At 37.4% G+C, this 288,358-nt stretch overlaps 3 protein-coding genes across 3 annotated transcripts; all 3 read right to left on the minus strand.

Annotated features, from left to right (window-relative positions):
- Nucleotides 1-201: 201 nt before the first annotated feature.
- On the minus strand, nt 202-153,151 carry LOC108713473. The gene is made up of 139 exons (XM_041589615.1): nt 153,046-153,151; nt 149,475-149,573; nt 148,440-148,502; nt 147,337-147,598; nt 146,553-146,667; nt 146,338-146,428; nt 145,345-145,451; nt 143,924-144,140; nt 143,675-143,800; nt 143,392-143,509; nt 141,042-141,180; nt 140,803-140,913; nt 140,503-140,572; nt 140,150-140,287; nt 139,893-140,057; nt 139,212-139,306; nt 138,818-138,947; nt 138,356-138,611; nt 137,995-138,041; nt 137,435-137,535; nt 137,095-137,246; nt 136,861-136,999; nt 136,662-136,772; nt 136,142-136,321; nt 135,771-136,010; nt 135,484-135,640; nt 135,190-135,318; nt 133,919-134,063; nt 133,114-133,160; nt 132,514-132,720; nt 128,787-130,997; nt 127,228-127,427; nt 126,199-126,373; nt 125,857-126,107; nt 124,985-125,168; nt 124,563-124,773; nt 123,877-124,055; nt 123,578-123,647; nt 123,275-123,381; nt 122,592-122,623; nt 121,642-121,819; nt 121,419-121,523; nt 120,625-120,665; nt 120,247-120,375; nt 120,058-120,153; nt 118,759-118,878; nt 118,492-118,590; nt 117,688-117,807; nt 117,427-117,525; nt 117,105-117,221; nt 116,828-116,926; nt 116,506-116,622; nt 116,239-116,337; nt 114,924-115,046; nt 114,664-114,762; nt 113,837-113,959; nt 112,972-113,070; nt 112,650-112,766; nt 112,383-112,481; nt 111,562-111,681; nt 111,290-111,388; nt 110,147-110,266; nt 109,892-109,990; nt 108,833-108,952; nt 108,600-108,698; nt 107,258-107,374; nt 107,011-107,109; nt 106,432-106,551; nt 106,164-106,262; nt 104,603-104,722; nt 103,567-103,618; nt 102,000-102,123; nt 101,688-101,878; nt 61,817-61,894; nt 60,328-60,369; nt 59,714-59,975; nt 56,923-57,037; nt 56,738-56,828; nt 55,174-55,280; nt 53,630-53,846; nt 53,392-53,520; nt 53,099-53,216; nt 50,911-51,049; nt 50,608-50,718; nt 49,045-49,114; nt 48,716-48,853; nt 48,463-48,627; nt 47,665-47,759; nt 46,590-46,719; nt 46,072-46,327; nt 45,454-45,500; nt 43,280-43,380; nt 42,681-42,832; nt 42,443-42,581; nt 41,696-41,806; nt 41,373-41,552; nt 39,453-39,692; nt 39,130-39,286; nt 37,940-38,068; nt 35,586-35,730; nt 35,414-35,460; nt 34,520-34,729; nt 32,353-33,798; nt 29,996-30,270; nt 28,447-28,621; nt 27,894-28,144; nt 26,695-26,878; nt 26,272-26,470; nt 25,743-25,921; nt 24,313-24,382; nt 23,722-23,825; nt 23,149-23,180; nt 22,763-22,934; nt 22,541-22,645; nt 21,982-22,022; nt 20,324-20,452; nt 19,422-19,520; nt 19,108-19,227; nt 17,851-17,949; nt 17,544-17,660; nt 16,597-16,695; nt 16,302-16,421; nt 15,436-15,534; nt 15,126-15,245; nt 14,549-14,647; nt 14,239-14,358; nt 13,654-13,752; nt 12,445-12,564; nt 11,860-11,958; nt 11,037-11,156; nt 10,452-10,550; nt 10,142-10,261; nt 9,555-9,653; nt 9,243-9,362; nt 8,361-8,459; nt 5,788-5,907; nt 4,990-5,041; nt 2,560-2,677; nt 202-1,460 (listed from the first exon to the last, which is right to left on the minus strand). The coding sequence occupies exons 1-139, from the start codon at nt 153,104-153,106 to the stop codon at nt 1,289-1,291; spliced, it is 21,108 nt and encodes a 7,035-aa protein (XP_041445549.1). The 5' UTR covers nt 153,107-153,151; the 3' UTR covers nt 202-1,288.
- On the minus strand, nt 52,983-66,347 carry LOC121402947 (mucin-5B-like). Its single transcript, XM_041589957.1, has 10 exons — nt 66,217-66,347; nt 61,817-61,894; nt 60,328-60,369; nt 59,714-59,975; nt 56,923-57,037; nt 56,738-56,828; nt 55,174-55,280; nt 53,630-53,846; nt 53,392-53,520; nt 52,983-53,216 (listed from the first exon to the last, which is right to left on the minus strand). The coding sequence occupies exons 1-10, from the start codon at nt 66,275-66,277 to the stop codon at nt 53,083-53,085; spliced, it is 1,236 nt and encodes a 411-aa protein (XP_041445891.1). The 5' UTR covers nt 66,278-66,347; the 3' UTR covers nt 52,983-53,082.
- A 63,209-nt stretch (nt 153,152-216,360) lies between the features above and the next one.
- On the minus strand, nt 216,361-274,351 carry LOC108713851 (mucin-5B). Its single transcript, XM_018257523.2, has 31 exons — nt 274,253-274,351; nt 268,834-268,945; nt 267,484-267,571; nt 265,212-265,333; nt 262,608-262,821; nt 261,892-262,017; nt 260,651-260,771; nt 256,532-256,670; nt 254,823-254,924; nt 254,292-254,361; nt 251,741-251,878; nt 249,646-249,810; nt 248,631-248,725; nt 247,346-247,472; nt 245,994-246,246; nt 243,840-243,892; nt 240,823-240,923; nt 238,297-238,448; nt 237,976-238,114; nt 236,084-236,194; nt 235,167-235,346; nt 233,797-234,033; nt 230,808-230,964; nt 230,569-230,697; nt 229,118-229,202; nt 226,715-226,752; nt 226,379-226,555; nt 224,756-225,313; nt 223,769-223,801; nt 222,127-222,235; nt 216,361-216,874 (listed from the first exon to the last, which is right to left on the minus strand). The coding sequence occupies exons 3-31, from the start codon at nt 267,554-267,556 to the stop codon at nt 216,691-216,693; spliced, it is 4,188 nt and encodes a 1,395-aa protein (XP_018113012.1). The 5' UTR covers nt 267,557-267,571; nt 268,834-268,945; nt 274,253-274,351; the 3' UTR covers nt 216,361-216,690.
- Nucleotides 274,352-288,358: the final 14,007 nt, after the last annotated feature.

A 288,358-nucleotide genomic window follows, 5' to 3' on the forward strand; every position in this document is an offset into this window, starting at 1 on the left:
TTTTTCAATCATTACATTTTTTAAAATTCATTTGAAAAACGGGAATTTAAAAAAAAAAAAGCTTTGAGTTATAATAAATGTCGAAATTTTTTTTTTTTTTCTTGAGTTTTCCCCTTTAAAAGCCCAACCAGAAAAAATTGAGTTTAGGAAATAGCTCCCTAAAATTGTGCTCAAACCCAGAAAAATAAAGTACACATTTTGTTTCAAGAAAATATAGTAAATCTTTACTTAAAAAAAGGATCAGTTTCAAAAGTACATTGGTATACGACAGTTTGCACCAATTGATTACTACTTAGAATGAACGAAACAATGAACATGTCACAGATTATTGTAAAGTCATAGCAGTATAAATGAGGAAATCTGTAAGTGAGTATGTAACTTATCCAATAAAATTCAAACTGAATTCTTTCAATCTGGAATGCAAATTTGAGCGCAGCTATAGTTAATTCATGTGTCCTCACTGTACGGAGAAAACTCATTTATTTAAAGGAATTAAAATTGAAATAAGGCATGTTCTGATTTTCTGTTTCCTTAAAAGAAACCACCAATTTTTGTAATTATTCATTAAAAAGGCATTAAATTGCATACATACAGTATAAGTAGTTGAACAAATCATTAAAGTGGACCTGTCACCCAGACATAAAAAGCTGTATAATAAAAGTCCTTTTCAAATTAAAATGAAATCCAATTTTTTGTTTTATTAACGTTCATAGCTGTTGTAAACTCTTTTAAAAATCTCAGCTGTCAATCAAATATTGGCTGCCCCTCCTCTATGCCTTAGGCATAGAGGTGGAGCAGGCAATTACTTTCACTTTCCATTCAGCATTTCCTAGATGTCACTGCCCTCCTCACATTCCCCCAGTTCTCTTAACCATTTAATTATGTAGTCAGGGGATGGGCATCAGGTTCCCCTTCTTGTATATAAACAAGAATTTGAGATGATGCAATGCTCTTAACAGGGTCCACAAAATGGCTCCTGCCTGCTTGCTATAATTATAAATTCCCAGACTGAAGGAAACAAAATTCAAATAATTTATATAGTGTAATTAAAGTTGGTTTTGCTTCACTAACTGGATAAAATAGGATTTGGAAATTTTTTTTCAGCTGACAGGTCCCCTTTAAAGTGTGCTTGCAAGAAAAAAAGCAATGCTAAAACTAACAAATTAAGGAGAAAAAAAAAGTATAATTAAAAGGAAAGTATAGGTTTCATATTCCAGAGGAACAAGGTGTCACAGAAGATATAACGCTCAACCTCCTGGGGTTGCCATTGTCCTCTTTCACAAGTAGTTTAAGTCATATTCTGGCATTCAGTGCTTGTACAGCCACACTCCTCTACGTAAATGTAGGAAAATACTGAACTGCTTCCATCTTCACACTGCAGATCTACCTGTCGTTGGCTAGTCTTCAGTTCCTGGCAACAACTACACTTGTGTTCCATTGAATTGGAATCTGCAGAGTACCTGTGAGAATAACATTTCAGGTTATTGATAAATAAACCTTAAAATAATCAATGTAAAAAATTAAAAATTCAGCTCAGGGTGATTTTCTGAGCACTTTTGCAATTTACATATTTTTTTCTGTTTTAAAGCTATTTAACTGTTGTTCAGTTCCTGTACAGTCAAAGAGATACACGTTCAGAAGGAAAATAGAGACATATTACGATGTTGCCCTACTCAGAAAGGAGATGGGAAAGGGAATCTGAGGCTTCTGATCTCTTTCCTGAGCAGAACAACATTAGAACATATCTATGTTTTGCTTATGAATGTATATATCTTTGACTGTACATTTAGGGGCAGATTTATTAATTAAATTAAAATTATTTTTTATGGTCAAAAACTAGGGAAGTACCCAAACTCGATTCGAGTTTTTTTTTTTCTTTTCTAAATTTGAATTCGATATACTCTGGCTCATCTCTTTGGAGATGTTTGCAGCCTTCCTGACATTCCAGGTTTTTTTTGGAGAAGAAACTCAAATCGAGTTTGATTTAATTCAATTGTTTCAATTTCTCAGAGTTTTAATAATTAAATTTCATTAATAAAGGGAGTTTAAAAAACGCACATAAATGTGCCTCTTGGTGCATTTTTTCTGGACTGCAAATCTCAATAAACACCATCATCAAGGTTTTCAATGTTATCAAGGGTTTAGGCATGCTGGGCACTCCTCCAGTCCATCGACATTACGGTTTTATGCTTAAAGCGATATTGCACCCTAAAACTCTCAAGAGCTGGCCGCTCTGTAAAGGAATCCTCCAGTGAGTATCCCACCTGATCTGTGTAAATAAGGCTCTGTGTTCTTTGTTTCTGCAGCTGGAGTTGGAAGTTTTAAACTGCATTATGTCCTTCCTTCGGACTTCTTATTCCAGTGTAACTTCATGCAGGCAAAAATAACTCTTCCTATGCTAGATAAGCAAGAGTACATATTTTCTTGCATCTGCACTTCAGTTTTTGACCATCTACTTTAAAGGGTACAACGGGGCTGTTAATGGAGGGTTTACAATCCATTTAAGCACTTTGATAAATTCTACATAACACAGGTTTCTGAATATCTGGCTGCACTTACATTGATTTGGTACTGCAGCTTCCCTCACAGTAGGACAATTCCACTGTCTGTTCAGATTTGCAGGTTCCATTTGTGATGTTTTGCTGCTCTTTAAGGACAAGACATCCAACTTGTTGTTCTAAAAATGAATACAATCCATTTTGAATTTAGTTTACCATGCATTTATTACAAAAACCAATAGATAATAGATAGATTATAATATAATGCAACTCATAAATATATTAAATGCCATTGGGGCTTATGTGTTTCTGTAAGAGCACAAAACTGCATGGTCAATACTTTTACACAGAGCACAATGTTATCAGCAGCCGTCTAATTTATTTATACAGTACAGCTGGATATATATGATGTTGGGAATCATAAATTAAATATGACAGTTTCCACAATCTTGCCATTGTGTAGTCTTGCTACTACTTAAAACTGCTTTACTATTTTCTACTATTATCATTACATACAGTACACAATCAATGCTATCTTGTGTTGACTACAAGTCTCCTGCACTGTGTGTGTGTTTCACATATGAAAGCAGCTGGAGTAGCTATAATTGTAACATGAAGCTCAGAAATAAGGCAATTTCAAGTTATAAAACTCTCAATGATGTTTGTAGGGAAGTAGGGCAAGGCCCTTGCACTTATCCCTGTAAAGGAGCAGGCACAGCAGGGTTGCAAGGTATTACATTTCAAAACCAGCCAGAGACTATAAAAAATAACCAATAAGTAGCCAAAAGCCATTTTAAAAGTAGCACAAAAATAGCCCAATTTGTACACTGAAACAAATTGTGCTGGAGCCCGAATGGGGGGGGGCTTCACTGAACTGGAGGAAATGGACATAAACCCCCCAAATGGACAGCAAGCAGACTCAGGGGGAATCGATGTTTGTTTCCATAGTGAAACTGCCAGGGTCGGAGGGGAAAAAGAAGATTTTTCATTTAAAATAACAGGCACAACTAATAAGAGCATGAAAGCTGGGCTGAGAAATTGGGCAGGTTTTTAAAATCCAAACCAGCGGAAACTTCCAAAACTAGCCGTTGGCTAGTACCCTCCAGTAACTTTTAAAAGTTGCCCGATTTGGCTATAATACCGCCAACCTGGCAACCCTGAGGCACAGAGTCTATGTCTGTATGCTGTAAACTGTTACCTAGCAACCAGCTGTACAGTGATCTCAGTGCTACAGGAAATTACATAGCAGCTAATGGCTGGCAGGAAGAGGAAGTAGCAGAACCTGGCAGAAGAGAGAAGCCTGGCAGAGAGAACCACACGGTGAACAGAGAGATAGAGAAAACTGCTGGTGGGCCCAGAGAGCTGGAAGGCCCCACCAAAAGCAGACATTTGGATCAGGCTGGCACAGGGATGCTAGATACTGTGCCTGGAGTGATAGAGAGAGAAGTGATGGGCGATTAATTTCGCCAGGAGCGAATTTGCTGCGAATTTCTGCATCTTGCCGCCGATTAATACATTTGCGAAACCGATGTGAAAATTCGCCGGCGGAAAAAAAGCTGTGTCAAAAAAATTTGGTCACGTGTCTGAATAGTTGCGCACATAAAAATTGTCACACTTAAAAATTATTTGGACGCCCATTGACTTTAATACATTTGGACACAATAGGCACATGTATAAAAAATGTTGCTGGCGTTCTAAATTGATGCGCGTCAAAATAATTTTGACACCCATTGACTTCAATGCGTTTCATGAATTTTTTTTTTGCCCCAGGGACCAGTGTAAAAAGCGGGCTCAGCGGCCCAGTACAGGTAGGTCCACGGCCCGGCAGTTGGCCGAGGCCGGCCGGTTGGTGACCACTGCCCTAAAGGGGAGCTTGAAGATCCAGATCCAGTTGTTGGGAACACATTTCCTTTGAATTCCTTTAGTTAGGCAGATAGTTAGTGCCTACTTAGTCAGATAGTGAGGCCCTATTGCCACCTGTTTAGGACTGCTGCCTGTATTAGTTGGTCTTTATTTTAGATAAACCGTTTTTTAGTTTAACAAATACTGTGTTCCTAGTTATGCCACCTTTAGGTGTAATCCCGGATCCCACTAGGTGGAGGCACTGCACTAGTAAGTACCAGGTGCGCCAAACATGGAGTATAACACGACTGAAGGGGTGTCAAAAGGGTTACACATGCTTTTATATTAATTTCACAAAAATGTTATGTCTGAAAAGTCTACAAACCCTATAATGCAGTATAAGGTCTTCACAGATAGCTAAAAGATCAGCTTTCTGCTAATGCAATGTAAACTCTGAGTTCACATTATGTTTTCCATTGTGGCAATTGTCAAATGTTTTAAAAGGAGCTTGGCTAATGTTCCTAAAAATACATGGGGCAATCGAACATTTATGCTGTAAATTGCTACCTCTGGTATCAGATCACAGGGAGTCCGTTTATATAAGGTTATAATTTAGGAAGTTACAGCTATATAATAAAATTTCTCTTACCCATACATAGTTTGCAGCAGCCATTTTTGGACATTGTTATGATACCGTGTTTCTAAAAAATAAAATAAATACATTTAAGATGAAGGATTGGTGGGGGGAAACATATGATCATGTAATGCAAATTGCAATATAAACATGCTCTATACATATCTTAAAGTTTTAAAATAACTAGAACTAGGAGAAAGAGATGTGTAGAGATGAGCACTGTAAGCATGACTGCTTAGTCCAAACTGCAGCACACACAATACATTTCACAATTTTTCATGTGTGTTCCATATATTAGTTTGCATGAGGCCTGTGCATTTGGGAAATTAAGGATGCCAACAGAAATAAGGGGTAAAAATTAGGTTAGGCAGAAGAGCCAAACAAGCTATGCTTAATGGTTTATTTATCAACTTCATAAATATATTGTATAGCATCCAGAAACACATGATTCAGCTCTGAAAAACATGGAGGCCATTTCCCACTGAGGAAAACTGAATTTTCAAATTTTGAGGGTTTTTTTTTTTTAGAGAAAACAAAACAAACTCTTGCTTATTTAATAAAAAACATGAATTTCAAAAACTTCAACTAAAAAACTTCAAACACAGAAAAATCACATTATACTCATTTTCAAATTTTTACTCGTTTACCAAGTTATTTTGCACTTCATAAATATAGAAAATTCACGTTTTCGTAAACTCAAGCATGTTAAAGAGAAAAAAAAAAAAACCTTTTAATTGTTGTAAAAACTTTTGAATTTAAATGTTAGCAATGATTTACTATAACTCAAAATGCATCTATAAGAACAGAATTTACCTTCTTGCAATCCTGTTCATCAAAAGGAGGACAGGATTCCTTTATAGTTACAATATCATAATTAGATGTACACGTATATTTGATACACTTGTCGTCTTCAGGTATGTAGGTATTTCCAGGCTAAAATGTTAACAAAAACATGTGTGTTAATGGAAAGATGAAAAAAAAACTGTGACTAGTAAGTGGAAATTGTAGAATGTCATAGTAAAAGATTAGTCAATACTGAAAACCCTTAACATTACGTCAATAGCGTGAAACAGGTGGAGGCCCATTTACTAAAGGTCAAATTTTAGTGGTATTAGAGCTTTTTAAAACCACAGATAAACTCTATTTCTCTAAAACCATGAATGTTGTTAAAATATCCGAACATAAACATTTCAAATGGAAAAAAGTTGCTGAAAGATCCAAAAAAATATGAATCTCTCTAAAACCTCTAAAAGTTCAAGTTTTTCGTAAAATTACTACTGAAAAGAATCCAAAACCCTCTAAAGCTGTGAATGGTTAATAAAAAATTCCAATAGGACAAGCACAGCTCCCATTGACCTCTATGAGACCTTGACTGCTATTTTTACACTTATTAAATCTCACATTTTTGGCGTTTTAGAGAAATTTAAAACTTTTTTTTTTTTTAGAAAATCAAGATTTGTGGGAAAAAATTAAATCTGAATTTTAGCAAACCAGCCCCATAGTCAAAGCAGTACAAGTTATGAATAACAATAAAATCACCATACTTATATTATTAACCAACATGAAATGCAGTTCACTATTCATTTAAGAAATAGGTTTTAAGGCAAAACACCAGAGTTAAGGGGCAGATTTATCAAAGATCGAAGTTTGAAGTTAAAAAAACTTCTAATTCAAAAAGACCAACCGAATGGTGGTCAAAGTTTTTTGGGGTCGAAGTGGGCCTACTTAGAATCATACTATTTGAAGTACCGCTACTTCGATTCAAAGTTTTTTTTAACTTTGACCTTCGATCTCCCAAAATCCCCCAATTGCCTCCATACAGGTTCTAGGAGGTCCCCCATAGGCTAAAACTTCGGCAGCTTTTAGGTGGCAAATGGTTGAAGTCGAAGTTGTAAAGAGACAGTACATGATACATTTTGAAGTTTTCAAAGTTTTTTTCAACTTCGAATTGAAGTTGGACTTTTCGATGGTCGAAGTACCCACAAATTACTTGGAAATTCAAAGTTTTTAACTTCGAACCTTCACTTCGACCTTTGATATCTGCCCCTTAGTGTAATGGTATCCCCCACTAGGAGGGATACAATCTAAAAAATGTTTCACAATAGGTTTTAAAGTTTTGCCATCCCTGTATGCTATGTTAATGGCTGACTTAAAGCCATTAATGCAAGATTGCAATGTCAAATCAGTCTTGTCTGTATATATATATATATACATACACATACAAATAAATATATAATAGACCACATGGACAAGTAACCATGTATATAACAATGTACATGTTATTCTATGCTTTATTTTAATGCTCTCACCTGTTTGTGGATGCAAAAAGTTTCACCAGGGAAAATGAATGGACAAGACATACAAATCATGTAAATTAGTCTTGTGATATCATAGAACAGGTTTTGGCCAATTAAAGGTGTGTTTTTTGGGGAGTTATTTATGAAAACTTGATTTTTTTTCTGGTTGGGCTTTTAAAGGGGGAAACTATTTTTTCATGGGAATGTTTTTTCTTCTTCAATATTTATTATTCCCCAAAGCTAGGAATGGGCGAATTTTTTCGCCTTGTTTCGCCATGAAAATGACGCCCATAGACTTGTATGGCACTTTGCATCAAAAAAAAAAAAAAAGACGCGCGTAAAAAAAAGACGCACGTCAAAAAACAAATTTCACCGAACGACAAAAATTTTTTGACGCCCATAGACTAATGGCCGTCGGCAACATTTCCATGGCGGCAAATTTTTTGGCGAAGTGAATAGGGTCAAATTCGCCTAATCCTACCCAAAGCTGCAAGTACGAATACAAAAAATGGGGGTCACTGATCCCATCTAAAAAACAAATGCTCAGCAAGGCTATAAATGTATTCTCATTGCTACTTTTATTACTCATCTTTCTGTTCAGGCCTCTCCTATTCATATTCCAGTCTCTCTTTCAAATCAGTGCATGGTGGCTAAACTTTTGAAATTGCAGAGAGCTGATGAATTAAAAGCTAAATAACAAAAACTAAAAACAATGAAAAATTAAAACAAATTGAAAATTGTCTCAGAATATCACTCTCTACAGCATTACATAGTTTAATATCAAGGTGAACAAAAGTTTCACACTATTGATTAGTTATGCATAAGGGGAGGGTATTATGACGGTTCAACCTCTTTCATGTGTGACTAGACAATGAGGTATTTTTAATGTAAATTAATGAAGTATTTTATATTTATAAAATCTAAGGAGTGCCTCAGATTTGCATACATTTGCATATTTGTATATATATATATATATATATACACACACACATATTCCTTGATTCATTAACTCTTCAATAACAAAAATCAATGTAACAGAATTCCAAATTGTTTATGAGACTTAAGAAACTCATACTGAAATTCAAATACCTCCATTATTTTGGTAGAGTTGTCAGGGAGTGTCATCACACATAGGTATTTTATGCATTCTCCACAGCATTTTCCTGGAAGTTTTTGGTATTGATATCCCTGTGAAACATACAGTAAAGTTCTGTCAGACAAGACTACTTCCTGGAAAATAAACCAGCAGCAGTTTTCTGCCATAATTTCTAACAGGGATTCTAGAATTTCCACATATAGAATCAGAACAAGAGTAATAGTCCCACTTGATTGAAAGCAAACTTGATGCTACTTTAGGTGGACTCCAGTGCAAAAGTCTTGGCCTTGATCTCCGCTCCAAGGATAACTAATGACCATTTAATTAACCTAATCTATTAAAAGAAATGTCCCTGTAAGGCAGTGATCCCCAACCAGTAGCTATTGAGCAACATGTTGCTTTCCAACCCCTTGGATGTTGCTCTCAGAGTCCTCAAAGCAGGTGCTTTTTTTTGAATTCTAGGCTTGGAAGCATGTTTTAATTGAATAAAAACTAAGTATAGCAGCCAAGTAGAGCCTCCTGCGGGCTGCCAAATAGCCAATCACAGCCCTTATTTTGCATCCGAAGGGACTTTTTCATGTTTGTGTTGCTACCCAACTCTTTTTATATTTGAATGTGGTTCACAGGTAAAAAAGATTGGGGACCCCTGCTGTAAGGAGTGCCCTGACATTCCCAGGCTAATTACTCTGAGTGATTCAAATACAGTTTCATTAAATCTAATGCAACTATATAGAACAGATACAGCCACTTGACCAGAAGTATTGACTTTAAGTACTAAAGTGTGCATTTCTCTTGTAAAGATCTGAGCAGTAAGTAAGTAAATCAGGTGATTACAATGAATAACTTTTAGATCTTCTCATGAAACAGAAACTTACTGTTAAGCATTGTGAAGGTTCAGCAATGGCACATTCCACGGTCTGTGATTCCACTTCAAAATTAGATTTACAGGTATAAGTGATACACTTGTTTTCTTCTGGGGTGTATGTGTCTCCAGGCTAAAATGGAATCTAGTGTTAGCAATGGTTTTCAAAACAGGAAGATGCTACAAAGTGATCAAGGCAGGATTTCTACATTACACAAGCTTTAAACCCCGTTGTTTTTTTTTTCAATAGCAATAACAAAAATCAATTTTACAGAATTCCAAATTGTTTATGAGACTTAAGAAACTCATTCTGAAATTCAAGTACCTCCATGATTTTAGTAGAGTTGTCAGGGAGTGTCATCACACATACGTATTTTATGCATTCTCCACAGCATTTTCCTGGAAGTTTTTGGTATTTATATCCCTGTGAATCATACAGTAAAGTTCTGTCAGTCAAGACTACTTCCTGGAAAATAAATCAGCAGCAGTTTTCTGCCATAATTTCTAACAGGGATTCTAGAATTTCCACATATAGAATCAGAACAAGAGTAATAGTCCCACTTGATTGAAAGCAAACGGGATGCTACTTTAGGTGGACTCCAGTGCAAAAGTCTTGGCCTTGATCTCCGCTCCAAGGATAACTCATGACCATTTAATTAACCCGATGTAATAAAAGAAATGTCCCTGTAAGGAGTGCCCCGACAGTCCCAGGCTAATGATTCAAATCCAGTTTTATTAAATCTAATGTAACTAATGTAACTATATAGAACAGAAGATACAGACACTTGACCAGAAGTATTGACTTTAAGTACTAAAGTGTGCATTTCTCTTGTAAAGATCTGAGCAGTAATTAAGTAAATCAGGTGATTACAATGAATAACTTTTAGATCTTCTCATGAAACAGAAACTTACTTGTAAGCATTGTGAAGGTTCAGCAATGGTACATTTCTCTGTCTGTGATTCCACTTCAAAATTAGATTTACAGGTATAAGTGATACACTTGTTTTCTTCTGAGGTGTATGTGTCTCCAGGCTAAAATGGAATCTAGTGTTAGCAATGGTTTTCAAAACAGTAAGATGCTATTAAGTGATCAAGGCAGGATTTCTACATTATACAAGCTTCAGTCCCAATTGTTATTTTTCAATAGCAATAACAAAAATCAATGTTACAGAATTCCAAATTGTTTATGAGATTTAAGAAACTCGTACTGAAATTCAAGTACCTTCATGATTTTAGTAGAGTTGTCAGGGAGTGTCATCACACATACGTATTTTATACATTCTCCACAACATTTTCCGGGAAGTTTTTGGTATTCATATCCCTGTGAAACATACAGTAAAGCTCTGTCAGACAAGACTACTTCCTGGAAAATAAATCAGCAGCAGTTTTCTGCCATAATTTCTAGCAGGGATTCTAGAATTTCCACACATAGAATCAGAACAAGAGTAATAGTCCCACTTGTTTGAAAGCAAACGTGATGCTACTTTAGGTGGACTCCAGTGCAAAAAGCTTGGCCTTGACCTCCACTCCAAGGATAACTAATGACCATTTAGTTAACCCATTCTAATAAAAGAAATGTCCCTGTACGGAGTGCCCTGACAGTCCCAGGCTAATTACTCTGAGTGATTCAAATCCAGTTTAATTAAATCTAACGTAATTATATAGAACAGATACAGCCACTTGACCAGAAGTATTGACTTTAAGTACTAAAGTGTGCATTTCTCTTGTAAAGATCTGAGCAGTAAGTAATTAAATCAGATGATTACAATGAATAACTTTTAGATCTTCTCATGAAACAGAAACTTACTGTTAAGCATTGTGATGGTTCAGAAATGGCACATTTCTCAGTCTGGGATTCCACTTCAAAATTAGATTTACAGGTATAAGTGATACACTTGTTTTCTTCTGGTGTGTATGTGTCTTCAGGCTAAAATGGAAATCTGGTGTTAGCAATGGTTTTCAAACAGGAAGATGCTAGTAAAGGGCATGTAAAGGCAAAAAAATAAAATCCAGTTTTTGCTTTCGTTAATGAAAAAGAAAGTTATCTCCATTATACTTTAATTAAAACATGTATACCGTTTTTATAAGAAACCTGACTGTATTCAGTGAAATTCTCCCTTCATTTACTGCTGTGGATAGGAATTGTCAGACGGTCTCTAACTGCTGGCAGGGAAACAATCATACTTATGAACAGCAGGGGGAGTCCCCGCCTTACTTCCCAGCCTTTTAGAACTCCAGCAGCTTTGTTTGTTTCCCTGTTTTGATAATTTATGACGATCCCTAAGAAGCCCAGACCACACAGAGCATGTGAACAGTCTTAGTCTTGAAAAGATGTTAAACAAAGTTACAAGATGACAGAACCCTGTGGCCAACTTTGAAAGCATAAATCATTTGTTTGATCAGGCTTGTGGTGCAGTAAGTTCATGTTTATGTTTAGTATACAAAATACAGCATTTCTAGCCTTATTTTATTTTAGACTTTCCTTGTCCTTTAAGTGATCAAGGCAGAATTTCTACATTATACAAGCTTTAGTCCCCATTGTTATTTTTTAATAACAATAACAAAAATCAATGTTACAGAATTCCAAATTGTTTATCAGACTTAAGAAACTCATACTGAAATTCAAGTACCTTCATGATTTTAGTAGAGTTGTCAGGGAGTGTCATCACACATACGTATTTGATGCATTCTCCACAGCATTTTCCGGGAAGTTTTTGGTATTCATATCCCTGTGAAACATACAGTAAAGTTCTGTCAGACAAGATAACTTCCTGGAAAATAAATCAGCAGCAGTTTTCTGCCATAATTTCTAGCAGGGATTCTAGAATCTCCACATATAGAATCCGAACAAGAGTAATAGTCCAACTTGATTGAAAGCAAACGTGATGCTACTTTAGGTGGACTCCCGTGCAAAAAGCTTGGCTTTGACCTCCACTCCAAGGATAACTAATGACCATTTAGTTAACCCATTCTAATAAAAGAAATATCCCTGTAAGGAGTGCCCTGACAGTCCCAGGCTAATTACTCTGAGTGATTGAAATCCAGTTTCATCAAATCTAATGTAACTATATAGAACAGATACAGCCACTTGACCAGAAGTATTGACTTTAAGTACTAAAGTGTGCATTTCTCTTGTAAAGATCTGAGCAGTAAGTAAGTAAATCAGGTGCTTACAATGAATAACTTTTAGATCTTCTCATGAAACAGAAACTTACTGTTAAGCATTGTGAAGGTTCAGCAATGGCACATTTCTCTGTCTGGGATTCCACTTCAAAATTAGATTTACAGGTATAAGTGATACACTTGTTTTCTTCTGGGGTGTATGTATCTCCAGGCTAAAATGGAATCTAGTGTTAGCAATGGTTTTCAAAACAGGAAGATGCTATTAAGTGATCAAGGCAGGATTTCTACATTATACAAGCTTCAGTCTCCATTGTTATTTTTCAATAGCAATAACAAAAATCAATGTTACAGAATTCCAAATTGTTTATGAGGTTTAAGAAACTCATTCTGAAATTCAAGTACCTTCATGATTTTAGTAGAGTTGTCAGGGAGTGTCATCACACATACGTATTTTATGCATTCTCCACAACATTTTCCTGGAAGTTTTTGGTATTTATATCCCTGTGAAACATACAGTAAAGTTCTGTCAGACAAGACTACTTCCTGGAAAATAAATCAGCAGCAGTTTTCTGCCATAATTTCTAGCAGGGATTCTAGAATTTCCACATATAGAATCAGAACAAGAGTAATAGTCTCACTTGATTGAAAGCAAACGTGATGCTACTTTAGGTGGACTCCAGTGCAAAAAGCTTGGCCTTGACCTCCACTCCAAGGATAACTAATGACCATTTAGTTAACCCATTCTAATAAAAGACATGTCCCTGTAAGGAGTGCCCTGACAGTCCCAGGCTAATTACTCTGAATGATTCAAATCCAGTTGCATCAAATCTACTGTGACTATATAGAACAGAAGATACAGCCACTTGACCAGAAGTATTGACTTTAAGTACTAAAGTGTGCATTTCTGTTGTAAAGATCTGAGCAGTAAGTAAGTAAATCAGGTGATTACAATGAATGACTTTTAGATCTTCTCATGAAACAGAAACTTACTTGTAAGCATTGTGAAGGTTCAGCAATGGCACATTTCTCTGTCTGTGATTCCACTTCAAAATTAGATTTACAGGTATAAGTGATACACTTGTTTTCTTCTGGGGTGTATGCATCTCCAGGCTAAAATGGAATCTAGTGTTAGCAATGGTTTTCAAAACAGGAAGATGCTCTTAAGTGATCAAGGCAGGATTTCTACATTATACAAGCTTCAGTCCCCATTGTTATTTTGCAATAGTAATAACAAGAATCAATGTTACAGAATCCCAATTTTTTTTGTAAGACTTAAGAAACTAATATTGGAATTCAAGTACCTCCATGATTTTAGTAGAGTTGTCAGGGAGTGTCATCACACATGCTTTCTTTATGCATTCTCCACAGCATTTTCCTGTAGGTTTTTGGTATTGATATCCCTGTGAAACATACAGTAAAGTTCTGTCAGACAAGACTACTTCCTGGAAAATAAACCAACAGCAGTTTTCTGCCATAATTTCTAGCAGGGATTCTAGAATTTCCACATATAGAATCAGAACAAGAGTAATAGTCCCACTTGATTGAAAGCAAACGTGATGCTACTTTAGGTGGACTCCAGTGCAAAAGTCTTGACCTTGACCTCCGCTCCAAGGATAACTCATGACCATTTAGTTAACCCATTCTAATAAAAGAAATGTCCCTGTAAGGAGTGCCCTGACAGTCCCAGGCTAATAACTCTGAGTGATTCAAATCCAGTTTCATCAAATCTAATGTAACTATATAAAACAGATACAGCCACTTGACCAGAAGTATTGACTTTAAGTACTAAAGTGTGCATTTCTCTTGTAAAGATCTGAGCAGTAATTAAGTAAATCAGATGATTACAATGAATAACTTTTAGATCTTCTTATGAAACAGGAACTTACTTTTAAGCATTGTGAAGGTTCAGCAATGGCACATTTCTCTGTCTGTGATTCCACTTCAAAATTAGATTTACAGGTATAAGTGATACACTTGTTTTCTTCTGGGGTGTATGTGTCTCCAGGCTAAAATGGAATCTAGTGTTAGCAATGGTTTTCAAAACAGGAAGATGCTATAAAGTGATCAAGGCAGGATTCCTACATTATAGAGGCTACAGTCCCATTTGTTATTTTTCAATAGCAATAACAGAAATCAATGATACAGAATACCGAATTTTTTATGAGCCTTAAGAAACTCATACTGAAATTCAAGTACCTTCATGATTTTAGTAGAGTTGTCAGGGAGTGTCATCACACACAGGTATTTGATGCATTCTCCACAGCATTTTCCTGGAAGTTTTTCGTATTCATATCCCTGTGAAACATACAATAAAGTTCTGTCAGACAAGACTACTTCCTGGAAAATAAATCAGCAGCAGTTTTCTTCCATAATTTCTAGCAGGGATTCTAGAATTTCCACATATAGAATCAGAACAAGAGTAATAGTCCAACTTGATTGAAAGCAAACGTGATGCTTCTTTAGGTGGACTCCGTGCAAAAGTCTTGGCCTTGACCTCCGCTCCAAGGATAACTAATGACCATTTAAATAACCCGATGAAATAAAAGAAATGTCCCTGTAAGGAGTGCCCTGACAGTCCCAGGCTAATGATTCAAATCCAGTTTTATGAAATCTAATGTAACTATATAGAACAAAAGATACAGACACTTGACCAGAAGTATTGACTTTAAGTACTAAAGTGTGCATTTCTCTTCTAAAGATCTGAGCAGTAAGTAATTAAATCAGATGATTACAATGAATAACTTTTAGATCTTCTCATGAAACAGAAACTTACTGTTAAGCATTGTGAAGGTTCAGAAATGGCACATTTCTCAGTCTGGGATTCCACTTCAAAATTAGATTTACAGGTATAAGTGATACACTTGTTTTCTTCTGGGGTGTATGTATCTCCAGGCTAAAATGGAATCTAGTGTTAGCAATGGTTTTCAAAACAGGAAGATGCTATTAAGTGATCAAGGCAGGATTTCTACATTATACAAGCTTTAGTCCCCATTGGTTTTTTTCAATAGCAATAACAAAAATCAATGTTACAGAATTCCAAATTGTTTATGAGACTTAAGAAACTCGTACTGAAATTCAAGTACCTTCATGATTTTAGTAGAGTTGTCAGGGAGTGTCATCACACATACGTATTTTATGCATTCTCCACAGCATTTTCCTGGAAGTTTTTGGTATTGATATCCCTGTGAAACATACAGTAAAGTTCTGTCAGACAAGACTACTTCCTGGAAAATAAACCAGCAGCAGTTTTCTGCCATAATTTCTAGCAGGGATTCTAGAATTTCCACATATAGAATCAGAACAAGAGTAATAGTCCCACTTGATTGAAAGCAAACGTGATGATACTTTAGGTGGACTCCAGTGCAAAAGTCTTGGCCTTGACCTCCGTTCCAAGGATAACTCATGACCATTTAGTTAACCTGATGTAATCAAAGAAATGTCCCTGTAAGGTAGTGATCCCCAACCAGTAGCTCGTGAGCAACATGTTGCTCTCCAACCCCTTTGATGTTGCTCTCAGCGTCCTCAAAGCAGGTGCTTATTTTTGAATTCTAGGCTTGGAAGCATGTTTTAATTGAATAAAAACTAAGTATAGTAGAGCCTCCTGTGGGCTGCCAAAGAGCCAATCACAGCCCTTATTTGGCATCCGAAGGGACTTTTTCATGTTTGTGTTGCTCCCCAACTCTTTTTATATTTAAATGTGGCTCACGGGTAAAAAAGATTGGGGACCCCTGCTGTAAGGAGTGCCCTGACCTTCCCAGGCCAATTACTCTGATTGATTCAAATCCAATTTCATCAAATCTAATGTAACTATATAGAACAGAAGATACAGCCACTTGACCAGAATTATTGACTTTAAGTACTAAAGTGTGCATTTCTCTGAGCAGTAAGTAAGTAAATCAGGTGCTTACAATGAATTACTTTTAGATCTTCTCATGAAACAGAAACTTACTGGTAAACATTGTGATGGTTCAGCAATGGCACATTTCTCAGTCTGGGATTCCACTTCAAAATTAGATTTACAGGTATAAGTGATACACTTGTCTTCTTCTGGTGTGTATTTGTCTTCAGGCTAAAATTTAAATCTAGTGTTAACAATGGTTTTCAAAATAGAAAGATGCTATTATGTGACCAAGACAGGGTTTCTACAAGCTTCAGTGCTCGTTATTTTTCAATAGCAATAATCAATGCTACAGGATCCCAAATTTTGTATGAGATTTAAGAAACCAATTTTGGCTTTCCAGTACCTTCATGATTTTAGTAGAGTTGTCAGGGAGTGTCATTACACAGGATCGCTTTATACATTCTCCGCAGCATTTTCCTGGAAGTTTTTGGTATTCATATCCCTGTGAGACACAAAGTAAAACTCTGTCAGTAAAGACTACTTTCTGGAAGGAAAAGAAGCAGCAGTTTTTTTTTTCTGGCAGGGTTTCTAGAATTTCCACATATAGAATCAGAAGAAGAGTAACATTAATTATTGATTGAAGGTAAGCTTATTGCTACTTTAAGTGGACCCTAGTGCAAAAGTCCTTGTTCTCAACCTTTACGCTAACTAATCACTAACTGATGACTTTTTAGTTAACCAGATTTAATAAAACTGTAAGGGTACCTGGTGGTCTAGCGGTGCGGATGCACAGAGCTTTCTGCTCCTTCGTGTGCCTATGCGCAGATGATGTGTGCTCGCGCTGCTTCTGAATTTCAAATGTTTAAAGGACCCTTTCAATACAACTCATTGCTCAAGGTAAGGACGTGATTTCTAAGTGTTTCTGATTTGTTCCTGACCCTGCCTGTCCCTGACCTTGTTTTACACTAAAGCTAGAGATAATCTCCATTTCTTTTGTTTTATTGAATCACTTAAATCTATCCTGAACTCTACACTTTTCTACTAGCTCTACTACTTTTTTTTATTCTACACTCCAAGGGTTTTATTGTAAATTGACAACACTCAGACTAGTTTGGTCTGCAAATACTTTCCTAACAAAATGACCAATGTCCCAGACTAACTGGATTCAAATCCAGTTTCATTAAATCTAATGTAGTTATAAAGAACAGAACATAAGATACAGCCACTTGACCAGAGATTTTAACCTTGAAGTACTAAAGTGTACATGACTCTTGCAAAGATCTGTGCAGTAAGTACATCAGATGCGTACAGTGAATTACTTTTAGATCTTCATGTGAAACAGAAACTTACTGGTAGACATTGGGATGATTCAGTAATGACACATTTCTCTGTCTGGGATTCCACTTCAAAATTGGGTTTACAGATATAAGTGATGCACTTTTCTTCTGGGGTGTATGAGTCTTCAGGCTAAAATATAACTCGAGTGTTAGGAATGGTTTTCAAAATAGGAAGATGCAAGTATGTGATCAAGGCAGGATTTCTACATTATACAAGCTTCAGTCCCCATTGTTATTTTGCAATAGCAATAACAAAAATCAATGATACAGAATCCCATTTTTATATGTGACTTAGGAAACTAATATTGAAATTCAAGTACCTTCATGATTTTAGTAGAGTTGTCAGGGAGTGTCATCACACACAGGTATTTTATGCATTCACCACAGCATTTTCCTGGAAGTTTTTGGTATTTATATCCCTGTGAAACATACAGTAAAGCTCTGTCAGACAAGATAACTTCCCGCAAAGAAACCCAGCAGCAGTTTTCTGCCATCATTTCTAGGATTCTAGAATTTTCACATATAGCATCAGAACAAAAGTAATATTGCTTTTTGATTGAAGGCAAATTTGAAGGGATTGTTGACCTTTGAGTTAACTTTTAGTATAATGTAGAGAGTGATATTGTATGGTAATTTGCGATTGGTTTTCATTTTTATTTGAGGTTTTTGAGTTTAGTTTTTTTCTTCAACAGTTCTGCAGTTTGCAATTTCATCAGTCTGGTTGCTAGAGTCAAAATTACCCTGGCGACCATGCCTTGATTTGAATAAGAAACTGGAATATGAATAGAAGATGACCTGAATACAAAGATAAGTAATCAAAAGTAAGAATAACACCAGAGCATTTGTTTTCACATGGGGTCATGGCCCCCATTCGAAAGCTTGAAAGAGTCAAAAGAATGCAAATAATTTAGAAACTATAAGAAATATATAATTAAGACCAATTAAGAAGTTATTAAAATTGTCCATTCTATAACGTACTAAAAGTTAACTCAAAGGTGGACCACCCCTTTAACGCTACTTTAAGTGGGCAGAAGTACAAACTTCTAAGCTCTGACCTACATCAAGGATAATTGATGACCATTTAGTTAAACAGATGTAATAAACTAAATCTGCCCTGTGTGCAACCACTGAGGGAAAAACATCTTAGTAAATGTTTGGATGTTTTAAACACCCTTTGCTTTTGTTTAAATTAATCAATGAAATCTATCCTGAACAACTGAAAGGATACTAATAATCTTGTTTCAGCACATTCCATTAACTCTACTTTTCTTTCTTTTTTAATTATATACTCCAAGGGTTTTATTGTAAACTGACAACACCCAGACTAGTTTGGTCTGCAAATGAATACTTTCCTAACAAAATGACCAATGTCCCAGACCAATTATTCTAGTGACGCAAATCTAGTTTTATTAAATCCAATGTAGTTATATAGCACCAAAGATACAACCAATTGAGCACAAGTTTTGACTTTCAGCACTAAAGTGTACATGTCTCTTGTAAAGATTTGTGCAATAAATAAGTAAATCAGATGGTTACTGTGAATAACTTTCAGAACTTCTCATGAAACAGAAACTTACTGGTAAGCATTCGGATGGTTCAGCAATGGCACATTTCTCCGTTTGGTATTCCACTTCAAATTTGGGTTTACAGATATAAGTGATGCACTTGTCTTCTTCTGGGGTGTATGTGTCTCCAGGCTAAAATGATAATCTAGCATTAGGAATGTTTTCATAAACCATCTTTATATCAATGGACTGAAATTGTTGAATTTCTTGCAACACATTTTTTCATCCATTTAAAATTTACTAAAAACAGTAGGCACTGCTCCTCGTGCTTAGTTACTGGATGATATAAATACCATTTTCTTTAAAAAAATATATAATAAAAGTACCTTGAGGGTTATAGTGGAATTGTTACTTGTTATGATAATACATTCTGTATGTACACATGATCCACAACATTCTTCATCAGCCTTTATATATTCATATCCCTGTAAGACAAATAATAACCTTGAGAAAAGCATGTTTTTTTGTATGTAAATAAATGTTAAATTGGTATAACTTTGAAGCTAGGGGTTCCAGTGTAAAATGTGGCCACTACTGCAAACTAATGTCCTGTTTGAAAAATTAAATATTGTTTTTTCTGCTTTGTCAATTTACCAAGTTGGATATAGTGTATTATTTATATGTATTGAGTGCCCTCTGTCTGGAATACAGGTATAAGAGTGTTAACTCTAATATGAACACAGGTACACACAGCTTTTGGAAAAGAAGCTTTGAAAAAAAACATTTCAATACTAAAGCTGATTTTATTATTCAAATGCTATAGCTGTCCAGACAAGTGTCACAATATGAGGGCAGGAAATTGAATATTTTCTATGTCCCTGTTAGTCATCAGGTTTAGGATGTAGCAAGGAACTGGAAACATCTTTTCCCTTCAGGTAAACTGAAGCTGGAGTAAACTGAAGTTATTTGTAAACTGCAATTGCTAAAAAAAAAGCTTTATCAGTCTGTCTGTTAACATTCTCTAAACATCTAGTTATAACTCCTACAAACAGTATTGCAGGCTTGGTGATAGTAGAGACCTAGAGGAGACCCTGTTATATAGTTTTAAAAGTAAGACACATATTAAATAAAGGTATAGACAAACACTGTGAGGGCAGCCTGCTCACTCTTCACTTTGTACTGGTAACCCTGCTGTGCAAAAATCTAAAGAAATAGAGTACTATACATTTCATTGTAGTATTATTATGGGAATAATTAAAGCCTGGGAAGTGAAGATTGATGATCTCACCTTGTTGCACACTTCATTGCACTGGATTGGCTTGCACTTGATCTTGTTTAGAGATGTGCTAGTATCCTTTTCCTCTGTGCACTCACAATTATCACAGGAGTCTTTGGTTCCTGTGATAAGGTCTCCAGGCTGTAAATAAATATCAGAAATCATTATACCTATGTAGGAGGGTAAGGTTTTTCTAACCCAGAGATTGAGTCGGTCAACTAGGCTGGGTCCCTTTTCCCCAGAAGGGAGAGGGAGTGGTCCCCTGAGGTTATAAAAAGGGATGCCCACATGTGATCAGCCTCTTTCAAGTGCACCCACTAGCTGGAGGAAGTAAAGTGTTACTGCTAGGGCCTGAAGTGGAGGTAGACCTCAGTATAGGAGAAGTAAGTGTCCGGACAGAAATTGTTATAGGTCACTCTAGGGGGCAGATTTATCAAGGGTCAAAGTGAAATAAAATTTTTTAGTGAAATTCAACTTGGGAATACTTACCATTCTATTAGAGTTTTAAAAAAAAATTCAAATTGGATTTTTGAAATGTATCGTGTACTGGCCCTTTAAGAATTCAAATTCAACTATTCGCCACCTTAAACCTGCAGAATTGTTGTTTTAGCCTATGGGGGATGTCCTGGGATCAATTTGGAGTTGTCTGCAGTCTTCCTGAAAATTTAGTTTTTTTCGGTGAAAAAAAACTATTCAAATTCGATTAGAATTTGATTCGAATTAGATTCGAGTTTGCGAGTGGATCCCATTCACCTGAGTTTGAAAAATTTGCATTTTTTCAATAAATTGCAGTTGGTCGAATATTGTTTCAATTTCAAGGTCATGGGAGTTTATAGGAGTTTATGGGATTGTGGGTTTGAAAAATCTCCCATGAATTTGAAATACGACCCAGGATAAATCTGCCTCTATGAGTGACAGTTAGGATCAGGAAAGTTAATAAACAGCTAAGGCTCCAACGAGGAGTTTAACGAGGGTCAGTACCCCGCGGACCCTCTACTGCCATTTTAGGGACTCGGGGCTCAGGATTAGGTAGATCCTGGATTTACACACCTCTGCGGGCTTGCCTAGGGATGGGAAGTTGGTGACCACAAGGCAGGTAATACTACACATTGAGAAAGTTAATGGAGGAGCAAAGAAAGATTTAAGTAACACTCCTGCTGCCACTGGCTTGTTATACTAACTGAGCACATCCTGCAAATTGTACAAGATTGTAATCCTGAAGTGGACGTGTATAATCTGTTAAATAAATTGGTTCATTGTTTTTAAAAACCACTGGCACCCAAGTTATTTGAGAGAGAGTGAATTCTGTATGCCCATACCAGAGTGGTATCCCTTCCTCCATTTCATAAGTGAGAGCCCATCGGAAGATACAGAGTCTAATTATTTTAGTGCTTAACAGGAGTTGCTGGGAGTTTGACCCCTTGTCAAGGTCGGGATAATGGTAGACAGTAACAAGAGGAAGATTGGGACCCCCCCCGACCCATACACCTGTTACACCTAAAATAGGGTTTTATTCAATTGAATCACTGGTTGTCTTCATATTCCCAAGTTCATAATGTTAGTCTTAAATCACAATGTATTTAACTAAATTATATAATAAAATGTGGTCTTTCCTAGCACAAAGACCATTGTTTCAATTTTCATGATATAAGCAGATGATATTTGCTCACCTTGTATTCCTGATTACCAACAACACAGACGTTATTGGGTGCTGGAAGAAAAAAAAAAACGTTACTGGTACCCAACTAATTCAAGAGAAAAAAAAAGGTTAGTATTTATATGGCATCTTCCAGAGTGCTGACCCTGAGATTTAAATCAACATATCTGGAATGTAGTGTCAGAAGCGAAAGTCAGAAACGTGTTGGCCTACGTATGGTGCCTGATGATTGGCCTGCTTGCCTATTATCTGATCAGCTCAATTTGGCCAAAAAAATGGGTGGATAAATCAGGCAAAAGAACTGATTGCCTTCTTCTACCTCCTACCAAACACTTCACAGGTCCTTAATTTAATTTACAACTCAGCCCACGATGTTATGCAACAAGGATTCTACCATTATAAAAGTATGATAAATAGAAGCATGCATGCTCAAATTTATTTAAAATGGAAATTAAATGTGTTGCAATTCTTATAAAATGAGCTGGAATATATGGTCATGTGATATTTCCAACATTGTTTTTTATTCAAATGAGATTATAACTGACACTACTGCCAAAGAAATAAAGACTTACTGCAATTATACGACGGGCAGCAATGTCCTTCCAGTACAACCGGATTGCCTTTAAATCCAAGTGGACAGCTTATCACGATGGCAGGACAAGTGTTAGGTTTACAAACTGTTGGGGAGAAATATCAAACTGAACTGGATAGCCATACAAATAAATTGTCTTTCTAAATTCTGCATACTGCTTAGTGTTTAAGTTTCTTTTTCTATTACTTAAAATTGGGCATACCGCATTTGTTCTCCTTGCAACAGGGATTCACCAGGCTTTCCTCAAGAACAAAGCCAACCTGCTCACAGGTCTGAATTTCAGGCTTGCTACATGGGAGTTGCTCACACTTGACAGAAAGAGGGTTTTCTTTACATGTGCAGTTGTTGCAGTCACTGATCCAGGAATCTCCAACCTGTCAAGTGAACATTTATGTTGTATAAATTATAGACTAATAGTAATAAAATAAATGAATGCATTAATAATATTGTAAGATAAATGCTTGATGCATTTGTACCTGGAATCATATATGAAAGGTCAAAAATGTATTTGTCATATTAATTGAAAAATACATATGCATACATAAAAATCAGTTTTTCTTTTAGAATGAATTTAGACTTTTAACTTACATTAACTGGTTTTCCACTGGGTCCTTGGCAAACTATAAAACAAAATATTTAAAAAAACATATAGTTTAGATGCTGTTCTAAAGAATGAGACATCTGGAATACATAAAAGAAGCTATCATTATCATATACAGTATAGTTGAATAAGGTTTTATGCATTCCTCCTTTTATGCTGTTTACTATGGTTATGAATAGGGGGGCCTTCCCAGTTGACTCTCTTAAAATTCCCGGTTGACAACCCCCTTCATGGGACTTCAGCATTCTCAAATTCTACTTATTTTATACTGTATTTACACCACTGGTTATGAATCACCTTCACTGTAATATAAAGCTTACAGTTTAGGAAAAGGTATTCCTAGTAAGAAATGCCACTTATCAGTGGTAAGGTGATAGCAGAGACACATTAAGAAAATGATTGAATTATGCAGAAAACAAAAATTTCATTGGAAAGAGTTCTACAAATTTAGCAATGAAATGGGCTATTGGTTAAACTAATGGATTGAGAGGCTTAAATGATAAAAATTATAGACTGAGATGATATGGGGAAACAGATATTTAGATGTCATTTCAACCTACCATTACAATCTGGAACACAGATGCCACTGAAGGAGTTGAACAGCACGGTTCCATTGGGACAGTAGCAGCCTTCAGTAAGATAATTGCCACCTTTATTGACATCCCTTAAATAAATTAACAAGACATTATTTTCAATCCTTGCTTCCACACTGTAACATTAGGTGCACTAATACATGGAAGTGGACACATCATTCCAAATTTCTGCAGGTTTTTACAAGGGGTAGTTAGTTAAACCTAATCAACACAGTAGCTTAGTGGATACCACTTGTGCCTGGCTGCACTGGGGACCTGAATCAGTTTGTAGGTTCTCCATATGTCAGCATGGGCTTCCTCCAGGTACTCTGGTTTCCTGCCGTACAGTTTAATTGGCGTCTCATAACATTTATAGTATGTAAAAGTATATACAAATTTTGAAATTGGTCACAAAATAATTATATAATTGCCTTCTTTTAATTAAATCATCTGATCACTGTGTATACCAGGAAGTTCCTTGCAAACATGAGCATACAATTCACAGCTTCCGCTAGCTTGAAATATGACAGTAGAAATAAAATCTGGGCTATGGCAAGCTCTTTCCGAATGATAAATTACCTCTGATCACAAGTCGGTGGATACACTGGACCACAAGCGTTATAGACTTTTTCAGCAGGACACTTGTATGCTGCATGACAAAACAAACAGCGGTTGTGCTGTGACTCAATATAGAATATCTGATAGATCAATAGAAATGCTGGACCTTTGCGACTATACTCAAATTGTTCCAGATTTCAGTTTTTTGTGGTTCATCCCCCACCCTTTACTTTCCACGTTTAATCAGATTGACCTCCCCTTATACCAGTGTTACAAGTATCGAATAACATATAAGATAACAGGCAAATATGGAAAATTGGATTCATTCAAGTTTAAATCGAATTGTAATTGATATTTTTTTTCTTGCCGATTTGCATATTTATGTAAAAAAAAGAATCAGGAAATCTAAATAACACTGTTCCATACATTTTTACAAATACAACTGTATAAAAAAATGGATATAAAATAGCTTAACTATTGCATATACCCCTCCCACTGACTACAGACATTAGCTGCCAATTTTTTCTATAAAGATTTTTTTGATGATAGATCTAAAAAATTTGCAATGAGAAAACTCAAATTCTGAAAACATTTCTTAAAACATATTTCAAAAATGTGATCTTGAATTTCAATAAATAGGCCCTAATTCTACAATATATTCCCTGTTTTAAGTTTCCTGCCCTGCCCCAAGACTATAATAGGAAAATGTAATAAAAAAATGAAAATGGGAAAATATTGCAAAAATAATAAAAATTGCATTTCAATGTACTGCTCTTCATTAGACTGTTATTGCACAGCAAATTTTAATTGTACATAGCTTACAAGACGTGCTTAAAGGTGAAGCAAATTTCTTCAGTATGAAGTTTTATTACATACACCGCGCACTGGTGCATACTATAAATTGTGCATTGTTTCTTCCACTGGAGGAAGTGGTGGCTTAACATTTTCTGGGTTTGCAAAAGCTATATTAAATTTGTTCAAAGGAAAATTTGTTACTGCAAAGGAATAACTAAGCTTGAAATAATAGCATGACTTTATTTCTTATATGAAATCCATTTGTATTAGGGATGCACTGAATCCACTATTTTGGATTCGGCCGAACACCAGAATCCTTATTGAAAGATTCGGTCGAATAGCGAACCGAATCAGAATCCTAATTTGCATATGTAAATAAGGGGTGGGAAGGGACAAAACATTTTTTACTTCCTTGTTTTGTGACAAAAAGTCACATGATTTCCCTCCCACCCCTAATTTGCATTTGCATCGGTGCATCCCTAATTTGTATAAAAATATTTCAGTGATTTCAGAGAGTCGTTTAACACCATTTCTAATCCCCGTTTATAAATATTTATTTCTCAAGTTATTCATGACGCTTACGCAGAATGAACAAAAATTCTAATTTTTGCTCTATGTCTTAAGGTCTAGTTGCTTCCATCATATAAATGACTTACGGCAATGGCCATTTGTTCTGTTCCTCCAGTCGATGCAGACTCCACTGGAAGTACACAGGGATGCATAGACCTCGAAACTGGCACATTCCACTGTCGTATTTTTAACTCGACATGCATCAAAAACACATCCATCATAGTAAGGCTTTGGAGGAATTATTTTATGGCATTCAGCAAAGACTCTAAAGAAAAATAAATAAAATACAATAACGGAGGTTTGCTAAGCAAAGCATGCCTTGATTGTACAATTGGGCTCATTTACTAACTGTGTGCAAATCTGTCATGAGAAGAATGAAAGAATCAGCTTTCTTCATTGCCTAATTTTCCCTAACTGTCTGAATGTAGATTAGCACTTACTAATTGCTTCTTGGATTGGTGCTGCCCAAGTGCAAATATACCCACTGTTGGTTAACAAACTAGGTGTTTTCAGGAACGATGCATTGTTCCATAACATAACAACAATTAAATAAACATATAAGATATAATAATTATTACATCATTTTGATGCAATCAAGTAAGTAATTCTACTTACTCGCTTAAAATGACATCACAAAGAGGTGAAGGTGGACAGGTTGGTGGCACTGGAGTTGGTTTAGGTGTTGGCTTTGGAAGGTTGCAGTATGGTTTCTCAGTCACATTCACCTTCCACTCATCAGCCATTTGGCTGCAGTCTTGCACAATCTTGCCACCTGGCAATCTGCATTCATCCCTCTGATTGTTGGAGCAAGTGCCTAGGTGGGACCAATTGAAATCGGTCATTTATCATAATGAAAACAATTACAATGAAAACATCATTTATAATAGTGTCATGGTACAATGATCTATATTTTAATCTAAGCTTTTCTATAATTCATACATACTGAATTTAATTATTTACTATGATCTTAATGATCTCATGATCTTAATGAATATTTAAGAAACAAATAATTGCAGGCAAAAGATTGGAGCAGCTTACCACATTGGCCTTCTGTATTGTCACCAAACTTGCTGTACGGAAGTTTAATTAAAAAGATCAGTCCACTAAATGAGATATAAGCCCCGATTTCAGGAATTTCCACAATCATTTTTATACCAACACTGGTAACAGCAATACCATCTGTGGTGAATCCTGGAGTTGTCCAGACTTTGTTGAATCTAATCTGTTGGCAAAAAGTCAGTTATACACGTAAATGTGTTTTCTACTGGTGAGCAAAAAGAATCAACAAAGATATTTATTGGCCATTGATAAACAATTAATGAACAAGAACCCTTGCTAATCATAGAAAATGTTTATGAAGTTAATAAAAATTATTTAATTAAAAATGTTTTGTTATTTTTTTAAATACAATTTCTTTTATTCCTGTAAAATAGTGGGAGTAATGCAGGACTGGGCCAATCTGACCAGATGGCTTACCCCATCACCCATGAGCACGCAAGCGCCATTATGGAGGGGGGAAGGGAGAGGAGAGAGAGAGGGAGAGGGAGGTAGCGGCGAGCGTCAGAGGGGAGGGAGGTAGGAAGGGGAGAGTGACAGAGGAGGGGGGCAAGAGGGGAGTGAATCTGGACTAGGAGTAGGCAGAAGACCCTTGAACAGGCACCTGCCTAGTGCCCCCACATCGTTGTGCCATAGGTAGGTGTCTCTTCTGCCTATCCCTAGTTGTGGCTCTGGAGTAATGTTAAGCAAGAAGTGGGTCTGGACTGGTGGGTTCCGTGAGAGTCAGGGCCCACAGGGTTTTTGCCCAGAGTCCAGCCGGCCCAGTCTGACCCTGAGATGAAAATTTTTTTATTGAAACATGCTTAACATGTCACAGTGAAGCAAATATTTTTCATAAATGGCATGTTCTTCAGCTTTGTGTCAGATACCAGAGGATAGTTACTGGACCCTTGAGCTCACAAAATCTTCAAAAGATGACCAGCTCTGTGAATATATTTGAAAATTGTCCATCCGTTAGAACCCCCACCAACCTGTCTAAATTTCCAAGCTTCAAAGTTATTTTTGGGCCCGCTGTCTCTATGATAAAGCCCTTTTCAGATAAATTTATAAATCCTGTTCCAGAAATAATTTTGAACAGGCTCATCATCAAGTTTAATCAACCTTTAATTTTATCACAGAAATCATATCAAAAAATGTAACAGTAATAAAAAAGAATTAAGCCAAATGTTGACAGCACTTACCATATTTTTCATCTTTCCTTCAAACATCTGACGTGTCAGCAACACCTCATTGCTTTTATAGTATATAATAATAGACTGTGGGCAGGACAATCCATCTGAAGCATCACAGAAATAGTTATCAACTAAGACTTGGAAGTTATCATACTTTGGTGTGATCTGTTGCACAAGGACATAGGTGCAGTTATCTAGGAATGTGTAGTAGATTCCATCAAAGGTGACATAATGAGGGTCTCCCCATCCACTGCAGACACCTGGAAGAGACATATTCAAAAGGTAAAAATGACCATAAGGAGACTTTACACGTAAGATCTTTCAAGATCATTTTTCTTTAGTACCACTGTTGATTATGGGGGTTGTATTTAAAATGTATATGTACTTTTGCATATCTGGGTCCACTTTGGTTTTGAGTATAGTTATTACACCTGACACTGAACTGGGTACAGGTTTACTACACAAGACACTACCTGCTAGCCAATGGCAGGTGGGTCTTTGAGTGCTATCAGGGTTGTTTATTAAATCTAAGTTATCCTGCTTTAGCATTTATTGCACTTACATTGACAATCATAATGGAAGCAGCAGCCATCTTCACTGTAGACTTTGATTGGTGGGAAACCATTAGCACAGGTGAGCTCTTTCACTTCTGGGCATTTGACGGAATCATAAGTTATGACATTGTTCCCTAGACATTTGGCTGTTGTACAATTTCCAATCTTCCAGGATTCATTAGGCTGTAATAGGAGAAGTATTGGCCATGACTAAATAATATATATTTATAGCAAAATTAAACAACTACTTCTTATATATTTAATATGAGCTGTAGTTATAAGAAAAACCTTGACTTACACATTTTTTGCCTGTGATGCTTAAACAAAAAACATATAGATTACAAAATTTCCATAAAATTGCCAGATTTCACTTTCAACACTTAAAGGAGAACTAAATGCTAAAAAAATGGCTAGAAATTGCATATTTTATACAGGAATGGGACCTATTATCCAGAATGCTTGGGGCCTGGGTTTTCCATAAAGATGGATCTCCATACATATTTTACTTAAAATTAATGTAAATATTAAATGAACCCAATAGGATTACTTTACTTTATCTTTATTACTTTACCTCTAATAAAGATTAATTATATTTGCTAGGTACTCTTATTATTACAGAGAAAAAGAAAATCAATACAGAAAAAGAAATCAATTCGCAAAATTAATTGTGATGCAAGCGACACATATGCGTGACTATTTGGTCCAAATGCATTAAAGTCATTGAGCGCCTGAATAATTTTGAAGCGCGACAAATTTGACTTGCTTCAATTTTGATATGCGGCTGATTTTTCGCCAGCGAATTATCGACGCAGTTTCGCAAATTCATTTGCTTGCAATGAAATTCACAGTGAATTCATGTCTGGCAAATTATTTTGCCCATCACTAAAAATCAATTTTAAAAATCTTAATTATTTGATTGAAACGGAATCAGTGGGGAATGGCCTTCCTGTAATTTGGAACTTTCTGGATAACGAGTTTCCATGTAATGGATTCCTTACCTGTATACTGAACTGAGTAAACTAGCCTAAAGGTTCAGCATTTCTATAACAGTAATGTACCATGTACTTCAATGTTTTCACAGGAGTTTTCCATCTTGGATTTTGTTAGGAGTATCTGTGACACGCACATGCTCAGAGTGCTTTTAGCTACTTATGAGAAGTTAAGCTTAGGGGGTTGTGGCAAATCACCAAGCCAAAATTGAGGTTTTTCTGTCAAAGAAGCTGAAGTTACTGGACTGATTATTACATTTTGATGCCATGTAATAAGAATCTGAATTAATTATTAATCTGTCTTGTATTGTGACACATTTATATTATGTATATATATATATATATATATATTATTCTGTATCGTATGCATCGTTACCTAAGCTCAGTAGCACAGAGCATGTGCAGTGAATCAGCAGAAACGAAGATGGGGAGCTACTGGGGTATCTTTGGAGACACAGATCTTTACTGTGGTTCCCTAGGGCTGGTACAGAAGCCCAAAACACAATGTACAACATTTTGCCTTACTTCATTAGTTAAGCTTTAGTTCTCTTTTAACATGGCCAATTACCTGTTTATCAGGCAGACAACCATAAGCAATTGTATTTGTTGTAGAACTTGTTGGGGTAGTTGTAATAGTTATTGTTGGGGTAGTTGTTGTTGGAGTAGTTGTAATAGTTGTTGTTGGGGTAGTTGTTGTTGGAGTAGTTGTAATAGTTGTTGTTGGGGTAGTTGTCGTAGGTGTTGTTGAACATGGTCCCTGAAATATTTCAGCTTCACATAAGTCATTACAGACCGCATAAAAAGAACAGCCCGCATGATCTTCCTTTTTGTATATAAGATCACCTGGGGGAAAAAAACATTTAAAATAATTGAAATGAATGCTTGTTTTTATCCGCAAACACAAATATGAATCTGCAGCAGCAAAGATAACATAGCACTATCAGTGGAAGAAGGAGAGTCTAGAAGGAGACCTGACTTATAGAGCAGTGATGCTGCTAGAGAAGGTGGACATGCCTTACATTTCCCTTTACATTCTCTACTCTAGGCTGGGCATAATCTAATTGGATAGTTATAGGCTAATGGGCAGTAACGGAAAGCATCCCTCACTGCCAGGACAATTTCATATGCGTATTTCCAATGTGCTGAATGACAACTCTTATAATCCCTCTGCGAGAGGTGTGCAAACTTTTATCTTCAGCATCATTTGAAAGGAATGTCCAACCTACTAAATGGCATCTCCTAATATTCCCTGAAAAGAATGCAGAGCCTACTGAACTACATCTTTCATTCACAGCATAGGAGGCTTCTGCTAATATGAAGTGCAGTTTAGCAGCTAGAGAGCTACAGTCATGTATGATTTATATATATATATATATATATATATATATATATATATATATATATATATATATATATATATAAAGTCAACTACAAGAGGTCCTCTGCACTCAACCCATTATCAATATATTTAAGACAGAGACATTTTGTGCATACTGCTACTAAAAAATGCCTTACCCTTTAAACAAAACAGGGATTGTTTGTCCATATATTGCAATATATTTAAGCTGGCCAACTACATCAAAGTCATCCCATATCTGGCCAGTCCTACGCTTAATTTTCATCTGATTCATTAAGAATTCTATTGCTTAATTATACATTTTCCAAAGGGACTAAGTTTTACCTGCAACTTACTCGCTGCTTTCAAAGTAAAACTCCCAAACTTGGCTGCCCTTTTATTAGACACCAGTGGGATCACCTGACTATAGCTGGGAAGGGTGGGAGCTACAACATGGAGCTGGTTTGTGGTCACACCCTCATTGCACCCCCGCCTAATGGTTTTAAAAAATGAGCACAACTTTCCCTTGTTTGTTATATATATATATATATATATATATATATATATATATATATATATATATATATATATATATATATATATATATATATAAACATTTACCTGCTTGACAGTACAGAACTCCATTCCCACTCCCGCAGGTATTACATTCTTTCAAGGACCCCCCAGTCCTTCAGAAACAACTAAAACTTTGAGCCACACACTATTCAATGCCTCTCTATGTGGGCAGAGCCATATCTTCTGTATAGACAACTGAGGTTCTGTGTCTAGGATGGCAGCTTTAAAGGATTGAACTATATATAAAAAATATATATTGCCCACATTTATATATACATATAAAACACTTAAAAACGCAATAGAATTGTTTGCCATGAGCAAGGATTTTTTTCTAATTGGAACACTATGGGGATGGCCTTTCCTGATTACTGAGCTTCTGGAAAAAAAAGTGTGTATGTATATGTGTGTACTGTATGGGGCAAACTTATCCATGGTCAAAGTGAAAATTCAAATTGAAAAAATTCGAATTTTGTGTCCTTTAACTAGGGAATAGTCCAAATTCAATTTGAATAAAAAATTAAAATTAGAATTTGAAAAAAAATCAACTTCGACCATCCGCCATCTAAAACCTGCCGAATTGCTGTTTTAGCCTACGGGGACCTCCTAGAACCTATTTGGAGTCAATTGGGGAACAACTTTGAATCGTACAATTCGAATGCGATATTACTACGATTGGTATGATTTGAATTCGATCGAATATGGCCCTATTTGATCGGAAATGGACCTATTCGGCCAAAAAAAAACCTTTTAATTTCAGTTAGTCTTTTTAAATTGAATTTCCAAGTTTTTCAAATTTGAAATTTGACCCTTGATAAATCTACCCTATGTGTGTGGTTGTGTGTGTGTGTGTGTATATATAAAGTTGACAACATACATTTTGTTTAAAACAAAGGATACATTATTATAACACCCCAAACCACCTTCCCAAGTGCCTATGAATTAAAACATTCTTCACTGAAAACATTTGTCTAACTATATGATTATTGATTAAAATAAGAAATCTTAAAACATACCTGGTGCATAGAAAACATGATCAACGTAGCAGAAGCAATGAGTAGTTGAGCTTGGAGTTGTAGTTTTTGTCGTGGTTGAAGTGATAATTGATGTTGAACTAGATGGAGTAGTGGTGGAAGGACATTGCATGTCACAGCATTTAACCCTAATCTCATAGTTTAAGCAAATGGGTGGTTCCTGATTTTTATTATGACATATCAGACCAAAAGATACATTGCATTGGATATCCTGACCTAGTTCCTCGAGTGGGAAATCAGGATATTTTTTAGCTCTGCATTCTATTTCTTCTGAGTTTTTACAGATAGAATATCCTTTTGCTCTAAGGTTCTCATAAGTCTCAAACTCTCCACCGTCATATTTTGATTCAGGATAGCTTTTATCAAACCAAGGCGACCACTCACATTTCTGTTCACAGATTGTTGTTGTGACTGTATGGGTAGTGGGAGAAGTTGTAGTTGTCGAAGTTGAAATAGGTGTCGTTGTTATGGTTGAACAATGACTATAATCATCACAACAAAGTAATTTCACTTGGTAGTTAAGACATTCTTTAAAATCACCTTTTTGCTCTTCATTTTTGCACACAAGACCGGTTGTTACATTACACTGCACAGCCTGATCAATATTATGAATTGTCTTTTCAGGGAATTTTTCTGCCCTACACTGAATATCAGCTGGCTCCTTACAAACGTTTATTCCTGCTGCACTAATTTTTTCATAGGTTTCAAAATCTCCTTCACCCTTCCCCAAACCTGGTGCATGGGCATCAATCCAATTAGTCCATTTGCACATGGGTTCACAGTGTGTTGCAGTTGGTGTTTCAGTTGTGGTTATTTTTTCAGTTGTTGTTAGAGTTGTAGTTTCAGTTGTTGTTGGAGTTGTAGTTTCAGTTGTAGTTTCTGTTGTTGTTGGAGTTGTAGTTTCAGTTGTTGTTGTAGTTTCTGTTGTTGTTGTTGTTGGAGATGTAGTTTCAGTTGTAGTTTCTGTTGTTGAAGTTGTAGTTTCAGTTGTAGTTTCTGTTGTTGTTGTAGTTTCTATTGTTGTTGGAGTTGTAATTTCAGTTGTAGTTTCTGTTGTTGGAGTTGTAGTTTCAGTTGTTGTTGGAGTTGTAGTGGTAGTTGCAGTTGATATGAAATCACAACCCCTTATTTCACAGCATTTGACACTAATCTCATAGTTGTAGCAAATAGGTGGCAGTTGATCCCTATTGTAGCATTTCAATCCAAAGGACGCATTGCACTGAACATTCTGCTCTAATTCATTTAGTGAAATTTCAGGGAATCTTTTAGCTCTGCATTTTATTTCTTCTGGGTAATTACAGATAGTTAGTCCTTTAGCTCTAATGTTGTCATATGTCTCAAAATCTCCACTGTCCCGTTCTGATGCAGGATAATTCGTATCTATCCAATCAGACCACTCACAGTACTTCTGAACACAGATTGTTGATGCTACAAAATTAGACAAAGAAAAACATTAACTTAAGACATTACCATACCAATAAATATGTATATCATGCTACGGTTACTGGTTTTACTAAGAAACATTCTTGAAAGGATAAGCACACTATTAACCATGTATTTGATTGATATTGTAACATTGTGAGCTCCAGTTCAGCATCAGGATCAATAACTCCTTTTTGAGGACATTTTCTGAAAGACGAGATTTTGTGGATCAAAAAATTTATGACAGGAGTATCTCTGCAGTCTAAAGAAAATGCGAGGATAAGAATAGTAGTAAGAGGGAATTCAATGTAGAGCATTTATTGAAATATATGGCTTTCTAAAAGGATTTCTTAATGCAATCATTATTTCAGGTTTTCAATTGTTTTAAGACCTTGTGAGCACAATCTATTACATCAATAGTCATATTTGAAAGGATTTAAATGACTATGCATTTGATGTGATAAATGACTTGTTTAGCTTTTTAGTTCACCTAGAGCAGGGTTCGCCAACCTATGAGTTTAATCAAAAGAGTTGGGAAGCAACACAAGTATGGAAAAAAGTTCCTGGGGATGCCAAATTAGGTCTATGATGGGATGTTTGGTAACCACCAATGTGGACTGGCAGCCTACAAGAGTAGTTATTTGGCAGTAGAGCTGGTTCTTATGATACCATAACTTCCTTACGAGCCTGGATTTCACTTAATAGAATGTAATTATTTGTGACTTACTACTAGTCGTCGGAGTAGTAGTAACAGTAGTGATTGGTGTGGTGGTAAAAACAAATGTCGTTGTAGGAGTTGTTGGGGGGCACATAGTATCTCTCAGGATTGTTCCATTTTCCTTACAAATGGCACTACGACATGCGCCAGTGTTATCCCGTGTGTAATAAATCACATCATTGTAATTGTATTTGATGCCGTTGTACATACAGTAGCAAGCTGTGAAGAAAAGGGCAAAACAGAAGAGAACATGAATCAGCAAATGGACTGATGGTGCAGGGCTTGGAGTGACTGAATATTTAGAGTCATGGGTGCCCACAAAAAATTGAAGATGAACCTATTCATGACAATGCAGAAGATTAAGGCTTGCCTTGGGATGGGAAGTATAAAAAATCTATCTTGTTTGATTGAGATTAAATTTACAAATAGTGATGGGCGAATTTGCGCCGTTTCGCAGAAAAATTAGCGAGTTTCCAGTGAAATATTTGCGAAACGGCGCCAGCATCTCGTTTTTGATGCCGGCGTCCACTTTTGGCGAAAATGCGCCGGTGTCAAAAAAACGGCGTCCATTTTTTTAAGCCAACGAATTTTCGCCAGCAAATCTTCGTGCCCGTTTAACGCTGCAAATTTGCGCCTGGCGAATAAATCCGCCCATCACTATTTACAAACAATTTCTTGGAACTAGCTGGAGAAGTCAGAGTGGGGCAACTGCCCCCTTCTGCAGACACCCATGTTTAGAGTACTTGTCATACTTAGAGGAGATCATAAAAGATATATAGAGAACAAAAACTGCTCCAAAATCCAATTAAAATGTAGTTACTGTAGATTTATAAGCAAAGTCAAAAATAAAATCACCATGGACGTCGCCATCAAGAGATGTGCATTGTTTCTTTCCAAGCTTACCTGATTTATCATATTTGCATTCAATAATGGAAGACATGCTGCATACACTGTAGAAAGAAACAAATATGCTTTCAGAATGGAACACACTACTGAATAACATGTTTTAATCTGTACCTTTCAAATAGTAAGTGGGTATTTAGAAATTTCCAAAGAACTCCTAAAGAAGCCTTACCAGGTGTGGCAATTTTTCTTTCTGGGAAGGGGGGTTCTTGGTGGGTAGTGATTTCCTTCATCATCATAGCAACCACACTGGGCTACACATGCCATTGTGTCCTCATCAAAAACAGGCTTTTCTGCTGGGCAGTTAGGATAGCATCCTAATTCAAGATAAAAGAAATGTAACTCAACATTTAGGAGCCAATTTACTAACATTCTAATTTTTTTCATGAATCAAATTAGTTCTCTGAAATTTTAAGTTTTATATTTCTTTAAAACTCTATGGGGGTATTTACTAAAACTAAATTAAAATTTTTAATAGAATTAAATTTGACATAACTCCCATGCACAAATTGCTGTAATTTATTAAAAAGTTTGGTGGGGAAAAATCAGTGCTGCAAAAATCTTGACAAAATTGTGCGACTTTTTTGAATTTCAAGCTCAAATTGTGCAACTTTTTTGATTGGTGCCCGATAACGTTGACTCTCTCTTTCGTATTATCAAACGAAAACCAATGCAGATCAAGATGGCAAGAAACATCTTTAAAGTGTACATGACTTCAACAGGTTTTAGCTGGAGTATTTTCGGATTTGGATTTTTAGCAGATTTAGCAGGGGTATAATAAATCGAAAAATTTGAGGTTGTTTCTCCTTAAAAAATTTGACCAGAAAAATTCAAGATTTAATATATAGGCCCCTAAAATATGTGATTTATTAAGTGTATAAACCATGAAAAATATTTTCCAAGTAACAGTAGTCAAGGTCCTTTTGGGTTCTTTCTGCACCACGCCCCTAGGCTTGATACAAGTAGAAGCACCAGCACGATTGACTTTATATGACTTAAAGGAGTCTCTGTCTGCCACATCTTTTGAAATGCAGGCGAGTATCATGGTTATGTAGATAGCCTGTCCGTTAATTTGTTTGGATGTGGGTGACCATTGTTGGGGTATAGACCTAGCTGAGTGTAAATGATGTATGCCTTACATTTACCTGTATATCTTAGGGCTGGCTTATGCCTGACATTAAAGAGAGTATAGCTTAGCCATGTCTGGACACAATAGAGAGGGAAAGGGGGGCATACTCCTCTGAGCCTTCATTAAGGGGGCTATTTATCAAAGTTCAAGTTTTAGAGGTATTTGAGGTTTTTTTATACAAGTGTTTTCTAATTTATGAAAAAACTTGAATGTAAAAAACTCGAATCAGTGAATTCGGATGAAGAACCCAAAAACTCGAGTTTTTGCCGAACAAAACTTGAATCTCTCAAATTCATCTTCAAACAGTTAAATGGACCACTGGCAATGACCTTTACATGTTTTAGCTGGAGTATTTTTGCATTCATTCAGATTCTGGTTATAATAAATCTTGGAAAATGTTTTTTTTTTTAGAAGGGTATTATTTGACTGAGAAATACCCTTGAAAACTCAAATTTTAGGGGGTAAAAATCAAGTCGACCTTTGATAAATAACCGCCTAAGTGTATTGTTTTTTTTTTGTTTCTTTGGTACCAACAGATATGATTGGTGGAAAGGAGCAGTTATACTAGGATACTAGCATATATTACTAGCTATATACTACAGTAGATGTGGTACATGATGGTCAGTGGGTGGTGCTGCATGATTATGTTTGAAGTGTTTTAATCTGTATTTGTTGTTCTATTTATTGGCTAATAAAGTATGTCTTTGTCTTTTATTACGCTTACCTGTGGTATGACCTTGTTTAATGGAAGTAGTCTTTGGGCTTATTGGACCTTTTTTTTTTGCCAGTTTAGACTTTTTAGGGGGATATTTACTAAAATCCGAATTTATCTCATATTTTATTAATAAAAAAAAAAACACGACCAACTCCCATGCTGATTTTAGCTTATTTATTAAAAAAAAAACCTCTGTTTTATTGTATTACGGAAAAACTCGATAAAATCAAGCAACCCAAATCGCTAGAATTTTTCTGTCCTTTTTCCCCAAATCGCTCACATTTTGGAATCTTTGCCCAAAAACCCAGAAAAAGTGGGATTTTTGGGCTAAACCCAGTGCAGACCACTAAAACTTCAAATTGAGAAACTGTAGATGCCTCTACCATTGACTTATACAGGACCTCAACAGGTCTGAGATGGCAGATTCTCAGATTCTGGCTTTTTTTTCAACAAAAAATTCTAGTTAAAAGCCCAAACAGATAAATTTGAGGTTTAGTTAATGACCCCCTTCAAGTTTTCAAATCTTTAAGGCATCGTTCTGCATTTTTTTTTTCATTCATACTTGTTATATTCGGATTGTTTAATACATGATATGGCATTCATGGTTTTAGAGAAAATTCGTTTGAGTGAGTGTGCCAGTAAGGCTCGCAGTTAGCTGAACTTATCTATAAACCTCTCTTACCTTCCAGACCTGGTAGATCATAAAGGCATTTCCCAGTGGGGTTTCTACAGGTCTTTAGGCAGCTGTGCTCGCATGGCTTGTAATGCCATTCACATTCACCTTCTGGGTTGTAGTAATCACAGAAAATAGCTAAACACAAAAGATTTTACAGTTATATTGATTACAATTGAAATAATGAAACATTTATATGAATATGAATATCGGTTGTATCCTGTTGTCGTAAGGCAAGAATGAAAATGAAATTTCTATTAGGAAACAATAGTAACAAAATTATACTATATAAGGGATATGAAGGCATTTAACCATCCCTACTTTGAGGAAGTATAAGAAGTCCCTGTTTCCTATCATATACAAGAGGAGGAAGCAAATGGTTCTGACTTCATTCTATAGATGGGGTGGATGCTGCTGGAGAGCATGAGGAAAGAGGCCTCAATAAAAGCCTGAGGTGGAGAAAGGACCCAAGACTGGAGAAGAGTTAACCCTAAGGTACACAAAGCCTTAGTGAAATGAGGTATTAGGGACCCTATAACGTAAAGACAATTGCATGTTGCTCCCATTAGGACATGTCTGGTCATGTGCTTTCAGAAGGAGCCAGTGCTACACTATGGAATTGCTTTCTGACTATTGTTTATCCTACTCAATGTAACTGAAGATGTCACAGTGGGGCCTGTATATTTACTGTTGAGTGTTGTTCTCAGATCTACCAGGGAGCTATTATCTTGTGTTAGGAAGCTGCTATCTGGTTAACTTGTACTGTTACTGTTGTTAGGCTGCTGGGGAGGGGGAGTGATATCACTCAAATTTGTAGTACAGCATTAAAGAGTGATTGAAGAGAACAAGTGATATGACTGGGGGCTCCTGTGAAATTGGCAATATGTCTAGCCCCATGTCAGATTTCAAAATTAAATATAAAAAAAACAGTTTGTTCTTTTGAAAAATGGATTTCAGTGTAGAAGTCTGCTGGAGCAGCACTATTAACTGATGCATTTTAAAAAAAAAACATGTTTTTCTATGACAATATCATTTTAAGAACTTCAAGTGCTAAAGTTTCTTTGTGAAAATGAATGTGTTTAGTTACAGTTTACCCTGAAGACCCATTCCCAGGCCCTAACCGGAACGAGGATTCACCTATCTTTAAAGGCAGTGGAAAAAAGTATCCCCAACCATCCCTAGTGCTACAAATTACTTACGGCAAATGCTTGGGGTCCTCCAGGAAACACAAATGCCAGCTTCACTACAGGCAAGAGCATAGGCTGCAATTGCAGTACACATGCACTCACAGTCTCCACCACTGTCACAAGCACAGGAGTCGGAAACACAGGCATCATAATACTGAGACGGGTCAAGCTATAAAAAAATATTTTAGTTCATTAGCATTTTTAAAATTAACATCCTGTGTCCTGTAGAATTCGAATCTTTCTACTGTACCATTTTAATATTTTCTCTTCATTGATTGTTGTAGTGCCTAATTTTGAATTGCCATTAAAGAATGTTGAATCAAATCCAGACCCACCTGAGAATGGCAGTCAGAAAATGTCTTGCTCTTGATGATACTGCACTGCTTTTGTGCCCATGATTTTCTATATGGATTGGCAGAACAAGGATCTCTTGTTGGACTGGCATCAGGGCATGTTGGGTCGTGTTTCCAGCTGTTTCCGAATTCCACAGGATCTCCTATCAGTGACAAGCTCCTAGTAGTAAAGTCATTGTTTCCGTCTCCATCATAGTTACCGCACAGACCGCAGACATCACCCTGTGTATGAAATATAATATGTTAATCAAAATTATATAAATTGTTGACAGTGATACACAGGGTCAATGTAGAAGAGACAGCGCACTCCTGGGTCTTTTCTAACAAACCGCTCAGCTCCAGATAGTAGGTAAAAATCCATATACTTTATTTGAACATACACAAAATTATAACAGCATCTGAGGTCTGACGCTTTCATGTTTGAACACTTCCTCAGAGACATCAGAGACCCCCTAGTGACAGACTCGGGGCGGCAGCACCCGGGTCATAACAGGCATGGGGTAAGAGCTGGAGCTTGATTCATTTGATTTATCTATGACTGATGTTCTGTGTGAGGAGTTAGCGGTGAGAATATTGACTCCATTCAACGAGTGTCTGGTTTGGGGCTTAAGGCACCCGGACCACTGCACACTAAGGGTGAGCTACACACAGGCAGAAACTATAACTCCCAGCTTGTTCAATGAAGTTTACGTATAGCCTATAGCCTATTGCCTGTGTAACAAATTGAATATATTGTAATCCAAGGTTGATGCTGGGCATATTTGTCTAGAAAAATTAGATACACAGGGTCAGACTGGCCGGCGGGACACACCAGGAAAAAACCCGGGGGCCCTCCGGCTCTCTTGGGCCCTGCCGGCAGGCCCGGATTTCTGGAAAGGCCACCTAGGCCCAGGCCTAAGGCGGCAGGATTTTAAGGGGGCGGCATGCTGCCCAACCACACCCACATTGGTTCAAAAACACTGGGATGCCATCATTTTTTAAATTTCCCATGCACCAATCCCCATTGCTCTGGTTCAGATGATGAAAATTTGCATGAATACAGGGGAGGGGACAGGGGCCATTAACAGCAGTGGGCCTAGGGGCGCCCACTATGTAAATCCAGCCCTGCCTGCTGGCCCAGATCCGCACCCAGATCCTTCAATTTGCCGGCTCCTGCCTGCCCTGAAAAACATAGTGTGCATTTGCATACCCACGCACAAGCGCATGCGGGGGTTGGGGGGTCCGGAGGGGGGGTTCTGAACAGCAATCCTGGTTGGCCCTGGGCCCCCCAGTCTGACCCTGGTGATACAGTATATTGTACAGGTATGGGACCCTTTAGTATCCTTGGGACTTGGGGTTTTCCAGATAACTGATCTTTCCATAATTTGGGTCTTCATACCTTTAGTCTACTAGAAAATCATTTAATAAATTATAATCTATAATTAAATATAATTAATATAATTAAATAAACCCAATAGGCTGGTTTTGCTTCCAAAAGGGATTCATTATATCTTAGTAGGGATCATCACAAGGTACTGTTTTATTATTACAGAGAAAAAGGAAATCATTTTTAAGAATTTGGTTTATTTGGATAAAATGGAGTCAGTGGAAGATGGCCTTTCCATAATGAGGAGCTTTCTGAAAAATGGGTTACAGAATAACTGATCCCATTCCTGTAGTGGTATTACGCGTCACACAGCAATAACATATCATTGGATGCTCATTGGAATAGACTTGCCAGGTCTTCACAATAATATTGTCTGTTTGCAGACTCAAAGAAGTGACTTTGAGCCTGCAGAAAGTGATACAGTACATGCAACTGATAAAAACTGTATAATGTATGCATAAAAACAGCATTTTGTATTTATATATTGCAATTAATATCATGTTAGTACAGGGTGTTGTTCAGATACATGATCTCACCTTAAAGTCTCTAGTGAGCTTGATGAAGATGCTAGTTTTCTTATCCCACAGCAGGATCAGTCCACTGTCAGACTCAATGACAAGATAGATACCCATGTATCGGACAGTATATGGCACCTTGGAGTTGGGGTCTCTTTTTACTATGTCAAACTTTTCATTTGTGAGACTAAGTTCAAAGTTCTGTTTATGGGGGGAAAAGCAAAAGTGAATGATAAAGCTTATCTTATTACAGCCTGCGCTTACTACTTACAGGTTAGGAAAGAAAAAGGCTACACATTGATAGTGCACAGGTACAGTAGTTAGGAACAATTTACACCACTTACCCCTAGATAGACCTTAATAGCTTGAGAACAGGTTGTGCCAGTCGTTCCACATGGGATGTTCTCAGTAATGACTCGGAAAGAGCTCCCGCCTTCAGTTTTGCCACAAAGATCCTAAAGATGATATGGTGAGAGCCAAATTATAAGCATGCCCCTCTATTTTAGGCTGAGATCCCTTAAAGGAGAACTAAAGCCTAACTAAAGAAGTAGCTAGAAATGTTGTACATTATTTTTTGGGTTTCTGTACCTTCCCAAGGCAACCACAGCCCTTTAGCAGTAAAGATCTGTGTCTCCAAGATGCCCCAGTAGCTCCCCATCTTCTTTTCTACTGATTCACTGCACATGCTCTGTGCTGCTGTCACTTACTGAGCTTAGGGACCCACTCACAATATATAGTTCACATAGAATGTCACAATATAAGGCTGATTAGTAATTAATACAGATAATTACTACTAATTAGCATCAGAATTTAATAATCAGCCCTGTAGCATCAGCTTATATTACAGGCCAACCTCATTTACTGGTTGATAATTAGACCACTGAGCATTAGAGTGTCGCAGACACTTTCCAAGATGGTGACCCCCTGTGATAAGTTTGAAGTCCTGGATCATTGCTGCTATTGACAAGCTGAAACTTTAGGCTGGTGCAACAAGTTCACTATATAAAATATGCCATGTTTAACCATGTTCATGTTTAGGGTTTAGTTCTCCTTTAACATGTATTTTCTAAATGATTAAGGCCATACTGTACCTGCAAAAGGCTATATTCACACTTTCCATTAAAGGTGTATTGTTTCCCATCAAAAGTGATATAATGGCCATCTCCATACACAGCACAGGTCCCTAGACATGGCTTATCTGTACATTGCCACAATCGGTTTTTGCAGGTGCTATGAAGCGAGAGGGATGTTGGATGTTATTTTTGAATTGTGTTTTTGAAAAGCATTATTTGTACAGTACCTTGCGTGGGTCTATATTCATACCCTTACCAAGTATTGCATTTAACTTTAATTTTTTCTCCCGGCTGATAACTGGCTCCATTGTGTTCACATGGACATTGCTCCTCATTGATGCAGCCCCCCTTTCCATCTGACAATAGTCCATCAGGACACACACAGCCAGAGACACAATTTGTTCTGTACTGTGAGGTGAGAAAAAAGTAAGCAAGACATAACGTTATAAGAACTCATTTTTGAAGTAGTAGAAGTAGTTATTGGCAACTCAACTAATACAACTTTATCAGCCCTATGGTCTCTAGTTGTGTGTTTGTTTATTTTGTTTTGTATTTCCAAAACTATTGCAGCCACAAAAACAACAAAACGTTACAATACCATATGCATTAAAATATACCAAATAATATTTTGTAGTAATTGTTTGGTTTGGGTTACCCCTAGATAGACCTTAATAGATGTAAGTATCTTGCATCTGTTCCTTAAAACACATTCCTGACAGTCAGCAAAATGTTCAAAAAAATGGAAAAATATCAGACTACTGCAAAGGCCTCTAGATGCCCAATTTCAGTATTATATAAAGCTGTCCCTTATTCTCATTCTATATTTCTTGTTTCGAGAAGAAAAAAAAACCTTACACATTGTGTCCCCAGTATCTGGCAACTCTTCTGGCACTCAGCTCCCTTTGTGAACTCTGTTGCATTATTACAATCAAAATAAACCATGGGAGCAGTGCATTCTGTGGGAGAGAATCACATAAAAAAAAAAGATGAATTATGGTGGTGGTAGTAAATTGATGCATTGTTGATGCAAAGCAGCTCTCCACTGTGTTGATATAATCAATCTACAATCAATACAATCCATATACAGGTACAGGATCCATTATCTGGAGACCCATTGTCCAGAAAGCTACCATCTCCCATTGGCTCCATTATAATCCAATTAGTGATGAGTGAATCTGTCTCATTTCCCTTTGTCGAAAAAATTAGCAGTGAAGTCAATGGGTGTTTTTTACGTGCAACAAATTTTCACCCGAACTGCATTAAAGATAATGTGCACTTTTTCTTATGGCGACTTTTTTTTCCTAATCCATTTAAGTTAAGACGTTTTTTCTTATGGGCATTTTCTTTTGGCAAATTTTTCGCTGCAAAATTTCTCAGTTTTGCAAAAAAAAACACACATGGAGAAATTTGGAAATTACACCCCTAATCCATGACTGCTGAATAAATTCACTCATTACTAAATATCATCAGTCAAATTTTTAAAAATTATTTTATTTTTTCTCTGAATTAATAAAACAGTACCTTGTACTTAAAACCCAACTAGGAAATAATCCTATTGAGTTTAATTACTGTTTAAATAATATTTTAGTTGACTAAAGGTATGGGGATTCAAATTACAGAAAGATCCCTCATCCAGAATACCCAGACTGAAGGGTAACACTCATAATTTACAGTACTTGGCAGGGGACATGTACAAAAGCACAAATTGCCATGTTTTTCACACTTTGCAACCTGCCCAAAGCTTAGTTCCCATTAGGGCAACTTTTTGTGCTCTCCAGAATTCGACAATTCATAAGGGCAGCACCCCTATCTCATCCCCTAACTCGTGTGTCATTCAGCTGGATGCACAGGCTACTTCCTGATGCAAGTTCTTTGTAAATGAGTACAAAGGGGTGCTATTATGCTCTAGCATGTGATTCAATAAATTACCCCTATCATTTTTGACTGCAACTTTAATGCAGAAGACACAGAAAGCAACAAAATACTTGCATTAGTATTGAGATCTGATTTCATATAACAAAGTATAGTTAAAAATGAATGTAATATTAAATTTAATATTAATGATCAACATGAAATTGATATAAGCTTCATCTCATGGAAATAAGAATAGCCAATTAAATATTCTGTACTGTTTCTGAAATACCGTATATACTCGTGTATAAGCCGACCCGTGTATAAGCCGAGGTACCTAATTTACCTAAGAAAACTGGAAAAATGTATTGACTCATGTATAAGCCTAGGGGCCCCATGTCAGATTTCAAAATGTGAATGTGACCCGGCCGCAACAATTGGGGGACACTGGGCAGGTACCTGTTAAAGGGTCCTCTGTCTACCCCTATTTCATGTTTGCTTCCCTCTGCCACTTCCCCCCCCTGCCCTCCCCATCTGTCGCTCTCCCCACCCCGGCCCTCACGTCTGCTGCTCTTCCCTCTGTCACAGTAAAACGTGACCCGGCCCCAGCAGGACTGTCTGTGACTGACTGTGTCGCCGCCCGGAGCAGGTCCAGGAGCTCCGGGCGGCGCGTCCTTCCCTGCCGGCGTTCGCTCCCAAAATGGCGGCGCCCATGGCCGCCACGTGGGTAGCGGCCGGCGCCGCTACCCACGTGGCGGCCATGGGCGCCGCCATTTTGGGAGCGAACGCCGGCAGGGAAGGACGCGGAAGGAGGTATGACCCGCGTATAAGCCGAGTTTGAGTTTTTCAGCACATTTTGGGTGCTGAAAAACTCGGCTTATACGCGAGTATATACGGTAATCAGATTTCTCTTCACCCTCCCTCTCAGCTATTTCTCTGCCTTCATGTATTTTAAAAGAAACTTATTTCTAATACATTATTTTGGCAAAGAAAGAACACACCAATGTATTTGACCAAACAGTTAATCAAACATGTAGGGAATTTAGAGAGACAGATTTATTTTATTTAGAAAGCTTCATTTTTCCACATGAGATGAAGCTTCTAATACAATTTTCATTTTTGCAGTAGTTCGCCTTTAAGCGATTTGTGAATAAGATATCCGAGTTGTAGAATTGTACCTGGCTTATTAATTCCGATACAGCTCAAAACTCCTTCAGTGCAGGAACTGTGAAATAAAAAAGAAGTATAAGTAAGAAAATGTGATTGATCTCTGAGTATAAGGTCCATTATCTAAAAGACCTGTTACACAGAAAGCTCTGAATTACAGAAAGGTCATCACCCATAGAATCCATTATAAGGAAATAATTCTAGTCTTTAAAAATGATTTCCTATTTCTCTGTAGTAATAAAACAGTACCTTGGTGGTAACTCAGCTGCATGAATCTGTATGGGTTAATTTAAGGACTAAATGATTTTTAGCAAACTTAAGCTGGCCATACACAGGGAGATCCACTCATTTGGTGATCTCTCCCCGATATGCCCACATTGAGGTGGGCAATATACTGTAGGGCTGATCCATTTATTTCTATTTTATCGGTTCCTCTATATTATAAATAGTATAGTATATGTTAGCATATATTGTTTATATTGCACAAGAATGCAGGCAAAGTTAGTAATCTCAGATTTTATGTACAGTTGTTGATATTTTGGTTGCAAAATTGATTCTAAAACACAGACCTTCAGATATATATGAGCTTCCAATGTGCTGGCTTAGAAGAAAAAAAAATTGCAACTCACCATTGTATTTTATTATCATGGACCACTTCTCCAGAGGGTACAGCACTTCCCTTGTAGTAACAGGGGCAGGCAGCTCCAGGGACACATTTTCCACTGTCATCCATGTAGAACCCCTTAGTGCAGCTACAGCCATCTACAGGTGTGAACTTGATGCTGCAGGTGATGTCCGGTTCAAAGCGAGAGCGGCAGGTTGGCTGGCAGGTGCTCATAGAGTAGGTGTAGTTTAATGATTCTGGGCAGTATTTTGTATATTTAGCTGAAAAAAAGGGAGTGAGACACGTTTACTAACAAGTCACTGCAATAAGATTATAGTGGTGATTATTTTATGCAACATCAGACTTCCAACACTTGGATAATAAATATGCTTGCAGATAAATCAGAAAGGTGAGTTCCACAAATGTGTCTGTATATCACAACCGATTATTCAATTCTATCCCTAAATAGATCATTATTACCAAGGTCATGATCTAGAAACTCTGACTACACAAAAATGTATTATATTATAGTCAGCAACTTACAGCATGGGGTATTTCCTTGCCATTCTGGCAGTATGACACCTTTGCTTAGGCAGACCCGACTGTAAGAGGAGAGGGAGGCACACATACAATCTTCACTCTTCTCACAGCTACAGGAGTCGAACATACAGTTCTATGAAAGAAGATAAAACATATATTATGTAGGGACCCATAGAGTTAATTCCTCCCGGGAGCTACAGGGTTTCCTAGGGGCTTGGCAGGGGCCTGAGCCCTTGTGTTGGTGCATCATGGCCGATACCAAAGGAAGTCACTAGGTGTTGCTGCTGCACCACTATAAAAAGAAGAACCATGTGCTCAGACAGCAGAAATTAGCTGGATACTACTTTATGGAGGACATAGTGATCTCAGCCACCAAGATGTAGGGGCAGGAGGCCTCTGAGGCTGGGGTGCAGCAGCCCCATGCCTGGAAGCTAGAGCAGGAGGGTCTGAGGCTCTCTGATTCCAGAATCTGGACTTGGAATGCTCGCACTATATACAGTGCTGGGAGCTACAGTTTTGAAAGTGCAGCAAGCTTCAAGGTTTTTGGATAAAGGATGTCATTGCTGTGGATGCCTGCTCCAGCTCTTTGTGAGCCTGCCAGCTCTGTGTGAGCCCCCGGGCGAGTCTGCCTGGGGACGGTAGAGGGGAAAGAGGATCCAGGATGTCTTCCGTTTGTGACCCAGGCTTTTTGTGTGCCTGCCACGTGGGAGCAGCACTTTGTCCAGTTGGTAAAAGTACTTGGGGCAGGTAACACTACCTAGGAACAATGTACTCTTTGGGGAAAGGGAATTCAGAAATATATGATGTATAACCTTTGGCACAGGGGGGTGACCAAAAAGGTGCTGCAATTATATTTATGTCACATTTATCATTGGACAACCAGAGAGCTCAGGACTCAGAAGTGTTAGGGCATGGGTGGTGTCACTCATGTGCTTCAAAATACAATGAACCTCTATGTAATGAACCTCATTTCAAGGGGTATCCATGCAATGTTGTGCCCTTAGCACTGTAATCCTTGGTTAGTTGACTTGAAGTCCAAAACTTTGCTAGGAAATTAATGTGAGAAGTGTGGACTTACCTTTTGATATCTTTTTGGATTCACTTGTGAGTGGCAAGCAGCAAATGGCCCATTTGGGTCCGATATGAGACCACACCAGAAGGAAGCATATTGTTCTATAGAAGCATGAAAAGTCAATTTGTTATTTCGGGACAAATTGTAGATTACTTTTTCATATATAAATCCAACCCTATCATTTGTGAATCTCATATTTTCAGAATAGATTGCATGGGTATCCTGACATGGACTAATTTTTAGCACACATAAACTGGTCTTTGAGACCCTTCATGATTGAAATAAAAGTCCAAAATAAATGATAGGTTTTAATAATATAAACATGAGGGGGGTTATTTACTGAAATCCAAATTTATCTCATATTTTATTTAAAAAATGCAACCAAACTCCCATGCCTATTTTTAGCTTATTTATTAATAAAAAAAACCCCTCAATTTAATGAGATTGCAGAAAAACTCAATGAGTGAAAACCCGAATCACTCAAAATTTTTCAGGCTTCCTCCTAAATTGCTCAAATTTTTTGAGTTTTGCTAAAAAAGTCAAAAAGCCTAAATCCAGTGCAGACCACGAAACTTGAAATTGAGATAGTTTCCTCTCCCACTGACTTATAAAAGAAATCGGCAGGTCTGAGATGAGATTTTCAGATTCTGGCTTTATGCAGCATCAAGGTATAATAAATCTTGAAAGTTGAGTTTTTCCTTTAAGAATTTGAGTTTTCTTGTAGAGAAACTTGAATTTTTCAAGTTTTTAACATTCATATTTCAATAAATAACCCTTTAATGAAGCAATCATGTTGATGTTTACCATTTTCAAGACTGAGAGAGCATGGGTCATTATAGTCATTCTTTATATTTGGACAGTCTGCCTGGGTCTTCCAAGAATTGGCGAAAGAGGCTGCAGTTCCTTCTAAAATTCCATTTATTGTCATGAAATCATCTGTTTGTATGTTGTTGAAGTTTCCACAAAGACCTGCCAAAACAGACCACATAGGCTAAGCTAGAAAACATGAAATATTTTTGTTTGCTTTTTTCAAGAAAAGGCTCAGGACTATCCTTACCGCATGTCTTGGTTTGGAGGGCTGGGTGCAGTACCACATAGACCTGCATAAAGGGAGTGAGCTGAACAACCACCTGGAGCCCCATATTCGTTTGAACAATAATGTAAAAAGAGGTAGGTTTGAAGATGGTGACACTAGCTGCAAACAAAATCACAAAATAAGTGACTCATACTCCATCTTTCTGCCCATTCATATATTAAACTAAACTATTACCCATAGTTTATTTTTTTGCAAACTGTTGGAAGCTCTACACTATTAGATACTGTAGAGATACAAAGGATACACTTTACATTCCCTGCCATATAATACCAAACATGAATATATCTTACCTGTAGATACTGGCAATTGGGTAAAGATGGTGTTCACATAAACACTGCCACAGGGCTTGATCATAACAGTCTAGGGTAAGAAAACATAAGAACAGGAGAGGATAACACACATTTCTCCATATATCTATAAGTGTTTGTAACATTGGACATCATTGCACCCTTACTAAAAATGTACTTTAGGCAACATACACAATTCCCCCAGCTTTAGAGCATGATAGCAAATGCCCACAATGATGTCTAAATGATGTGCAAGTTAGGAGACAGGTAGGAGGCAAATACCTATGTGCCTCCCGTCTAATGAATACAGTAAGACTAATGCTGGCAAAACTGTATTCATAAGTGTGTCACATATCTCACAAAAACAGAGTGCAAAGACCTTTCACAATTAGTGATGGGCGAATTTATTCGCCAGGCGCGAATTCGCGCGTTTCGCCGCCAGCGAATAAATTCGTGAAACGCCTGCGAAAATTCGCGGCAAAAATTCGGCGCCGGAAAAACGGGCGCCGGCGTCAAAAATGAAACACCGGCGCCGTTTCGCGAATTTCGCGCGAAATTCACAAATTTTTCGGCGAATCGGCGCAAATTCGCCCATCACTATTCACAATTCATTTAGAAAACCTGTATGAAAAGTGTGCAAAATGGTGATATGTGAATCGATCCCATTTTGTCTTGCCAGGAAACAAGCAAAACCATAGGAACATTTTTGAAACAGCAAAATTTATCAACATGACAAAAAAATTCTAAATACATTAAAGGGTGTTTTTCCGTAGCAACTTTTTTGTGGCAAATTTTTTTTTTTTTGCAGCAACTTTTTCTTCCCAAAATACTTTGGCATTTATGGGCATTTTCCACTTTTCTGTACATAATACATTGGAGTCTATTGGGCACATTTACTTAGCTCGAGTGAATGAATAGAAGAAAAAATACTTGGAATTTCGAACGTTTTTTTGGCTACGACTTTGACTTCGACTCGAACGATTCGAACTAAAAATCTTTCCTCATAGGCTTTCTAACAAATTTCTGGTCGAAGGAAAATCGTTAGATCGATGGATTTTTCCTTTGATCGTTTGATCGAATGAATTGCGGTAAATCCTTCGACTTCGATATTCGAAGTCGAAGGATTTAACTTCGACAGTCAAATACCGAGGGTTAATTAACCCTCGATATTCGACCCTAAGTAAATGTGCCCCGATATTTTTTTTTCATGGAAAACTTGTTTGCACAAAATGAATTGGGGTCTATGAACATTTTGGTTGCTGCATTTTTCATGGCAAAAAAAATGTCACAGAATTTTTTGGGTTGTTTGTGAATACATTCAGCAGTGGTGAAATATGGTGAAACATTTGTCCAAAATATGGTCCATTGTGCAAATTTTGCCATCCATCCTTCCCAGTCGTAAATACTCACACATTTTCACACTGCTCACAAGCTACTGTCATGACAACTAAACAATTAAACCAAATAAATGTTGGTTCATCTTAAGTAAATCAAATATATCTGATATGATGTCTTCTTTCATGATAGATAAAGAAAACAGAGCCTGAAAGAAGTGTGAGGACTTACAGTTTCCTCTCCATTGAGCAGGATCATAATGCTCTTTAGACAGGTCTCACTTTCACTTAAACCACATTTGCGAAGTTCAGCAAGAACTGTAAATTCATTACTTTTGCACATCTGTGAAGAAGAAAAAAATAACTGAATTATTTTAGTACATTACTTGAGGAACTGATGTATCATTGTTCAAATTCAAATTTTTACTGTGATTACATTTTTCTGTTCTAAAACTCACAAGTTCGAATTAGAGTTTCCAAAACTTGAACTTTCTATATACAGTATATATTGTTGAAGAATTTTAGAGCTTTTTACCTTGGTCAGTACATAGTTACAGTCACCATGGATGTTGTAATGAGTCTGATCGTATGTTGTAATATGGGAACCTCCTTCTACGGAGCAAGTTGAGGAACAAGGCAATTCCTTACAGCTCCACTTCCCAGAGAAACATACGCTGTAGGAGAGATATAATAGAACCATCAGTTCACCAGATATTATATGGAAACTAATAGTTGTGCTTGAAATATAGATGTAAAAAATTATGGCAAATATTCTTTCAGTCATGAATTTATGCATCCTATAGTGTAAAAATGTCTGTAATGAATTAATTACAGGGAAAAAATACAGTATGCTGTATAATAACAGAGATACATAATTGTATTATTCAATAAATCAGTGATCCCCAGTAGCTAGTGAGCAACATGCTCTCCAACCCCTTGGATGTTGCTCCCGGTGGCCTCAAAGCAGGTGCTTAGTATAGTGCCAAGTAGAGCATCCTGTAGACTGCCAGTCCATATAGGGGCTTACAAATAGCCAATCACAGCCCTTTTTTGGCACCCCAAGGGACTTTTTTATGTTTGTGTTGCTCTCCTACTCTTTTTACATTTGAATGTGGCTCGCGGGTAAAAAAAGGTTGGGGATCCCTGCAATCAATCCACCATTTTATAAACAACTATAAACTATTTGTGAAAAGTGGATTTATAATAATTATAATAATAATAATTTCTTTATAGTAGCATTATTTTTGCAGATGATACTAAATTGTGCAGAACTATAGGTTCCATGCAGGATGCTGCCACTTTGCAGAGTGATTTGTCTAAGTTGGGAAACTGGGCAGCAAACTGGAAAATGAGGTTCAATGTTGATAAATGCAGGTTATGCACTTTGGCAAAAATAATATAAATGCAAGTTATACACTAAATGGCAGTGTGTTGGGAGTTTCCTTAAATGAGAAGGATCTAGGGGTCTTTGTAGATAACAAGTTGTCTAATTTTGGGCAGTGTCATTCTGTGGCTACTAAAGCAAATAAAGTTCTGTCTTGCATAAAAAACAGCATTAACTCAAGGGATGAAAACATAATTATGCCTCTTTATAGGTCCCTGGTAAGGCCTCATCTGGAGTATGCAGTGCAGTTTTGGACTCCAGTCCTTAAGAGGGATATAAATGAGCTGGAGAGAGTGCTGAGACTAAGTGCAACTAAATTGGTTACAGGGACGGAAGACTTAAATTATGAGGGGAGACTGTCAAGGTTGGGGTTGTTTTCTCTGGAAAAAAGGCGCTTGCGAGGGGACATAATTACACTTTACAAGTACATTAGAGGACATTATAGACAAATAGCAGGGGACCTTTTTACCCATAAAGTGGATCACCGTACCAGAGGCCACCCCTTTAGACTAGAAGAAAAGAACTTTCATTTGAAGCAACGTAGAGGGTTCTTCACAGTCAGGACAGTGAGGTTGTGGAATGCACTGCCGGGTGATGTTGTGATGGCTGATTCAGTTAATGCCTTTAAGAATGGCTTGGATGATTTTTTGGACAGACATAATATCAAAGGCTATTGTGATTCTAAGCTCTATTGTTAGTATAGGTATGGGTATATAGAATTTAATTAAAAGTAGGGAGGGGTATATGTATGGATGCTGGGTTTTCATTTGGAGGGGTTGAACTTGATGGACTTTGTCTTTTTTCAACCCAATTTAACTATGTAACTATGTAACTATCATAAAATCATGACATTTGTTTAATTTTAAGTGATTCGACTTAAATCAAGACATTAAATATGTTTTTATAGGTAGTAAATAGTCATGGGTTAATCTGACCTGTTTCTCTTTGCCTATAATTCGCCAAAATGCATTGAAGTCTATGGCCGACCAAATTTTTTTTTGGACACACAACAAATTGCACAACAAATTTTTTATCCCATAAGAATCTATTGGCGTCATTTTAGCGGTGAAACGTGGAGAAAAAAAATGCTCATCACTGGTAGTAAAAGGACTTTAAACTCTATAGTTAATACATTTAAAAGATGAAGTTGGCACTCAAACATAATGTTTTAAAGAGTGAAGGCATGAGACATTCTCTGGAAAAGTGAAGTCAATATAAAATTATAGCCACGTACAAAGACAATTTACTGTATATTATTATATCCCCACAGCTAAATAAATTAACAAATGATTTTTAATGGATTTTTTTTTTTTAATTTAAATTTTAAGCATGCACTTGCCAGGTACTGCATGGAGTAGAGTAAGATTCTCCAGAAGAGTATATTTCTCCCGCTGTTATACAGGGGCACATATCCACAGGAATACAGCCTTTGTTGTTGATGTCATCAAAAACAGTTCCTATGGACAACAAATATTTTGGGTTAAATTGGTGTCTGATGACTTTAACCAATAATAAGAGTAAATGCCACACATTTATTAATCAAGTCCATGCTGACTTTATCCGTGTTATTTTTCTTTTATAAACAAAAGGCATTTACTTTTATGGTTTGTACATTTAAAAAACTACAATTACCTTTAGGGCAGTAACATCCTTCCAAACAATGTGAATCACAAAGAGCTGCTCTTTCTGGGTTGGTACATGTGTTAGGGCATGCTGAGCCACATTCTCGGTATTCCATGTTTAACGGGCACTTCCGGGCTGCTGTGAGAATGAACATTTTTGAAATGAATTGAACAGTAATATCTCAAACTTCAAAACAGTTTTATACTTTTCGTAAGCCATAGGAACTATTCAGACAAAGAACACTCACAGCAAAATTCTTTTGTTCTCCAGTTTCTTGGCTGACCACCGGCATGGGCGCACTGCCTCGAATACTCAGCGAATGTGTTACACATACAGAGGGAAGTCATTTTGCTATTACAGTGGCACAGATCCTGTACACAGGCTTCCATATATTGTTCAACATCCACCAATGAGTGACAGTTTAAAAAGGCGGAACCCATTAAGATATTTTCACAGATGTTCTCCTGAGATACATTGAAAAGGAAAATAAAACACAATTTCAACATTTTGTTAGAATTTAACATTTTCTTACATAATTTATAATGGGGTTAGAATGCAGGGACCTGAAGTACAGGTATGAGACCTGTTATCTAGAATGCTTGGGACCTGTTTTTTTCAGGATAAGGGATTTTTCTATCATTTGGATCTCCATTAGTGATGGGCGAATTTTTACCAGGCATTGATTCGCAGCTAATTTCCACACTTTGCCACCTGCAAATTTTTTTGCGAAACTGCTGCAAAAATTTGCTGCAGAAAAATTTGCGACCACAAAAAAAATGTTGGGCTTGTAAAATATCTCAGGTGTAAATATTTTTTTTTTTGATGCCCATTGACTTTAATGCATTTGGACAAAAGAGTCGCTCGTGTAAAAATTGTTGCACATGTAAAAATTGATGCTCATCAAAATTATGTTGACGCCCATTGACTTCAATGCGTTTTGTGAATTTTTCGCATTTTAATTTTTCAGTGAAGCGAAATGGCACAGATTCGATCATCTCTAATCTCTATACTTTTAGTCTACTAAGTAGTTTAAACAATAATTAAACTAAATAGATGAAATAGATTGTTTTGCCTCCAATAAGGATAACTGATATCTTAGTTGGGATCCAGTGCAAGATATTTTATTCATATAACAGAGAAAAATAAATTGTTTTTTTTTTTTTTAAATTTGAATTATTTGATTATAGTGAAGTCTATGGAAAATCACCTTCCTGTAATTCAGAACATTTGGATTAACAGGTTTTCGTTTCCAAATAATAGACACCATTTCATGCTCCCATATGCTGCTCCTTACATACAGACTATTCTAAGTCATGTGCAAACCTCTGTACCTCCTGCAAGTATTGGAACTGTTATCCAGAATACTCAGGACTTGGGGTCTTCCATATAAGGGCAGAGACACTCGCTCAGATTTGGGGAGAGCCCAGCAACAAATCTACTCTTCTTTGGGGAGACTAATCTACCTGAACTGCCTCCCACCGGCTAGAATCTAAATTCCTGGCGGGATGGCAATCCGTGTGATTTGTTTTCTGAAGTTGCCCAAAGTTGCGAGTATCTTTCTATAATTTTGAAGTCTACTAAAAAATGATTTAAACATTAAATAAACCAGATAGGCTGGTTTTGCTTTCATTAAGGATTAATTATATCTTAGTTTGGATCAAGTGCAAAGTACTGTTTTATTACAGAGAAAAATGCATCAATGTGCTTTTTGGGCAAAAAGATAGTACTTCTGCACTTTATTCCATTTATATAGTATGTGAACCCTCTTGTCTCTTTAAGTGTTTTACTTACAAAGCGTGTACAGTTGCGTCTTGGCTCTGGTTTCACATCTTGGCACTGTTCTGTGGGGCCATCCAGCTTCTGAAGATTTCCAAACTGAGTTTCTGTGATGTGGACACCTTTAATGTAAACAAACATTTACATAAAAAAATTGATTTCTGTGATTAAATGTTTTATATTATACCACTATACATATTTATTTCCTTTTGTTTCACTGTCATAGATACTAATGTTAAATTACATGTTTCTGTAATCTGAAAAATCTATTTGTGACAATAATGGGTATAATCTGGGCATTTAATATAATATAATTCTAAACCAATATCACATAAAATAAAAATGTTCATGAGTGGTGCAACGTCAAGCCATTCCATCTGGCCTACCCCATAAACAATTTAAATGTCTCCCCTTTTCTTGATACCCTAAGAACACAATAAATCTAAAAGAGTCACAACTTTATTACAAATCACTTTGATTAAAGGGGAAGTAACATCTAAAATAAATCTAGAAATGTTGTATTTTGTATGCTAAACATAAACATGAACTTACTGCACCACAAGCCTAATCAAACAAATGATTTATGCTTTCAAAGTTGGCCACAGATGGTCACCATCTTGTAACTTTATTAAACATCTTTGCAAGACCAAGACTGTGCACATGCTCAGTGTGGTCTGGGCTGCTTAGGGATCGTCATAAATTATCAAAACAGCACAAGTCAAATAATATCTGCCAGAAGCCAATACAGCAAGACTGATTAATAATCCGAATACGCAGACTGCACTGGGTCCTGTGTTGTCATGTAATCGAATGTGGATTTTATAGTTTTTGTATTGTTTAATACAAACTTTCTCCAACTCTGCAGAACCAGTGGCTGCAGCAAAATAATCCTCCAAATAGAATCCCAGTTTCAGTTTAAATCTGGCTCCATGATCTTTGTCCCTGCAGCTGAAACAGTAAAGGGGATGTAAAGGCAAAAATAAAATCCAACACAAATCTCTACCCAGTCGCCGACTGCTCTACAGGGAAACAAACAAAGCAGCTTGAGTTCTGCATGGCTGGGAAGTAAGGCGGGGGCTCCCCCTGCTGTTCATAAGGAGGATTGTCTTACAATTCGTATCCACAGCAGTAAATGAAAGCAGAAATTCACTGCATACAGTCAGGTTTCTTATAATAACGGTACACATTTTTTAATTAAAGTGTATTGGAGATAGGTTTCTTTTCATTAAAAAAAGTAAAAATGGGATTTTATTTTTTTGCCTTTACCTGCCCTTTAACCTTGTGTAAGAAAAATTTAATTCATAATCAAACTAAATTCAAGACAAATAATGTGTGAGCAAACGTCACTTTGATTTCCAATATGCATTAAAGTGATTAAGTGCAGTTAGGATGGCCTAGAAAGTTGTCAGGACAACTAATTTCCAGTGCTGGAAGGCATCAGCAGATCCTCCAATTCACCCAGTTGTTAGAGAGGAGGTAGAGAAAGAGACATAAGAGAGAGACAGAGAAGAAGGAGAAAAATTGGTTATGAGAATCGATAGAGAGAAAAGATAAAATAATATGGCTTGAATAAACTGACCGTGGTTAATGAATTCATTGTGGATAGATATGCCATTGTAGTCTCCGCACAATCCACAGGTCTGGTTAGCATACTTTTCATCCAGCTCCAGCTACACAGAATAACACATACAGTAATTTAGCATTTATGAATGATATTGCATATTACCTATGAGTCCTATTATAAATAAGGGCATGTTTTCTTACCATGAGACTGTTATCATCATTCAACATTAGAACTAGACCAAGTTTGCTGCTGACTTTAAGGGAAACATCGCGTTTCTCAATCTGAACACCAAGACCACTGTAGGGTAGCTGGACTCTGTATTACGAATAAAGCATAAACAGATAATATATTTGTATTGATTGCAGAAGACCTTGACTACATACTTGCCATGTAGAGGGACCTTAATTCCAAATAATGTTTACCACACATTGTAAAGAAGTAATTTTAAATAGTTTTACCAACAATAATGAGCTATTGTCAATAGAATGTAGCGTAAATGCAGCAAGAGAATATGTGAAGCCAGTGGAGATCCTAGAGGGGGGCGGGCCCTGGTGCGTGACGCGCAGCCGGACCACGCCCCCCTCCGCACGGCCACATTTGCAGGCATTGTCAGCGGCGAACGGACTGCCGGGGGGGCCCTGAGGGGGTGTGGGCCCTGGCCCGCTCGCACCCCCTGCTCCCCCAGTAGTTCCGCCACTGTGTGAAGCGACTTGATGTTATCAAATTGAAAGCATCAAATGGGAAACCAGCCAAAGAGCAAACAACTGTGCTATAATAAGAGTTTACATTCCTCAAGTAAATATAGGATTTTAGCTATATTCCCACTATTAGGGGATTATTTATCAAAATCTGAATTATTTGATTAAAAAGTCTGAACAAACGAGAATCCACGTTTTGACCTTTTATTAAAGAAGCATGATTTAATCGGATTGGCGGAAAAACTTGATGAAATTGAGTGAAAACCCGAATCATACGTTTTTTTCTGGTTTTTTCCCTGAATTGCTAGATTTTTTTAGATTTTTTCACAAAAAGCTTACATTTTTCTGATTTTTCCCTGAAAAGCTCAAAATAGTGAGATTTTTAGGCTAAATCCAGCCAGACCATGGAAACTTCCAAATAAGATAGGGACCTCTCCCATTCACTTATATACAACCTCGACAGGTCTGAGTTGGCAGATTTTTGGATTGGGACTTTTATACCCTCAAGGTATAATAAATCTCGAAACATTTGATTTTTTTTCCCACTAAACATTTCGATTTTATAGATTTTATAGTAAAAAAAAACCTAAAGTTTTTAGCATCTGGACTTTAATAAATAATCGCCTTAATGTGCAGTAATTAATATCTCATGTGTTCTAAATGTCAAATGTGTATTTTTTTAAACTCTAATACATTAAATTTTATTCAAAATTCGAATGGTATGTTATATATGAAAAAATTCAAAGGTCTAAATAGTCCTGACCTGAAAACTCATGTTGAATATGAATCGAATTAGAAATAAGTTTTTATCCAAAAAAAAGCTCTTCTTTTGCGTTTCAATTTTTTTTGACACACAATATTTTTTTCAAGAGAGTTTAAGAGACCTCTGCCATTGACTTCTACATGATCTTGCCAAGTTTTTAATTGGAGAATAGTCAAATTTGAATTTTTTTATTCTGACTGTAATATTACGGAAGAGCACTGGGGCCAGCAACAACAAAAAAAAATTCTGATGCATTATGACTTTTAAAACTCATAATTATGATTTTTAATCTCATAATTATGACTTTAAAAAGTCTAAATTATGACTTTTAAACTCATAATTATGATTTTTAATATCATAATTATGACTTTAAAATGTAGAAATTATGTGGCACATTCACTAAGATTCGAAGTTGCGCCAGGCGTAACTTCACCGCACTTTACCAGGCGTAGTTTCGCCAGCGCTCTGCAAATTCACTAAAATCCGAAGTTGCGCTCAGGGGCAGGGTAAGGTTGCGAAGTTGCGCTAGCGTTGATTCGCTAAGCAAAGCGAAGTTACGCTAGTGATGGTTAATTTGCATACGGCGCCAAATTCAAATTTCAATGGAGGAATATGTAGCAGAACTACAAATGCCTGGGAAACCTTCAAAACGTCAAATAAAAATTTTATTTTATTTTATTTTGCCCTACACATGTGCCCACTGTATAGTTAAGTTGCCATGAGTTAGGAAATGTAGGGGGGAAGGAGGGGAGCCCCAAAAAAAATTTCGATCTTTTTCAGCCTATCACCCATAATATAGAAAAAACGCCAGCATTTTTTGGGACTTAGAAAAAATTGTAACTTTTTTTGAAGAAATCCCTATCTACTCTATTGCACTTCGCCAGGTCTGAGGTGGCGAAGGAAGTCTAACGTAAAATGTAGCATTCAGAACAATGCGCGCATTAGTGAATTTGCGTAGTTACGTCCATTGCGCAAATTCACCAGGCGTAAGGGTGCGAAGTTACAGTAGCGAAGTTACGCCAGCGTTCGTTAGTGAATTTGTGAAGTAACGAAAATGCCCAACGCTAGCGAATTTGCCCCCATGACTTTTAATCTCATAATTATGACTTTTAACATTATGAGTTTAAAAATCATAATTATGAGATTAAAAATCATAATTATCAGATTCAAAATCATAATTTCACCTTTTTAACGTCATAGTTATGAGATTAAAAGTCATAATTTTGATTTTTAAAAGTCATAATTCATCAGATTTTTTTTTTTCTGGCCCCAGTGCTCTTCCGTATAATAAAGCTAACATTTGATTTCGAATTTTAATTCAAGCTGGGGAATGTATAACTCAAAATAGTACGTTTTTACCTAAAATCCCAACTCAAAAATTTCAATTGAAACCTTAGTAAATCTACCCAATATATGTCTATAGAACTTTGTGAACCTTTTTGGCACTGCTTCAGGTTATTCATTGAATATTTCTAGGATGGCTTTCTTCTGTTTAGACAATTTGTTAAATAATGAAAAAAAGCAACTTACACTTTTCCATCAACCAGCACATTATTCTCAATGACCTGCACCACCAACCCATTAATCTTCATGGTGATTTTACTGATCACTAGGATGCTGCTGGTAATGCTGCGTTGAATTTGGATGTTGAAGTCTTCATAATCACTTTTGCAATGTGAAGAGAAAACATAGTTGCAGGTTCCCGGGAAACGGAATACATCACCATCAAAATTCTTGAAGTTGAAGTTCCCCCAAGTGCTGCATACTTTGTTATTGTGAGCTTTGTTGATAGCTGCAGATAATGATATGGAGTATACAAATATACATGGTATCAGTCATTATAAAATAGGCTATCCTACTCAATACAGAAACAAGAAAGCCGTTGTTTTACAAAATTTTTTAAACATTGATTTTTTTCAATGAATTATCTAAACAATGGGGGAAGTAAATTACATAAAATCAGCCCAATTTGGCTTGTTTTCTTTTGTCCACAATAATTTTTTATTTCTAACATACTTGCTCACAATTTAAATCAGCATCTTAGTGTTTGTCTTAATGTGTGCAAATTTCGCACATTTTTTGCACATAAAGTTCACAGCTGTCTTAAGTGAATAAGGTCCTGATGAGAAGTTTATATGGCTTACCTTTAACCACTGGTGTTGGGTACACAGCTGGGATAAAGCTAACTGTAAAATAGAATTAGAGTATTATAGCAAAGTCACTATACAGTATGTGGACACTTAGGGGCACATTTACAAAGCTCGAGTGAAGGATTCGAATAAAAAAAACTTCGAATTTCGAAGTGTTTTTTGGGCTACTTCGACCATCGACTACTACTTCGACTTCGAATCGAACGATTCGAACTAAAAATCGTTCGACTATTCGACCATTCGATAGTCGAAGTACTGTCTCTTTAAGAAAAATTTCGACCCCCTACTTCGGCAGCTAAAAGCTACCGAAGTCAATGTTAGCCTATGGGGAAGGTCCCCATAGGCTTGCCTGAGATTTTTTGATCGAAGGATATTCGTTCGATCGTTGGATTAAAATACTTCGAATCGTTCGATTCGAAGGATTTAATCGTTCGATCGAACGAATAATCCTTCGATCGTTCGATCGCAGGATTTGCGCTAAATCGTTCGACTTCGATATTCGAAGTCGAACGATTTTAGTTCCTAGTCGAATATCGAGGGTTAATTAACCCTCGATATTCGACCCTTCATACATCTGCCCCTTACGGTACGGTATTCAGTCAAATGCAAATTGTAGGTGCCATTAACAGTAACACCATTTTCTGTGTGTGAATAATAGAATTAAGGGTTTCCACTAAATGCTGTATATGCAGCCATCTCAAGTCATTGTGCCTGATCATATGCTTACAGAAAGAGCCATAAGAGCCATAACTTCACAATTGAACTGCTTTCTGATGAGCTATGGTTTCTCAGACTCTTTTTATATTTCACATCTAAACCTAGCAATACAAGTGTCTGGGAGCTGTTACCTTCCTATCATGCTGTTAGACTGGAGAGAAATGGAGGCGTGATATCAGTCCAACTTGCAATGCAGCAGCAAAGAGTGACTTAAGTTTATCAGAGCACAAGTCATATGACTGAGGGCACTTGGTAAACTGACAATATGTCTAGCCCCATGCCAAATTTCGAAATTACACATAAAAAAATCTGTTTGCTCTTTTGAAAAATTGACTATATTGCTGCAGCAGTACTATTAGCTGATGCGGTTTGAAAAAAAGAATGTTTTCCAGTGGTATAATCACTTAAGAATTGTATGTGATTGAAATGTGATATGAATCATGTTTGCATAAGCTATATTAAATTCACACAAAAGGGATTGGTTCCATAAAGCAAAATATATTTATATTGTGCATATTTTTTTCCTGTTAATAATAACTTTTATTACATTTACCTTAATTAGTTACTGGGTTATGCGGGAACAGGAGCAAAGTTATTGCAATGTTGCATTTTCTTTTACTGCTTTGGAAAGATGCAGTAAGGAAAGCAAACATTTGCTTGGTTGCTATGTTACTGTAATGGCACAAACATTGACTTTTTGTGTGATATAATACTGTTGAGACTTACAATTACTAACAACAAATAAAATATGACTGGTAAGACTTACGTGTATGGTTTTGGATGGTTTCATGGATAAGGTATTCACCAGATGATGACCCCTCTATTTCCTCAATATACAGTTGAGCTGCAAAGAGAAGGATTGAAAGAAACAAGTAAGAATAAACCTCAAGCTCAAATTCAGAGGGATATTTCCAAAAATCAGATGTATCTGATTTTTAATTAAAAAAATGCCACAACCAAACTCCCATACTCGATGTGATATTATTTATTTATAAAATTAAAATGTAATAATTAAAATCAAAACTCAGAAAACTCAAAATCAAGCAAAAACTCAAATTGCTCGAATTTTTTAGGGATTTTCTCAAATCACTTGATTTTTTTTTTTTAGTTTCTGCCCAAAAACCCTAAAAAATCCTGATTTTCAGGCAAAATCCCTCCAAGACTTCAACTTCAATTTGAGATAGGTGCCTCTCCCATTGACTTATATAGGACCTTGACAGGTCTGAGATGGCGGATTTTCAGATTCTGGATTTTTGCAGCATCGAGGTATAATAAGACACATTTTTCGAGTTTTTTTTCCATTCGGACTTCAATAAATAACCCCCTCAATGTTCACATTATTTATCTGGATAATCTGTAATATTGCGTCTATTTGAGCTATTTTAGCTATGTATGGGGTAAATACCCAGTAGTAGTAGTAATAATAATGGTGGTATAAGATAGTAGTAACTGAAACATAACACGTACAACACCTCAAATGCAGTGACCCAGCTTAATCACAGGAAATTGTCCTTTAATGCAAACTTCAGACCATTTAAATATTACCCACTTTGAGTTAGTGCTGACACCTGACCAATTTTAACCCGGACGGCCCCTTGAAATCTGGGCTGCTCGGTTTTCCAAATTATAGCCAATCCATCTGATGTCATACACTCCACCCCCATTGTTATCTGCCCCATGATGTCACAGTTACGCCCCTGTGATGTCACCACCCCCCTGCCTGGCTTTTCTGAAGCCGAAAGGTGGCAACACTACTTTGAATCCAGCATCTTTATTACAGGTGTGTGCATGCAGGCACAAGGACATAAGTAATTGCTTAACTATATTTGTCATTAAAGAAGCTTATTGGCGTTGTTAAAGATCAGTCATAGTTAAAGGCCTGCAGAGGCTTCAAATACTGCAGTATTGTTACAACTGTCATCTAAAGAACAAGGCAACAATTTTGAATTTACAATATTTGTAATACATACAGTAACATGCCTGTATTTTTATTTTTACCAATACAGGTAGAAGATCTATTATGCAGAATGCTTGGAACCTGGGTGTTTCCAGATAAGGGTACTTTCTGTAATTTGGATCACTGTAACTTAAGTCTCAGGATTGTTTTGCCACCAATATGGATTCAGGCAACTTAGATCCCATCGAGTACAAGATACTCTTATTATAACAGAGAAAAAAGAAAAGCATTACAAATATTAGAATAATTAGCTTAAAGTGGACTAAATGAGAGATAGCCTTCCACTAATTCAGAACTTTACGGATAATGTGTTCCTGAATAAGGGATTCCTAACATTTTCAGCTTTTATAACTAAAGTCTTTGACAACCCCACACTACACCCACTACTATACATGGTTATTAGTTGAACTCATAATTAAAGTCACTCTCTAATGGGACTGCTTTAGACACTGCTGTTACTTATTCTAACAAAAATATGTGCACCGTGGGAATTTTTGCATATGCAAGCACTTCTAAATTGACAGACAAATATGAATATCAGGCATAAGATTGATAGAATTTCATATTTGCAATTCTGTTCTTACAAGAAGCCTATAAGGAAGTGCATTGTTACAAAGGTTTACAAGACAAAGGTTCATAAGCATACATTCCTCCACTGTTCTGTTGCCATTCCCCAGTGTGGTATATGCATTGAAATATGTTACTGTTACTCTGCATTGTTAAAAGTAATAGCTTGTTAAACACTTCTACAGTTTATATAATAAGTTGCTAAGTAATGAAGTGAGGAGTGTGGTTGTAGTTACAAACTGTTTTGACATTGCTAATCCTTTAACAGCAGGAAATGATAAGTATTCATCATTTTATTAGAGATTTTTTCAGAATAGTTTTGAGAAGATAAGATTGCATTCCACGCATATATTGCAACAAGAAAACAATTGGAATCATTTATAACGGCAGCTGCAATGGAGGTCATTGATCTTTTTTACACATCGATACCATGGATTACTTGCATCTAAATACTATCCTTGCACTTGTGGGTTTGGGACAAATTTGCATTGTTGCATTGTTTTAGTCATTGTGTTTTATGTACAACTATTGACACAGGGAAAGTCTAAGGGCAGGGGCACATGTGATCTGTGGCAAAATACAAAGCGCAATGGGATAATTGTGTCTGATGAATTCAAAAAAGTACCCCATTGCGCTTTGCATTTTGCCACAAATCAGGCACAATTGCACTTAAAATTGTCAGGATGAAATCCACTTAAAATTTTTGAGCACAATTGTGCGGCACAGTTTGTTGCAGCCTGTAGTTGGAAACCTGGAATTACTACAACAAATCCCCTCTTCTTCTGGGTGACTAATCTCCCTGAAATGCCTTTCCGCCAGATAGAATCTAAATTGCTGGCACTCGGATCGCTTCATTTTCCGAAGTTGTCCGAAGTTTCCTCGTGAGGCAATTTTGGGCAATTTAGTGCCATACCGTTGGCGATTTAGATTCTAGCCGACGGGAAGGCAGTTTAGGGAGATTAGTCGCCCCGAAGAAGAGGGAATTTGTCGCCGGGGCAACTAAATCTCCCCGAATTTCCACTTGTGTCTCTGCCCTCTGCAGATGTATTTTTTTCTTTAAAAAAAAAAAGTGGCATTTCACATTTTTTTATATATTATTAATGTACTCTATAGACTAGGAGAGGGTTCATTTACCAGGATAAGCACGCTAGAGATGGACTTATTAGGATGGGTCTATCTTTACAAGAGTCTTTTAGCTCATTTTGTTTCATGTAGAGGAATATAACAGAAGGGCTTTTAGGCATGGTGTTATCCTCCCCAGTAATTTCACTGAACTGAAGGACTATCTAGAGTGTTGCATATTGTTGTGCCCCCTCTGCTTAATGTGATTTGTGCCGGTCCAGCACTGCATTACTGACATATATCATATCAATTGCAGAAACACTGTTCTTATTGACCAAATAACAAAATAAGCTTCCATTTAGAATGTTAGCTCAACCCACAAGGCTCCTCCATCCACTTGATACTCAGAGACAAATTTATCAAGGGTTGAATTTCGAATTCATGTACATTTTTTCAAAACTCCCATAAATTCAAATTTGACTGTCGGATCAAAATTTTTTATACGAATTTAAATCACCCGAAAATTCAAATCTAAATTGATTCGAAATAGATCAAACTCGGTTAGAGTTTTTTTTTTTTCAGAACAAAAATCGAATGTCAGGAAGGCTGCAAACATCTCCAAATTGATCCCTGCACCTCTCCCATTAAACAGTAATTGGGCAGGTTTTAGGTGGTGAATAGTTGAATTTGAATTCTTAAAGGGCCAGAGTACGATAATTCTCAAAAATAATTTTTTTTTAAAAAAAAAACTTGAAACGAATTTGGATAACTCTATAACCGAATTTGACAGTTTTGATCATAAAAAAATTCAAAAGTTTGAATTCAAATTTTCAATTCGACCCTTGATAAATCTGCCCCTCAGCTTTGGGGAATCTTTAATGCCAGTGTACTTTATGTATATTTGTATTTATCTTCGTACTTTGTATTATTTGTATCTATTCATTGATTTTATTAACTTATTGTACTCATAAGCGTTTGAGGTTTTGTTTTATTGTATTTGCATATCATTGTGGATTTTATAACATAATACACTGCATGTTCTTGTCCTTCATAGGCGTTCAAGAGCCAATCGAATAGAGGGCTGCATTTAGAACTGAAAAAAACATGCATCCAAAATTCCTGCATCTCGGACCTGACGAGGTTGTATATATATATTATATATAAGTCAGTGGCAGAGGTCCCTATCCTATTTTGGAAGTTTCTGTGGTCTGCGCTGGAATTAGCCCGAAAATCTGACTATTTCGGACAAAAATCCGGAAAAAAAAAATTTGGGGGAAAAATCTCGAAAAATCATACTATTCTAGGAAAACTCCGAAAAGATTGTACAATATGATTTTTCATACAATTTTTTGGGGGTTTTCCCAGAGGTCAAATAAGGTCAAATCGTGGATTCTAGTTTGGTCAGACTTTTTTCATTTTAAAAATTGAAAAAATTCTGATTTTGATTCTTCTTTTGATTTTTGTATCTCCCACCCAAAACACACACACAAAATGCAACATACAGTAATTCTAACTCAATACCCAATTTAAATTTGCTTCTGTTAATCTAGATTTTAATTGTAAGGTACAAGGTTACTTACCATTCAGCTGGCCCAAAAAGAGTGGAAGGATCCACAGTGGGATCCCTTTGAAGGTTCCCATAGTCTTGTGATTAGTGTGAGAGAGGACAGGGGACAGATTTACTTAAGCTGAGGCGATCCTTATATACAGCTCTTAAGGCAACTTGGCACAGCATCAGGATTTCTTCACACAGGTAAGATGGGAGGGGCTGCTGCTCCTTCCCCAAGAGTAGGTGTAAGGGAAGATGCTGAAGGAATGTGTGAATAATTATGTTTGTATTTCTTGGTGTATCATATACACACTTTAAATGGGTTGTTCACCTTTCAATTAATTTTTAATATGATGTAGAGAGTGATATTCTGAAACAATTTGCAATTGGTTTTATATTATTTGTGGTTTTTGAGTTATTTAGCTTTTTATTCAGCATCAGCGGCAATTCAGCAATCAAAATTCCCCTAGCAAACATGCACTGATTTGAATAAGAGACTGGACTATGAATCGGAGATGCCTGAATAGAAAGAGAAGTAATAAAAAGTAGTAATCAAATGTGTAGCCTTACAGAGCAGTTTTTAGATGGAGTCGGGGACTCCCATTTGAAAACCGAAAAGAGTAAGAAGAAGGAAAATAATTCAAAAACTACCAAAAAGAAAACAATCAAGGCCAATTAAAAAGTTGTTTAGAATTGGCCATTCTATTACATACTGTACTAGAAGTTAACTTAAAGATGACCCATCCCCCTTTAATGAAGTGGAGATCAAAATCCTGAGAGTGTTACATATTTACAAGTTCCCAGGATGTTCATGAAACTGGAAAAACCTTAAAGCAAATTGTAACTTATTTCCTACAATTCCTGTTGTACTATAGCACAATGAAGTATACAAGCCTTATGATTAAGTATTCTGTTTTATTTACACATAGTGGGAAATTTTTTTTCCTTCTACCTTCAGAATTACTTTTAGGAGCCTATTAATGAAGCGTTGTTTTTTTCTTTTCAAGTTTTTAAAAGAGAAAACTCACATTTTTGGAGGAAAAAAACTCAAAATGTTCAGAGATGTTTTATACCCCAAAAAATACTCCAGCTAAAACCGGACAAGGTCATATAGAAGTCAAGGCAGATATCCCTTTTACAATTTAAAGATATAGTTATCTGCAGGGCTGTTCCTGCCAGGATGCAAAGTGAGAACCACAGACTGTGCGGTGCCTCAGACGGCAGTACCCGGCCAGTTACAAGGGGTGGCAAAAAGCAGCCTCTTGTAACTTTTTTGACATGGACTTTTATGATTTGTAGTTTTTGTCCGACAACTCAAAAAAAAAAAAGTTTTCTTGACTTTCACAACTTTTCTGCTACTTTTCCCATTCATACTTTTTTTTAAATTCAGATATTTTAATAAAACGTCATGACATTTGTGGTCTTAGAGAAAGCGAGTTTAGTCATGGTTTCAAAAACCTCTAAAGCTTAAATCAGACCTTTGATAAATAGGCCTCCCCAAGTTAACAACAGCATTACTATGAAGTGAAGGACTGATATTATTTGCATCAAGACTCCAATAAATATTGTGAGTATATACCCAAAAGAATAGATCTGGAAGAGAATCACAGTGCTGGATCTTCTGGAATATAGCTCTTCAGTCACTTTTTTAAACACTTTGTGGCTCTATTGGCTTTACTACTTATCTTTATAATTTAAGATAGTTCTGCTCTATGTGCACTCTCTTTTGTATTCTATTGTAGATTCCCTGTCACATGAAATAGTATAGTTATCAGTTAAACAGTAAAAGCTATACCCTGACAAATATTGCTCAAATTACTTCTGACTTTGACAGCATTGTAAAATAAGACTAATTAATGTACATACTTTGCCCTATAGGAAGCTCTCAGTTGAGAACTTGATGGTTAGGATTCTAGAAAGGAAACAAAAGGAAACATAGCACAAAGAATGAAAATGCAAATTGGTTCTCAGGTTATGATGTAAAAGTTGCACAACAGCTTTTATACAATACAGTTACTTTTGTTTTTGTATTTACTTTTTGTATGTCATAATAACATACAGTAAGGCGATAAGTTGAAGAGCAGGAAAATAAACCTGAAACAAAGCATACAATTGGACAAATGAATGTGAGAGATGGGGAAAGGTATGTTGCAAGATATTCATGTTTGGTTCCTGGTTGTGGACCTGTGTCAGGGGTGTCTTACGTAAAGACCCTTCGTTTGCAGTGTAGAAATGGTTTATCCATCATTTAGTAATTCACAGGTCAACGGAAATGCTTTTACATTTCATGCCTTTGCTCATGTATCATCATTAGTGATGAGCAAAAAATGTGCGAAACGCATTAAAGTCAATGGGCGACTAAGGACTCACCCTGGTGGTCTAGTGGGTAGCGGGGTCCACCGCTGTGCTGCTCCTTTCCCTTCCATGTCTGGTTCCCCTATGGTACGCGCGCCGGTGCACTTCCGGGTTTACGCACCAGCGTGATGACATCATGCGCAATGGCACGAAATTCAAAAGGTATAAAATGGGAATTCAGTGTACAAGAGATTACCGTTGTTAGGTTCTATTAGTGAAGTTCCTGGGTATTTTGTCCTTGTGATTCCTGATTGATCTTCTGTGTTTGACCTTGACTATTCTGATCCTCTCCAATCCTGACCTTTGCCTGCCTAATTACTCCGACCTTTCCGATCCTAATCCTAGCCTGCTTGTGACTTCTCTGACCTCTCCAATCTGACCTTTGCCTGTCCACTGACTATTCTACATTCTCCTATCATGATTCCATCCTGTCTGAGGATTCTTTGCTTGTGCTGGCCCGGCCTGCCTGTTCCTGGTGCTGTTCCCCCTTCCAGTATCCTGGTGAGACGATCGTGCCCCTTTGCTCGTCCAGAACCGTTAGTTTTGCTCCTCTCTCAAATAAAACCTGGCGGCATCTGATTAGCTGAGGGGTCCTCCCGAGGTGAAAGGCGGCGGTTAGAGGCAGAAGTTAGAGCCGAGACCAGGGAGCTTAGCTTGAGTTCTGGATATACAGGCACTACAAATTTTCTCACTCCAAATTCATTAAAGTAAATGGGAGTTTTTCCTTATGGCGACTTTTTGGTCCAAATGCATTAAAGTCAACGGGAGTTTTTTCTTGTGGCGACTTTTTTTTCCCAAATGCATTAAATTCACTTGGGCATTTTTTCTTATGGTGACTTTGTCTTGTTTACTTTTTTTGTCACCGTGAATCCATGGCTGATGAAAAATTTTGCTCATCACTGATCAAACATAATGTGCAGGGAATGCCATTAACTGGCATATAACTGTTTTGTGTGCTAAGAATGACCTGTTCCACCACTGTATAATATGATGGAGGATGTCAGTAGTGGCGAGTGAATTTTTCTGCCACGTATGGTCTCACCACAAATTTTGTATTTTGCCAGGCGGGCAGTTTCACGTGATGCATATCATATTATCTTTCCATCTCCTTCCACATTAAGCAATGTGATTTCAGCAATTGTACTTTTAGCACCCAGCTATTACCTGTTGGGATTTGTTAGTTGTGCCTGTGTTTGTAAGCTGGTAGTGACATATACAGTGAAGATTGTACTTTTCGGTTAAACAGCAACAGTGTTACTATGTGTAGTAGTAGATGCCATTACCAGTCAACCAGAGGTAATGTCTAAATTCACAGACATGTTTTTAAGAAATTGGCAATGTGGGAACTTTTTTTTTTCTATTGAAAAAGCAGTTGTAGCCAAGTGGATAGGAGATCATCTAACAATGTAGGGTATGTGTGTAGTATTGTACTGAGTGAAAAATGCATTTCATTTTGCCTTCCCACTGACTACAATGTAATTTGGCAAATTTTGACACCGGTTTGTGGAAGATTTGAAAGTTGAAGGTTTTGCTGGTGGCCAAAAAGCAGAAAAAAGGTTCCACGAAAAAACTCCTACTTGGTTCTATACTTCTCTCTTAAATGCCTGGTAATGACCCTAGCCAGTTATCCAAACCATTTTCTTTATCTAATTTGGCATCAATTTTAGTACCTTGTAGAACATTCTTATTGTAGGTGCTTTGCTGATTATTTTCCAGTTGAAAAAGAGACTATAATTATTACTTATCATAATACCTTGTAAAAGGCAATCATCTGACTCACCACCACAGGGTCCCTCCTTAAATGAATTACTTATTCTTGTTACTTTCCTGATTTTCGTCCAACGTCTCTGCAATCCTCTTCATCCAATCTGAAAAACAGGAGAAGTCATGACAGGAGATATAGGGGTACAGTCCAGTGGTCCAAACATTACACAGGGTTACAGGAGACGTGTAAAAAAACAAGATTGTGCCAGTGCATTATCCTCTGATATAATTGTACATCACTTTTGATGCATGTAAGTGGTTCTGACATCTATCCATGTACTCTGCATACCAATCAGTTTGTCAAATGGTTATATTTGACAATGTGATCTGCAAATGTACAGTCACTTTCTGATTTTTCAGTCATTCAAGTTGTTGACCTGAAGGAAGGGAACAATAGAAAGGTAGCCATACTATATGTGGCCCCTCATATGTCATTTGTCTGTTTGGCCATGAGCTAGGCTGTTAGCTACCATGCAAGGTTGGCCAAGTATAGCCAATATTCACATGTTCCACTATTTTGCACTACTAAATTTACTATATGTAAATTAGATATTCAAATTGCATGTATAATTATAGTGTAGGGACCTTAAGGGTTAATTTCCCCTTTAGTCGGAGCCTCATGGTATATACTGTACAGGGTTTCCTAAGGGGCAGAGCCCTTGTGATTGGTGCAGCATGGCTGATCCCAAAGGCAGCCACAAGGTGTCACTGTGCAACAATATAAAAGGAGATGCCATGTGCTCAGTCAGCCATTACAGATTTACAGATTACAGATTGCTGCAGAACCTTGTTTCACTGTGGAGATAGTGAAGCCTATCCGGCAAAATGCAGGCAAAAGGGAGTTCGACAGGCCTGCCAAAGCTGGGCAGGATCCTCCAGTGCCTGAAAGCTCAACCTAGGAGGGTTTGAGTTTGGCTTTCCGGATTTGTATGTTCACACTATGGAGAGTGTTGAGAGCTGCTGTTCAGCAATGGATGTTGGGAGAGCTCAGATAGTGTTGCGAGCAAATACCTGAAGGATTCAAGCCTTATGTGCTCGACTCGGAGAGTCTGGAGCCTGTAAAGAGATCATCGCTGTGGATGCCTCTCAGCTCTGTTTGAGACTACCCATCTGTGTGACTCCTTTGGAGTGAGTGTCACCTGAGGGGAGGGTTAGGAAAGGATGAGGATCCAGTGATCTCCTGTTTTGGAGAAACAGGCTGTTTGTGTGCCTGCCACGTGGGAGCAAATACTTTCCATCGGGAAAGGTATTTGGGCAGGTAGCGCTACCTAGGACTGGTACTCTTTTGGGGACAAGGGATGGAGACTCTTGGGCTGCCAAAATGGAGTTGTGGGACTTTTCCTGGCAGGGAATTACCAGACTGGACTGCGGCAGGTTCCTAGGGTAGTGGGTCATGCTTTGAATGCATTTATGTGGATAATATTACAGTTTACTTCCCCTTTAAAATTGCACTTCTTTATATAAAGTTTATATTTTTATATAATAAAGTGTGTGATTGATTTGTTTCCTAATGGGACTATCCTCAGGTGTACTCCGGGACCGCATTAGGTTGAGGCACTGCCAGATAGGAGTTTCCCAGTACCTTTCACTTAGCAAAGGGGACTCAGGACCTGCATTGGTAAGAATTATGTGATGTACCACTTTGACACCAGGGGGTGGCCAAAAATGGGTTACAATAGTTTATAATGAACACCTGTTTTTTCTTTACTTCTGGTATCATGTATCTCAGCCTCATTCTTTTCAAACAATCATGTTTTGTAGCCCAAAGGAAAACACTTTCCCCACCCACACAAGGTCAAACACCTCTTTACTGCTGCGGGTAAAACATTTGAAATGCATAAAAGTATGAAATTTCCTTCTCATGCATTTCATATTAACAATTTTAAAGCAGTTAAATAAGCTAAAACAACATTACTTTACACAGTATTTCACATTGTTTGCAGGTTTAAACCCTTTTATTTTTATGCAAATAACCCTTTAATACAATCTGCCACAACAACATCTCCCATAGTCTTCTTTTCATTTACTCCTCTAATCAAGGACCTTCAGTTTCCTGACGGCCAAATTTCTTAACTCTAATGTTTGAAGTTTAAGTTCAATATCTTCGCCAAGTTATAGTGTACATGTATACTGGTATATGTCTAAATATTTAAGGAGAACTAAATTCAAAAAACAAATATGGCTAGAGTTGGGCCCAGCCAGCCAGCAGCCCTAGGCAACCTGGCTGGCCGCAGCGCTGACTTGGTGCGCGCATGTGTGAACTGACGCGTGAACGGACGCAGGCGCGCATTGGCAAATGGACGCTAGAGTATATATGCCCTAACGGATGCTGGCACCCATGCACCAACGGATGCTGGCATGCATACGCAAATGGACGCGCAAGCCGACTCTACTGAAGAGAGGGGATCGAATTAGGGGTAGGCAGGCAGCATGGAAGGTACATGCCTGGCGCCCCTCCAGCTTTGCGCCCTAGGCACGTGCCTACTCTGCCTACCCCTTAATATGGCTAGTAATGTCATATTTTATAAACTGACCTTACTGTGCCAGCCTTAACTAATCAGCCTTGTATTTTTCACTTTTATATTCTCTATACAGTATAGTGTGAGCCTGTCCCTAAGATCAGATAACTTGACAGCGAAACCGCAAATAAGATGCGGCGCTACGGGTACATCTTCAGCGTTCTTCCCTGCTAAAGGGATGTGGTGGGCTTTGGCTGGCATAGAACACTAAAATAGTATTTCTGCCCTAAGTCTTTGTTTCGTTTGTGTATATGTATAATGTAAATCGACTAATGCTGCTACTGTAGATTTGCTTAAAATTTTATTAAAATTTGAAGCTTTCTTGATAATGGGTCTATCTGTACTGCTTTAAATCTCTGAGGTGCTCTTAGATTAAATCAATTCAATCCTCTTCCAGCACATTTGAGGCTCCTATACAGGGTCTTCTGTCACCAAAGTATTAACTCCATTACAGTTCCTCAGTAGAGCTTAGTGTTCCTCACCTACCTAGCTCTTTTGGTCTTTTGTATTTAGAGCAACTCAGCTTTAGGTCCTTCTTCACTCAGTTTCTTCTAATTTTCTCCTGCCCTACATGTTACTTTAAACTTTCGATGGGGAATTCCATGATAGTGACCATAGTCTGAGTCTGAGTCCCTGTGACAACTCTTTCTGACAAGTCCTGGAATCTCCTGGAATCCCAGCATACTTTGACCATAAATGGTTGCCTTGATTGATGTAAGATTACTTTACAACCCATGGGTGAAAAGCACTATATAAATGATACCCTTTACTTTTTACTCGGTTTCTGGACACACAGCTCCACCCACCATCTTTCATGAGGGGTATCCAAGAGAAAGATCTAGAAATCTCCACAATCTTATATACTAAATATTACGCTGTTCATCATGTAGAATCCTAATCATTCCAGGCAACGCAAATAACAAAATACAGTGTTTATAATGCAATACTTACTATGAAATATAAGATTATTAGACGTTGCCTGTGGTATCTCTCTATAGAAGTTATAAGAAGAACTATTGAGTTGACCCTACTGTGGAGAGCTCTATTTACAGTTCTGTTCTACGGGCCAGACACATGATATGGAAGATGACATGGGAAGTTATGTTAAAGAAGTCCAAAGCTGCAAGCTGAACCCAAAATGCTTTCACAGAAACTAGGGAGGAAAACTGCAAAAAGGAAGGATTTGTATATTCAGCTTTTAAGATTAGGGATGAGCATTTTTTTTCCTGGTATTGATTCTCGCAAAATGTATGTAAAATTCACATACTGGCCCATTGATTCTAATACAGTTCAAATGAAAAAAAACCTTAACAGACCACACTGTAAAGTCTCCCTTCCAACACAAACATGAGAGCCCACTCATATGGATCAATATAAACATTTAGTACAGTATGTGGGACATAGTACATGGTAAATTACACTCTCTCATAAAAGCAAAATGCCTAGACAGTTCTTTTTTCATAGACGGTGACAAGGCTACTACAGAACAGTGTTAGAGGAAATAAAAAAAACAAATGTTTTTTTTTTTAAAATCACATGTTGCCATAGACCTACTTACCCACGAGTTTTAGCTTTCAGGCAAAATTGATTAAGATAAGAGACAAAAGCCATAACATGCGGAACAAACCAGTTTGATTTTTTTTAAAAAAGAAGAATGTTTTCTATCTTAGAATGTTATCTCATTGTGGATGGAAATTGTTTTAAATAACATTTTGGACTTTATGAAATGAGCTCTCTCATTTGACCTTACGTAGAAAATGTGCTTTTAACCCATAAATGTTAAAAAAATTATATATTTATATATATGTATATTTATGTGAGCAGGATCAGATGAACAGACAGTTCTTACACGGGGTAAAGTCCATTTATTATTTAGGTGTTAAGATTCTGTGAACAAACAAGTATAAAAAACAAAACAAAACAAAATCAGTGCCACACTCGGGTTCTAATACATGGGGATTTTTCCCTCACTACTGCAGGTCCCCTACTAGGATTCCTGGCCAAAACCAAAATGTACAACTCCACAGAGTCTTTCTTTTGGGAAAACAAAACAACAGCACTCCAAACTATGAATAATTTTTCAACCACTCTTTACACTCTACATTTATTTCTTGAAGGAGTCAGTGACCCTATTTGAAAGCTGGAAGGAGTCAGAAGAAGAAGGCATACAATTAAGAAACTATTACAAAAAGGAAGACCAATTGAAAACTTGCTCAGCATTAGCCATTCTATAACATACTAAAGGTTAACTTAAAAAACCCCATCCCTTTAAAGTCCCAAGATCCTTCACTTCACAATGGAATATCGTGAGGAAAAGGATGAATTACTCTGTGAGCCTAAGGGGCAGGTTGGGTAATGGCTCCAACAAGTCACAGGCAGGATAAGAGATGTATTTTTAGTTTATGTACAGTACTTTATGTCTGTGTCTATGCACTTTTTTTTACATAAGCCTAAATGAATGATCTTATGTCAAAAAGGGGGTATTTTGCATCCCTTAAAGCACATTTGTAACATAGACATAGAAAAAATATGGACAACCATGTTTTTACCTGGAGAAAACACTCCTATTGGTTACAAGTAGAAGAACATGATAATCTTTATGGATAACAATCAATTTTGTTAAGGCATGTGTGATGTCTACAGATCCAGATAAACTGGAGAAGTTTTTATTTCCCAGCCATCTCCATGGCAGCACACTAATGGGTATATTCCCTGCTTACCAATGGATAGAAGGATCACACCCCCTCACTTGATTTAAGGAGTCCTGCCCCCTTTCCCAGTGTTTTTTTTCTCCTTCTGTTGGCCAGGGTAGCAGGATCCTGTGGAATGATTTTTCTTTTAGCCTTACCTGGGCCATTGTTGGTCCATCCGCTCAAGTTACCCCCTCTTGAAGTGAAGCCCCGTGTAAGGAGCTTCTCCAAGGGCTTTCCTGATCGTGGGACCCCCGTAGTGAACCGGGGTTTGCAGCACTTGTCAGCTTAAACTGCAGTTTGCGAGCAGATCATGGCAGTGGCCATATTGGATTTGGGAATTTCTATATTTCTCTATGGATCAAGTTACTAGCATCCATTTTTTGTGGGAAAATGTGCAATCAGGAAATTACATCAAGTTAGTAGGAGTTTTCAAACAGCCTGCAATCAACTTTCAGCATTTGTCAGTCCTGGAAGTAGCTGATGTGCTAAACATTTCATTTTTTGCTTTGCCCCAGCTGCCCCATCATGTCAGATCTGCCCACTGAAGGCTGTTCACATCATCGGTGTATAGGTAAGGCTGTATTTTGTATTTTTACAGACATGATATGGCAATATTAGGTCTTCTAAGAGCAACTATTCATATAGTCCCATGGGAAAGATGGCACATGAGGTATTTCAAAACAATTTCCCAAGTCAATGGAACAAGAGGAGTTTGGGTCAAACGATTATGCTCCCAGATGAATGGAAGATGGAGTTAACCTGGTGGCTGTCTCACCACAATCTGAGCTGCTCAAACTACTGTAGAATGGAAGATCTTAGTCTCAGATGCCAGCTCACCTAGGTCCTCATTACGTACAGCGGAGCAGCCAGAGGCATTGGTAGCTTTTGCATTGAAGATCAGTGGCATTGGTACAGATCAGGTAAAGATTCTGAACAACTCTGAGGAAGTGCCGATTGTATGGGCACGAAACGCATTAGTTGGAACACCCACTGCTGTAACATTAATATGTGCGTTTTAATAAAGCCTATTTGATATTAGAACACCTGTTCTGTCCTGGCCAGTGCCCAGAAGTGAGGGAAATACTGCCCTGTTTGAACCGGAGAGAAGGGACCGGGTTCTCGCTAGAGTAGCAATCACAGGGGGGTGCAATGGCAGTTGAGCTCCACCATTGCCACGCTAAGGTTTGATGACTCGAAAGTTTTTGATGGACAACAAGACTGCAGTAACTTATGTAGCAAAGCATGGAGGTACACAAAGTCTGGTTCTTTTAAGAGAACCAAAGGTAATTGTGCTATGGGCAGAGAGGTGCTTATAGGACATCACTGCAGTGTATTTGCCAGGCAAGCAGGACTTTCTGGGAGACAATTTCTGGACAGACACATATGGTCTTTAGATCCCCAGGTGTTTCAGCAAGTGGAGTGAAGGTTCGGCTGTGAAGTTTTGGATTTATTGGCCTCGTCAGAAAATACAAAGCTATCAAGGTTTTTCTCAAGAGATAAGTCAGGATAAGAGAGAGGACTAAGGTCAGTGCCTTAAAGACTCAGGTGGCAGCCTTGCCGGCTTTAACAAAAGAGCATTGGGCTCTAAAACCCCTGATAATGCAATATTTTCAGGCTTTCTTAAAGGAAAGACCTCCACAAAAACATTTTTCCTAAATGGAATCTTCCGGTGGTGCTGGAATATTTGGCTTCCTCAACTTTTGAACCAATTCAAGAAACAAGTTTACAGCTTTTATCTTTTTAACTTCTGTTTCTAATTTCTATAACATCTGCAAAGAGAATGTGAATTGGGAGCCTTATCAATTGAGGAACCATTTATGGGCTTTTTTAATGATAAAGTAAAATTTAGGCGCAATCAAAGTTTTGCTGAAAATAGTCTCTGTACGTAATATTGGTCAAGAGATTACATTGCCAATCATCAAGGAGACAGCAGAAAATGGACTTGCAAGTCTTGATGTTGCTTGATGTCTTAAAGTTAGTGATGGGCGAATTTATTCGCCAGGCGCGAATTTGCGGCGAATTCGCAAAACGCCCGCTTAAATTCGTGGCAAAAATTCGGCAAAAACTGGCGCCGGCGTCGAATTCGCTAATTTTTCTCCGAAGCGAAACGGCGCAAATTCGCCCATCACTACTTAAAGTCTATCTGGACAGAACTGAACAATTACATAAGACAACAGCTTTTTATCATTCCAGTCGGTCCAAAAAAAACAGCTACACTTTCCAGATGGGCAATATCTATGATTAAGGGAGCCTAGACCTCAAAGTGACTCAAAATACCCAGTGGGTTGAAGACACACTCGACTAGGTTAATGGCAAATTCATGGTCTGTGGAGACAGACCTGTCCACAGACCACATTTGCTCAGTGGTTTCCTGGTCTTCTTGGAATACATTCATAAACCATTATAGGCTGGATGTCAAGTCAGCAGCAGAAGCCTCATTTGAAGAATCAGTTCTCAGAACAGCTGCTAATAGATGCCAAGAGACATATATTAAATAATTGAGCATGAGAAGACTTTTATTGCATTTTTGTTTTTCCCCCTCCCTATTTGTGATACTGCTGTAGGAATTTCCATTAGTGTGCTGCCATGGAGATGGCTGGGAAAATGGAAAATTCCCTATCATACTTACCGTAATTTTCTTTTCCCAGCTATCCCCCATGGCAGCACAATATTTCCTCCCAGTTGATGTTTGGCCAGAAGAATTGCTGATAAAGAGACACTTGGAAAGGGGGCAGGACTCCTTAAATTAAGTGAGGGGTGTGATCCTTCTATCCATTGGTAAGCAGGGAATATACCCATTAGTGTGCTGCCATGGAGGATGGCTGGGAAAAGAAAATTACTGTAAGTATGATAGGGAAATTTACATTTTCCCTTTAAATTATATTATACTTTTAGTTGATCAAAGCAGCAGTAAATTTAAGATCATTTCTGAAATATTTTGCAAATATATGTCCCAGGTTGTAATTAGAAGAAGGGGGCTCAAAATAACATTAATACCTTTCAGGTTATCACATTACAGATGATAGAGACCATTAGTGGAATATTGAGATGATCAATTCCCAGATATAGCCCATATTTTTATACAATATTTATCATCTTTAATGGTCTTCCTTCTAAATGGATCTAAACCTTTTACTTTAACCTTAGTGTTGTGGCTAAGTACTTCCATTTGTTTCCATAAAGATAACAGCACAGGAGAAAATATGAATTTGCTGCACTCTTAAGGGAAAATGTAATAACATAAGCAGAGAGCAAAAGTTTGCAAATAAAAGTTTACCTGTCATAATGTAATATTCTTCATTAGGCATTAATTGCATTGCGAATCTTAATTGCGCATTGCAAACTTTTAACACATCCTCAGTTTCATTAAACATTTTGTTGCAAAAAACGGTTTGTGAAAATTTTGTTACATACACATCGAACGTTCGCAAAAGCAATTTGGTCGCAAACTTTGCCAGGAAGTCGAGTTGAGGTCTTAAACGAGTAAAAGATGGCACAAACATGGTCGCTAATGTGCGCAGGCGTCTTTTCAAAAGATTTTTGCTCTAATAAAGCATATTACATTCCCCCCCATTAGAGGCCTATTTATCAAAGTTCAGATTTTAGAGGTTTTAAAAGTTTTTGAAACCACGACTAAACTCCCAACTTAAAACACAAATGTCATGACATTAAGGGGCCAATTCACCAAGCTCGAGTGAAGGATTCGAAGTAAAAAAACTTCGAATTTCGAGTGTTTTTTTGTGCTCCTCGACTATCGAATTGGCGTAAATTCGCCTGAGTAGAATGATTCGAATAGATCGAGTGCAAAAACGCTGCGACTATTCGCCATTTGATAGTCGATACTTCGACTGCCTACTTCGCCACCTAAAACCTACCGAATTGCTTTAAAAGCCTATGGGAAAGTCCCATAGGCTTGTTTTCCAAGTTTTTGATCGAATAAAAAGGCATTCGATCGAATGAAAATCCTTCAAGCGAATATTCGCCAATGCGACTATTCGCCAGCGTGTAAATTCGCCCGAATTGCCTATTGGATTCTATTCCCCAGTCGAATTTCGAGGGATTTAACCCCTCGAAATTCGACCCTTGATGAATTTGCCCCTAAAAGATCTGAATAAAAAAAAAGTACAAACAGAAAAAAACGTGATAAAAAATACGAATACCTCCGAAACCTCTAAAAATTTGAGCTTTTCAGACAATTCCTAGTAAAAAAAAAAATCCAAACACCTCAAAAATGTCCGAATTGATTTAAAATCCCAATAGGATCAGCCTGGCGAAGTTTTGTATTAGTGGTTTTCATGGTTTTTACACTTAATAAATCTCACATTTTTAGAGCTTTAAAAAATAAATAAATAGTTAGTTTATGGGTCCCTAAATTAACACAAGCAAATATTCCTTAGTGCAGCATACTAAAACAACTTTAAACTGATCTAGTTAGTAGATATCAATATTTATCAACAGGTAATATCAGCAAATGAGTCATAATGAGTTATGAGTTGACAGAACCTGTTAATCTTCAGGGATAACATAATCAAGACCAGCAATTTGACGGCAGCCAATCTTATTTTTACATTTTAAAAGTAATCCTCGTGTTTTTGTATCTTTTTCTCCATGTAAGAAAAAAGAAACTTAAAAAATGCCCTTTTATTTTAATTCACAAGTATAAAAATCTGATCTGGAACATAATTTAGATTTTGATATGTTTCTCCAGAGCTCTGGCATACATTTACCATTGGATTGGGGGGCCTGGGGCCAACCATGATTGCTGCCTTAGGGCCCCCCCACACAAACCTCCAGGCCTACTGAGGTTTCAGTGGGAGCAGGTATTGTTATTGCTAGTTTTTTTTTACTCATCTTCCTATTGAGACCCTCTCCTATTCTTATTCCAGTCTTTTCTTCAAAACAATAGGGTAATTTAGACCCTAGTAACCTGTTTGCTAAAACTGCAAACTGGAGATCTGCTAAATAAAAAGCTTAATAACCACAATAGGTGCAGTGGGTAGGGAGCAAATACTGTAGTTCTGTTTTTTTTTGTTTTTTTTTCATGTAACTAGGTTAGTATGTGTTAGCATTTGCTAGTGACATATTTCATGGTGCCCCTCAACCGGAATGTGCTAGAGATTCATAGATCCCAATGTACAGGAGTCTGTGCACATGGGTCACATGGGTCACATTATAAGTTTGTACTTGAGGTCAGTGAGTTAGAGAAGCAATTTCTTAACTTGTGTTTTATTTTTATGGGCAGTACCAATGAGTACTGTGTGTAGAACAGATAACAATCTAACAATTGTTTGTCCAAAATTATTGCTGTCCACGTCCCAGTCTGTGATTTGCATAGAGTATTGATGATTTTTATGGTGATTAGTGTTCAGTGCTGCTTGTGAGATGCACTGAGCACTAATACTTTAAAAGTAGTGCAATTTATTGACAGACTGATTTTGGTAAATCTTAAAAAGGATCAAACTCCTGGGAATCCATCTTTATTCCCTTGTTCTGTCTTTCATAAAGCTGGTCCAGTTTTGTTTACAGGATCCTAGGTCAATATCTGATAAGAGTATGTGCTGTGCAGTTACACGATAAGTCTCTGTTCAACTACATAAGATGTGGTCACTGGGTCATTAAGTACTATGGAGAGGGCTTGTGGTCCAAACTGTGATAAAGGTCATCTGTCAGAACTGTGGCTTCATTATACTGAATATTTCAAGAATTTGTGCATGGAGTTAATAGTTGAGCATGTTCTAGGGATCATTAGGCCAGACTTTATAAGATTTGCTACACAATTGCCTGTTGGAGTCAGTGGGATGTATTTTCATTTTAGTTTTGCTTAAGTACCTGTGATAAAAGTATTCTTTAAATTGTCTTCTATTGCGCAAGCTCTATTCCTAAGATTGTAAGCTCTGTTGACATACAGTATGACATATATTCAATTCGGCTTAACCAGCTTATCATCCTTTTGCACTATATACACTTGAGTTTTGTTAGAAAGTTATGATTTTATGATTTATGATTTGCTGCAGAAAATTTTGCTGAGAAAACAAAAAAAAAGCCCATTGACTTTAATGCACTGACAAAAGTCCAACTTTAAGAAAAAAAAGCAAAAAAAGTCCAACTTTAAGAAAAAAAGCCCAATGACTTTAATGCATTTAGACAAAAAAGTCGCCATAAGAAAAAATGGCCATTGACTTTAATGCATTATGACAAAAGTCCGTCATAAGAAAAAACACCCAATGACTTTAATGCATTATGACAAAAGTCCGCCATAAGAAAAAACACCCAATGACTTTAATGCATTAGGAAAAAAAGTCGCCATAAGAAAAAACGCCCATTGAACACATTTGGAGCGAGAAAAATTGGAGTAATTGTAAAAAAATTGTCATGCGTAAAAATGTTTTGCCGGCAAAGCGAAACGGGACAGATTCTCTCATCACTATTTATTACAAATTCCACTCCATTTTGCTTATAAATTTCATAAATTTGTGGTGGGGGAGAAGCAAACAAACATTAGCTGGAGGTCTAACAGCAATGAAAGTTTGACTAAGATTTTTTACAGTAGCAGTTTGGTTTCTTGGGAATAGAAAACACGAGAAGTGAGGAGACCAGGGAGGAGACAAATTGGAAACAGGCAGAAATACAGGAACATCAAAGACCAGATCAGGACCAGCCCCAAGAGCCTCCAGTGGCTCACATGGTATGTGCAATTGTGTCCAGAACAGCATGAACAGCAAAGTTTTTGGCTAGGGTGTCTTATTTTGCATTTTGTGCTAAACTTTATCATGAATTCAGTTGTACAATACATAAATCAAGTGCTTTATGCACTGAGATAAGGTGGAGAATATTGTCTCTGTAAACATGGTCTATTTATCTATAAACAGAGGAGTCAACTGCAGTTACCCTGTGGGCAAAGGATTCTACTATATATTCGGACTGATTCTAGACACTTTATAATATCAATAATTAGGGATGCACCGAATCCAGGATTCGGTTCGGGATATGGGCAGGACTCTGCCTTTTTCAGCAGGATTCAGATTCAGCCGAATCCTTGTGCCTGGCTGAGCCAAATCCTAATTTGCATATGTAAATTAAGGGCAGGTAGGGAAATCACGTGACTTTTATGCACAAAAGAAGAATTCTTTCCACTTTTTCCTTTCCTACCCCTAATTTGCATATGCAAATTCGGATTCGGTTCGGTATTCGGCCTAATCTTTCACCAAGGATTCAAGGATTCGGCGAATCCCGAATAGTGGATTTGATGCATCCTTATCAATAACTTATATAGATGATATGAAATTCAAATTCAAATTCACAGCAATAGCCATTTCATTACTTTTAAACACCACACTGGCCAAGGTGCTTTCCATGTGCCCATACAAATATATGAGCTGAGAAACACTCACAGCTGGTCTTATATATTTGGGAATTGAAATGTGTACACAAAGACCCTTTGATCTGCTCAACCAGCTTCATCACCACCTTGTATTCTGTAAGAAGTAACAAAAATTAAAACCATTAGCAAGGAAAAGTGTTTTTTCTGCCTGCCTTATCAGTGCAGCTGCCTGACCCACCATGGGGAATACCAGTGTGGTCACATGACAGTGAAACCAATGAGAAGTAGAAACAGCAGGTAGTAGCATGATGCTCTGTGTATGTGTGAATTAAATGCCTCTAAAGTTTGGATTTGTAAATTCAATATACATGGATATCTTTTATAATGGCCTTAGGCCACCTTTGTGTCATACACCAAAGAACTGCTTCTACAATATTTAGGGGGTGATTTACTAAAATCGAAATCTACTTCATATTTTAGTAAAACTCCCATGCCCGATTTTAGCCTATTTATTAATAAAAAAAACATGATTTAATCGGATCGCGGAAACTCAAATAGCTCGAATTTTTCAGTCTTATTGCCGAATTGTTAGTTTTTCAAGTTTTTGCCAAAAAACCCCAAAAAGTCGGATTTTCATTGACTTATACAGTTTTATATTTTTGCTTGATTTTATTGAGTTTTTACCTGATCCGATTAAACCGTGCATTTTTAATAATAAATAAGGTCTAATCGTGAATTCTAGTTTGGTCAGACATTTAAATAAATAAGGCCATTGTGGTTTAAATTCTGTTACAATGGTTGCAAAATATAGCTAACAACTGTAATTTACTGTAGCTAATACTCAAAACACAAAGAACATCCCCACTCACAGGGCATTTCCTGTTATGAAGTTTAACTGTAAATGATTATTTCCAAAATTTGCTTCTTGGAGGGAGCAAAAATAAACTTTTAGTACATACTAGAGAGTGATGTTCTGAGACAATTTGCACATTGTTTTTATAATTTGTGTTTTTTTAATTATTTAGTGTAACGTTTACAGCGGGAAGGCGCTGTAACAGGAGTTAGTCTCACACTTGGAAGTGGGTATGGTGGAAGCCCAGGGGGATAGCCATAAACAAGTAGAGAAGGAATAGTGATTTTGCAGGTTTAATGGTAACATAAGAAAACAGGAACAGGCCAAAAATCAAATACAAGGTCAAATATAAGGTCAAAACAAAGTCATTACCAGGAAGGCAAGGAATGCTGGAACAAGATCACAGGAACAAGGAACAAAGGTTATCCAGGATCAATCAAATTCAATCATTCACTGATTCAGCCCTGAGCAAAGCTCAGGGCGTGGTTTATAAAGGGCAGGTGATTGGGAATAGAAAACACGAGAAGTGAGGAGACCAGGGAGGAGACAAATTGGAAACAGGCAGAAATACAGGAACATCAAAGACCAGATCAGGACCAGCCCCAAGAGCCTCCAGTGGCTCACATGGTATGTGCAATTGTGTCCAGAACAGCATGAACAAGAGTTCATGACATGGCCTAAATAGAAAGAGGACTAATTAAAAAAATAAATACCAATATCAAGAAGACGGTGAATAATTCAAAAACTAAAAAAAGAGAAAATAAAGGCCAATTGAAAAGTTAACAATTCTATAACATAGTAAAATTTATTTAAAGGTGAATCACTCCTTGAAATATTAAAAATCAGAAACTTGATTGCAAATATATTCAGTATCAAGGAATGCTTGCTCTGTCAATAATTCCAAGAAAGCTCTGCCAGAGAGGCCTTTCACCAAACCATGCCCACCATTTTAAAGAATAAAAAATGTAATTTAAGGAGTATGTCTGTAAAGGTTGTCATTCATCCAGGTCATGGTATATACTTTATATAGTAATAAGTCAAATCAACTGGACTTCCCTAACTAGCAAAATGTCCTAGTACTGGGCACTGAAAAAACTATGATGTCCTATGAAGTAACTTCCATTTTTACATGCATAGCCATCGCAGAGCCAGTTGAAACTGTGAAAACAATGGTTGATACAAGACAACACCCATGGCAAGAAAACTTAACCCAGATCAAGTGTGTTCTTTATTGGACCTACTGTATGCCTACGACATATTTCAAGTACAAGGATAAGTTTTACAGGCAGAAGCATGGCTACACCATGGGATCACTATCACCCATTGTGGCAGACCTGTACATGCAGGAAGGGGAAGAAAAGGCTCTGGATACCCAGTCATTGGTTCAGATATTTGCACCTGAGTTAAGTTTCACAGACAAGAGGTACAGACTTTCACTGAACACAGTGGACCACATCAAGTCTACATGTGAATATGTGCAAGAAAACACACTGGATTTTTTGGACAGCTTGGTAAGGGTCAGAGAGGGTGAAAAGCTGGAAATAGAGGTCTACAGGAAACCAAATCACAGGCCCAGAGTGGACTTTTGTTAAAACTGGGAGAAGGAGAAAGAACACCACCAAAACTACCGGTGAATGTGGAAATCATTCAAAAGAACTTGGTCTTTCCATATAGTTCTTGGGTGTCCAAAAAACTTAGAAGGATATTTATTAAATACAGCATCCCAGTCTGCTTTAAACCCAGCAACAACTGGTTCATCCAAAAGCCCCAAAACCAAAGCATAAGAAGAGTAACATCATGTATGCAGTGGAGTGCAGTGAGAAATGCTCAGACTTATACATGGCAGAAACATAACAACTGTTACACAAACATATGGCGCAGCACAGGAGAGCCAGCTCCTCTGGTCAAGGAAAAAGGACACATAAACTGCCAAATTTACATCCTGGATATGGAGGAAGACTGGCTCAAAAGATGGGTTATAGTAGCCATATATGTGAAAATGGAAAAAAAAAAAAAACAAGTTTGAACAGAAGTCGGGGCGGGAGAAGAGGGAGGAAAAAGAAAATGCATCAAGTCCAGTTGAGTTGACATATTATTATATATAAGTTTGAGGGGTCAATATACTTAGTTCATTTTTGGTCATTGTGAGGTAGAAGATTTGATTTCCAGTAGACAACCTTCCTCTATATACCCTATGTTGTGACTGTTTTGTTAGCAGGAGTCCAGTATGCAGGGAGAGCTATGCACTGGTAATCTTATTATATACATTACAAGGACGAAGAATGAAGATGGAGTAGATTCAGATTCCCTGTTTAGCTCAAGAAATAATAAATCCAAAGATTTATAATTATTAAGACAATATGCAAAATGTATATTCAGCTCAAGTCCTATTCATTGTAGTCATTTTGAATGTAAGGGAGTGCACTGCCCCTTTAATATTGCTTCATATGACATGGCTTTCCTTTACCCATGGTATATATTCTTTGCTATCAAAGAAATAATCTCGGACATGTAGAGCTTGAATACTAAAATATGACTTCACTACTCTGGGACTTGGATTGAGCTTGAAAAACAGGTTTCTTTTTTTTCTAGGTACTTTGGTATTTGTGCTCAAGCACACCAGACTTGAAGTGTGGGAACAGCTGTAGGGAGATGTTTAATAATGAAACAGGATCATTTTGGACCTTTTAACTGAAGACAAAGCAGGATTGATTGACGAGCATACCCACAAAAAAAGCCCCATCTACTTTCACATTATAAAAATTGAGTGATGTATTCATTAGATTCACTATTAAGGCATATTACGTGTCTACGTTAGTATATCCAGGTATGTATTAAAGGTCCTATTGCTCAGTAATGCTGTTAAAGGGATATGGTCAACATTGTTTCTTAAGGGGCTTCCCCAACTATTGGAAAAAAAACGTTTCTTTGGGTAGATGGGTCTTTCTCAGTCATAAACAGGAAGGATGAAGGCAGAAGAATGCCCAAAGAAGCAGCAACCATGAAATAAAATGCTAATTGTGGGATTTAAAGTGAATAAAATACCCCCTCTAGTAAAACAGAAGGATATTATAAGTTACCGAGGAGTTCCATGACCATATAAAAACACAAAGCCGCATGGAACTCCGAGGTGACTTCTAATATCCTCATATATTGCAACAGGGGTACTTAATTTATTATAATACACAAGTTTCTGTGAGTCATGTGGCAGAAATTACATCACTAAGATCCGTTTATAACCAATGACGTCACTAAGCACAGTTCATAAGGATATAATTTACAGGATATTCATGGCTCTTGTGTATTATATAATATTAGTAGAAGGCAAGCAAACATTTTTGAGCAGACAATTTTTCTTTGTAGAAATGTAGTACAGGTGCCACTCATAGGGGGTTATTTACTAAACTCCGAATGTAAAAATCACAAAAAAAATTGTGATTTTTTTTTTTAATAAAGATTGGACTTTTAAAAAACCACAAATTTTTTGGAATCTTTTAAACCCCGAGGATGGAAAAGTCAGAATCAGACCTGTCGAGGTTGCATATAAGTCAATGGGAGAAGTCCCAATGATTTTTTGAGGTGCGCTTCATGCAATACCCCAAAGTTTTCGGGCAAAAATCGGAGTTTTCGCCTGAAAAATCTGAAAAAATTATGAAAATTGGATGAAAAATGGAGTAGGGAAAAAATTGGGAAAATCTTTTTTTTTTTCCCATAAAGCAAATTTTTGGAAAAAATTTAATAATAAACAAGTGCAAAAAAACAGAGCGAATTTGATTGGAGTTTGTAGCAGAATATATTGAGATAAATTCGGACTTTGATACATAACCCCTTTAGTATTTATTAAGTCATCAACTAGTGTAAAACTGATTGTGAATGTTATAGTTTCGTTAGTTTCAATGTATGTCATAAAACTTCTTACTGAGAAATTCATTAAGGGCCATTCACTATATCCAGGGGTGCAATCTCTAGATCTTTAGGGGCACAAAAGGCACATACTCCTTAGTCCTTCTCCTTCAAATTGACTTTTAATCTGATGTAGAGAGTGATATTATGCAACTGCAATTTGCAATTGGTTTTTGTGTTGTATTGTAATTTTATTATTGTAATTATATATTGTTTTTGTGTATTTAATGAATTATTTAGCTTTTTTTTTTTTTTTACTTTTTATTCAGCAGCTCTCCAGTTTGCAATTTCAGCAATCCGGTTTCTAGGGTCCAAATTACCCAAGCAACCATGCATTATTTAAATTAGAGACGTAATTATTAATAGGAGAGGGCCCTAACAGAAAGAAGAGTAATAAAAAGTAGCAATAACAATTGGGGGTACATTTACTTAGCTCGAGTGAAGGATTAGAATGAAAAAAACTTCGAATTTCGAAGGTTTTTTTGGCTACTTCGACCATCGAATTGGCTACTTCGACCTTCGACTACAACTTTGAATCGAACGATTCAAACTAAAAATTGTTCGACTATTCGACCATTCGATAGTCGAAGTAATGTCTCTTTCTCTTTAAAAAAAATTTTGACTACCTACTTCGCCACCTAAAACCTACCAAGCACCAATTTTAGCCTATGGGGACCTTCCCCATAAGCTTTCTAAGCAATTTCTGATCAAAGGAAAATCGTTCGATCGATGGATTAAAATCCATCCAATTGATTCGAAGGATTTAATCGTTTGATCAAACGATTTTTCCTTCAATCAAAGTAAATGCGGTAAATCCTTCGACTTCGATATTCGAAGTCGAAGGATTTTACTTCGATGGTCGAATATTGAGGGTTAATTAACCCTCGATATTCGACCCATAGTTAATGTGCCCCTAAATGTGTAGTAGAGCATTTGTTTTTTAGATGGGTCAGAGACCATCATTTGAAAGCTGGAAAGAGTTAGAAGAAGGAAAATAATTAAATTTAAGACCAATTGAAAAGTTGCTTTGAATTAGCCATATTCTAACATGCAAAAAGTTAATTTAAATGTCCACCACCCTTTTAAGATGCACTTTTGTCCCAGGCTAAGCTGAGTGCAGTGTCAGAAGGTGCAGTTTCCTTAACCTTTAACAGTTAGTCCTGTCCTTAAACAGCTAGTCCTGTCTTTATTGCTGGCCTTTGAGAAAGGGGTATGGACGGGGATCCAATAATCCCTAATTTGTGTGTCTGAATGATGCACAAATTAGAAGGGGGTATGGGGCAAATTGGATGTTTATGTGCCTCCCCCACCCCTTTTGGATCGAGAGGAAGGGCTCTGTTAGATTAATGCTGCAGGTCTCTGCTCTCCAAAAAAGAAGTGCAGAGACCATTCTTCCAATGTACCATTTAATGCGAAAAATGCTAAATAATTGACTTTGCTTTGCACAACTTTGCACACTCTGCGGTGCAGTGAATGACTCATATTATATCTGCCCCAAGTAATCTTCAAATCCTAAAAAATCCAGATGTAATAACTCACTTGAACAATTAAACATTATGCAATATTTTTCATTTACGACTGTCTTTTATGTACTTCCTTATCTTTCGCAGAGATTTTGAATAATGTGCAGAAGATTCTTTGCAGATTTTTTTTGGAATGACAATTAGGAAAGACTTCAGATTTTGTGCCCTTGATCAGTTTTTACATAAAGTGCAGAAGTCCTTAAAGACTCTCTTGGATTTTTTGGACACCAGCAGACTTGCTTGTCTTATGTTATTTCTGATTATTCAGAGATAGTCGTGTATTACAGTTATTACTGTGAGTATGTTGGCATTTTTCATTCTTATTTCATTAAAAAGTGGGCCACATTGACATTTTTTTTAACTGAATGGACCAAGTTTTAGGGGGGTATTTACTAAAGTCCGTTCTTTTTGGGGCAAAACTTGAATTATTCAGGTTTATTAAAGCCCAATGCAGCAAAAAGCCTAAATCTGAAATTCTGCCATCTCAGACCTGCTAACATTGTGTATGGCAATGGCAGAGGTCCCTAACCTATTTTGAAGTTTCTGTGGTCTGAGTTGGAATTAGTCTGAATATCCAACCTTTTCAGTGTTTTCAGGCAAAAATCTGAAAAATTAGGACTTTTCGGGAAAAAGTCCCAAAAAATCGAGTGATTTGGGAAAAAATTGTACACTACAGGTTTTCACATGATTTTATTGGGTTTTTTGCCCGAACCAATAAGATTGAGCTTTTTTTCAATAATAAATAAGGTCAAATTGTGGATTCTAGTTTGGAGGGACTATTTTTATTTAAATAAATAATTTTTGCCTATTTTCACTCCCATCAGTTCTCAAAATCAAATCAGGCAACATGTGCCGCGGAATGTACGAAAAAGGAACGGCGTGGAAGCACAGGTACAAAAACTTACAAACAGGCCCCTAGGGTTAAAACAGGCATTCAATCTGGTACATAGTTGTAGAATGATACATATATGTCTCACAAGAAAATATTTTGTGACAATGATAAATTAATGCAGGTATAGGACCTGTTATCTACAATGCTCAGGACCTGAGGTTTTCCAGATAACGGATCTTTCTGAAACCTGGATCCTATTCTTCATTCCTTAAGTCTACTAGAAAATTATTTAAAACATTAAATAAACCCAATATGCTGGTTCTGCTTCCAATAAGGATTAATTATATCTTAGTTGAGATCAAGTACATGGTATTGTTTTATTATTACAGGAAAAAAAGGAAATAATTTTTAAAAATTTCAAATATTTGGATAAAATCGAGTCTCTGAGAGATGCCTTTTCCGTAATTCTGAACTTTCTGGATAACTCATTTCCAGATAACACATTCCATACCTGTAATTCTATATGTGTTTGTGGAATATTACAGAGAGCAAAATATAAAATACTTTAACGCAGAAAAACAGTTTTAGAAGAGACTGTAGGACATCAATGTGCAGAGAAGGTGGCACAATGCAAAAAAACTGGTGCGATCTGACATGACTTTGGAGATGGTTATCATCTAACTCCCACCCTGTCCCACTATTGAGATACCCCTTAGCCCTCTACTAGTCATAATAAACAGCACTGAGACAGGAGTGTGGGCGAAGATCGGCCACAGCTTTATTTATACTTCCAGATCCTTGCCAAGAGGGAGGAGAGCCGCTTTGAGCCGTGTCTCCTAAAAGTCGCTAGCACTCTCGCTAGGAGCTTCAGTGCTGTTCATGAACTCTGCACCTTGCACTTTTTTGATTTTTTTGTTCTTGCAAAGGTATCCTGTTATCCAAAATGAATGGGACCTGGGGTTTTCTGGATAAGGGATCTTTCTGTAATTTGGATTTTCATTTCTTAAGTCTACTAGAAAATCTTGTAAATAATAAATAAACCCAATAAGAGGGTTTTGCTTCCAATAAAGCTGGCCATAGATGTTGAGATTTTTAAAAGGTCCGATCGTGAGACCACGATTATCTCGGATCGATCGTACGAATTGTTCATCAATTAAAAAGACCAATTTTCCAGGAAAACAAAGGGTAACTGCCTGCTTGGCCCTGCAAACATAGAGATAGATTGCACTGGGACCGGAAAAGATTTTTTAACCTGGTCGATCAATTTCCTGACAGATGTCGGACAAAAAAACGTAAGATGTTCGATCGTTTGAATCTTATTAACCGCACCATAATTTCGAAGGATTGGTCGGACTTCGCTAAAATCGGTCGTTCAGCAAGAGAAATCTTTGCATCTTAAGGATCTTGGTTGAGATCAAGTACAATGTGCTGTTTTACAGATAAAAAGCAAATCATTTCATAAAAATTGGATTATTTGGATAAAAAGGAGTTTATAGGAGATGGCCTATCGGAAACTCCGAGCTTTATGGATAATGGGTTATCAGGAGAACGGATCCCTTACCTGTACACAACAAGGGAGGTTGTGGGAGGCTAAGTAAAATAAAGTACAGTGGAAGTGCAACTAATCTGAACATTAGCTACAAATATACAATGTGATCAATGCACATTCCCTGGTCTCTAGGTCTGAAACCTGATTCACTAGTTATTTAGTATGTATGCTAGTGCACATACAGAAACCAGTTATCCAGAAAGCTCTGAATTAGGGGAAAGCCATCTTGAGTCCTTTTTAAGGAAAAAAATTCTAATTTTCTCTTTTTTTTCCTGTAATATAGAAAAAGTAACTTCCACTTGCGCCTAACTACTCTGTATGAATCCATATTGGTTGCAAAACAATACTACTGTGTTTAAATGATTTTTAGCAGATACAGTATAGTTGATCCAAATTACAGAAAGATTCCTTATCTTGAAAATCAAAGGTCCCAGGCATTATAGATGCTATACCTGTACTATCAAAAACAGGGGTTTTTAGTTATAAAGCTATGAGCATAAAATTGAAAAGGGCTGTACCACAAACAGCTTTGTTCGACAGTGCCCGTTATGTTATAGTTACCCTACTGTGCATTGTGTAAATATTTTCTTGCTCTATTTTGTATTGTGAATGTATTTCATATCATCATACAAGCTGGGTATTGCACAGATGTTCTTTGAAGGTAAAACAAATATTCCTTTCCTCATAACTTTCATATTTGTGTACCAATATAAACACAAGTACTATACATTTTGCAATAGCAAACTAGCAAATTCACCCCTGAAGTAAATTTGTACACTTCCCTTCAGAATTTTCACATATTTTAATAGCTGGCAACAACAGGGTGATGTGGGTGTAGAACAGCCTAGAACAGGCTAAGAAGGATGTAAAGGCAAGGCTATGATACTTAATGCAGAGCAGCTGTAACAAGCATATGGAAAACAGAACAAAGCAGAAGACATGCAAATTCAGCCCCTCCAGCAGTTTTTATGAATGTGAACAGGTGAACAATGAGGGCAGTTTAGTCTGGGTCTCAGGTGTGAACAGTACAGGGTTTTAAGGGTGTTAACAATAGAGGTGTTGCAATTTGCAAGTGTGAACAATGCAGGGGGAACAATGCAGGGGGATTACATGTATGAACAATGCAGGGGATTATGTTCCACAGGCAGAGCAGGGTACACACAGGCAGAGTATGGCACATTCAGGGAGCATAGGGCAGGCAGAGTATGGCACACACAGGCAGAGCACAGGCAGAGTATGGCACACACAGGAAGCATAGGGAAAACAGAACAAAGCAGAAGACATGCAAATCCAGTCCCTCCAGCAGTTTGTATGAATGTGAACAGGTGAACAATTAGGGCAGTTTAGTCTGAGTCTCAGGTGTGAACAGTACAGAGTTTTAGGGGTGTTAACAATAGAGATGTTGCAAGTGTGAACAATGCAGGGGGATTACATGTGTGAACAATTCAGGGGATTAAATCTTGAAGTTAAAGTTTAAACAATGCAGGGGCACATGGTAAGCAGACACAGCAGGCACATTTTCATGTCGGGGGCACACAAGGAGGGGTTGGACAGCTCTGTTCTAGGACATTTCACCCCCCCCATACACCAGGCATGAGAAGCTAGTGGAGTGCCACATATGTACCACATCTCCACTTTATTTAATGAAATATAAAAAAAACCTGGAAACATATAAAAAGATTTGAAATACAGTGACGGCTCAATTTTACATACCCTGATTTTAAATTTTCCATAATTTTACACCATTTATCTTGGAAATTACTAAGGGGCCCATTTATTTTTACTCAAATTCAGATTTTTTTCCAGGAATCTTTAAAAATTTGCAGTATTCTATTTTGTATAAAAAGCTCTAATAACTTTTTAAGCTTGAGATTTGTGAAGATTAGAAACTACAAAAACCTCTAACAAAACTTCGCTAGCTAAAAGTTGGTCCTATAGACATTAATGGAAGCTGTGCTGATCCTATTGGACAGCTTTAACTCAATTCAGACTTTTAGAGGTTTTCATTTTTTTTCCTTGGAATTGTCTAAAACTCTAATTTTGAGAGATTTTTGAGGTATTTGTAGCTCCATGGCTACACAGCATCTTAGTTATATAAACAATAGTCGTGTTTCTGAAGCAAACACACCAGTTTCACAAGTGCAGGGCAACACTGCATTATATTTTTATCACTTTAAAACACTTACATTTTTTGATGTTACTGGTCCTTTAATAAGTTTTGTTTTATCCATGAACAGTGCTGATTTAAAGGGCATGTAAATCCCCCACAAAAATGTAATCAGCAAGCAGCCTCTTTGAAATCTTTAGATACCCGCCACTCTGGTTGTTAACATCTTAACAGTAAGGCAACAGCATCCCCTTAATCACTTATAAATCCTTCTCTTCCTCTAACCCACTCTGCCCCCTCCCTCAGGAATTTACTTTGGCTGTTGGCTAATAAGCATGCTCAGTTCGTCTCAGTTCAGATACTAAACACACCCTCCAGTCTAACAGCCAATGAAGATATAGCATTGTTCCCATATTAACTGTTTGAGCTTAGTTTTTTTCCTAACCACCTCTACTGAGCTCAGCTTAACTAATACAGTGCTCAACCCCAGCAGAGCTTTTTATCAAAGTATGTTGTGCCTGTGTAAACCTGCATTCTGCATTGCATGAACTTTACAGCATACAGTGTCCTGTTTGCAGATGTCAATATTACTGATCATGTGTCAGAGGGAATATGGCCGCCGGGTAAAAACTGCTATTTGTTTTATATTGTCTTAAATGGAGGGGGTATATGCAGTAGAAATGATGGGGCTTGGGTGGTGAAGATATACCCAAATTATATACATTGTAGGAAAATGTAGGCTTTACATGTCCTTTAAATGTATACATTAATACATCCATGTTATACCCTTTCTCCAATAACTTGTCCCGCAATTTGCAGACCTCCTTAACAAAACTCCTCATTTGAGCTACAATTCCTGCACAACCGCAGGAATTGTTTTCTTGGAATATCTTTATTAAAACGGCGTGTATAGCAGGAGTCCACTCTCAACAGAGAATTACCTGCATAATATTTTGTATACACATATCTCTCTGTCTCTAACAGAAATTAACAAATCCAAATACATTATTTCCTTAGCATTATAACAACTAGTTAAGCTAAGGTTTAAATCCTCTTTTATCAGGCTTTTAATAAAACTCTTAAATTGTTCCCCTGTTCCGACCCACACAATCAAAAGAGCATCAATGAAACAGCTAAACATCACAACATATTCTAGGCCGAAGGTACCAGCCCCAAGAATGTGAGTCTCTTCCCACCAACCCATATATAGGTTGGCATATGTGGTGCATATTGCGTCCCCATAGCCATCCCACATTCCTGGATCTAATACAACCCCCCAAATCAACAGGTATCAGGTTGCCTCTAAAATAAAGTCTTTTACTTCATCTGTGTAATTACTGTAGCTATTCAATATTAATACTCAATTGCCATCATACCTTTACTGTGCGGTATACTTGGATACAATGAAACTACATCAGTAGTCCTGTTATACAGATTGATTAGGACCTGGGGTTTTCCAGATAATGGATCTTTTCATAATTTTGATCACCATACTTTAGGTCTACTAAAAAAAATTTAAACATGAAATAAACCCAATAGGCTTGGCTATCCGCCATTAAGGATTAATTGCATCTTAGTTGGAATCAAGTACAAGCTACTGTCTTATTATTACAGAGCATAAGGAAATATTTTTTACAATTTTGAATTACTTTGATAAAATGGAGTCTATCGGAGCTTTCTGGATAACAGATTTCAGGATAATGGCTCTAATACCTGTAGTAGTTAATATTATGAATCCAGTGTTTTCCTAAAATACATTGCTAAACAACATTAAACAAATAAAACATGAGCTGGGTAAATTAAAAAAGACAAGTAAAGACAATTTGAAAATTTCACACCAATTGAACAGGTCATTCAATCATTAACTATCCATACGCAAGTATGCCAGCAATTGCATAAAAAGCATTTCATTGCATTTTACTACTCTTTTAAATGACGCTCAAAGACCTGTCCCACATTATTAAACATTATTAAGCAACTCCATCGAAATCCAGTTTGTCTGGTTACTCTTAATGGCTATTTTATTATATTTCCTTGTTTGTTCTGTGAAAACAATAACTTGAGTGTGATATTACTGAAAAAGTGTGGTTTTCAAAGGGACCTTAGTGTCAATGGTTTGACTCCGACCCGTGGTGTCTTCCCTTCCATGTGCTCAGTAGCCTCTGAGGAAGTCGCTAAGCGACAAAATGCATCAGGTGACTGCTGACATCATCCCCAATTGCCGAGGAACCTACACGTGGAAGGGCAGACACCGCAGGTCGGAGTCAAACCACTGACACTAAGGTCCCTTTGAAAAACACAGATGAGAAGCCTGTGTTTTTCAAAAGCACATGATATGCTTAATCTTAACTACAAAATTCAAGGATCCCATTGGGAAGCTACTCCAATTTCTTTGATATATGTGAATATACCTGTATTTTGAAACTTTGTGAGTATCCACCTATAATCTGCACATCGGTGTTTAAAATCGAATGTAAAATAGGAATACAACAATGCATAATGTGTAAATAGGTGGAGGTGTTGAACTACAACATTTTAAAAAATGCTACACCATAAGTTCTCTCTATGCTATATTCTTTTTTTTTCCCTCGCTGACCCCCACAGATTGTTGGTTTTTGGTTGAATATTACGCTCGAGGAGAATGAGTTTTTTCGGGTCAGATTAAAGGGGAAACTCCAGAGACTTTGGACACTTTTTGCTCTTAGTATAATTTGTGATATTACTGGTAAATTCACATAAGAAAATATTGACCATTTCTATTAATCCAAGCATACTTCATTGATTAAAGTAACAAGAATGTAGCTTGATGAATAAGATATATCACATTTACTTAATTCTAAACCAGAGCATTTGGACCAGTTTCTGAATGTGGGAGGCTTATTTATTAAAGGTAGAATTTTAGTGGAATTAAAGCTTTTTGAAACAAAGATTAAACTCTTCTCTAAAATTACAAGTGCCATGAAAGTTATTAAAAAAATTGATTATAAAAAGACTGAATTGATAAAAAAAAACTGAACATTGTGCTAAAAATAAGAAAACCTCAAAAAAATTGAGTTTTTTGGATGATTACTAGCAAAAAAATTCCCAAAAACTTGAATTTCACTTTTTTTTTACACATCTCTAGAAATGTGTGGTTTTCCTATTTTTTTTTTTTTTTTTAAAAAAATTGAGATTTATTAAATGTAAAAACCATGAAAACCTCTAATACAAAAGTATGCTGGGTAAAAGTTGTCAAGGTCCTATATAAATTAATGCACTGATCCTATAGGACCATTGTAAATCAATTCGGACATTTAGAGATTTTTGGAGTTTTTTTCACTAGGAATTTTCTGAAAAACTAAATTTTTAGAGGTTTTATAGATATTTGTATTTTTTTCAGATCAGATCATTTTTCTTGTTTGTTTTAATAAATGTCATGACATTTGTGGTTTTAGATAAAGTGAGTTTAGTTCTGATTTCAAACACCTCTAAACCCTCTAAAGATGGTCATCAATAAATAAAAAATGGCTAAAAAAGTTGAATAGGATCAGTGCAGCTTCCATTAACTTCTATAAAAACTCTTTTACTTGCTCAAGTTTTGTATCATGGTTTTTGCACTGAATAAATCACAAAGGGGTTATTTATTAAAACTAGTGATGGGCGAATTTGCGCCGTTTTGCTTCGCCGAAAAATTCCTGAGAAACGGCGCCGGCGTCTCGTTTTTGACGCCGGTGCCCGTTTTTTCGACGCCGGCGCCCGTTTTTGCCGCCGGCGTCCGTTTTTTAGGAATTTTTTTTTTTGATGCTGGCGAATTTTTGCCGCAAATTTTTGCCGCGAATTTTCGCAGGCGTTTCGCGAATTTATTCGCTGGCGGCAAATCGCGCAAATTCGTTTTTAGAGAAAAAGTGCATTTTGTGAAAAGAACAGAAGTCTATTTAGTAATTTAGTAAATTTTCTAATTAGTGGGGAAAAATGTACACCTTTTAAAACACAGAAATGTTTTACTCTCCCCATATTATTCTGAATTGAGACTACATAAATATAAGTAGAGTAAAACCTTCATAAAATAGCAATGTTTAGACAATACAGATTATTTGAATAGAGGAGAGATGAAGGAATCTGTTAGAATCCAGTAAAATGAAATATTAGGATATTACTAATTGAACTTTTTTGTTTTCATTGCAAAAATGTGTTAAATCTACTTACAGACTATACAAATCCAAGGAGAAAAATATCATGTCAAGATAAGTGGAGTAGAAATGAACGAAACATGCATGTTTTGCAAAAATTTACAAAATCACAAAGTTACGCTGAAATGCTTCGGAGTCAATGGGAAGGTGAAATTACATTGCAATTAAGGCATTTTAAGCTTTGCATTAGCATATACATTTGTCATATGTATTATTGTATGTTTAAAATATAAACCCATTTATTGTACAACACTGTGGAATATGTTTATAATGTCAATAATATTAACACTAATAATATACAATTGACAATAATACTAATTCTACTACTTCTACTTATCATAGTAACACTACTACTAATAATATAACCTTTATAGAAATATAATTTTTTAAAGAGGAAATATGAAATGTGAATTTTTTTAGCTCTATTAACAGGTGTTTTCTTTTTTTTTTCTTTTTGGAAATACAAAAATGACAAATAAATGCCAGAGTCAACATTTCTTACATATATTTCAGATCAAGCAGTTAGACAGGATGATAAAGCAGGATGGTGAAACTGTTGCTTTTTTAGATTTTACTGAGGCTTTTGAACCAGGAAACAAGACAAGAAAAATATGACGTGGAAAGATTTTAAATTCTCAAAATTGTTTAGTGAAGCTAAATATGGTTTCAGCTTTCCTCCCAGTCAGGTCTAATCAGTAGCTCTGCTCCAACCATTATGATAATTTTCCACCAAATTCTATCTTTTCAACAGTAGTTCATCATAATAGACAAAACACTCATGCTGATATGTAAGATAAGGGTCTACCAACAAAAGATCCTCATTCCGGTTAAATAATGCCTACTAGTGATGGGCGAATTTATTCGCCAGGCGCGAATTCGCAGCAAATTTGCGCGATTCGCGGCAGGCAAATAAATTCGCGAAACGCCCGCGAAAATTCGCCGAAAAAATTTGCCGGCATCAAAATTTTTTTTCCGAAAAAACGGACGCCGGCGTCAAAAACGGGCGCCGGCAAAACGGAAAAACGCCATTTCGCTAATTTTTCGCCGTTTCGTGGGAAATTCGCTAATTTTTCGGCGAAGCGAAACGCTGCAAATTCGCCCATCACTAATGCCTACCTTTACAATCTCATAGCTGATGCAAGATGCTTTCTTCTCATGGCTTCAGAAAGAGAATACTAACAAATTTTAATTTAATTAATTTATAGATAAATTATAAATTGTATAGGATGGAGACAGAAGCATATTTAAATTAAAATTTCACAGAACCTTATTATTTAAAAAGAAAACATACAAAACAGCCCCAGTAATTTTGTTGGTGGGTGCCCCTGCTCTGTCGCGATAGGCTACCTTTGTTTTTGGTTCAGGCAATGATTGAACTAAATTCTCATGTTACAATAGCATGACTCATTATAGATCTAAATATAATAACATTTAGAAATCAATGGTCCAGATTGAATTCAATGAGAAAAAGATTTATCACATGAAAAGTCATGGACAAGATTCAATTTGAAATGCAATTCAATTAAAAAAAACGTATCTCATGATTTATCATTTGAAAACTCTATTGACATCAATGGGAAAAAACTGGAAACAAATTAGTAGAAAAGTTTTTTCTCATTGAATTGAATCTAGTCCATGAGTTTTCAAATGATAAACCATCAACTTTTTCTCTCTGAATTGAATATGGGATCTCGATCAGATTGGTTAATCCGAGGGGTAATTGCACAATAATTTCCCAAGAATTTATACATACTGTAATAGTTTTCACCCATAAAAGAGTCCATGCAACAATTTAGCAATGCAGTTACTTTTAGCAAATCCCTGAGTGTGTAACCTTCTGTCACATCAAAGCATATGGGACCATATACAACTCAGAGTTAGCATTGTCACTAGGTAGAAGTAAATTTAATACTAAAAGTAACACCTTTTAAGGCAAGTGTTAATGCCAGCGCTCCCTTTATCTGTGTTTTGTTTAATTTGCACCATATGCACAACCATATTTAAATCATCAAAGCATGTGAATTAGCATTGTGGCCTAGATAATTTTCACCATTTATACCACTAGTGAATTCCCTATACTCCGCTGCATGCACTGGCCCTGCAAGAAGGAACCAACTACCACCTTAGTCACCACATACACAAAATGTGCACATTTAGGGGATTATTTATTAAAATTTGAATGTTAAAATCTTGAAAAAATTTTATTTTTTTCATTGGAAAACAGATTTCTGAATTTTTAGATGAAATGTATTTTTTTTAAATTTTACGTTTTTGGCTAAAAACGATAAAGATTTCAAGTGATTTGGGAAAAAAGTGAAAAAAATTTGATCCATTTGGGAAAAAAATTGAAAAATTAGAGTGATTAGAGCGATTTGGGATTTCACTTGATTTTGTTGAGTTTTTCAGCGATCCATTTAAATTAAGTTTTTTATTAATAAATAAGATAAATATCAGGCGTTTTTTTTTTAAAATAAAATATTAGGATTTTAGTAAATAACCCCATTAATGTAGGCTCGTGTGAGTACATGTGGGTCTCACTACTGAAATCAGTCTGGGGCTATGATAGGCTTTTGTGTTAAAACTATTTAACTTCCTGAAATTACACATAAAGGTTAACATTCTCATGTGAACATAATTCAATCAGCTTGGCATCTTAGAATTTTTCAAGATGCTGATCTTATCCCCTACCATCTTTAGGGCCCTATCATTGTTAGTTAGTTCCCTCTTTCTATGTAAATAAATCCATACTTCACTTGTAGTATTGAACTACATTGCCTTGTTTAGCTTTGTCAAAAAAATCATAAAAATTTGCAAATATTTGCTGAAATGTGTCAAATGCATTGGAGTCAATAGGGCAGATTTACTAAAGGGCGAATTGGGTATTTTAGTGAAAATTCACCAGAATGATAATTCAAAGGGACATCACCAATTTACTAAAAGGCAAAGAGGGCAAATCCCAAAGAGCTCTGTGATTTTGCTAAGGGTCCCTGGGCTTGCATCACTAGAGATGGGTTACAGTAGAGTAGGTGCAGGGCTGATAAAGATATAGGATCTATAATTGTGAATTGTTGGGACCTAGAGTTCCTGACAACTAATCATCTGATTATTAAAACAACAACAAAAAACAAGAGACTCATTCTTAAAATGCTAAAAAAGATTTTTAATCTATATATAAATCATGTTATACTCTGGAGCTGATATACACAACACAAAGACAATCGCACAGATGTAAAAATGAAGTCATATAATCATTGTTCAGGCAAATAAATAGCTTTTCTGGCCTCAGAACATGAAAAGAAACAAAATTCAAGTTCTGAAAATACATATAAAGTTTACAGTCCTTCATGTTTACCCATTGGTTAAATTCGGATTATTCAAATATTACTTTTATTTCCTCTTGTTTTAGTGTGGTGTGTCATATATAAACACTATCAGATCTTAAGTGCTGTAGACACAGTCCTTTGGCAGAGAATTTTATGTGCAAATTCCCTTTCTCTGTCTTGATTATACACATTGGTATTTGTTAACCCGGAGAAGGGGAAAGAAATATGGAGATTGTTTAATAAAAATGTAATCCATGTTTCAAAGATACGTAAATGATTACTATTGGGAACAAAGGGAGCAGTGGGAATGTAACAGTATAAAGTAATGGCAGTGTAAAATAACAGATTATAAGTATGCTAAATGCGTTTTTGTAAATATTCATTATTAGGAGTTACACTGCATTGACACAGGTTGATAAAGATATCACTAAAATGTGCTTACATTCAGAGAAAAAGCAGTGCTCAAAACAGACAAATGAAACAAAGGTATAATTAAAAGGCAATTGATAGGTTGTGTTTTCCAGAGGAAAAAAACGTGTCATGGGAGATATAATGGAAAAAATTGTTAATGTCCACTTTCATCACTAGATTAGAGCTTCTTCTTCGATTGCTGAGCATTGTCCTGGCATTCAGTTCTTGAGCAGCCACATTCTTCAACATAGGTGTAAGAGAATACTGATTTGCTTCCATCTTTGCATTTCAGATCTATCTGTCGTTGGCTAGTCTTCATCTCCTGGCAACAACTGCATGTATGTTCCATTGAATTGGAATCTGCAGAGTATCTGTGGGAATAATGGTTCAGGCTTTTAGGCTTGACTCCCAGTTAAGAATTATGAATGTGTCTTCTAAGAAAACTTAATTAAACCCATGGTTTCTGAATATCATCCATGCTTCATAACTTACATTGATTTGGTACTGCAGCTTCCCTCACAGTAGGCCATTTCCACTGTCTGTTCAGACTCACAGGTTCCATGTGTGATGAGCTTGCTGTCTTTATGGACAAGGCAACCATTTTTTATTTCAGCAGCTGAAAATAAATGTAAAACATTTTTGCTATAGTTAACTATGTATTATTTATTTACTATAAACAAGCAATAGATTATTGCATATCATTTGAAATAGTCTTTATTTACAGGTATGGGGCCTGTTTTCCAAAATGCTAGGGACCTGAGGTTTTCTGGATGAGGAAACTTTCTGTAATTTGGATCCCCATAACTAATGGCTTATAAAAAATGATGTGAACATCAACTAAACCCAACAAGATTGTATAACTTTGTTGGGATCAAGTACAAGGCACTGTTTTATCCCTATAGAGAAAAAAATAATAATACAAATCAGGATTATTTGATTAAAATAGAGTCGATGGACGATGGCCTTTCTGGATAAGAGGTTTCCAGATAACGGATCCCATATATATCTCAAGGGTAGTGATGGGCGAATTTATTCGCCAGGCGCGAATTTGCGGCGAATTTGCGCAATTCGCGGCCAGCGAATAAATTCGCAAAACACCCGCGAAAATTCGCGGTAAAAATTCACCGGCGTCAATTTTTTTTTAAGAAAAACGGACGCCGGCGTCAAAAAACGGGCGCCGGCGCCAAAAAAACGAAATTTGCAAATTTTTCGGCGAAACGGCGCAAATTCGCCCATCACTACTCAAGGGTACATTTATAATATAAACACATACAGTTGATAATATGTCAGTGACAATGTCTAAATATATTAGAGTTCATTGAGGCTTTGCAATCTTATAAAAACATAAGGGTTTTATTCTGGGCACTTAGGGGCACATTTACTAAGCTCCAGTGAAGCATTCAAAGTAAAAAAACTTTGAATTTCGAAGTTTTTTTTTTGGGGTACTTCGACCATCGAATACGCTACTACAACCTACGACTACGACTTTGACTTTGATTCGAACTAAAAATTGTTCGACTGTTCGACCATTCGATAGTCGAAGTACTGTCTCTTTAAAAAAAAACTTAGACTACCTACTTCGGCAGTTTAAACCTACCGAGGTACAATGTTAGCCTATGGGGACTCTCCCCATCAGTTTTCTAAGGTTTTTTTGATCGAACAAAAATCCTTCAATTGATCGATTAAAATCCTTCGAATCGTTGGAACGATTTCTACTTCGATCAATCGATCGTAGTATTTGCGTTAAATTCTTCGAATACGATATTCGAATTCAAGGATTTTACTTCGAGGGTCGAGTTCAATTGTTTATTAACCCTCAATATTTGACCCATAGTAAATGTGCCCCATTATGTTGAATAGACTTCTAATATAGCTGTAGAGTATAGATGGGAATATAACATTCCCAGAGAGAAATAAAACTCACAGTTCACTCTCTTTGCTCCACGTTTGACAATGGCACATTTTTATAAATTACTACCTCTGATAGATATAATAAGCTTGTAAATTAAAAGTTATAAATAATAGGATGTTACATCAACATAATAGAATACTTCCTTACCCTCACAATGCTTGCAGCAGCCATTAGCTGATGTCTTTACAGTACCCTGTTTCTAAAATAAAAAAGGGTAAAAAATGAAAAAAAAACCCAGTCAATACATAGGATCATTATAGAAAAAAAAGTGTAGTTGGGGTTTCATTTTTTCTGTCAGGAATGCGCTCTAGAATTTTTCGATAATCAATGAAAGAGAGTGGTTGCAGAAGAATAAATATTTGAAGTCGTATTATAGATGCATATGGACAGTAATAATTGTGTCATAAAATTAGCCATAAAAAAATAAACAATAAAATTGCAAGTGTCTGGCTGAATTTCAGATCGTACCTAATAAAAGATTGAGACCCAAACAGATGGAAGAGGTTATAATCCAACTATTACATTTCCAAATAAGAAAATGTATGTTCAAACATTCATACTTAGGTATTTCATATTTGTTCACTTTAGGGATGAGCGAATCTGACCTTGCTTCGGCAAAAAATCATGAAACGGCAAAAATTTGCGACAATTTTTTCACCCATTGGAGTTCTACATATGGGCGTCATTTTTGCAGCGAAGCTTGGCGGAAAATTTTGCTCATCGCTAGAACTTTGTTTCATCCCATATTATCTATTTGGGTCTTAATATATTAATTTAGATATTTGATTATATAGTCTGGTGACCCTGTTTGGAGAAAGAACCTTTATAAAATTATTAAGTAGGTTATTTGTTCTGTACATATTTCAACAAGCATTTTTTAAAGTGTTCAATAACCCATAAACAAAAACAGAAATTTATATACAGTACATGGATTCCTGTGCTACTGACAATCGTAAAGCCCCTCATTGTGTGTTCTTTTCTACCTGCTTATATAAATAAAATAATCAATGTATTTGTATGTATAGCTGTTTTTATTGTCTGCATAGCATGGAGACTCTTTTGGAAACGATACCCAAATCGGGTATGTTACGTTCTTTAACCCTTATATCAGTTAGAGGAATATATTAACATTGATTTGTATTTAATTAAGAATTTAACGTGTAGGTTTGAGAACAAAATGTACCTCTTTGCATTCGTTTTCATCAAAAGGAGGACAGGATATCGTTATATTTGTGATATCATAAGTAGGGGAACATGTATAGTTTTTGCACTTGTCATCTTCTGGGGAATAGGTCTCTTCAGGCTGAAATGTAAGCAAACGTTAAATGTGAACAGATATATTATTGAACTCATTAAGCCACATCAAAAAAAGTGGGCCCGCGTCAGAATAGTTGCGAGCATAAAGACCGTTGCACGTCAAAATTATTCGGACGCCCAATGACTTTAATGCATTTGGAAATAGGCACACGTATTAAAATTTTCGCAGGTGTCTAAGTTGACGCGCGTCAAAATAATTTTGATGCCCATTAACTTCAATGCGTTTTTTCGGCAAAGAGAAGTGGGACAAAAATCTCCAATCACTACTTATTTATGAATGTAAATACAAAGTGCGAGTTTAGATGCAAAACAGTTGTAATTGTATTGATGCAATTAACAAAGTTATTTGCACATTTACATGCTTCTGGAAACTTGAGGTTAATTGTGGAATTATTAATGCCACATGTTTGAGATGCCGCCATTCCAACACAAATGCAGGGGAAATAGCATGTGCATGCAATTAACCAAACTGACAGCACCAGGGGGCAAATTCACTAAGCGTCGAAGCGCCGAACGCTAGCGTTACTTCGCTAGCGTTTGTCATTTTCGTTACTGCGCAAATTCACTAACGAACGCTGGCGTAGTTTCGCTAGTGTTACTTCGCACCCTTACGCCTGGCGAATTTTCGCTAGCGACGTAACTACGCAAATTCACTCACTTGCGCAGTGTACTGAACGCTACCTTTTACGCTAGACTTCCTTCGCCACCTCAGACCTGGAGAAGCGCAATAAAGTAGATAGGGATTGTTTCCAAAAAAGTCAAAATTTTTTCTAAGTCCCAAAAAACGCTGGCGTGTTTTCTACATTATGGGTGATAGGCTGAAAAAGATCTAAAAAATTTTTGGGGCTCCCCTCCTTCCCCCCTACATTTCCTGACTCATGACAACTTACCTAGACAGGGGGCACATGTGTAGGGCAAAATAAAATTTTTATTTGCAGATTTGAAGGTTTTCTAGGCATTTTTAGTGCTGATACATATTCCTCCATTGAAATTTGAATTTGGCGCCGTATGCAAATTAGCCTTCGCTAGCGTAACTTCGCTTTACATAGCGAATCAACACTAGCGCAACTTTGCAACCTTACGCTACCCCTGAGCGCAACTTCGGATTTTAGTGAATTTGTGGAGTGCTGGCGAAACTACGCCTGGCGAAGTGCGGCGAAGTGCGGTGAAGTTGCGCCTGGCGCAAGTTCGAATCTTAGTGAATTTGCCCCCTTGTGTCCACATTGGCGAATCACACATCAGTTGCAGCCCCAGCAACAGAGTGGGTGCCTGCAATGAACCTGCAATTTTGTGAGAAAAAAAATGACAAATTGCATTCGAAAAGTCCATCTTGCACTTTGCAATCACTTCATAAGCTGGTCTTGATTTTTATGTTTCAACAAAGAATTGTCATTGAAAATTTCCTAGAAACATATCAGAAAACGTACCTTAAGGACTTTGGTTTTGTTGTCATCCATCTTCATTACACATGCCACTTGTACACATGTTCCACAGCAGGCTCCCTTCTTCTTTTCATATTTATATCCCTGTTTTACATAAAACAATCATTTTTGTTATCTGAAGCAAGAGAGTAATATGTTCAGCTAATAAAGAGTAATGAAGGAGAAATCATTACTACTTTGTTTTGTGTAAATAGACCCTTTAATGGACAATTAATTCTGAAAGCCAAATGTATCTGAAAAAGCAGAGTCTTACCTCTAAGCATCCTGATTGCTCTGTGATGGGACATTTCTCTGTATGGGTGTTCAATTCAAAGTCTGGTTTACATTCATAGGAGATGCATTTGTCTTCTTTAGGTGTGTAGGTCTCTCCAGACTACAATGTTTAACAATAAAATACTGAAGTTATATTAATGTTCATATTAATATGTTCATTAATGAATATGTTAATTGATCAATATATTAATGACTATGTTAATATTAATGTTCCTAAACATATTAATATTCATATTTTTATCCACGTATATATTTTATATAGTCTCACAATATAGCATATTTTCTGGCATCATTGTAGACATTAAAAAGCTGAACAGTGTTACTTTATGGGGCAGATTTATCAAGGGTCGAACAGTTAATTCAAATTAAAATTTTCTAGTGTCAGAATTCACACATTTTTAATACCACTATTCGAATCTAAGTTTGAATGTGAATCTCAACTTCAGGTGGCACATCTCTTCAATATTTGCCCAGAGTGCACAGTAAATATAAGTAAATCATTCAGAATACCAGCACAATAGAAAGTATGCATATTTTGAATAATTAGCATGGAAAGTACCTCAAGGAGTTTGGTTGTGTTGTTATCCATCTTCATTACACATGCCACTTGTACACATATTCCACAGCAGGCTCCCACCTTCCTTTCATATTTATATCCCTGTTTGACATAAAACACAATAATGTTTTCTGTAATCCTATAGAAAGCAAACATCAGTACATAAAGAAAATTAAGGAAACATTACTACTTTAGTGCTTTATAAATAGGATATAGGAAGCCAGATGTACATAGAAATGCAGAATCTTACCTCTGAGCAATCTGATTGATCTGTGATGGGACATTTCTCCTTAAGGGTTTCCAGTTCAAAGTCTGCTTTACAGTTATAGGAGAAACATTTGTCTTCAGGTGTGTAGCTTTCTCCAGGCTGCAATGTAAATCCAACAATATAATATTGTAGTTGTCCATATAATTGTTCACTATTTTATCCAAGGATATGCATGTTCCAAAAAGTCTCAGAATAAGGTACAGTATATTTCCTGCCATCATAATAGTATAGTATATGCATAGTAGTATGGTAGCAAAACATGGTGGTGCATTCTGGAATATTTGTCTATTTTATAAGGTACTTGTCATTCTATGCAAATCAATACATATAAATCCGCATACCCATCAGGATATATACATATATGTAAAGAAGGTCCGCACTCTCAGGACTTAAAAATTAGATAATGTTTTATTAACAAAAGACTAACGTTTTGGCCTTTCTCTTTGAGAAAGGCCTCGGAGAGCCTGAAACGTTAGTCCTTTGTTGATAAAAAATTATCTAATTTTTAAGTCCTGAGAGTGCGGACCTTCTTTACTGAATAATTATTTCAAAAATGTCGGACACTGCACCCAGGCAAGTTGAACCTAGTGACGAGAGTGATGACTCCTCCTAAGTTCTTGTATATATATATATATATATATATATATATATATATATATATATATATATATATATATATATATATATATATATATATATATATATATATATATATATATATATATATATATATATATATATATATTGTGAAAAAGAGCTATGTCCCAATAGGCTGCCTCTATATGATGGGAGGCATATAGCACCCAGCCTGAGGTATTGGCTCCTTTAAATCGCCACAGTAAGACAGGTTAGGACCCTGGAGCAAGGATAGTTCAGTATGTTGTCCAATTAGTCCGCAGATGGGGCTGTTTAAGGGAACCGGTGTGTTGTACTGGGAGTCAGAGAGAACCTCTGAACACACGCTGTGAAGTGATTGTGAACAAAATGTGTATTAGACTGCAACTCCAAAGAGCGACTGTTTGTTACCTCCGCAAGGAACTTTCCTGTGTACTGTAACACTGAAAACCGGTGAGGTTTTCCTTATTATTGACTGTTATAGCACGGAACTTGTGCCTGTTTAATTTGTCCGGTTTGAACAATAAACCCCAGGCAGGAGCCTGTTTCATTTTTGTTGCAAACCTAAGCCTCCTGTCTCCTCTGTAAGAACTGTTTTACCTGAGCCCTACCCACTGCTATTCCCCACAATATACAGTATATATATATATATATATATATATATAATTTTTTTTTTTTTTTTTTTTTTTTTAATTAACATGAAAAGTACCTTAATGAGTTTGGTTGTGTTGTCATCCTTCTTCATTACACATGCCACTTGTACACATGTTCCACAGCAGACTCCCTCCTTCTTTTCATATTTAAATCCCTGTGAGACATAAAGCACAAGATTTGTTTGTTGTTATACTAAAGCAAAAGATGACATCAGATAATTAAGAATAACTAAGGGCAAACATTACTACTTCGGGGAAGCCAAATGTATATAAAAATGCAAAATCTTACCTCTAAGCATTCTGATTGATCTGTGATGGGACATTTCTCCTTAATTGTTTCCAATTCAAAGTCTGGTTTACATTCATGGGAGATGCATTTGTTTTCTTTAGGTGTGAAGGTCTCTCCAGGCTGCAATGGTGGGGATGGTGAAACTTGATTATATTGTTGAACTAAGCAGATTAATGACTATTTAAAATGACTAACTATAACTGTACAGTACATTCTCCTGGTAACTTAAGGCTACTTGGGGGTGCATCATTGCACCTATCCAGCCTGCTCTGATAAATTAGGCAAGTATACATATAGTAGCTAGGGAACCTTGGAACTACCACCTTACTGAAAGTGCCAGTAGGTTCAGAGTTCAGAGCCACAGAGGATGTTCCAATTGAGGCTTATTTCAGGATAATTCCATTATTAACACAGAGCACCAGAAGTGACCCCATTCAATACAATTACAAGGAAAGTAACATTACCCCATCATTTACCAAAACAGAAAGCACTGGTGCACCCAACACAAGGTGCCATAACCATAAAATAACATGAATTGTGCCTAAAACTTCATAAATTAGCCCTGTTATCTATTCTTTCATAAAACTACTGTGCTTTCACAAATGTCATGCTTTGTTTCAGTTTTTCCCAAATCTAAACATATTAAGCTACAGTGGGCTATACAGGTATGGAACCTGTTATCCAGAATGCACTCGACCTGGGGTTTTCCAGATAATGGATCCTTCCATAATTTGGATCTCCATACCTTAAGTCTACTAGAAAATCATGGGAATATTAAACAAACCCAATGGGCTGGTTTTGCTTCCAATAAGGAGTAATTATATCTTAGTTTGCATTTTTTATTATTAAAGAGAAAAAGGGAATCATTTTTAAAAAATTAGATTATATGGATACAATGGGGTCTATGGGAGATGGCTTTTCTGTAATTCAGAGAATTCTGAATAACAGTTTTCTGGATAACACTGATTGGCACACTGAATTGGCATACTGATCCTGACTTTATGATTCAACAAAGCATGTCTTTGACATTTATCTCTAAAAATAAATGGAAAAAAATACCATAAGAAGTTTGGTTGTTTTGTCATCCATCTTCATTACACATGCCACCTGTACACATTTTCCACAGCAGGCTCCCTTCACCTTTTCATATTCATATCCCTGTTTGAAAAAAAAGTAATTTTTTGTCATCCTTAAGCAAGAGATAATTTCAGTTCAAAAAGAATAGTGAAGGAGTAACCATTACTACTCTAGTGCTTTGTAAAATGGACTCTAAGTAGAAAATTCATTATGGTAAGAAGAAATGCTGAATCTTACCTCTGGGCAATCTGTTTTGTTTGTGATGGAACATTTCTCCTTATGTGTTTCTAGGTCAAAATCTGGTTTACATACATAGGAGATGCATTTGTCATCTTCAGGTGTATAAGTTTCTCCAGGCTACAATTTAAACCCAACAATAAATTACTGTAGATGTCCACATATCCAACTGCAAAATTTCATACATTCATATCAGCAGTTTAAAAAAAAAAATTGTTATATGTTTACATTTTGGTTATTTTCTAAAAATACTTTCAAATGTGCCATGCTTGTTTTCAAATAATATATTTTTCACATCAAAACTGAAATATATAGGAAACATATTTGAAATATAAAGGGGCAGATTCATTAAGGTTTGAGTTGTGTTTTCCAGGAAAATTTTAGTTGTCAATATATTTTTTGGTCAAAACTCACATTTTTGGTTTAAAAATTTTTTTTTAAAATTTTTTAAAATGTATTATACCCTGACCCTGGAAATAGCTTGAATTTGAAGATACACCATCTAAAGCCTTTTGAGGTCATGTAGGAGTCATAGTAACAAAGTAACATAGAGTCAATGGCAGAGGTTCCTTCAATCATTTCAAGTAATTAGCCAGCATAATGTTTGAGTTTTTTTCCAAGGGTTTTGCAGCAAACTCAAATAATATGAGTGATTCGAGTTTAATTTATTAATTTGAGTTTTGCAACTAAATGCAGGTTTTTTCTTAAATAAGAAACCATTCGATTTGTGAGTTAATTCGAGTTATAAAAAACTGACATTTGATAAATAACCCCATAGTGTGCTGTACAGGATACTAGAGTATGTACTTTACTTGCTCATGGTTTACCAAAACAACGCTACTTTGCCTACATACTGGTGCATCAATCACAAGTGGCCATGTCCTCAATCTAGCAGGTATCTGCAATGGTGCTGGTATTCTGTATGCACTCCATTGTGATATAAAATTGTAAAACAAAAATAAATTGTGCCCAACAATTGCGCCTTCATAAATTAGCCCTGTATATTCTTTCATAAAACTGCTTTCACAAATGGCATGCATTGCTTCCGTTTTTCCAAATCTAAACACAATTCTATGAATTGGCACACAGATCCAGATTTTATGATTCAACAAATCATATGTTTGATATCTTAAAAAAAATGACCTTAAGAAGTTTGCTTGCTTTGTCTTCCATCTTCATTACACATGCCACGCGTACACATATTCCACAGCAGGAACCCTTCGCCTTTTCGTAGTCAGTTCCCTGTTTGACATAAAGCACAACCATTTTGTTGTTTTTAAACAAGGGATAACTTCAGTTCAAAAAGAATATTAAAGGAGTAAATATTACTACTATGGTGCATTATAACAAGAACTCTGCATTAACAATTTATTGTAGTAGCCAAATGTAAAGTATATAGAAATGCAGAATCTTACCTCTGGGCAATCAGATTGATCTGTGATGAGGCATTTCTCTGTAAGGGTGTGCAATTCAAAGTCTGCTTTACATTCATGGGAGATGCATTTGTCTACTTTAGCTGTGTAGGTCTCTCCAGGCTGCAATGTTAATGTAATAATAAAAAAGATTTCCATATTAAAGTACACAATTTCATCTATGCATCTACAGAAATAAGATTCTAGAGAGCATCAATAAGATAAATTTGTAATTTATTTAAAAAGCAGAACCCAGGGATATATTTATGAACTTTCATCTATTATTTTATAAAAAAAAAATACCTTCATGTGCTTCATACAAAATATATATACTGTCATGTGCTTACAGGACAGATGTTACAATTATATTAGCAGATTTATCAACAATCTAATGGTTGCAGGAATGGTACCTTAAGGACTTTGGTTGTGTTGTGTTGTTATGTTGCAAAAGCCACAATTTACTCATGATTTACCATACCAGACACTATTTTGTATTCATACTGGTGCATTAAACACAAGCTGACATGTCTGCAATCTACCAGATGACTGATGCCCAAATTCTGTGTGCACTCAACTGCTAAAATAACATGACTGATGCCCAAAAATGCACCTTGCACTTAAAATTTGTCATGGTACCTATTATTTCATAAAATCACTTTTACAAATGTCATGCTTTGCTTCCATTTTTCCAAATCTAAAAACATTAATCTAAAGTTTGCTGTACAGAATATGGTGATACAATCCCAATAGATCACACTGATCCTGATTGTATGATTCTACAAATCACATCTTTGACACATCTCGAAAATAAAGAGAATAAGTACCTTAAGCAATTTAGTTGTGTTGTCTTCCATCCTCATTACACATGCCACACGTACACATATTCCACAGCAGGAACCCTTCACCTTTTCGTAGTCAGTTCCCTGTTTGACATAAAGCACAACCATTTTGTTGTTTTTAAACAAGGGATAACTTCAGTTCAAAAAGAGTATTAAAGGAGTAAATATTACTACTATGGTGCATTATAACAAGAGCATTAACAATTTATTGTAGTAGCCAAATGTAAAGTATATAGAAATGCAGAATCTTACCTCTGGGCAATCAGATTGATCTGTGATGAGACATTTCTCCTTTACTGTTTCCAGTTCAAAGCCTGCTTTACATTCATAAGTGATGCATTTGTCTTCAGTTGTGTAAGTTTCTCCAGGCTGCAATGTAAATCCAACAATAAGATACAGTAGATGTCTACATTAAATTGTAAAACTCCATACATGCATAAACAGTAATAGAATTCGAAAGCGTGTTAAAATAACGTAGATAAAGAACCTAGAGTATCTACTTTATTTGATACTTGATTATTTGAACTAAGCACATAAGTGACAATTTAAACTGACAAATTAGCAGGAAAAGTACCTTAAGCAGTTTGGTTGTGTTGTCTTCCATCTTCATTACACATTCCACTTGTACACATATTCCACAGCAGGAACCCACCTTCTTTTCATATTTATATCCCTGTTTGACATGATGTACAATTGTTTTTTGTTATTCTTAAACAAGGTATAACCAGTTCAAAAAGAGCAGTAAGGAGTAAACATGACTACTGTGGTGCTTTATAACAATTGACAATTTATTGTGGTGCCAAATATAAAGTATATAGTGAATAAAGTACCCCCTCTTGTAAAATATAAGGATATAAGTTACCGAGGAGTTTCATGACCATATAAAAACACGAGGCCGAAGGCCGAGTGTTTTTATACAGGTCATGGAACTCCAAGGTAACTTCTAAAATCCTCATATTTTGCAACTGGGGGTACTTTATTTAATATAATACACAAGTTTTAGGGAGTCATGTGACAGAAATGACATCAGAACTCACCGTTTATAACTGATGACATCAGAACTCACCGTTTATAAGGATATAATTTACAAGATATTCATGGCTTTTGTGTATTATATAGTGAATAAAGTACCCCCTCTTGTAAAATATAAGGATATTATTAGTTACCGAGGAGTTTCATGACCATATAAAAACACGAGGCCGAAGGCCGAGTGTTTTTATACAGGTCATGGAACTCAGAGGTAACTTCTAATATCCTCATATTTTACAACTGGGGGTACTTTATTTATTATAATACACAAATTTTAGTAAGTCATGTGACAGAAATGACATCACTACTCACCGTTTATAACTGATGACATCACTACTCACCGTTTATAAGGATATAGTTTACAGGATATTCATGGCTTTTGTGTATTATATAGAGATACAGAATCTTACCTCTGAGCATTCTGATTGATCTGTGATGAGGCATTTCTCTGTATGGAATGTGTGCAATTCAAAGTCTGGTTTACATTCATAGGAGATGCATTTGTCTTCTTTAGGTGTGTAGGTCTCTCCAGGCTGCAATGTTAATGTAATAATAAAAAAGATTTCCATATTAAAGTACACAATTTCATATATGCATCTACAGAAATAAGATTCTAGAGAGCATCAGTAAAATATATTTTGTAATTTATTTAAAAAGCAGAACCCAGGGTTATATTTATGAACTTTCATCTATTATTTTATAAAAAAAAAATACCTTCATGTGCTTCATACAAAATATATATATACTGTCATGTGCTTACAGGACAGACGTTGCAATTATATTAGCAGATTTATCAACAATCTAATGGTTGCAGGAATGGTACCTTAAGGACTTTGGTTGTGTTGTGTTGTTATGTTGCAAAAGCCACAATTTACTCATGATTTACCATACCAGACACTATTTTGTATTCATACTGGTGCATTAAACACAAGCTGACATGTCTGCAATCTACCAGATGACTGATGCCCAAATTCTGTGTGCACTCAACTGCTAAAATAACATGACTGATGCCCAAAAATACACCTTGCACTTAAAATTTGCCATGGTACCTATTATTTCATCAAATCACTTTTACAAATGTCATGCTCTGCTTCCATTTTTCCAAATCTAAAAACATTAATCTAAAGTTTGCTGTACAGAATATGGTGATACAATTCCAATAGATCACACTGTTCCTGATTGTATGATTCTACAAATCACATCTTTGACACATCTCGAAAATAAAGAGAAAAAGTACCTGAAGCAGTTTGGTTGTGTTGTCTTCCATCCTCATTACACATGCCACACGTACACATATTCCACAGCAGGCTCCCACCTTCCTTTCATATTTATATCCCTGTTTGACATGATGTACAATTGTTTTTGATATTCTTAAACAAGGTATAACCAGTTCAAAAAGAGTATTAAAGGAGTAAACATGACTACTGTGGTGCTTTATAACAATTGACAATTTATTGTGGTGCCAAATATAAAATATATAGAGATACAGAATCTTACCTCTGGGCATTCTGATTGATCTGTGATGAGGCATTTCTCTGTATGGAATGTGTGCAATTCAAAGTCTGCTTTACATTCATAGGAGATGCATTTGTCTTCTTTAGGTGTGTAGGTCTCTCCAGGCTGAAATAAAAATGCAATAAAATACTGTAGTTGTAATTCAAAGTTTATCCATGCATATACAGAAATGAGATTCTAGAAGTTGAAGTTCATGCCTGGCTCATTCACAAATTCTCTGTGAAGGAGTCCTACACGGTGTCAATATGCCCCTGCATGTAAATCTATAGTTTGCTGTACAGGAGATGTGAATATCAGCTTTTCCAGATAATACAATTCCACAGCATGATTTTCCACACTGGTCTTGATTGTATGGTATTACAAAGAAAATTATATATATTATTAGATATATATATTAGGGATGCACCAAATCCACTATTTTGGATTTGGGCGAATACCGAACCAAATCCTAATTTGCATATGCAAATTAGGGGTGGGAAGTGGAAAAACCTTTTTACTTCCTTGTTTTGTGACAAAAAGTAACACAATTTCCCTCCCTGTCCCTAATTGCATATGCCAATATATGCAATATTTAGCTGTGTAGGTCTCTCCAGGCTGCAATGTTAATGTAATAATAAAAAAGATTTCCATATTAAAGTACACAATTTCATCTATGCATCTACAGAAATAAGATTCTAGAGAGCATCAGTAAGATATATTTGTAATTTATTTAAAAAGCAGAACCCAGGGTTATATTTATGAACTTTCATCTATTATTTCATAAAAAAAAAATACCTTCATGTGCTTCATACAAAATATATATATACTGTTATGTGCTTACAGGACAGATGTTACAATTATATTAGCAGATTTATCAACAATCTAATGGTTGCAGGAATGGTACCTTAAGGACTTTGGTTGTGTTGTGTTGTTATGTTGCATTGGCCACAATTTACTCATGATTTACCATAACAGACACTATTTTGGATTCATACTGGTGCATTAAACACAAGCTGACATGTCTGTAATCTACCAGATGACTGATGCCCAAATTCTGTGTGCACTCAACTGCTAAAATAACATGACTGATGCCCAAAAATACACCTTGCACTTAAAATTTGTCATGGTACCTATTATTTCATAAAATCACTTTTACAAATGTCATGCTTTGCTTCCATTTTTCCAAATCTAAAAACATTAATCTAAAGTTTGCTGTACAGAATATGGTGATACAATTCCAATAGATCACACTGTTCCTGATTGTATGATTCTACAAATCACATCTTTGAAACATCTCGAAAATAAAGAGAATAAGTACCTTAAGCAATTTAGTTGTGTTGTCTTCCATCCTCATTACACATGCCACGGGTACGCATATTCCACAGCAGGAACCCTTCACCTTTTCGTAGTCAGTTCCCTGTTTGACATAAAGCACAACCATTTTGTTATTTTTAAACAAGGGATAACTTCAGTTCAAAAAGAGTATTAAAGGAGTAAATATTACTACTATGGTGCATTATAACAAGAGCATTAACAATTTATTGTAGTGGCCAAATGTAAAGTATATAGAAATGCAGAATCTTACCTCTGGGCAATCAGATTGATCTGTGATGAGACATTTCTCCTTTACTGTTTCCAGTTCAAAGCCTGCTTTACATTCATAAGTGATGCATTTGTCTTCAGTTGTGTAAGTTTCTCCAGGCTGCAATGTAAATCCAACAATAAGATACAGTAGATGTCTACATTAAATTGCAAAACTCCATACATGCATAAACAGTAATAGAATTCTAAAGCGTGTTAAAATAACGTAGATAAAGAACCTAGAGTATCTACTTTATTTGATACTTGATTATTTGAACTAAGCACATAAGTGACAATTTAAACTGACAAATTAGCAGGAAAAGTACCTTAAGAAGTTTGGTTGTCTTGTCATCCATCTTCATTACACATTCCACTTGTACACATATTCCACAGCAGGCTCCCACCTTCTTTTCATATTTATATCCCTGTTTGACATGATGTACAATTGTTTTTTGTTATTCTTAAACAAGGTATAACCAGTTCAAAAAGAGTATTAAAGGAGTAAATATTACTAATGTGGAGCATTAAAAGAAGAACTCTGAATTAACGATTTATTGTGGTAGCCAAATGTAAAGTATATAGAAATAATATGCAGAATCTTACCTCTGGGCAATCAGATTGATCTGTGATGAGACATTTCTCCTTTACTGTTTCCAGTTCAAAGTCTGCTTTACATTCATAAGTGATGCATTTGTCTTCAGGTGTGTAAGTTTCTCCAGGCTGCAATGTAAATCCAACAATAAGATACAGTATATGTCTACATTAAATTGCAAAACTCCATACAGGCATAAACAGTAATAGGATTCTAAAGCATGTTAAATTAAAGTAAATAAAGAATCTAGAGTATCTTCTTTACTTGATACTTGATTATTTGAACTAAGCACATAAATGACAATTTAAACTGACAAATTAGCAGGAAAAGTACCTTAAGAGGTTTGGTTGTATTGTCATCCATCTTCATTACACATGCCACTTGTACACATATTCCACAGCAGGCTCCCACCTTCTTTTCATATTTATATCCCTGTTTGACATGATGTACAATTGTTTTTTGTTATTCTTAAACAAGGTATAACCAGTTCAAAAAGAGTATTAAAGGAGTAAACATGACTACTGTGGTGCTTTATAACAATTGACAATTTATTGTGGTGCCAAATATAAAGTATATAGAGATACAGAATCTTACCTCTGGGCATTCTGATTGTTTTGTGATGAGACATTTCTCTGTAAGGGTGTTCAATTCAAAGCCTGCTTTACATTCATAAGTGATGCATTTGTTATCTTTAGGTGTGTAGGTTTCTCCAGGCTGCAATGTTAATGTAATAATAAAAAAGATTTCCATATTAAAGTACACAATTTCATCTATGCATCTACAGAAATAAGATTCTAGAGAGCATCAGTAAGATATATTTGTAATTTATTTAAAAAGCAGAACCCAGGGTTATATTTATGAACTTTCATCTATTATTTTATAAAAAAAATACCTTCAAGTGCTTCATACAAAATATATATATACTGTCATGTGCTTACAGGACAGATGTTAAAATTATATTAGCAGATTTATCAACAATCTAATGGTTGCAGGAATGGTACCTTAAGGACTTTGGTTGTGTTGTGTTGTTATGTTGCAAAAGCCACAATTTACTCATGATTTACCATAACAGACACTATTTTGTATTCATACTGGTGCATTAAACACAAGCTGACATGTCTGCAATCTACCAGATGACTGATGCCCAAATTCTGTGTGCACTCAACTGATGCCCAAAAATACACCTTGCACTTAAAATTTGCCATGGTAACTATTATTTCATCGAATCACTTTTACAAATGTCATGCTTTGCTTCCATTTTTCCAAATCTAAAAACATTAATCTAAAGTTTGCTGTACAGAATATGGTGATACAATTCCAATAGATCACACTGTTCCTGATTGTATGATTCTACAAATCACATCTTTGACACATCTCAAAAATAAAGAGAAAAAGTACCTTAATGAGTTTGGTTGTGTTGTCTTCCATCTTCATTACACATGCCACATGTACACATATTCCACAGCAGGCTCCCTCCTTCTTTTCATATTTATATCCCTGTAATGCATAAAGTACAAGACTTTTTTGTCATCCTAAAGATCCAAGAGATAACTTCGTAAAGCGTAGTAAAGGAGTAAATATGACTACTTTTGTGCTTTAATAATAGTGCTCTGAATGGATAATGTATTATGAAAGCCAAAGGTATATAGAAAAGCAGACGCTTGCCTCTAAGCATTCTGATTGATCTGTGATGAGACATTTCTCCTTTTGTCTTTCCAATTCAAAGTCTGCTTTACATTCATAGGAGATGCATTTGTCTTCTTTAGGTGTGTATGTCTCACCAGGCTGAAATAAAAATGCAATAAAATACTGTAGTTGTATTTCAAAGTTTACCCATGCATATACAGAAATGAGATTCTAGAAGTTGAAGTTCATGCCTGGCTCCTTCACGGTGTCAATAGGCCCCTGCATGTAAATCTATAGTTTGCTGTACAGGAGATGTGAATATCAGCTTTTCCAGATGATACAATTCCACAGCATGATTTTCCACACTGGTCTTGATTGTATGGTATTACAAAGAATATTATATATATTATTAGATATATATATTAGTGATGCACCAAATACACTATTTTGGATTCAGGCGAATACCGAACCGAATCCTAATTTGCATATGCAAATTAGGGGTGGGAAGTGGAAAAACTTTTTACTTCCTTGTTTTGTGACAAAAATTTGGTTTGGCCGGGCAGAAGGATTCGGCCAAATCCTGCTGAAAAAGGCCGGCCGAATCCCAAACTAAATACAGGACTCGGTGCGTCCCTAATATATATATATATATATATATATATATTTATATATATATATATATATATATATATATATATATATATTATATATATTATATATCGGGTGGTGTCCAGATATCACCAGGCTAAAATAAATAAAGAATAATTTTGAATATTTTTTTTGAAAAAGGATGAATGGATACAAACTACTTTCTTTAAAGGTAGATTTAAAGCCAAAAACAGCCTAAATCCATATTGATTTGGAAAGCTCACATTTTTAGCTGGAAGTGCCAAAGTTTCTCCTGAACCCAAAGCAACTTAGTTGAACAGGTTGCTATAGGGGACTAAATATGTAGCAAGCTTTGCACTTTTTTATTAGATACCCCCGATTACTGTTTGTAATGACAGATGACATCACATATCGCACATGTGGTCAGTCATGATCTTTACAGTTAAATAGGTCTGTGATCATTTTATTCATGTAAACAAGGAATGTTTCAGGTTCCATCCTTATAATACAAGCCACCTGCACATATTTCCCCCAGCATTCATCCTGTTTCTTATGTACGTACATATTTTTATAAAATATGACCACTAAAACTATTATTATTATAGTAGATAGTAGTGGCCCTAAAAAGCTTAGTTTTTTTTTTTTTTCATTTTTCAACATTTTTTAAATGTCTTGACTTTTTAAACATTTGAAAATGGAAAATGGAAATCAAGATCGGAGATGCTTTACCTTGATAACTATAGTTTCATCTTTGTCTGTCATTATGCATTCCTCTTGCTTACACTTTCCGCAACATTCACCCTCCACCACTGTGTATTGGTGACCCTGTTGTGAGAAAATAATGGGAATATAAAATTTATATACATGATGTTAGTATATTATTGTTAGCAAATAAAGTCCTGGAAGTACAGAACTGACCTTGCCACAGTCTTCATTGCACTCAACTGGCTTGCACTTGACCTTGTTTAGAGATGTACTGGTATCCTTTTCATCTGTGCACTCACAGTTATCACAGGAGTCTTTGGCTTTTGGAATAGCGGACCCGGCCTGAAATGTCAGAAAATAGATTTGATTTGTAAAATGGCTTTTGGTTCATTCATTAGCTGTCTCTTTAACTAAAGGATTTTTCCCCTTTCTTAGGGATTTTATATCAAAAGCATGCTGGGACTCCAAGGATTGCCAGCCCCCAAGATCACAAAAAGATTCTTAAATGTAATATTTTTTGCTAAAATTAGATGTTTTTCATGGTCCCCAAGACCCTCGTTTTACTTTTTTAATTCCATGACATTTGCTCACCTTGTATATAATGTCATCCACAACACAGACGTCCATGGGTTCTGGAAGAAAATGATATACAATGATATACTTAACTAATTCAGAGGAAAAGTAACAAGGTAGTATATACTGTCCATATATATATCTATCTATATATATCTATATATCTATATATATATCTATCTATATATATATATATATATATATATATATATATATATATATATATATATATATATATATATATATATATATATATATATATGTATATATATATATAGTAGTCCAGTGAAAGCACTCACGGCATTGACCCTTCAAATATATATCAAAGTATCTTTATTAGTGCATGGTGCATCAACGCGTTTCGACTCACATGAAGCCGTCGTCAGGATATATATATATAGATATATACTGTATATATATATCCTTATAAACGGTGAGTTCTGATGTCATCAGTTATAAACTGTGAGTTCTGATGTCATTTCTGTCACATGCGTCACTGTAATTTGTGTATTATAATAAATAAAGTACCCCCAGTTGTAAAATATGAGGATATTACAGGTTACCTCAGAGTTCCATGAACTTCAGCCTCGTGTTTTTATATGGTCATGAAACTCCTCGGTATCCTTATATTTTACAAGAGGGGGTACTTTATTCACCATATACACATATGAATATCATATTTTTCTATATGGCTAATTGATGAGATAAAGTCCTATTTCTCATTCAGTATATCCGTCTGGGGAATGTCATTCAATGAGATAACTATTGCCAATATTGCTATAATATACTGCTAAAAAAAAAGAAACACTTACTGCACTCAAATGAAGGGCAGCAATCTCCTTCCATTATGGTCGAAACTGCTTCAAACCCAAGAGGACAGCTCTTTACATGGTCTGAGCAAGTGCTAGGCTTACACTCTGTAGGGGAGGAAAGAGACAAAACAGACAATCTGTATAAATAACCTGTCTATATAAATTATACATGCTGCTTAGTTGTTATTTAGTTTAACAATTAAGAAACCATTTTTGATCTTACCGCATTTGTATTTCTTGCAGCAAGGGTTACTAGGGTCTAACACTTCCTCGGGTACAAAACCATCTTTGTCACAGGTCTCCGTTTCAGGTTCACTACATGGGAGTGGCACACATTTGGCAGAAAGAGGTGTTTTTTGACATGTGCATTTGCTGCAACCACTAATCCAGGAATCTCCAACCTGTCATAGAGATACAAATTAGAACATACTGTAACATTGGGTATTGAATACATGAAGATTTTTTTAATCATATATGGCAGACCAACACCTGCTTTGTAATACGAATCCCAGGAATACATGTATATAATGAGAGAAAGGATGGTGGATGGTGGACTATCAATGATAGATAGATAGATAGATGAGAGAGAGAGATAGATAGATAGATAGATAGATAGATAGATGAGAGAGAGAGAGAGAGAGAGAGAGAGAGAGAGAGAGAGAGAGAGAGAGAGAGAGAGAGAGAGAAGACTTGTGTTGAATTTACATTCTGCCTATTGTTTTAATTAGAAATAATCCATGTTTTTGTATGTTTTTTTTTTTTTCATTCTAAAGCACTAATCTGAAATGTGGGCAATGCAGTTTGTTCAGAACTATCTACCTTTAAACAAACAAATCTCTCCCCCTATCTAAGCAGCAGCATTTCAACACCGTATTATCAGGGGCTTCTTATTGAACTGGTAATTCATTTTATCAGCTCTTTTGATGTTCTGTGGGACTGGAAGTGACACGAAACTGAATTCCACTTTTTGTTTAGTTCTTCTTGTTTAGTTCAAAATATATAGAAATAGCTTAATTTAATAGCTTAATTAAAAATTATTCAGACTTTATTTGGTTATTATGCTCACCTATATATATAGAATATATATATATATATATATATATATATATATATATATATATATATATACACACACACATATAAAACTGATTTTAGAATTTAAATGTGACTTACGTTCACTGGGTTTCCATCAGGTCCATGGCAAACTATAAAAGAAAATGATTATGTATATAATATAATTATACAGTCTTGTTAGTCTGCAATGCAAGAAATGCAATATTTTACATGATTGGTCACTTTCTAATTTTTAAACAGCAGTGTAAAAATCAAAGTTTATAACCCTGGTTATGAATCATCCTCACTGTGTTATCAGGCCTAGAGATCTACTGTGTTAAAGGTTTGATGCTCATAGGGTTATAGCAGAGATGCATTTAAAATAAAATCATGTAATTAAGCAGCTAACAGAATGAACAGTATGTGTTACTATTAGACACATGAGAACACTTTGTAATAGAAGCTCACAGGATGGACATGGATGTAACAGTATATGTAGGGTCGGACAGTTTCAGGGCCCCCCTCCGGACCAGACCACCCACAACGCTAGTGTGTGCATGCGCATAAGTACGTGCGCGCCATGTAGTTTTGCCGCGACTGACCCATATAAGGGAGGTCGCAGCAGGGGGAAGACAACCATTGCACGGTGAAGATCTGGGCTAGCGGGGCCCTCAAGAGCCGAGGGCCCACAAGAGCTGGGGACCGACCGGGTTTTTTCCCTGTGTCCCGCTGGCCCAGTCCCACCCTGTTTATATGCAGAGTTTTATATAAAGGATAGATGTTAAATTATAATTTCAACCTACCTTCACAATTTTCTTGAACACATTTGCCACTGAAAGAGTTGAAGAGTACAGTTCCTTTTGGGCAGTAGCAGCCTTCTGTCTCAAAATCGCTGACCTTATTAATGTCCCTTTGATGAATTAATGAGACATCAATTTAATCAAAAGGTTGCATTAAACACATCAGGTAAAGCAAAATTATGCATTTTAGAATTCAAATTATTACCTTAAACATATTGATTTCACAATCAATAGAATGCAACAATACTAGTGGAGACATGCTCAAGTACTCAATCTTTGACAAACTCTATTAAGTTGATAACTTACTTCTGTTCACAAGTTGCTGGATGGACTTGGCCGCAAGCATTATAGACTTTTCCAGCCGGACAATTGTATGCTGTGTAACAAAACAAAAAAGAGATTTCTATTGTGCTACCATATTTTCAAGAATATCTAGGACAGCAAATACATATCCTCACCGATTCTCACCCTAACTAACCTTGATGTTGAGCCCCTCACCTTTTTTTTAGTTTGTTTGTGTCTCTTGTGTATTAAAAGTAAAGAATTGTCTTGCTATTCTTGTACACACTCAAGTTATGGTTGCTTTCATCCTATATGTAACTTACGGCACTGGCCATGTGTCTTTTCCCTCCAATTAATGCACACTCCATTGGAAGTACACAGGGATGCATAGACTTCTAAGCTGGCACATTCCACGGAATCATTTCGAACTCGACAGGCATCATAAACGCAGCCTTCATGGTAAGGTTTCGGAGGAATTATGTCGTGGCATTCAGCAAAGACCCTAATTAATAAAAAAAAAAAATATTCAAGAATATTCGGTTTTGCAAGTCATTTACATATTTATTATAAGCGTGTTAACCTCGCTAGAAACAGTATATTAATGGATCTTTTTATTGTATTATGTGTCATCTTTGCATATTATCAATATATACTGTGGGGGTTATTTATGAAAAACTCAAAAAATCCAATCACCCGATTTTTTTTGGATTTTTTGCCCAAAAACCATGAAATCTTCGAATTATTGCATGAAGCCCAGCTCAAATCAGGATATCTTTGGGACTTCTCCCATTGATTTCTGCATGAACTCGGCAGGTCTTAGTTGGAGTACTATTTTATTCTGACTTTTAATACTCTCTAGTTTTAATAAATTCTGAAAAAAATTCCACTAAAAATTTTGATTTTATAGTTAAAAAACTCTTTTTGGCATTCAGACATTAATAAATAACCCCCTGTATGTATAGCAAAGGTTACCTTTCATTATTACATCAGGTTTGCTAACTCTACTTACTCGCTTAAGATGACATCACAGAGAGAAGAAGGTGGGCAGGTGGTGGTTGGCACAGGAGGCTGCTCACTTGGTGTAATTGGTGGTGGTGGGAGGTTGCAGAAAGGTTTCTCAGTCACGTTCACTTTCCAGTGGTTGGCCATCTGACTGCAGTCTTGCACAATCTTGCCATCTGGCATTCTACATTCATCACTACGGTTGTTGGAGCAGACACCTGGTTGGGACCAATTGAAATGCAGCCTTTATCATAATGAAAACAATGTATTTTGCTATCAAAAATGTTGTAATATGGTCGAATTTTCTAATTTCTAGGCATTAAACAATATTTATGCCTACATATGTATATATAAATGCATAAATCATGTATCTAGAAATATTTTAGAGCACATTTTTACAAACAATAACAATAGATTTTAGTATCTTACCACATTGGCCTTCTGTATTGTAACCAAACTTGCTGTATGGAAGTTTAACCACAAAGATCAATCCGCTAAATGAGATATAGGCACCAATTTCAGGGATTTCCACAATCATGTTAATACCAGCACTGGTAACAGTAATACCATCAGTAGTAAATCCGGGTGTTGTCCAGACTTTATTGAATCGAATCTGTTGGCAAATGACAATGATCGCAGTTTTATATTTGTATTGATAGCTTCTATTTCTGATCAAAAATACCGTAGGATAATATTTATGAGCCATTAATGATCGATTACAAAAAAATATATACCAATAGCAGAAGAACCCTTGGTAACTTTGGTGAATATCAGTTAAAGCTCCAAGTTTATGAAAATGCTTTTTCCCCACAAAATACATGGGGAGAGTTAGGGGCCCATTCACTAACCTCAAGTGAAGGAATAGAGGAAAATAGAGGAAAAAAACTTCGATTTTCGAATGTTTTTTTTTTGGCTAGTTCGACCATCGAATTGGCTACTTCGACCTTCGACTACGACTTCGAATCGAATGATTCTAACTAAAAATCGTTCGAATATTCGACCATTCGGTAATCGAAGTACTGTCTCTTTAAAAAAAACTTCGACCCCCTAGTTCACCACCTAAAACCTACCGAGGCCAATGTTAGCCTATGGGGAAGGTCCCCATAGGCTTTCCAAGGTTTTTCTGATCGAAGGAAAATCGTTCGATCGATGGATTAAAATCCTTCGAATCGTTCGATTCGAAGGATTTAATCAAATTGCGCAAAATCCTTCGGCTTCGATATTCAACCCTAGGTAAATGTGCCCCTTAATGTTTCGTTCTAAAAAAAGTAGGAGAAAAGTAAAGGAATAGGAACACCTACCCTATTTGTCATCATTCCTTCAAACATCATACGTGTCAGCACCACCTCGTTGTTTTTGTAGTATACCAGAATAGACTGTGGACAAGACAATCCATCTAAAGCATCACAGAAATAGTTATCGACCAGCACACGGAAGTTATCATATTTTGGTGTGATCTGTTGCATAAGGACATAGGTGCAGTTTTCTAGGAATGTGTAGTAGATTCCATCAAAGGTGATATAATGAGGGTCTCCCCATCCACTGCAGACACCTGGAAGAGACATTTTCAAAAAGCTAAGAATTTCTAGACTGATCATTTAAATGATTTTTCTTTGAATGAATTTGATTTGATTTGTACTTACATTGGCATTCATAATGGAAGCAGCAGCCATCTTGACTGAAGACTTTGACTGGTGGGAAACCATTATCACAAGTGAGCTCTTTCACTTCTGGGCATTTAACCGAATCATAAGTTATGACATTGTGCCCATGACAGGTGGCCGTTGTGCAGTTGTTAATCTGCCAGGATTCATCAGGCTGTAACAAGAAGAAACTAGTTAAGGCAAAATATTATATATTCATTACAATACACTGCAAGAACTATTAATATTGTTAAGCCTGTACTGTATAGTAGTAGTAAGAAAAAAACATAACTTGCAGTTGTTTTTGATTATACAGGTATGGGACTTGTTCTACAGAATGCTTGGGACCTGGGGCTTTCTGTATAATGGATATTTCTGTAATTTGGATCTTCATACCTTAAGGGGGTTACTTATTAAGGTCCGAATTTGAAAAACTCAAAATAATGTAGTTTTTGTGACTATAAAGTCCAATTTTTTAAGTGGGTTTCATGCAAAAATCTGAAGATTTTGTGGTTTTCAAGCAAAAATCTGAAAAGTTTATACGATTTGAATTTTTGGACGATTTTCACGATATTTTAGAGTTTTTTTTCCCAAACTGGAAATAAAAATAAAAGATAAATAAAGGGAAATAATTCATTGATGGATGTATATTTCAGAAATAAATAAGATAAATTCGGATTTTCATAAATAACCCCCTTAGTCTACTAGAAAATCATGAAAACAATGAATACACTCAACTCACAGGCTGGTTTTCTTCCAATAAGGATTAACTATATTTTAGTTTGGATCCAGTACAAGGTCTTGTTTTATTATTAGAGAGAAAATGGAAATCATTTTTAAACATTTGGATTATTCAAATAAAATTTAATCTATAATAGACAGCCTTTCCGAAATTCAGAGCTTTCTGGATAATGGATCCCATACCTGTAATTGGTATATTATTAATAAAGATAACAAGAAGAATATGCAGATTTTACTATCATATAATAAAGAAAATAGATAATAAAGAAAATATTTCATTGTATTTACCTTTTTATCAGGTTGACAACCAGTAAAGGCTGTTGTTATTTCTATAGTAGTCTTTTTTATAGTAATGGTAGTAGTAGTTTTTGGAGTAGGCGTAGTAGTTGGTGAGCATGATCCCTGGAATCTTTCAGCTTCACACAGATGATTGCACATTGCAAAAAAATGGCATCCCTCATGATCCGTCATGTTGTAAATCATTTCCCCTGAAGCAGAAAAACATATTTGTTTGTCAATGAACAAATAAGGACCTGGTTTTATGAATATGGGCTTTTTCTGTAATGTGGATAACCACACTTTGGGGCAAATTTACTAAAGGGCAAAGTGACTAACGCTGGCGAATTTTGGTACTCCGCCGATTTACAAATGGTCGCTAGTGTAACTTCGCTAGCGAAGGAGATAGACTCTAGCGGTACCTCGTTCCCTAACGGCTGGAGAATTTGCGCTCTGCCGAATGGACGTAACTGCGCAAATTCACTAAGATGTAGATTTTACTGACCGTTATCTTCTCCACCTCAGACCTGGCGAAGTGCAATAGAGTAGATAGGACTTCCTCAAAATTTAGTTGAAAAATGTTTTTAGTCCCAAAAAACTGTAGCGTCACCATCTTGGAAAGTGTCTGTGACACTCACATGCTCAGTGGTCTCTGAGCTGCTGTTGAGAAGCTAAGCTTAGGGGGTCATTGCAAATTATCAAGCAGAAAATGAGATTGGCCTGTAATGTAAACTGATGCTTCAAGCCTGATTATTAAATTCTGATGCTAATTGCACTAGTTTATGTGCTCCCATGTTGGAATTAGCTGTATTAATGACTAATCAGCCTTATATTGTGACATTTATATTCTGTGTGTACTGTATATTGTGAGTGGGTCCCTAAGCTCAGTAAGTGACAGCAGCACAGAGCATGTGCAATGAATCAGCAGAAAAGAAGATGGGGAGCTCCTGGGGCATCTTTGGAGACCCAGATCTTTACTGCTAAAGGACTGTGTTTGTTTTGGGCTGGTACAGAAACCCAAAACATAATGTACAACATGTATACCCTACTTCTTTAGTTAGGCTTTAGTTCTCCTTTAAGTCTGCTAAACATTGAAAAAACACAATAAATTTATTTTACCACAAATATGAATTTAAAAAAAAAACAGGATGGAGAAAAAAGTACTACATATATATATGGAATGTCCAATATGCCAACACTCAATCCTTAATAATGCATACAAGGTGCAAGATCACATTGTATTATCCTTAAAAAAAGGTCCCCAGGTGGAACTGTACACTATAAGATCCGATCATTTGGCGAGGTTGCCAAACAAGTGGATCTTTCCGCGATATATTCACCAATGGCAGGACAATATCAGGCTAATCCGATTGCCTGGGTGCAAACCTCAAAGATGAATGGATATAGGAATCAAAAGAAGTTGCATTCACAGGTCTTAGCAGAAAAATTAAAGAAAAATGTATCTGTTTTTGCTGACTCCTCACAATAAAGTTATTGATACATGAGCAAAATATTCGTTATACTTGTATTTTTATTAATTAATATTAAACATAAAAAAAACCTTAACATACCTGGTGAAAAGAAAGCATCATCAACATGACAGAAGCAGTGAGTAGTATGACTTGTTGCTGGAGTTGTTGTTATCGTGGTTGTAGTTTTGGTTGTGGTAGATGTTAAGGGTGTAGTTTCTGTTGTGGTTGTAGTTTCAGTTGAGGTTGGAGTTGTAGTTTCTGTTGTGGTTGAAGTTGTAGTTCCTGTTGTAGTTGTGGTTGGAGTTGAGGTTGTTGTTGTTGGTGTTGTCGTTGGAGTTGTGGTTGGAGTTGTGGTTGGAGTTGTGGTTGGAGTTGTGGTTGAGGTTGTGGTTGTTGTTGGAGTTGTTGTTGGAGTTGTTGTTGGTGTTGTGGTTGGAGTTGTTGTTTGAGTTGTGGTTGGAGTTGTGGTTGTTGGTGTTGTCATGTCTGTTGTGGTTGGATTTGTAGTTGTAAACACAGGTGGCGTGGTTGTGGAACAATGACTATAATCATCACAACAAAGTACCTTTACTTGGTAGTTAAGACATTTTTTAACATCACTTTCTTGCTCTTCATCTTTGCAGACAAGGCCAAATATTACATTACACTGAACAACCTGACCAAGGTGAACAATAGGCACATCAGGGTACTTTTCTGCTCTACACTCAATATCATCAGGCTTCTTACAAATATTTTTTCCTGCTGCACGGATATTATCATAGGTTTCAAAATCTCCTTTGCTTTTGCCTGGCTCATCAACATCAATCCAATTAGTCCATTTGCATTGGGGTTTACAGTGAGGGGATGTTGTCAAATCTGCTTTGGGTGTTGTGGCTGGAGTTGAGGGTGTAGTTTCTGTTGTAGTTGTTGTGGTTTGGGTTGTAGTTTCTGTTGTAGTTGTGGTTGTTTCTGTTGTAGTTGGAGTTGTGGTTGTTTCCGTTGCAGATGTGGTTGGAGTTGTGGTTGTTTCTGTTGTAGATGTGGTTGGAGTTGTGGTTGTTTCTGTTGTAGATGTGGTTGGAGTTGTGGCTGTTTCTGTTGTAGTTGTGGTTGGAGTTGTGGTTGTTTCTGTTGTAGATGTGGTTGGAGTTGTGGTTGTTTCTGTTGTAGATGTGGTTGGAGTTGTGGTTGTTTCTGTTGTAGATGTAGTTGGAGTTGTGGTTGTTTCTGTTGTAGATGTAGTTGGAGTTGTGGTTGTTTCTGTTGTAGTTGAAGTTGTAGTTGTGGTTGGAGTTGTGGTTGTTTCTGTTGTAGATGTAGTTGGAGTTGTGGTTGTAGTTGTGGTTGTTTCTGTTGTAGTTGGAGTTGTGGTTGTTGTTGTAGTTAGAGTGGTTGTTTCTGTTGTAGATGTGGTTGTTGTTTCTGTAGTAGTTGGAGTTGTGGTTGTAGTTTCTGTTGTGGTAGTTGGATGGGTAGTGGTGGATGTTGTAGTAATAGGTGTCGATGTTGTGGTTGTTGGTTTTGAGGTTGATGTTGTGGTTGTAGGTACAGATGATGTGGTTGTTGGTGAACAATGACTATAATCATCACAACAAAGTACTTTCAATTGGTAGTTAAGACATTCTTTAAAATCACCTTCTTGCTCTTCATTTTTGCAAATAAGGCCAGTTGTTAGATTACACTGAACAACCTGACCAATGCGACCAATGGGCGTATCAGGATATTTCTCTGCTCTACACTGAATACCATCTGGCTTCTTACAAATATGTATTCCTTTTGCACGGATGTTGTCATAGGTTTCAAAATCTCCTTTACCTCCCCCCACACCTGGCACATTAACATCAATCCAATCAGTCCATTCACACTGTGGTTTACAGTGAGGGGTAGTATAGGTTTCTATTGTGGTGGTTTTGGTTTCAGTTGTGGTTGGAGTTGTAGGTTTAGGTGTAGTAGGTGTAGTGGTGGGTGTAATGGTTGTAATAGACTGTGTGGTTATGATGGGAGTTGAAGTAATGGACTTGCATGGCCTAATTTCACAGCATTTGACCTTAATTTCATAGTTGTAGCAAATAGGTGGCATTTGATCCTTATTGTAGCATATTAGTCCCAAGGACGCATTGCAAGTGACATTCTGCATTAATTCACTTAGTGGAGTATTGGGGAACATTTCAGCTCTGCATTCTAATTCTTCTGGGTGATTACAAATATGATATCCTTTGGCTCTAAGTTGATCATATGTGTCAAAATCTCCACTGTCACGTTCTGGTTTAGGATAGCTTCCATCGATCCACTGAGACCACTCACAGACTTTTTGAACACAGATTGTGGTTACTACAAGAAAAAGGAAAAGAAACAAATTTACTGTGTTCACCATTATTTGTTTTACTTAACGCATTCTGTAAGTATCATGTCCCACTGACTATTTAAAAAAAAAATTAGAAAAACGCAAAAGTGCAAAAAGCACAAAAAAACTATAATAACCATCTAAAAGCTGGCGAGGCCATGTAGAAGTCAATGGGAGCTGACATATCAAATTATAAAATCTTTATTAGGTTTTAGAGGTTTTTTTCACTAGTAAGTACACTTCTTACGAAAAAAAGAGGATGTCAAGATTTTTGTTGTAGTAGTTCTGCGGTTTTATTCATTCATGCTTTTTATAGTCGGATCTTAATAAATAAGTAGACGTTCATGCTTTTTTTTTTAATGTGAGTTTAGTCAAGGTTGAAAAAAAAAACCCTTTAAAACTACACAAATTGAAATTTTGATAATTATATTATTTATTTGATTTTTTTTAAATAAAAAAGTCAGACAAAACTAGAATCCTTGATTGGACCTTATTTATTATTAAAAAAAAACAAACCAGTATTTAATCGGATCAGAGAAAAACTCGAATAGTACTGTACATTTGTTTCTTCCCTAAAAGTCAGAATTTTCAGCTTTTCAGGCAAATTCCAGTGCAGACCACAGAAACTTCCAAATAGGATTGGGACCTCTGACATGACATATCCAAGCTCGGAAGGTCTGAGATGGCAGATTTTTTTAGACTGTTTTCAGCATCGGGGTACAATAGGGGGCCCATTTACTTAGCTCGAGTGAAGGAATAGAATAAAAAAAAACTTCGAATTTCGAATGTTTTTTTTGGCTACTTCGACCATAGAATTGGCTACTTCGACCTTCGGCTACGACAAGTCGAACTAAAAATCGTTTGAATATTCGACCATTCGATAGTCGAAGTACTGTCTCTTTAAAAAAAACTTCGACCACCTAGTTCGCCACCTAAAACCTACCGAGGTGCCATGTTAGCCTATGGGGAAGGTCCCCATAGGCTTTGTAACAATTTTTAGGTCGAAGAAAAATCGTTAGATGGATGGATTAAAATCCTTCGAATCAAACGTTTCGAAGGATTTAATCATTCGATCGAACAATTTTTCATTCAAACTATTTGCGGTAAATCCTTCGACTTCGATATTCGAAGTCGAAGGATTTACATTCGGCAGTCGAATATCAAGGGTTGATTAAAACTCGATATTTGACCCTATGTAAATCTGCCCCTAAATCTTGAAAAATTCACATTTTTTTTTCCATTAAAATTTGGATTTTCTAGTAGTAAAAAAAAAACTCCCATTTTTTGCGTTTTTAGCAATTGGACTTTAACAACTAACCCCCTAAATGCTTGCATTGATGGCCTTTTCAATATGTTCAAATATTCTTACATTGCAGTTTTGCTCACATAGATGTCATTTGATAGGAAGGATGTGTTTGGGACTTATCAGAAGGGTTTTCAGTAGTGATAGCAGCAATTGTTTTTGGTGTGGTAAATACAAATATAGTTTTAGGAGTTACTTACTACTTGTTGATGGAGTAGTAACAGTAGTGATTGGTGTGGTGGTAAAAACAAATGTCGTTGTAGGAGTTGTTGTGGAACACAAAGTATCTCTCAGGATTGTTCCATTTTCCTTACAAATGGCGCTGAGACACCCTCCGGTACTATCCCGGGTGTTATAAATCACATCATCGTAATTGTATTTGGTGCCGTTGTACATACAGTAGCAAGCTGTGAAAGAAAAGGGCCAGAAAGTAAGTGTATGTGAACTTTAAAAACAAAAAAGACATATGGCACAGGGCTTATTATCATTGCACATATTTTGGTGTAGGAAATTGTTAAAGCAAGAGACATTTCTTTCTTCAATACATGTTTAAAGATAGTAAGTAACTTCGTAAACTTGCTTGGAATTAATGTATTCCTTATTTACATAGGTCACTCCAGCATTAAATGAGACTGGTAAACAGACCCCACTGGCAGCCATAGTTCTGTTGCCTTTAGCTACTGTAGATACTGAGTCTCTATTTTATATAAACTACTTATCACAGGGGGACATCCTCAAGTACATTCTCGTCCTTCATTGGGATTAGTTGGGCTCATTACCAAGATATTCTCCAAACTTACCTGACTTATCATATTTGCATTCAGTATGGGAAGACATGCTGCATACACTGCAGAAAGAAACAAATATGCTTTCAGAATAGAACACACAACAGAACAACACCTTTTTTTTCAAAATGCATATCCATTTCTCAAAAGAGCAAATTGATTTTTTTTAATTAAATTTTAAAATCCGACATGGGGCTAGACATATTGCCAGTTTCCCTGGAGCCCCCAGTCATTTGACTTGTGCCCTGGCAAACTTCAGTCACTTTTTACTGCTGTACTGCAAATTTGAGTGATATCAACCCCCCCAGCAGCCTAACAACAAAACAATGGGACGTTAACCAGACAGCAGCTCCCTAACACAAAAACAATACTAGCAGCTCCCTGGTAGATCTAAGAACAGCACTCAATAGTAATGATACAGGTCCCTCAATGACACTTTCAGTTATATTGAGAGGGAGAAACAATAGCCTATCAGAAAGCAGTTCCATAGTGCAGCACATGACCAGGCAAAATTACCTGCCTACACACCATTATTACAACTAAAAAAAAATACACTTGTTGGGTTAGGAATGAAGTTTTATATGGTATTTAGAAATAAAAGCTACACCATAAAAATCACGACAGACTCCCTGTAAGTCATAAATATATTAAAGTGGGAACTCCACTACGAAGACTTTCGCTATAGTGTTTCAAGATTTACAGCCAACACTGCATAAAGAGACAAGCAACAACTGCTTTCAATTAAAGATTGATGGGTAAAGTTGACCTTTAAGTGGGGATTTAAATAGAAGTTTTAAATGAGCGCCTAAAGAAGCCTTACCAGGTCTGGCAATTTTCCTTGCTGGGAATTTCGCCTCCTCGTGGGTAGTGAGTTCCTTCATCATCATAGCAACCACACTGGGCTACACAATCCATTGTGTCTTCATTGAAAAATGGCTTTTCTGCTGAGCAGCTAGGATAACATCCTAAAGGCGAAATTAAAAAAAAAAAAAAATAGCCAAGTTAATAAAAATAGAAAAGTGAGGAAAATTTACAGTCACATGTATTGATGCTTATTAGATGTTATTCAATGAACAATTACTGTCGTAAGGACAGTACAACTGTATGTAATAAAACTTTATTCTGGAAACAAAACAATGAACCATCATAGGTTTAATGCCATATATTTTCAAAGAACTGACTACATCAAAATATTGAAGGTTTGTGGATCTGTATTACTGTCATCAAAAATTAATTTGTATCCTTTAGACTATACCTATAGTTTGGAACCTTATCCCATGTATTCAGCTAATACTATGTGCTGGCACACAGGATAGAGTTTAGCAGCAACAATTGTGTCCTTGATTATTGTAGTACAATCGGGTCTACCAAAAAACTTGGCCCTCCAATGAATCTTCTTTTTAGCCTATGGGAAAATATGGTGCCCCAGTCCAACACGTATAGAGACTGTAATTGATTGTGTACGCTTCTGGCTCCCATGTTTTATTCCTTATACCCACACTACACTCTTTATACACCATTCTATATTTCTGCACAAAGAGTGCATCATGGTGTGTGTGCCTGCAACCTTGTGACCATGATTTTGTATGTTCTCCCCTTGCGTCTGTTATGCCACAAACTTCTGTAACCCTTTAGTTCATGATTAGATATATGTGCCATCAGTCTTAAGTGTCTTTTATCATAGCATCCTCTTCATTGCCTTAAAATGCTGAGCTTTTTAAGGCAGTAGCCATGCAAAAATGTCTGCTTGAAGGCTATATATTTCCTGTCTGCTTGAAGGCTATATATTTCCTGTCTGCTTGAAGGCTATATATTTCCTGTCTGCTTGAAGGCTATATATTTCCTGTCTGCTTGAAGGCTATATATTTCCTGTCTGCTTAAAGGCTATATATTTCCTTTCCCTGTCAACTGCTAAATTTGTTGCATCGTTCACTTTCCAGTCATTGCAGCTATATGGCGTGTCAATTATTACCACTACTATGCTCTTTTGTGGGTGTAGAGGATCCCCTCAGAACTGGTGGCCGCTTGGTTATTACCCTGTATTCCAGAAGTCAACTAACACCTTCTGAAATTATCTATAAACTCTCTTACCTTCCATAGCAGGTAGATCATAAAGGCATTTTCCACTGGGGTTTCTACAGGTCTTTATGCAGCTGTGCTCACATGGCTTGTAATGCCATTCACATTCGCCTTCTGAGTTGTAGTAGTCACAGAAGATAGCTACAAAGACAAACAGATGTTGTTAGAAACACATAGAGAAACAGAGCTGAATTTAAATATTTGTTTTATTTTTTTGGCATCAGTCATTGTCTAACACAATCTTTTGATTAAGACACAAAACAAAAAAAAGGAATACCGGCTAGAGAAAAGTAAAATATTACTTACGACAGATACTTGGGGTCCTCCAGGAAACACAAATGCCAGCTTCACTACAGGCAAGAGCATAGGCTGCAATGGCCTCACACATGCACTCACAGTCTCCACCGCTGTCACAAGCACATGAGTCGGAAACACAGGCATCATAATACCCAGATGGGTCAAGCTATAAAAAACATTTTTTTTATATTAGCATCCTACATCCTTAAATTGTAATTCATGCTTTTTTTGCCATACTAGTTTAGTACACATTATAGTAGTGCTTTGTTTGAAAGTGCTGAGTAAACTACACACACCTGAGAATGACAAGCAGAAAAAGCCTTGCTATTGATGATACTGCACTGCTTTTGAGCCCATGATTTTCTATATGGATTGGCAGAACAAGGATCCCTGTTTGGATTGACATCAGGACATGTTGGGTTGAGTTTCCAGCTGTTGCCAAATTCCACAGGATCTCCTATCACTGACAAGCTCCTAGTAGTGAAGTCGTTGTTTCCGTTTCCATCATAATTGCCGCACAGACCACAGACTTTACCCTGCGTATGAATTACCATATGTCCATTAATTATGTGCTAAGATAAATTACTGAAACTGAGGACGATGATACAGCATATTAAGCTCTGCTGAAAAGTTCAATACAACTGTTTGTATAGGTAGCAAATCTTACCTCGAAGTCTTTACTGAGCTTGACGAAGATACCAGTCTTCTTATCCCATAGCAGGATCAGTCCACTGTCAGACTCAATAACAAGATAGATACCCATGTATCGGATCTTATATGGTACCTTAGCTCCAGATTCTTTTTTCAATACCTCAAAATGCTCATTTGTGAGAACAAGTTCAAAGCTCTGGTTATGGTGGAAAGGAAAGGACATGCAAACAATCAATTTGATTACTCATATTTAAATCCCATAATTGTCACCCACTGCTCTTCTTCCAGCCTACTCTTACTACAATACATCCAGATTTATATTTGCCATCACTTTTACAAACAGGATATGTGAGGATAAAAATTATGGGGCTTGTTGATGTTACCACTTGACCAATTATGCCCTCTGGTCAGGGTTTCCAACATGGTAAAACAGATATTACAGGTTGATATCTCACCAATAATGGGCCTGCTGCTCCAGGAAATACTAGACTTTACTGCTGGAAAAATAATAATATCATTTAGAGTTCACAACTTACCCCTAGAAAGACCTTGATAGCTTTAGAACAGGTTGTGCCAGTCGTTCCACAAGGGACATTTTCTGTAATGACTCGGAAAGAGCTGCCGCTATCAGATTTACCACAGTGATCCTGAAATTATAGTGTAAGAACCAAATCATAAGCATGAGGATGGAATCCCTCAACATGCATTCTCCAAATAATTAAACCAAAACGGCACCTGAGCAAGAATATATTCACAGTCTCCGTTAAAGGTGTATCGTTTCCCATCAAAAGTGATATAATGTCCATCTCCATACACAGCACAGGTCCCTAGACATGGCTCATTCGTACATTCCCACTTTCGGTTTTTGCATGTACTGTGGAGAGAAGGAGGGTTGTTGGATGTTGTTTCTTAAATTGTGAAAGCATTATTTGCACAGTACAATGCATGGGTCTGTGTTAATAGACATACCAGGTATTGCATTTGTCTTTTATTTTATCTCCGGGCTGATAAGTGGCTTCATTGTGGACACATGGACATTGATCTTGTTTAATGCAGCCCCCTTTTCCATCTGACACAAGGTCACCAGGACAGACGCAGCCAGAGACGCATTTTGTTCTGTACTATAATCGACATGAGAAAAATGTAATTATAACAACAAAGCATAATGTTATTATCTTTAGGTGTGTGCATCATATACTGGGTCTATATTTTCATTTATAACAACGCCTCCACAAAATGCAGATTTGGGGCTAATAAGCATGATTCATTTAGTATTGTTCCATAATTACAGTTTTAACAACCAACTTACACATTCCATATCCAATGTCTGGCAACTCTTTTGACATTCGGATCCTTTTGTGTCCACTGTTGCATTCTTACAGTCAAAATAAACCATAGGAGCAGCGCATTCTGTAGGGGAAAAAAATATGTATAATACCTTAAATGGTGGTGGTTGTAAACATAAGGGCATCCATAAAACGTGTGTGTAAACTCTCTACTTATAGGAATATGGCACTATTGCCAATTTACAAAGTTTGCCTTGATCTAAGGAAAACACAAGTAAGGCATAATTTATCACTAATACAATTGAAGCAGCAAAGGCCCAATGAATGGAGCAATTGTTCCTTGGCAATAGTTGGTGCAATTTGCTTGTTACACCTGGCAATGGATGTAGTACCCAATGGATGGCATTGAGTACATAACTGTCAGGAAAATGACTCTCAAACTGCTTCTCACCAACAGCCCCTCTGAATGAACATTCATTATATTTGACTGCAGCTTTAATGCCTAATGGTGGGAGCTACAGTAAATGATTTCATATTACCTTAAAGAGTTTAGCAAATTAGATATTGAATTATAGGACATTACCTGGCTTAGCAGATCCAATACAGCTCAACTGTCCTTGAGTACAAGAACTGTTTAATAAAAAAAAGAAATACATGACAGTTGGACAAGGCATTAGTAAAACAAACAGGCTGATGGCTCTCTGTGCACTTTATATTAGTGTTTTTAGCAGTGCACACCTCCCTGTTCCACATATTTTCCAACAAAGCAAGTGTAGTGTACCAGAAAAGTGGTCCTACTAGCCAAACAAATGATCAACACAATAATATTTTTATTTCAAGATACTAAATTGGTAAATTGTAAAACACAGATCTTCAGCAGCCAAATATATTATATTTCATTGCCCTGGATTAGAAGAAAATAAATGGCAAATGTTGCAACTCACCATTGTATTCCATTGTCATGAATCACTTCTCCAGAGGGAATAGCACTTCCTTTGTAGTAACAGGGGCAGGCAGCTTCAGGGACACATTTGTTTCTGTCATCCATGTAGAACCCCTTGGAGCAGCTGCAGCCATCTACAGGTATGAACTTGATGCTACAGGTGGGGTTAGGCTCAAAGCGAGAGCGGCAGGTTGGCTGGCAGGTGCTCACGGATTCAATATAGGTTAGTGTTTTGGGGCAGTATTTGCTATATTTAGCTGAAAATAAAGTGAGAAAAGTTTGCCAAGAATTAATTCTATTCTATTATTTTTTATAAACACCTTCACATATCATAAACTTATCTGTATAAGTCTCTGCATGATAAGTCAGAAAGTCAGAATTGCAACTCAACTATTTAATAAATTATTATAGTTCAGTACCTAAATATACCAAAATCTCTTATATTAAAGCTTCCTCAACTTACTGCAGGGGGTGTTTGCTTGCCATCCTGTTAATTTAACACCTTTGGTTATGCAGGCCCGGGTATAAGAGGAGAGGGAGGCACACATACAATCTTCACTCTTCTGACAGTTGCAGGTGTCAAACATACAGTTCTAAGAAAGAAGAGAATATGTTACATGAAAAATACTATTTATTTAATTGTAGTTTGGAATTTTATATTCTGATAAAGAGCTGGGTTATCATTAGTCTCATTAAAACAGACAGTATGTGCAATAAACTTCAGCATATAAAACATGAGGGCATTTGGCAGTAGAACAACTTGGGTGATTTCTTCTTCATGATTAGTCATGAGAGTACTCAACAAAATCTTTGTGTGCATGCGTGAGCTTCTGTGCATGCGTGAGCATTGGACTTACCTTTTGGTACATGTTTGGGTTCACTAGCAAGTGGCATGCAGCAAAAGGCCCATTTGGGTCAGATATGAGACCACACCAGTGTGAAGCATATTGTTCTGCAAAAGAAAAACATGAAAATTCAATTTGTTTTTTATAATGCTTCATTTTTATAAAAAAAATTCTGATGTGTACAGATCCATTTTCCATTGGTGGTTCTCAGACTATATGGAACCTATTTACGATTGCATGAGCTTTTTGGCTTGAGCAATCATCAAGGAAACCTGGCGTGAGTTGACATACTCACGCTAGGTTTCGGGCTGAAAAAGCTTGGCATTTTCCACAATGTAACGTAGAGAATATTGGCATCTAAAAGCTGCTGAAGTTTTTCTTTTTTACAAAAGCCCTTTCGGTGAAAATTATAGAAAATGCCAAACTTTTTTGACCCGAAACCCAGCGTGGATCAAGCTTGCTCAAGCTTTTTGGCCGAATCAATCATCAAGGAAATCCACCTTGAGTTTCTGTAGTCACTCTAGGTTTTGGCCTGTCAAAGTTCAGCAATTGCTGCAATTTTCCCAAACAGGTTTTCAGCAGCTTTTAGATGCTTTACTACCATACCATACGATATATTTACTGTAAATAAAGTGTACATATATGAAAAATATAAACTTTTAAAGCAGTGCATCTTTTGTTACAGAAAGGTACCATTTTCCACACTGAGGGAGCATGGATCTTCATAAATATTCTTGATGTTAGGACAGTCAGCTTGGGTCTTCCATGTATTTGCAAATGAAGCTCCAGTTCCTTCTATCACTCCATTTATGGTTTGGAAATCATCACTTTGCTTGTCATTGAAGTTTCCACAAAGACCTGAAGAAAGAGACCAGTTAGGCTGAGCTAGTACTACTCACTACTCACTACTTCAATTTTCCTTCTGAAAAAATGCTAGGATATATCCTCACCACACGTCTTGGTTTTGAAGACTGGGTCCAGTACCACATAGACCTGCATGAAGGGGGTGAGCTGAGCAACCACCTGAAGTCCCACTTTTGTATGGACAATAATGTAGAAAGAGCTAGGTCTGAAGATGGTGACGCTTGCTAAAAACAAAAACAAAACAGTAAGTGCAGATATGGACATGTTGCACGTGTCCCTCCATTAATACACTGTGCCAGCTCTAAATGACAAAATACATATTTATTTTGTCAAGAATTATGAAAACACATAATTTTTATGTCAATACAGGCACAACAGGCCCAGTTGACATATCCATGCAATAACATATCAAAAAATATAATTGGATAATATATCTTACCTGTAGAAAATGGCAGCTGGGTGTAGACACTGTTCACATACACACTGCCACAGGGTTTGATCACAACATTCTGTTAGGGTTAAAAAATAAGCAGCAATTTAATATCATGGAACAAAGAATATTTTTACATGCCAGAATAAACTGATGTTCCGATGTTCACTCTTTAGTAAATATGCCACCAAATGTGAAACACTGGTCTAGAAATATAGGTTCTGGCAAATAGCTTGGCCTCACACAGTCTTAATTTAACCAAATCTTTCATGTCTCCTTAAAAAGGGAGTCTAAAGCTTGAGGACTTACAGTTTCTCCTCCATTGAGCAGGACCATAATGCTCTTTAGACAGGTCTCACTTGCAGTTAAACCACATTTGCGAAGTTCAGTAACAACTGTATAATCTCCACCATCGCATGTCTGTAAAAACATCAAAAATCTTTTTCAGTATACTAGTAGCAAAGTTGTCGATTGTATGTATATTTTTATTGCACCTCAAAGTGATTTTGTTTTTTATATATGTTATAGAAAAATGTTGGATCCTTTACCTTCGTCAGTACATAGTTACAATCACCATGGATGCTGTAATGGGTCTGATCATAGGTTGTAATATGAGAGCCTCCTTCTACAGAGCAGGTAGAGGGACAAGGCAAGTCCTTACAGCTCCACTTCCCTGAAGAACATGAACTGTAGGAAAAAATAACATTTACTCAAATTATTCATCCACAACTGGGTGTTTTGTAACTAGCGGTTGTTTATGAAAAATGCAAAGGTGATTGACAGCTGTTAAGAGAATTTACAAAAAGTCAGTTGCTGTTGGTATTTATTTATCAAACGGAAAAAGTACATTTTCCCGAAAATACTCTAACTGATACTCAAACAAAAGTCACTGATACATTTGATTAGAATATTCTTTAAAAGAAAAATATTCTTCAAGCCATTGATAAATATTCCCCATAGTGCAAATAGTTTCCAATAATTACTGGAAATTACAGGAAAATAATGTTTTATCATAAATTATTACAGATTCAAAATAATTATTTTAATGAATTTCAAGGCAGTTAACACTAACATTTTTAATGATATTATAAAAAATATGTTTCTCAATCAGTAAGTAAGACCTTTAGAGAATTTTGGGGAAAATTTACTTTTTCCATTTGATAAATAAATCCCAAAATTCTCTTAATGATACGCCTAAACAAAAGTCACTGGTAAATTTGTTTAGAATTGTCTTTAAATGAAATATATTCTTCCAGCCATTAAAAAATATTCCCCATAGTGCAAATAATTCCCAATAATCACCGATAATTAAATAATGTTTTAGCATAAATAATTACAGAGAACCCAAAATTTCTAAATAATTATTTTAATGAATTTCAAGGCAGTTAATACTAAACATTTTAATGATATTATAAAAAATATAATTTCTCAATCAGTAAGTAAGGCCTTAAATTATTGGTTTAATTTTTATTCTTGCATTAAAAAAATCTAAATTGCAATTGTGTTCTTAAATGAGGTCTTGTAACTTCCCTTTGATCGGTACAGTATATATTTCTGTATAATGTTTTATATAATATTTGTGATGTATGTTGACCAATGTACAGTAGCACTATAAAATCACGACACTCTATTTAATGACAGTAAATTAAGGCATAAATATATAGTGGAATACTTTAAGCTACATCAATAAAAAAATATTGTTGGCTTTCTATGTAACCTATGTGGAGATAGAAGGCGTGGTGCCGTCACATTCAGCAGTCTTATCTCTGGATAACCAAAATCAATATAGAGTATGATTAAAGCCAAGAGGAGGACAAAGTAGATCAGGGTGCTGGAATGTGGCAAACCTTTGTGCAATGCCGTATATGAATTAATCAAGGAGAGAATTTTGTAGTTAAACACTGCTTGTTTGAATGAAGGGTGTTACTTCTGTTACAGTTAGCTTGGGCTATCATTATGATTGATATTAAGTTAAAGGAGGGCACCACCCTGTGGGTGAGAGGGTTTGAGAAGAATGCAGAAAACTATTCCCATCTAATAATTTTATCCCAACCAACCAAACCTTGTTCTTTTTACTGATAGGTGCAATGAATGTTAGTGCCATGTTGCAAATTGTTTGTGGTTGATTGCCTTGGAGTTGCCCTCCCCATCCTTCCACTCCCTGTCATTCTTTATTCTCTATAAATAGTAGGGATGCACCAAATCCACTATTTTTCGGACGAATACCGAAACAAATACAAATTTGCATGTGCAAATTAGGGGGAGCATTTTGTGGGTTCCCGCCCCCTAATTTGCATATAATTAAGATTCTATTCCACCAAATCCGAATCCTGCTGAAAAAGGCTGAATCCTGCCCGAATCCGGAACCGAATCCTGGATTCGGTGCATCCCTAATAAATACACCTCAACTGTTAGGGGGTTATTTATCAAGGTCCGAATTTATCTCAATACCGGCTGCCGAAAATTTGCTTTGCTGGAAAAGCTCAGATTTTCGCAATTTTTCATGAATCTTCACTGAATTCTCAGAATTTTTCGGAATTTTCACCAGAAAACATTGTGAAATTGCCCGAAACCCCCGACACAACCAAAAATCAATGGGACTGTTCCCATTGACTTTTATGCAACCTCGGCAGGTTTGAGATGTCGTGTTTTTATATTCGGCTTTTTAGCCCTCTGGGTTTGATAAATTCCGAAAAATTCATTATTTTTTTAAAAGTCAGATTTTATAAAAAAAATCATGAATTTTTTCGGATTTCGGGGAATTTTGGGTATTCGGAGCTTAGTAAATAAGCACCTTAATGTTGGGTACAATGTAAAATGTTGTACACAGTACCTTGTTACACCCCTACAGTTACATGAAGAGATAGGTGACAATTAATTATTGAACTATGAACTGACCAGGTACTGCATGGAGTAGAATATGATGCTCCAGAAGAGTATGTCTCCCCCCTAACTGTACAGGGGCATGTATCCACAGGAATACAGCCTGAGTTGTTGATGTCATCAAATACAGTTCCTATGGACAACAAAAGTTTTTGGTTAAATTGGTATTTAATGACCTAATAAGTATGAATGCCGAAATATATGCATGAATTAATTGATACATATTATTTTCATATAGCGAACTGGCCTGACAATTTAAAATACAATATATATATATATAAATATAAACATATATTACCTTTGGGGCAGTAGCATCCTTCCAAACAATGCTCATCACAAACAGCTGCTCTTTCTTGGTTGGTACATGTGTCAGCGCAAGGAGAGGCACATTCTCGGTATTCCATGTTAAAAGGGCACTTCTGGGCTATAGTGAGAATAAGCACGTTTGAAAATTATTAAACAATAATTTTTCACATTTCGAAATATATTTCTTGGCCAAATTCACTCATTCGTTTTAGGAACTATTCAGACATAAAAAAACACTCACGGCAAAAATCTTTTGTTCTCCAGTTACTTGGCTGACCACCGGCATGGGCACACTGCCTTGAGTACTCAGCGAATGTGTTACACATACAGAGGGAAGTCACACTGCTATCACAGCGGCACAAGTCCTTTACACAGGCATCAATGTAGGGTTCAACAGCCACCTTGGAGTGACAGTTTCCAAAGGCTGAGCCCAGTAATATTTTTTCACAGATGTTCTCCTGAAATATAATTAAAAAGTAAAATAAAACACAAGGACAAGGCATTCAGAAGTGCTTTTTTCATGGGGGAGAGCATATAGGTGTCCCTATCATGTCCCCTACTTTCACCTCAGTCCAAAGCAAACTGCAGAGCAAGTGCTGGGTAAATATGCACTAAAGGTGCAATTTTGTGTCCCATAGTGCTCTAACACTCGCATCTTGGGCATTGTTAAGTTACATAGTTAGTTACATAGTTACATAGTTAAATTGGGTTGATAAAAGACAAAGTCCATCAAGTCCAACCCCTCCAAATGAAAACCCAGCACCCATACACACACCCCTCCCTACTTTCACATAAATTATATACACCCATATCTATACTAATTATAGAGTTTAGTATCAGAATAGCCTTTGATATTATGTCTGTCCAAGAAATAATCCAAGCCATTCTTATAGTCATTAACTGAATCATCCATCACAACATCACCCGGCAGTGCATTCCACAACCTCACTGTCCTCACTGTGAAGAACCCCCTACGTTGCTTCAAATGACCACATAGTGTTGGGATTATAGCCCACCACAGAGCAATGCAAGAAAAACTATTTGATAACAGTTGTTTGCTTCTTTAGTATATATAGTGAATAAAGTACCCCCTTTTGTAAAATATAAGGATATTATAAAATTATATTTTTATACAGGTCATGGAACTCCAAGGTAACTTCTAATATCCTCATATTTTGCAACTGGGGGTACTTTATTTATTATAATACACAAATTTCGGTGAGTCATGTGACAGAAATGACATCAGAACTCACCGTTTATAACTGATGACATCAGAACTCACAGTTTACAAGGATATAATTTACAAGATATTCATGGCTTTTGTGTATTATAAAGTAAATTAAAGCTTAATTCTTTTGGTGCAAGTTCTATGCAGCGATCTGCACAAATTATGGTTATCAAGGTGTAATAAAAGATGCAAAACTTGCACCGTTCAGGTCTTGTGCTCTGCTCCCTGTGCCCACATACTGCTCTTTACATCTGCACCATTTTCAGTCAGGTGGAGATATTTTTGGCCCATACAACACAAGTGCACATAGAGCAGCAATAAAATGCTTTGTAGGAAAAACCAGGTGCTTACAATGTGTGGTTTTTTTTGTGAATGGTTCCCTCAGTCGTGAATGGGCCATCTACAAATTTCTTTTACATAGGTGTTTTACTTACAAAGTCTGTGCAATTGCTTGTTGGTATTGGCTGTACATCTTGGCACTGTTCTGTAGGGCCATCTAATCTCTGGAGGTTTCCAAACTGAGTTTCTGTGATGTGGATATCTTTAATACAAACATACAGACACATGTAGAAAAGTGACTTCTGCGACCAACTGCCTGTGCAGATTACAGTATAAAGAAATATAAGCAGTGCCTAATTCTAAACCTGCATCACACTGCATCCAGAATGCCGGGGTTGCAGAAGATAACCATATGGTGCATTTGTGCCACATACAGAATACTTTGTTACACATCTTTTTGACCGTTCAGGGGAAGCACATTTATTTTGATGTTTTGCAGTAGGTTCCATGAGGAATTGAGTATGTGCTACTCTGATAATGCATTATAATAGCTCTATACTATAACATTATCATACAAACAGAGCAGATGTGATTTGTACAAACACTCCTATTCCTTTAAATCACAGATAAATACAGATGGAGCAATATGTATTTTATGTGGGACCAGTCTATTCTGTCCTTACTCCACCTGTCAAGTAGACAAATAACATTTGCTACCTCTGTAGTTCTATATATAGTGAATAAAGTACCCCCTCTTGTAAAATATAAGGATATTATAAGTTACTGAGGAGTTTCATGACCATATAAAAACATGAGGCCGAGTGTTTTTATACAGGTCATGGAACTCCGATGTAACTTCTAATATCATATTTTACAACTGGGGGTACTTTATTTATTGTAATACACAAATTTCAGTGAGTCATGTGACAGAAATGACATCAGAAGTCACCGTTTATAACTGATGACATCAGAAGTCACCGTTTATAAGGATATAATTTACAAGATATTCATAGCTTTTGTGTATTATATTTTTATAATGTAATTATGAGTTATCAAGGGTTATCCAAGAAGGCAAACTGGTAGCAGGGAAATGTAAGTCAGGTCAAGACAAAGAAAAAAATAGAGAAATCAAACTTGAATAAACTGACCATGGTTAATGAATTCATTGTGGATAGATATGCCGTTGTAGTCTCCGCACAATCCACAGGTCTGGTTTGAATACTTTTCATCAAGCTCCAGCTGTTTAGAATAACACAGTATTGAATTTACTGCATTTTCTATAAGCATTTAATAATTGACACAACCATTCATAATAAGATAATTAAATGGTTCTATAAAAACCTTTGTAAAAGTGTTTTCTTACCAGGAGGCTATCATCATCATTCCACATTAGCACCACACCAAGTTTGGAGGTGATTTTAAGGTAAACGCCTTGTTTCTCAATCTGGACACCAGAACCACTGTAGGGCAATTGCACTCTGTATGAAGAAAAACATGACTTGGTTAGGTGACTGCACTGACAATGGCTATATTTTTTGTGTCTTTTTACAGCACAGTAAATATGTTGCTAGAGGGATCATAATTCAGAAAGGACATGCTACAGACTCATTTGCAGTCATATTAGGAGCATTACCAATAAATAAGAAGCAATGTCAATAGAGCGGAGTGTAAGTACGACAAGAAAATAGGTCAGGGATTAGATATTATCAAAACGAGAGCACTGAATGGGAAGCCAGCCAAAGAGCAAACAACTGTACTGTGAGTTTGCATTTCTTGAGTCAACAAAGGGTTTTACCTATGTTACCACTGTTTCTGAGCTGCGATTCATTGACTGCGATACCAGCTGTAGTACAACAACTGGACGAAAACAGGGGTAGTCACAACACTTCACAACATTGAATATGATAGGTACAAGCAAAAATGATTCGCCCACCCTTTGACTATATTGCCTTTTTCTGGCACATTTTTTTTGTGCACTTGTGCAGCACCCTATGGCAAATAATAAACAAATGGCTCTAAAGAGTGTATTGTAAGTTATAACCAATATCTGATGGATTCTAAGCGTTATTTCAGTGGTTTGACATTGCCCAGTCATCTAAAGTGGCCAACTGAATTTTATATGAAAGACTGAAAGTAAAGTAACCTACGCTGTGCCATCAACCATCGCAGAATTCTGACCGAGCTGTATCACCACCCCGTTGAGCTTCATGGTGATTTTATTGATTTCTGGGATGCTGTTGGTGAGGGAGCGTTGAATCTGGATGTTGAAATCTTCATAATTGCTTTTGCAATGGGAAGCGTAAACATAGTTGCAGGTTCCCGGGAAATGGAATATATCACCATCAAAATTCTTGAAGTTGAAGTTTCCCCAAGTGCTGCATACTTTGTTATTGTGAGCGGTGTTGACGACTGCAGATAATGATACATAAGGGCATGTATTAATAAAAAATATTGGCTAAGTAGACTTGGCCTCATTTATTCATGTTCCAATAATGCAGAATTTGCTATACAGGTATGGGATCCGTTATCCGGAAATCCGTTATGCAGAAAGCTCCAAATTACAGAAAGGCCATCTCCCATAGACTCCATTATAATAACATTTTTAAAAAATTATTTCCTTTTTCTCTATAATAATAATAATAATTACAAATTACAGTAAGATATAATTAATCCTTATTGGAAGCAAAACCAGACTATTGGGTTTATTCAAAGTTTACATGTAGACTTAAGGTACAAAGCTCCAAATTACAGAAAGATCTGTTATCCGGAAGACCACAGGTCCCTGAGTATTCTGGATAACAGGTCGCAGACCTGTAATTATTTTCTGAGATGCAGAGGGTTTTCTAGAAATATATCACAAGCAAGTTCACCTAGCCATGACATTACTCATGGCAATAGGGGTATTTATTTACATGCAAAATGAAGCTCAACTAGGACCTTAGCCGTCCTAAATACAACCACTTAATACTAATACACTGGGAGCCCTCTCACAAAGAAATTTGTGATTTCCAAAGCCATTGCTGACCAGCATCATGTTAAGCATGTTCATCTTCAGCCTGGGCTGGTTTAGCCACAACTGTGCATGCTCCTGAGGCAAGAGCACTGGGATGGCGTAAGATAGCATCTGGTGACTATTCTGCCACTAGATGTGTTCCAAATAGGGTAGAATTAGAGGTCTGTTGTGGTTCAGGAAGTTGCATCTGCCTTAGACAGTTCTTGTTATACTCGCTGAGAAGTTTATAGGACTTACCTTTAACTACCGGAGTTGGGTGCACAGCTGGGATTATGGATATCTTTGCAGGTCCATTTCCAACTGCAGAGTAGAGTAGAAGCAATATATCAAGGTCAGTTGATAAGGCCAAATATGGTACAGTAAACAATCAAAACCATATTCGGTGCATAAATAAGAAAATTAAGGTTATTTACTATTAAAAAACATCTGTTACCATAAAGTTACCATGTTGAAATGGTCCAGAGAAGTTTGTTGTATTGATATATGATTTGTGTGATAGAATTCTGTATAGAAACGTGACTAGCAGCGTACAATTTAAAGGAATCGCTCAGTATAAAAATAAAAACCGGATAAATAGATAGCCTGTGCAAAATAAAAAATGTTTCTAATACAGTTAGATAGGCAAAAATGTAATGTATAAAGGCTGGAGTGACAGGATGTCTAACATAATAGCCAGACCACTACTTCCTGCTTTGTAGCTTCTTGGTTTCCACTGATTGGTTACCAGGCAGTAACCAATCAGTGACTTGAGGGGGGAGGGCACATGTGTCATAACTGCTTGCTCTGAGCTGAATGCTGAGGATCAGTTGCAAACCCATTGAACAGTTATGGCCCCCCTTCAAGTCGCTGACTAACTCAGAGTTAGAGAGCTGAAAAGCAGGAAGTTGTGTTCTGTTATTTTACACATCCAGTCACTGCAGTCTTTATACATTTTTGCCTAACTAACTATATTAGAAACATTTTTTATTTTGCATGGGCTATCTGTTTACCCAGTTTTTATTTTCACACCAAATTGTTCCTTTAAGAAAACCTATATCTATGGGATTCCTTCCTTTTGTAATACTGTAATACTGGATTAGCCAACCAGCGGTTAGCTTTTATTACTTTTGTGAAGTTGCATTAAGGGAAGCAAACATTTCTATGGCTGTACTGGAGGGCAAATATTGACCTTGTTTTATTATAACCCTGTTCTGTAAGCTATTCACACAGATATAAAGAACACATTGTGTAAAATAACAGATATACAATGGACAAATGACTGACAAGACTTACATGTCTCGACGTTCTGGATGGTTTCGTGAATCGTGTAGTCAAAACTTTCACCACCGGACAATTCCTGTGAATGCTCACTATAGTCGGAATACAACTGAGCTGCAAAGACAAGAATTGAAAGGAACATGATCAATATTTAATAGAAAGAGGAAACAATATCACAATGTTACCTAGAGGGATAGTTTACCTTCAGTTAATTTACGTTGGAAAGGGGTCAATTCTCAAAGGAGTAATCAGGCTGATGATGGACTAACTAATGAACCAACTGGTTCTGGATGGAGTTTGTTCAATAGACAAATACTTTGGAAACCAAGTGTGTGATTGCTATGACTAGAACATTTAAAAACCAATCAGGAGGCAGCTATTTGCAAGGCAAGATGCTACATACTCCACACAACTATGGCAAGAATCTTTATACAGGCACTGAACCTGTTATCCAGAAGAGTTTGAGACCTGGAGTTTTCGGGATAATGGATCTTTCTTAAATTTTGATCTTCAAATCTTTAGGGGCAGATTTCTAGTTTGAGTTCTGTTTTCCACAAAAAAATTGTAGTTTTTGAGCTGTATTTTTTGGTCAAAACTCGAATTTTCAGGTTAAAAAAAAACCTTGACTATTTGAGATTTATTATACCCAAACCCTGGAAATAGTTTGAATCAGAAAATACACCATCTAAAACCCGTTGTGGTCATGTAGGAGTCAATGGCAGAGGTCTCTTGAACCATTTGAATATGTTAACAGCCTTAATGATGTTCGAGTTTTTTTTTTTTTTGGAGGGGTTTGCCCCGAAAACTGCAATGATTTGAGCTATTCAAGTTTTTTTCGCCAAAAAACTCAATGCATTTGCGTTTTTCGTGGGACACGAATCAGGGTTTTGCCATTCGAGTTTTTTCTTACATAAGATACCATTCGAGTTCATTTGAGGTAAAAAAAACTCTAGCACTCGACCTTTGATAAATAACCCCCGAAGTCTACTAGAAAATCATGTAAACATTAAATAAACCCAATAGGCTGCTTCTGCTTCCAGTAAGGATTAATTATATCTTATTTGGGACCAAGTACAAGCTACTGTTTTAATATTACAGAGAAAAGGGAAATCACTTTGGTTTATTTGGATAAAATGGAGTCTATGGGAGATGGCCTTTCCGTAATTTGGAGCTTTCTAGATAACAGGTTTCCAGATAATGGATCTCATTCCTATATATTATGCACCATGGGCAATAAAGAATTATGGGGTGCCAAACATACATCTGTATGTACTGTAACTGCAAAATGAGAAAAACTATATAGTACTAAAAAAATATTTTTAGTACTGTATGAACATAAAGAACAAGGGTATTCATGCATTGTACCTTTGAACCTACATCTTTAGTTTTCTCTACAGTCCAGCTGTGGTTGAACAAGTGCCAAAACAGAAGCTCCTAGGGATTACTATTGATCATTCATAGCTGGAAAGTACACAAATATGCCCTCTGGTTGCAGAGAGACTTGCAGTTCAGATTTAGCTGAAGTGCTCCAATATTTAAACATTCATCTAAAGAACATTCATCTTTTTAACTTAAAATATTTGCTATCGTTAACACAAAATAATTAATTTGTAACTCCTATCCCTTATACATTGGTAGTACAGGTATGGGACCTGTTATCCAGAATGCTTGGGACCTGCGGCTTTCAGGGATCTTTCCATAATTTGGATCTTCAGTCTACTAGAAAATCATGTAAACATTATATAAACCCAATAGGCTGGTTTTGTTTCCAATAAGGATTAATTATATCTTAGTTTGGCTAAAGTACAAGCTACTGTTTTATTATTTACATAGAAAAAGGAAATCATTTTTAAAAATTGGGATTATTTGATTGTAATGGAGTCTATGGGAGACGGTCTTTCCATAATTCGGAGCTTTCTGGATAACGGGTTTGCAGATAACAGATCCCATACCTGTACTAATCCTACTCTCCCTGCACTTCCAGGTAGACATACTAACTGGTGCACAATTACTAATAATATTGCAACTTCTTCTGTAGTTCATTAGAAGCAGTTTTTACCTGCATTTTCCTATACTGGAGCAATGGTCTGTGTAGACTAAACACAGCCAAAATGCTACATTTTCAGTATGCACCCCATGGGGCAAAGTATAAAAAGCAGGGTGCTTTGTTTCTATATTTTGCATTTTCCATTTTTGCCCGTATATGGTAAATGAGCCCTATGATGCTGACTTTATCACATTAGTAATGCTATAGCTGCAAGAAAAGGCAGCTAAACAGATTAACCTGCAAGGGAGTGTATTGTTACAAAGGTTCATAAATGAGCATTTAAATACATTCCAACCCATATAATATAGCTCTGTTCTAATTGCCTGTTGTGCAATAGGGCTCAATAACAGGAAAACCATAATAATTTCAGTACAGATCCCTCCTACCAGAGCAACTCCAGCACAAATAATGCATTTAAATTTACTGTATATGGCTGCATTGTTTAGCTGCAAGCATAGAGTATATATTTATTGCAATTATTATACTGACATAATATTCAAGTATTTGTGTGAGCTCACAGGTGGTGCCTAGAGACTAAAAAGATAACAGGCTGCCAATGAAATAAATAAAATGCTAGTAGGCATGGAGGAAAAATTAAAATTTAAAAGTACATGATTAATTCATCAAAGAAGATATTAAAGGGGAAGTTCACCTTTGAGTTAATTGCCAGCATGATGTAGAGAGAGATATTCTGAGACAATTTGTAATTGATTTTCATTCTATATTATTTGGGGTTTTTGAGTTATTTGGCTTTCTTTTCAGCATCTCTCCAGTTTGCAATTGCAGCAATTACCCAAATTACCCTATCAACCATGCATTGAAATGAATAAGAGATTGGAATATGAAAGAGTTAGTGATGGGCGAATTTGGGGCGTTCCGCTTTGCCGGAAAAAACTGCAAAAAATTTGTCGTTTTTGACGCAGACGTCCGTTTTTTTTGCAGCGGTTTCGTGAATTTATTTGCCGGCTGCGAATCGCGGGAATTCGCCGGGAATTCACGCCTGCCGAATAAATTCGCCCATCACTAGAAAGAGTAATAAAAAGCAGCAATAACTATACATTTGTTGCTTTAAATATGTTTTAGATGGGGTCAGTGATCCCCATTTGAAAGCTGGAAAAAGTCAGAAGGAGAAGGCAAATAATTAAAAACACTAAAAAAAAATTGATAATAATTAAATCCTAACGTAACATTAGTTAATCCTTTCTGTCTGTATAACTCGTAGAAACAGTATTTCATTCTTCATCAATCAGTTCAAATATTTTTAACATGAATCTGATATATTTTCCCTAACATTTTCCCCTTATATAATTAAATCACTATCGGTAAACCAAAAGTACAGTATATTTTATTTTAATTTAATCCGAATTCATTTCAAACCTACAGCAGAGAGTTCTATACAAGTTCACTAACAATACTTTAAGGTCTTCAATAATGCATGGCCACCATTTAACACACACCCATGAAATGTAAAATATAGTCATTCTAACGGAATACTTAAAAATGATCAGAATTGATATACTTTACATTTAAGGTACATACCATTTAACGAACTCAAAAGCAGTGGTAGGATCCACAGTGGGATCCCTTTGGAGGTTCCCATAGTCTTGCAGTTAGTGGGATGAAGGACAGGGGACAAATTAGTCTGCACTGGCTTGGTCCTTATATACAGCACTTAAGGCAGCTTGGCCCAGAATCAGGATTTTTTCACACAGGTAAGTTGGGAGTGGCTGCTGCAGGTGTAAGGGAGGATGCTGAAGGAATGTGTGAATAACTGTGTTTGCCTTTCTTGGTGTATCATAGAAAGGGTTTAATGAGGTGAAGAACCAAATATTAATAAATAGCAACCCCGTTTTCATATTTGCCAAAGGGAGCTATTTTCACTGAAGATATCAAAGGACGTCAGAAACAAATACTTGCTTCATTCCCAAATGTCCTCCCCGTTTACCCTGTAGTTATCAATGGGGTCTCTGAAACCTGTTATCCAGACTGCTTGGACCTTGGTAATTCCGTAATTTGGATCATGGAAACAATAAATTAACCCAATAAGATGATTTTGCTTCCAATAAGGGATTCATTTTGTCTTTGTTGGGATCAAGTCCAAGGTGAGGTTGAATTATTACAGAGATAAAGGAAATCATTTTTTATAATTTGGATGTTTTTAATAAAATGGAGTTTATGGGAGACGGCCTTTCTGTAATTTCTGGATAACAGGATTCCAGATAATGAATATCATAGATTCAATAACGTTTGTGTATGTCAGGGAACCAAGGATCATATGGAGCACTGACTAAGCAATATGCACGAACACAAGTATGGGATCTGGTATCCAGAATGCTCAGGACATTTGGGGGCAAATTCACTAACTTCCGAAAATTCGCCAGTGACGGCTTTGCTCACATTGCGACACTTTGCCAGGCGTAGATTCGCCAGGACAACGCTAATTCACTAAAATCAAAATTTGTGTCCAGGGCGCTGAACACTGGCAAAGTTGCTCTGGCGTTACTGCGACAAGAAGAGTGAAGTTGCACTATCGTTGCCTAATTTGCATACCGTGGGCAGTTGAAGGTCAATGGACGTATATGTTGCAGCAAATACATTACACTACACAAGTCCAGGGAACCTTAATAAAAAAGACAATAGAGTTATTATATTGCCCTACACATGAGTCTAGTGTATAGTTTATGTGCCATATGTTAGAAAATGTAGGGTCGAAGCCGGTTACCCCAAAACAAATTTACGCTCTTTTGCCAGCGTTTTTTGGGACTTAGAAAAGTTTTCAACTTTTTTTTAGGAACTCCTATCTACTCTATTGCACTTCGCCTGGTCTGAGGTGGTAAAGGCAAGTCTGGCGCAAGAGGTAACGTTCAGTAAAATCTGCATCTTAGTGAATTTGCGTAGTTACGTCCATTCGCCAGAGCATAAATTCGCCTGGCGTTAGAGAGCAAAGTACCGATAGAGTCTATCTCCGTCGCTAGCGAAGTTACGTTAGTAAATAGGCGAAGTTCCAAAATAACGTCACTTCGCCCTTTAGTAAATCTGCCCCTTGGGGGTTTTCAGGACAAGGGATCTTTCCGTAATTAGGATCATGTAAACGATAAATAAACCTAATAGGCTGGTTTTGCTTCCAATAAGGATTAACTAAATCTTAGTTTGGATCAAGTACAATGTACCATTTTATTATTACAGAGAAAAGGGAAATAATGTTTTTAAATTTGGATTATTTTAATAAAATGAAGTTTATGGGAGATGGCCTTTTCATAATTTCTGGATAACAGGTTTCCCGGAAAATAGATCTCATACCCGTATATCAGAGTTTATTATAGAACCAAGGTTCATATGGAGCACTGACTGAGCAATATGCATGAACACAGGTATTGGATCTGTTATCCAGATTGCTCAGGACATTTGGGGTTTTCTGGATAAGGGATCTTTCAGTAATTTAGATCTCCATACCTTAAGTCTATTACAATCAATTAAACAATCATTAAACCTAGTATAATAGTTATGTCTCCAATACGTATTAATTATATCTTATTTAGATCAAGTGCAAGCTACTGTTTTATTATTACAAAGGGGAATCCATTTTTAAAAAATGATTTGATTTTAATGGAGTTTATGGTAATTGCCTTCCGGTAATTCAGTACTTTCTGGATAACTTGTGCCCCCACAACCATTACTCACCATCACTTACTCTCAACATATACAGTAGAATAACCCTACTAAAGGACCAGTACTGATAGAGGAATTAATTGACCATAATTAGGCACAAGACAGGTCAGGTCAGAATGCAGTCACATGAAGTGATGGACGAATTTGCACCATTTCGCTTTGCCAAAAAAATTCATGAAACAGCGAAAAATTTGAGAAATGGTGACGCCGTTTAATTTTTGAAGCCGGCGTCGGTTTTTTTTCTTTATGCTGGCGTATGTTTTCGACATTTTTTCTTTTGACGCTGGCGAATTTTCACCAGCGAATTTTCGCAAATTTTGTGAATTTCCTGCAAAATTCCTGGAACGGCGAGAAAAAATTTGTGAAAAATTGTGAAATCGGAAAGTTCACGAAAAAATACTTGAAATGTCTTCACAAAAAAATCGTGAAAATCTAACATTTTCATGAAAAATCAATTTATTCGCCGACAGCGAAACGCGGACATTCGCTGCAAATTCATGCCAGGCGAATTTTATTTATTCACCCATCACTTCTTGTATCGTAAACATGCTCCTTGCACTTTAATATAGAACTGAATTGTGTGCTAATGCACCTATTGATGCTGTTGATCCCTGGAGCTACCACCACCCTGATCCTGGTGCTACTTCCAGGGTTCCCATTACGGGTTTCATCAGATGCAGGTGCATCAGGCTTGGGCAAAAATAATACCACATATCAGTCATTTTGCTGCTGATCAACAGAAGTCACGTAAGGTACTCTCAGAGTAGAATTCTTAAATTTCATTTCTAATTTACCTAGACAAGTAAAGTCTGAATTCACTTCTATTGAGTTTCCTATCATAATATTATAGTTATGTGGCTCACTAAAGTCATCACACACTTTATACAGGTATGGAACCTGTTATCCAGAATGCTCGGGACATGTGGTTTTCCAGAGAAGGGGTCTTTCTGTAATTTGGTTCTCCATACTTTAAGGAGCAGATTTATCAAAGTTCAAGGTGAATTTTCGAATTAAAAAAATTTGAATTTCGAGCTATTTTTTGTGTACTTCGACTAGGAAATAGTCCAAATTAGATTCGAATTTGAAAAAAAAAAATCTATTATGAAAATTTATTATGTACTGGCTCTTTAAAAATTCAACTTCAACCATTCGCCATCTAAAAACTGCCGAATGGTTGTTTTAGCATATGGGGGACCTCCTAGAACCTATTTGGACCCAATTGGAGGACTTTTGGGAAAAACTTTGAATCGCATTTGATCAAATGCGTTATTCCTTTGATTCGTACGGTTCGAATTCGGCTGAATACAGACCCATTCGATCGAAAACTGACCTTTTCAATGAAAAAAAAACCTTTGACTTAATTTCAGTTGGTCTTTTTGAATTCGAATTTCGAAGACCTGTACAAGGGACTGGATTAATTATACCTTGGTTGGGATCAAGTACAGATATGGGGTTCATTATTTGGAAACCCGTCATCCAGAAAGCTTCTTATTACGGGAAGCCCATCTCCCATAGAGTCCATTTTAATCAAATAACGCACATTGTTAAAAATAATTCAACTTTTCTCTGTAATTAAAAAATTATACCTTGTGCTTGATCCCATTAAGATATAACAAATCCTTATTGGAGGCAAAACAATCCTGTAGGGTTTAGTTAATGTTTAAATTATTTTTTAGTAGACCAGGTATGTAGATCCAAATTAAAGAAAGATCTGTTATCTAGAAAACACCAAGTCCCAAGAATTCTGGATAGCAGGTCCCATACCTGTACAAGATACTGTTTTATTATTACAGGGAATATTAATGGCCAGTTAATTTTTCTGGGATTACAGAATTCACATGCACACACATATACTAATGTGCACATGAGCATGTATGTGATTCCATTATTTAGAGGGAATTCCAAAGATAAGCTTAACCACATTTTCTCCTATCAGTGGCAATAATAGCCTCTCCCCTTCATGAGTCACTGATGTAACAGAAAGCCTCTTACAGAAAGGTTAACCATCAACTGGCTCTGTGTGCTCCTTACACTATTATCCTGCCCTCGGGAAACCACATGTACAACATGGGGATGATTTACTAACTTGCACCAGTAAACTTAGGGACACATTTACTAAGCTCAAGTGAAGGATTCGAAGTAAAAAAACTTAGAATTTCGAAGTTTTATTCTGGGTACTTCGACCATCGACTACGACTTCGATTCGAACTAAAAATCGTTCGACTATTCGACCATTCGATAGTCGAAGTACTGTCTCTTTAAAAAAACCTTTGACTACCTACTTCGGCACTTTAAACCTACCGAGCTACAATGTTAGCCTATGGGGACCTTCCCCATAAGTTTCTAAGCTTTTTTTGATCGAAGGAAAATCCTTTGATCGATGTATTAAAATCCTTCGAATCGTTAGATTCAAAGGATTTAATCGATGGATCGAATGTTTTTTCCTTCTATCATTCGATCAAAGTATTTGCGGCAAATCCTTCAACTTCGATATTCGAAGCCGAAGGATTTTACTTCGAGGGTCGAATATCGAGGGTTTATTAACCCTCGATATTCGACCCTTAGTAAATTTGCCCCTTAGCTTTTCATTTGCACTTACTGTAGCTACTAACTTTTAGTAGACTTATAATAGAATTCCTGATAAAGACTCAATTCTGAGCAGAAATCTTGAAATAAAGCAACTTGATTTTTAACTTTTTTTTTGGAAGTCTGTGTGCTGGAATTTTCGGCTGAATATGGATATTTATATTCCAAGCACCCGGACAGGTTCGCTTAAGGGGTTGTTCACCTTTGAGTTAACTTTTAGTAGGACAATTTGCAATTGGTAAGGTTTTTGAGTTATTTAGCTTTTTATTCAGCAGCTCTGCAGCCATCTGGTTGCTAGGGTCCAAATTACCCTAGCAACCATGCAGTGATTTGTAATAAGAGACTGGAATATGAATAGGAGAGGGATAGAATAGAAAGCTGAGTAATAAAACTTAGCAATAACAATAAATGTGTAGCCTTACAGAACAGAGGGACAGTGAAAGTGACATATTTTATCTCTAAGAAAGGAGGTGGGTCTAGGGTTGCCAACTGTCTGGTTTTGACCAAAACAGCCTGTTTTTTTGAAGGGCTGTCCGGGTCAAAACTGCCTGCCTGGTTTTTCCAGATTAAGAAAACTGGGCAGGATTTCCTATAATTGATGAGCGAAACCCACCAAAAAAGGCTATTAACATCTTCAAATGGTTCAAGGGACCTCTGCCATTGACTTCTACATGACCTCAACAGGTCATAGATGGTATATTTTCAGATTCAAGCTATTTCCAGGGTCGGGATATAATAAATCTCGAAGAATTCAAGTTTTTTTGAAAAAAAAACAAAAACTTTTTTTTAACTCAAAATTCGAGTTTTGACTGAAAAATACCCTCAAAAGCTAATTTTTCATGGAACATACAACTCGACCTTTAAGAAATCTGTCCCTTAGTGTGATGTAGATAGTGATATAGGCAATTTTCAATTATTTTTGGTTTTTCAATGATTAAGGTTTTTATTCAGCAGCTCTCCAGTTTGCAATATCAGCACTTCTCTGCTGCTAGGGTCTGATTTACTTTAGCAACCAGGCAGTGGTTTGAGACTGGAATATGAATAATAGGGGTCGTGAAGAGAAAGATAAGGAATAAAACAATAATAATAAAAGTGTAAGCTCAAAGAACAAATAGTTCTAATTGAAAAGCTGGTAAGAGGTTAAAAAGGAAGGCAAATAATTAAAAAATGTAAACTCCTTGTACTTTGCATCTTTGTGCTGAGCATCAATGAGCCCACCCTGTCTAAACTGATGAATTGCTGCACCAACTACTGCACTTACTGATAATCAGAACTCAGGCATTACTGCAGCCTGAACATGGTTGTGATTCAAGGGTTGGTTGTGAGGCACAGTTGTGGTTCATTTGCACACTATGCTACACTGGTAACTAATGTGTCAGCTGTTGACTGTTTTAGGGCAATTTATTGTTCATTTGGGTACATTTCAACAAGGTTGTCTGGTCTCGGCTGCAAATACATTAAAACCCTCTTGCACACAACAGACCAAAGTCCCTGTACACACATACACACACACACACACACTACCCCCATGACTCCATGTGCACCATGTGGTGCTATGTGCCCAGTTATGTAAAGGGGTGTTTCACCTTCAAACAACCAGTTGAAGTGTAAAGGGGGGGGGAGTCGCCAACCCCGAAAGCTGTTCTAAATCGATACATTAAGTTGATACATTTCTTATCTTTGTCCCTGCTGAGCAGAATCTCTGGGTTTCATTACAGGCAGCTGTTAGGATTAATACAATAGTTGCTAATATTCCAGAGATGCTGCTGAGAAATTTATTTACTAAGGGGCCCATTTACTTAGCTCGAGTGAAGGAATACAAGAAAAAATACTTTGAATTTCGAATGGTCGAATATGGCTAATTCGACCATCGAATAGGCTACTTCGAACTTCAACTTCGATTTTGAATCGAACGGTTCGAAGTAAAAATCGTTCGACTATTCAACCATTCGATAGTCAAAGTACTGTCTCTTTAAAAAATTCTTCGACCCCCTAGTTCGCCACCTAAAACCTACCGAGGCCAATGTTAGCCTATGGGGAAGGTCCCACAGGCTTCCTAACAATTTTCTGATCGAATGAAAATCCTTCGATCGATGGATTAAAATCCTTCGAATCATTAGATTAGAAGGATTTAATCATTTGATCGAACGATTATTCCTTTGATCGTTCGATCATAGGAATATCTCTAAATCCTTCGACTTCGAATATCGAAAGTCGAAGGATTTACATTCGGCAGTTAATTAACCCTCGATATTCGACCCTATGTAAATCTGCCCCTAAATGTTGCAAAATTGCAGAGTCTGCGCCTGAATTACTGAGCTGCCAGACTCAAACACCAGAGACATGTTCAACTTTGGTTTTGGAAAAACAGTAAAAAATAAATAATGGAAAGTATTTGAAAACAGTCTTTATTTCTGGGGAACAATCTAAAAACAACTGAATTGAAAAAAGTTTTGGAAGGTGAATAACCCCTTTAACCTGAAGCTATTTGTAATAACGCAGAAGTCCCTAACACTTTCCATCAAGGATATATATATATATATATATATATATATATATATATATATATATATATATATATATATATATATATATATGAACCGCACTCACAGGACTTGTTTGGTGCAAAGAAATGATGGTTTTATTCTGACGTTTCGGCTCCTGTGTACAGACACCAGTTTTATCAGAATACATTTTAAATAAGACCCTGTATTTTTTTTTTCTCTTGATAATAAGCTCTGTCCTGTCACATCTGACTCTGGAAATTCCTAATGACTAGGATATGAGTCTGTCAAGCAATGCAGTGTTGCAAAACTGAAAAAATTCACCAATGCCTTGTAATTAAATATTTCTACCACCTGCAAGAGGATCTCAGATGACTGAAGGAAGTCCCTGTGATGCAATTTTTAGAAAGTGGACAAAAGGGAAATATTGCACAAGCATACCAATGAATTGCCAATGACGCTTAAGACTTTTAAGCTTTATTCTAGGATTACTTTCATGGTAAAGTGATTTCTAAATTCCTAGCATGGGAAATCTACATCACTTGTTAGATGAATGATCTGTGTTTTATATAGAAGTGGTCCACTAGCACTGCTAATCTTAGTGTTATGGTCCAGGTTGTTTTAAACACCATCTTGACAGTAATGACCCTGTAAAATACACTCAGAAATCTGTAGGATTATGTGATCCACTATGTACAGCACAGGACCCAGTTTTGGATTCCAACTTACAGGTTAAATAACACTTAAAGAGATGAGGAGGTTCACATTTAAGTAACTTTTAGGATAGAATGGCTAATTCTAAGGGGCCGATTCATGAAGCTCGAGTGAAGGATTCGAATTAAAAAAACTTCGAAATTCGAAGTGTTTTTTGGGCTACTTCGACCATCGAATGGGCTACTTCGACCTTCGACTACGAATCGAACGATTCGAACTAAAAATCGTTCGACTATTCGACCATTCGATAGTCGAAGTACTGTCTCTTTAAAAAAAACTTCGACCCCCTACTTCGGCAGCTAAAAGCTACCGAAGTCAATGTTAGCCTATGGGGAAGGTCCCCATAGGCTTGCCTGAGTTTTTTTGATCGAAGGATATTCCTTGGATCGTTGGATTAAAATCCTTCGAATCGTTCGATTCGAAGGATTTAATCGTTCGATCGAAGGAATAATCCTTCGATTGTTCGATCGTAGGATTTGTGCTAAATCCTTCGACTTCGATATTCGAAGTCGAAGGATTTTAGTTCCTAGTTGAATATCGAGGGTTAATTAACCCTCGATATTCGACCCTTCATACATCTGCCCCTTAGTGTCTTTTAATTGGTCTTCATTATTTATTTTTTATAGTATTTTAATTATTTGCCTTTTTATTCAGACTCTTTCAGGCTTTCAAATGCGGATCACTGACCCCCATCTAAAAAACGAATGCTCTGTCAGGTTACAACTTTACTGTTATTGCTTCTTTTTCTTATTCATCTTTCTATTTAGGACCTCTCGTATTCATATTCCACTTTCATATTAAAATCAATCCATGGTTGCTAGGGTAGTTTAGACTCTAGCAACCAGACTGACTGAAATTGTAAACTCAAGAGCAGCTGAATAAAAAATGAAATAACTCAAAAAAAACAACACAACTGAACAACCCCTTTAAGTAATCATTTACACAGTCCAATCATTTTGGATCAAATCATAAAATACAGCCATATGAGGAATTGTGATTTTCGGTGAAAGTTCATAACCAGTGATGGGCGAATTTATTTGCCAAGCACAAATTTGCCGCTAATTCCTGAATTTCACCACCAGCGAATAAATTCGCAAAACTGCAATGTACATTCGCCAGTGAAAATTCGCTGTCTGTTTTTATAGACGCCAGCACATTTTCGCCGGGGATTGTGCTCCAGCATCCAAAAATGCGCTGGCATCCATAACAAGACCCCACCGGCGTTATGTGAATTTTTCGCTGTTTCGTGAATTTCACTGGAAATTCGCAAATTTTTCTATAAAGCGGGACAAATTCGCCCATCACTATCCATAACTCTTTCTGGATTTTGATGCACTACACACAATTGTAAAAATGATGGTTCATATATATAATTCCATGCTTGTATGGTTTATTATTTTGAGAACAGACAAATATTTTGTACTAAAGATGAACAGCATACCACAAAAAGCAGAGGAGCGATAGGTCAGTATCTGTGGTGTGCCTAGGAGGAGGACCAGAATAGTGTTTGAGTAAACTGAGGTGCAACCAAGAATGACATTTTAATATATTCATATTTAAAAATTTAATATTCTCCGGCATAGAGTTTCCTTTCTACATACAATGCAGCATATTCATAAAACAAAGCAGACCAGTGGTTCTAGAAACAGAATCAAAACAGAAAATTCTCTAAAAGTCTCAAGTTACAGATTAAAAGTAGAGTTGAATAAGCCATTAAGGCCTCATTAGTGAAATTCTGAAATGAAATCCCAAACCATAATAAGCCCTGAATCATGGACTGATTTTCTAATTCCAGATTGATGTCTGCAAAACGGTGGCCTTTCACAATCCAATATTTTGCACATTTTTACAAGCTATATTATAAAGGATATGTTGTTCTCGTGCTTCATTAAATGGATATACCTTCTGCTTCAATATATATATATATAAGTGTAACTTTAAGGAAAAGGAAAGTCGTCTTGCAGTTGGGGGTGCCAAATGTTAGGCACCCCCAAGTGATTGTATTTACTTACCTGAAACCCCAGGCTGGTGCTCCTATCGGCAGAAAACTGCACCGGCTCGGGGTTGTACCAGTGAGCACCACGGATCCTCTTCCGTCTTTCTTTTTTCTTTGCACGGCTGTGCATGCGCAGTAGAGCGAAAAGCAGAACTTTAACTAAAAAGTCGGCTATTTAGTTCTACTGTGAATGCGTCTGCCCCGGGAAATTTCAATAAAGAAGAAGCTGGAAGCGGATCGCTCTGTGGTGCTCACTGGAATAACCCGGGGCCGGTACAGTTTTCTGCTGATAGGAGCACCGGGGTTTTAGGTAATTAAATACAATCACTTGGTGGTGCCTAACATGTAGCACCCCCAAGTGCAAGACAACTTTCCTTCTCCTTTAAGGAATCCCAAACCCAGAAGAAACCCCAAGGTCCTGGCCTCAGCCCACACTTCTGCATATAACTGATGCCTTCCACTTTGGGAGGAGACCTCCTCTACTCGGAGGTCTTATAGTAAGAGGACAAGGTAGTGCAGTACAAATTTCGGTAGACAAGAGCGTAATCGAGGTCACAGGCCGGGTCAAAACCAACAGTATTGCCGTACAAAACGGGATCTAAGAGAATGGACAGTAAATGGGCAAAGGTCAGGACAGGCAGTAGACTAGGAATGATCAGGGGCAGGCAAGATGAGGAACAGCTTAGACAGACTTGAATAACACCCAGGAGCTATGAAATAAGCCTACATTGGCCAGTGAGTTATTGCCCGCAGTCCCCTTAAATATTTGAATTTGCACCAAACGGGACAAAAATTCACACCAAACGGGACAAACCTGGAAGCAGCGTGAACATGCATCATTTGCAGAAATGAAGAGGATGTGCTGGGTGTCCAATCCACACCACCTCTAGACCAACGGGTATTCTAACATTAAGCACTTGAATACATTGTGAATTAAGCTACTATAAGATTCCAAAACAGAGATTGTTTGTCCATATATTTGCAATATATTTAAGCTGGCCAACTATTTAAAAGTCATTCCTGGTCTGCTCAGTCCTACACTCACTTTCATCTGATTCGTTATCTGCTGGATTATTCATTTTCATTAAGTTTTACCATCAACTTGTTTTTAAGGTTATGACTCCCAAATGGTTGCCCTTTTTTTTACTGGTCAGCACTGGGATCACATGACTGTAGCTGGGAATGATTGGAGCTACAACATCAAGCTGTCCACTGCTCCCTTTTTCTAATATAGTTCATAGCTCCATATTGTAGACAAGACTAAGGGGTCGATTTACAAAAATTTGGATTTCTATTTTTTTCACACATCTTATTTTTTCTCTAAAAATTTAAGGTATATTTTTAAGGTTTATATTTCTATAAAACTTTTAAAAATGTGAGCTTTATTATGATTAAAGGGCATGTAAAGGCAAAAAATAAAATCCTATTTTTACTTTCTTTAATGAAAAAGAAACCTATCTCCAATATAGTTCAATTAAAAAATGTGTACCATTTTTATATATAAGAAACCTGACTGTATTCAGTGAAATCCTCCCTTCATTTACTGCTGTGGATAGGAATTGTCAGATGGTCCCTAACTGCTGAGTAGGTGTCACGATCAGCACCCAACACCAAAACAAACACCAAGCACCCTGGTCTTGGCTCGTGTTTCACCAGTAGTGCGACCGCCTTTGGGCCATCGGGAGGAGCCCTCTGCTTACTTGGATGCCACCTGGACTTAAACGAGAGGTGCAAGATGAGGGTTCTGGATAGGCAGAGGGGCACGACTGTAGATAGCGTCTTTAAGGCCAAAGGTCACGGTACAAGCAGGAATAGGCAAATTCGTGGTCAGACAGGCAGGATCGAGGCAGGTAGATAGCAAGGATCGTCAGGCAGGCAAGGGTCAAAACCGGGTAATCAATTAGATGGGATGAGGCAGAATCGGAATCAAACAACAGGCAGGAGTCAAACCAGGAAGTCAATTAGGAGGGACAAGCGGAATCAAGGTCAGTTTCAGGCAAGGGTCAGGTTTTCAGAGGTCAGAGAAGTCAAAAGCCAGGCTTTTTAATCAATTATTTTAATCAATTCAGGCTTTTAAAAGTTTGCTGATTTTTTTAATCACTAGTAATTATTCGAAAAACTGGAATTCGTAGAGGTTTTGGCGATTTCTGGAATTTTTAGTGCATAGTTGAGAGCTTTTTTCCATTCACACTTTTTATAATTGGATCTTTCTAAAACTTTGAATGGCATTTGTAGTTTTAGAGAAATAGACTTTAATTGGGTTTCTAAAACCACTAAAATTCTACGTTTAGTAAATAGGCCTCCATGAATCAGCTCTACATTGGTTTGCACAATTAAAAAAGGCATTTATAAATATTCCAGTCACGCTATACAATAATTTATTTTTCCTGTTTGTATTCAAGAAACGGGTTGAGCTGGTAGAACTCTACATTTTGCTGCAGGGTCTAATGTATGTCAAAGCACTTATTATTGATGATAAAAGCAATGTAAAAGAATGCGCCATAAGCACACAGATTATTATATACAATTTTATTTCCTAATATTTAACCCTGGAGATAGGAATAAGAAGTAGACTCCACATTTCATTCATTAACCATTTGAGTAGTAATTAAATGGAGGCGGGGGATGCTGTAAAAATTTTGAAGGGTAGAAATCCAATTGTGGATTGAAATGATTCATGGAGTGATACTACCTGGGGTTTTCCAGATAATGGATCTTACTGTAATTTGGATCTTCGTAACTTAAGTCTACTAGATCATGTAAACATTAAATAAACCCAATAGGCTGGTTTTGCCTCCAATTAGAATTAATTATATCTTAGTTGGGATCAAGATCAAGTTTTATTATTACAGAGGATATAAGGAAATCCTTTTTAAAAAATTGGATTATTTGGATAAAATGGAGTCTATGGGAGATGGCCTTTCCTTAATCGAAGCTTTCTGTATTATGGGAATCAGGGTAACAGACCCCATACCTGTATAAACAAAGACTGGGAGCATTAATAGTACAATAGCTACAAAATAGTTCAACAAAGACTATGGAGCCTATTTACTAACATTCAGATTTTTCTTTTTTTCACAAATTGTATTTTTTCTATAAAATTTTTTATTTTTTTTATTTTTCTAATACTCTTAAAACCATGAAAAACTTGATACAAAACTTAGTAACAAGTAAAAGCAGTCCAGGTCCCATAGACGTCAACGGGAGCTGCAGTGATCCTATTGGACCTTTTTTACCTTTCAGATTTTAAGAGGTTTGCAGTAGTTATAAGTGAATTGGTCCCATTTTGCTTTGCAAAAAAATTTGCGAAACGCATTAAAGTTAATGGGAGTCAAAACTATTTTGACGCACGTCAATTTCGACACCCACAACAACATTTTTATATGCGCTCCTATTTTGTCCAAATGCATTAAAGTCAATGGGCGTCTGAATAATCATGACGTGCGATAATTTTTATGCGCGTGACTATCCTGACGGAATTTATACGCCGGCTGTGAAACGTGGAAATTCGCCACGATTCGCACTTGCCGACTTTATTCGCCCATCACTAGATATTTTTAGCTTTTGATTGTCTGAAAACTCACATTTTTAGAGGTTTTAGAGATATTTGTAAATTTAATTTTTGGATCGTTCACCACTTTTTTCTGTTTGTACTTTTTATATTTGGATCGTTTTATTCACGGCATTCATGGTTTTAGAGAAATAGAGTTTAATTGTGGTTTCAAAAACCTATAATACCACTAAGGGGGTTATTTATCGAAGTCCGAATTTATATCAATATTTTCTGCTACAAACTCCGATCAAATCTGCTCGGGTTTTTTTGCGCTTATTAATTATTAAATTTTCCCAAAAATTTTCAGGTTTTTTTTTTTGGATTTTTCATCCAATTTTCATGATTTTTGTGGATTTTTGCCCGAAAACTCCAAAAACGTTGGGGTATTGCACGAAACCCATCGCACATCAAAAAATCATTGGAACTTCTCCCATTGACTTATATGCAACCTCGACAGGTCTGAAATGCCAGATTTTAAGATTCAGACTATTCCATCCTCGGGGTTTATTAAATTTGTGATTTTTTAAAAGTCCGATTATTTAAAAAATCACAAATTTTTCGTGATTTTTGCATTCAGAGTTTAGTAAATAACCCCCTTAAAGTCAAACTTTAATCAGGAGCACAAGGGTCCTGAGGCGAAAGAAGAGGTACATGCTTGGTGGCCCCACTTTGTTGTGCTGTAGGAGCGTGCCTCTTCTGACTACGCCTAGTTCTGGCCCTGACCCATTCTCTACTGAAGACACCCAGAGACTGCTGATTTTGAAAAATAACAAACAATTTAGTGTGCCTTTGGGTAAAACAATCTTGTTTCCCTGCTGGTTTGTTCTATGCTTTATGACTTGTTATCTTATCTCACTTTTAAACCAGCAGTGGGTGGAAGCTGGAATTCACAACTGCTCAGAGTAGCATTACGCACAACTTGTCCCATGGATATACGCGATAGTGCTGCGGGAAACATTGGTCTTGGATCGGTTCCACTAACACGGACTGTAATAGCTCTATGATGGTTAATTCTAAGCAACTTTTTAACTGGCCTTCATTCTTCTTTTTTTATTTGTCTAAAAAAAAAAATGCTTTCTTGTAAGGCTGCAAGTTTATTTATTTTTTTTTTTTAACTTATTTCTATGTAGGCCTCTCTTATTCATATTCCAGTCTCTTATTCAAATCAGTGCATTGCTGCTAGGGAAATTCAGACCCTAGCAACAAGATTACTGAAATTGCAAACTGGAGAGCTGCTGAATAAAAAGCTAAATAACCACAATTAATAAAAAATCAAACCAAATTGCAAATCTACTCTGATTATCACTTTGTATGTCAAAGTTGAACAAACATATTTATCAAGGTTCGAATTTCGAATTGAAATTCGAATTAAAAAAAAAACAACCGAAATTAAGTCAGTTTTTTTCTGGTCGAATAGTTCAGTTTTTGATCTAATAGGTCTATATTCGGCCGAGTTCGAATCGAAGGAGTAGCATATTCGAACGAGTTTGATTCGAAGTTTTCCCCCCAAAAAACTTTGATTTTTCAAAGTCCACCAATTGACTCCAAATAGGTTCTAGGAGGTCCCCCATAGGCTAAAACAGCAAATCTGCAGGTTTTAGATGGTGAATGGTCGAAATTTCAATATTCAAATTTCCGATTTTGTTTTTCAAATTCAAATCGAATTTGGACTATTCCCTAGTCGAAGTACACAAATAGCTCGAAATTAAAAATGTTTTCATTCCAAAATTCACCTCGACCTTTGATAAATCTGCCCCTTAGTTTGTAAATCATGCATATATGATGATTTCTTCTGCTGATGCACCATTTTGGCCAGTGCATTGGCAGTTGCGGAACTTTGGACAAGCTGCAACTGTTCTTCTTCTCTTCCTGGTTCTCCAAACAGCCAGCCAGAACAATAGCAAGGTAGCAATTCAGTGTGACCATTAATATGGTATCCCTCTATCGAGCCCATGTGATGAACGGTTGGATACCATAAAGCATTTGCTGGTGCATGGCCACCTTTAGGCAACACAAATCTCATATGAAAATCTTGGAAACCAGAAGAGAATAAGAATATGATATTGCAGGTGGTCATCTCTGAAGTCCTGCGAAACCCCAATTTTACATCCCCTGATTTTAAAGGGTGGATCATCTTTAAGTTAATTTCTAGTATGTTATAGAATGGCCAACTCTAAGCAACTTTTCAATTGGTCTTCATTATTTATTTTTTTAATAGTTTTTGAATGATTTGCCGCCTTCTTCTGACTCTTTCCAGATTTTAAATGGGTGTCACTGACCCCATCTAAAAAACAAATGCTCTATAAGGCTACACATTTACGGGTTTAGGGTAAATTTCCGAGCTATTTTTTGTGTACTTTGACTAGGGAATAGTCCAAATTCGATTCAAATTTGAAAACAATTCAAAATTTGAATATCGAAATTTATCATGTACTGTCTCTAAAAATTCGACTTTGACCATTCGCCATCTAAAACCTGCTGAATTGCTGTTTTAGCCTATGGGGGACCTCTTAGAACCCATTTGGAGTCAATTGGTGGACTTTTTTGGGAAAAACTCCAAATCGAATGAGCTATTTCAATTCGTGCGATTTGAATTCGGCCGAATACGGACCTAATCAATCGAAAACGGACCTATTCGACCAAAAAAACTTCAACTTAATTTCGATTGGTCTTTTTAAATTCGAATTGCAACGTTTTTTCAATTCGAAATTTGACCCTTGATAAATATGCCCCTTATTGTTATTACTACTTTTTATTAGTCAACTTTTTATTCCAGCCTCTCCTATTCATATTCCAGTCTCTTATTCAAATCAGTACATGGCTTCCATCTAAATAGAAAATCATTCTAAAAAGGGCTAATATTCTGTTTGTGTCCATGAAATCAACACTATGGGGCATATTTATCAAGGGTGGAATTTCGAATTGAAAAAACATGAAGAGTAGGCAGAAGTACTGTACAAGAGCTCTAAGTGGGAATAAGAGCGCACCCCTAGGTGCTCATTTAGGGAGCACTTCTGCTACTGGACTGGCTGCAATTTGCACCTTACACCAGATAAAAAAAATCCAGTGCAATGTGCAAAATTCATCATTGGCAGGGCAGACAATGTACATCTATACCTGAAACATAGGATTTGAGTTGGACTGGTGTTATAGCACTGGGAAATATGCGCTCTAAAAATACGTTAGTAAGAACAATAATGTTTATAAACTTGCACTTAATTAATAAACTTATGATCTGTTTATTACACTAATTATTCCTATTTATTATTTCTTTACCAGCATCCAGTGCTCCTCCTGGAATTCTCTCTCTCTCTCGCTTTCAATCTCTAATATTGCTACACTACACTAATGGAATACTGCTAGTGATAGGAAGCTGTGGAAAGTAACAGCCCAACCTTTCAAGGCTTTCCCTTTAGTAGGGCTGCACCTTTATTAAACCTCGAGCAGCAGAGTTCAATTGACTCTACATTATCCTATCCATCTCAGATCAATATTTACCTATTGGGCTTTTGTTGAGATTTTGTGCCTTATCTACTGTGTTATTCCTTCACGAGAAATAATACTTATGGGGTACTTTATATTTGATTTCAGTTCTAGATGCAATGCTTAAATAAAATGTTTAATACCTGGGCCAAATGAGTATCACATGGATAACCCAATGAGCAATTCAAATAGCAAAAGAAGCAGTATAGCTCATCATACATGTTGGCCAGTGAACCTAAATGCCAATGTGGTCATCAGCCAGCCAAGTCGATCAATTATAGATACCAGGGCACATACACTTATATTGACAAGTGCAATTTCAGACTCAATTCCCATGTTTCTTTCAGCAATGCACCATTGTCCCAGAATTCATGCGCCATTGTGAGCACAATGCATGCATTGAGTTAGATGCAATTACACGTTGTCTGACTCAATTACACTGCATCTGGTGCAACATTGTTGGCAAAAATACCGCTCCTGAAAACTTTAAGAGATGAATTTCAGGTTAGCACAGAGAGCGCAATTGTGCTTTTTTGCACTAGCAAACTGGATGCACTGGACCCACTCCGGTGCCAAAAATTTATGCATGGAGGGGGACAGCAAAGCCACCTCAGCGACAAAGGGACCAGGGACTCGGGATAGAAGACAGGAATGGTTGATCAGTGCTGAGTACCTTTAATGAAAGTGGTTTTAGATGCAGCAGTTGTGAAATGTGCAAGATGCCCAATTCATCTGTGGACATAAATGAGTCCTACCATTTACAATTATGCAGCAGCCACAGTGCAGATGTCCCATATATGCACTAATGATGGATTAATAAGTGACCGCATTGAGTACCTTCATGTGTGCCATGCTTTCTGTTACAGGAGAAGGAAATGCTTGCAGTTCTTGGGGGTACCAAATGTGAGGCACCCCCAACTGATTGTATTGACTGAAACCCCGTGCAGGTGCTCCTATCAGCAGAAAACTGCACCGGCCCGGGGTTATACAGTGAGCACCATGGAGTGATCCTCTTCCGTCTTCTTCCTTCTTTGCGCGGCTGCGCATGCGCAGTAGAACGAAAAGCCGAACTTTAACTATTTTGTTCAACTGCGCATACGGTTGCTCCGGGAAATTCAAAGCAAGAAGAAGCCGGAAGAGGATCGCTCCGTGGTGCTCACTGGAATAACCCGGGCCGGTGCAGTTTTCTGCTGATAGGAGCACCAGCCCGGGGTTTCCGGTAAGTTGATACAATCACTTGGGGGTGCCTGACATTTAGCACCCCCAAGTGCTGCAAGCCTTTCCTTCGCCTTTAAGCTGTGTTTTATAGTTGGAATATTGCATGATATTGTATAGTCATACATATGTAAGTTTTCTAAGACATAAGACATAAGCAAGATAAATATATTGTAGCTTTAAGGGGCCGGTTTGTGAAATGATACAATGCTTTAAAGCAAACAGTTTTTTGTTCTATTATTATATTGTAAATGTGCATTATGAATAGCTAAAAAGTTTTATTTAAATATAACTTTTAAATGTAATTATATACACTATGATCTGGTGCAAATTATATATTTTTTCACGGGTTAATGGGTCACTAAAAGCTTAACAAATGTGGAATGCCCGACACATTTTTTTTTAAAATATTAATTACATTTTTAATAGTTCGGACTTTTGAAGGCAATCCCATTTTAAAATAAAAAAGTCGCCATCGTTTATTTACAACTTTAACCCTTTCCCTGCCAGCCGTTTTGTCCTAGATGCGAACATCTACTGCCAAGCAGTTTTTAGATATTTTGCACTCTTTCACTTTAAGGGCCTTTCCTGGGGTGGTCTTTTAGTTAACCCAGGAAAACAATGTATTGTTTTTTTCAGGACAACCTGAACTTTCACAATATGCAAGAATTTTGGTGTAATTCTACTTCTCTAATAAAATATTGGATTCTAAGTGTCAAATAAAATGAAAAAAATCATGTTGCACGAAGAACAATCACATATATCAGAAACATCATTCATTTTATGTACGAGAACACAGCCGATTTAGAAAGGTCTATGTCTCCTGAACGCGACAATACCAAATATATATAGTTTTATGGAGATTTCTCACTTGTATAGCTCAAAATCTACAAGCAGTACACAACCAAATTTCCAAAGCAACACTTCCCAAACGGCATACTTTTGATTTCAAGGCCAAACATTCCGCTAACAGTAGGTTTACCCTAGAAAACTACCCATTACTAGAAAGAACAGATTCTGGTGAATCAAAAATGGGTAGAAATATCTTTGTACTCCAAACCACCAAGTTGCAATTGTTTCCTAAAGTTATAATGTTTTATAGAAATTGGTGAATTTTTTGAAAAATGACCTCAAAGCTTCCACTCTACAGCAACATATCTCCCACAAATCATTAGGTATCAATGTAAAACACCCCAAATATAAAATCCTGGGTCCACTGAACAGTTTGATGCCCAATATGAATAGATGTACCCAAGCACGTGGCATAGGAGGCCCCAAAAGGAAGACCCCCCATTTGTTCTGTCATTTCAGATACTGCAAAATCAACACATTTACATCGTTTTGGGAGGCGGCAAAGGTAGAAAAAAGTATGTTCACCCCAGAAAACCATATATTTTCGGAAAGTACACATTCCCCTGAATCCAAATTGGGTATGCATGTCTTTCTACACCAAAGTACCAAGCGGCAAACCATTACTAAAGTTGGTGATTTTGGCGACATTTCCAAAAATCACTTAAAAATTTCTACCCTGCAGCATCGTATTACCCACATACTTTTAGGTATCAAGACAAATCACCCCAAATATGAAAGCCTAGGGTCCTCTGAACAGTTTGATGCCCAATATGTATAGGTGTACCCAAGCAAGTGGCATATAGAGGCCTGAAAAGGAAGACCCCATATGGTCTGTCATTTCAGATACTGCAAAATCAACACATTTACATCGTTTTGGGGGGCGGCAAAGGTAGAAAAAAGTAAGTTCACCCCAGAAAACCATATATTTTCGGAAAGTACACATTGCCACGAATCTAAATTGGGTATGCATGTCTTTGTACTACAAAGTACCAAGCCGCAAATCATTCCTAAATTTGGTGATTTTGGTGACATTTCCAAAAATCACTTAAAAATGTCTACCCTGCAGCATCGTATTTCCCACATACTTTTAGGTATCAAGAGAAATCACCCCAAATATGAAAGCCTAGGGTCCTCTGAACAGTTTGATGCCCAATATATATAGGTGTACCCAAGCACGTGGCATATAGGGGCCCCAAAAGGAAGACTCCCATATGGTCTGTCATTTGAGGTACTGCAAAATCAACACATTTACATCGTTTTGGGGGGGGGGGGCAAAAGTAGAAAACAGTAAGTTCACCCCAGAAAACCATATATTTTCGGAAAGTACACATTCCAACGAATCCAAATTGGGTATGCATGTCTTTCTACGCCAAAGTACCAAGCCGCAAATCATTCCTAAATTTGGTGATTTAGGTGACATTTCCAAAAATCACCTCAAAATATCTACCCTGCAGCATCGTATTACCCACATACTTTTAGGTATCAAGACAAATCACCCCAAATATGAAAGCCTAGGGTCCTCTGAACAGTTTGATGCCCAATATGTATAGGTGTACCGAAGCATGTGGCATATAGGGGCCCTAAAAGGAAGACCCCCATATAGTCTGACATTTCAGGTACTGCAAAATCAACACATTTACATTGTTTTGGGGGGGCAAAAGTAGAAAACAGTAAGTTCACCCCAGAAAACCATATATTTTCGGAAAGTACACATTCCCACGAATTCAAATTGGGTATGCATGTCTTTCTACGCCAAAGTACCAAGCCGCAAATCATTCCTAAATTTGGTGATTTAGGTGACATTTCCAAAAATCACCTCAAAATATCTACCCTGCAGCATCGTATTACCCACATACTTTTAGGTATCAAGACAAATCACCCCAAATATGAAAGCCTAGGGTCCTCTGAACAGTTTGATGCCCGATATGTATAGGTGTACCCAAGCACGTGGCATACAGGGGCCCCAAAAGGAAGACCCCCATATAGTCTGTCATTTCAGATACTGCAAAATCAACACATTTACATCGTTTTGGGGGGGGGGCAAAAGTAGAAAACAGTAAGTTCACCCCAGAAAACCATATATTTTCGGAAAGTACACATTCCAACGAATCCAAATTGGGTATGCATGTCTTTCTACGCCAAAGTACCAAGCCGCAAATCATTCCTAAATTTGGTGATTTAGGTGACATTTCCAAAAATCACCTCAAAATATCTACCCTGCAGCATCGTATTACCCACATACTTTTAGGTATCAAGACAAATCACCCCAAATATGAAAGCCTAGGGTCCTCTGAACAGTTTGATGCCCGATATGTATAGGTGTACCCAAGCACGTGGCATACAGGGGCCCCAAAAGGAAGACCCCATATAGTCTGTCATTTCAGGTACTGCAAAATCAACACATTTACATCGTTTGGGGGGGGGGCAAAAGTAGAAAACAGTAAGTTCACCCCAGAAAACCATATATTTTCGGAAAGTACACATTCCAACGAATCCAAATTGGGTATGCATGTCTTTCTACGCCAAAGTACCAAGCCGCAAATCATTCCTAAATTTGGTGATTTAGGTGACATTTCCAAAAATCACCTCAAAATATCTACCCTGCAGCATCGTATTACCCACATACTTTTAGGTATCAAGAGAAATCACCCCAAATATGAAAGCCTAGGGTCCTCTGAACAGTTTGATGCCCGATATGTATAGGTGTACCCCAGCACGTGGCATACAGGGGCCCCAAAAGGAAGACCCCCATATAGTCTGTCATTTCAGGTACTGCAAAATCAACACATTTACATCGTTTTGGGGGGGGGGCAAAAGTAGAAAACAGTAAGTTCACCCCAGAAAACCATATATTTTTGGAAAGTACACATTCCAACGAATCCAAATTGGGTATGCATGTCTTTCTACGCCAAAGTACCAAGCCGCAAATCATTCCTAAATCTGGTGATTTTGGTGACATTTCCAAAAATGACCTCAAAATATCTACTCTGCAGCATCGTATTACCCACATACTTTTAGGTATCAAGAGAAATCACCCCAAATATGAAAGCCTAGGGTCCTCTGAACAGTTTGATGCCTGATATGTATAGGTGTACCCAAGCACGTGGCATATAGGGGCCCTAAAATGAAGACCCCTCCTTGTATGTTCTGTCATTTCAGGTACTGCAAAATCAACACATTTACATCGTTTTGGGGGGGCAAAGGTAGAAAAAAGTAAGTTCACCCCAGAAAACCATATATTTTCGGAAAGTACACATTCCCACGAATCTAAATTGGGTATGCATGTCTTTCTACTACAAAGTACCAAGCCGCAAACCATTCCTAAATTTGGTGATTTTGGGGACATTTCCAAAAATGACTTCAAAATTTCGACCCTGCAGCATCGTATTACCCACATACTTTTAGGTATCAAGACAAATCACCCCAAATATGAAAGCCTGGGGTCCTCTGAACAGTTTGATGCCCAATATGTATAGGTGTACCCAAGCACGTGGCGTATAGGGGCCGCAAAACGAAGACCCCCATATGGTCTGTCATTTCAGGTACTGCAAAATCAACACATTTACATTGTTTTGAGGGGGGCAAATGTAGAAAAAAGTAAGTTCACCCCAGAAAACCATATATTTTTGGAAAGTACACATTCCCACGAATTCAAATTGGGTATGCATGTCTTTCTACGCCAAAGTACCAAGCCGCAAATCATTCCTAAATTTGGTGATTTAGGTGACATTTCCAAAAATCACCTCAAAATATCTACCCTGAAGCATCGTATTACCCACATACTTTTAGGTATCAAGAGAAATCACCCCAAATATGAAAGCCTAGGGTGCTCTGAACAGTTTGATGCCCGATATGTATAGGTGTACCCAAGCACGTGGCATACAGGGGCCCCAAAAGGAAGACCCCCATATAGTTGTCATTTCAGGTACTGCAAAATCAACACATTTACATCGTTTTGGGGGGGCAAAAGTAGAAAACAGTAAGTTCACCCCAGAAAACCATATATTTTCGGAAAGTACACATTCCAACGAATCCAAATTGGGTATGCATGTCTTTCTATGCCAAAGTACCAAGCCACAAATCATTCCTAAATTTGGTGATTTAGGTGACATTTCCAAAAATCACCTCAAAATATCTACCCTGCAGCATCGTATTACCCACATACTTTTAGGTATCAAGACAAATCACCCCAAATATGAAAGCCTAGGGTCCTCTGAACAGTTTGATGCCCAATATGTATAGATGTACCCAAGCACGTGGCATATAGGGGCCCCAAAAGGAAGACCCCCATATGGTCTGTCATTTCAGGTACTGCAAAATCAACACATATACATAGTTTTGGGGGGAGCAAAGGTAAAAAAAAGTGCATTCACCCCAGAAAACCATATATTTTCGGAAAGTACACATTCCCACGAATCCAAATTGGGTATGCATGTCCTTGTACTCCAAAGTACCAAGCCGCAAGCCTTTCCTAAATTTGGCGATAAAAGCAACAGTTTTTACATTTTTGAAAATTGCCTAAAAATATTGCAATTGGCCGCATTTATCTCACCCAATTTCTTACATACAATTCTAAAACACCATAAATACTGATGCCAAGGGTCAATTGAACCGTTTGATGCCCAATATGCATTGATATACCAAGGCAGCTGGCATGTGCGGACCCAAAATGAAAATAGTGCATATGATTTTTCTCTGCTGCCGATTCGCCTTCTGTGAACATAGACCCTTGACTTCATATTATATGCCTCAAGACCCTCCTAACAGCAAAGACCCCCCCAAAACCATATATTTTTGGAAAGTACACATTCTGACGAATCCAAAAAAGATAAAGACGTCTTTCTACACCAAACTGCAAAGCTTTTCTAAACGCAGAGGTTTTTACATTTCTGAAAATCGCCTAAAATTGTTGCAGTTTGCCGCATTTATCACACACACTGTTTTACGTATAAAGAAAAATCACCCTAAATATGGACGTCAGAGGTCTACTAAATAGTTTGATGCCCAATATGCATAGATTTACCAAAGTATGTGGCGTGTACAGACCCCAAATGAAAAACATGCCTATGAATTTTCACGCTAGCCAACTAAGCTGCAGAAAAGAGAGCCCCAACTGTGCGTTATGTGCCATAAGACCCCAAAACTGTAAAAAGACCCCCAGAAACCCATATATTTTTGGAAAGCATATATTCTGGCGAATCAAACTAAGTAAAATAAATCTTTCTATACCAAAGCACCAAACAGCAAAACTATACTAAAGATACATAAGGAACAATAATGCATGGATAAAATTGCAATAAAACCACAAAAATAGCGTAAATCAATGAAATAACAAAATAATTGATCCGGCAGCGTAATTAGTGGCCGAAATCGATTATCCAATAGTCACGCTGTCAAAATAACATGCTTTTAGGCAAAACAAACAGTACAATGAATAAGTAAAAAAAAAAAAAAACCCTGTTTGTGAGTTTTTGTGTATACATATTTGTGCACTAATAAAAGTTGTCTGAGTGTGCAAATACATGTAATTAAGTGTAAATAAGTGTACAAAATCGACTAAGTGTGCTAAAATAAAAAAATAAAAAATAAAAAAACACAAATTTTTACTAAAATGTTCATGTAAGTGTATAAATGTACTGTAGGTATGTGTAAGTGCAGGTAAGTGTGTAAAAAAAAGTGCACTTACCGTTTTTGTAGCAGGAGGATCGCTGGAACCGAAGGACGACTCCTGGCAGCGTGTCTGCAGAGTTACTGCGCAGCAGGAAGTGACTGGGCGCGTGGTGCGACGAGGAGGAGGTAAGCCAGCAGCAGCAGCGCTTACATTGCGCTTCTGCTACTTTGAAGTCGGATCTGCGACAATCGCGTCGCAGATCCGACTTGACAGCCCCCCAGCCACGTTGCCCAGGGGGCTGTCTACCCTCCTGACTCTCTGCAGAGGCGGCAAAAGCCGCCGATGCAGAGAGAAGGGCTCAGCTGCAAAAGAACGTACGAGGTACGTTCTTGGCAGCCTGAGCCCTGAACCGCCAGCACGTACGCCGTACGTGCTTGGCGGTTAAAGGGTTAATGAATTTACGGCATACAGGATATGATGTCACTGACATAAGATTAAGGCAGATGTAGCTTTGTTTTATCAGTTTGCCTGGTCTGAAGTGGCAAAGTAAACTCTGGCGGAAGTAGTAATGTTACGTAAAATTTGCGTCTTAGTGAATTTGCAAAGTAACGACCATTCGCCAGAGCGAAAAGTCGCCTGGTGATAGGGTGCGAACTAACGCTATCGATGGTCTTGTTCGCTAGCAAATCGTCCTCTATATATGAACCTTATCAGGGGTCCCTCTGGGCAACCTATCAACTTGATTATCTCACCCTTCCAAAAAGACAATAATAATTATATTAAAAAAATTCTTGTAATGTACTTGTAGGTGAGCTGGGTGAGAAACAGATACTGGAAAATGCTAATAAGGCCATTAAGTGCTGGGAATCAGTCTGCTGGGAGTGAGGTTATTAGGACTTTTTTGCAGGGGCCACTAAAACAGGAACATAGGACCAATATATTATGGAGGTTGTACCCAGTTCACTATACTAACTTTACTGAGGGGTACTGGGCAGTCATCTTCTGAGTTAGTCACTGTGCTAGAGATCACTTGGTTCATCCAGTACAGGGGTCACTTGGTCAGCAGGAACTAGGGAGGGCGATTATGGACCATTATTTCATGGAGCTCATTGTGCATTCATGTTTGGAGAGTGCTTGAGGGTACTGGTTCCAGTCAGTATAAATTTGTGATTATGCTTAGAACCAAGGGGATATAAGCACCTTTTTATGTGCATTTAACTAAAGGCTTTTATTGATCAACTTTGCCATATGTCAGGCATCTTGCCAATCTCAATGAAATGTCTTCTACTGACGTAAGTAAACTTCAGAGATGTTTCTTGACTCATTCAGGCACACTACCCAGGCAAACACATGGGTCATGTATTCAATGGCATCTGGCATAACTGGTTTAATCTCCTTTGCCCTGATTGCAAGCAAAATGTTGTTGATTGTCTTACAATACCTCCTATCCCTCAGCCCAGTCTCTACCAAGATGCTGTAATCTAAACTGCTATATTTTTCATCTCATCCAACTGCAACTACAGGCACTATCTCACAATACCATAGATACATATATATTGTTGGTTGTTGCTATATGGACCAAACAGCGAGAAGTACTGTACTAATTAAGAAGTACTAACTAGTACATTATAGCAAGCTTTGGCCCATCATGAATCTATTCAAACTGCTTACACTGCTGCTCTGCTGGAAACTGTCAGGGCCCGAAGGCTCAGTTTGGAGTTGCGGACCATGGAAGAAGCTGTAGGCTTCAAAACACAGTTCAAGGTACAAAAGGGGTCAAGAAGAAGAGTAGTCAATCCAAGAAAAAAGGTCAATTCTTGCAGCAAAGGTTCTTAGTCAGGCTAGAGGCCAATAAATCACACCCAGGAACACAACAGAATTGAACCTTTAATCAGGCAATGGCTGATATCTTCTGGCATCCTTTTATAGGTGAATTTTTGTACCAAAACATGCATCATGATGTCATATGTCACGCTCTGACGTTGCGCATCAACGTTTGACACAGACGTCATGATGCTGCATCCAGATTGACACACTGGCGTCGGATAGCCATGTGGTTGCCCCTGGGTGCAGCTATCTTAGACAGGAGGCCGCCATGGAAGGACGCGCCAGCGAGCACTCATTACAGTAACCATTCTACTCATCAAGCAATAGGATACTTAGACAGCTCAGAAATAAAAGGTGCTAAGGTCTATATTATTAATTTTTTGACCTGTAAGGTATTAGCATGAGGGGCTCCTGTTTGGAAAAGACAGTTTTTGTAGGAAAATTCTGAACTTGAAGACAAAATTGCTGCTGGTGATTTGTTTTGAACCTTCCAAGGCTCATTTACCATCACTACAATGGTATTGGTTACGTTTAATCAGACACAGTGCTTATTGATGCCATTCATACTTGTGTCCAAAGACACCCCTTGCACTTTCCCATACTTGTGCTCACTGCCAGTGTGTTGTAAATGAGGCACAAGTGCACTTATTGACACCAGAGAATCCTACTACTGACACCTTCAAGCTGGCGGTAATTCTAGGTTTCCTACTGTGAGCTACATCAAAATTAGTTCATTGCTCTGGCTGCAAATCTGAACTGTTGCTGTCCTATTGAGTGTTTTGGATTTTGAGTTCTTTTGATGAAAATATTCCCAGAGTCCCTGTTGCCATAAGTTATACAATGAGCTCATTACTATGAGATTTCTAGCCACCCTTGTTTAAAAAAACAGATCTGCTTCTACGATAATGTTGGTGATGTTCTTTTCTATTTTACATTTTTTTCTGCATGTTCACCCTATGCCTATCAAAATAATTTGTATGCCTTTCCTTGAGGCATAAGAATTGATCCATCCATTCCATTTGAGATGACCTTATCTACTTAATTTCGGTGGCAAAAAAGGATATATACTGCATATGGAGATCAACCAACAAACTGGTGCAATTCAGTTCTTCAAAACATTCCCTTTTGTTTTGGCTCATTCTATTTCACATTCGGTCATTTTGAACTATGGTGTAACAATTGGCTTCTAGAGCTTGAAGGGTCTCTACATAATTTGGGTTCAAGTTGAACTTCTAATTTGTTTATGATTCTTAGAGAATGGTGTAACCAAAAGTATTAAGTAGACTCTAGAGCAATTGTTTTCATTTGCATCAGGACCTGTGAACTAAATTTGATGGCAATAATCTTTTTTGTGATCTTTGTCCTTCTGGTTAATGTCCCAGCAGCCAAAACCTTGTTGTCTTCTCTACAGCCTCATCATACTGGACTCTTTCCAAGTTTCTCTGCTTGAAAATATCTTGCTCAGTCAGTCCCCCTAAAGCTCCCATTCTGGTTAATGGCCACCATTAACTCGATGCTCAAAGCATTTTGTATTCACTAGACCCTAATGTCAGTATAGTGCACTTGGCTCAGAGGAGAGCATTCTGTTTTGAGGCCAAAGCTGATTTTATTAACCTAGTGAAGGCATTGATGCACCGATGAAAGAGATGTGCACTTAGGTGTTAGTAGTTTATTTATATAGTCAGATGAGCAGTGCTCCAACTAAATGTACATATGTAAAATATGTATAAAATGTTCATGGCAGTGCTGTTTCCTTATTGGAATATCAAGTCAGTTTGAATGACTAACCAGTCCTGTGGCTTCTGGCAACCCATGTATATTGGATAATTAATTGGGGTATAAAGGATACTTCTAAGTTACCCAGAAAGCTTCGTTTCACATGCAGTCAGAAACAGAGTTGCAACCCTGCAAAAATAAATTGCATGCAGCAAGTTGATAGCAACCACCAAAGAGATTTAGCTTGGCAGGGCTCATAAACGTATATAATACACTAAAGCCATGAATAACTTGTTAATTATATCCTTATAAATGGTGACTATTGATGTCATCAGTTATAAACGGTGAGTAGTGGCGTCATTTTTGTCACATGACTCACTAAAACTTGTGTATTATAATAAATTAAGTACCCCTTGTTGGAAACTATGAGGATATTAGAAGTAACCTCAGCGTTCCATGACCTGTATAAAAGCCTCATACTATATATGGTCATGCCCAAATTGATAAAAAAAAAATGAAACCCTCCGTGCCTTATCACTCAGGTATGAGTCAAACAACTTACTTATCTGCAATCTGGCCACAAACTATGGAAGAAAAATATAAAGGGAAAGCCTGGAAATTAAAGACCTTGTAGAATAAATCACAGCTCATGTTTATATTTAAGGCTGGCTTCAATCTGATATTTTATTCTTGAATCTTTATTGCCGCCCTGAGTAAACTGTTTCTATGAGTGTTCAAAGCAGTAGTTGCTAGGTAAATCAATATGATATTGAAGCAGATATAAAAGCTATGCTTAAGAATACACATTAATAAAACATGTTTCTAAAGCTATTAATGTTAGGAACTCCAAATATAGTACTAGGTATACAAATCAATTTTGATTTTATAGTGCATAGGAACAATGAATACATAGGGCAAGGGTTCCCAAACTTTTATGAGCCACATTCAAATGTAGAATGAGCCGGGAAGCAACGCAATCATGGGGTGCCAAATAAGGGCAGTGATTGGCTATTTGGTAGCCCCTATATGGACTGGCAGCCTACAGGAGACTCTGTTTGGCAGTACATCTGATTTTTATGTAACTAAAACTTGCCCCCAAGTCAGGAATTCAAAAATAAGCACCTGCTTTGAGGCTACTGGGAGCAACAACTAGAGATGTCGCGAACTGTTCGCCGGCGAACTTGTTCGCGCGAACATCGGGTGTTCGCGCTCGCCGGAAGTTCGCGAACGTCGCGCGACGTTCGCCATTTTGGGTTCGCCATTGTTGGCGCTTTTTTTTGCCCTCTCACCCCAGACCAGCAGGTACATGGCAGCCAATCAGGAAGCTCTCCCCTGGACCACTCCCCTTCCCTATAAAAACCGAAGCCCTGCAGCGTTTTTTCACTCTGCCTGTGTGTGCTGAAGAGATAGTGTAGGGAGAGAGCTGCTGCCTGTTAGTGATTTCAGGGACAGTTGAAAGTTTGCTGGCTAGTAATCGTTTTGATACTGCTCTGTTATTGGAGGGACAGAAGTCTGCAGGGGTTTGAGGGACATTTTAGCTTAGGTAGCTTTGCTGGCTAGTAATCTACCTTCTACTGCAGTGCTCTGTATGTAGCTGCAGTGGGCAGCTGTCCTGCTTCTGATCTCATCTGCTGACTGCTGCAATAACAGTAGTCCTTGTAAGGACTGCTTTTATTTATTTTTTTGTTGTTTTACTACTACTACTACTACTACTACTACTATAAGAGCCCAGTGCTATTAGTCTAGCAGTGTTGGGGAGTGGGACTGGTGTGCTAATCTGCTGCTCCTAGTAGTTCAGCAGCACCAACTTTAATTTTTTTTTTAATATTCATTTTTTTTTATTTTACTTTTTTTTATTTTACTACCGCTGTAGTAGTGTATAAGTTGACCTTTTAGGCATTATTTGCCCTGTAGGCATTATTTGCACACTGTTTTCTTCAACCCGCCATCTAGCTGTGTGACCTTGTTCACATTCTGTCTAAATATCCATAATATTACCGTCTCCAGAAAAAACACCGGAGTGACTTTTTTCAAGCAGCCATAATATATTTTACGTAATCCGTATCCACCGCTGTAGTAGTGTATACGTTGACCTTGTAGGCATTATTTGCACAGTGTTTTCTTCAACCCGCCATCTAGCTGTGTGACCTTGTTCACATTCTGTCTAAATATCCATAATATTACCGTCTCCAGAAAAAACACCGGAGTGACTTTTTTCAAGCAGCCATAATATATTTTACGTAATCCGTATCCACCGCTGTAGTAGTGTATACGTTGACCTTGTAGGCATTATTTGCACAGTGTTTTCTTCAACCCGCCATCTAGCTGTGTGACCTTGTTCACATTCTGTCTAAATATCCATAATATTACCGTCTCCAGAAAAAACACCGGAGTGCCTTTTTTCAAGCAGCCATAATATATTTTACGTAATCCGTATCCACCGCTGTAGTAGTGTATACGTTGACCTTGTAGGCATTATTTGCACACTGTTTTCTTCAACCCGCCATCTAGCTGTGTGACCTTGTTCACATTCTGTCTAAATATCCATAATATTACCGTCTCCAGAAAAAACACCGGAGTGACTTTTTTCAAGCAGCCATAATATATTTTACGTAATCCGTATCCACCGCTGTAGTAGTGTATACGTTGACCTTGTAGGCATTATTTGCACAGTGTTTTCTTCAACCCGCCATCTAGCTGTGTGACCTTGTTCACATTCTGTCTAAATATCCATAATATTACCGTCTCCAGAAAAAACACCGGAGTGACTTTTTTCAAGCAGCCATAATATATTTTACGTAATCCGTATCCACCTCTGTAGTAGTGTATACGTTGACCTTGTAGGCATTATTTGCACACTGTTTTCTTCAACCCGCCATCTAGCTGTGTGACCTTGTTCACATTCTGTCTAAATATCCATAATATTACCGTCTCCAGAAAAAACACCGGAGTGACTTTTTTCAAGCAGCCATAATATATTTTACGTAATCCGTATCCACCGCTGTAGTAGTGTATACGTTGACCTTGTAGGCATTATTTGCACACTGTTTTCTTCAACCCGCCATCTAGCTGTGTGACCTTGTTCACATTCTGTCTAAATATCCATAATATTACCGTCTCCAGAAAAAACACCGGAGTGACTTTTTTCAAGCAGCCATAATATATTTTACGTAATCCGTATCCACCGCTGTAGTAGTGTATACGTTGACCTTGTAGGCATTATTTGCACACTGTTTTCTTCAACCTGCCATCTAGCTGTGTGACCTTGTTCACATTCTGTCTAAATATCCATAATATTACCGTCTCCAGAAAAAACACCGGAGTGACTTTTTTCAAGCAGCCATAATATATTTTCAGGGGTGCTTCGCCAATGAGGCGAGATGAGGCTGTCGCCTCAGGCGGCAGCGCCCCACTAGGTTCCAGGGGCAGCAAAAATGCTGCTCCTGGTACTTTAAGAGCGAATTTCTGGGGGAGGGGGGGCAGCAGCAACTGCTGCTGCCTCAGGCGGTGGAGGGGCCAGGATCGCCCCTGTATATTTTACGTAATCCGTATCCACCGCTGTAGTAGTGTATACGTTGACCTTGTAGGCATTATTTGCACAGTGTTTTCTTCAACCCGCCATCTAGCTGTGTGACCTTGTTCACATTCTGTCTAAATATCCATAATATTACCGTCTCCAGAAAAAACACCGGAGTGACTTTTTTCAAGCAGCCATAATATATTTTACGTAATCCGTATCCACCGCTGTAGTAGTGTATACGTTGACCTTGTAGGCATTATTTGCACACTGTTTTCTTCAACCTGCCATCTAGCTGTGTGACCTTGTTCACATTCTGTCTAAATATCCATAATATTACCGTCTCCAGAAAAAACACCGGAGTGACTTTTTTCAAGCAGCCATAATATATTTTACGTAATCCGTATCCACCGCTGTAGTAGTGTATACGTTGACCTTGTAGGCATTATTTGCACAGTGTTTTCTTCAACCCGCCATCTAGCTGTGTGACCTTGTTCACATTCTGTCTAAATATCCATAATATTACCGTCTCCAGAAAAAACACCGGAGTGACTTTTTTCAAGCAGCCATAATATATTTTACGTAATCCGTATCCACCGCTGTAGTAGTGTATACGTTGACCTTGTAGGCATTATTTGCACACTGTTTTCTTCAACCTGCCATCTAGCTGTGTGACCTTGTTCACATTCTGTCTAAATATCCATAATATTACCGTCTCCAGAAAAAACACCGGAGTGACTTTTTTCAAGCAGCCATAATATATTTTACGTAATCCGTATCCACCACTGTAGTAGTGTATACGTTGACCTTGTAGGCATTATTTGCACACTGTTTTCTTCAACCCGCCATCTAGCTGTGTGTATTATCGTTTCCAGAAAAACCAACTGAGTTTTTGTTGTTGTTGTTGTTTTTTAAAAAATAATGCCAGGCAAAGGCAGGCCGCCACGCAGAGGCCGTGCTAGGGGCCGTGCTGCTATGCAATCCTGTGGCCCTAGCAAATTGCCCAGTTTTAAAAAGCCAATGACCCTGAACTCCCAAAATGCTGAAGAGGTAGTTGACTGGCTTACACAGCACACCCCATCCTCTACCGTTTCTAACTTTACCACAACATCCTCCTCATCCTCCACTGCTATGGCCACCCCACGTAACACTTCCTCCACCACCGGTGCCCCTTCTTCACTGGGGTCAGAGGAGTTATTTTCCCATGAGTTTCTTGAACTGAGTAATGCGCAACCATTATTGCCAGAAGAAGATGAAGGAGATGAGGACCTTACACCAGATTTAATTCTGGCAGAGAACACGACAGAGATGGACATAATGAGTGATGAGGAGGAGGTCCCCGCTGCTGCTTCCTTCTGTGATGTGTCAGAAGAAATTGATGCATCTGAGGAGAATGATGATGAGGAGATTGATGTTTTGTGGGTGCCTAGTAGAAGAGAGCAAGAGGAGGGTAGTTCAGATGGAGAGACGGAGAGTCAGAGAGGCAGTAGGAGAATAAGACTTAGAAGAAGCAGGGAGGACAGCCCGCAGGGATCAGTAGGGCAACAACATGTATCAGCACCTGTGTTCAGCCGGCCAACGCACCCGCCATTGCCGCCAATGCCGCCAACTTCTACTGTTACCGCCAGATCGCACACTTCCAAAAAGTCAGCAGTGTGGGATTTTTTTAATGTGTGTGCCTCTGACAAAAGCATTGTAATTTGCAATGAGTGCAGTCAGAAACTGAGCCTTGGTAAGCCCAACAGCCACATAGGTACAACTTCTATGCGAAGGCACATGAGCGGCAAGCACAAAGCACTTTGGGAGCAACACCTCAAAGGCAACAGGCAAACTAAAAGCCACACTCCTTCTGGTCCAGCATCTTACTGCTCTACCTCTGCTCTCCTTGACCCGTCTGAACCACCCTCCACTCCGCCTTCCACCTTGACCACCTGTTCCCATTCCCAGTCATCTGCCACCAGCCAAGTTTCTGTGAAGGCCATGTTTGAGCGTAAGAAGCCAATGTCTGACTTTCACCCCCTTGCCCGGCGTCTGACAGCTGGCTTGTCTGCACTCTTAGCCCGCCAGCTTTTACCATACCAGCTGGTGGACTCTGAGGCCTTCCGCAAATTTGTAGCAATTGGGACACCGCAGTGGAAGGTACCCAGCCGCAATTTTTTTTCTAAAAAGGGAATACCACACCTGTACCAACATGTGCAGAGCCAAGTTACCGCATCTCTGTCACTTAGTGTTGGGCCAAAGGTCCATATGACTACTGACGCATGGTCCTCCAAGCATGGTCAGGGCAGGTATGTCACCTACACTGCCCACTGGGTGAACTTGGTAATGGCTGGGAAGCAGGGAATGGGTAGCTCAACAACAACAGTGGAGTTGGTGTCACCGCCACGGATTGCACGCGGTTCTGCCACCACCTCTACTCCTCCATCGCTCTCTACCTCGTCTTCTTCTTCTTCTTACTCTGCTGCTGGGTCCTCCTTCTCCTCCTCCACACCTGTGCACCCCCAGCTCCCCCTAGGCTATTCGACGTGCCAGGTACGCCGTTGTCACGCTGTCTTGGGGATGACGTGCCTGGAAAGCAAAAACCATACCGGATCTGTACTCCTGTCATCTCTGCAGTCACAGGCCGATCGGTGGCTGACCCCACACCAACTGCAGATCGGAAAAGTGGTGTGTGACAATGGAAGCAATCTGTTGGCAGCGTTGAGACTAGGCAATTTAACACATGTGCCCTGCATGGCACATGTGTTAAATTTAATAGTCCAACGTTTTGTCTCCAAGTACCCAGGATTCCAGGACGTTCTCACCCAGTCCAGAAAGGTGTCGGCCCATTTCAGACGTTCCTACACAGCCATGGCACGCCTTGCTGACATTCAGCAGCGCTACAACATGCCAGTCAGGCGTTTGATTTCTGACAGCCAGACTCGCTGGAATTCAACGCTCCTTATGTTGGAACGTCTGCTGCAACAACAAAGGGCCGTCAACGAGTACCTTTTTGAACTGGGTGGTAGGACTGGATCTGCACAGCTGGGGATTTTTTTCCCCCGTTACTGGGTGCTTATGCGCGATGCCTGCAGGCTCATGCGACCTTTTGAAGAGGTGACAAATATGGTCAGTCGCACCGAAGGCACCATCAGCGACCTAATACCCTTCGCTTTATTCCTGGAGCGTGCCGTGCGACGAGTGACAGATGAGGCTGTAGACCAGCGTGACGAGGAGCTGGAAGCGCACGATTTCTGGTCGGAATCACCAGAACGAACCCAGGCACCTGCTGCAACGCAGGGAGAGGTGCCAGAAGTGGAGTCAGAGGAGGAAGGTGGCTTTGTGGAGGAGGAGGAGGAGGACCAACAGGAGCAGGCTTCCCAGGGGGCTAGTGGTGACCTTTTGGGGACCCCTGGTCTTGTACGTGGCTGGGGGGAGGAGACCGTGGATGATGCAGTCCTTGATAATGAGGAAGCGGAGATGGATAGCTCTGCATCCAACCTTGTGAGAATGGGGTCTTTCATGCTGTCATGCCTGTTGAAGGACCCCCGTATCAAGAGGCTTAAGGAGAAGGACCTGTACTGGGTCGCAACGCTACTAGACCCTCGGTACAAGCATAAAGTGTCAGAAATGTTACCAACATACCACAAGTCCGAAAAGATGCGGCATTTACAAACCAGCCTGCAAAACATGTTGTACAATGCTTTTAAGGGTGATGTCACTTCAGGAACTCATCAACATTCCAGGGGCAGAGGTGCCAGTAATCCTGCCACGAGCACACCTGCAAGGACAAAGCCCTTTGGCCAGTCTGTAACGTCAGACATGCAAATGTTTTTCTGTCCAAGGCAGCGCCACAACCCTTCTGGATCCACCCTCAAAGAACGCCTCGACCGGCAGGTAGCGGACTACCTGGCATTAACTGCAGATATCGACACTCTGAGGAGCGATGAACCCCTGGACTACTGGGTGCGCAGGCTTGATCTGTGGCCAGAGCTGTCACAATTTGCCATGAACCTCTTGTCTTGCCCAGCCTCAAGTGTGCTCTCAGAAAGGACCTTCAGTGCAGCAGGAGGGATTGTAACTGAGAAGAGAACTCGCCTAGGTCACAAAAGTGTCGATTACCTGACCTTTATTAAAATGAATGAGGGGTGGATCTCGGAGGGTTACTGCACGCCGGAAGACTTGTTCTGACTTCTATGCAGCTGTCCTTCTCTTCAAGCCTCATGACTCCACACACAGCTGTCCTTTAGCGTCCTCCTCCTCCCTCCGCCACCGTTACAAACTAGGGTGCAAACCCTACTGGTTTAATTTTTTCTGGCCTCTGTGCTTCAGTGGCTGCAACCAAAAAAACTGGGCAAACAATGTCTACAAGGTCAACGTATGGCAAAAAATGACTATTTTCAGCATTTATATGGCATATTTTTTCTGGCAACTGTGCTTCAGTGGCTGCGTCCAAAAAAATGCATATTTTCAGCATTTATATGGCATAATTTTTCTGGCCTCTGTGCTTCAGTGGCTGCAACCAAAAAAATGCATATTTTCAGCATTTATATGGCATAATTTTTCTGGCAACTGTGCTTCAGTGGCTGCGACCAAAAAAATGACTATTTTCAGCATTTATATGGCATATTTTTTCTGGCCTCTGTGCTTCAGTGGCTGCGGCCAAAAAAACTGGGCAAACAATGCCTACAAGGTCAACGACGTTGACCTTGTAGGCATTGTTTGCCCAGTTTTTTTGGCCGCAGCCACTGAAGCACAGAGGCCAGAAAAAATATGCCATATAAATGCTGAAAATAGTCATTTTTTGCCATATACGTTGAGTCAACGTATGGCAAAAAATGACTATTTTCAGCATTTATATGGCATATTTTTTCTGGCAACTGTGCTTCAGTGGCTGCGACCAAAAAAACTGGGCAAACAATGCCTACAAGGTCAACGTATGGCAAAAAATGACTATTTTCAGCATTTATATGGCATATTTTTTCTGGCAACTGTGCTTCAGTGGCTGCAACCAAAAAAACTGGGCAAACAATGTCTACAAGGTCAACGTATGGCGAAAAATGACTATTTTCAGCATTTATATGGCATATTTTTTCTGGCAACTGTGCTTCAGTGGCTGCGTCCAAAAAAACTGGGCAAACAATGCCTACAAGGTCAACGTATGGCAGTTGTTTAAAGAGAACAGTAGATTACTAGCCAGCAAAGCTACCTAAGCTAAAATGTCCCTCAAATCCCTGCAGACTTCTGTCCCTCCAATACAGAGCAGTATCAAGCAGATTACTAGCCAGCAAACTTACTATCATCTGTCCCTGAAATCACTAACAGCTCTCCCCCTACACTATCTCTTCCAAGCACACACAGGCAGATTTTTCAGATACATTTTTGCCCTTGATCCCCCTCTGGCATGCCACTGTCCAGGTCGTTGCACCCTTTAAACAACTTTAAAATCATTTTTCTGGCCAGAAATTTTTTTTTTAGATGTTAAAGTTCGCCTTCCCATTGAAGTCTATGGGGTTCGCGAACCGTTCGCGAACCGCTCGCGTTTTTGCGCAAGTTCGTGAATATGTTCGCGAACTTTTTTTCCGACGTTCGCTACATCCCTAGCAACAACAAGGGGTGGGCGGGCAAAATGTTGCACATGAGCCACTGGTTGGGGATCACTAACAGTAACAGTAATGTGATAGCAGTTCATGTTAAATGGGGTGACATACAGTAGAAGTAAGTGTCAGGGAAAAGAAATACATATAGCAGTGTTGGGATAAAGTATTTTGGAAGCCAAGCTGAAGATGCAGATTTTCTCAACCATATCGCCAATAAAAAAAAATCCAAGTTTTTGCACCTGGATTGGTTTTAATTAATCACTCATGCAAGTGAATTTTTCTCCCACCCATTGGAGTCTATGGGGCAAATTCACTAACCTCCGGAAATTCACCAGTGATGGCTTCGCTCACATTGCCACACTACGCAAGGTGAAAATTTGCCAGGACAACGCTAATTCACTAAAATGCGAAGTTTCGTCCCGGGCACCTGACGATGGCGAAGTTTCGCTAGCGTTAATTCGCCAAGCAAAGCGAAGTTGCGCTAGCATTGGCTAAATTTGCATACGGTTGGAAGTTAAATTTCAATGGACGTATATGTTGCAGCAAATATATTACATTACACAAGCCCAGGGAACCTAAATAAAATAGAGTTGTTATATTGCCCTGCACATGAGCCCAGTGTATAGTTTATGTGCCATATGTTAGGAAATGTAGGGGGGAAGCCGGGAACCCTTAAAAAAAAATGTATGATCTTTTGCAGCCTATCACCCTGAAAAACTGAAAAGTCACCAGCATTTTTTGGGACATAGAAACATTTTTTTTGAGGAACTCCTATGTACTCTATTGCACTTCGCCTGGTCTGAGGTGGCGAAGGCAAGCCTGGTGCAAGAGGTAATGTTCATTAAAATCCGCATCTTAGTGAATTTGCGTAGTTACGTCCATTCGCCAGAGCAAAAATTTGCCTGGCATTAGAGTGCGAAGTAGCGCTAGAGTCTATCTCCTTTGCTATCAAATTTACACCAGCGCCCATTAGTAAATCGGTGAAGTGCCGAAATGACATCACGCCAGCGTTAGTCACTTCTTCCTTTAGTAAATTTGCCCCTATGGGTGTCATTTTTATGGTGAAACTTGGTCAAAAAATTGTACTCATTGCTACGTCATTGTACTTTTGCCCCTATATGTAATAAAAGGCACGAAGTTTGCCCAAGAGCAGTAACCTATAGCAACCAATGGGATGTTTGCTTTTAAACAGGTGATGAGTATATGCTACCTACTGATTGGTTGTTATGGGTTACTGCTCCTGGGCAAACTTAGTGCCTTGTATTACATATCCCCCTTGGTGCATTATGAAACAAATAAAAAAGACAAAGGAGACCCCGAACCGTTGAGCAGCTGAAATGCAATATCAGGCAAGAATGGTTTCACAAATTGTGACACCTTACAAGGAACAGTTAAAATTGGATCAAGCGGCTTCCAAGATGGTGAGAAAAATGCTAGTCCAAATTTTTTTAAAAGGTTTTGCTGGCATCAAATTCAAAATAAGCAAATACATTTAAAAAAACAATAACATTTCTCAGTTTCAACATTTGATAGTTTCTTTGTACTATTTCCAATTAAATAAAGGGTTTAAATGATTTGCAAATTGGCCCAACTGTTCTGGAAACGGGGTTGTTTCTTTTACTTTAGTTCATACCTTGACCAGTGTAAGTGAATATAGATACATATTTTTGAGATACTATGTGGACTTATTTTTAATTTACTACATAGAGGCATGTTAAATTCTGTAATAATTTGTATTCATAATTTTTTAAACATGTCTTGAAAGCGCTTATGCCAAAGAGTGGGAAAGATAATGCTGGTATGTAAATATTGAGCCTGTCTGAGTAAGAAATACTAAGCAAACATTGTTTTAACAATCCAAAGTACAGGTGAATATGTCTCGTTCCAGGCACGAGAGCATATGTGAAAGCTGGAGGAGGAGAAGTGAAAAGGAAAACATTTTTTCTGGGCTCCAAAGCAGAAAGTTTCAGTAAAGCTGTTGAAATTAAACAATGGTGATAAATAATTAAAGGTCTCAAGGGTAACACTGGGGGGCAGATTTACATAGGGTCGAATATCGAGGGTTAATAAACCCTCGATATTCGACTGCCGAATGTAAATCCTTCGACTTCGAATATCGAAGTCGAAGGATTTACTGCAAATAGTTAGATCGAACAAACTATTCCTATAGTTCAATTCGAAGGATTTTAATCCATCGATCAAACGATTTTTCTTCGACCTAAAAATAGTTAAAAAGCCTATGGGGACCTTCCCCATAGGCTAACATGGCACCGCGGTGGGTTTTAGGTGGCGAAGTAGGGGGTTGAAGTTTTTTTTAAAGAGACAGTACTTCGACTATCGAATGGTTGAATATTCGAAGGATTTTTAGTTCGAAGTCGAAGTCGTAGTCGAAGGTCGAATTAGCCAATTCGATGGTCGAAGTAGCCAAAAAAAAACATTTAAAATTCGAAGTTTTTTTTATTCTATTCCTTCACTCGAGCTAAGTAATAGGGATGTCGCGGACTGTTCGCCCGCGAACTAATTCGCGCGAACATCGACTATTCGCGTTCGGCGAATGTTCGCGAACGTCGCGCGACGTTCGCCAATTTGGGTTCGCCTTAGCTGGCGCTTATTTTTGCCCTCTCACCCCAGACCAGCAGATACATGGCAGCCAATCAGGAAGCTCTCCCTCCTGGACCACCCCCACACCCCCTGGACCACTCCCCTTCCATATATAAACTGAAGCCCTGCAGCGTTTTTTCATTCTGCCTGTGTGTGCTTGGAAGAGCTAGTGTAGGGAGAGAGCTGTTAGTGATTTGAGGGACAGTTGATAGTAACTTTGCTGGCTAGTAATCTACTTGATACTGCTCTGTATTGTAGGGACAGAACTCTGAAGGGATTTGAGGGACATTTTAGGTTAGGTAGCTTTGCTGGCTAGTAATCTACCTTCTACTGCAGTGCTCTGTATGTAGCTGCTGTGGGCAGCTGTCTGTCCTGCTGCTGATCTCTCATCTGCATCTGTTCTTCAAACAACTGCCACCTAGCTGTCTAAATATCAATAATAATACCGTCTCCAGAAACACCACCCGAGTGACGTTTTTCAAGCAGCAATAATATATTCCGTATCCAACGGCTGTAGTGTATACGTTGACCTTGCAGGCATTATTTGCCCAGTCTTTAACCAAGTGCCACCTAGCTGTGTGAGCTTTTTCACATTCCGTGTCCAGAAACATCACCTGAGTGACGTAGTGTGATTTCTGCCCTTTACAGCACAAAACGCAGCGCTGTGTCAACAATGGATTTTTCAGATACATTTTTGCCCTTGATCCCCCTCTGGCATGCCACTGTCCAGGTCGTTGCACCCTTTAAACAACTTTAAAATCATTTTTCTGGCCAGAAATGTCTTTTCTAGCTTTTAAAATTCGCCTTCCCATTGAAGTCTATGGGGTTCGCGACGTTCGCGAACTATTCGCATGTTTTGTCGCAAGTTCGCGAATATGTTCGCGAACATTTTTTCCGCCGTTCGCTACATCCCTACTAAGTAAATGGGCCCCTGGGTTTTGGACCCATAGTGGTTCAGAACCCAGTGTTACCCTTTATGTGCTTTCTGGTAATTTAAGCCTGTTGGAAAACAAGAACAGGGTACGCCAGGTTGCAAATATATTACTAATTATTAATTGTTTTAGAGTGCTAATCTAGAGCAATCTATGCATGTTTATTTTTAAACTTAATAGCCATTTTAAGGAAATTCTTGAAGAAGCTTTGGATTTCTAAAGAGATTTTCTTTTTACAAAATATTTAAAAAATAAATGAAAGCTAGAAGTAACTGAATTAAGTTGAAAAAGCATTGAGTTTAAAAAAATATATACACAAATTATAATTGTTCTGAAGGTCTTAAAGGAGATATTTTGTGTGAAAAACAGGATTGTACCAGTACATTATAGTCTTGAAATATACTGGAATATACTAAAAAAAAAAGTAGTGTTTCAGTTCAGGTTGATCATTTGTTGAGAATTTCTCCAAAAACCCTACTGGCCCTGCCCATCTGTTTCAATTCCCGCTGCCTCCTTTCCCAGGCTGTGTAGGGGAGCAGGCAGCACTCAGCACAATGCACTATAGTATAGGAACCAATCAGCAGCTAGGCTGACCTGCTAGGGAATAAAAGCCTGTTTTTTCTTTTGTAACTGCAGGACTGTTATTGGCTATCTCTCTCCTTCTGTGCTTCTGGCAGGAACCGCAGGGACCATAGTGGAACTATACGGAGCTACAATAAAGGGAACATTTTTAAAGATAATATTAACTCTTAGCCCAAAGTGAAACCAGCATCATAAAGTATTAATTATTACCAACAATATTAGGGACGGGCTTCATAATAATACGGCGGTAGGTTAAATTTCAATAGACGTCTATGTTGCAGCAAATACATTACACAAGCCCAGGAAACCTTAATAAAATAAAATAGAGTTGTTATATTGCCCTACACATGAGCCCACTGTATAGTTTATGTGCCATATGTAAGGAAATGTAGGGGGGAAGCCGGGTACCTTTAAAAAAAATGTATGATCTTTTGCAGCCTATCACCCTGAAAAACTGAAAAGTCGCCAGCGGTTTTTGGGACATAGAAACATTTTTTTTGAGGAACTCCTATCTACTCTATTGCACTTCGCCTGATCTGAGGTGGGCGAAGGCAAGTCTGGCGCAAGAGGTAACGTTCATTAAAAACCAGCATCATAAAGTATTAATTATTACCAACAATATTAGGGACGGCTGCAATTACCCTATACGTCGCCTTTAAAATCTATTTTAATATTACAATACTCAAATGAAAGTAGGTACATTAACAAAATAAAAACCAAGGTATGACAATATCTGAGCTTTAGCATTAGGAGGTACAAAGAGGACACCATTAATTTAATATTTTATTGCTGCAATTGATCTATGACAAATTTGCTCGATTCCCATTTAATGGAAGCTTCTGGAAATCTCTTCCATTTCTTACAACTGCAAGAATATAATGGCTTATGCTTGTGTGAAGTGCCCACATCTCAGTAAATATGCAGAGCTAAGCAGCATAGGAAACCTGACCCCCTGGGTAACTAAAAGCTAAGTGCATCACACTTTAACTACACAAGGTTTAAACTCATTGGGGCAAATTCACTAAAGGGCAAAGTGTCGGTCGCTAACGAAAATTCACCAAAAATCAAATCCACAGGGACATCTGCAATTTACTAATGGGTGCAGAGGACAATTCGCTATTGAAAGAGTACATCGCTAACAAAGTTTCGCAGGCAAATTTTCTCTCCGTGAACCATCGTTGCTCATCAAATTTTTCATAACGTCACCACTTTCACCAGAGTTTCTTTCGCCAGCTTAGACCTGGCAACTGATAAGATGAAGCTACATCCTCCTCAATTTTTATGTCAGTGACATCATATCCTGTATGCGAAAAGGTATAAAAATGAAACAAATTGCTGGCATTTTTTCATATTTTTAAGTGGGATTGTGTTTAAAAGTTGTAACTGTTAAAAAATTTTAAATGTAAATTTTTTTTTACCATTTGAGGGGCATGCCACATTTGTTTTAGGGTGGACTCATGTCTAGGACAATAGAGGATCTCTTTTGCCTTATTTTGCTTCCTTGGACATTTGTAATAATACAATAATAACAATAATAATAATAATGTGGCCACTTCAAGCATTTGCACCAACATCTCTAATAAAGACATATTTAGGGGCAAATCTATCAAGGGTCGAATTTCAAATTGAAAATACTTAGAAATTCGATCATCAAAGTCGAAGTTTTTTTTCATTGAATCTGACGATTTGCGGTTGAAGAAAAATCGTTTGATCGAACGATTAAATCCTTCGAAACGTATGATAAAATCCTTCGGATCGAACGATTCGAAGGATTTCAGCAATCGAATGATTTTTCCTCGACTTCAAAACTTCAAAAACTGCTCTAGAAGGTCCCCATAGGCTAACATAGCACTTCGGCAGGTTTAATTTGGCGAAGTATTGAAGTCGAAGTTATATTAAAGAGACAGTACTTCGATTATCGAATGGTCGAATATTCAAACTATTTTACTTCAAATCGAATTCGAAGTCGTAGTATCCTATTCGATGGCGAAGTATCCAAAAAATTACTTCGAATTTTGAATTTTTTTTACTTCGAAAATTCTCTCGAATTCACATCGACCCTTGATAAATCTGCTCCTTAGTGTATGACCTATATGTACCCGACCTATTCAAACTGACCTAAGCACAAATGTACTAGCGAAGTTTCACTAGGCAGAAATCAGCATTAGCGAAAGTTCGCTATGAAATGCTTGCGCTTACAAATTTACGCTAGCAAAACTTCCACAGTGTTTAGCTGCCGAGATGCAACTTCGCATTTTAGTGAATAATTGCACTGGTGGCAAATAGGCGCCTGACGAAGTGGGGCGAAACCTTCACAGCCGAAAATTCACCCCCTTTAGTGAATTAGCCCCATTGTGTATAGAGGAGGGCTGGGACACACAATGTCCATTTACATTCAAACTCCTGTGCTCACAGCAATGTGATAGGGGTTCTCTGGTATTAAAGTCAGAGATTTGCCTTAGACAATTCTTACACCCAAGGTCTGAGGTTATCATTTTGGGTATCTATATGAGAAGTTCATTTGGTGATAAGGTACTGTGCTGTAATGTGATGAGTCTTATTGAGTATACCAGTTCATCAAACATTGTTATTTCAAACCATTATACCCAAACATTTTCCAGCAAATAAATTGCTTTTTTTGTGAACCAGCATTACCCCCAATGACTTAATATCCATCCCCTTTTCTACTCCTGTAATTTTTTTTTTACTATCTGATAAATTAGTTGTTGGCATTTTTGAGCAGTAGACATTTCAGTCCCTCCCTCTATCTGAACTGAACTGATTAATAAGGGTCTGTTAGGTTACTATCACACAAAACAAACATAATAAATCCCCCCCCCCAAGAAAAAATAGAAAATATAATCGATCAACAAAAGCTTTATGTAAAACATTATGGAGAAACATTATTACCTTGGCAAATGTTTGCTTCTATTTGAACTCCATGTTAGAGACTAATGAAATCACAACAAATGCTGTCATTTTTTTTTCTAACCATCACTGCTAAAACTTGCATTTCTAAACTAATTTTTGTGCTGGAAAGGAGCCAGGTGCATGGGGATTTCAGCACAGCTATTAGACATGGGGAAAACAAAGTGGATGTCTTGGCAAAAAAGATAAAAACAAAGAGCCAGATATAAAGCAACTAAAAATAAAAGAACAAGAAATTGATTTCAGTCAAAATAATGACTTCTGTAAATGTTTCGGAAATGCATTGGTTATCATCAATCATAGGGGTGTTAGGGTTGGTTGGGATTCGAGCCAGGAACCTACAGGTTTCCGTCTCTTCAACTATTAGGGCAGAAAAGCACAGGTAAGTTTGCACATCTCTGGTTTACTCATCCTCATTTATTCTTAGGTTTTCCCCTTGCCCTCCTATCATAACCAAGCAGCATTATTGGTCAGCCAATAAGAGCTGTCCAAGTCCTATTTAAACCCTTTCTTTACCTGGTTTGACATGTAATTCCAATACTGTGACCTGTCCCTAGTTCTTACACCCCTTACTCTATGCAGCAAACACCTAATTCCAAGCAGTGTCATCTGTGGCCACTAAAGCAAATAAAATACTGTCTTGGATAAAAAGGGCAATAACTCAAGGGGTGAAAACATAATTCTGCCTCTTAAAGGTCCCTGGTGAGGCATCATCTGGAGTATACAGTGCAGTTTTGGACTCCAGTCCTTAAGAGGGATATAAATGAGCTGGAGAGAGTGCAGAGACTAAGTGCAACTAAATTGGTTAGAGGGATGGAAGGGTTAAATTATGAAGGGAGACTGTCAAGGTTGGGGTTATTTTCATGGGAGAAAAGACACTTGCGAGGGGACATGATTACCAATTACATTAGAGGACATTATAGACAAATAGCAGGGGACCTTTTTACCCATAAAGTGGATCATCGTACCAGAGGCCACCCCTTTAGACTAGAAGAAAAGAACTTTCATTTGAAGCAACGTAGGGGGTTCTTCACAGTCAGGACAGTGAGGTTGTGGAATGCACTGCCGGGTGATGTTGTGATGCTGATTCAGTTAATGACTATAAGAATGGCTTGGATGATTTCTTGGACAGACATAATATCAAAGGCTATTGTGATACTAAACTCTACAATTAGTATAGATATTGGTATACATAGTTTATGTGAGTGTGTGGAGGGGCCAGTGTGAGCATGTGTGTGTGTGTAGCTGGGTTTTATTTGGAGGGGTTGAACTTGATGGACTTTGTCTTTTTTCAACCCAATTTAACTATGTAACTATGTCGCTATGGAAAGCTGCTGAATAAAAAGCCAACTATCTCAAAAAAACACAAATAATAAAAAATGAAAATCAATTGGAAATTGTCTCAAAATATCACTCTCTACATCATACTAAAAGTTAGCTCAAGGGTGAACAACCCCTTTAAGAATTCCCCACCCATCTAATCCCTTACCGAATGCTCAGGACAGGAAGTGAGGTCAAGAAAGGGTTTAAAAAGGGCTCAGTCAGCTACGATTGGCCGACTAATAACATTACTGGAAAATCTGAGAAAAATTGAGGATGAGATTAAATCAAAAATAAGAGTAAAGCTTCTCTTCTGGCCTAATATGCTCAGCCGATCCTAACAAGGGGTTTGGAGCAATCAAAGCTTTGGTTAAAAGTAGTGATGGGCGAATTTGCGAAACGGCGAAAAATTTGCGAAACTGCGCCGTTTTTGGCGCCGGCGCCCGTTTTTTTCCACGAATTTGCCGCGAATTCGCGCCTGGCGAATAAGCTCGCCCATCACTAGTTAAAAGGATATTTACCGTTTTGCTTCATTGTAAAACAGAGGCAGTGATTAGAACATTGCTGCTCTGACAGTCCTATGCAACACTCTTGGCAAATGTAGTCAATCCTTTGTCTGTCTAACAGTTACCTTAATAAAGTTAGTTCTATACAACACAATCTCTTTGGTCTATGGTGATTCATCCTCAAAAATCTCTATACTTATTGAGTGAAGGTTTGTAAACCATAACTATTTTGGGCAGATCCTGATACATCAGGATGCACAGTGGGTTACACTCACTGCGTTACATTAAAATTCAGTAAATCTGGGTTCTGACTGTTTCTACAAAAAGTTAATACAAATATAATGCAGTGTTGCCCTGCACTGGTAAAACTGCTGTGTTTGCTTCAAAAACATATCTATCTATATCTATCTATCTATCTATCTATACTGTGTAGCAATGGAAGCAGCCATTCAAAACAGAAAAGGCTCAGGTTACACAGCAGATAAGCTCTGTAGAACATAATGGTGTTATCTGTTATCCACTATTTAACCTGTGCCATATAGCCTTTTTTCAATTTCCACTATTTCTACACAGCAGCTTGTTTATATGAACTATAGTAGTGTTTCTGAAGCATACAGATCAGTTTTACTAGTGCAGGGCAACAGTACATTTTCATCACTTTAATATATTTTAATTTGTTGGTGTTATTGTTCCTTTAACAAATATCCAGCATTTTGTTGCAGCGCATTGAACCGTGTCGGAATCGTCTAAGTCACAGTGGCCCACAGGGATACCAGGAAAACTCCCGGCAGGCCCAGGTGTCAGTGGGCCCTCTTGCCTCTAACCATTTGGTCTACTTCATGGTCATTCCCTATTTCTTTATGGGAAAAAAGAGGCTTAATAATGGAAGAATAGACTATAGTAAGTAGAGATAAAAAACTAGGAGAATAAAGAGGTTGAGTGAGGAGAGGAGGAATAATAGTTTGGAAAGTGGGCCCATGGTCTAAGGTTTTCTGGTGGGCCCCTGATATCCCAGTCCGACACTGCTCAGTCAGCCTGTCTCTTTCCTAATCAGCCAACAGTTTACTGCATGTTATTAATCCCCTTGCCTCCTTGTTATCCTACTCTCCAGAATGAAATGAAGCATTGTGCATTTGTATTTGCCAGTGCACAAATAACTCCTTTAGCCTCTACTTCACTGAACCTTTTATTATTTTACTTTAAACATAATTATATTACCAGTTGTGTTTTTATGTGCACTACAGCATTCCTATCTGAAACAAAGCATCTAATAAGGCACTTCTTGTAGGCGACCCCACTTACACAGATACAAATCAAAAGATATTTGCATTTTGTCTCTGTTTCCTTGTTTTCAACATACACAATTTCACAATCTACAGTAATGCAATTACTTTGGATAATATTTGGCAGTCGTGTTCATTTACGTTATGTTGTAAGTCTTTTCTTGAAAGATTTAGATAAGATCGCTGTTAATTATCTATTCACACCTTACTTTCACAAGGTTTGTCACAAAAAAGACAAAGAAACAGCTTTTCCTTTCAGCTAATTAAGCGTAATAACGTAATGAAAGTTGTAAACAGAAAATACACATGCTTACATGAATGGCAGCACTTATTATCCTCATATTTGGGTCTGAAAATGACTCACCCTCTTAATTGTAAGCTCTACAGGTGCAAGGACCTCCTTCCACTTGTGGTATAAACACGGCGATAGATATATGATATATGTAGATATACGACTGCCTTCTCTACAGCACTGTGTAGAAAAGTAGCACGATGTTAATACAAATATGCATGTATAAAACAATTTGGACACTTCAGCACCCCTAGGAAACAGAACAGAAGGCTTTTCTAGTTCTTACCCTACTCAGACTTAGCAAGACTCAACTCCCCGCAACTCCTGATCATGTGTTACATGGTGGCCCACACTGTAGGATGGAGAAAGGGTTAACCAGGCTAATTTCACAACACAGAACAGATGCTCCGATGGTTCATAAAGGAGTGGTTAACCTTTAAGTTAACTTTTAGTACGTTATAGAATGGCCAATTTTAATTAACTTTTTTTGCTTTATTTGTTATAGTTTTTTTTAATTATTTGCCTTCTTCTGACTCTTTCCAGCTTTCAAATGGGGGTCACTGACCCATTATATAAGCAAATGCTCTGTAAGGCTACAAATGTATTGTTATTGCTACTTTTGATTACTCACCTTTCTATTCAAACCCTCTCCTATTCATATTCCAGTGTCTGCCTGGTTGCTAAGGTACACAAGACCCTAGCAACCAGATAGCTGCTGAAATACCATACTGAATAGCCGTTGAACAAAAAGCTCAAAAAATGATGAATAAAAAATGAAGACCAACTGCAAATTGTCTCATGTATCATACTACAAAGTTACATTTTTAAATTAATAAAAAGTCAATTTAAGGTTTACAACCAGTTTAAAACAGATAGTCAAAAGTGTAGTTCACCTTTACGTTAATTTAGTATGTTATAGAATGGCTGATTCTAAGCAACTTTTTAACTGGCCTTTGTTTTTTTATAGTTTTTTTAATTATTTTTTTACTCTTTCCAGCTTTCAAATGGGGGTCACTGACCCCATCTAAAAATAACACATTTAGGGGTTATTTATTAAAATCTGCATGTTAAAATCTCGAAAAATGCAAGTTTTTTTTCACTAGAATTTTTCAAGATTCATTATACCCCCATGCTACAAAAAGCCTGAATCTGATAATCCGCCCTCTCAGACCTGTTGAGGTCAACGGGAGAGGCACCTATCTCAATTTGATGTTTTCGTGGTCTGTGCTGAGTTTAGGCTGAAAATCAGACCTTTTTCTGGGTTTTCGAGCAAAAACTAAAAAAAAAAAAAAAAAAAAAAAGCCTAAACATTAAAGCAATTTGGGGGAAAAGCCAAAAAACGAAACAAAAAGAGCGTTTCAGGTTTTTCCTAGATTTTATCAAGTTTTTCTGGTTAAATTTAATTTTTTTATCAATAAAGAAGCTAAAATCGAGCATGGAAGCGTGGTTGACGGTTTTTTAATAACATATGAGATAATTCAGATTTTACTAAACAACCCCCTTATTGTTATTGCTACTTTTTATTACTCATCTTTTTATTCAGTCCCTCTCCTATTCATATTCCAGTCTTTTAATCAAATAAATGCATGGTTGTTGGGGTAATTAGAACCCTAGCAACCATGTTGCAGGAATTGCAAACTGAAGAGCTGCTGAATAAGAACAAATCTCAGTACTGATCAATTGTTGAAATGAGTCACTTTTTTTTCCCCCATCAACACCCTCCACAAGGAAGACTTATGTTGACCAAAGCACGACAAACAAACAAAGGCAGGAGAGGAGTGTATGTTTGTTAGTGACAAAGAAATCAGATTTCACAAGTGCTTTTGGGTTGGTGAGTTGTTTGCTCTTCTCAACTTTACGTCTTTCTTTTATATGAGTAACATGGGCTACAAGCAGAATTTCCTTTTTAACAACACCAAAACAAATAATTCATTGGGCACTGTCCAATTAACAAATATAATGGTTATTACTAACGGAAAAAAAATACATTGTAGGCAATTGACATTTAGTGGGTAATTTACTTAAAGGTATTCTGTCAAGGGAAATTTCTTTTTACAAAATCCATCAATTTATAATTCCTTGTTGAAATATTGTTGAAATATCATTTGTAAAAATATCTTCAAGTCTTATTGTAGCGCAGTTCAAACCATTGCATTATATAATTAAAGGGCATGTAAAGGCAAAAAAATAAAATCCCATTTTTACTTTCTTTAATGAAAAAGAAACCTATCTCCAATATAGTTTAATTAAAAATGTGTACCATTTTTAAAAGAAACCTGACTGTATGCAGTGAAATTCTCCCTTCATTTACTGCTGCGGATAGGAATTGTCAGATGGTCCCTAACTGCTGAGCAGGGAAACAATCATACTTATGAACAGCAGGGGGAGCCCTGCCTTACTTTCCAGCCGTGCAGAACTCAATCAGCTTTGTTTATGATGACCCCTGAGCAGCCCAGACCACACTGAGCATGTGCACAGTCTTGGTCTTGCAAAGATGTTTAACAAAGTTACAAGATTGTGACCCCCTGTAGCCAACTTTGAAAGCATAAATTATTTGTTTGATTAGGCTTGTGGTGCAGTAAGTTCATGTTTATATTTAGTATACAAAATACAGCATTTCTAGCCTTATTCTATTTTAGACTTTACATGCCCTTTAATAGTTCTCCACCAGCAGAATCCTGCATTGAAATCTGTATTTCAAAAGAGCAAACTGATTTTTTATATTTGATTTTGGAATCTGACATATGGCTAGACATATTGTCAGTTTCCCAGGTTCCCCCCAGTAACGTGACTCTGATAAACTTCAGTTACCCTTTAGAGTCTGGCCACACTGGCAGATTCTGGGAGATTAGTCGCCAGGTGACAAATCTCCTCTTCTTCGCGGCGACTAATCTCCCTGATCTGCCTTCCCCTGCCTTACACTTGCTAAAATGTAAATCGCCTGGGGGCAGGAACAAGGATCGCTTAGTTTTCCGAAGTCGTTCCGAAGTGAGGCAATTAGGGGTGACTTCGGACCTGGCCAGGGACAGGTTTATAAAGGGTCCTGATTACGGGATGGAGAACACATGGGACTAATGATGCCCATCTAGTTGCAGCATTGTTGACTAAAAGTGCCACTTGTGTATCTAGACTTATTGTATATGTATTCAGACTTATAATACCATCATAATAGATAAGAAGATATCTGCTGAGAGGAACTGTGTAATGATTGGTTCCCTAAATTCAGAACAGGTGCTAGGCTCCCTGGTCTTGGCTCTGTTTCTGCCTGTAGCAGCTGTCTTTCACTTTGGGACGAGCCCTCCGCTAATCAGATGCCACCAGGTCTTAATAAGAGAGGAGCCAAGCAAGAATTATGGACTGGAAAAGGGGCACTGTCGTTAGCAAGGTTTTGGATGGAAGGTACAGTTCTAGGAATAGACAAAAGCATTGTCAGACAGGCTGGGGTCGGAGCGGGCAGAGTTCAAGCAAGGTCAGACAGGCCGGGTCGGTGCAGGTGAAGTTCAAAGAATCGTCATGCAGGCAAGGGTCAATACTGGTAGAATCAGAATAGTCAGACAGGCAAGGGTCAGGATTGGCAGAGTTAAGAGTAGTCAGGCAGGCAAGGGTCAGGACAGGAATTAAACAGGACAAAAATCACACCAGGAACTAACAAGTTAGACCTAAAAACGGGCAATGAGTTTTTTAACTGAAGAATTCAGTGCCAATATAATGACATGGACTTCACCGGAACAAAATCTCTTATCGCAAATGTAAGCTCTAAGAAATGAAGAAAAATAATGAAATAGCAAAATATGTGCAGTCAGTACAGGAACTGGACATCTAACAATGTATCATTGGGACATATTTATCTTTATACATGGTCTGGTTAAATGTCACACTATGTAATTCAATTATACCATAACATGGAAAAGTGTAACAACAAGTAGCAAATTCTTACTGTAAATGACCACCAGGGGGCACAAAAGGGGCCCAGGGCCACTGAGTGCATTTGGATTTTAGGGACTATGGAGGAAGCTGAGTGGGAAACAGGTAGGACAGATGCTTGGCAAGCAAAAACACTTTATTGAAGCAAAGGCAGTATTAAAAAGGCAAGGCAGAAGGTAGGCAGTGGTCCAAGCAGAGTTAATAGACAGATTAAAAGGCTTGCTAGCAAGACAGGGCTGGAACTAGGGGTAAGCAGAAGAAGCACCTAGGGTGCAATAATAGGGGCGCCCTGGGCAGCTATCTCTAAAATTGTCTTCTGCCTACCCCTAGTCCGCACTTTTCAGTCATACTCCTTCCCTCCTGACACATCCCCTCCCCTCCCCTCTGTTGCTGGCCCTCCCCTCTGTTGCCCTTCCTCCCCTCCATTGCTGCCCCCCGTCTCTTACCCTTCCCTCCCCGTCTGTCTCTTCACTCTGCCTCGTGCATGCGCCCGGCCAGGTTTCTTAGGGCATCCGGCCTGCCTGGCTCGGCCCTGCAGGGAGAATTCCAGGGCTCAGCACAACACCGTACAAAGTCCAGACTAGGGTTATTTTACCACCTGTTCATTTTTCACCAGGACAGACCGTTTTTGGGGGAAGGGCTGTCCAGGTGGAAACTACCTGACTGGATTTCCAAATCAGGAAATCTGGACAGGTCATTTAAATATTTTTTTCCCCTTTAATGGTGGTCCCATGCCTATTAATATTAATTTGCAGTTTACAGACATTAAAGAAGAATTCATTGGCATCTCTTCATCAAAGTAACAATATTACAACACTTTAATGAACAGGGAACAATAGACAGGTGAATGAACAAATGTACCTTACGGGCAATTTTTTTTGCAAAACTCAGTGTTTCTGTTTATCAAGAACAAGAAGCGTGAAAATATGAGGATCCACCTGCTGTAGCCTCAGGGAAGATCTTTGCAACACCGTTACCACAAACTGATTCATTTGTTTCAGAAGGAGTGTCTCAATAGTATTACTGCAAGTCATCTTTCATAGTGAGTACACAGTATGTTTCAGGTCATATCCCTTTATCACACTTGATAAAGGGCTTTGACCCATATCATGCAAGGGTTGAAATGAACCTGGACCCCAGGGTTAGAGTTGTTCATTCAAGAAGCACCTGCCCCCTGGGTTTGCTGTGCTTTGCACCTTGCACTGGTAAATGCTTTGCAGGTTAGAGGATGGGCAGTGATGAATAGGAGTAGGGACCTCTATGTGCCCTCATGAATAAATTGTGGTCAAACACAGACAATGCTATATTCATGGGGGAAGACACAGGTCTATGTGCTCCATGTTGCAAACAATGATGTGAGGCTACTCAGCAAAATGCAATGAAGGGTGTGCAAAAAACATGGCATACATTTGTCATATAAAACTTTAATTTCTATTTAAAAAGTAGTAAGTTCCTTAGGAGTTGTCCTAAATGTGACTATCCCTCTCCAAACTCTTTTCACTTACTTTAGGAATGTCCTTTAATTAAAAAATTTTGGAACGACATTGAAAGTTATTTAAATACCGACCTATATTTACAACTGTCATTGTCTTCATTTACGCCCCTTTTAGGTGAGACTAGTAACATAAATTTATTTTCAAGTGAATGTCAATCTAAAGAATGGAGCTCTTAACATATTTCGAAATACCTAAAGTTGATATTAGCATCGGCATCGGCAATAGTTCTATATGCATTGTTTGATATACAATGCATAAAGTTTGATTCCGTTTGGAAAATTTTTTCCCAAAAATTAGATCCAGATGAGAGAAAAAGATTTAATCATAGCTTATATTGTTCCATGGACAAGTAACTGATCTAACCTTGTCTTTTATTTATTATATGTATTTTTATTTATTTTATTTTCACTTTCTAATTCATAAAGTTTAATTTTGCTTTATTAATTACTTTTTTTGTGATGATAACAGTGTCGGACTGGGCCGGCGGGAAACCGCAAAAATACCCGGTTGGCCCGGCCCTCATGGGCCCAACCGGCCCAGACCTGCTACCCCCGCACCGGATGTGCCATTAAGAAATTCAGTATTAGCATTCAGGAGCAGCGGGATGTGTCCGCGCATGTGCGAACAGTGCGCGAACAGTGCGCGAACAGTGTGCGGCAGGCCAGGGAGTTGGAGCTTGGGAGGGGGGCCCCGGGGACTGCCAGGAGGGCCTTTAGTTTGCAGCCCCGGTGGGCCCCCAATGCTCCAGTCCGACCCTGGATGATAATCAGCCTCTTCGGCCGCCATTGCGGCTACTTAGGACGCGCACACCCACGTCTCGCAGCATTTTTTGTGATTCCTGTTGTGACCCCTGCCTGGCTTTTGACTATTCTGACTTCTGGATCCTGACCTTTGCCTGTATACCGACTACCCCTCTGATTGACTTCCTGGTTTAACCCTTGCCTGCCTGACTACGTTTATTCTCTGCCTGCCTTGACCCGGCCTGATCTGACTACTCCATTGCCTAACGCCTTGTACTACGACCTTCTGTCCAAAGACTTTGCTCTACAGTCGTGCCCCTCTGCCTATCCAGAACTCTCATCTTGCACCTCTCGTTTAAATCCAGGTGGCATCCAAGTAAGCCGAGGGCTCCTCCCGAGGCCCAAAGGCGGTCGCACTACTGGTGAAACACGAGCCGAGACCAGGGTGCCTGGTGTTTGTTCTGGTGTTGGGTGCCGACCTTGACAAATGTTTTTCCACTGTATTAAGAAAATCAAATAAAAAGACATTAAAAAAACATGGCATTTTGCACCAATATGCACATGAGGCATTTTGGGTACCGACTACATTATTGAAAGATTCTCTTATTATTATGTTTTAATGTATTGACAATGCTGTGGTTGGTATTAGACAGAGAACCTTAAAGTCTCAGATCCTATTCTTTCCATCTTTCCCATATAATCATTTCATGAATCATATGTTTTAACTGATCATCTTGGAAATGTGATGACATATTTACCACTATCATACACTGTGGTAGATTATAGAGGTCCTTTCTAAACACTCAGAAAGTCACATGCTCCAAAATAGACACAGTGGAGAGCACATGTTGACGTGTTTCATTAAGGTACTTTCCTCCAAAATGTTCCTGCAGTTTGATATAGGGGAACATTGCTTCCATCCTGATCTTGTGATTGGTGCAAAGTGCACCTATTGATGATACTGGGGAATCCTGAATGCAATGGACTTTGAGTTGTTTTTTTTTTTTGCATAAACAAGTAATATTGGACCATTTAATAAAATATCTACTTACTCATAATTCCTGCAGATCCAACAATAGCGTATTAGGCACATAAAATTGTGTTAAAAAACTTTGTACGACTGTATGACTTCATTCAATGTCCTTATTTTTCATGTTTTCTTTTTAATAAATGAACTGTACCAAAATAATGTATATATATATATATATATATATATTTTTTTTTTTTTTTTGGGGGGGGGGGTGTTACTCATTATTGACATTATAATGCAGTGATCCCCAACCAGTATCTCCTGAGTAACATGTTGCTAACCAACCCCTTGGATGTTGCTCCCAGTGGCCTAAAATCAGGTGCTTATTTTTCAATTCCAGGCTTGGAGGCAAGTTTTAGTTATAAAAACCAGATGCACTGCCAAACAGAGATTCAATGTAGGCGGACAATCCACATAGGGGCTACTAAATGGCCAATCACAGCACTTTTTCATTCTTGTGTTGCTCCTTTTACATCTAAATGTTGCTCAAAAGTTGAAAAGGCTGGGGATCCCTTCTGCGGATTATCAACAATATCAAGGTTGCCTCTTAACATAATAGCATATTAAAAAAAACTATAGTGCGTGTTTTATATAATATTATGTGGCAAGATATGGTTAGAGAATTAACATTATGGAACGACCACATTATCAGGAAACTTGTTCAGCCACAGTACCTTTGAACACACAGATGGACCCTGTGGGTTCCGGTCTTCACCTACGCCCTTTTGGGGCCCCGGGATTTCTCCTGCGGAAGCCAAGTCCATAAGTGATGTACCGGCAGGGATAAAGAGAAGACGTAGTCTAAGTCAGCCAAAGGGTTCGTAGTCTAGGGTCAGGCAGAAGTCAAAACCAGGAATTCAAAGTCACAAACAAACACTTTGGAAGGTACAGTAAAACTGGAACCAGTTTGGGCACTCACAACATGGAGGACTGGGCTTTTAAGGATGTTTTTGGTGCCAAGATTCAAATTTGGCGAATCTTCATGACGTTGTGACGCTTGGCACCAGCGTAAAATACATGCCGGGATCCTGGAAGCGCGTGCCTGCGCACAGAACTTCTAGGAGATGCGATGGGAGGTAAGAGAGTGCTGCAATCTCCCTGCGCGTCTTACACAATACACTTGTAAGAAATCTCTTTTGAGCAACATTTAGGTGAGATGGATACTGCCAAACCTAATATTGGTGCAAGATTGATAGGGGAAAAAAAAACAAGTTTTGAATCATTGACCCATCTGCATTTGCTATGACTCTAAAAAAAATGATTTTCCTTATGTGAAATTTTGGATGCAAATGAAAACATCTCAATTGTCAAACAGGTTTTGTTTTGCTTTTTAAAATGTCACCCCACAACAGCAGCAATACAGAAAGATCAACAGATGATACAAATGTTACTGGGCAGGGACCACATAACAAGGGTGAGGATTTGCTCTTTTATGTGATTACATGTACTTGGGAGTTTTTACTCACCTTCTAATGCAAAAACTTAGCTAAGTTATTTGGGAGGAGTTTAAGAAATATATCTCTGATCAAACATGTGTCAAATGCACAAAAAAAACACCCATGTATAAGAGCCATAATGCATGCACATATAGTACAAACACATAAACTCTAAGGGGGTGATTTATTAGGGGGTGATTTATTAAAGTCCTAATGACAAAACTGTGAAAAATTTGAGTTTTTTTTTTTTTACTAAAAACAGCATCTCAGACCTGCTGATGTATTTAATCAATTTGAGAAGTCCTGAAGATATCCTGATCTGCTCTGGGGTCTGAAACGCCAAAAAATTTAAAAATTCAGTTTCTTTACTATAAAATCTGAATTATTAGTGAAAAAACCCTCAAATTTTTCGGGATTTATTATACCCAGATGATGGAAAAAGACAGAATACGAAAATCTGGCATCTCAGACCTGCTGAGGTTGTATATACTGTAAGTCAATGGGAGCAGTCCCGAAGATATCCTATGCTGGGATTCGTGAAATAACACAAAAATGTCATAATTTTTGGGCAAAATATATATATATATATATATATATATATATATATATATATATATATATATATACATATATATATACACCCCTGCTCTTTGAAAAGTGTTCTCTGATCTCATCTGTATAATTGGATAACTGAAATTATTGGAAAAGCTGAAAAGTAATAGGACCTATATTTTACCTTGAAAATGTTTATGCAATAGCAAGCAGCCCCACATACAAAGTAACTCATAACTATTGGAAATATACCACATAATGTACCAATTACAAAAGCAATCTTTAATAAATCATTGTGTGGCCAAATGGTAAACGCTTTGAAGAAAGCTAGGGAAATGGGATAAATACAGAATAGAATGGAGTACTTTTATGCCTTTACACTTCCTTTCTTTGATCAATTATATTTCAAATATTTGATCAATTTACTTATCACCCAGAGACATTTATAGTAAGTCTGTGTTATTATACTGTTTTATATATTTTATTACAGGTAAGATTTTAATCAGATAATTCTGTTAATCATTAACCTTCTGTTAGCTTTTATCAATTTAATCTTTTAAGTAAATACCTGTCAATAATTATCCCAGGAACTAGTTATTTATTGGGTACCAGGAAACAAAATGCAATACTATATATACAGTATATTAGTTGATAGAGTAAAATGATGATTCTATCCCCATACACTGATTCTGTGTTTGTTACTATTAAAAAGAGTCAATACTTTGTGTGTCCCCAAACCAACTGTCTTGAGAGGACCACACAGACTTACAGTTATATACCTTCTAAGTCTAATCCGAACGCATGTTCAATATAAAAAAATCAGTCTATTGCACCTATAGAAGCCCTAGCGTTGGCTATTTTCATGTATTTTGGGCATGTGCAATCTCATTTGTGAATCACATAAAAATTGATGATGACTAATTTGCATAAGATTTCCATTGCATCGACGGGAGTACTATTTTAGTTGTTTTGATTTTTGGTCATTTTAATAAAACGCCCATGAGCAAACTGCCTGAATACACCCAATACTCTGGTCTGAGTGGTGGCAAGTTGCATTGTTGTTTAACATAATCATATCTATAAGCACTAAGAAAAGCTGGGTGCTATTAACATTCTTTCTCTTTGATTATTAAGCCTCAAAAGAACTAACACAAAGTTCTTTTATTGTTGTGCATATAGTAGTGCATATAGGCCCTCCTGCACAATATAATCTGCTATACATCAGTACTACTTCATAAAAATTTATTTGGAACAGTCCAACCCTGTCTTTTTAGCAGTGAGACTAAAAGGTGTCTATTAATAAAGTGTCTGGATAACAGTCTATGGAAAACATACAGTAACTGCTGGTGCATGAAAATTGTAATACTGCAAGAAATATTCATATCAGTCCAGTTCCAAAAATAATGGAATTGCGTTGCTTTGATTTATATTTATCTGATTAAAACATGATATTATCTAAATCAGGGATCCCCAACCTTCAGAACCCGTGAGCAACATTCAGAAGTAAAAGGAGTTGGGGAGCAACACTAGCATGAAAAACGATCCTGGGGTGCCAAATAAGGGCTGTGATTGCCCATTTAGTAGCCCCTATGTGGATTGTCAACCTACATTGAGACTCTGTTTGGCAGTGGACCTGGTTTTATATATATATATACAAAACTCGCCTCCAAGCCTGGAATTCAAAAATAAGCACCTGCTTTGAGCCACTGGGAGCAACATCCAAGGGGTTTGAGAGCAATATGTTGCTCATGAGCTACTGGTTGGGGATCACTGATCTAAATTGATACTCTAAAGTTGATATATTCACTTTCTAATGAATAGTTTATAATTATATTGATAACTTGCTGCATTATGTGATAAGCAAAAATTAAGAGCACATAATGTATCCGGAATCATCAGTACTCACTTTTAGCCCTTGATTAAACCCATAGTTAATGCATTTCAGACAATGATTTTCTTGTGCCTTGTTAGTCTTCTGCATATTATTCTTTATTTCTGTCTTTTTTAGCATACTTTTGTAGCTTACTATTTCCTATTAACCAGTGTTAGGATTCTGGTGGACACCTTATTAAATTTTTTAGCATCAATTTGTAGTTTACTATTTCCTATTAACCAGTGTTAGGATTCTGGTGGACATCTTATCAAATTTTTTTAGCATCAATTTGTAGTCTACTATTTCCTATTAATCAGTTTTAGGATTGCTGGCAGACTTCTTATTAATTCTTTTAGCATCATTTTGTAGTTTACTATTTCCTATTAATTAGTTTTAGGATTCTGATGGACGTCTTATTCATTTTAGTAATCAGATCCCTTAAAAAGACTCTTTTAGGGCCAGATTCATCAACATTTGAATTAGAATTTTCACCACAATATGAGGTTTTTTTTCGTGGCAAATATTGCAAATTTGAGGTTGAGTTTTTCAAACTTTCAAGATTTATTTCAAAAGTAGGAAATTGTTATTGCAAACAAACTCAAGATTAGAATTTAAAAAAAAAAAGTCATATTAAAATTTTAAACCATTTTCCAATTCAAGTTTTTGAAATGAATTCAAAAATCTTAGGTTTTAAGTGATTACATTTTAAGATATTCCAGTTTTCAAGATTTTTCAAATTCAACAAAAATCTTGAAAATTCAAAAGTCTGGCCTTTACTCCTTTATTTGAACTACAGGGATTGATTTGTATGGCTGTAAAATCTGCTGCTTTCACTTCTCTTTTTCCTGGTTTCCTTGAGGGATGTAGTTAGCAACATTTTAAGTAAATTAGACTAATACTCCCTTCATACTTTTCACACTTTGTTTTCCTTTATATTTTTTAATAATTCATAATAATTCATACTTGCCTAAGATTGCTTTTCCTGTCTGAGAATGGAACATGTATAGGACAAGATGATTATTCTAAAGCTCCAGATGATAGTACACCAATAAAATTTTTACCTTTTCGAAGTAAGAAATAAAGTGCATATTTGAAAGTGATGTGTAGAGATTGCAGCATTTCTAACAGCCAAGAGACTTGCAGGACATAGTTTTAAAGGAGAAGGAAAGCTAACGAAGCAGTTTCTTGCCATTAGATTAGCCACAAAAGTACAAGCTATAACACCATATTTATTCTGCAAAATGCTTTACCATACCTGAGTAAACAGCTCTATACGCTCTCTCTGTTTGTTTAGTATAGCAACTGACATATAAGCTTGGTGTGACATCACTTCCTACCAAAGTCTCTCCCTGCTCACTCATATAGCTCTGGGCTCAGATTAAAGCAGGGATGGGGAAAAGGGAGGGGGGGGAAGAAGAGAAGAGCAAACCAAGCATGCTTATGCCATGTCCTGGAGGTTTATGCTGAAAACAGGAAGTCTGATACAGAAGCCCACGTGTACACAGTAGAAGGAAAGAAATGTGGTGTTTCTTTTGACAGAGGACTCAGAGCAGCATTACTTTGAGGGTTTACTGGTGTATTTATATTGCCCTTTCTGATAAAGCTTACTTCATTTTAGCATTTCCTTCTCCTTTAAGGGTAGTAAATAAGACTTTAAGGGTCATATAGGTTGGAGAGTTTATTGAGGTGCCATCAAGAATTAGTTTTGAAGGAAAGAAGATGTAATTGTAATGGAAGGAATCTGTTACATTTTTTAAAAGTTTGTGTAATGGTAGAAAAATTCTAGGAGTTGATGGGTTTTATGGTGGACTGTAGACTCTGAAATAGCTACAGAAGCTAGTTAACAGTTTCCATAATGGATGAGGGAATGCACAAGTGTTCTAGAAATGGAATGAGCCAGAAAAGGAAATATATGAAAATGTTTACAGAGGTGAATGTGGACCAAGTAACAGGTGTCAAAGTTCATCCCTATAAAATGTGTTGATTGGTAATCCCTAGACAATGTATTGAAACACCTGTAGGAATCTTTATGCACCATCGTGCTAATTCTGAGGCTGTTTTATTGTGCCCCAATATATTTTACTGAGAAGAAATAATGGTAAGAATTAGGAAATTCTGTTTCAAGAATCACCTAAAAATGATGTTTGACTACTCAAAGCAACTGGACTCAATGAGTAATCCTGAAAACCTTTCATGACTCATCCACATTTCAAAAAGATACACTTCCTAATTGTAAAGCTTCAGTGCTGAATGTAGTTTCAGCTGACCAGTCAACATTTGTTCCAGGCACTGAAACATTAAACAAACTTATTTTAAAGAATCAAGGAGATGTTTTTAAAGATATGGATTAAACAACCTTTGCATGTAATTACCTACAGGAATGTTTAAAAGGCTTCTTGTTTAAAAGAAAACACTTAAAAAATTCCCAAATCATAAAACAGTGTACATAAAGCTATAGGCAATAAAAATGTTAATAATTAAATGTGGATATTTATGTATTAATGAAGGACTTTCAAAGGGCAATGTAACAAAGGCCCCCTTTTGAGCTTCTCTTAGTTGCCAATGTACTTGGTCCTTTGCTTTTTAATTTGTACACAATGACCTTGAGGTTGGTATTGTAAGTATGGTCTCTATTTCTGGGCAAAATAACATACAGTAAATGCTAATTGTACTTTAAATGGGAGCATACATCCTATATGTAAAACACTGTAGACCATTTTCAGAAAAATATACTTTTCTAGTAGTATGTGCCACTGTGTGATCCTAAATAGAAAAACTGCTATTTTAAATACTAAGTACTCTCTTGCATAAAAAGAGCACTGAAAACATAATTTTGCCCAGACCTCATCGTGAGTATGCATTGCAGCTTTGTGCCCTATCCATTAAGAAGGATTTTAATTAGCTGGAAAAAGTGCAGGGATGTGAAACTAAACTATATGGAAAGACTGTCAAGGTTGGGGTTGTTCTCTCTGGAAAAAATATTCCTGCTAGGAGACATGATTACTCTTTACAAGTACATTCGAGAACATTATAGATGGCTAGCGGGGGATCATCTTTCCTATTGAAAAGATCAACAAACCAGAGGCCACCCCTTTAGACTAGAGGAACAAGACCTTCATTTGATGCAGTGTAGGTGGTTCTTCATGGTGATGACAGTGAGGATTTGGTAAATAAATGATGATGATGATGATACCCTGGTGGGTGATGTTGTGATGGATGATTCTATTAATTCCTTTAACGTGGCTTGGTTACAGTAAATTCTTGGAAATCATAATCTAGTGTGTTGCAGATGGTTACTACAGGTATGGGACCTGTTAAACTAAATGCTCGAAACCTGGGGTTTTCTGGATAATGGATCTTTCCATAATTTGGATCTTTATACAAATAAATGGTATGCCCTTGGGGAAGAATCCAAAGAGGGCATATGAAGGCAAGAATTAGAATTAGTTTCTTAGTTAGAACTTATATGTTGTTGTTCTAGATAGCCTTGATATATCAAGGCTATCTAGGCCCCACATGGAGAGAATGGGATGGAACCTGTTGAGGTGGAAGGCCGCAATGAATGGTGTGTCCTTGGGGAAGACTCTAAAGAGGCCATATAGGGGCAAGAATAACAATTAGTTCCTTACTTAGAATGCATATGTCATTGTTCTAGGAGCACAATTTAGTAAGGCTATCTAGGCTATCCACCAAGTAGTATTAATGGGATTAGCACCGCAAGAGAGTAACCCACCAGGATAAGTTTAGTGCTTGGAGCTAGGGTAGAAGATTTGTCCTGGCAGTCCACTGAGGGCTCCTCTGCAGAGGGGGACATCTTACAGGATGAATATTGGGTGGGAAATGGGCCACCTATGTGGCTCCCCTGGCTGACCCTCAAGAATACAGCCCTACTCAATTCACGAAAACTGCTTTCATGGGGAAAGCACATGTCGCTGGGCTCCATTCTCCAACCATTGCTTGTATTTATAGATAAGAAGACTGTTATTCAATCACATGATAAAGCAAGTATCCTAGTTTCTTTTAACTATTTCAAACTGTTTTATGATTAACATAAATCAAATTAGGGTTCGGAGTTCAGTTTTCTATTTAAAAAATTTAAGATTTGTATCTTCCTAAAATCAATTGATCAATTAGTCAAAACGATCAACTGACTCAATATGAGTTATATAGAAAAAGATACAAGAGGGCAAATAAGAAACCCGTTGCACACACTAAGCATTCATGGGCATTTTAATATCCAATTACAATCACCCAAGCAATTATAGAAGAAGCATTATAAATGTAAAGGTCAATGGCCTTTGAATATGCAAAGTGTAATTAAGGAGTAAAAAATAAGGCAAGATAATAACAGGGCATTGGTTGTACAGTATTTATACATTTTCATTTACTCTACAGATCCAGTTTGTCTGGTTTCCCGTTATTGCCCTCTTATTATTGCTTTATATTTCCTTGTTATTTCTATAACAAATAACAAGGAAATAGCATAACTGAAGGATACGACTGATAAGTTCCCTTTATGCATAAGTCAATATTTGCCATTTCTTATGATCACCCAAGAATTCTGTATAATTAAAGCAACAGTAATGTAGGTTGATGAACTAGATATAATACATTATCTTTTATTGAACTATAGCATTGTACATTTGCAAAACATTTTGCAGGAGAAATTCTAAAATTTTAGGTATATGTTATTGAATAAAATGTTAATTTGTGTGTATTATCATGATACAAGGTATGTCATATGTGAGAATCTTTCTTTCTAAATGAAAACATAATGGTAATGTTGATCTCTCCCTTTGCTCAAATCATACAAAAATGATGAGGATTTGAAACATATAAGAAGAGCTTGACAGTCCATTCCCCGTTCTTAAGGGTTGCCGACAGTTTCCTCGAAACACTTTACTTGTATGCAGGAACACTGCTCCACATGAATGTACATATAGGATGACACAGTTCCATTTGGACAGTGCAGCTGAACTTTTCTACTGCTTTTTTGTGTCTCAGCGCAACAGGAACACCGTCGAGTGATCATTTCAGCTTCATGTGAATATCTAGAGAAATAAATGTCTTGCATTTAGAGAAGAGTAATGAAGAATATATTATGTAGAAAGCAGTGGTTATTTGATTTCTTTTTTGCTCAAGCTTGGGTAGTGATGGGCGAATTTGGGCCGTTTAGCTTCGCTGAATTTTTTTTTTTACGAAACTGCACCAGTAGGGATGGGCGAATTTGACCTGTTTAGTTTCGCCAAAAATTTGCGGCTGGAGAAATGTTGCAGATGACCATTAAAGTCTATGGGCGTGAAAATAATTTTGACGCGCGGCGATATTTTTTTGACGCGCGTCTTTTTTTTTTGACACCCGCCGCCATTTTTTCGTTGAAACGAGGCAATAAATTCGCCCATCCCTATGCGCCAGCCATTTTTTTTGACGCTGGTGAATTCGCCGCAAATTTGATTCAGGCTTACTAATTATTACATTTTCCTGAAAATTTGCTTTGTGCGAAAAAAAAATCTAATTTTCATGATTTTTATGAATTTTTCACCCGAAAACTCAGATTTCTTATGCTTTTTTGCCTGAAAACTTTGTGGTATTGCATGAAACCCAGCGCACATCAAGAAATCCTTGGGCCTTCTCCCATTGACTTATATGCAACCTCGACAGGTCTGAGAAGCCAGATTTTCTGATTCTGACTTTTCCATCCTCTGGGTGTAAAAAATTCCCAAAAATTTGGAAATTTTTTAAAAGTCAGATTTTATAAATAAAAAATTCTGAATGTTTTGGGATTTTTGCATTTGGAGTTTAGTAAATAATCCCTTCATTGTCTTGAGTTTGATCCTTACTGTATTGGAGCTTCTTCCTCTCATACTTTGTGGTATGTCACAATCAAAGCTATCACAACATCCTAATTTTGGAGTGTGCTGGGCCCCCTTTTTTCTAATTTTACTGTAGAATTCCTGTAGGATTCAATCTTGCAGCAGTTTTGATTGAATTGATCAAACTGACCTACTGTAGGCTGATTTGATTTTGATTATCTGTAGCCTTCAGGGACACGATATAGTATTATTACCATTTATTTATAAATACCAACATTCCACAGTGCTTTACAGAGATAATATATAATTTATATATAATTTACACCAGTCCCTGCCCCGGTTAAAGTTCCCCTTTAAAGGAGAACGAAACCCTAAAAATGAATATGGCTATAAATGTCATATTTTATATACTGAACTAATTGCACCAGCCTAAAGTTTCAGCTTGTCAATAGCAGCAATGATCCAGGACTTCAAACGTGTCACAGGGGGTCACCATCTTGGAAAGTGTCTGTGACACTCACATGCTCAGTGGGCTCCGAGCAGCTGTTGAGAAGCTAAGCTTAGGGGTTGTTGCAAATTATCAAGCAGAAAATGAGGTTTTCCTGTAATATAAGCCGATGCTACAGGGTTGATTATTAAATTCTGATGCTAGTTGCACTGGTTTCTGTGCATGACATTTCTATTCTATGTGTACTGTATATTGTGAGTGGGTCCCTAAGCTCAGTAAGTGACAGCAGCACAGAGCATGTGCAGTGAATCAGCAGAAAAGAAGATGGGGAGCTACTGGGGCATCTTTGGAGACACAGATCTTTATTGTTAAGGGGTTGTGGTTGCCTTGGGCTGGTACAGAAACCCAAAACATGATGAACAACATTTCTAGTAAATTCAAAGTGTGGGTATAGAATACCATTATATAATAATCTGCTGCAACAGTGCCTTTATTCACTGACACACAATATGTTTCGAGCTTAAAGCTCTTTTTCAAGTGTATACATAGCTTTATATAGCTTTAAGCCCTAAACATGTCATGTTGGTGAATAAAGGCACCGTTGCAGCAGATTATTGGGCCTTATGGTATTCTTTACCCCCACTTTGAATTTATTGGATTCGTGCTTGGGATGGAAGCAGGGGTATAAGATACTTAAAGAACTTTAATAAGGGTAAATATACCAGTTTACATTGTTCACGTACAACATTTCTAGCCTACTTCTTTTTTAAGCTTTAGTTCTCCTATGGGATATTCTGCAGTATTCTTGTAGGATGCCAAGCCATTCAATCTTTTCAGGGATTTTTGTAAGATCGATAAAAGGGGTCTATTAATTCCTTCAATTTAATAGGCCTTTCCATCTTCAACCAAATTAAATTAACACCATGCCAAACTTTAGGAGATCAGTTATTTCGGAACTCAAAAAATAATGACTGATCTGAGAGACGTAGTTTCATAGAATGGCGCTGGCAATCTAAAGATTGGATTTTCAAATATTTTATTTTGTGTGAATCCAATTAGTGTTGATATAGGTGATCTAGAACAACAATTCAGGTCAAGTTTGCTGTGTGTGACTTTGAGGACAAAATAGGGTTGAATTTCAGTTCTTAATTGGATAATGATTCTCTATACGTCTCATTGATACAGTACCATTTTTATTGTTTGTCTGTGCTAGATGACCTTGATATGTCTGTACCTTACAACATATTGCAGAAAATGCAGTTTCAAAGTGAAAGATCAGTTATGTTTTCTTTGCCCCGTGAAGAATTATACTGCAGCCAATTATTTCACCTTTATTTCCTTGTTTCCTAATTGTAGCACAAAAGCTTCCACGCTGAGTCCAGGAGGTAGACGTTTGTGTAGCATTTGGGGAGTGCCAGCTGACATACTTGTCTAGCATTTTTCCAGCAATAGTCACTACTTAATTCATTTCTCTATGTGTATTGCTTGCTATAGCATATTTAACACTGCAATATTATATGGTGCAGCCAAAAGGTTGTGGCCTCTGCTGATGTTCTGGGTTCAGAGCTTGCCTGTTGGTAAAGCCCACACATTTTCAACTGCCAAGAACTGTGATGGATATTGCCTATGTTTCTGTTTGAGGGCAGAACCATTAGAATATTAAAGTGGAAGCATTATGTCATAATCACATTTATCATCAGTTTTGATGATCATAACTGAGTAACAAAGTTACAAGAATCTGCCAGGGTTGGAACTAAGGGTAGGAAGAAGGGGCAATTGTGTACAATGGTCTGGAGAGTGCTAGGCACATACCTGTCTGCCGCCTCTCCCTCCAGCCTTGCATATCACCAGGTTAGAGGGTGGGAGAAGAGACAAGCTATTTATGAGTAGGGGGACTGGCGAGGGGAGTGGGTTTTTTAGGGTGAGGAAGGAGTTACCAAACTGAGGGGAGAGTTGTGAAAGGAGGTAGATGAGACTGGGGGGGGCTGGCTTGGGCGCCAAACAGGGTTGGCCTGGTTCTGCGAGCTGCTTGGCAAAGTAAGCCTGCAATTTAAATCCCTATTGTGGAGACCTAATCGGGGGTTTCAACAAGTTTATGAATGTGCAAGAGGATCAAGCCTATGAATGTTTGCAGTATATACTTTACAAAGCTGTCAAGGTCGTCACTGCAAAACGCAAGACCTGTTCCAAGCAACAGCCCTCATCGTACTGACTGCCCAAGCAGGACAATGTTGCATATTGTCCCATTCCCGGCAATTTCTTGTTCTTTAAATCGATGGGCTCGCACCTCATCAAGCGAGCGAACAGACAGCAAGGGGGGGGGAGCACTTGAGGTTTGGGCTGGAGTGCCTATGAGTGCCAGGCCTTCACAAAAAATTTCTGGCTGGGTGGGCCCGCCACTCTGTTATTAGGCCCCTGCACACAATGCATCAAACTAGATGAAAAATAAAGTTGGTGGCACTGATCCGAATCACTTGGTGGTCAGTTGCAGCTACTGATGCAACCCAGGCTGATACAAGTTGAAAAAAGAGTATGTATGGAGGTAAGTGCCTTTCTGAATAGCATCTATGCACATAGTTTCATGTTCATTTTAGCATTTTGCACTTGCTTTTGCATCGTCTTTAGCTATGAACCACCAAGTCTACTATTTCATTTTTGTATTCAGGCCTTAGAAAATCTAGCAGCTAATTTATTTGGTACTTTAAAACCAATTCAATTTAGAAATGCAGCACTGATTCAGGCCTTTGCTGTTGTCATCCTTCTGAGCATAAATAGTCCATATCATAAACCTCCAATAAGTGAAGGGAGGGAGGTATAGGTTTTAGATGTCCATGGGAGAGTATGCAACTGTTACTGCTGCATATACTGCTCTTCTTTTTTTGTGGAGGCCAAGCCTACCTAAACCTTCATCATTCTCCACCTATGCACTTTGTCATAAACAGACTACATCACATTTAACAGTCTGCTACAGATCCTTGGACCTCATCTACACCTACATACTGGACTTCCCTAACTTGAGATGTATTTTGCAAAGTCTCTATCATACTAAACTTCTTTTTGTGTCATAGATGCCCTTGCTAACCAGCCAAATTACCTCTCAAGTCTGAGTTAAGCCATAACAGGGCTAACCTGGCTACACGATCCATCTGGACCCATAGAGCCTTGCCATGACAGGGAAAAATACTTCCCGGCCTCTAGTGTCCATTTGAGATGTCATGCAAGTTGAAGAGGTCATGTGCATAATCCAACCACCATTTATAGGCCTTTAGACCTCCCCCTTCACTATGGTTAGGATAGGACTGTCTAAACTAAGTCTAGAGTTGGACTTTCCAGTGTATTTTTGGCCCTCTGCCTGCCCAAGGACTCCATAGACTGCTGGCATCACCATTTTTATATAATTCAGCCCTCAACCATTTAATACAGGGGTCTCCAACCTTTTTTTATCTGTGAGTCCCATTTAAATGTAACAATAGTTGGGGAGAAACACAAGCATGAATAAAGTCCCTGGGGATGCCAGAAAAGGGTTGTGATTTGTTATATGGTCCTATGTGGACTGGTTGCATAAAACAAGGTTTTACTAGATTTTATGCAATTAAACCCTGTCCCCAAGCCTGGAAAAAGGCACCTGCCTTGAGGCCACTGAGAGCAACATCCAAGTGGTTGGAGAGCCACTGGTTGGGGATCACTGATGTAGTACATAAGCTATCTAGCCCACTATATGGTAGTAAAAGAACCTCAAATTTGGGATTAAAAAAAAGAAATGTACACTTTATTTTACCTTCAATTCCAGCCCAAGTCAAACCCATCTAGTAAACACATGACACACTATCATTATGGCTGTATGTAATATCTGAAAACTTCCTATTATTTTACAGGTCTAAAATTTCCAATCTCAAATGTCCCTTGTCTAAAAACTTGAATCCACACAAGCTTTTGCATCCCCTAATATTAGGGGTAACTATGGTTGACACATTGCTAGGAAACCAAAGTGTCTGAAGAGATGTCGTCTTTGTACAGAAAATAATCGAGGCTTGTTACATACCTTGCAAATGTGGCACAATGTCCAGAGCAATAATTCACTGATACCATCTCCTGTGTGGTGCATTCTCCCTTTGATATATATTCATTATTTGTCACCATTAGGCAGTCCCCTGGGAAAGAAGATTGGAATTAATATAAAATACAGAATAGAATTTACTTATTTGTAACTACAATAGCAGGCATTTGAATGTAAGTGGATTGAAGGAAATGTGCTGTTGTTATGCCATAAATAGCCTAGGTTCTAGAAAAAAAAACAGCATTATTTATTCTAAGGTGAAAAGAACCACAGTTTTTAATTGTTTCTTAGAAAACCCTGTCCTGGCACTGGTTGTAGTGGAAATCACAGGGTGAAAGTGCTTTCTATAAGAATGAAATAGAGTATAGTCCCATCTGCTGGTTGAATAGAGGATTGAATGCAATACAGCTAGGCATACCATATTATTTAGTGACATCTGTTGGTTAAATAGGGAATTGGATGCCCTACAGCAGTGGATATACAGTATTTGTTTAGCAACATCTGTTGGCTGAAGATGGAAAAGCCAAATACAAAATAATGGAATAAAAATTTGCAACTATTCTTCAAGTAATGGGATTAGACATGTGGAGACCACGGTGGAGAACATGTAGTGGTTGCTAAAACCATCCATGCAATATAAAATGTCATTCATTTCAGTTTATTCATAGGTACAGGTATGGGATCTGTTATCTGGAAACCTGTGATCCGTCTCCCATAGACTCCATTATAATAAATGAATCCAAAATTTTTAAAATAATTTAACTTTTCTCTATAACAATAAAAGAGTGTGTTTTACTTGATCCCAACTAAGATATAATTAATCCTTATTGGAATCAAAACCAGACTAATGGGTTTATTTAATATTTACATGATTTTGTAGTAGACTTAGGTTCAGATTTATCAAGGGTCGAAGTGAATTGAGGGAATTTTCTAAGTAAAAAAATTCAAATTCAAAGTAATTTTTTGGATACTTCAACCATCGAATAGGATACTACGACTTCGAATTTACTTCAACTTTGATTCGAAGTAAAAATAGTTCGACTATTCGACCATTCGATAATCGAAGTACTATCTCTTTAAAAAAAACTTCGACTTCAATACCTGCCGAAGTGCTATGTAAGCCTATGGGGAACTTCTACAACCATTTTCTAAGTCTTTAGAGGTCGAAGGAAAATTCTTCGATTGATCGCTAAAATTGTTCGAACCCCAGGATTGCCAAATTTGTTGAAAAACTTTGAATTCGATATTCGAATTCGAAGTTTTTTAATTCGATGGTGGAATTTTGAAGTTTTTTGTACTTCAAAATTCGACCCTTGATAAATCTGCCCCTACATGTATGATGATCCAAATTACAGAAAGATCCATTATCCGGGAAATCCCAGGTCCTGAGCATTCTGGATAACCAGGTACCATACCTGTACTAAATTGTTGCCCTTCCAGCTAAAAAAAACTTTGGCGGAGGCCAGCGAAACCCACTACAAACCCCTACCCGGCCCTCCCTCTGTCTGTAAGAATGCTTGAAATCCTAAATTTCACCCTAAATTAACATTGGACTTGTCTCTGTCAACTACATGTTCCCTCTTCCCCCCAGGAGGGACATCCCTAAAGCCTAAATGTTTTCACTTACCTGCTGGTGGTATTGTAACATGGGGTGCCGAAGCTAAATTGAAAAGAATATAGAAACAATTAAAACGTCTATTAAATGGTCTAATTACATATGTTGCTTAATTTACTGAAAACAAGTTAATCAAGCTTGATTTTGTAAAGAGAATACCATGACTGCAGTAACTGCTTATTTATGTCAATCTGGTGCAGAAAAATTGTGAACATCATGATTTTAACTGAAATGCCTTTAGAGTATTTTTTTTGGGGGGGTATTGTAGTGGTTTTCACAGTGTGCCAGGGAAAACGTGGCCATTTATCAAGTTATACTTGATAAAGTATTTTGTATAAGTGTACTTCATAGCCAATCTAGTATCCAGCATATAAAGTCACACAATAAATATATAGTTAAGTTAAAAAATTAAAGTCGGTGCTGGTATTTCGGTGCTGGTATAGTCGGGTATTTGTTACAATAGTGTAATATTGAGAATTTTGGGAGATGGTTTAGGCAACAGTCCATAAGATTGAGTGGAGAAGGACATGTATTTGTGTACCTATCTGAAGCAGAAGGTTCTATTGACTGTTGCAATTTTGCAAAGGAAAAGTGCACAATGTAAAATAACAGTGAAATTTGCAGCATTTGCACCCACAATGCAACATTCTCTCTAAGAATCCCAGAGAGATATCATTTACTTCAGTTAGGTGAAAAGGTTTGTGCCAGGCACCAGAGGGACACATTTTTGCCCTTGCTATTGAACTGCAATATGTACTTTATAGATAAGCGACAACAGAGCCACTTCGTTTCATAGTCCAGCAACATTTTTGTGGAAAAATGCTGATTTGGAAAGACTCCCTTGTTTTATTGTAATGTTCCTCAATTTACAATACAATATATATATATATATTTGTATATAAACTCATCTTGTATGTGTTAATAAGACTAAATTTTGTATTCTGTAGAAAATCCATCACTAGAATTTCCATGAAAACAGCCGGCAAAAGGTCTACTCACCTGTCAATGTTGGTCCTGTAAGTAGTTGTGTAACATTCTCTCTTTCTTTTGAGACTAATGATGTTGTAAATGTAAACGTGGTCTTTTCACTCAGTCCTTTTACTGTAGTCTTCAAAGATGTTGTGGAATTGGATGAAATAGCAGACGTAGTGGCACTTGTGGAGAAGACTGCTGGAATTGTTGTAAGTAGGGTTGATTTCTTTCCTGATGCTGGGACAGTAGTTGTGATATATTGTGTTGTAACAGGTATATAGATAGGCTCATGGGTTCTGCTGTGAGTTTCTTGTGTTGTTGGAGAGGTATTTTCATTTCCTATTGAGGGGGTGGTTGCAGATGAAACACCCTTGGTTGTAATTAATACTCTAGAAAAATTTGTCAATGACACAAAGATTTGTGTTGATGAGTATTGAAAAGGTGTTGTAAGATGGGTGGTTCCCTCACTGGTTCTTGAAATCCCAGGAATCACAGTAGAGGTTTTCATGGGAGCAGACAGAGTAGAACTTGCTTTGCTTGTAAGCAAGATTTCTGAGGTTGGCATCTTACTTGTAGAAGGAGAACCTGGTTGGAGAAATGATGACAATGGCACTACATTAGCTAAAATAAAGTTTGCAATAAATACATGTGATTTATAAGAAATATTATAGCCCAAAAACAGAAGGCACAACGCAAACAAAAATTACACTCAGGGGGTTATTTATTAAAATCCGATTTTATCTCATAATTTAAATTTAAAAAAAAAAGCTTGACCAAACTCCCATTCCTGATTTTGCCTTATTGCCTTATTAATAAAATAACTCAAATTAATCAGGTCGGGAAAAATCACGAGCGAAAACCCGAATCATTCTATCGCCTGAAAACCCAGAATTGGTCAGATTGTCAGGATAAAGTCAACTAAGACCACAATAACTTACAATTGGGATAAGGACATCTCCCATTCACTTATACATGACCTCTAGAAGCAAAAAAATTCACACAGAGCTGATGCAAGCAAGGTACACCTTGCACGTTTAATGCGGAAGTGCAACGTTTCAGGGTCACACCCCTTTGTCAAGCATACGGTTGTGAAGTGCAATACAACAAATAAAGTGGTGTAATGACAGTGATTGGTTAATGATGACAAGATGTCTAGAGTGGATTTGGGGTTGCCGGACCTCTACCATTGTGCACCAGACATCATTGTATGAATCTTCTTCAAGGGTGTGCGAGAGCCAGATTTCTAATGTATACATGACCTCAACAGGTCCGAGATGGTAGATTTTCAGATTCTGTTTTTTTGTTGCTTCTGGGTATAATAAATCTCAAAAAAAATGTAACTTTTTTTTCCATGGAAAATTCGTGTTTTTGCCCAAAAAAACTTCAACCAGAAAAAAAGAAGTTAATTAAATAACCCCCTCAATCTGTACTTTTGTTCCACAGTTAAAAAAAAACGGTTGAGGGTTACTTTTAAGGCTTGTGCAGGTTCAAACCCTGGACTTTACAACAAACTGGCTTTGCATTCAACTTGCTGAGCCATTGGAGGCTTTTTGAATTTTTCCTTATGAATTCCTTTGATTACTCACATATTTCAGGATGCAGTACCCGGATAGTCAAATAAGCTGATTCTGTTGTTCTGGTTTACTGTACCTGGAATACTTTCAGGTGCAGGTGTAGATACTGTGGTGCTGACACCACAGATGGTGGATGTTAAAATGATGTCTCCGTCAGCGCCACAATATCCAATCACACAGCTTTTTCCCTCGTGTATGACAGAGATCTCCTGTAAGAAACGATATGTCTTTCCCTCATGGCAGCAAAGGCACTCTGAAGAAGGATAATAGAATAATTAACAGCGTGCTAAATTAAAAAGAACATTTGTTGATGCTAAATGTTGCCAAAATTACAAAACTCCTTCAAGTAGTGATTTATGATTTAGAATCACCATGATGGTGGCCATCCTTTAAGTCAAATAGTGAAAATTACCTGCAGATCTTTCATTGCAAAGCTCTTCTTCTGAAACACTATAAAAATAAAAAAGATCACATATGAAAATGAATCTAAGCTAACAAGGACAGTTAAAAGGGGTGGTTCACCTTTAAGCTAACTTTTAGTATGTTACTGAATTCTAAGCAACCTTTCAACTGGCCTTCATTTTTTTATTTTTTTTTTTATAGTTTTTGAATCATTTGCCTTCTTCTGACTCTTTCAAGCTTTCAAATGGGGGTCACTGACCCCATCTGAAAAGCAAATGCTCTATAAGGCTACAAATGTATTTTAATTGCTAATTTTTATTGATCATCTTTCTATTCAGGGCCTCTCCTGTTCATATTCCAGTCTCAAATTAAAATCAGTGCATGGCTGCTAGGGTAAATTGGACCCTAGCAACTGAATTGCTAAAATTGCAATCCATAGAGTTGCTGAATAAAAAGTTAAATAACTAAACAAAAACACAAATGAAAAAGAATGAAAACCAATTGCAAATTGTCTCAGAATATCACAATGCACTCAATGTCTATGGACACGGTAGGAAAATGTATATGCATATTGCACCTATTTTTTTTTAAAATGTGGGTTACATTTTATTAACTATATATTTAGTATTGTTTAATGCATTGGACTGTCATTGTCAATGTTTTGGATTCACGAATTTCCCACGAAATTCGCAAAACGGCTAAAAATTTGCAAAACGACCTGGCATCTAGTTTTTGATGCCGGCATCCGCTTTTGACGCCGGTGAATTTTCGCAGCCATTTTGCGAATTTATTCGCCGGCGGCGAATCACGCAAATTCGCACCTGGCGAATAAATTCGCCCATCACTATATGTGACAAATAAAGAAATCTATCTATAAATCTAAAAGTTAATTTAAAGGTGTAAAACCCCTTTAATCATCATATATTAAAAAAAATATGCCATGTCAAAATAGTCCTCTCCACATGTAGTTGCTGCTTAATTGACTGGACAATAGATAGTCTCCGAAGGTCCTCACGGTCTCTTCCTGCAGCCATTAAGCCACAGTATTTTGCTTACTTGGAATTATAATATCAGACCTTAAGGGTAGAACTCCACGGCGATTTCGGAGCGATCCTAGGCGCTGCGTCAAGTCGTATGCAACGGAAATAAGGTAAGAGATGGAAATGTTGGATGAAGTCGCATTGTTCATCCGACGCAATATTTGGTATTGTTTAATGTTTTGGAATGATCAGGGTACATTTCACTACAGGTTTTACTTGTATAACTTTTTATGTGACTAGTGATTGGTGAATTTGCGCCGTTTCGCTGAAAGATTCAAGAATTGTCCGCGAAATTCGCGAAACAGCTAAAAGTTCGCAAAACGACCTGGCATTTCGTTTTTGATGCCAGCATCCGCTTTTGACACCGAATTGACGCGAATTTTCGCAGCCATTTCGCGAATTTATTTGCCGGCGGCGAATCACGCAAATTCGCATCTGGCGAATAAATTCGCCCATCACTATATGTGACAAATAAAGAAATCTATCTATAAATCTAAAAGTTAATTTAAAGGTGTAAAACCCCTTTAATCATCATATATTAAAAAAAATATGCCATGTCAAAATAGTCCTCTCCACATGTAGTTGCTGCTTAATTGACTGGACAATAGATAGTCTCCGAAGGTCCTCACGGTCTCTTCCTGCAGCCATTAAGCCACAGTATTTTGCTTACTTGGAATTATAATATCAGACCTTAAGGGTAGAACTCCACGGCGATTTCGGAGCGATCCTAGGCGCTGCGTCAAGTCGTATGCAACGGAAATAAGGTAAGAGATGGAAATGTTGGATGAAGTCGCATTGTTCATCCGACGCAGCGTCTGCATCCGACAGTCGTGCCACGTCAGGCGAATACTGCGACACCGTCTGACGTTCCTGTTGCTTACCTTATTTCCATCGCATTCCACTTGGCGCCTGCATTTTTGCGCAGTACGTCAGATCGCGCCGAAATGGAGTTCTACCCTTAACATGGTGGAGTGTTAATACTCCAGACCCACACCTGTAAGGGAGCACCTGCCTTCAATATACTTACATATTATTACTATATATTTACTAAGGGGACATTTACTAATGGGCTGATTTATTAAATGTTTTTGTTACGAGTAGTACCATTTCATACTTCTCAAAGAAAGAAAGCAAAGATTTCCTATTTACCAAATGAAGTAAATAAATTGTCTAAATCCTCCCAATCACTGTTCACTTTTTCACTTCTAAATTTGGCTTTCAGTTTCAAAAAAAAAAAATCACAACAAACAATATGTGAGCATTGGATTTACTATTCACTAAAATAAGTCTATGATCTCAATACATTTCAAAGTAAATTGGGGGTTTTTTCCCCATGGAAAAGACTAATTAACACAAGTTCAGTAGATACATACCAAGTAGTACAGTTCAAAACCGGGACACAGTGTTTGGTGTTCTCGTCAAAATAAGGATTAGTCTTACTACATATTGGGTAGCATCCTGGTAAAAGGGAAGAAAATCTAAATCTGTTTTTATAATATTATCTATGCATTATCTATGTCAAAGATAAAGATAGGTATTACATTTGGGTTTATCATAAAGGAAAATTAAACATTTTGTTTTCAGTTAGAATAAGTAACAACACAAAGGGGCAGATTTACTAAGCTCGAGTGAAGAATTCGAATGAAAAAAAATTTGAATTTCAAAGTATTTTTTGAGTACTTCAACCATCGAATGGGTCAAATTCAATTGAATCGAATGATTCGAACGATTCAAAGTAAAAATCGTTCGACTGATCGACCATTCGATAGTCGAAGTACTGTCTCTTTAAAAAATACTTCAACTACATACTACTTCGCCACTTTAAACCTACCGAGCTGCAATGTTAGCCTATGGGGACCTTCCCCAGCACTTTTCTAAGCTTTTTTTGATCGAATAAAAATCCTTCGATCGATCGCTTAAAATGGAATGATTTTTATGCGATCATTTGATCGAAGCATTTGCGCTAAATCCTTCAAATTCGATATTCGAATTCGAAGGATTTTACTTCGACCCTTGATAAATCTGCCCCAAAAAGTTGATTAAAGAGTAATAAGAACAAGAATTAGCTGAATAAAATGTAATAATGATATAGGGTATAAAAATAAGGGATTCAATTTTCAGGATGTAAAAGTAACTTTCAGTGCTCAAAGATTAAGTTAATGGTCAGCACAACAGTTTATATCTAGAAGAACAATGGCAAGAATATAGCAGGCACCAATATTGTTGAGCATTTTGGATTATTTAAATTGATATAAGTCCATCTGATTATGTATGACAGGTCTGGGGCCATAGGGACAAAGCATCAAGCCATCCTATCACATCACAGAGGGGCTAACATGCCTGATAATTGAATCTGCCGATGCACCATGATGGTAAATGAATAGTACATGGGCAGATGAGAAAATGTAAAAAAGCCACAACTCCTATTCACGTCTTAAAGTCCCAGTCATTTGTAATATTTGCTCAACTGTTTGGAACTATAGGATGGTGACCATAAACATATATGACTACTAATGTTGATCCAGCAAGAAAAATCTTTGGATACCAGAGTATGGCCACCTTAATAACTACAAAAAAATAACAGATCAATAAGCAGTTTTTTTTTTGGTTTTCCTTTTACTATAGGACCGCATCAATGAACAGATGCAGCTGCTCATTAGGATTTTTACCCCTGCCCGATCGACATGTGGCCGAATTTTGGGCAGATATCGATCAGGGAAGCCTGTCAAATCTCTCCACACCGGCCAATAAGCTGCTGACTCGGTCTGTCTTTCTATTTGCATTATAGTTCATTCTGCTTTTAGTTGGAATATCTAGTAGCTACCTTCAAGTTGCTGGGTTTCATTATCACACTTTCCCATGGGATTTCTGCAAGTTACCAGGCAAGGAGCACCACAAGGCTGATAGTGCCATTCACATTGTCCATCTTTGTTGTAGTAATCACAGAATACAGCTGAGAAATAATAAAGCATAATCAGAAATATAAATATATATATATATATTTTGCATTCATCAAGACAGAGAAAAAATATTTAAAAGAGAGAAAATTTAGGGTCACCCTACGGCAAATGTCTGGAGTCCTCCATGCAATACAAATGTTGCTTCTCCTGCAGGCAGAAGCATAGGCTGCTATAGAGGTGCAGAGGCACTCGCAATCTCCACCATTGTTACAGCTGCAAGAGTCAGTGACACAGGAATCATAATATGGGATCGGATCAACCTGCAAAGAAGCATAATGTTCTTAAGGAGTGTGGTTCCCAAACTGTGGGGTTGACTGAGAAGGAACTTCAAGCAGTGAATTAGTTCCTACTGTGAAGACTAGTCATGGTGAGATTTGTTGTTAAATGTTTATTATAATATAATAATCTTTTTATATATTGTCATAAGCTTAGGGGCCCAGCCAAAGATTGAGAACAAGGGGGCCTAAACACAACAAGTCTGAATATAACTTTATAGCGAGAAAAATATCTAAATTTGTATAGTCTGTTTCAACTACACTTTTCAACTTTAAAAACAGACCCAAAAACAGTAGACAAACTATTGGGACTTTTAGGGGCAGATTTATCAAGGGTTGAAGTGAATTTGAGGGAATTTTCGAAGTAAAAAAATTCGTAGTAATTTTCTGGATACTTCGACCATCGAATAGGATACTACGACTTCGACTTCGATTCAAAGTAAAATAGTTCCAATATTCGACCATTCGATAATCGAAGTACCGTCTCTTTAAAAAAACTTCGACTTCAATACTTTGCCAAATTAAACCTGACGAAGTGTTATGTTAGCCTATGGGGACCTTCGACAGCCTTTTTCTAAGTTTTCTGAAGTCGAAGTAAAATTGTTCGATCAAACGATAAAATCATTTGAATCGTTCGATTCAAAGGATTTAGTCGTTCGATCGAAGCATATTACTTCGACCACAGAATACCCAAATTCGATGAAAAAAGTTTGAATTCGATATTCGAACTTGAAGTATTTAAATTCGATGGTCGAACTTATGTTAGCCTATGGGGACCTTCGGCAGCCTTTTTCTACGTTTTCTGAAGTCGAAGAAAAATTGTTCGATCAAACGATAAAATCATTTGAATCGTTCGATTCAAAGGATTTAATCGTTCGATCGAAGCATTTTACTTCGACCACAGAATACCCAAATTCGATGAAAAAAGTTTGAATTCGATATTCGAACTTGAAGTATTTAAATTCAATGGTCGAACTTTGAAGTATTTTTTACTTTGAAATTCGACCCTTGATAAATCTGCCCCTTTAATATGTGGTGGGCTTAACATAAACCAATATTTCCCTGGTTGAGCACAAGCTTTACTTAGCCTTGTTTGGCTTTGAATAGTATCATATTGGCTTGGAATAGTATCATAGTGGCTTGTTGTGGTGTATGAGCGTTCAATAATGCTGGAGCTAATCTTGGCCAATGTTACCACTTATGACTTACTTCTTCCAAACTGAATTTTTCCAGTTTTTTTTTTAAAAAAATGTCAGGTATAAATCACATGCTATTTTTTGATAGAAGTCATTATATAAAGTAGAACAAATCTTGGGTACTTGTGAAGGTAGGTCCAGGTGCACCGCCCTGAACCCTCAGCTTAGGGAGCGGACCACCGAACAAAGAAAGAAGGGTAGGCACTCACAGGAGTGCCTATGATTAAGTATCCGAGAGATATGAAACGCGTAAGGCGGTGAGGTTGTATCATTGAGTTCTACAATAAACTACTTGTTTGTTTTGACAAACCTGTATTGAAGTTCCTGCGAGTGCCTACCCTTCTTTCTTTGTGGTTTTTTTTTTAAAAAAAACTCTTGAAAATTGGAATGGTCAAATCCAGCAGCTAAAACCTGATGAACATTTTTATATGGGTTATATAGGTATATTTTCAACTTTCCAGCAATTTTATTTTGCTAATTTTTTTTTAAACATTCAAATTTGTAACATTTGTAAAAATAAAAAATAATGGAACATTTTATTCAGGAGAAATAAATATAAAATAAATAATCGAAGGCCTCTTTACTAAAGGTCACATTTTAGTGGTTCTAGAGGTTTTTGAAACCACAATTAAACTCTGTTTTTCAAAAAACACAAATTCCATTAAAGTTATTAAAAGATCCAAATAAAAAAAACGAAAATGAAAAATGATATGAAAAATCCCACTGAACAATGCACTAAAAAATATGAAAACTTAAAAAAAAAGTCTAAAAATTTGAGTTATTCTGACAATAGAGTAGATAGGAGTTCCTAGAAAAATAGTTGAAAATTTTTCTAAGTCCCAAAAAACGCTGGCGACTTCCATTTTCAGGGTGATAGGCTGCAAAAGAGCGCAATTTTTGGGGGGATAACCAGCTTTCCCCCTACATTTCTTAACATATGGCACATAAACTATACACTAGGTTTATGTGTAGGGCAATATAACAACTTTATTTTATTTTATTAAGGTTTCCCAGGCTTGTGTAATGTAATTTGCTGCAACATATACGTCCATTTAACTTTAACTTCCCACTGTATGCAAATTAGCCAGCGCTAGAGCAACTTCGCTTCACTTGGTGCAGTAACACTAGCGCAACTTCACCAGCCTTCGGTGCTCTGGATGCAACTTCAGATTTTAGTGAATTATCATTGTCCTGGCGAATCTACACCCGGTGAAGTGTTGCGCTGTGAGCGAAGCCGTCGCTGGCAAATTTACAGAGGTTAGTGAATGTGCCCGTAACAGTGTATTTTATCGCAGACCTTTTTTTGGGTGGGGGCGCTAAAACAACCAAAGTCATCTCTTCACCCCTTTCCACAAATAAAGGGGGCATTAAAATAATAAAATACATATAAAGCTTTGTGCCAGCTTATCTGAAGGGCAAAGTTTATGTAAACTGAGCACCTTCCCGATGATCAGCTTGTAAACCCTACCTTTGGTTGCATCTGAATTTTGGAAGAATTTCCCCTGCAAGCCGCACTAATATTGTACTGAAAACACCTATCTGCATATTTCTACCAAATAAAAATGTGTGATATTGTTTCTGTTTGTAGCTCAGTCCATAAAAAGCGGAAAGGTTGCATTACCTTTGCATGACAGGAAGCAAAGACTTCACTTTTAATGATGCTGCAGTGTTTTTGAGCCCAGGGGAACCTAAAGGGGTTGGTGAAACAATTATTTTCCCGTACGGCACTGTTACAACTCAGAGTCACTTTCCAGCTGTCTGCAAACACTTTTTCATTCTCCTCCAAAGACTGCCACGAAGAAGTAAAGTCATTAACTGAGAGGCCATCAAAGTTCCCACAGAGTCCACAAACGTGTCCCTGGGAAGAAAAATAGTAACAACACAAAGGGGGTTATTTATCAAAGTCCGATTTTATCTCAACATTTTCTGCTGCAGACCCCGATCAAATCCGCCCTTTTTTTTACGCTTATTATTAAATTTTCCCTAAAGTTTGCTTTGCGGGAAAAAATCCGATTTTTTCAGATTTCACCTGAAAACTCTGATTTCTTATGATTTTTGCCCAAAAATTCGGGGTATTGCATGAAACCCAGTGCACATCAAAAAATCATTGGGACATCTCCTATTGACTTATATGCAAGCTCGACAGGTCTGAGATGCTGGATTTTCTGATTTGGATTTTTCCATCCTCGGAGCTTAATAAATTCAGAAAAAGTCAGATTTTATTTAAAAAAAATATCACAAATTTTTCGGGATATTTGCAATCTGAGTTTAGTAAATAACCCCCAAAATGTGAGATCCCAAGTTCTACATTTATCAAAATCTTGGCATGAATGTTTATTTGCAAAATGAGGTAGGATTTATTTACAAAGCCACTGCAGGTCAGAGAAGCAATTTGAAACCTATTTAAAATACATCGTTTTTACTAGTAGATGGGCTTACTCTGAATTTTTCAGGTCAGTGATTCTCCTCCTATGCTTTTAGAGAAGGATGAATATCTCTAATGATATAAGGCAAGGTTAGGCCCTGGGTATACAGACCCCATAATAATCACATTGTTGATTGCAGTTGTAGAGGCCTATAGGAATCATACTGTATTATTGGGGCACTGACTACTATGGAGCAATGAGAAGCCTTTCAGTAGAAAGTTGGTGTAGTCTAGGATGAACAGGATAATAGTATGGATAAGTGCTTTAGTATTTGCTTGAGCAAGAAAAAGAGCTTTACTATATTGTGAACTTTTTGACTAGAGAAAGAATTGGACGAGTCACTGATTACCCCAAGGAAGTGTGCTGAATCTGCAGGGATGCCATCAACAGTAATCACTAAAGGGACAGTAAGACCAGATTTAAAGAAAATAGGTCAGGTTCAGTTTGAGAAGGTGTTCCTATATAAGAGGATATAGATATGAGTCAGTAAAGTGATGTGAGAGCAAATTTCAGGGGTTATTGGAATGGTGTCTAAAAATTAATATATTTTCCTTTATTTTCTTACCTTGAATGACTGTGAAAGTTGGACAATAGCTGTGGTTTTCTGGTCCCACATGAAGGTGAGACCATGAGTGGTATTCAGCACAATGAAAAGTCCAACTATATCTATTGTATAGAAATTGCTGTTGTTAGACTCTCTGATAGACTCTTCCACCCGACCTTCAAAGAGTTCAAGGGTTGTATTCTGCATGAATAAAATATAGGATTAGTGTAATGTTAAGAAATTGCAGCAGGGGCTTTGAAGTAGCACATGAAATTCAACGAAGAACCTTAACCGGAGCAGACATTTCCATAGTTACCACAAAACCCCCTATTAGTTGTGACACATGTATTTTTGGTTACTGTGGGTCACTAGACCATGGCAAACATTTCCCAAATTATGTAATAATCGTAAACAGAAGATTCAATTTGATGGACTTATGATGAGGTACTTTTGTGTTGACATTCAATGATTATTTTGGTCCTTTGCCCTTTGAACCAACTCCCAGATAAATTGCAATTGGTCTTAATGGTGGTTTAATGTTAGGAAAAGGTATTTTCTGGTCTTTATTCAATTTATTTAAAGGGGTATTTGCTTTGCACTAGGTCGCCACCTGTCCGGTTTTGACCTGGACAGCCCAATATATAGAAGGGCTGCCTGGGTAAAAACTTCCTGGCCGGTTTTCCAAATAAGGAAAACTGGGCAGGATTCTCCATGACTGACACAGTGATCGGCCAATGCCGCGTCATAGACCTGCCCCTCAATGTCACGGCCCGCCCCTCTACATAATGGCTTCACCCTTCACCATCACAGCTCCACCCCTCAAAATGACCGCCCACCCCCTGCCTGGTCTCCATTGGGGGAAAAGGTGGAAACCCTACTTTGCACTAAACTATAGTATATACTACTTATATATTGAACAAACAGAGTAGAACTCTCACCCCTAAGATGATCTTGATGCCAAGAGAGCAGATGGATTCAGCCTCTCCGCATACAATATTTTCAATGATGATTCGGAAGCTCCCATCATTTGTATTGCCAGGGCAAAAGTCCTTTGGAAACAGAAAAATAATAAAACACAAAAGCATCAAGGTACATATGTAATTACTGGTATAGGATCCCTTATCCATAAACCAGTTGCCCTGCAAGTGTTTCTGATTCTGTAAGCATTGCTTGGTTTTTGTAGTAAGGTGAAATTGAACTACGGGACTAGAATTAACGCCTCTCTGGTCAATAAATGAGAGTTTTGCTTGATTTGGCCACCTACATTCTGGCCCAACTTGATATACAGTGAACCTGAACCCATGGTCATAAGGAACATAAAAAAGGAAAAGGAAATTTGGACACATATAGGGGCAGATTTACTAAGAGTCAAATTTCAAATTAAAAAAACTTCGAAATTCACCCCTCGAATTGAAATCCTTCGACTTCGAATATCGAAGTCGAAGGATTTTTAGCATATTTGAACAGTCCAATGATCGAATAAAAATCATACAATCGAACGCTTAAATAGTTTGAATCGAACGATTCAAACAATTTTTAGGGATCGAAGGATTTCTATTCGATTAAAAAAAACTTAGAAAACTGCTGTGGAAGGTCCCCACAGGCTAACATTGCACTTCGGTAGCTTTAATTTGGCGAAGTATAAAGTCGAAGTTTTTTTTAAAGAGACAGTACTTAGATTATCGAATGGTCGAATATGCGAACAATTTTTACTTCGAATCGAAGTCAAAGTAAATTTGAAGTCGTAGTATCCTATTTGATGGTCGAAGTACTCCGAAAATTACTTCGAAATTCAAACTTTTTTAACTTCGAAAATTCACTCGAGCTTAGTAAATCTGCCCCGAAGTGAGTGTATATATATTCATGTATTCATTTGGTGCATGGCCAGCTGGATGCGGCCAATAATGGGTATATTAGCAGGAAGACCTCCTGTTTTCTGTACAGGGAAATACCATAAAAATGTGTTCAAATAGATATCTCCTTCAAGTCATATTTGTCAGTAGTGATGGGCGAATTTGTTCCGTTTCGTTTCGGTGAAAAATTTGCAAAGCGCTTTGAAGGCAATGGGCATAAAAATATTTTTTTATTATTGTAATACGCGCACCTATTTTGGCCAAATGGGCATCCGAATAATCCTGATGTGCGTCCAAATTTTTTCAACACATCGAATTTTTCACCTGGCGAATTTATTCGCCTATCACTATTTTTCAGCAGTCTCCCACATTTAAGTTTCTCTCACCCAGTTTCCTGCACAGGTCAGTCTCCCACATTTAAAAGGGAGTAATTTGCAGTCAAAACTTAACTTATCTGCTGCATTTAAATGCATTTAATTGTTACCCAAAGCAGTGGAGCAGGAAGTATGGCAGGGGATGGAGAAAGAGCAGAATGGATATGGCAGGTAGTACAAAGATGCCCTGGATCACTTTAGATATGGGATAGAATCTCTGCCCCCTGCATTAAGGTTAATTCAGGTAGCATGGTTGTGCGGTGATTAAGGCTGGAGGTCTAACTCCCATGGTCTTATCTGCAAGAAATGTATATATTCTGCCTGTGCTTGTGGAACTTTCCTACAAAAATATACAGGCAGGTTATTTTACAGATAAAATTGACCATAGATAGGATCCTTAGACTGTAATCTCCACCAGGACAGGGAATGATGTATATTCTCTCTAATGTGCTGTTAAATATGTTGTTACATTTATAAAGAGTAAAACTTCAGCAGAGACATTTTAGGATATAGCGCCCTTTTAATATATGAAGAGAAAGCAATGTTTCCTTTTAAATATAGGAATATATTTCCTTTCAAATAACTAGTTTAGAAAGGGTTCACCTGGGCTAAGATATAATCACATTCCCCACTGAAGTCAAATCGGGATCCATCAAAGGTGGAGTAGTGACCATTCCCATATACTGTGCAAGTTTGGGGGCAGGGGTTTTCCGTGCAATGCCAGGTTCTGTTCTTGCATGTGCTAGTGGGTAAAAAGAAAGCCAAACATAAGAAACATTCAATATAAAGGCAGTAGCAATAAAAAAACAAGGTTTCCTAATTTATTTTATTTATGAATGTTTATATCACTGCATACAGTAATTTCATTTAGCAATCAAAGCTGTTTATATGCAGTGTTCTTATTAGTAGCCATCAGTTGCCTACCATGTGTTGCAGGGTATATCAATGCTCTCTCCTGTCTCGTAGAATTTTCCTTCATATACACAGGGGCATTGGCTTGGTAAAATACAGTTGCCTTTGTCATCCCAAACTAAACCACTAGGACAGACACATCCTGGTACACATTCCTTGCTGTACTGGAAAGAAAGACGAAAGCCCAATGTTTGATTTAACATACTGTAGCTTTGAAACATATAATCTTATTATTATCAGTACTATAATATATAACAGTGATGGTGGAGATTTCTAGACCAACCTTAGGCCTGGCATTTAGACTGAATTCAATGGGACAAGTTCAGGTCAAGAAGCATTTTTGGAGTATAAGGGCAAACATTTATGGACATACATTCTCACGGTCAAACTGAGCCGGCGGGACAATGGGAGAAAAAAACAGTGAGCCCTGGTGACTCAGATTCGTGTGGCCCTTAGACCCCCAGTCTGACACTGCACCTTCTAATTATGGATCCATTGAATCCAATCAACAGATTCAGTTTGTTCTCTCTCTCATGTTTTGCTCTATCAACTGCTTTTTTTCCCTTGTTATCATTTTTTAAACCCATGCTCAGGTATTTTTCAATAAATGTAAAGCTTGCAACTGTTTTATTTAAGTGAAAAAAAAAGCATTGTGGATTTTTTTTAAAAAATTTAAAAAAAAAAACAATGGATGGAAAACATGAGTTAGATAAAGATCATTCTGAACCCAACCTTCTAATAATAAAATTGCCCCAAAGTGTTTAACCAGACTTAGAATTCTTTAAATGATGAGACTGTAAGGCTCTGGACAACTGAAAGTAAAATGTTTTGTTTTAAATTGATAGATTCAATCAGTGGCGTAAATAGTTGTTACTGGGCCCCATAGCAAATTCAATTTAGGGCCCCAAAATATTTATAAGTTGGCCTATTTTACCAAGATATATTAAAATTGCTAATTAATTAGGGTCTCACTGGGCCCCCTACACTCCTGGGCCCCCTGCAACCGCAGGGTCTGCTTCCTCTATAGTTACGCCCCTGGATTCAGTGGCGTAGCTATCCCCATCCTCCCACCTACTTCCCATCTACGTCCCACCCCAACTTCGCCCACATCCTGCCCCACTCCACCCATGGCCTGCCCTGACTCTGCCCACAGCCCGCCCCGACTTGCGTCTCCTTCCTCTTCGGTAAGAGAGCGGCTGGTGGGGAGGTGGTTTTCTAATTAGCTATAGAGGAAGCAGACCCCACAGTCCGGGCCCTCCTGTTCCCTGGGCCACCCTGCAACTGCGGGGTCTGCGTCCTCTATAGTTAAGTCACTGGAAGGATTGTTAACATTTTCCTCACATTTGAATATTTGGGTTCAATATTCAGCTGAATCCACAAAACTATAGATTTGCTGCTTTCTTACTTCTAGAGATTGGAATTAGTTTTTAATTAATGCTTCCTACTTTGTGGTAACAGTTTAGGGATAATGACCCCATGCACAAATAAGGTCAATATATAACTAGTTTGAAGATATGGGACTAAAATAACTTAACTGGCCTGCACATAAACCTGACTTAAATCCAAAACTTGCTAAAATAGATATTTTTTTAATCAGCATGCCTTCTTCAGTAAATTCAAGCGAAATGTATTATTTTTAGTATTTTCCACCAGTTTCCCAATCAGTTAATAATTTAAGGGGACCACTGGGTCCAGATGTGACCCAAAGTCTAGGTAACCATAAAAACTGGTAGGGGTAGGGAGGGTCCTGATTAATGTTCAGTTTTAGTACAACTGTAAGAATGAGAAGAACCTTTGACAAAGTTTGGGTGGAATGGAAAAGATTTTGCTGTACTGTCAAATAACTGACCAATATCTCTTTTAGGCTGGAACTGCGTCTTCATCAGATCCGACGCAATGAGAGGAAACTGATGCGACGAGACGGATGCGACAAGACGGATGCGATGAAAATAAGGTAAGTAATAGAAATTGTCGCTGCATGCATCCGTCACAACACGACTGTCGGATGTGAACGTTGCACGTTGCATCTTCATCTGACAGTCATGTCGTGTCAGATGCATGCAGTGACAAGGTCTGCCATTTCTATTACGTACCTTTTTTTAGTCGCATCCATCTCATCGCATCCGTTTCTTCTCATTGCGTCGGATCTGATGAAGACGCATCGTGTACTTCCAGCCTTACACTGCCATACCTCCTAATATTTCTTAAAATTTCACCTAGTACGGTCATGTGACTCTACTAATTCTAAAACACAGATGCATGGGTCAGTTCCTTGAACAACCATCCAAATTAGCAGTTTGAGGGTTCGACTATTTGCATTTTGTCAATGAAGGAATAATATGTAAAGAACAGAGATTCTGAATCCCCTCTGAGGCTATATGCTTCCACTGCCCTCACAAATACGGCATGGAATAGAGATACGTGAAGCTATACTTATTTACTATGTGCCTTTGGGAATGCTGCTTCTGAGAATGACATTCATACGTTGGATTTACCACTGATTTCTGAGGGTGAATGGATCTGAAATGTTTGCCTTACACACTGCATGTCCTGTGTCTTACAACTTTTCTGACACTCTGATCCGACTGCATTTGGGTCAGCTGTTTCGCAGTCAAAATAATACATTGGTTTGGCGCACACTGCAAAAGTAACAACAAATAGTGAAAATTAGTCCAATGTAAAATAATGGATGCTTTGTTACAATAATAACGTGTGTGTGTACATGTATGTGTGTATGTGTGTGGACGACATGGCAACTATTACCATAGTTATTTTAGGAAAAGAACAGGGATACCCTTGATTAACTCTTACTCATTTTATCCTCTTGATTCCAGCAGAGGTCGCACCGTAGGCAGTATAACAAGGGTAACAGTTTAAAGAAAAAGAAAAGTATATAATAGTTATAATAGGTCACTTAAAAATTACTATTATTCTATCTTTACCAACACATATATAATTCTCAACTTTTATATGTGTTGGTAAAGATAGAATAATAGTAATTTTTAAGTGACCTACAATAACTTGATTTAAGTGGGGTACTTTTCTTTTTCTTTAAACTATTAACCAATGCCATTGATCAATGTGCCATATAATATATGTACAGTTACGGGATCCGTTATCCAAAAACCCATTATCCAGAAAGCTCCAAATTACAGAAAGGCTGTCTCCCTTAGGCTCTATTTTATCCAAATTTTTCAAAATGATTTCCTTTTTCTCTGTAATAATAAAACAGTAGCTTGTACTTGATCCCAACTAAGATTTAGGGGCCGATTCATTAACTTCGAGTGAAGGATTCGAAGGTAAAAAGCTTTGAATTTCGAAGTTTTTTTGGGCTACTTCGACCATCGACTACGACTATCGAAGGATTCGAAGTAAAAATCGTTCGACTATTCGACCATTCGATAGTCGAAGTACTGTCTCTTTAAAAAAAAATTCGACCCCCTAGTTTGGCAGCTAAAAGCTACCGAAGTCAATGTTAGCCTATGGGGAAGGTCCCCATAAGCTTTCCTAAGTTTTTTTGATCGAAGGATATTCCTTCGATCGTTGGATTTAAATCCTTGGAATCGTTCGATTCGAAGGATTTAATCGTTCGATCGAAGGAATAATCCTTCGATCGTATGATCGCAGAATTTGCGCTAAATCCTTCGACTTCGATATTCGAAGTCGAAGGATTTCAATTCCTAGTCGAATATCGAGGGTTAATTAACCCTCGATATTCGACCCTTGATGAATCGGCCCCATAATTAATCCTTAGTGGAAGCAAAACCAGCCTGTTGGGTTTATTTAATGTTTACATGATTTTCTAGTAGACTTGAAGTATGAAGATTTAAATTACAGAAAGATTCATTATCCGGAAAAACCCAGGTCCTGAGTATTCTGGATAACAGGTCCCATACCTGTATATTAAAGTATAGTCAGAGCACTCAGGTCTTCAAAAAATTGCAAAAACTAATATAAACATTTTGGTCTGAATCACAAACATTTATCTATTGGAATAAAATATTGCAATATTTTATTGCAATATTTTATTGCAATATTTTATTGCAATATTTTATTGCAATATTTTATTGCAATATTTTATTGCAATAAAATATTACAATAAAATATTGCAATAAAATATTACAATAAAAGTTGGTCAGCACTGAAATATTGCAATAACATATTAGAATAAAATATTGGAATAAAAGTTGGACAGCATTGAAATATTGCAATAAAATATTGCAGGGCTGTCCAACTGGCGGCCCGTGGGACGGGTGTGGCCCAGGACCCCCCCCCCTTTTGCCCTAAGGAAAACCTTTATCAAGATACCAAACAGCGTTAGAACTCCACATTAAATACCCTAGTGCAAGATTTGGCACAAACGTTCTATCGTTTAGTTTTTTTCCAGGCAGTAGCAGATTGTGGGTACGTTTTCCCCGGTACATGATCTATGGCGGATGCATAAAGAGGTTGCTCACCTTTGAATTCACTTTTAGTATGATGTAGAGAGTGATATTCTGAGACAATTTGCCATTGGCTTTTATTTTTTTTATTATTTGTGGTTTTTGAGTTATTTGGCTTTTTATTCAGAAGCTCTCTAGATCTCATTGCTAGGGTCCATATTACCCTAGAAACAATGCATTTATTTGAATAAGAGTCTGCAATATGAAGAGGAGGGGGCTTAACTAAAAGATTAATAATAACAAGTAGCAATGACAATAAATATGTAGCCTTACAGAGCATTTGTTTTAGATGGGGTCCACATTTGAAGGCTTGAAAAAGCCAGAAGAAGGCCAATTATTAAAAAAAAACGATACAAAATAAACAATGAAGACCAATTGAAAAGTTGCTTAGAATTATCCATTCTATAAAATACAAAAAATGAACTTGAAGGTGAACCACCCCTTTAATAATTTGATCAGTTATAAGCAGTGTTTAGTGATGTAATTTCTGTCACATGACTCACTAAAATTTGTGTATTATAATAAATCATTTTCCCCCTGTTGTAAATTATGAGAATATTAAAAGTCACCTCTGTGTTCCATGACCTGTATAAAAGCACTATTTCTTGCGAAATTTGTGAAAAATTTGTGAAACACCGATTCTGACGCCGGCGCCCATTATAGTCAATGGGCATCCGTTAATCATCACTGGCCGAATTTTCACGGCAAATTCTTGAATTTATTCGCCGGCGGCGAAACGCGGAAATTGTCCGCAAATTCGCGTCTGGCGAATAAACTATTGCTGTGTGACTCTTTTTATAACAATGGGTGTGGCTTTTGGTTATGGGAGGGGCTTATTTTAGCAAACCGCGCTACGCTCACCATACAGAGCATCACTCCACTTTTTTTCACTCCAATTCAAGCACTGCCTACAGCTAACTTTTAATATACATTTTAAACATATTATATTTATATTTCTACATTTAATAATTCTTTTTAGTGTCAGTATCACTTTAAGGCCTTTGAGCTAGTGAAATGCAAGAGAAAATGTGTTTATGAAAAGCTGTATTGAAGGTCCCAGAGTGATAATACAATGCCATTTGGAACAAAATAATTTTTTCAGTTTCCACATACCGGCTGTGAGACCAAAAGGTGTAGGACAGTGAAGTTTCCCCAGTACGCATTTGCTATAAAAGAAATAACAATGTTGTTATGTGAGAGTGCATCACGGAACAGACATTATTACTTATACTGATAAATACACTTGTTTGTTGCTTAAAATAAGGATTATTCAACACAACAAAACTAACAGAAAGGTTGATATTGAGTGTAATACAGCAAATAATACTAAGTTAGTATCTTTCTTCTATGTGTCTGTCTGTCTGTATATCTATGTATTGACAGTTAGGGTAACATTTACTATGGGTCGAATATCAAGGGTTAATTAACCTTCGATATTCGACCGTCGAAGTAAAATCCTTTGACTTCGATATTCGGAGTCGAAGGATTTACCGCATTTCCTTCGTTCGTACGATCGAAGGAAAAATCGTTTGTTCGATTAAATCCTTTGAATCGAGCGATTCGAAGGATTTTAATCCATCGATCGAATGATTTTCCTCATAGGCTAACATTGATGCTCGGTAGGTTTTAGGTGGCGAAGTAGGTGGTCGAAGTTTTTTTTAAAGAGACAGTACTTCTACTATAGAATGGTCGAATAGTCGAACGATTTTTAGTTTGAATCGTTCGATTCAAAGTCGTAGTCGGAGGCCGAAGTAGCCAATGCGATGGTCGAAGTAGCCAAAAAAATACTTCAAAATTCAAAGTATTTTTTATTCTATTCCTTCACTCGAGCTAAGTAAATGTGCCTCTTAATGTAAGATTACTAGACGGCGCTGTTACATGTAAAAGAGATATTGTCATCCTGTTCTGCTGGTAATTAGTGATGGGCAATTTCTCCTGTTTCACTTCTCCGAGAAATTCGCAAATTTCCCGCGAAATTCACGAAACGGCAAAAAATTGTGAAATGTGAATTTTGAAGTCAGCGTCCAAATATTTTTGACACCTGCGACAATTCCGACGTCGGCGACAATTCTGACGCCCATTAAAGTCAAAGGGCGCCTAGAATTGTCACAGTTGTCAAAAATATTTGGACGCCAACATTGAACTATTCCGCCACGAATTTTCGCTGGCGAACAAAAATCATCATCATCTATCTGCAAGCATTTGTACTATTTTATATGATATCATAGTAGGGTTGCCACAAGGGTTGTCACCTGTCTGGTTTTGAACCGGACAGACAGGATTTTACACCTGCTTCACACCAGTCTGAAAACTCCTTAGCGTCACAGACCCGCCCATTCAACTCACTCACCCGCCCCTTCACATCATCAGCCCCACCTCTGGCATCACAGGTACCGCCCTCTGCCAGGATTCCAAGTGTAGAAAAGGTGGCAACCCTAGTTGCCACCTTTCCCCACTGGGAAAACTTGGATGTGGGGGGTGGGCCAATGAGATTGTGGGGGTGGGGCGATGACATTGTGGGTGGGGTGGCAATGTCATGCTGGTGGGTCAGCATACCTCCCAATATTTTGGAAACATAAAGAAGTACAAAAAAGTTGGCACGCTTAGCGTGGCAACATTTTTATTGACAACACTCATTTTTGTGGCCACACCCCCCAATTATCATGTTCATTTTACATAATTTGGTAGATTATGAAAGTTTGAACACATTTCTGTGATTTATTTTTAGTTATTACAGTTTTGCTAATGAAGGTGAATTGCCTTAAGATGTGAGACTTTTCCCAAGGGACCTGTTATCTAATATTGCTACAATTACTTATTTGCTTATCTGAAAAGTTTCCAAGTGCACCTGGTGGCTGTTCTGGGCTCTCTGCCAAAAGCCAATTAAGTTAGAAACATTGTTTCTTTTTCTGGCTGTTCAGTGCAGAGAAAAACTGGACTTTCCAGTACAAATGAGGGACTGCGGGTTGAGTTGTCAAAAGAGGGACTGTCCCTCTGGGCGGAGCTATTACGTGGCGATTGGTTGATCGCTGCATCAATCTTAGGGAATCCTGCCTGGTTTTCGAAATTAGGAAAACCGGGCAGGCAGTTTTGATCAGGACAGCCCTCCCAAAAATTGGGCTGTCCAGGTCAAAACCAGACAAGTGATAGACATCTAAAAAATTGATTTCTATGCCTGTATTACTCAATGCTGGTTGCACATGTTTATCTATAACATCCCATTCTATCAGCTGTCTCTAGTTTTCTCAACAAACCATGGAAACGTACCATAGGATTTCATCCACTTTAATAGCTTCATCAGGGGGTACACCACGACCTTTGTAATTGCAGGGACATTTGTTAGGAGTCACGCACTTCTCATTCGGTGTCAGAAAGGTTCCCTCTGGGCATGTGCAACCCTCTACTGGAATATGGGTGACTTTGCACAAAGGGTCAGGCTCAGACAAAGAGGCACAAGTAAAGTTACAGGGCTTTGGGTTATAGCTGAACACCATGGTCTCAGGACAAGTCTCCTTAGGATCTGTAAGAGATCTACTGCATTATCAGCAATTTTAGTATCAAAGTACAAATAATAATGGGTAAGACTCAATATCACAGATATACTATTAGCCGTAATATAATTACAGGTATGGGGCCTGTTATCCAGAATGCTCGGAACGGTTTTCCGGGTAAGGGATCTTGCCATAATTTGCCATAATCTCCATACTTTAAGTCTTCCAAATTGATTACATTAAATAAACCCAATGGGGTTATTTTGCTTCCAATAAGGAGTAATTATATTTCAGTTGGGATCAAGTAAAAGGCAGTTATGGGAACTGTTATCCAGAATGCTTGGGACCTGGTGCTTTCCAGATAAAGGATCTTTCTGTAATTTAGATCTTCATACCTTAAGTCAACTAGAAAATCATGTAAACATTAAATAAACCCAGTAGGCTGGTTTTGCTTCCATTAAGGATTAATTATATCTTAGTTTGGATCAAGTACAAGGTACTGTTTTAATATTACAGAGGTAAAAAAATTGGATAATTTGAATAAAATGGAATCTATGGGAGACAGCATTTCTGTAATTTGTAGCTTTCTGGATGTGTTTCCAATTAATGGAGCCAATACCGGTAGCTAAATTGAATCATTTTTTAAAATTTGGATTATTTGGATAAAATGGAATCTGTGGGAGACTGCCTTTGGTAATTCCAAGCTTTCTGGATAACTGGTTTCCCAGATAACGGATCCTATACCTGTAAATAGAAAAAGATATTTTTTAAAAGTTATATATTTTTTTATAGTTTTCCAAAATGATTTGATTAAAATGGAATCAATGGGAGATGATCTTCCCATAATTCTGAGCTTTCTGGATAATGGGTTCCCGAATAACGGAGAAATATGCTTATAGTACTATTCTGCAAATTCAGTTCCTTTAATTGGCAATGTAAATCATTAAACAAGCTATAAATTTAAATTTGTATGGTCCAAAATGACCCTGGTCATGTACAGTTACAATGATACATGTTGAAATTTGTCTAACACCCTGTCCACTCTTTAGTCAGCTTCACCACATGGAAAGTATGAGAAGCTTTTTGCTTATTATTCCCCATCCATAATATAAAGGTGATTTTCATTACCGCAGACTTTCTTTCTCCATCCCTCTAGGTTTACTCCTCTGTGTTTACAATCTGAGACGTACACAGACAGCCACATGCACAGAGAATTCTCAGCATGGTCAGAGTTGCACACATCATACATGCAGCGCTGAATGTAAAGGAATTGAAGGAATGAAAAGATTAATTAAGGATGGAACTGATGCTCAAAAATGAGAAGGAGGGGGTTGAAAATGTAAGGGACACTTTAAAAAAAAATTCATTGTGCAGAGTGTAAATTTCAGATGCAAATTTCCATTTTTATTTATGCACACGGCAATGTTCTTTCCTAGATTTCCAGGGTAATTGCAGCCACACATCAATGGCACAAGATGGAACTAGTGATGGGTGACAAATTCGCAAAACACATTAAAGTCAATGGGCGCCCGTATAATTTTGACCACAGTTTTTCGCCACAGTTTTCCTAATTTATTTGCAGCCAGCGAAATTCGGAAATTTGCCACAAAGCCATGTCTGACTAATTTATTTGCCCACCATCACTAGATGAAACAAATAGAAAACTCTTGCACATGCATGTTGCAAATCAGGTGCAATTTGTAGATAACTTTTTCAGAGTGGGGATTGCGTTAGCTTGGCCCTTGTGTTAAAAACAGCATTAGTGTCCGATACATCTATGGTACTGATTGATGCAACCTGCTGTGGCACCCCTGGAATTACCAGCACCTCATTTTGGTAGTTAGTGGTGGGAGAATTTTCGGCGGGTGGCGAAAATTGCAGGCAAAAAATCAGCTGTGCTAAAAAAATTTAAGCACGCGTCAGAATAGTTGAGCACATAAAAATTGTCGTGCGTCAAAATTATTTGGACACTCATTGACTATAATGCATTTGAATTGTCGCAGGCGTCTAAATTGATGCACAACAAAATTATTTTGACGCCCAGTGACTTCAGTGCATTTCGCAAACTTTTCACCATTTCACCTGTCGGTAACAGTGTTAAGCTTACTTAACACTCAGCTTTCTTGGTTATCTTTATTATTTTGTGGTACTCGACCCTTTCGATCCTTTTTGGATCTCCAACTTCCTCTATTTTTCTTCCCTTGTTTCTTTTTTTCTACCTCCTTTTCTATCCTGGGACTTTCGTAACTTCCCTGTTTCTCATTCCCCCTACTAACTGTTTTCACTCCCGTTGTTATGGTAAAAATCTAAAAGTGTTTTGGTTTTTGTAAACTGGAAAAAAAACAAATAAAACAAAGTAAAATAAAAACATAAGAACGAGGGGTCAAGATATGAATAGCATCATATTTATTACCTTAAAATAAGAATGGGGGTCAAGATATGAATGGCATCCTGCAAAGACGTCATTGGTGTTTGTTAGAAGTGTGCACCAATGGTTTCCAAATTGTTCTGTGGAAAGTTAGACACATTATATTAATTTCAAGATCATTTTTAAAATTTAAAATCAAATAAAACATTTCCAGTGAAGAAAGTTCTGATAAAAATCCCAGAAACAGTTTACTTTTTAATTGGAATTGTACTTTCAGCCAGAAATATTTAAGGCTTCTTCGAACTAATTCTTCTGCCTTGTGGTAAAATTCTGTTGTTTCTTTCTTGTTCCCCAAAACCTTCTTCTCATTATTTATTATTATTCTACAACCCTGTTTAAGTTTAAGTTGACTGGGGGGGGTTAGTCCGATGCTACTGGTGATGTAGTCATCCAAAAACTTCTGAACCTCAAAAGCAAGACCCCAAGCAACCCCGTTTAGCTTAATCATAGTGCAGAGCACAGACACCTGCTTACTCTGTCCAAGAGAAGTGGGTGGGGAAAAGCACATAGTTGTTCCACCCCCTACCTCTAACTCACCAACCAACAATTAGCTTGCCACTTGTGAATTGCCACTTAATTGCACACCTCTCCTGTTAAACATGGATGCAGTCTTAGAACTTAGGAAAACCCTATGTTTCTCATTATAGGGGAAAGCCACAGCAAAAAAATGAATTTAAGATGAAAGAATATGTAATTCGGAGGAATTTTCCAATTAATTAATTAATTAAAAATGTATAATGGTTTCTTGTGAATGTTTATTGCTATTGAAAGCAGTAATTTCCTATCCCTTTTAATTCCTTGTACCGCTTCTCCTGACTTCAGAAAGGCTCTATTTCCCATAATGCCTTGGGTGCTTCTTTACAGGACTGTTTCCCACCGAGCATGTAAGGCATAATGGGAATGGACTCTTGGCTACAGAAGAGTTGAACTCTAAATATTCCATGTCATTAAGTATCATGGGTATTACAATGGTAGTTATATGTTCTAAGGACAACTGTACCTCTGTCGATGCTGTTGGTGCAGGGGTTATTAAAGTTGTCAGCCGCATCAGAGCACAGAGCTTGTGATTTCCACGAGTTGCTGAAGGATGAAGCAGATGTCTCCAAAACACCACTCAGCGTTTTCATGTCATCAGCCTGGGCTCCATTAAAGTTCCCGCAGATTCCTGAAGTATGTGATTTTGATTGAGAAATCCAGTATTACACATGTATAACTATTTTTATGCAGGTGCCCTGGCTTTACTTCAACAAATCTCTTTATTGTTATGTATATATAATATGAAATCCGAGTCTTTTAATGTTATGTATTTATATACAATTGATATTAATGTGGCACTTACAAAACTGCAAGAAAGGATTGTCTCATTATGGCCACTTTACATTTTTCCAGCTGTCACTCCAATGGGCAAGATAGCAGGGAAAAACGTTCCAACCCTCCATTTTTGGGGTTTAAGATAAGTTTAGAGAATGATTTTAAATTGTATTAACTTGCCTCTAAAGCTTATTAAAGGTTGCTACAGTTTGTCTATTCGAGATCCATTGGACTGGACTGGACTTGTACTTCATCCTAGGCTATGGTCTTTCTGAATTGAAGAGTTTATGGGTGGTTGAGATATGTTTTGAGTTGAGTTAAGGGTACAGTGTTCAAGGTCTGTGTGCTGGATTTGTGGTGAGGTGTTCAAAAACTAGGACAGAGGAGTCTAATCTTTGTGTATCTAAACTCTGACAGGTCAGGCAGGGAGTGCATCAGCCTAAGGTGATGTGGTGTATGTAGCACACTATCCACAAAGAGATGATACATTCATTTCACTTCTAACTTCCAGGAATGCAGCAAAGTGTGAGAAGTTACTGTTGCTCCACAACATGCATGTCAGACCACAGCAACTCTTTCTTGTTAGTTAGGAGTGCCATAGTGTTCCATGCCCTCTTTGTGAGGTCTAAGACGGCTAATATCTTTCTGAGTTTAAAAGGCAATGTGTAGGTTTTCAGTTGAGGTGAAGCATAGGGCTTCTAAAGGGAGGTTGGATTTTGTGTGTCAAATACCATCCAGTTTGCTTTGTGAGAGCTTTGAGAGGCAAAATACACTTAGCACATTTCATAACTGGGTAACACTAATACTTACTAGTCCCGGGGGTTGTTGAGAGTAGCCCTAGAGAGAATAGGATCTTATTTCCCCAAAGAAATTGAGACTGTGTGTGGTCTATGCCTTGCAGGGTTTTCTTGTGGATGTGGCAAGGGTTGTTGCTTAGTATATACTAAAAATTTTGGCAGATAAATTATCTTACATATATTTATTCTGCCAATTATTATAAGAGGTAGTTTGCCGCAGTGTTTAAGTCAGTGTTCACCAATCAGTGGCTTGTGAGCAACATGTTGCTTATCAACCTTTTTTTTCAATTCTTTGCTTGAAGCAAGTTTTGGTTGGACAAGAACCAGCTGTACTGCGAAACAGATCCTTCTGTATTCTGCTAGTCCACATAGAGGCTACCAAATAGCCTTTATTTGGCATCCCAAGAACTTTTTGCTGTTTGTGTTGCTCTCTTTTTACATTTGAATGTGGCTCACAGATAAAAAAAAGGTTGGGGACCCCCGGACTAAGTGTTTCTTTTAGCTTACAATGAAGTGGTTGAAGGTTAAGTTGGAGAATAGAGCTAGGGCCTTGTGTTGGGGATTCCATGGTATCTGAAATTGTTAGCTACTTTAAGAGGGCCACTCGGGGTCTGTCATAAGCAGAGATAAAGATTGTATTTTAAAACTGTTTTATAATATTAATACTATATGAAAATACTTGCTGGTAACAGTTTCGCTACATGTTACAAAAAGGTTGTGCTCCTTTACATCCCAACCTGGTGGTCCATCTTTTTCCTATTGATGAAAAGGATTGGCCTTGGTAGAGTCTACTCTTTTATAAAGCCTGCACATTGAGAATGCCCTAGTCAAGGAAACATCTTGGGAGGTTTAAACATCTATACAGTTAACTTATTGCTGGCTCTGCCCTCAATCTGAATTGTCAGCATCTGCCTCTGCTTTAACTACATTTACAGTATTTAAGAATCAACTGCAAAGGTAAAACGTTTTACCAATTGATTCATTTACCTGTCATTTTATTTTTAAATGTGTGCTCAACACTAATGGAGAGGTGAAATACAGGCTTAATGTTGACCTGAACAGTCATGCCAAATGGCGAAATCACGTTGACAACATCAGAAGTAGGCCTATAGAGAATGACGCCATCTACAGGAAATAAAAAATGAAATAATAAATAAATAAAATGAAGTATAAAAATGTGATATTGTGATACAACTGGCACAATCACAAAGAATACACATTATTCTAGATTGTTAGCTCTGGACACATAATACAAATGAGTCAGTATTATTTTGAGCCCTCTAATGTGAATCAAGTGCTAGAAATACAATTTAGTAATTCTGGTTAGAACTAATATATCTAAAGCAATATGTCTATGAAGAACTGAAGAAGTCACTTGGATGAGTGGTTAAATGATTTCAAGAATAACTCCAAGGGTGTTATTTTTTTCCAAGCTTTATTATACCCGAGGATGGAAAAACTCTGAATCCTACCATGTTTGTATATAAGTCAATAAGAGAGGTCCCTATCATATTTGGAAGTTTCTGTGGTCTGCGCTGGAATTAGACCGAAAATCAGACTACTTTGCAGGCAAAAATCGGGGGAATAGACGGAAAAAAACTCGGAAAACAAATCATACTATTAAGATTTTCGCTAGATTTTTTTGTGTTTGTCCCCAATCTGATTAAATTGTGATTTTTTATTAATAAATAAAATCCAATTGTGGATTCTAGTTTGGTCGGACTTTTTTGATTAAAAAAAAATCGGACTTTGATAAACAAGGCCTATGACTTAATTCTACTGGATAATGTATCTAAAGTAGTTTTTCTTACTTTTTTGGTCCAAGGTCCTGTTTGTGGTCCATTGTTTTTGGGGCTTTATGTAACTTTCTCAAAATATACTGCTTCTAAATAATAGACCACAAATAATGTTTTGTTTTCAGTTGTTTTATATTTAAATTTTTTTGCAGTGTTTGTAAGCTGGGCCTCGAAACTGTTACGATTTGATATATTAGTTGTGTTTGGACCCCCCTCCAATTTGCTAAAATTCTCGGTGGCTTCCCAAGAGACCCCATTCCCTACAGGGTTCCTGTATACCTGCCTAGGCTGCACAAATAGAGTTCCTTGCCCTGGTTCCAGAATTATCTAGATCGCACATAAACTCACTGAAAGCGAGGTGGTTTATACACTTCCAGTGCCACATACAATTAATTAATCCATGGAATAATTATAATTATATTACACTGTTATTTATAAATAAATGTTAGCTTTGAAATAACTACAGTTTGACCCTTTTTGAATTAAAATATAAAAAGAAGTATGGTGACTTAGTTGCATAGGAGATTAATGTAAACATTTAGGGGCACATTTACTTAGGGTAGAATATCGAGGGTTAATTATAATTATAATCGAATATCGAAGTCGAAGGATTTACCGCATTTCCTACGATCGTATGATCGAAGGAAAAATCGTTAGATAGAACGAAGTATTTTAATCCATCGATCGAACGATTTTCCTTCGATCAGAAAATTGTTAGGAAGCCTATGGGGACCTTCCCCATAGGCTAACATTCATGTTCGGCAGGTTTTAGGTGGCAAAGTACTTGGTCGAAGTTTTTTTTAAAGAGACAGTACTTCGACTATCGAATGGTCGAATGATTTTTAGTTCGAATTGTTTGATTCGAAGTCGAAGTCGTAGTCGAAGTCGTAGTCGAAGTCGTAGTCGAAGGTCGAAGTAGCCAATTCAATGGTCGAAGTAGCCAAAAAAAACATTCGCAATTCGAAGTTTTTTTCTTCTATTCCTTCACTCGAGCTAAGTAAATGTGCCCCCCCAAGGTTATTGGGTTTCAGTGCTATCCAGTAATCGGTGATGATTCTACACTTTAATGCTGGTTATCTTCACTCTTTTTCTTATACAAATCTGGTTATTTACATCTTACCTACAAAGTAAGCAAAAACCTTGGCTACATTCACACTTCCAATAATAAATATCACAAATATATAATTTTTATTATTCATCTAACACACAAATAACTACAGGAGAATAACAAATCAATAAAATGTATCTCAAAAGTGCAAAACCAATAACAAAAGGTCAATCAACACAAATATCCCCTCTAATGTCTTTATTCCATGTCTGGTAATGTGCCAGGTACAAAGGGAGATGTCATAATGACCGATGATGGGTGAAATATGCAGAGTGCTGTGTTGGTATATCAAATATGGGATAAAGACATTAGAAGGATTTTGGCACATATATCTAGTATTGCAAGTGTGCATGTTTACAGGGTCTTATCACACCTTTGTCTTACTAATTAATTCTAATGAAGTAACAAAACCATATGTAACAAATTAGTCTTTCTCACTCAGTACTGAAAACTTTTTGATATTTTTGGTTCTATTTCTTTTTAACCTCTTTCCAATTGAGTTAATAATTGTGTAGCAACTATACTTCACATGCATACGTGAAGCATGAATTTATCTTACAACATTTTTCAGGCTCTTCTCAGCATTTCCATGATACACAACAACAACAAAGGAATAAATAAAAACATGGCAAACCTTTATACTTGGGCAGCAGAGTTACAAAATTGTTGATGTATACATTGCCACAATAGCAAATTTTTATATTCTGAAAAACAGGAAAGATATAGGAAATAGAATTACCATCCATCAAACTTGTTGACTAATTTGACATATTTTGGCATTCAGATGTAAAATTCTGAAAGTCATTTTAATAGTACATCCAAACTGAACACACAGCCTTGTAAATTAAAAAGACATCAAACCAAAGCTACCAACTGAGCTACCAGTACAAAAGAGGTATCTGTGAAGAAAACATTGCATCTAGAGTTGCCAAGGAACAACTCAGGTGAAGCAATACTCTCAATAGGCTACTATATCATTAAGCTAGTGCTGCAGCATTGTGACAAAGACAGATGTGCTGCACCAAAACATAAAAATAACATTATTATGTTGCTGTAATCCACGGTCTAATTAAGATGAATACAGAATAAAACGTTTTTTAAAAATGTATTCTAAATGTAATATTATGTGGCAGAAACAGAGACAGTTTTATTCCTTCCAACTTACCACCTTCCCTATGGTGATGTAGACAGCATTCAAGCAAGTGACAGTTTCTGAAAGTCCGCACTGGACAATCTTGGCAGATACAGCAAATTTTTTATCAGTATCCTGGGTGGATAAAAGACGTTATACAGAATATTAAGATGTTTGAAAAAAACAAAAAGCAATAGTAACCAATTAACAAACAAAACAACAGTTGAACATAAGATCTCGCTGGTTTAAGAGGACACTAGTCCGAATTTATCTCAATATTTTCTGCTACAAACTCCGATCGAACTCCGAAAAAATCTGATTTTCACGAATTTTTCAATTTTCACCCGAAAAAACAGATTTCTTGTGCTTTTTGCCCGAAAACTTTGGGGTATTGTAGGAAACCCAGCGCACATCAAAAAATCTATGGGACTTCTTCCATTGACTTATATGCAAACTTGACAGGTCTGAGATACTGGATTTTAATTCAGACTTTTCCATCCTCGGGGTTTAATGAATTCTGAAAAATTTGTGATTTTTTTAAAAGTCTGGATTTTTCATGATTTTTGCATTCGGAATTTAGTAAATAACCCCCTTAATGAACTTGGTATACCCAGGAGTTACCTGGGTTGACCTGCTAGTCAACTGCCTATGGTTTTCTGTTTTTGCCTTGTAATTCTTACCACCAGCCATAATTGAGAAGAGAAAATCAGAAATACAGAATAAAAAAATAACAAACAATATATTATCAGACAGAGCAGATCAATGATGCAAGAAAATAGAATAACAAAACGTGAGATGACAACAAAATAAGGAGAAAGTGCCTCTTGATCTAAAGTTTCCTGCTGGGCCCATGTCATTTCTTTAGGTCAAAAGTTGCTTCCGTTTGAGTACACACAGTTATTAAAGGTCAAGATGTTATCCTTCCATGTGATCTCCAAACATTTCTGAGATAAGTAGTGATGGGTAAATTTGTTCGCCAGGTGCGAATTCGTGGCGAAATTGCACGATTCGCCATTGGTGAATACATTCACGAAACTGCCGTGAAAATTCGCCGGCGTCAAAAAAAAAATGGACGGCGGTATCAAAAACGAGCCGCCTGCGCTGTTTCATGAATTTTTCACCATTTCGTGAATTTCAGGGGAAATTCGCGAGTGAAACGGCGCAAATTCGCCCATCACTAGAGATAATTCGTTTCATTGTCTCACTTTTCTTTGGGCCTCATAAAGGATGATAATCATTCAAACCATTGGGCATACCAGAAAAAAAAGTGGCCATACATCATAAGATACACGAGTTTGGTAATGTCTATAGATAGACCTTGCAAGGTATATAAATATAAGACACTCTCTTCTAATGACAAAAGAAAATATTCGACTGCCTTTCAAGGAATGAACTGGTATGTGAGAGGGTGAAATTACTTGCAAGGTGTGAACACGAAGGAGATAAGCATAGAAAATGAGGTGAAACCTGTTTGTATGAATGAAAATGCCTTTTTAAATCTTGCTAGACTTGTCCGACTACAAAAATACAACTTTACGTAAACATCAAAATCTCCAAAGATGGCCAGATATTGTCAATGTGGGGGTCTATTTTTAATTAAATGAAGCCATCATAGTTACTTTAAAAGTCAGAGTGCTCTTGATATTAGCAGCAATTGTTTTATGTACATGCCTTATTTTCATTATTTTGATCATCTCTGCTAAGCCAAATAACCGTGAATAATGTACAAATAATATACAAACCTTGGCGATTAAGTACTGGCAATTTCCATGGAAGGTAAACTCCCTTGCATCAAAGGTGCTGATATGGGATCCTCCTCTCAGAGTGCAGTTTGCAGCACAAGCAAATTGTGTACAAGACCAACGACCAAACTTGCAAGTGCTGAACAAAAATAACATTGAGGGTTTTTCTTTAAAACAACATAATCTAATTGTAAATTATCAGTAGCCATTTAGAGATAAACTACACTAGGTAGTAGTTTTTAGAGATGTCGCGAACTGTTCGCCGGCGAACTTGTTCGCGCGAACATCGGGTGTTCGCGCTCGCCGGAAGTTCGCGAACGTCGCGCGACGTTCGCCATTTTGGGTTCGCCATTGTTGGCGCTTTTTTTTGCCCTCTCACCCCAGACCAGCAGGTACATGGCAGCCAATCAGGAAGCTCTCCCCTGGACCACTCCCCTTCCCTATAAAAACCGAAGCCCTGCAGCGTTTTTTCACTCTGCCTGTGTGTGCTGAAGAGATAGTGTAGGGAGAGAGCTGCTGCCTGTTAGTGATTTCAGGGACAGTTGAAAGTTTGCTGGCTAGTAATCGTTTTGATACTGCTCTGTTATTGGAGGGACAGAAGTCTGCAGGGGTTTGAGGGACATTTTAGCTTAGGTAGCTTTGCTGGCTAGTAATCTACCTTCTACTGCAGTGCTCTGTATGTAGCTGCAGTGGGCAGCTGTCCTGCTTCTGATCTCATCTGCTGACTGCTGCAATAACAGTAGTCCTTGTAAGGACTGCTTTTATTTATTTTTTTGTTGTTTTACTACTACTACTACTACTACTACTATAAGAGCCCAGTGCTATTAGTCTAGCAGTGTTGGGGAGTGGGACTGGTGTGCTAATCTGCTGCTCCTAGTAGTTCAGCAGCACCAACTTTAATTTTTTTTTTTTAATATTCATTTTTTTTTTATTTTACTTTTTTTTATTTTACTACCGCTGTAGTAGTGTATAAGTTGACCTTTTAGGCATTATTTGCCCTGTAGGCATTATTTGCACACTGTTTTCTTCAACCCGCCATCGAGCTGTGTGACCTTGTTCCCATTCTGTCTAAATATCCATAATATTACCGTCTCCAGAAAAAACACCGGAGTCACTTTTTTCAAGCAGCATTCATATATTTTACGTAATCCGTATCCACCGCTGTAGTAGTGTATACGTTGGCCTTGTAGGCATTATTTGCACACTGTTTTCTTCAACCCGCCATCGAGCTGTGTGACCTTGTTCCCATTCTGTCTAAATATCCATAATATTACCGTCTCCAGAAAAAACACCGGAGTCACTTTTTCAAGCAGCATTCATATATTTTACGTAATCCGTATCCACCGCTGTAGTAGTGTATACGTTGGCCTTGTAGGCATTATTTGCACACTGTTTTCTTCAACCCGCCATCGAGCTGTGTGACCTTGTTCCCATTCTGTCTAAATATCCATAATATTACCGTCTCCAGAAAAAACACCGGAGTCACTTTTTTCAAGCAGCATTCATATATTTTACGTAATCCGTATCCACCGCTGTAGTAGTGTATACGTTGGCCTTGTAGGCATTGTTTGCCCAGTTTTTTGGCCACAGCCACTGAAGCACAGAGGCCAGAAAAAATATGCCATATAAATGCTGAAAATAGTCATTTTTTGCCATACGTTGACTCAACGTATATGGCAAAAAATGACTATTTTCAGCATTTATGTGGCATATTTTTTCTGGCAACTGTGCTTCAGTGGCTGCAACCAAAAAAACTGGGCAAACAATGTCTACAAGGTCAACGTATGGCGAAAAATTACTATTTTCAGCATTTATATGGCATATTTTTTCTGGCAACTGTGCTTCAGTGGCTGCGTCCAAAAAAACTGGGCAAACAATGTCTACAAGGTCAACGTATGGCGAAAAATGACTATTTTCAGCATTTATATGGCATATTTTTTCTGGCAACTGTGCTTCAGTGGCTGCGTCCAAAAAAACTGGGCAAACAATGCCTACAAGGTCAACGTATGGCAGTTGTTTAAAGAGAACAGTAGATTACTAGCCAGCAAAGCTACCTAAGCTAAAATGTCCCTCAAATCCCTGCAGACTTCTGTCCCTCCAATACAGAGCACTATCAAGCAGATTACTAGCCAGCAAACTTACTATCATCTGTCCCTGAAATCACTAACAGCTCTCCCCCTACACTATCTCTTCCAAGCACACACAGGCAGATTTTTCAGATACATTTTTGCCCTTGATCCCCCTCTGGCATGCCACTGTCCAGGTCGTTGCACCCTTTAAACAACTTTAAAATCATTTTTCTGGCCAGAAATGTCTTTTCTAGATGTTAAAGTTCGCCTTCCCATTGAAGTCTATGGGGTTCGCGAACCGTTCGCGAACCGCTCGCATTTTTGCGCAAGTTCGCGAATATGTTCGCGAACTTTTTTTCCGACGTTCGCTACATCCCTAGTAGTTTTACAGGTACAAAGTAACAAATAAATTCCAAAAATAGCTAAAAGTCCAAACCAACAAAAGTAAATAATTACTGTTTTATTTTGCCCAACAACTCATTTTAGAAATGAAGGTTATGTGGGACATGCTATGTGGTTTATTCTTAATTTGACCCCATTTCCAGTTCCACCCATTATCCAAAATCAGATAATGGATCAAATATCCATATTCTTTCTAAGTAAACTCTCATTTTACACATCTCTACTTTTCAGCAACTTATTATAATGATGTACCCAATGGTGTACGCACTTTTGAATTTTAAAATTATTTGATAAGTTCAAATCATAGCATAGCTTTTGTTTACTTTATAGCAAAAGTGTTCCTAAGAACCTTTTTCCTAGTAATAATATCAAGTTGATAAAAATAGGGATGTATATTACCCCACAATGATTTCTAATGTGCTTATATATATTAATATAATATAATATAAAAGTAAAAGTGTATTTTCCTAAGTGTTGAACTAAGGCCCACCAGAGGACCTCACACTAGGAGCCCACTCTCACAATTAGTAGACATTGCTAAATATAATAAATTACATACAGGCCTATGGACGAAATAAGAAAGGGCTGATGGGAATTGACATTTGCTGGAGCCCACCAAGGACATATTTTAGTACTCTTGCAGGTAAGTGCATGGAAAAAAATGTGTTTTTTTCCAAATGCATCAGTTAACAGTGCTGCACCAGCCGAATTCTGCACTGAAATCCATTTCTTAAAAAAGCAAACAGATTTTTTTCTGTATTTAATTTTGAAATCTGACATGGGGCTTTACATATTGTCAGTTTCCCAGCTGCCCCCAGTCATGTGACGTGTGTGCTACTAAACTTCAGTCACTCTTTACTGCTGTCCTGCAAGTTGCAGTGATATCACCCCCTCCCTTTCCCCCAGCAGCCTAACAACAGAACAATGGGGAGGTAACCAGATAGCAGCTCCCTAACACAAGATAACAGCTGCCTGGTAGATCTAGGTGCAAAATGTGACAAGTTACTGGTATGGGACCTGTTATCCAGAATGCTCGGAACCTGGGGTTTCCAGATAACGGATCTTTTTATAATTTGGATCTTTATGCCTTACGTCTACTAAAAAAATCATGTAAACATTAAATAAACCCAATAAGCTGGTTTTGCTTCCATAAGTATTAATTATATCTAACATTAGACCAATACAATGTAATGTTTTATTATTACTGAGAAAAAGCAAATGGTTGGATTATTTGATTATAATGGAGTTCATGGGAGACGGCCTCAATGGACAATGGATCCCATACCTGTAAATGACAAACTTTTATCGAAAAAGAATTCACATGTCAAATGGTTTTCACTTACATAACACTACAAATAGTGATGGGTGAATTTATTCACCAGGCGTAAATTTGCGGCGAATTTGCGCGTTTCACCGCCGGTGCATAAATTCGCAAAACGGGCGCGAACATTCACTGGTGAAAGTTCGCCAGGGTCAAAAACAGGCGTCGGCGTCAAAAAAACGGACGCCGACGTCCAAAATTTTTTGCCGTTTCGCAAATTTTGCGGGAAATTCGCTAATTTTTCTGCGAAGTGAAACGGCGCTAATTCGCCCATCACTAACTACAAATACAGAAATAAAATAAAAAAAACAACACATGAAACTATACCAGTCATGGCAGGCAGTGGAATATTTCTCATTCGGTTCAAATATCTTCCCACCATGAACACAAGGACAATTGATCTGTTTCACACACTGTTTATGGTGATTAATATCATCCAGAACAGTTCCTGGAATATAAAGGCCTCAATGATTATAAATATACAATTGAATTCTAAAGTTCTATGGACAATATGATTTTAAAAATGAAATCCAAACATGGAGACAACAACATTTACTAGATGTCATTAGTATTCCCAAGTGAATGGTAAAAGGACCTCCTTGCACTGTGATTGGAACTGATGGGAACACACAAATCTAAAACTTAATTACAGAAAAAGTAAAAGTATTTATTAAACATACAGCAGCCATTTAAAAACATAGATAGGCAGCTAGGCAGGTTACTGCGTGAAGTGGTATGTCCCAAATATTTCACTTAAGTATTTATTTACAGCACATTGGTCCACTACCATTCAGGTCTGTTCCACCAGAAAAGGTCCACTTACACCAGCTCTACCACTTTCACAGCTTATGAAGATTTGTCAGGGTAATAAGTGGCAAACCTAACATGTTTCAGAGTTTAAATTGCCCCCCCCAACAAGTTCCCCCAAACCCCCTTCATCTCTTTGGATTTCCACATATCTGGTTCAGTATTTCTCACCATTCCCCCATTTGTACTGGGCCCGAACAGGACTTTTGTCTGCTTCTCATGGCATATTTTCTATACCAAATTATTAGGAAAATACATCAACAAGATTCCGAGTCCACCATCTGGTATTTTACAGGACTATTAAGTAAACAGTTAAGGTTCCAAATAAAAAAATCTGAGCCGGCTTAAAGGAACAGTAACACCAAAAGATGAAAGTGTTTTAATGTAATGAATATCTATCTATCTATCTATCTATATATATTATTTTTTATATATTATAATTACGTTAAAACACTTTTATTGTTGGATGCTACTGTTCCTAAATTAAAGCAGTACACACACGAGGTCACACCCTCTTCCACCATTAAAACTACTGTTCCTAAATTAAAGCAGTACACACACGAGGTCACACCCTCTTCCACCATTAAAACTAATGACCATGCCCATCATTAAATCCTTCTTGATCTTTATTTCCTAATTTTGATACATCCATGTAAGGTGGCCCATATATTTTACAACTGCATTTTACCAGTTTTCCCACCTTGCACCCTCAGATTCTAAAACATCAACACACAATAAAAAAAAAAAAAATCACACCCTACCTGGAGGACAGGAGCATCCCTCAGAACACGGTTCACTGCATAATTCACTTGCATCAGGTTTGGAACATGTGTCGGGACAGGGTGAAACACATTCATAAAACAACATGCTCGTTGGGCATTGTGTAACTGGTGAAGAAATAGGTAGAAAGGTAGAAGGTGGCACCTCATGGGTACAAAGTACATTATTGTACCTTTGTTCAACATGAGTTCAATAAATAGTGCTTGTGCTGAACATACTTTTTGCATATTGGTTTAATGATGAAACTGTTTTCAACAGTATCATTTCCTATATCAACAATTCACCAGTATATACTGTATGATAAACAAAAGTTTTCCTGGCCAATGCATATGATGGAATTCTTCCACGAATAAGTACATTTAAAGCACACTCATTAATGCCCCTGATTATTTTGTAATACATCCAGCTTTGAAGTAAATCATGGCTAATTTAAAATATCCACCCATCTGATTACATAACACATTATATTCAAGCTAATATTTTAATGAAGTCTTTTGTTAAAGATTAACAAAATACTTATAAGAAGATCTCAGCAGCTTAAAATCAACAGGATGACATGTTTTCTTATAGAACTGTATATATCAAAGCAAGTAAATACTTTTGTGTATGTGGTTGACTAGCTAACGCATACATTGTGGAATAAAAGGATCAAAAGATAAATACACAACTACTGTAGATACAGAAAACATTTACTCACAGCACAAACCAGGGTGGCGCCAGTTGCCAGGATGCCCACCAGCAAGGACACATTCTTTGGAGAACTGGTTCAAGGTGCTGCAAATGCATATTGTCTTGTTTAGAGATGCACAATCGCACAGGTCTTCCATGCACGTCTGGAGATAATCTAGATATGACTCCAAATGGTCTTTGCAGTTACCCATTCTTGAAAGGAGATCCTCACATTCCATTCTCTGAATAAATGAATGAATAGGATTATTCTGGATCTATTTGTTTTGGGTTTAGCTTCCGAGATTTCTTGGATGGTTAAATAGAATGGACTGTTGCCATATATAGGTATGGAATCAGTTATTCAAAAAACCCATTATACAGAAAGCTCAGAATTGAGAAAATTATGGAAAGGCTATCTCCCATTGGATTTCCCATCCACATTTTTTAAAAATGATTTTCTTTTTTTTTTATAATAAAACAGTTCCTTGTACTTGATCCCAACTAAGATACAGTTAATCCTTTTTGAAAGCAAAACCAGCCTATTATTTAATGTTTACATGATTTTCTAGTAGACTTAAGGTACAAAGATCCAAATTACGGAAAGAGCAGTTATCCAGAAAATCCCAGACCCAAGGATCTTGTATCCAGAAATCTGTTCTCCAGAAAGTTCTGAATTATGGGAAGGTCAGCTCCCATAGACTCCATTTTAATCAAATAATTCAGAGTTTTAAAACAAATTTCCATTATCAGTGTAATAAAAGATCAGTACTTTGTAAGCTATCTAAGCTTATTGTAAGCAAAGCAATCCTATTTGATTTATAATGTTTAAATGATTTTCTAGTAGACTTAAGGTTTGGAGATTCACATTATGGAAAGAACTCTTATCCAGAAAATCCCAGGTCCCATACCTGTGTGTATATATACAGTATATATATATATATATATATATATATATATATATATATATATATATATATATATATATATATATATATATATATATATATATATATATATATATATATATATGAAAGCTTTATTATTGATATAAACATTCCTAAATATGATATTTCTGACAACTATGCTGGATTTAAACCATGAAGATTTAGTAGTCTTCTTCACAATAAGTATGCACAAAGCACGGTGTTTATATATATATATATATATATTTATAATATTTCTGTAATTTCTGCACATCAACATAACTGGGAATTATTGGGCATCATATTAAAATGGTTTGTGATTCCCACCCCTCACCCTCAACCTTGAAGAGAATAATCTGTTTCTCCGACAAATATTTGTGAAATTGTGTAAATTGAAAAATTATATTATATATATTATAAAACGTATTTAAGTAGAATGTCACGAAAAGAGTTTTACATACAAATGACACATACTTTAAATCAGAACAAATCCCACATAAGCACCATCTTTAACTACAGTGATTGACCATGAGCTTGCACAGCACCTGCTTCTGGCTCTCATCACTGTCAAAGATCCAGAAACTGGATTGAATGTACACAACTCTACAGTTTCGGTATGAGGGGGAAGGGCAAGGACCTTTCACGGATGACCAGAAAAACAGTTACTCCAACCTTCCTATCAGCTCCCCTTGGATTTTTTTGTGTACTTTTTTATTTACCATATAGGCATCTGAAGGCCTAGGCTAGACATGTGTCTTTGTGTGCCTTTATGGTTAATGTGTGGGGGGTGGCACTAATGCAGTTGAGGTAGGAGCTTCTACATGAGGGTGATCAGCTAAAACAGCAGGTGGGGAGTTATGTTCTCCTTTAAATGCAATACAATAAATCTCAGTGTCACAGAGAAGCATGGTACCTGTATATTACAACTGTATAATGTAGCCTCTTTAAGGAGAACCAAACCTCTTATTCATAAAACCCCTACCCCCTTACCCTACATAGTAACCCCCCCTCTCCCCCCCAGCCTAGGTGTAAACTCCGTTTAATTGCCCCTAAGTCTTTAGTTACCTCTTTTTGCATATCCAGCACAGCGGAGCTCACGGTCGCCATCTCCAACACTTCGGTAATCTTCAATAAGTAAGTGCCGTATCGGCGCATGCACCGAACAACAGCGCATGCCACAAAAATAGCCGAAGGGAATGAAGAAGACCCAAAGACTACTGAAGCACTGGAAGATGGCGACCATGAGCTCCTCTGTGCTGAATCTGCAAAGAGAGGTAAGTTAAGACTTAGGGGCAATTACTGGAGTTTACACCTAGGCTGGGGGGAGCAGGGGGGACTATGTAGTGTAGGGGTTTTTATGAATAAGGGATTTGGTTCTCCTTTAAGCAATGAACATCATGAAGCTTCTTGAATACAGTGCCATGAGAAACCTTCTTCTTTTTATATTGTTCTCATTCAATCTGATTTTACTGAACCTCCATCAAACTGTTGATACTGATTTTATTTGTTGAGGCTGGAACATAATAACTCATATCAATGTGGGGGTGACCCTTTTTTCCCAACAATAATATAGAGGACAACATGTTAATAACGTTTATTTTGTGACCTACTATTAATCCTGCTACAGAAACTTCAGGAAATAAAAAGAAATAAAACAATATAAGCAAGAGCAATATAAGAGAAGGAGCATTGGCGTTTTCATTGCTTACCTGTTGCTTACAAGTTTTCTCTTCAGACTCTTCACTTTCAAATTCTGAGACATCTGGACAATCATCTTCAGGCCCATTGACCTTGTGAACATTGCCAAATAGGGCTGGAAAGACAGGATGTCCTGCACAACAGAATTAAATACATACAGTTCTAAGACAAGAATATACCTCTTAGTATTATTATTTAAATCATTTACTACTGGTCATTTATGATTATTTTCTTAGAGTAATAGTGCCCATAGCATTTACTCAACCAGCATAGTTTGGTCAAAATATTGTGTGTCACCAGCAACCATAAATACCAATGGCATGCAACATGGACAGTGACTGGGGGTTCTCTAACAGAGGAACAAATGCTACGTGCACCATTTGCCTGAAAGAAGAATATAAATGGAAATGGAAAACAATTACCAAATGGGCCAGTAACACAAGTATTTATTTATAATGTCCACTGAGCTTGAAGTTCAGCATCATATCTATACAGCATGACATATCTTATTTGAAATTGCCTGAATTTTTATCTGGTAAAGCGTTTGGTAGCAGTTCAGGTAAATGTATTATCTAATGCGCCATTGAACACAAATGACCACAACGGATAAAAAGGGCTGATAACAGCAAAACCGGAACCTCAAATAGATGATGAATGAAGTTGCTGGTTCTAAAAAACGACAAAAATGTAAATGAAAGTCTTCCAATAATCGGAAGAAGCAGGGCATCTCTCAACAATATGTTTAAGAATCCACTCTTGTTCCTCTATTAAGAGCAGGAGAGGGCCAGCAGTAAAATTAAATAAATGGAATAAATGTTCATCTTCACTAGACTGTCAAGACTCAGTCGACAATTTTAGAAAGATGACGTACAAACCATTACATACCTCCCAACTTTTGGAAAATGTCCATTTTTAAGTTTGAACACATTTCTGGGGGTTTTAGGTACATGGTATATGTGTCATTATTGTTGTATGTAGGGCACAGGATCTGCAATTCCAAATGAGCCCCATACAAAACACCCTCAACACCTTTAAGTACAGTATATGAGCATATTTAGAGGGAAATTATTAATCTTATTAGGAAACCCACTATCCAAAAAGCTCCAAATTACGGAAAGGCCATCTCCCATAGACTTCATTTTATTAAACTTTTTATAAATGATTTCCTTTTTCTTTGTAAAAATAAAACAATACCCGAGGCCCGCTGGCCTCCAGGCGCACTCAGGGAAAATCCACCCTTGGTCCTACACTCACTTGCATTTGGTTCATTAAGAATTCTGTTGCTTCATTTTCCATTTTACACAGGCACTAAGTTTTACCACAACTTACTTGCTTTAAAACTTGACCAGAAAAAAACAAGCTTAAATAGCAATTGCAACCGATCTGTTCTTTTAGAAATAATCTTGCAATCACGGGGGTCACCTTAAGAAGCCATTATTTGCATTTATGGTTTTTCAATGATTAGTGATGGGCGAATTTCTCCCGTTTCACTTCCCTGAAAAATTTGAGAAGTTCCCCCGAAATTTGCGAAACGGCGAAAAATTTGCGAAACTTGAAAATAGACGCCCTACATTAATTTTGACGTTGGCGTTAAAGTCAAAGGGCATCTGAATAGTGTTGACACGCAACAGTTTTGCCGTGAACGACTTTTCCGGGGCGCCTCCAAAATGTTTTGATACAAATTTTTACGGGAGTTTTGCGCCTGGCGAATTTATTCGCTCATCGCTATTAATGATATGTCATTCTTTGGTTTCACTTTCATTGCTCCATAAACCAAAAACAGAAGCTTCACCTATCAATTGATCTTTTATATTAAAAATCCAAACAGGTATAGGATCCATTAATTGGAAACATGTTATCCAGAAAGCTACAAATTACAGAAATAAATTCCAAATTATCCAATTTTTTTCCTCTGTAATAATAAAACAGTGTTGTGTACTTGATCTAAACTAAGTTATAATTAATCCTTATTGGAAGCAAAACCAGTCTATTGGGTTTATTTAATGTTTACATGATTCTCTAGTAGACTTCAGGTATGAAGATCCAAATTTAGGAAAGATCCGTTATCCGGAAAACCCCAGGTCCCGAGCATTCTGGATAATAGGTCTCGTACCTGTATATAATGCTACTTCTAACCTAAAAAGTTTTCCTTTTCAAACAGAGCTTATTGCAAAGGTACATGTTGAAAGGCAGCATTGAAATATGAGCCTAAAATGGTTTTTGTATAGCTTTCTCCATAAAGGACACCAGCTTCGTATCTAAAACAATGTCTGTAACACTAACCTTGCCAAACTAGATCATTTGAGGGATTTCCATCATTATTGCCACATAGCCCACAGGTCTTTCCTTTGTACATGTCATTGAGTTCTAACTAGAAAAAAATGATGCATATTAATTAAACATTCACCTGCAAAATCATAAGATCAGTATAAAAGATCTATAATAAAAGGCCTTACATCTTGTGGATAAAGAATGGGGCAAATTCACTAAAGAGCGAAGTGACTAACGTTAGCGAAACTTCGCCAGCGTGACGTTGTTACTTCTCTGATTTACTAACGGGCGAAGGTGTAACTCCGCTAGTGAAGGAGATAGACTCTAGTGCTACTTTGCACTCTTAAGCCAGGGAAAGTTTCACTCTGGTGAAAGAGCGTTACTTCGCAAATTCACTAAGATGCGCATTTTACTGAATGTTACCTCTTGTGCCAGACTTGCCTACGCCACCTCAGACCAGGCAAAGTGCAATAGAGTAGATAGGAGTTCTTTAAAAAAAAAAAAAGTCCCAAAAACCACTTGCGACTTTTCATTTTTCAGGGTGATAGGCTGCAAAAGAGCATACATTTTTTCTGGGGTACCCGGCTTCCCCCCTACATTTCCTAACATATGGCACAAAGACTATACACTGGGCTCATGTGTAGGGCAATATAACAACTCTAGTTTATTTTAAGGTTTCCCGGGCTTGTGTAGAGTAATGTATTTGCTGCAACATATACGTCTATTCAACTTTGACTTGCCGCCGTATGCAAATTAGCCAACGATATCGCAACTTCGCTTCGCTTGCAGCAGTAACGCTACCGCTACTTAGCCGGCGCTCGGCGCCTTGGTGAAGTGTTGCAATGTAAGCAAAGCCGTTGCTGGTGAATTTTTGGAGGTTAGTGAATTTGCCCCAATGCTGGTAGTATCACATTTAAATTACGCTTTAATAAGGGAAACTCTTTGGGGGATAAATAAGGCAGGAATAGGTTTCAAATAGTTATGCTGGTATGGGATCCGTCCTCCGTTGTACCTGATCCCAACTAAGATATAACTAATCTTTATTGGAAGCAAAACTATCCTATTGGGTTTATTTAATGTCTACATGATTTTCTAGTAGACTTAAGGTATAAAGATCCAAATTATGGATTACCCGAAAAGCCCCAGGTCCCGAGCATTCTGAATTACAGGTCCCATACCTGCATATATCCTGCACACATGGAGCAAACACCTTATAACTGATTTATTCTAACCTAATTTTTACACATTATGCCACTCAACTGATTTTATACAAGCTCTATACTGGCTGGATCTGTACAGATAGAATATAGACAGAATAGAAGAACTTATTAAAAATATGACTTGAATATACAGCACACTCACCTTGAAGTCATCTCCCCAGTTCCATATGATCAGACCAATTCTGGATTTTATTTTAACATTTTCACACGCGTCATCAATATCGATGCCCTTCTTTGTGTATGGAAAATCGAATCTACAAAACATGCCAGATATAATTGATTATCATTTGAATGATTAAAGCACAACCGCTGACAGTATTTCACCACTGTGCATCTAGATTAGGAGAACACCCACATGGTAAGCACCCAAATTTTTAGGTGGGGACATCAGGGAGTTGGTCTTGTATCTTCAGGACCCATGAAGGCTGGGAGCCATGCTTTTTTTCTGGTGTGTCCTACCAGCTCAGCCCAACCCTGACCATGGCTCTTTAGTACATACTAGTACATACTAGAAATATTAATTAGGGTAAAGGACATTATGATACATTTGCCACATCTCTGAGGCACACTGTCCTAAATTTGGTTCTGGATATGACATAGATTATATTTTGACTTTTATCACGTATATGACTGTGACCTCTGTAACACCCTTCAATGTTCTTGGATCACCCAGTGGAACCTCCAGGAAAACCTCTAACATGGTTCCCAGTCCACTATGATCCCTACACTAATAGGTAGTTAGTTTAAACTTCCTTGGGGCCTAAGTGCCAGGCTCTCAGCAGATATCCACCTTCCTCAGCACATAGCAGCCAAAGAGGAAGATCACCTGGTGCCTTTCCTATAGAGAAACTTAAGTAACACTGACCCTTTCTGGTCACTGGTCCTCTTGGTCTGTCCTAGTAAAGAAAACTCCCTCCCATCTCTAAATTAGCTTCAGCTGTTACATGGCCAAACCAGGGGAGTTCCAACCAGTATGGGATTTCCAGAACATATGAAAAGTTAAACCTATGGACCCCCACAAGACTTCTATGACTTTTTGACATATATGACACCTACTACTGAATTATAAACCATTGGGGGGGGGGGCTGCAGTGAGGGTATGACAACAAAATGCATGCAGACAAAGACAAAAGGTCCTCTGCACTCAACCCATTATCAATATAATAGTTATCCCTAATCTGGCCAGTCCTACACAGGTCCGGATATGCGATGAGGCCACGAAGGCCCTGGCCTAGGAAGGCATAAGTTAAGGGGCGGCATGCCCCCAGCCACAGGGGTAGTTTGCTCAATTCTGGAGAACGAAGTGATAGGAGCTTAGTGCTCCGGTACATAAAGGATGCTCTTGTTAACTATCCTGGGGTAGGGAGGGGGGCACCGGAGGACACTGGAAATCCACCCCTGGTCCTTCACTCACTTCATCTGATTCTTTAAGAATTCTATTGCTTCATTATATATTTTACACAGGGACTAAGTTTTACCTGCAGCTTACTTGCTTTCAATGTTAAAACTCCCAAATTGTTGCCCTTTTATAAATCAGATGTCCTTATTATATTGGTTATGGGTTGAGTGCAGAGGACCTCTAGTATTTGTCTGTATGAATTTTGTAATAACAGTCTCATTGCACTCCTGCTTAATGGATTAAAATGTAGTAGTGAGCACAACTTTCCTTTCTTTGTTATAGTTTATACAGAAGCAGGGGCCAGTTCTAGGTTGTGGCTCCCACCCATTCAGCTATAGTCAGGTGATCCCAGTGGTGGTCAATATGATTGGCAACCATTTGGAAATCACGTTGCAGGTAAAATAGTCCCTGTGTAAAATGTATAATGAAGCAACAGAATTCTTAATAAATTAGATGAAAGTGAGTGCAGGACTGGCCAGACCAGGAATGAGTTTTAAGTAGTTGGCCAGCTTGAATATATTGCAATATATGGACAAACATTCCCTGTTTTGTTTAAATGGGAGGACATCTTTTAGTAGCTTAATGCACAAAATGTTTTTATGTCCTTGATAAGAACATTAAGAGAGTGCAGAGGACCTCTTTTTTTTTGTAAGACATACCGGGTATATGACTTATATTACATAGAGTATGGTGTGCTGTACAGGAAAGTTACTGTTTATACCCAAAGCTTCAAGGAGCAGAAAAGAACAAGTACTCAAGTGTTTGTATGAGCCGACGGTTCTTTGGATTTGCAGAATGTGCATTCCTGGCATATAGTCAGCTCTACTTTTTACTTTCTTTTGGCAGCTGAATGTCCCATCAACTGTTTTTTTCCAGGAGAGCAAAATATTAACATTATTTTAGTGTAAAAAAATAAACTTTAAACACGCAACTTATCTCTTTGTAGAAATGATTATTTTCATGATTGCAAACCATGGTGTTCAACTATCTATAAGGATAATAACAGAGCCTTAGAAATATGGTGATCATTTTACACCAATATTTATACTTTTTTGGAATAACGTTTTAGTAAGTTTTATAAACAAAACCCAGTACAGGTATTGTACAGAATGCTCAGTATATGGGGGTTTCCGGATATCGGATCTTTCTGTAATTTGGATGTTCATCCCTTAAATCTACTAGAAAATCATTTAAATGTTAAACCCAATAGACTGGTTTTGCTTCCACTAATGATTAATTATATTAGTCGGGATCAAGTACAAGGTACTGTTTTATTATTATAGAGAAAAGAGAAATATTTTTTTCATAAATTTGGATTATTTGGATAAAATGGAGTCTATGGTAGACAACCTTTCTGTAATTTGGAGCTTTCTGGATAATGGGTTTCCGGATAACTGATCCCATACCTGTATTGTTAGATGAAAGCATAGTCTTTAAACCAATACATTAATTAATGTCTATTCATTGTGGCTAGACTGAATAATTGTTCCACTTATACATTAAGGGCCGACCTATTAATGTTGCAACAAAATTGAGCCTCAATTCTAATCGTACGACTGGTGCTCCAAAAACTCAACTTTATCGCCAAATTGTCGCCATGACAACTCAAATTTATTATATTATTGGAAGAAAACCAGTGTGGATCACGATGTCAAGAAACATCCATCAGGAACATATGCCATTGACTTCTAAATGACATTGACAGGTTTGAGATGGAATATTTTCAGATTTGGATTTTTAACAGCTTTGGGGTATAATAAATCTCTAAAAATTTTAGGTTTTTTTCCCTGTAAAAGTTTTTTTCCCATTTAAAAACTAGACCAGAACATTTTGATGTTTAATACATAGGCCCCTAAGTATTGGTGTCTGTAATACCAGTACAGAATGGGGGACCCTGGAAGCTTACATGCATATTGAAATATAATCCCAAAACAGTACCAGGTATTATATTAACTAGCCCTATCTCCTTGCTTGCAAGTATAGCTCAAAGAAGAACTGTAACTCACAAAAGTGCCAGGAATTTTATTAGCAAGCCCCAGCTCCTTGCTTGCAAGTTTAACTGTATGTATTAGTGAGTACCAGCTCTTGCTTACAAGTACAGGTATCTGGAAACCTGTTATCCAGAAAGTTCAGAATTACAAAAAGGCCGTCTCTCATAGACTCCATTATAATCAAATAATCCAAATTCATGTAGAGAACCTGAGAATTGGGTGTATTTATCTCAGGCAGTTTCCCCTTGGTAATAGGACACCTAAGGGTCCTTTAGTTAACTCAGGCAGCTATGTCCCTTGCTGGGTCCACATTAGTTCATGGAGTTTGTCCACTAGATGGCACTGTTTGTCAATATAAAAGGGTTTTGCATCATGCGGTCTGGGTCTGTCCTGGGACTTTGCCTCACTGTGAGGTACTACAGGTCCAGGTCTGCCGGGAAAGTTAGTTAAGTGTAAGATAGTGATAGTAACACAGTAATAGTTGCTCTAGGAGTGAAAGTCAGCACAGGGTAGCTAGTGAGCAGATGTGGCTCCAACGAGGAGAAATAGTGTGGTTAGGACTCCGTGGTATTTGAACCACTAGAGCAGGGACTATAGTGGGTGAGTTGAGGACCAGATAGGATACCAAGACCCAAGACCCCAGGCTGAATACAGTGGGTGAGGTAAGGACCAAGTCCGGTGCCAAGATACAAGACCCCAGGCTGAGAAACCCATGCCTTAGTGCTTCACCAGAGGGATAGTGCCCAGTGAAAGTGGTAACTATTTCTCAAGTCTATTGTTGCTGTAACTTTGATACATATTGAATATTAGCCGTCTGCTGCACCTTGTACCCTCTGGAGGGAATACTACTGTTTGAAGCTACTTTATGATTACTGTGAACATCCAAGTGCTTGTGAACAACGACCTTGCCACTGTTCTCTGTTAATAAGTTTTAGTTTACTGCAAAGCAATTGTCTGGCTGAATATCCTGCTGCATTGATCTACACTAGGTACCGGGAGTTTACAGGGAGTTGCACGGGTACACTGGGGGTCCAGGGCACACTACAAATAGTTTTAGCCTGGTCACACACAGCCTTAATACATAGCAAAAGATACACCTACGGGTGCGCTACATTTATAAAAATTATTTCCTTTTTCTCTGTAATAATAAAACAGTAGCTTGTACTCGACCCCAACTAAGATATAATTAATCCTTATTGGAGGCAAAACCAGCCTATTGGGTTTAATTCATGTTTACATGGTTTTCAGTAGACTTAAGGTATGAAGATCCAAATTAAAGAAAGATCCATTATCCGGAAAACCCCAGGTCCCGCGCATTCTGGATAACAGGTCCCATACCTGTATAGCTGGATGCTGAACAAGGGACATAACTACAAAGGAAGCAGACCCTGCGGGGGTTTAGGAGGTATAGGGGCCCCATGAGGCCCTAATTCATATACAATTTCAATAAATATTGGTAAAACAGGGTAACCTGTTCATTTTGGGGGTCTGAAAAATGATTTGCTGTGGGGCCTAGCAATATCTAATTATGCCACTGTGCCATATTATAACTTACAACAGTGCCAGAGCGGTTAGGAGTGAGCAGTGTCAAGTAAAACACTGAGCGTAAAGGAGTAGTCAGACAGGCCACTTCATAAACAAGGGAGGTGTGGTGCTAAGGGGTGAGAGGAGCTTAGTCAGGAAGCTAGCCGGATGATTCACAAGGGGGATAGTGCAGTACCTGGGATTAAACAGAGGTATTTACTAGAAAAGAGATGGAATGGGTCATAACCAATATACAGGTATAGGATCCCTTATCCGGAAACCCGATATCCAGAAAGCTCCGAATTACAGAATGGCTGTCTCCCATAGACTCCATTTTATCCAAATAATCCAAATTTTTAAAAATTATTTCCTTTTTCTCTGTAATAATAAAACAGTAACTTGTACTTGATCCCAACTAAGATATAATTAATCCTTATTGGAAGCAAAACCAGCCTATTGGGGTTATTTACTGTTTAAATGAATTTCTAGTAGACATAAGGCATGAAGACCCAAATTACGGAAAGACCCGTTATCCAGAAAACCCCAGGTCCCGAGCATTCTGGATAACTTGTCCCATACCTGTACTAGATAACACAGTACCCAAGGACACACAAATCAAATTCTACAAGCCAAGGTCAAATACTAACTGATAGCTGGAATCCACAGACAAACTCAAATAAGCTTTCCACGTCCAACCCTCACAATTCAACAATTCAACACACAAAACCTGTGAGAAGAGAGGCAAAGTCTCTAAACTTCCTCTAGCAGTTGATTGGTGGAAGGCTTCAGGTAGATTTAACCCCTCTCCTTTCCAGAGCGCTCCTGACAGCCATTCTGAAGCAATTACAGTTCTAGTTGTATTTCTTCCACAAACTGATACAGAAACTTGCTCCAACTTCTCTTAAAGAGGTTGTTCACCTTAAAATTAACTTTTAATATGATGTCGAGAGTGATATTCTGAGACAAATTGCAGTTGGGTTTCATTTTTTATTTTTTGTGGTTTTTGAGTTATATAGCTTTTTATTCTGCAGCTCTCCAGTTTGCAATTTCAGCAATCTGGCTGCTAGAGTCCAAATTCCCCTAGCACCCATGCATTGATTTTTATAAGAGACTGGAATATGAATAGGAGAGGCTTGAATAGAAAGATGAGTAATAAAATATAGCAATAACAATAAATGTGTAGCCTTACAGAGCATTTGTTTTTAGATGAGGTCAGGGACCCTCATTTGAAAGATGGAAAGAGTCAGAAGCAGAAAGCAAATAACTACAAAATTATAAAAATAAATAAATAATGAAGACCAATTGAAAGGTTGCTTAGAATTGGCCATTCAGAGCCTCAGGAGACAATAAGCTGCATGGATAGGAATGTATGATGTCCACTTCTTGATATTAAATGGCCAAATGAAGAAAGCTAATTCAATGTTATTTTTCTAATACTCTCTGCTGAATTTGCTCTGTATTTTTGTGGCCACTTTTTAGAGAGTTTTAGCATTTTGACCCTTACTGCATATCCATTTGTGGATGGGTATCCCAAAAAAATTGAATTATTATTACTGTTAAAGAATGGGAATAGGTCTTGATCACTCCAGCACCATTGTATTGTACTTCTGCCAGGCAAGATCTACCTCAATCTCATTGTGGCTTCTGAATTTATTAGCTTAGGGGCAACCATACATGTTATGTTATCCCTCCAAATGCATTTTTTCATGATCACAATTATGATTCTGTATCAGAGATGACCATTCTAGTTTCTTCCAGGTGAATGTGGCTTAATCAAGTTTCTAGAGCTTGTACCTATAAGTAATGTTCAAAGTTCTTAACAAAAGTGTACAGGACAATTAGAAGGTTATTTCCTTTCAATAATATTACTGACAACAGCTAAAAAAAATTCTTTCTAACAATTAATATTGAACCACCAGGTAGGTACTCACGGGTTTCCATCAACAGTGATCCCTTCATCTTCCACTTTAATTACCAGATCGTCAATGATGATGGTAAAATATGTTCTGTAAGCTTCTTCCACTTGAACCTTTTGGGTATAGATATTAAAAACGGAAGACGGGGAGCAGTCCGACGCAAACAGGTAAATGCACTGCCCAGAGAAAGTGTATTGAACTTTATCAAATGTTTGGTAATGGTTACTGGCCCACGTTGCACAGTGGTTCTTGGGTCCATGAGACTTTTCAACTGCGAAAGTGAGAAAAAAAAGATTGTTTAGTGGACAAAAATGATATTAATAATAAATAGTGATGGTTTCTAGGGTTAAAAGAGAACACATAATTTTATAAATCTGACAGAATAACATGGTGAACTTTTACTCTTCTAGTGATGAACTGTGTGAGCATGAGCCAAATGCACAAAAACAGCTGTTCCATCTATAGACAATTGTTAAACATTCCATACCCCTGATTGAGGCATATCTATCAACTAGGTTCTGAATTAGTTAGCTCCTCAATATGTCAAGAAAACTATCATGGAAGCTTACACCTAAGGGCATAATTATCAAGGAATGAAATTGGAGTGAGTGAAAGTGCCACCCACTGTTCTACCCAATACTAGTGGTTTAAAGTACTCGTAATTTATACTGATGTTATTCACCCAAACTTGGTTTAAAGAGGTTGTTAGCGTCTCATAAATGGGTTGTTGACCTTTAAGTGAACTTTTTGGGGCAGATTTACTAAGCACAAATTTTCGCCAGCGTCCGTTTCGTACCCATCGCAACACTTCGCCAGGCGCAAATGTGCTCAGGCGACACCAATTCACTAATGTGCAGAGTTTTGTCATGGGCGCCGAATGCTGGCGACTTTTCGCTAGTGGTACTTCGGCAGTGAGAGCATTTCATAGTGCCTTTCGAAAATTCGCTAGTGATCTTGCGTTTAGGTCAATTTGCATACTGCGGGAAATTTAAAGTTGTATGGACCTCTTTATGTTAAATGTTGGTGCCAATACTTACAAATTCCACTTTTACAAACACATGTCCAGGGAACCTTAATAAAGACAATAGAGTTGTTATAATGTCCTACACATGAGCCCACCGTATAGTTATTCTTCCATAAGTTTGAAAACCCAGTTACCCAAAAAAAGTTTAAGTTAGGACTTTTGCAGGCAATCCCGCTTCAAAGTCATCATCGTTTTTTGAACTTAGATGCATTTTCGGCACACAGGTTATGATATATGTGACAGAAGATTGTAGAAGTTTTAGCTACTTTATAGCACTTCGTCTTGTCTGAAGGCAACTCTGGCAAAAGAGGTAATGTTTAGTGATGGGCAAATTTAATCGGCAGGCGCGAATTTGTGGCGAATTTCGACGCCATCAACAATTTACTGCACTCCCATTGCCTTTAATACAATTGGATAAAATAGGCGCCCATGAATTTACTCCGGCATCAAAACTTGCGTTTCGTGAATTTTTTGCCATTTCGCGAATTTTTTGCCATTTCGATTTATCGGGAAATTCGGCAAAATGGGACAAATTCGCCCATCACTAGTAACGTTTCGGTAAAATCCGCATTTTAGTGAATTTGCGGAGAGCGAAAAGTTGCCTGGCGATAGACTGTGAATGACCGCTATCGACTATCTCTTTGGCTAGCGAATTGCCGCCTGCACCTGTTAGTAAATCAGTGATGTCCCTGTGGGTGTTAGTAAATCTGCCTCTTTGTATTTTACAGAATGGCCAATTCTGAGCAACTTTTCAATTGGTTTTATGAAATGTTATTATTTAGCATTATTATTTGCCTTTTTCTTTAGACTCTTTCCAGCTTTCAAATGGGGGTCACTGACCCCATCTAAAAAGCAAATGCTCCATAAGGCTAAAAAATGTGTTAAATTGCTAATTTTTATTACTCATTGAGGTTCTCTCCTATTCATATTCCAGTCTCTTATTCAAATTAAGGCATGGTCATTTGGACCCTAGCTTCTGGATTGCTCAAAATGCAAACGGAAGAGCTGCTGAATAAAAAGCTAAATAACTCAGAAACCTTAAATAATAAAAAATGTAAACCAATCGCAAATTGTCTCAGGATATCCCTCTCTACATCATACTAAAAGTTAACTCAAAGATAAACAACCCCTTTATGTGAACTAAATTCCAATTATTATTACACAGTAGCCTTGGGGCCATACAGTATGTATTCATTGGTTGAAAATACAGTTCAGAACAATTTGCCCGAGGGAAACTCCCTTTCACTAATTATTTTCTTTGAGTGTGCAGCCAAGTGTAAGAGATAGAGATCTTAAAGGGGAAAGAGCCTTGTAAAAACCAGACTTGTATGAAACACCTTTGACTAAGAATTTCTTAATGTGGGATCTCTTGAAAGAGACTCTGATTCAACTTCCTGTGACAACTAGTGATGAGAGAATTTGCCCTGTGTCTGTTTCCAGAAAAATTTGCGAAACTGCTGAAAAATTATCAAAACGGCAAAAAATTCCCAAAATGCAGTCTAGGGGGCAGATTTATCAAGGGTCTAATTTCGAACTGATAAATACTTTCAAAATTCGACCATCGAATTAAAATACTTCGACTTCGAATATCGAAGTATTAGTATTTTTCACCGAATTTGTTCATCGAACGATTGAAGTAAAATCGTTCGATCTAACAATTAAATCGTTCAAAACGAGCGATTCAAACGATTTTACCGTACAATCGAATGATTTTACTTCGATGTGTGAAGACTTAGAAAAATGCTCTAGAAGGTCCCCATAGGCTAACATAGCACTTCGGCAGGTTTCATTTGGCGAAGTATTGAAGTCGAAGTTATATTTAAAGAGATGGTGCTTCGATTATCAAATGGTCGAATATTCGAACGATCTTGACTTCGAATCGAAGTCGAAGTAAATTCGAAGTCGTAGTATCCTATATCCTATGGTCGAAGTATCCAAAAAATTACTTAGAATTTCAATTTTTTTTACTTCGAAAATTCACTTCGACCCTTGATAAATCTGCCCCTAAAAGTCAAGTAAAATATATTGGAGTCTACTGACGACTTTTTTTTGTTGAGGACACTTTTTTAGTGGCAATTTTTTTTGTAGCTTAATATATTAGAGTCTATGGATGACTTTTTTTCCCTCACTCCAATTGCATTAAATTCAATGGCCATTTTTCTGTCAAGTTTTTTCTCACTCCGAAAGCATTGTCAATAGGTGTTTTTTCTCACTTCATATACATTAACGTCATTTGGTGGTTTTTTTCTCACTCCAGTTTTGTGAAAAGATCCGCCGATGGCGAAATGTGGAATTCTGCCACTAATCTATGCTTGGTGTAAAGATTTGCTCATCGCTAATGACAACTCCTTGTGACCCTGCCACAATTGCAAATGATAAATCATACACAACAGATATTCTACTGGCACCTTCAATTACATTGGAATTCTGGTAAATAAACTACACGCTGGGGAAAAAAAAACATGGTGGATTGCTAATTTCACATTTTGCCCTTGCTTTGTAAAAAGCCCTTTGTAGTACTTTCCTACTTTTTTACTTGAAAACTAAAGCTTAACTAAAGAAGTAGCTGAAAATGTTGTACATTATGTTTTCTGATTCTGTACCCAAGTCAACCACAGTCCTTTAGCAGTAAAGATTAGTGATGGGTGAATTTCTCCCGTTTTGCTTAGCCAAAAAATTAGAGAATGTCCCGCGAAATTTGCGAAGCGGCAAAAAATTACGCAAACCAACGCCTCTGATAATTCCGTCGACGGCGACAATTTGACGCACGTTAAAGTCAATGGGCACATTGAATTGTCACCGGCGTTGGAATTGTCACCGATGTCTGAATCGTCACCGGTGATGGACTTTGCGCAAATTCGCCAGCAGCGAAACACTGGAATTTTCCCGCAAATTTGCACCTGGTGAATAAATCCGCCCATCACTAGTAAAGATCGGTGTCTCCAAAGATGCCCCAGTAGCTCCCCATCTTCTTTTCTGCTGATTCACTGCACATGCTCTGTGCTGCTGTCACTTACTGAGCTTAGGGACCCACTCACAATATACAGTACACATAGAATAGAAATGTCACAATATAAGGCTGATTGGTAATTAATACAGATAGTTACTACATGGCAGTACAGAAACCAGTTTAATTAGCATCAGCATTTAATAACCAGCCCTGTAGCATCATCTTATATTACAGACAAACCTAATTTTCTGCTTGATAATTTGCAACAACCCCTAAGCTTAGCTTCTCAACAGCTGCTCAGAGCCCACTGAGCATGTGAGTGTCACAGACACTTACCAAGATGGTGACCCCCTGTGACAAGTTTGAAGTCCTGGATCATTGCTGCTATTAAGAAGCTGAGACTTTAGGCTGGTGCAATAAGTTCAGTATATAAAACATGGCATTTTTAGCCAAATTCATTTTTAGGGTTTAGTTCTCCTTTAATATTAGTACTTGGGCATTCTAGCTCCAGCTACCATAAGTTTCTCAGGTTAAAGAGCAACCTTATAGGTGTGTTTCTGACCTGGCTATTATTTATTTTCTTTTGAGTTGTTTAAAACCCAGGTTGCATTGACCTTGCAAATGCCATATTCTGATGATCCCTTGTTCTAAATCACAAGGCATTTAAGCAATGTTCTGCATTGTTCACACACACACTGGAATATAACCTTTATGCTCCCAGAGGGATATGAAACAAGAATCTATACTGCTTGTCTTTTTGTGCCTGTAACATTGTTATATATATAAGTCTAAACTATCGGCTATCGCAACACAAAAATATTGTATTTGTCTGTTTTAGTATAAAAAATGTCTCCAAATATTTTAATCTTTATAAAACAGATGGGCAGCTTCTTCCAACGGTATTGTGGCTTTTATAAATGGTTTCACCTGTTAGCGTCGGACACTGAGGCTGCTATCATCTGACGCATCATCCCCAATGTCACCCTATGTTTATATTTGTCTTTAGTGGAGACTGCACAATTGCATAATCTGCTCAAATAGAGTAGGGATGCACCGAATCCACTATTTGGGATTCGGCCGAATCCTTGGTGAAAGATTCGGCCAAATACCGAACTGAATCCGAATCCTAATTTGCATATACAAATAAGGGGCAGGAAAGGAAAAAGTGGGAAAATTCTTCTTTTGTGACGAAAAGCCCATAATTTACATATGCAAATTAGGATTCAGATTTGGTTCGGCCAGGCAGAAGGATTCGGCCGAATCCAAATCCTGCTGAAAAAGGCCGAATCCTAGCCGGATCTTGAACTGAATCCCGGATTTGGTGCATCCCTAAAATAGAGTGAAATATACTGTTAAAAACTAAAATGTGGCTCAAAAAGTTACCGGGGCAGCTATAAAAGTGCTGCCTGCAGCAACGTAACTAGAGGGGGACGGGCCCTGGCACGGGATGCGCAGCCGGGTCCCCCCGCCCCCTCCATACTTCCGGAACTTGGCGGAATAAGTGGCGCACGAGCTGCCGGGGGCCCAATCGCACCCCCTGCTCCCCCGTAGTTACACCACTGCTGCCTGGAGCACCCTGCCTCATGGCAAAAATGGCCATAAAAAAAGAGGCTAGCAAAATGAGCTGAAGGAACCCCACTGATAGTAACATGTAGAAATGAGACTATCGATTACAATAGAAGAACTCACCAAATATCAATAATAAAAACACCTAGGGGGTATTTACTAAAAACTGGAAATTAACTCATTTATCAAGAAATCAGCTAGAAATAGACGGTGCGGGAAAAGGCTCAACAAAACCGTATGACAATTTAAATCATACAGATTTTTTTTAAGTTTTATCGTTGCTGCCCGAAAAACCCGATTTTTTTCAGATTATCCTACAAAACCCAGTACAGATTACTGTGTTAAGAAACATTTTCAGGGACATCAGCTATTGACTTCTACATGACCTCAACGGGTTAGCATTTTCAGATTCGATTCAGGGATATAATAAATCTCTAAAAATGTACGTTTTTTTTTTCCCTTGAATTTCCCCTTTAAAAACTCAACCAGAAAAAATCAAGGTTAATGAGCAATTGCACCCAATTTGCTCTTTTAAGATCCTTATGACCTAAGTACATCAGCTTTAATTTGAAATAATCCTGCAATCACAGGGGTTAAACTATTAACAAATCCCCTTAAAGGACCAGTAACATCAAAAAAAATATAAAAAAATCGTTAGTTTACATAGATAAAAAAATACCAAGACAAATTAAAATTTAAAACAACTTACCGAAACTCCGCTTCCGCTCCTCTTCAGAAAAGGCATCACGCCGATGATCCATTGTGCATCGCTTTATTTCTCCTATATGGAAGGCAGGGAAGAGAAATCGAGCGCTGCACGATGGATCGACCAATCAATTTCTGAAGAGGAGTGCAAACGGAGTTTCGGTAAGTTATTTCTTAATAAAGACTTTTTTTTCGAAGTATACTAACGAATTCTTCTTCTTATTATTTTTTTACGTTACTGGTCCTTTAAGAATCAGGACTGGAACTAGTGGGTAGGAACATTCCAAGGGTGCAAAGCTGGGGGGACCAGGTCCCTCCTCTGGCTCCTTCTCTGCCTCCTACCTCTGCAAGCTGTGTGGGACTGTTTGGGTGCGCATCGGCACTGTTAAGAAGCCATTATTTACATATGATGTTTTTTTTTTAACAATATGTAATTCATTGGTTTCACTTTCATCAATCCATAAACCAAAAACAGAATCTTTACCTATACATTTATTATAAATATTTAAGTAACATGAAAATCCAAATTCAGCTACAGGTATTATCCGGAAACCTGTTATTCAGGAAGCTCCAAATTACAGAAATGCTGTCTCCCATAGACTCCATTTTATCCAAATTATCCAATTTTTTTTTCTCTGTAATAATAAAACAGTACATTGTACTTGATCCCAAGATCTAAGATATAATTAATTCGTACTGTAAACAAAATCAGCCTATTGGGTTTGAATTAAATTTCGAGCTATTATTTGTGTACTTCGAATAGGGAATACTCCCAATTCGATTCAATTTGAAAAAAATTTAGAAAATTTGAATATCTAAATTTGTCATGTACTGTCTCTTTAAGAATTCGACTTTGACCATTCACCATCTAAAACATGCCGAATTACTGTTTTGGCCTATGGGGGACCTCCTAGAACCTATTTGGAATCAATTGGTGGACTTTGAAAAATCAAAGTTTCTTTGGGGAGAAACTTTGAATCGAATTCGATCGAATGCACTATTCCTTTGATTCGTACAATTCGAATTCAGCTGAATACGGACCTATTCATTCGAAAACGGACCTATTCAAACAAAAAAACTTTGAATTAATTTCGGTTAGTCTTTTTGAATTTCAATTAGAAATTCTACCCTTGATAAATATGCCCCTTAATGTTTACATAATTTTCTAGTAGACTTAAGATATAAAGATCCAAATGATAGAAAGATCTGTTATCCGGCCTGGCCGGTAAAAATGATGGTTGCTCTTAATGTTATTAATAGGGAAAAAAGATAAATATATAGGAAGGCCAGTATTTTTTTCCAGAAAATGTGGCAACCCTAGTTGAAAAAATGTTTCAACAACATGGGTGAAAAGTAATGGAAAGAGATCCGTTAGATGTTACTGCACAAACATTGGGCCAGATTCAATTCATTGAGATAATAGTATTCCCTAATTTAATTTCTGGTACAGGTATGGGATCCATTATCCGAAAACCAGTTATCCAGAATATTCCTGGATTACGAGAGGGCCATCCCCAATAGACTCCATTTTAATGACATAATTACAATTATTAAAAATTTTGTAGAAATAAAACAGTACCTTGTACTTGATCCCAACTATTATATAATTAATCCTTAATAGAGGCAAAACAATCCTATTGGGCTTTTTTATTTTTTTTCAGCAGATTTAAGGTATGAGGCTCCACATTATGGAAAGATCCCATATCCATAAAACCCCAGATCCAGAGAATTCTGCATAACAGGTCCTATACCTACAAAAACTTTTTTATGTATTTGGGAAGCTGAATCACACTCGCATAGGAAACATTGCTTGACTACAGCTTTGCACACTTGATACACATTATATACGGGTATGGGAACTGTTATCCAGAATGCTCGGGACCTGGGGTTTTCCGGATAGGGGATCGTTCCGTAATTTGGGTCTTCGTGCCTTAAGTCTACTAGAAATTCATTTAAACATTAAATAAACCCAATAGGCTGGTTTTGCTTTAAATAAGGATTCATTATATCTTAGTTGGGATCAAGTACAAGCTACTGTTTTATTATTACAGAGAAAAAGGAAATCATTTTTAAAAATTTGGATTATTTGGATAAAATGGAGTCTATAGGAGACAGCCATCCGTAATTCGGAGCTTTCTGGATATCGGGTTTCTGGATAAGGGATCCTATACCTGTAGTAGAAACCATTCAAAGGCAACTGGACTTTCTGAGTTTTCTTCAAAACGTTTCGGCACTGATCGGAGTGGTTTCTTCAACTGAACTGAGAGGGCATTTAAATCCTTAAATGGAATGATCACCGTTGCATTAACTTTAAATATGATGTAGAGAGGGATATTCGGAGACAATTTGCATTTGGTTTTCATTTTTAATTATTTGTGGTTTTTGAGTTATTTAACTTTTTATTCAGCAGCTCTTCAATTTGTAATTTCAGCAATCTGGTTGCTAGGGTCCATATTACCCTAGCAACCATACATTGATTTGAATAAGAGACTGGAATATGAATAGGAGAGGCCTGGATAGAAAGATGAGTAATAAAAAGTAGCAGTAACAATAAAGGGGTTATTTATCGAAGTCTGAATTTATCTCATTATTTTCTGATACAAACAAATCCACTTGGGTTTTTTGCGCTTATTTATTATTACATTGTCCCGAAAAATCAGATTTTCAAGATTTTTTTCGGATTTTTCATCCGATTTCCAGATTTTTTCGGATTTTTCTGAAAATTTCATGGTATTGCACAAAACCCAGCACATATCAACAAATCATTGGGACTTCCCCCATTGACTTATATGCAACCTCGACAGGTCTGAGATGCCGGATTTTCAGATTCTGACTTTTCCATCCAATGGGTTTAATAAATTTTAGATTTTTTTAAGTCACAAATTTTTCGTGATTTTTGCATTTTGGAGTTTAGTTAATAACCCCCTTAATGTGTAGCCTTACAGAGCATGTGCTATTAGATGGGGTCAGTGATTCCCATTTAAAAGCTGAAAAGAAGACACATAATTCAAAAACTATTTAAAAAAAAATAATGAAGGCCAATTGAAAGGTTTCTTAGAATTAGCCATTCTGTAACCTACTAAAAGTTAATTTAAAGGTGAACCACCCCTTTAAGGATACAGTCACAGACATCAGTTCCATGATTCTCATTGAGGCAGGTGTTCATTCTTCATTGGACATGATTGGAAGTGGGAATTGTTGTGAAATCCCCAGCCGAGAAGACAGATGGTGTGAAAGTGACAGTTTATGCCAAACTGGAGAAACCATCCCTGAACAGAGGAGGGGGGCAGCAACACTGCTGACATCAACATTACAAATACATTTAACACCACCAATCGACTGGAACTTTCCTACTCCATACCATGATACTGTACTGCCCTTAGCATCACTCAGCAGTGAATGGGTTGAATACAGGTATGGGAACCCATTATCCAGAAAGCTCCGAATTACCGTCTCCCACAGACTCCATTCTAATCAAATAATCCAATTGTTTTGAGATGATTTCCTTTTTCACTGTAATACTACAACAGTACCTTGTACTTGATCCCAACTAAGATATAATTAATCCTTATTGGAAGCAAAACCAGCATATTGGGTTTATTTACTGTTTACATGATTTTCTAGTAGACTTAAGGTATGAAGATCCAAATTACAGAAAGATCTGTTATCTGGAAAACTGCAGGTCCCGAGCATTCTGGATAACAGGTCCCCTACCTGTACCATTATAAGCATTATTAGCAAGTAGCAGTAGGAGACAAAGAGACAGAAGGTCCAACCAAATGAAATAATGGGGTGCCTAATTTCTGCAAAGGTGAGTGGCAGGGCAACTGCTGACTGAGGGTGCTGAGAATGAACCTTCCCATGGTCAAATGCACATTTTTAAATTAACTGAAGCTCCTAAATGGCTTAGCCAACATGTTAAAGGGGTTGTTTACCTTTGAGTTAACTTTATGGGGCCAATTCACAAGCTCGAGTGAAGGATTCGAAGTAAAATAGCTTCGAATTTCGAAGTGCTTTTTGGGCTACTTCGACCATCGAATGGGCTACTTCGACTTCAACTTCGAATTGAAGGATTCGAACTAAAAATCGTTCGACTATTCGATAGTCGAAGTACTGTCTCTTTAAGAAAAAACTTCGACCCCCTAGTTCGCCATCTAAAACCTACCGAACTCAATGTTAGCCTATGGGGAAGGTCCCCATAGGCTTGCCTAAGTTTTTTTGGTCGAAGGATAATCCTTCGATCGTTGGATTAAAATCCTTCGAATCGTTCGATTCGAAGGATTTAATCGTTCGATCGAAGGATTATTCCTTCGTTCGTTCGATCAAACTATTTGCGCTAAAATCCTTCAACTTCGATATTCGAAGTCGAAGGATTTTAATTCCCAGTCGAATATCGAGGGTTAATTAACCCTCGATATTCGACCCTTGATGAATTTGCCCCTATGTATGATCTAGAGAGTGATATTCGGAGAATTAGGATTTACTTAAATGTTTTGTTATTCATGGTTTTTGAGTTATTTAACTTTTTATTCAGCACCTCTCCAGTTTGCAATTTCAGCAATCTGGTTGCTAGGGTCCAAATTACCCCAGCAACCATGCATGATTTGAATATGTAATTGAAATATGAATAGGAGAGACCTGAATATAAAGATGAGTAATACAAAGTAACAATAACAATACATTTGTAGCCTTACAGAACCTATGTTTTTGAAAGATGGACGGAGTCAGAAGACGGCAATTAATTTTAAAAAAAAATATTAGAAATTGCTGTTCTATAAAAAAAAAAAAAGAACACTATAAGATATGAATGTTATTGATTCCTTTAGTCGGTAGAAGAAAGGGCGCTAACACTAACCCTTTATTCTGATGTGAATCAATATAATCTCTATAAAGTGCTGTAGAATATGTTGGCACTATAAAAATAAAATATATGAATTACAACCGCTGCTGTCGTTTTGTACATTTCCTCGGTGTTCAGAATTTTTGAATAAAAAAATCCAACACAGTAACACAAAACAATAAACACTTCCTTATATACGAGTGCAAAGAACAAAGAACTATATTGAGGGATAAAAGAATTGTTCCCTTCTTTGCCGGTTGTAAGCACTTTGCACATCAAATGTGTTTTCCTACCTCGAAGGAGCTTCTGTTGTCCAGTAATCATATAAACAAGGCACAGGATCCACGATAGAAGGGTTAGAACATTTGCCATGCTATCTGCACACTCACAGTGCTGGCACTGCTACTGGATCATGTGCACCCGCCTCCGACTCTTATAGGTGTAGGACCTGGCAAGAGCAGCTCTGCAGTCCTCTAGGACTTTTTTTAATGGTAGGAGTGTTCAGGTAAAGGATGTCAAGCTTGGTGGTTTTCCCAGCTAATTAGGACACTGAATTCCGGTTGTATTTCTTGTGCCCTCTTTGTATTGGTCTAGCAAAAGCTTGGCATCTGATTCATGACTTTTCTACAGGATTATTCTGCTATTTTATGCTTCACAACACTTAACAAGGATGGGAGACCCAGTGGGCAAGTTAACTGAAGCTTCACTATGGTTAACTGGATTACATAGCACATAGTAACTTCAGGTATGAGACCTGGTATCCACAATGCTCAGGACCTGGAGTTTTCCGGACAACAGATCGTGCCACAATTTGAATCTTCATTGTTAAGTCTACTAGAAAATCATGTAAACATTAAGGGGCATATTTATCAAGGGTCCTTTCGAATTGAAAAAAACGTTGAAATTCGAATACAAAAAGACAAACCGAAATTAAGTCGAAGATTTTTTTTCGTTGATTAGGTCCGTTTCGATCGAGTAGGTCTGTATTTAGCCGAATTCAAATCATACAAATCGAAAGAATAGCTCATTCAATCGAATTTGATTCAACGTTTTTCCCACCAATTGATCCAAATAGGTTCTAGGAGGTTCCCCATAGGCTAAAACAGCAATTCGGCAGGTTTTAGATGGTGAATGGTCGAAGTCGAATTTTTTAAGAGAAAGTACATGATATATTTTGATATTCAAATTTTTGCATTTTCTTCAAATTCGAATCGAATTTGGACTATTCCCTAGTCGAAGTACACAAAAAAATAGCTCAAAATTCAAATTTTTTTCATTCAAAAATTCACCTTGACCTTTGATAAATCTGCCCCTAAATAAACACAATAGGCTGGTTTTGCTTCCAATTAAGATTAATTATATCTTAGTTTGGATCAAGTACAAGGTATTGTTTTATTATAACAGAGAAAAGGGAAATCATTTTTAAAAATATGGATTATTTGGATATGGGAGATGGGCTTCCCATAATTTGGAGCTTTCTGGATAGCGGGTTTTCAGATAATGAATCCCCTACCTGTACTGTAATATAAATGAGCTGACCACTGGATAACGGATCCCATACCTTTATTACAGAAATGTTTACTTATAACAAAAAGGAAAACTACAGCAAATTCAAAATTGCAAATATTTAAAATGATAGTACCCTTGTACATTAAGGGGGTTATTTACTAAAACGCAAATTTATCTCACATTTTTATTAAACCAAGCTCGACCAAACTCCCATCCACGATTTTATATTATTTATCAATAAAA

Source organism: Xenopus laevis, chromosome 4L (assembly GCF_017654675.1).
Source record: "Xenopus laevis strain J_2021 chromosome 4L, Xenopus_laevis_v10.1, whole genome shotgun sequence".
NCBI lineage: Eukaryota > Metazoa > Chordata > Amphibia > Anura > Pipidae > Xenopus > Xenopus laevis.

Bases quoted from the DNA above. Each gene is read 5' to 3' on its own strand.
- LOC121402947 (XM_041589957.1), bottom strand. From the start codon at position 66,277: ATGGGAACCTTCAAAGGGATCCCACTGTGGATCCTTCCACTCTTTTTG. The intron at 59,976-60,327 runs GTAAGCCATATA...CATTATCTGCAG, and splicing joins CCCAACACCAGTGGTTAAAG to CTATCAACAAAGCTCACAAT. The intron at 56,829-56,922 runs GTAAGAAAACAT...TATTCTGTGTAG, and splicing joins ATGATGATAACAGTCTCATG to CTGGAGCTGGATGAAAAGTA.
- LOC108713851 (XM_018257523.2), bottom strand. From the start codon at position 267,556: ATGTACAAAGGAAAGACCTGTGGGCTATGTGGCAATAATGATGGAAAT. The intron at 225,314-226,378 runs GTACAGTAAACC...TTCTCCAACCAG, and splicing joins TGCACCTGAAAGTATTCCAG to GTTCTCCTTCTACAAGTAAG. The intron at 222,236-223,768 runs GTAAGTGAAAAC...CTTCTTTCCCAG, and splicing joins TGTTACAATACCACCAGCAG to GGGACTGCCTAATGGTGACA.
- LOC108713473 (XM_041589615.1), bottom strand. From the start codon at position 153,106: ATGGGAACCTCCAAAGGGATCCCACTGTGGATCCTACCACTGCTTTTG. The intron at 148,503-149,474 runs GTAAGTCTTGTC...TCTACTCTGCAG, and splicing joins CATCCAGAACGTCGAGACAT to TTGGAAATGGACCTGCAAAG. The intron at 41,807-42,442 runs GTACAGTATGGC...TATCATCTTTAG, and splicing joins GTGAATATAGCCTTTTGCAG to GATCTTTGTGGCAAAACTGA.